General features: G+C 42.3%; 20 protein-coding genes across 53 annotated transcripts in view; 10 read left to right on the plus strand and 10 right to left on the minus strand.

The window, feature by feature from the left end:
- gtf3c3 (general transcription factor IIIC, polypeptide 3) overlaps positions 1–4870 on the plus strand; it is a 7220-nt gene extending 2350 nt beyond the window's left edge. The window contains exons 6-19 of the mRNA XM_037274441.1: positions 45–210; positions 574–721; positions 802–949; positions 1075–1175; positions 1246–1417; positions 1601–1803; positions 1872–1973; positions 2059–2191; positions 2270–2495; positions 2563–2617; positions 3199–3334; positions 3416–3540; positions 3616–3768; positions 4306–4870. Coding sequence (XP_037130336.1) covers positions 45–210; positions 574–721; positions 802–949; positions 1075–1175; positions 1246–1417; positions 1601–1803; positions 1872–1973; positions 2059–2191; positions 2270–2495; positions 2563–2617; positions 3199–3334; positions 3416–3540; positions 3616–3768; positions 4306–4428 — 1991 coding nt within the window. The 3' untranslated portion in view covers positions 4429–4870. The remainder of the gene's footprint in view (positions 1–44; positions 211–573; positions 722–801; positions 950–1074; positions 1176–1245; positions 1418–1600; positions 1804–1871; positions 1974–2058; positions 2192–2269; positions 2496–2562; positions 2618–3198; positions 3335–3415; positions 3541–3615; positions 3769–4305) is intronic.
- A 668-nt stretch (positions 4871–5538) lies between these two features.
- hecw2b (HECT, C2 and WW domain containing E3 ubiquitin protein ligase 2b) lies at positions 5539–22289 on the plus strand. Of its 3 annotated transcripts, XM_037274388.1 has the most exons (33): positions 5539–6003; positions 6232–6327; positions 9463–9600; positions 10156–10937; positions 11258–11365; positions 11585–11679; positions 11804–11879; positions 11965–12134; positions 12202–12344; positions 12424–12524; positions 13059–13825; positions 14375–14498; positions 15091–15264; positions 15878–15970; positions 16468–16618; positions 16708–16811; positions 16913–17037; positions 17409–17594; positions 17670–17822; positions 17913–18018; positions 18095–18191; positions 18265–18348; positions 18419–18528; positions 18751–18871; positions 18960–19073; positions 19398–19550; positions 19667–19765; positions 19843–19972; positions 20041–20187; positions 20276–20390; positions 20588–20673; positions 20747–20859; positions 21218–22289. In XM_037274388.1, the coding sequence occupies exons 4-33, from the start codon at positions 10562–10564 to the stop codon at positions 21327–21329; spliced, it is 4533 nt and encodes a 1510-aa protein (XP_037130283.1). In that variant the 5' UTR covers positions 5539–6003; positions 6232–6327; positions 9463–9600; positions 10156–10561; the 3' UTR covers positions 21330–22289. The 3 variants fall into 3 exon arrangements, with proteins under 3 accessions (XP_037130283.1, XP_037130273.1, XP_037130294.1); XM_037274378.1 differs by lacking the exon at positions 6232–6327; XM_037274399.1 differs by lacking the exons at positions 6232–6327; positions 15091–15264.
- A 260-nt stretch (positions 22290–22549) lies between these two features.
- Positions 22550–26544, minus strand: stradb (STE20 related adaptor beta). 2 transcript variants are annotated; one of them, XM_037274466.1, is made up of 13 exons: positions 26387–26544; positions 26071–26194; positions 25908–25974; positions 25716–25796; positions 25527–25626; positions 25213–25334; positions 25007–25115; positions 24804–24927; positions 24532–24703; positions 24357–24461; positions 23940–24202; positions 23823–23865; positions 22550–23663 (listed from the first exon to the last, which is right to left on the minus strand). In XM_037274466.1, the coding sequence occupies exons 3-13, from the start codon at positions 25917–25919 to the stop codon at positions 23499–23501; spliced, it is 1296 nt and encodes a 431-aa protein (XP_037130361.1). In that variant the 5' UTR covers positions 25920–25974; positions 26071–26194; positions 26387–26544; the 3' UTR covers positions 22550–23498. The 2 variants fall into 2 exon arrangements, with proteins under 2 accessions (XP_037130361.1, XP_037130370.1); XM_037274475.1 differs by having other exon boundaries at positions 26071–26155; positions 26387–26541.
- Positions 26545–26551: 7 nt separating this feature from the next.
- trak2 (trafficking protein, kinesin binding 2) lies at positions 26552–36724 on the plus strand. Of its 3 annotated transcripts, XM_037274411.1 has the most exons (16): positions 26552–26723; positions 28092–28223; positions 28331–28522; positions 29770–29829; positions 30575–30651; positions 30739–30855; positions 30967–31182; positions 31253–31331; positions 31863–31993; positions 32097–32171; positions 32257–32394; positions 32466–32545; positions 32753–32893; positions 32959–33692; positions 33954–34053; positions 34461–36724. In XM_037274411.1, the coding sequence occupies exons 1-16, from the start codon at positions 26567–26569 to the stop codon at positions 35170–35172; spliced, it is 3141 nt and encodes a 1046-aa protein (XP_037130306.1). In that variant the 5' UTR covers positions 26552–26566; the 3' UTR covers positions 35173–36724. The 3 variants fall into 3 exon arrangements, with proteins under 3 accessions (XP_037130306.1, XP_037130316.1, XP_037130323.1); XM_037274421.1 differs by lacking the exon at positions 29770–29829; XM_037274428.1 differs by lacking the exons at positions 26552–26723; positions 28092–28223; positions 29770–29829 and adding an exon at positions 29580–29620 and having other exon boundaries at positions 28391–28522.
- An 85-nt stretch (positions 36725–36809) lies between these two features.
- Positions 36810–42577, minus strand: trim25l (tripartite motif containing 25, like). Its single transcript, XM_037274453.1, has 16 exons — positions 41664–42577; positions 41127–41222; positions 40361–40594; positions 40114–40273; positions 39882–39914; positions 39758–39790; positions 39635–39685; positions 39495–39551; positions 39386–39427; positions 39259–39318; positions 38721–38900; positions 38528–38608; positions 38407–38442; positions 38264–38332; positions 37796–37861; positions 36810–37496 (listed from the first exon to the last, which is right to left on the minus strand). Exons 1-16 carry the CDS (start codon positions 42498–42500, stop codon positions 36922–36924), a joined length of 2610 nt encoding a protein of 869 aa, XP_037130348.1. The 5' UTR covers positions 42501–42577; the 3' UTR covers positions 36810–36921.
- Positions 42578–48303: 5726 nt separating this feature from the next.
- On the plus strand, positions 48304–49399 carry nudt15 (nudix (nucleoside diphosphate linked moiety X)-type motif 15). The gene is made up of 3 exons (XM_037245751.1): positions 48304–48538; positions 48674–48870; positions 49173–49399. Exons 1-3 carry the CDS (start codon positions 48390–48392, stop codon positions 49295–49297), a joined length of 471 nt encoding a protein of 156 aa, XP_037101646.1. The 5' UTR covers positions 48304–48389; the 3' UTR covers positions 49298–49399.
- A 1551-nt stretch (positions 49400–50950) lies between these two features.
- Positions 50951–67725, plus strand: cckbra (cholecystokinin B receptor a). Of its 2 annotated transcripts, XM_037246061.1 has the most exons (5): positions 50951–51114; positions 57412–57660; positions 62281–62542; positions 64133–64263; positions 65155–67725. In XM_037246061.1, the coding sequence occupies exons 1-5, from the start codon at positions 50979–50981 to the stop codon at positions 65742–65744; spliced, it is 1368 nt and encodes a 455-aa protein (XP_037101956.1). In that variant the 5' UTR covers positions 50951–50978; the 3' UTR covers positions 65745–67725. The 2 variants fall into 2 exon arrangements, with proteins under 2 accessions (XP_037101956.1, XP_037101957.1); XM_037246062.1 differs by lacking the exon at positions 57412–57660.
- A 7270-nt stretch (positions 67726–74995) lies between these two features.
- fam155a (family with sequence similarity 155 member A) lies at positions 74996–86816 on the minus strand. Its single transcript, XM_037246063.1, has 3 exons — positions 85615–86816; positions 79105–79276; positions 74996–78711 (listed from the first exon to the last, which is right to left on the minus strand). The coding sequence occupies exons 1-3, from the start codon at positions 86299–86301 to the stop codon at positions 78413–78415; spliced, it is 1158 nt and encodes a 385-aa protein (XP_037101958.1). The 5' UTR covers positions 86302–86816; the 3' UTR covers positions 74996–78412.
- A 2875-nt stretch (positions 86817–89691) lies between these two features.
- lig4 (ligase IV, DNA, ATP-dependent) lies at positions 89692–96390 on the minus strand. The gene is made up of 6 exons (XM_037246060.1): positions 96301–96390; positions 94421–94807; positions 93688–93952; positions 91222–93289; positions 90476–91145; positions 89692–90191 (listed from the first exon to the last, which is right to left on the minus strand). Exons 4-5 carry the CDS (start codon positions 93282–93284, stop codon positions 90476–90478), a joined length of 2733 nt encoding a protein of 910 aa, XP_037101955.1. The 5' UTR covers positions 93285–93289; positions 93688–93952; positions 94421–94807; positions 96301–96390; the 3' UTR covers positions 89692–90191.
- Positions 89692–109477, minus strand: LOC119119595 (insulin receptor substrate 2-like). Of its 2 annotated transcripts, XR_005097358.1 has the most exons (4): positions 106688–109477; positions 106068–106537; positions 101100–101273; positions 89692–90110 (listed from the first exon to the last, which is right to left on the minus strand). XR_005097358.1 is itself a non-coding variant. In XM_037246059.1 (3 exons), exons 1-3 carry the CDS (start codon positions 109294–109296, stop codon positions 101269–101271), a joined length of 3084 nt encoding a protein of 1027 aa, XP_037101954.1. In that variant the 5' UTR covers positions 109297–109477; the 3' UTR covers positions 99161–101268. The 2 variants fall into 2 exon arrangements, 1 of the variants encoding a protein (XP_037101954.1); XM_037246059.1 differs by lacking the exon at positions 89692–90110 and having other exon boundaries at positions 99161–101273.
- A 1818-nt stretch (positions 109478–111295) lies between these two features.
- Positions 111296–117889, plus strand: acp2 (acid phosphatase 2, lysosomal). Of its 2 annotated transcripts, none has more exons than XM_037269466.1 (13): positions 111296–111522; positions 112770–112865; positions 112986–113072; positions 113973–114033; positions 114122–114213; positions 114286–114384; positions 114480–114569; positions 114643–114726; positions 114801–114849; positions 115321–115409; positions 115494–115600; positions 115808–115983; positions 116606–117889. In XM_037269466.1, the coding sequence occupies exons 1-13, from the start codon at positions 111436–111438 to the stop codon at positions 116644–116646; spliced, it is 1158 nt and encodes a 385-aa protein (XP_037125361.1). In that variant the 5' UTR covers positions 111296–111435; the 3' UTR covers positions 116647–117889. The 2 variants fall into 2 exon arrangements, with proteins under 2 accessions (XP_037125361.1, XP_037125352.1); XM_037269457.1 differs by having other exon boundaries at positions 111302–111522; positions 116523–117889.
- Positions 116914–125875, minus strand: gpr137c (G protein-coupled receptor 137c). The gene is made up of 8 exons (XM_037269446.1): positions 125119–125875; positions 121660–121709; positions 121423–121530; positions 120774–120912; positions 120466–120612; positions 120233–120358; positions 119824–119942; positions 116914–119633 (listed from the first exon to the last, which is right to left on the minus strand). The coding sequence occupies exons 1-8, from the start codon at positions 125494–125496 to the stop codon at positions 119408–119410; spliced, it is 1293 nt and encodes a 430-aa protein (XP_037125341.1). The 5' UTR covers positions 125497–125875; the 3' UTR covers positions 116914–119407.
- Positions 125876–126376: 501 nt separating this feature from the next.
- On the plus strand, positions 126377–135359 carry txndc16 (thioredoxin domain containing 16). Of its 5 annotated transcripts, XM_037269403.1 has the most exons (21): positions 126377–126707; positions 126826–126833; positions 127401–127585; positions 127671–127753; positions 127876–127949; positions 128063–128137; positions 128451–128572; positions 128654–128744; positions 128865–129012; positions 129114–129283; positions 129363–129423; positions 129520–129655; positions 129740–129886; positions 130187–130246; positions 130362–130566; positions 131572–131708; positions 131798–131885; positions 132223–132364; positions 132621–132808; positions 133806–133996; positions 134613–135359. In XM_037269403.1, exons 3-21 carry the CDS (start codon positions 127426–127428, stop codon positions 134813–134815), a joined length of 2481 nt encoding a protein of 826 aa, XP_037125298.1. In that variant the 5' UTR covers positions 126377–126707; positions 126826–126833; positions 127401–127425; the 3' UTR covers positions 134816–135359. The 5 variants fall into 5 exon arrangements, with proteins under 5 accessions (XP_037125298.1, XP_037125308.1, XP_037125291.1 ...); XM_037269413.1 differs by lacking the exon at positions 126826–126833 and having other exon boundaries at positions 127398–127585; XM_037269396.1 differs by lacking the exon at positions 126826–126833.
- Positions 135360–140477: 5118 nt separating this feature from the next.
- Positions 140478–147650, minus strand: ptger2a (prostaglandin E receptor 2a (subtype EP2)). Of its 3 annotated transcripts, XM_037239716.1 has the most exons (4): positions 147255–147650; positions 144337–145259; positions 144203–144265; positions 142339–142537 (listed from the first exon to the last, which is right to left on the minus strand). In XM_037239716.1, the coding sequence occupies exons 2-4, from the start codon at positions 145195–145197 to the stop codon at positions 142478–142480; spliced, it is 984 nt and encodes a 327-aa protein (XP_037095611.1). In that variant the 5' UTR covers positions 145198–145259; positions 147255–147650; the 3' UTR covers positions 142339–142477. The 3 variants fall into 3 exon arrangements, with proteins under 3 accessions (XP_037095603.1, XP_037095594.1, XP_037095611.1); XM_037239708.1 differs by lacking the exon at positions 144203–144265 and having other exon boundaries at positions 140478–142535; positions 144337–145255; positions 147255–147646; XM_037239699.1 differs by lacking the exon at positions 144203–144265 and having other exon boundaries at positions 140478–142535; positions 147255–147644.
- A 5590-nt stretch (positions 147651–153240) lies between these two features.
- Positions 153241–183390, plus strand: nid2a (nidogen 2a (osteonidogen)). 20 transcript variants are annotated; one of them, XM_037271494.1, is made up of 54 exons: positions 153241–153536; positions 154657–154842; positions 155317–155436; positions 159745–159846; positions 159985–160124; positions 161232–161367; positions 161696–162013; positions 162086–162194; positions 162733–162772; positions 162852–162961; positions 163049–163182; positions 163302–163413; positions 163513–163713; positions 163785–164015; positions 167390–167536; positions 168158–168286; positions 168421–168543; positions 169189–169325; positions 169397–169502; positions 169597–169730; positions 169801–169906; positions 170014–170141; positions 170232–170337; positions 170517–170650; positions 170720–170825; positions 170921–171045; positions 171479–171584; positions 171715–171848; positions 171927–172032; positions 172120–172244; positions 172321–172426; positions 172515–172639; positions 172708–172813; positions 172903–173027; positions 173114–173219; positions 173308–173432; positions 173506–173611; positions 173688–173812; positions 173886–173991; positions 174079–174203; positions 175796–175901; positions 175990–176114; positions 176175–176280; positions 176367–176494; positions 176597–176702; positions 177959–178088; positions 178189–178289; positions 178373–178545; positions 178622–178751; positions 178828–178999; positions 180897–181054; positions 181426–181549; positions 181640–181752; positions 182820–183390. In XM_037271494.1, the coding sequence occupies exons 1-54, from the start codon at positions 153330–153332 to the stop codon at positions 182828–182830; spliced, it is 6936 nt and encodes a 2311-aa protein (XP_037127389.1). In that variant the 5' UTR covers positions 153241–153329; the 3' UTR covers positions 182831–183390. The 20 variants fall into 20 exon arrangements, with proteins under 20 accessions (XP_037127389.1, XP_037127430.1, XP_037127440.1 ...); XM_037271535.1 differs by lacking the exons at positions 175796–175901; positions 175990–176114 and having other exon boundaries at positions 153330–153536; XM_037271545.1 differs by lacking the exons at positions 174079–174203; positions 175796–175901 and having other exon boundaries at positions 153330–153536.
- Positions 183376–186397, minus strand: rtraf (RNA transcription, translation and transport factor). Its single transcript, XM_037271698.1, has 8 exons — positions 186227–186397; positions 185284–185408; positions 185063–185162; positions 184665–184745; positions 184478–184566; positions 184307–184375; positions 183878–183926; positions 183376–183784 (listed from the first exon to the last, which is right to left on the minus strand). The coding sequence occupies exons 1-8, from the start codon at positions 186285–186287 to the stop codon at positions 183630–183632; spliced, it is 729 nt and encodes a 242-aa protein (XP_037127593.1). The 5' UTR covers positions 186288–186397; the 3' UTR covers positions 183376–183629.
- Positions 186398–187078: 681 nt separating this feature from the next.
- On the minus strand, positions 187079–188833 carry sap18 (Sin3A-associated protein). The gene is made up of 4 exons (XM_037271710.1): positions 188630–188833; positions 188012–188121; positions 187523–187645; positions 187079–187430 (listed from the first exon to the last, which is right to left on the minus strand). Exons 1-4 carry the CDS (start codon positions 188699–188701, stop codon positions 187274–187276), a joined length of 462 nt encoding a protein of 153 aa, XP_037127605.1. The 5' UTR covers positions 188702–188833; the 3' UTR covers positions 187079–187273.
- A 1641-nt stretch (positions 188834–190474) lies between these two features.
- Positions 190475–195290, plus strand: LOC119116520 (gap junction alpha-3 protein-like). The gene is made up of 5 exons (XM_037241961.1): positions 190475–190587; positions 192529–192590; positions 193355–193445; positions 193588–194132; positions 194294–195290. Exons 3-5 carry the CDS (start codon positions 193377–193379, stop codon positions 195075–195077), a joined length of 1398 nt encoding a protein of 465 aa, XP_037097856.1. The 5' UTR covers positions 190475–190587; positions 192529–192590; positions 193355–193376; the 3' UTR covers positions 195078–195290.
- A 3556-nt stretch (positions 195291–198846) lies between these two features.
- Positions 198847–202008, minus strand: hpxb (hemopexin b). The gene is made up of 10 exons (XM_037241971.1): positions 201882–202008; positions 201424–201449; positions 200674–200772; positions 200420–200577; positions 200188–200341; positions 199903–200115; positions 199722–199814; positions 199515–199645; positions 199223–199370; positions 198847–199156 (listed from the first exon to the last, which is right to left on the minus strand). The coding sequence occupies exons 1-10, from the start codon at positions 201935–201937 to the stop codon at positions 198930–198932; spliced, it is 1305 nt and encodes a 434-aa protein (XP_037097866.1). The 5' UTR covers positions 201938–202008; the 3' UTR covers positions 198847–198929.
- Positions 202009–229594: 27586 nt separating this feature from the next.
- On the plus strand, positions 229595–232190 carry nhlh2 (nescient helix loop helix 2). Its single transcript, XM_037245741.1, has 2 exons — positions 229595–230031; positions 230674–232190. Exon 2 carries the CDS (start codon positions 230706–230708, stop codon positions 231078–231080), a length of 375 nt encoding a protein of 124 aa, XP_037101636.1. The 5' UTR covers positions 229595–230031; positions 230674–230705; the 3' UTR covers positions 231081–232190.
- The last annotated feature ends 5610 nt before the right edge of the window (positions 232191–237800 follow it).

Here is a 237800-nt window from a genome sequence, read left to right on the forward strand (position 1 = left end):
ATACTTGTGGGAACAGCTCTGAAATAATCAATGCCATCCCGCAGCCGTCAAGTACGCTCCCACCAATATTCGCTACCTGTGGGAACGCTGCAGCCTCCTCATGCGTCTGGGGGAGCACAAGCAGTGTATGGATGGCTACCGCCGAATTTTGTCCCTGCTGCCAATGGACGAGGGCGAACACTTCATGCAGCTCTCCAAGGACATGGCCAAGTAAAGAACTCACACTAGTTGACTCAACACAGATCTGGTCAGCTGGCTAATATTTTGCATTTTATGCACATTTTGTCATCACCTGTTATGTTTTTAGCTCACAATCGATCAATGACATAATTGATCGCCTCTGCGAAATAAGACATTGCGGCTGCGGTGCCACATACATTAACTGAAAATACAGTGATCGGCTCAAATAATCCTGATCATGTAAAAGTGAACGCCCACATTTGACCACACCACATTTTGGAGATGTGAGGATTTGGGCCGAAAGCAACACTATATTGTATTATTATACCGTACAAAATTGCATCTGGTTATGGTTACGCACGTCTAAATTGCTTACACATCTTTATTGCTTAGGAGTTATTATGAAAGTAGCGACCTGCCCTCGGCACTCGGTGTAATCGAGCAGGCCCTGGCACGCCACCCCGACCTGGTTAGCGATGACATCATCAACATGGCAGCCGAGCTCTACATCACCAACCGTCAATACGAAAAGGCTTTGGAGGTACTCCGGCACGCATTACAACGGCAGCAGATACTACACACTGCTTGTGAATGGAGAATCATCCTCGTCTCCTCCTTCAGGTCTTGGTCCAGTTTGTGGGTGTGGTTCTGATCCGGGATGAAAGTCAGCCAGAGACGGCAATTAAAGTTGAGAATTTAATTGAGAACGAGGTAAAGAACGATGAGGCGCAGCCATTGATTGTAGCAGAAGTAGCGCCAACGGACAAATGTAAGTCATGAAGAATTTAAAGATTTTGCTAGGTGATTCAAGAAAATTGAAGCAATCCGAAGCTTCAAGAGACTCCACGATGAGTGAAAGGCAGTAAATAAAACTGAGCCTTTGTTGTTCACCAGCTGACATCAAGGATGTTCAGGTTCCAGACGGCATCCCGGTGGACCTGAAGGCCAAGCTGATTGTCTGCCTCATCCATTTGCATGTCTGTGCACCCTTGGAGGTAGCAGAGGATTTTGCCGTGACCATTTTCTCGTCTGAACGGGGATGTAGTCAAAGCCTTTTTCTTCCAGGCCCTAGTCTCCTCACTGATGGAGCAAAGTCCAGAGGACATTGGCGACTTATACCTGGACGTGGGGGAGGCCTACCTAGAGAAGGCAGCGTACATGTCTGCTCTACCTTTGCTGTCTGCGCTTGTCATATCCGAGAAATACAACCTGGCTGTCGTCTGGCTTCGCCACGCAGGTACACTCACAAAGACAATAATCATCATTGATTAAGGAAATGAAATCCGGTGGCATCAAAGCCGAGCTTATCCTTGTTTCCATCAGTGGTGGTAAAAGTCAGCTCAGGTTAACCAAACCCAATGTAATGTTTAATGTTGCCCACTGCATCTTAAGCCACCAGCTACTTGTAACTCCATGGCAGAGTGTCTGAAAGCACTGGGTGAAATGAAAGCAGCGGCTGAAAGCTTCACAAAAGTAGTGGAGTTGGCGCCACAGCACCTCGAGGCGCGGCTGTCGCTCGCCACCCTGCAGCAGCAGCTCGGCCGGCCAGATTGCGCCCTCAAGGCGCTGGAGTCCATGTACGACAACGACACGCTTGCACGGGACTCCTCTGCAGCGCAAAAGGCAGGTGATCTATCTCGAACGCTTTGCTTTGATTAAGAGGCAGATGTTTCATCAGTGCATGTCTGCAGGAACTGAAGCTGCTCCTGCACCGGTCCGCGCTACTGAAAACGCAGGGACTCATCCAGCACTACTTGGATGCTGTGATCACCATGATATCGATCCTGCTTAAGGTTGCACATCTTATTTTCTCGAGTGTTGTCTCCTGCCTGTACGGCACGTCAAAATAGGTGGAATGTGTGTTTTTGTGCATGCCAGGTGGCCATGCAGCGTGCCCAGGTGTGTGTGCGCTCTGTCAACATGTCAGGAGAGAATCACCTGCGCTTGGTGAAGGTTGGGGACATGCCGTCGGACATCGATGACCCGGAAGCGGCCTACTTGGAAATCACGTGTATGTCCAGACCTTTTGGGTACTGGTTTATGAGCGATGCTATACAACCTGCAATGTCTTTGCTGATGCCTACAACAGGTAAAACCAAAGTCCTGTCCAAAGAGGACTGGTGGCAGCTGCTGCTGAGCTGCGTGCTGACAATGTGCGATGTGCAACGTTACGAAGAGGCGGAGCTAATGGTCGAGTCCGCTATGGAGTTCTACTCCTTCTATGACATCAAGCCCAGAAGAAAGGAGTTGGAGTACCTCGGCCTCTCAGCCAACATCCTGGACCGCAACCACCATAAGGCCTACAACTACATCAGGTATGAAAAGGGAATTGTTTCATTCGTGTATCACGTCTCTTATTTTTTCTTCACTCTTTTCCATCAGGTTGATGCTGTTAGAGGATGTGGATCAGCCTCAGCTTTGGAATATATTTAATCAAGTAAACACACACGTCTTTGCGTTTATCTTCTTTGAACATACAATGCAGTGATTCCCAACCACTGTGCCATTCAGCTGCCATGAGAAATCCTCAGGTATGCTATGGGAAATTATGCAATTCCATGTATCTTTTGTCCTTTTGAAAGAAACCACAGTGCCCGACAAACAACAACCAATAAGTGACAGAGGGCATGACTTAAGTGACATCAATCATTTGACGTGCTTTTGCAACACTACTGTTAACTTCTGTTTTTAACAAATATGATTATCGTCGCAACCTTCTCTTTTAATTGTTTTTCCAGCAAACAATTGATCTTGGTTAATCTATCCATGTCAACTGACATATAGTGACAAGTAAAACAAGTAAGCTCCTTCAGGAGATGACAGAAGGTACAATCAACCTGTTGTCCTCGCTTCACACAATCGGCTCAAGATTTTACACTCTGGTACTTTTTGGCGAGATTTTTGTTGGACTGTGTGCCATGGCAGCTTTTCTAATGTAAAATATGTGCCTTGGCACAATTAAGGTTGGGAAACACTGAATCATGTCGAGCAGAATACTCACACCTTTTCTCCCTTTAGCTGACGATATCCTCCCACCACCAACGTCATCATCGCTTTTGTCTGCGTCAGCTTTTGAAACATCCCGACAACCGCGCCCTGTGCATCCTGTGCGGACACAACGCCATGGTGTCGGGCAGCTTCAAACACGCCTTGGGTACCACCCGCCGACCGTGATTAACGCTCATCCAGTCGCAAATGGAATGATGTGCGCCTGACGTGGTCTTTTTGTGTCCAGGTCAGTACATCCAGGCCTTCCAGGCTCAGCCAGATGAGCCGCTCCACAACTTGTTTGTGGGCCTCACCTTTTTCCACATGGCATCCCAGAAATATGTGGCAAAGAGACACCTACTGGTTGTTCAGGTATCTTGCATTTGACTGCATCTGTGCTTTTGGCAATTGCGATGATGTCAAATGTTTTTTCTTTTTTTTTTTTAGGGTTTTACCTTCTTGCGCCAGTACGTGGAACTGCGTGGGGAGTGTCAAGAGAGCATGTATAACTTGGGCAGAGCATTGCACCAGATGGGCCTGACACATTTAGCAATTCATTTTTACCAGAAGACTCTTCTACTGCCTATACAGACACTAGAGGTACTTTTCCATTTCATGCTTGGCGGCAGCATAAATAGTAAAATGACAAAAGTTCTCTTTTGATACTTTTCTCTGGGCAGTGGGTGCCAAGGTTTTTTTGGTTCACGGAAATTCATGAAGTAACTCAAACTATAATCATAGCTAAAATATCCTCCGTTTTCATCTTTTACATTTGATTTCATACATTACCTTTTGAGGTGTTATTTTAAATTGATTTATTTCTGTATTAATGTATGTCCATACAGAAGAACAAAGGTAGAACATTTGTTCAGAAATTGTACTTTGCGTTACTTTATTACCTTATTTCTACTAGTGGTAAAAACCAAACTAAAACAAAGCATGTTTGAAAAAATAAAAACTACCAAGCCCACTCTTAAAACCAAATTAAAAGTTACCTAATACAAGAAATGAAACAAAACAAATAATAACTTTAATGATAAATCCAAAGCCGTTATGACACTTTTCCATGCATATTCTTGAATGACGTTCCTCTGAGATGCTTCCTCACAAGAACCGTTCCTCCACCCACACCAACAGGGTATCGCTGATGACCAAGTGGATCTGAGGAGGGAGGCCGCCTTCAATCTGTCCCTCATTTACCAGGCAAGTGGCAACATTGAGATGGCCCACAATCTCATCAGCACCCATTGCATCATCTGACAATGGGCCAGGCCTGCAACAAGGAGAAAGAGTGCCACTGTTAAATTATCATTCATGCAAAAACAATTATGATCATGTAGAAATATCATGTATGAGTATTAGTTCTTTTTTTAACATTTTAAATATAAAAGTTTAATATATTTAATAAAAAAAAATATATTTCTTCTTCATTCTTCTCTGTGCTGCTTATCGCCATGGTATATGATTTTATATTATTGTGACAAAAAGATGGATGGACGGACTTTCTGTTGTTGCGAGGATTAAGGCGCTGGGGATTACTTGCCAAATCCCTGCATCTCAGCTATCCCATTTCCAACCTTCTGCTTGCTTCTTCTTTCCTACCCGAGTCACTGCACTGCATCTGGCCACTAGTGCGTTTTTTTTTCTTTTTTAAATCCACCCACAAATAAACATACAAATTACACTGAGAAGATGACAAATACCTTGCATTTTTTGTTTTAGCGCTTGTGGCGGATCTCACCACACACACACACACACACACAACCGGTACAACTTTTTCAACCATCTCGAAGAAGAGAAAAAAGTAAGCAACATGACTCAGTAGAAATGTCATCAAGCAAATTGTTCTGACCATGCAAATGTTCCGCTGTAATGGAGCGAGTCATTCAAACTAATGCAACCCTTATCAGATAAAGAGTTAAAATTAATATTGTTTTTCTTTTTTTAGAATATTAGAATGCAACTTACACTGCTAACATTTTGGACAAAAACTCCAGCTCTGACTTGTAACCATTTTACAGTCATTAGTCATACAACAATTTTGTATTTTTGAACATGTTTGCCAGATTCCTGAGTATCTATAACAGGGTTGCTGTAAACACTACAAAATATATAACAGAATATCTTATTAAAAGTGTACCAGTGATAATTGAGCTGGACGGAATAAATTATTTCTTGCTTTATTAATTGCTTTTCTTTCTAAAATGTCGGTATTAGTGTTAGACCTCGGTTTTGAAATGACCCCCTCAATTAAAATGATGTGAACCCCTTCCCAAACAATAACAGATTTTGATGTGAGCCCCGGATGCGGCCTCTTAAAGGGGCCTGAATCAGCGTCTGGACACGTGATCCCCCAGAGGGGTGGAGGGGGGCGGTCTTATTTTGACGTTGAACTCGACTCCTGCACACTCTGAACTCGGCTCAGCAAACATTCGAAGTTGTTCATCTGCACTTTTCATCCCAAAATAGGGGATAACATGGCTGCGTCTCTGGCTTGTTTGCACTGATCAAGCCGTGAAAGAGCAGCGGAAACGGGGCGCCGGATGTTGGCAGCTCCGCTCTAATAAATAAGACATGAGCCTGGCTGGCTGCATCGCGACGAGAGGGAGACAACCAGCCATGATGTGAGACTTCCAACATGATGTGTTTTTTACTGTTTTTGTGTGTTGGCAACGAGTAGACTATCACAGCCTCGAGGGGGAGGCGGCACCTCGCGCGGGTGCTGGCCGCTTTGGACGCTGCTGCCAAGTCGCCGAGCACCGGAGCAAAGCGAGGCTCCGTCGTGCATCAGTGAGGGACTTTTGTGGGGTGTATTTTGAAATCAGCACAACTAAGGTGAGCAAATGTTTCTTTTTTTGACATTTCATTGTTTACTTAAAATGCTTGATTTATGATGTAAACCCGTTTTTAAAGCTTCTGTGGTTTTCTGGGCTGATCTTGCACTTCAAAGTAGCACAAAAGGCCTAATGAGTGACATTCATCAACAGTTTTTTTTTTCTTTGTTCTGTGTTGTTGTTTTATAAAGGCCGACCTGATCTTATTTCTGTCCATGTTCCGACATAGCTAGCAGTATTGTGCTTCTACTACCACATTGATCCCTGAATAACAACTGGGCGGCTCACATTTCCTTCCTCAACAGCCTCCTCCTCATCATCTCTTGTGATTGTTCTGAAAGACTGTAGTATGCCATATTGTGTCTCACTTATTAATGCACTTGACATTTTGTTTTCCTCTTATTGCAATGAGTATTTATATATAATTTACAGTGATTGTTGAAATATAGTACGGTATGGCTCCTGTAGTATCATGACATTATAATGTGGCTTAATTTGTAAATTACATTCCTTGTTGCTTTTAAATGCATCAAAATATTTGTTAGAATAGATAAAAATGAGAGTTACGGTAGCATAGCTTCCTTTTCTGCAAAGCATTACATCTTGCAGACCAGTGTTTTTCAACCTTTATTGAGCCAAGGCACACCACCAAGCAAAAATGTCACAGAGTGGACACGTGGGTTAATTATGTATAATGTAGTGTAGTGCAAAAGCATTTAAACATTCTACCTATCACGATACATCGCTTGCATAGACAGATGAACAGAGAAAACATTAGTTATAAATAGGTCATTTTCGGACCAATAAAGTGACATTTGATGATTTTCCCGTGACGCACCTGATAATTGCTGACACCGGTTGGGAATTAGTGACTCACTGATCACTAAATTTAGTTTCCCAATAGAGTGGACATTTCCAGTAAAATTTCATGTGACGTTCAGACAGGGTTTTTTTGGAAATATCCCAGATTGAAGACTTTCCAGAGAATTTATGGGAATCAAGATTGCAATTTTTAGCCTCTCTACATTTATAACACCACCCACACACTCGAGTCTGCCCAAAGCTTCGCTCTTCACTGATGTGTACAAGTGGGATTCTCATTCATAGTTGTAATAAATAGCTACAGAAAACGCCATCCAACTTCAACAAAATAGCAGCGCTAAGAATGTTAAAATAGAACTGGCGCCACTGTTGCTTACATTGGTTGCGTGACCTATTTGTGATGAAGTTAATACAACACTAGTTGATTTGAAGTTTTACTAAAAGAGATGACAAACGTGGCGTCTGTGTCCGTTCTAAATCCTCTCAGCTGCACTAAGTCCCTTTGCTCTGCTTCTGTTAGCTAGTCTTGCACAGTTATTAGCAAATGAGGGATGAGCATCTAACATGAAATGCACTAAATCTGGTTGTTTTAGTCAGGATTATGCTCATAATAATTTAGCCAACAATATTTAAATTATGGCTGTTCGGATCAGGGTTGTATGCTGCCGATTCCGATACTGAATATCCAGTGTGGATCGTCCGACACCAGTCGCATAGATACGGTGTCGAAATTTTCCATTTTAGAGCTGCAATTACAGATTATTTTTTGTAAATAATTGATTAAACTGTTGATTTTTTTTTTTTAAACCTAAATTGATAAAATCTTTAAATATCTATCCCTTTATTAGTCAACAAGATAACATTGCTTCAAATTGACAGTGTATAAAATGCAAAAACAAGTTCCTGGTTTGATTTGATCTGTAACATTAAGGAAATGGAGATATTTTCTGACTTTGAAAATCCCTGCAAATTTGAGACACAACCAATAATGTTCATTATATTTGTTAATGCCAAATGAATGCACACATATTGGCGAATGTAATTTCATAATGCTATAGAGTATATTACAGAAAATAGTGCCTTATGTTATTATGCTACAAATATACAATGTTTTGTGACATAGCATTGACTTTGGAGTGTAATTAGCACTATGTGACCAAAATAGGACAGACAATGTTTTGTCGACTGTGTAACGAAGAGTAGAAAAGCATGGCTCTGTGCCCAAGGTGTGTTTTTAGTGGAGTTACTCTTTAGTTGGGATGTGTTAGAGAGGCCTCGGTACCCACAGTGCTGTCATGTCTCGTTGGTTTGGATCATTGGGTCAGAAAGGCACCAAGTCACCTCTGACTGCCCTGCTTTGTCCTTCTCCAATCCTCTTCTTTCTTTAAGTCAGCAGAACTACTGAGAAGCCTTATCGTGTTGGTGAAGTATAAGAGAGTTTGTGTGCTATGTCAGACTGGAATAAGTAGGTCACATTGCTGCCATATCTTCGTGTCCCATTCCATATTTGTGATTTCATTCTTTTTCATGCTCGTAGGTTGTGGTACTTTTATGTAGCCGTTGACTATCCCTTGCCTGCAACTCGCTTAGAAGATGCATAGTGTTTTTAAGCTTGTTTTCTTCTTGTTGGAATCCAAAGGATAAAAACATCCCCAGACCACAAAAACATTTGTTTTCGTTTTTATAGGAAACACGTGTTTGTGTGTGTGTGTGCGCGTGCGTGTGTGCGTGCCCCCAGATGCCATACAAGAAGAAGCTTACTGCATAGTGAATATTGTTTTGCAAAAAATGCCTGGCTCGGTTTTGCACTTATGTCTATTTTTAGTTGCAAAGTCTCACCATTTATAAATAACCCACATACTTGATGCTGGTGCCACTCACTTGGTTAGACTGCGCCCACAATTGCGCTCACTGCATCTTTTAAAGGCACCGCAGACACACTATGTCGTTCGCCCCGCAAGCGAAGCAATTTGCTTTAATGATGCGCCGAAGACATCAAGGAAGTCATGTATACCATGAGCCTTTTTCAAATGAAATATTCAGAGGCAAGGATGGTGCTAATTATGTCAAAAAAGTTCAGGGTGACTCTTCACCCTGTCAATAAAAAATATTTATGCTTTAGCAATCCATTTTCTATTACGCTTCATTGGCTTGAGCTGGAGTTTATCTCAGCCCACTTTGTGTGGGAGGTGGACTGCATGCTGGACTACTCACCAGCCAATCAGAGGACACATATAGACCAGCAACTATTTACAGTGACATTCACACCTATGAACCATTTCCACTCTTAAACCTAACACGACTGTTTTTGGAACGTTGGAGGAAGTACCCGGAGACATCTCATCCTGGTGCAGGAAGAACACGCACACACCACGTAGAGACCAGAGTTAACATTTGAACCCCAAAACCCTTCAACTGAAAGGCAGATGTGCTACAGATGTTCCACTTAAGCTCAACACATCTCGAAATAACATCAGAAGTTATAAGAGCTGCAGGGACTAGTCATTGACATTTCAAGTCATTTTACAGAGATGTTATTAAGACTTGAAAACATGTTTTATTGTAAGAAAAGGTATACAATATGTCTCCCTTAAAGGGTACATATAGAAAACTGACTTTGTAATTTCTGGTTTTCAAGGAGTTGGGTCTCTTGGCGCAACTGCCCAGCCATCAAGTGTGAAACTAAACCGCCAAGAAAAAAGATGCACCATTTCAAGAGATGGTCTGAGTCCACCATCCTGATGACACGGAAGCAAGACCATGTCAAAGCCAAAAGGTAAGTAGAACTGTAATGTTAGCACAGATTAGCGTTACCTTATAATCCTTATCGGTCATAACCCTTGCTAATTGGCTCTTACTCGAATCTTGGCACCGTTTGTCTTTCCTAATTTGGAGGCTTGGCGATGAAGTGACATGATTGTCTTGAAATTAATGAAAGTCCTACTTGACATTGACTCCGCAGTACTGGGGTGTTTAGTGAGCAGAGATTGATTTGGGTGAGGGTCTTGAAAAGTAGATGTCTCGTGTGTTGTACCCTCTATCCTTTGCGTTGTTCGACTAATGAATTTTAGACACCTCTTATGACTTGGAACTTTGAAAATTGTACCAGGACAAGAATTCATTCATACTGAGTACTAATACGACCTGAGAAATCCAGGTCCAGGAGGTCTAAAGTAGATAATAATTAATTAATGTCTGTAATGAAAGAATTAAAGAAAGAACCTTGATGTAATGTTCATGATGGAGAAATACATTTGAACAGAACTCAAGAAAAAAAATCTGGCAACTCACTATCATTTCTTCTTTTATCCTACCTCTTGTTTCCCTACAGGTCTCCAGCCGCCCTCCTCCCTGAAGTCAATAACGGCTATAATATTGGATCATGTGCAAGGCCCTTAGTCATCTGCTTGTGTTGTATCGGAGACTTTTAGAAGTTAGGAGAACTACATGAACAACAAAGACTGGTACTGGCTTGTCTCTTTATACCTCCTAGACACAAGAAGAAATGTGTGGCAAGGATATCCAGACATTTTATCGTGCCTTGGACAGAGCACTTAATTTTCCATAGTCACCATTTGTTTTGCCCTTTTTATTTTTATTGACTTCTATTTCCCTTCACCTGTTCAACCTCAACCTTCTGGCCCAATCATCTGCTTCCTCCTCAACACCCTCAACACTGCCATAATCCTCACACTCAGCAGCAGCCTCCGCTCACAGCTTGTGACGCTGTGGTAACCATGGCAACAGCCACAGCTTCCTCCTCCCCCCCGCCATCCTCACCGGGAACCAATGGCAGCGCACGGGAACACCTGATGGCGGTGAGGCGCCGTAACCCTCATGGCCGGCCGTACACGATCGGGCCGGAAAACATCCGCAGCCTGTCCGGGTCTTCTTGCCCCTCGCCGTCGGTCTTGACATCAGGTGACCAGCCGGAAGCAGCAGGGGTGGGGCTGCAGAGGGCCAATAGCGACACTGATCTGGTGACCTCAGACAGTCGCTCCTCACTAACGGCGTCGACGTATCAGCTTGTCCTTGGCCATGGCCATCTCGTCATCTCTTGGGACATCAAGGAGGAAGTGGACGCCACGGACTGGATTGGACTGTACCACATCGGTGAGCAAACACAGAGAATGAGTAACTGCAGGAAGGCAACTCCAACTTTGAAGTGGTCATGCGGTTTGGCATTCACACATTCACCACTTGAAAAAGTTTTCACTGACAAACTCCCCTGTTTGCAGTTTTGGGCTCCACTTGGTAGCATCTTAGTGCTGAACCTAAGTGAGGCGCTTCACTTAGACAAAAGAAGTCATTTGCTGCCATCTTGTGGCATTTCTAGTGACATAGTGAAATTACATTATTTAAAGCTGAGGTAAATGTCATCTCATTGGAGACAACCAACTCCCATTGAGACAATTGCTTTTGCGTGTCTCCAGACGAGACCTGCGTTGCTAATGTGTGGGACTCCAAGAACCGTGGCGTGAATGGTACTCAGCGAGGCCAGATTGTGTGGAAACTGGAGCCGGGGCCCTACTTCATGGACTGTAAGTACAGTACATTGTAAAAGTAGGACGTGAAGTGGGTCTGGGTCACGTGCTGCAATTCCTAGTTTGGATGACTGGACGGACGGATATAGTAAAGCATGACCAAACCATCAAGTTAAACCAATGACCATGTATATATTTACAGTATGTGGCAAATAAATGACACAAATAATGAAATCCCTCCATACGTGTATATGACTATGTGTTGTGTCTCTGCAGGTGAGACTAAGATCTGCTTCAAATATTACCACGGTGTGAGTGGAGCACTAAGAGCAACAACACCTTGCATCACCGTCAAAAACCCTGGAGTGACGGTACAGCACTTTTACCTTACTAGTCAGTCTTTATATGAGCCAAACTCTTCATTTGGAATTAGGTATTTTTTCCCCTTGAAGCAGCAGTGGTGTGATGAGACATTTGTTCTTTCCCTATCCCCAGGTGGGCACTGAAGGTCTTCCTGAGAGCCAATCAGGGGCAGAGCACAGTCGTAAATTGGTCAGCTTCACTCTCTCAGGTGAGAGGCCCCGCATCAGCAGAGAAAAAGCTTTTATAAACACATACAAATGCAAAACAAGCTAAGTGTGCATTGTCCACTGCAGACATCCGAGCGGTGGGCCTGAAGAAAGGCATGTTTTTCAACCCGGACCCTTACCTGAAGATGTCCATCCAGCCTGGGAAAAGAACCGGCCTCCCAAAGTTCACCCACCACGGCCAGGAGAGGCGTACCTCCATTATCTCCAATACCACCAACCCCGTGTGGCACGGAGAGGTTAGAAACGAGACGCATTGTCGTTCCCAAAGGAGAATTTTAATAGTCTTTTCTTGTTGCCCTGTAGAAATACACTTTTGTGGCCCTGGGGAATGACGTGATGGAGATCGAGGTGAAAGATAAGTTTGCCAAGAGTCGACCAATCATCAAGCGCTTTCTGGGTCAGTTGATCATACCCGTGCAGCGACTTCTGGAGGGGCCAACGGCAGAGTGAGTTCATATGAGTTTGTGTGCAAACGCTGTCTTTGCTGGTTATTTTTTTGAACTCCTGCTCTTTTTGTGTGTGCAGCCAACACCCAGTCAGCTACAGCTTATGTCGCCGCCTTCCGACAGATCATGTTAGCGGGCGGCTGCACTTCCGGGTGAACATCACCTCCACTGGACATGAAGGTATGTGCTGATTTCACATTGTGTCTGTCGTTCTTGTTGACAAATCCAGCATACAAGATTTCTCGAATAAATGTTAAGAGGAGCCCGGTTTACATGGAGACCTCTTCTGATTAAAGTCAATCATTGTCAAGGTTTGTTCGATGTCGCAAATATTCGGCAAACGGTAACCAAAAGTTCGCCTGTGCTTTTCTTTTCGCAAAGGGACACGCTGAAATTTTATTGCCGACGAATAAAAACGACTGAAACTGTTTGTGACCTTGACCGAACCCTGACGGGAAAAAATTGTTGATTCATTTTCTTATCGATTAGTTGCCGATTAATTGATTAATTTTGACTCCTCTCGCAATGGTCCAATAAAGGTTGGGGGAGCAGTGGTCTTAGGAGGCTTGACAAGAATTAAAAATGAGTGAATAGTTTCTGATAGGCTCTGCCGAAAAAAATGTGAATAGAATAATTTGTGATATATAATATGTGGCATATACTTGTATTGTATCCTCAAATTTTGGTCTGTAATGGGTCTGTATTCCTCTCCAGATGTAACGGGAACCATCTTGGGCAGCACAGTTAACAGCGACCCTGGGAGTCCCTCTGATGATGAAGACCTTCCGCACCACTCCACGTCTTCTCGCCTGGCATGCGGCGCTTCCCTTACAGGCTCGGACGAAAGCTCCCTGTTAGCTAACGGTGCTTGTTACTATGGCAACAGCAGCGCATGGCAAGAAAACACAATTCTAGCGGCTGCGGGCGGCCACACCCACAGGCAAGTTTCCCTCAATGACTACTTGGACGCCATTGAGGCCTCCGGTAGCGCCGTGGAGAGACTTCCCGCAGGGCCGTCGCCCAGACTGCGCTCCAGCTTTCCGACAGACACGCGCCTCAACGCCATGCTCCACATAGACTCTGATGAGGACGAGGAGAGCGCGGAGCAGTGCGGTAGCCAGCAGGAGACGGGATCGCAAAGGACTACAAATGCGGATATTTCCGGAGGGAGCGAGGGCTCCAAATGTGAGCACACCGGATCACAAGCAGGCTCTCCTGTCGCTGAGTCGGCTCAGGCCGATGGTTCGAGTAATGCAGCAAACCTACAAATGAAGGAGGGAACGTCGATGATCGTCAATGCAGAAGATACTGGCGCTTCGGCACACGTTAGTGAAGAGATGGAAGCCAGTAGTTTTCCTGAAGCTTCGCAACTAGAGTCTGCCAGCGATTGCACATGCGGCGAGCAAAGTTCAAGGCTGGACACCAACTTAGAGGCACCCTGCGCTTCTTCATATAGCTGCGGCCCACTTTCACCCATTCCGGTACGATGCAGTACATTGAATCAGATTTTGATCAATTTGTTGCTTCTGGTGCACACCATAATTACTAGAGAAGTTGATTATGAAATGAATTAATATGAAATGAATTAAGAGTTTGCAGAACGCTACGGATGTGTTTTGTTGTTGGTTCTGGTGCACAGCATAATTACCAGAGAAGTTGATTATGAAATGAATTAGAGTTTCCAGACCGCTACGGACATGTTTTGTTAGCCAAACTTGGCTTGCTCTGACAAAGCAGTCAGAGGACAGAAAAATGTTGACATTATTTTGGACCAGCGAGTTCGCCCACTGAGACAAATTTGAAAGCTGATTGTTTATAAAGACAAGTGCCATCGGACGGCTCTACTGTTTCTGAATGCCATGGGTAGATTAGATTGGCATGGTTGCACTCGGCTGGAATCTAATTCGGGAAAAATATATATCATATCATTTTTGGAAGATAGCACAAGCCAGTATCCAGAGTTGGACTTCTGCAATGAATGAATCAATGAAATATCACTGCTTGATATTATCTATTTGCTTTTGTCCCAGGAGGTGGAGATGAGGACGGAAGTGGCTCCGAGGGCAGAGGAGGAAGCAGCCGAGCTATCAAGCAGCAACAGCTTGGCAACGACTGCTATGACAACCGGCAGCGACTTTGGAACCTCTGAAGCAGGTGGGTGGGAGCTCCAGCAAACCATTGATTGATCACTGAGACTCACCTTAATCATGCTGACTTTAGTTCCTCTCCGATTTGTGTTTTTCTTGAGGTGGCACAGAGTAAGTCAGGTGCTATGAGAGGGTGTGCTGTGAGAAATTCCATTCCATTTTGGTCTCAAGTTATTTTGTGCAAATATTATACTCATGAATATGCCGGTGACGTAAAGTAATCAAATTATCTTCCAGTAGATCAATGTTTCAATGCAAGTACCACCTCAAAAATTACTTAATAGCACTTCAAGTGTGACCATCATGACGAATAGCAGAAGCATCATAGGGCAAGTGTTCGTCAAACTCATATTTGATGTTATTACAAGCCATTATAACATTACCGCTATGCTGAAAAATATGAAAAATAAATGATTTAATCAAAAGTCAAAGTGACATTATGAAGCTTCAAAAACAAATAGTCCTTAAAAATGAAATACAAATGTATTGATTTAAAAGTTAGGCTTTAGGTTGGATCCAGAAGCGGCCCAACTGGACTGCGGTATAACTCCGAGAAACATAATGAAGACAATTTGTCAATCTCACTTGGTCTGCTGTAGGGGCTGCCGGCCCAGAAGTGCAGGGAGAGGAGGCGGATGAGGAAGAGGAGGCGGATGAGCGGGGGGAGGTGTGGAAGAGACGCTCTGTGCGGGCCACTGAAGTTGCGAGCCACAACCAGGTGGCATGCAGGCCCAGAGAAGGACTCGGCACCACTTTATCAGAGCGAGAATCCGGTGAGATGACTTCGAAAACAAAGACCGAAAATGATTGCGTGAAAGAAAAGGGAATCAGTGATCTAAAGCTTTTCCAGTTTTTCAACAAACCTTAAAATATACTTGGCTCTCCAAGCGCCTTCATAATGTCCAACATTAAATTCAGCAGTGACGAACGAAGGCCCAAGAGGCAACAAAAACACGAGGCAAAGTTCAGTATGATCGTAAGCCAATATGTAGTTTAACATTAACACTGTGCATAAATAGAGGAAAACAAAAAACTCTAAATAATGATTCAATAGAAATTTATTTCACATCAAGTAAAAAAAAAAAGGAATGTTTGGTGCTATGCACATATAATGGACTTAACTGTACTTGACAAAATAATTGGATAAAACTATTCTAAAAAGCCGTCGTGACATAAAATGAACTTTTAATTCAGTTTTATTCTCGTGCCACTAAACTTTTGAGAATCAGATTTTTTTTTTTTTTTTTTATAAGTGTGAAGTGGTCAAACTGTGGGTCATTATATCACTGGAGGAATGATGTAAGGTATTAAATGGTTGGAGCACCGTTACTAACTGCCCAATTATTGTGTTTGTGTGTACGTATGCATGCTTGTGTGCTTCCACAGCTCAGCTCAATGGCCATCATTCTGCTCCTACGCTGCCGTCTGTCCGCCATGACATCAGTCGCTACCAGAGAGTGGATGAGCCCCTCCCGCCGAGTGAGTGCTCTTCAGTGTTTTCCGTATTTGTTAGCTTGAAAAAATATACAGTGGAACCTCCAAGGTCAAACACAGTTGGTTCCAGGATGTTGCTTGACCTCCAACTTGTTTGGATTCGGGAACACCCCCCACTCCCATAGGAAATGATGAAAATACTGGAGATAGGAATGTATGATAGGGCTAAAAACTCAACTCAGTTCTATTTTAAAGCACGCCAAAAACAGCCACAGTTGCATGCAAAGTAAATTCAGGCATATTAAGAACAATTGAATTGCTTCCTCTCGGTGGCAAAAGAAACAATGAATCTGTGTATACATCCACCGGTTTCCATTCATTCATCATTTTTCAGTGTCTAGATTTTTTTTTTGTTCAAATGTAACTGTTTGATTTTTCATACCTACATTGTGATGTTGGGGTGCGCTGATTACGCAACATTTGAAGTTATTTTGCCATTCAGCTCCAGCTCAGTCTCCATAGGGCATGTGTTTGCATATTAGACTGGGAGGCACGGATCGACAGCCACGGGAGGATTTTTTACGTGGACCACGTGAACAGAACCACCACCTGGCAACGTCCCACTGCTCCGGCTGCCCAGCAGACACTTCAGAGATCCAGTTCCATCCAACAGATGGAGCAGCTGAACCGCAGGTTGAGACCACTGAAGCCCTGAACCTCATCAACGCAGAACATTTCTTGTGCGACTTTGTAACCACGGTGATAACCACACTCACCTTCAGGTATCAGAGCATCCGAAGGACGATAACCAATGATAGTAGAGCAGAGGAGGCTCCGGCCAATGAGCAGCCGTCAGACGAGACCGATCTGCCCCCCAGCTCGCAAGGTAAAGATCAAATTACAATACAATCAAAACATTACAATGCAATACACAATCTTATGCGAATGATTTTTATATGGACCATGTGCTGCGCTCACCCTTTGCAGAGCTGCGTCGAGACAGCAATGCAGCCCAGTCCAGCTCCAGATCCCGCCTCTACCTGCTACTCCAGTCTCCCAGTGCCAGGTTCCTCACCAGCCCCGACTTCTTCACTGTGCTGCATTCTAACCCTGTATGTGCAAAAGGACTTTCTTTCATTTTAGTTTATTGTACTCATTGTCATTGTTCAAAGGGGAAATTCAACTGAGCTGTATGTTTTGGGTTTTGATGTGGCTAAATTGCTCGCACTCTTAAGTTAGAGATATGGATATTGTTAAAAAAGAGACTCTGATAAAAGTAGAAGTACTGACTCAAGTCCTGTTTCGGTAAGTAAAAGTACAAAGGAAAATGACTAAAATTAAGTTTTGTATGCGATAGAACCTATTCACACAAAAAATCTGGTAGATTAAATACTCAAAACAAAGAAGCAATACAGTCGGAAAAAACCACCCCAACTGACAAATATGTCGAACTTATCCTGCTTCTCTGCTTCCTTTCTGCCAGAGTGCCTATCGCTTGTTTACCACCAACACGTGCTTGAAACACATGATCAGTAAGGTTCGCCGGGACACGCACCACTTTGAGCGCTACCAGCACAACAGGGACCTGGTGGCCTTTCTCAACTTGTTTGCCAACAAACAGCTGGAATTGCCTCGAGGCTGGGAGATGAAGCACGACCACACCGGCAAGGTGGGCCCTCTTCATCATCATTATCATAGCTTGCCTTGTTTGTATTAACATGAGAGTGAGTGTGTTGTTGCGCAGCCTTTCTTTGTGGATCACAATAGCCGCGCGACCACCTTCATCGACCCTCGGCTGCCCCTGCAGAGCTGTCGACCGCCGAGCCTTTTGACTCACCGCCAACACCTGACCCGCCAACGCAGCCATAGCGCCGGTGAAGTCAGCCCTCGGCGCCTGGTAAGTTCTGTAGAACAGTGGTCGGTTTTTCCAGGACCAATGTTTTCTTTCTAAGGGTGAAAATCAAGTTGAAAGGATCCAACTCTGCAGGTGGGCGAAGAGTGCCGTCATGCCGGACCGCCCATCTTGCCGAGGCCGTCGAGCACCTTTACGTCGTCGGCCTGCAGGGGCCAGGCGCCGGATGTCATGCCAGTGGGTCAGTACAAAGTGGCACATTAAAAAACTTTATCGCTTTGTATTGACTTGCCTTGTTCAACTTTGTCCTCCTGTAGCGTACAACGACAAGATTGTGGCATTTCTACGGCAACCCAACATCTTTGAGATTTTACAAGAAAGGCAGCCAGATTTGCACCGGAACCATTCGCTCAGGTAAATCCACTGTGTAGTAGGCCATCTTGTCGAAGATGCTACATAATGCATTACAACGTTGCCATGACAACAGGGAGAAGGTCCAGCTGATCCGCACAGATGGAGCGTCGGGATTGGCGCGGCTGTCAGGAGACGCCGACCTCGTCATTTTGCTGAGGTGAAGCCTTTTTTTTTTGAGGCAATCCCTGTCTGTCTACTTACTCTTGTTTTTTTCCTCTCGTCCACAGTTTGTTTGAGGATGAAGTCATGTCCTATGTTCCTCCTCATGCCTTACTGCACCCCAGCTACTGCCAGTCTCCTCGGGGCTCTCCCGTCTCCTCCCCTCAAAACTCACCCGGTAACGCACACAACACTTACAACTTAAATGAAATGTATTTATGATGCAAAATGGGTGCAAACTTGATGGTGCATGCAAACAAATATGAGAACTGATCGACAAACTCTACTAACCAGGCCCAACCAGGATTGGCTCGATTAAATATGCCAAACTGCCTCACCATCAATAACGTAAGTCCAAGACAATAGAAAGATGCCAAAATGCCTCTTTTCTGTCTTGTAGGTACTCAGAGAGCAAACGCCAGAGCTCCAGCACCCTATAAGAGAGACTTTGAGGCCAAACTGCGCAACTTCTATCGAAAGTTGGAGACCAAAGGCTACGGCCAAGGACCAGGGAAGCTCAAGTAGGTGCTGCCAGTGAGCGAGAAAGCGAACGAGAAAGCGAGCGAGTGTGCACGCGAGCGAGTGACAAGACTTGTATGCACGTGGCAGGTTGATCATCCGCCGTGACCACCTGCTGGAAGATGCCTTCAATCAGATCACATGCTACTCCCGCAAAGATCTGCAGCGCAGCAAGCTCTACGTCAGCTTTGTGGGCGAGGAGGGGTGAGTATAGCATGGCCTGACACCAACAACAAGCTTGCCATGTGTGTATCATTCATTCTTTCCATTTTAAATAGGCGGAAACTCCTTTTGCAGACTGATGCAAGATAAGAAAAAAAGCCAATATTTCATTTTTGAGTTTGTCTAGTTGTGCAAACAAAGTGTTTGAAGAACAACCTCAAAAGATATTGTTTTGTGTTTGTGTCAGATGTAAAAACAAATGAATGATTCACGGTTACATTTATGGATGAAACTGCAAAGCGCAAATGATACATGAATTGTGTTTGGGCGAAAGAAAACTGACATAACAAAGTGTGTTTTTCGCAGATTGGACTATAGTGGACCTTCCCGAGAATTCTTCTTCCTGGTCTCCAGAGAATTGTTCAACCCTTACTATGGTCTCTTTGAATATTCGGCCAACGACACATACACAGTCCAGATCAGCCCCATGTCGGCCTTTGTGGACAATCACCATGAATGGTGCATTTGCGGTTAATCTTAGTTTCTCTCAAAACTTTTATTTAGATGAATTTTCTATTGAAATTTTATGTGCAATGCGTTCAAATTGAATCTTTGCTGTGTTTGTGCACATGAAGGTTTCGCTTCAGCGGCCGCATCCTGGGTTTGGCACTGATCCACCAATACCTTCTGGATGCCTTCTTCACCCGACCCTTCTACAAAGGATTATTGCGCATGTACGCATGAGGGGGAAACACACAAACCTGCAACGAAATATTCTGGCAGCAACGTCGAATATTTTTGTTGTGTTTAGCCCGTGCGAGCTGAGCGACCTGGAGTACCTGGATGAGGAATTTCACCAGTCACTTCAGTGGATGAAAGACAACGACATTGAGGACATGCTGGACCTCACCTTCACTGTCAATGAAGAAGTGTTTGGGCAGGTCAGAGCCCGAAAAGGGCCATTTCATTTAAAAGGATGGCTCCCGTGACGTGTCTTGTGTAACTGCAGATAACTGAGCGGGAGCTGAAGGCTGGTGGAGCCAACATCCCAGTGACAGAAAAGAACAAGAAGGAGTACATCGAAAGGATGGTAAAGTGGCGAATCGAGCGTGGTGTCGTACAGCAGACGGAAAGCTTGGTCAGAGGCTTTTACGAGGTATGAGCCAAGTTCTTTTGAACGACATCGTCATGGACTCGCCAGCAATTACATATAAGTCCTGGTTTGCATTCTTACGTGTGAGCAGGTGGTGGACGCAAGGTCTGTGTCGGTGTTTGATGCCAGGGAGCTGGAGCTGGTGATGGCGGGCACGGCAGAGATTGATTTGTCCGATTGGAGGAACAACACCGAGTATAGAGGAGGTAAGAAAGAAAGAAAGAAAGAAAGAAAGAAAGAAAGAAAGAAAGAAAGAAAGAAAGAAAGAAAGAAAGAAAGAAAGAAAGAAATTCCTCAACTCACTTCAACAAGAACAGACTATAATAGTTCAAACAAGAGCGCAAATATAGTAAAAAATATTGCATCCTTGTGCTTCTAACATCTATTCTTGAATGGCATTTAGGTTACCATGACAACCATATAGTTATCCGTTGGTTCTGGGCCGCAGTGGAGAGATTCAACAATGAGCAAAGACTTCGGCTCTTGCAGGTAAGACTGAATTGCACTATGAAGGGTGACTTGGACTAAATCACACCTCTGCTTGTGTTTGTATTCTGTGAAGTTTGTGACTGGGACATCAAGTATTCCCTACGAGGGTTTTGCATCTCTGCGAGGAAGCAATGGACCTCGGCGTTTCTGCGTGGAAAAGTGGGGCAAAGCCACGTCTCTGCCCAGGTATGAATGAGTATGGATATTTGTGTCATCACAAATGGCTTAGGCAGTAGAGCTGGTCGTTCAGAAACCGGAGCGTCGGCGGATGGAATCCATTAGTTTGAACCTAACTTTAGTTTGAAACCTTACTTGCAAACCCTAACCCTAGTTTGAAACCCTATTCTAAGCAAAATTAAATTTATGATTAAAATGATGTAGCTCCATGAAAATCATATTTTGTGCATGCAGCTTAAAAAAAATCTTAAATCTCAACTAACTTGCATATCTGCAACGGGACGATTTATGATCTTGGTTGAACTCCAAATCGTACAAATTTCGAGGCGTGTATGGTCTGAGTCTCACTCGTGTCTGTTCTCTACAGAGCTCACACGTGTTTCAACCGCCTGGACCTGCCTCCCTATCCATCCTTCTCTATGCTCTACGAGAAGATGCAGACTGCCGTGGAGGAAACCAGCACTTTTGGACTGGAGTGAGATCCCTTTTGACAGAGAGAGTCCAGATTTTCCACCCCTCACGTGAGGCCATATTCCAAAGCAGCTTGCATCAACGTATGATTCGGCTTTGGAAGTAGGGCAGCCTTCACCGTTTGTTTTGGGTCACGGCTATGACGTAGAAACAAACAGAATGAAGAACCACAGCGCCTTGCGGACCACAATCAGGAAGCGTGAACGGACCTATCAGAGCGGAAGGCGTGGTGACATCTTCAATGTGAGTAGCGGACACAGTACTTTTAAAGAATCTATTATTTGTGATGGTTGTCACGGCGATCTCTCGTGCTGACAAAGACTCATGGCCTCTCACTACATGGTGTTATTTGAATGTGGTGATTTTAACCATGTAAGATATTTGTATCTGTTGTGAATCATATGGTTGCATTCAATCCCGGCGTTATTTAATTATGGGCGTTACAATCCTGCACACGTTTGAATAGTCAAATGTTTTTCAGTCCATCGAGGAGGATTGAAGAAGTACATTGTTATAATTTGTTGCTATCAGTATTCGGGCACCGCGATGGCCCACCATCACGTTGGATTTTCTTAAATCATACTTTAAGCTGTAACTCTTCTTTTTAATTTTTTTTAATCCAGCCAAGAAGTCACAGTAGTTATGTGTGCAGAGGTCAGGATGCATTTCACGATTCATAACTCGTCTTTCTACCGTAAGAGATTGCCACACGAATCTTGCCAGTGTTTCCCCACTTGTGTGTTTTCCATCAAAAGATTTAATTGAACACGGTCAGAGTTGTTTGAAGCATCGTTATTGTTTCCTCACAGAAGACACTGCCTTCCTCTGTCCTTTTGATAAGAACTAACCAAAGTTTTGGGCACAACCGGAACCAATTCTGTCTATGTAGACACCGGACCTCAATTTTGCATATGAATGTTGGCAGCACTGTCCTAAAATAAAATTCCATCTTTGTCTATGCAAAATAATTTGTGGATGCCAACTTCCTTAGGTAAAATGTTTTGGAATTGTTCATTTTGCCTACCAGAAACATTTTGTATAATACAATTAATATATAATATAGAGTCTTTAGCGAAAATAATGATACCACCAATCTCAAAGGATGGATAAATTGTGTAAATCTGAGGATGAAACAAAAGCACATCACAGACTTGTCACTTTCTGTCCAGTTTTTGAAATGAGAATATTTTCAGTGGTCCAACAGTCCTTGGAATGAAAGACATAACGCTTTGATTTTTGAGTTATTTACTGTAGATTTGTATTTACACTTGCATTGAACGCAATGCTTCTCATCTTCCACAGTTGTTGCTTCTTTCCATATTTGACATCAAACAGTAAATAGCTAAGACACAACGCACAAAAACCAAACCTACTTGCATATTGGTTTAATACGTCTAATTGGCTAACTTATCTTTGATATGTAGTTAACATCACAGTGCACTTAGTCACAGTTACACAGAGGTCTCCGTGTGAAGCCAGTCGAGCTTCGTTGCTCACTCACTGCCACACTTCTTTGGCTGCTGAACAGGGCAGAAAATGGTGCTTGTCGCTTATCTACTTGTCATAAATATTACACACAACATAGAGGTCACTTCCATTAAGCGGGATGCGGCTTTTTCTCCATTTTTGTACACGGCGCCTTTTGTTGAAATTACTCAAACGAGGTAGGACACCTCCATCTTTTAATCACTTCAACAATTCTGAATTTGAATTTCCTGTGATCGCTGAGTGATTCTAAAAGATAAAACATGGAGGATAATAGGGAGGAGCCGTCGAGTCGACTGGTATTAAATAGGATGGTTGATTCCCTTTCATTTGTTCAATTCCCTTTTGAACTTTTATCCGGCAGGGGAGAGCTTTCATTCTGGATATAAAAAGTCTACAGATCCATGTTCAAATGCTTGTTTTTTGCAATATAAAAAAAAAAATAAGACCACGATAAGGCAACGTTTTCCACCATTATGTCTGACCTGTAACCTCTACAACTCAAGTAAGGAAGAAAAAAAAAAAGGCATTTGAACAGGAGTGCAGTGTTTCAGTGACATCAACAGCATCTCACTGCTTTCACAACAAAATAACTATTTCTTAGATACAGTATGGAGGATGTAACAAACAGTATCTTTTTGGTTCTTTTAACACAGCAGATGAGCGTTTCTTTTCAAACTACACAAGTTCGTTTATGAGAAATCCCAGGTGGCCTCAGCACAGACGCCCGTGCTTGCAGTTTGAGCGTGGCAGGATGGGGTGGGAGGACAGCAGGATAAGAGCGCCACTTGGGAGCTTGTGAGTGGCACGGCTGGGTACACAAGGCTGAGGAACGAGTCTCTGGTGTGCTTCTTCACCTGTACAAACACAACATCTGAGCTTTCCCCAAGCTGAGACCAAAACATTTACGCAAAGACCGTTTACTGCAACACAGATTCATGTGTTGATTGTGTTTGTTACCAAAAAAAAAATGAATTGGCTATGACATCACCATATTGAGGAAAAAAGAAACCCACCTGTTTGAAGAAGTTGTGGGCCATGAGGGCAGAAGCTGATGGTCTGAAATGGGCACAAAATAATATATTAAGGCAAGGTGACGGACTCCCCATTGATTTTCGCTCGATGGGAAAGACCTGCACTCAGGCTGCTGCTGCAGGCACAGTTGCACCAAATTATGCAAAGTGGCAGAGTGATTTTTCGGTCCGGGACTTCGAGGTCCTTCCGTGGCGGGCGGAGGGGCACCAGTGCTGTGAGTCGCGCTTCCGGTGGCTGCGCTCTCTCCCATGCCGGAGTCCACCCCGGACCGAGACGCCTTCAACCCGCCCAGCTCGCCGAGTGGGAAGAGAGGGGTGTTGGGCAGGCAGCGGTGCAAACCGCGTAGCTTCAGGAGCAGAGTCTAAAGGCCACACATTGCCGAGCATTATACTAGACTGCTCTTTTCACGCTTTCCCTCAAACCTTTAGGATTAGGGACCCTGTTGTGTTGTTTTGTCAAATTTAGAATTTTCACTTTACAGGGACTTTTTAAATACTTTTGTCATTGCTGTTTACCTGAGTTGGTGCCATGTCCTGGAAAGGCACCCTACCGCTCACCAACTCGCAGGCGGCAATTCCCAAACTGTAGATATCAGACTTGACTCCATAACCTCGGAGATCCTACCGAGGGAAACGGCAACGGGGAATAAACGAGAGTGCGCACCCGTCATGCGATACGGCGAGAACTGACCTGTTGCAGCAGTTCGGGGCTTAGCCAAGGCAGCAGGCCGGGACTGTGGTGGGGCATGTCGAACACCACCCTCATCCTCTTGCCTTCACGCATCATGCTGTAAACGCCGTGCAGTCCCGACAGGTAGACTCGGCCTTCTTCTGACAACAGGATGTGACTGGCCTTCACACCCCTGATGTTAACAATGAAGAGCAGCATGTCAACTTTTCATTTTCCCTTCATGTGGTTTTACTGGCTAGATTACGCGAACTTAACCTTTCATCGAAAAGTACCTGTGGACGTAGCCCATGCGATGCAGATACTCCAAGGCTTGCAACACACCATACAGCAGATACGCTATTAAGGACTCGCTCATTCCGTCGGGGAAATATGTTCTCATTAGAAAGTGCGCGGAGCCTGCGAGCCACAAGTCAGGATAGACAAGTTCAACGCACAGATGCCTCAACCGGGGGCTTTTGGATCAGGACTGACTGACCGTAGGCCATGAGCGGCGTGAGAACCCACAGTTGGCAGCAAGAACTGAAGACGAGTCGGAACGTCAGTAGGTTTTGGTGACGGATCCGCCTGGACAGGAAAACCTCATTCTGCGGGGAAGGAAGGGTAAATCCAACATTAAGAACGTCAAATTTCCACTGGGATCAAAAAACGATCACCCAAAGTCTAACGTGGACTGGGTCTCACCAGGAGCAGTAGCAGCTCTTCCTCTGTGCACTCATCCAGGTTTGTTTGTTTGATGGCCACCAGTTGCCCGGTTGGAGTGTGGCGCGCCATGTGGACCTGGCTCAGGTTGTTGAAGCCCCACCCTGTCACACACACACACACACACACGACCAACGCATCACAACTTTGACGTGATTTCAACACGTTACGACATCCACTGCTATGTCAAGTGACGTTAACTTTTGCCTTGGCAGAATTAACATTGTATAGCAACAACGTCTGTCTAACTTGTCATCGTCGTGATCGCATTTTGAACTGAGCGCCGCTTCTCTCACCCAGCTCAACGAGGAACTGGTAATGGGCAGGCTCCGCCGACAATGCTGAGATGTCCTCGCTGCGTCCCACTGTCACATTTTGAGGGGTGCTCCCTGAGCCCTGCAGTAAAGCACATCATTCCACCACAGTTCAGAGGTGAACAAGTCTTAACGTACATCAAGCGTCTCTGTCTGTCCAGAGCTACTGACCAAGAGATGCTGACTGGTGTCCTCATAGCACTCCTCTATGTCCATGGGCTGGACCTGAGTGTGGGAGATGCAGGAGCAGTCCTGGTGAACGAGGAACAGGAAGGCAAACACAGGTGAGACATCCCGCACCGGTGGAGGGTGAACAAGGAGGCAGCGATTGGGCCAGATGGATGCAGCCATCTCAAGTCTTACCAAGAAAGACATTGAGTCTTTGAGGTGCCACTCAAATCACAGCTTTTGGCATTTGTCCACCCCAGAGCTGCAGAAGACAGTTACACTGTTAAGTTAAGCAGGCAGAACACATCCAGCCACTCAGCTATCACTCTACTTGAGTATCTTGAAGGGATCAGCTTACCTGAATGTATCAGCTGACCTGGAGGAACCCGCCAAGATGGTCAACTCTGTAGCTCGGTAAAACTGCTACATTCAAGTCTGTAGCCCTGAAGGATCAATTTGGGATCACATGGGATAATACAACCCTTGACACACAGAAAAAATAACAATACCACTCGCTGAACTTTGTTTGACTTCTTTGTTGCACGATTTTTTTTTTTTTATCGGACGAAACTATCCAGTTTTTGGGATGCCTTATCATGAACATATTTTCCTAACCCACCTACTGCTTTAAAACCGTGTAAGGTATCGTAGAGCAATATAAAAAAATCCCTTACCTTGTCCTCACAGCAGTCGTATTTACGTCAAACACTGCGTAGAACATGTGTTTTTACGAACACCTTTTCAAATCACATCAATCATGTCATGATCAAGTTATATACGCTCAACATTTTTACCACGAATGGGGGTATATTGCGCAATACTTGTAATTTAACACAGATGACCGTCGCGTAGTGATGACATCATGGTATGCGCCGTCGCAGTTAAATGTCGCATGCTCCGCTCCTCCCCCACTTCCTCTCTTGGTGTTTGGCATTTCTTGTCGAGAGCGACGTTCCTGGCAATCTCTTGGTACCCGTCATTCCTCATGTCGCAGAATCATATCGACAAAGGGTAAGGCCGCGTTTAAATCATATATTACAGATCGAGCATGGACTTATTATTTTTACTTGTGACTTATTTTCGTGCGTGCAAATGAATCTGTCATCATCGCCCATCCAAGCAAAAACGATTTCTAATGCATAAAAACGACGAATGCATATGTTTGAAGGGAAAGGAGATGAACAGTTTAGTATCCATCAACTCACCCAACTGTAACATTGGTACAGAATCGCAATGTGTTAGCGGTGACAGTGGCTAACGAAGGGCTAGCATCATTGTGTTGAATAGTTTAGTATCGTATTTCACATTCATGGACACCTGTTTGGTTGTTTGCGCCGCACTGGTCCAATTATTCTATTGTTATTATACTTATCTATTTATTAGAGTCAAGTAAATGAGTTTTTGTTATTTCTGAGATGACTTGATTGTGGGTTCCCCGAGTTCCGCCTCCTACGCAAATTCAAATAGATACTTCATTAAACCCCAATGAGAAATTCCAGCCCAATGAGAAATGTTGGTTTTGATTGCAGCCCAAATTGCAAATATCGTAAAAATCATATGAAAATGGCTGCAATTCAAGCAAATGTCAATTTGAATGTGACTCATGGGATGACTAAGACACTCGATGGCCCAACATCATCACTAGCTCTTTTAAACGGGACAAGAAGAAAGCTCAACATTGTTTGCTGGACTGAAGTTGCTCAAATTACCTTTAACTATATGGTATTGCTAATAATGGAATTTATTTTTGTGAAGACATGATCATGTTACTGATTTTTCAATCATATCAACAAATCAAATAATGAAACAGCCATGTTTCCAGTTTCAACATTCCTAGAAATTTGCAACCTCTCCATTTCAACATTCTTAGGAATTTACAACATCCCATCACTGATGAGGTCTTTTTAGAAAAGGCCTGTAGGTTACTCGTGTCCTTGGCAGCAACCCGGTTTCCATGGGCAACATGATGGTGACCCCTGGTCTACAGATAGTGCCAAAACTAATGTGCCCTGAGGTTTCTTATTCGTGCAGCTATTCATTAGTCAGTCAAATTGACAGATGTAATTGATGGGTCACAACAGTATAGTCCTTCAAAACATGGCTGCAGCATTTGTAGTATGCGTCACATCAATCTGCCAAACACTTTCAGGCACCCTTCTCTTATGTAAGCTTTTCCCAAGGATTTGCAATCTCTCACTTACTCTCTGTCTGTCTCTCTCGTGCACGCACAGACACGTGTTCATGTGCGTGTGTCTGGCCACAAGGTCAATGTTGCTTTTCACGTGTTCTTCAGGAAGGGTATCTTTCTTTTCAACAAAATATCACTTCAGTTGTAATGTCATGATTTCATGTTAGAAGTAACAACAACTCTTTCTGCAGATAACGATGTGAGGCCATCATCCATCACTCTTGGGTCAGGATGTGATGTGACCTCGCACCACCCTCCTCTTCCAAACATGTTTGAAGTCAAACCGCGAGCCGTGGCGAAGAAGGAGTCTAGCACCGAGACAGGTGCGCATGTGGTAGAATTTTGTATCATTCACCTCCATCTACGGGTCTGGAGCGCCAAGTTACTATCGATGACATCATATCCTGACGTCATGTCTTGTAACACACAGACGAGGGCCTGGGGAGCAGCAGCAGGAACCACGGCTCCAGCTCAGTGGGTTCCTGTTCGGTGGAATCGGGGTCGTTCTACTTGTCAGACAGCCAGGACTGGGTGCTTTCCCCAAGCTGCTCTCCAGATGAAGGCCCCGCCCAGCACACCGCAATCTCCCCCATGCTGGCGGAGGAGACGTTCCGGTACATGGGTAAGCATGTCTGTATTTTAAAATCATTTTGTGTCAGATAGAAAAGAATGCACAAAACAATCATATGTGAAATCATCTTTGCCCACTGATATGAAAAGAAATGGCATTAATCCATTGTATAATTCGAATAGGAATCCAACAAAAATGTAAAGTATTTGACTTTTTAAGAACATATAGTCACAGTTGTGCTGTGTGTGTACACGCTTAAAAAATGTTGCATGAACTGTCCTGACTGTATTTCTGCGTAACCCCGGCAGGCAGATGCAGCTAAAAATAGATGCTGCTTTAAACACTATATTAGGGATTTGTGTGCATGTGTGTGTTTGTGTCCACTCCACTGGACACGTGAGGGTTCTCATTTCACTTAATGTACATCCCCTTTAATTCCAATCACGGGAATTACACCGGATCTGACTCAGTCTGCACATGGGTGTCACATGTTGGCTTTGACATTATCCACTTTTACAGCTGCAGATTGGGTTAATGATCACTGTAGCATATAGGGCTGCAACAATTAATTAAACTACTTTGAAAAAAATCTAAGCAAACGTTTCCCAAGGATAATTTTGCTACATGGACTAATGTTACAGCAGTCACTCATACACAAACTGCCTTTGAAAACCATACACACTCAAAGTCACAGATACTACATCAGAACAGGAAGATGGCGACTCCAAGTGGACAAAAAAAATGACCCGCACCCCAACAGGCACATTGTCATATTTAAAAATGCAAAATACATTTTTATCCAATTTGTCAATTAATCAATGGGATAATCTGTAAAAAGCTTGATTTTTACAAATATTTGATAGGAGAAGGAATGTAATCCTATGTAAGTCAGATTGTTTTTACACTGAGCTTGGTTGCAGTTCAGTGTTTTTCGTCCATAGGTCAGAGTTCACCTTGGATTACAGCACCATCTGGTTTGCTTGAAAAACACCTCTCTGTACTTTGGAGATATGTCGTTCTCCAAATGAATATGAAGCACACCTGTTCAATAAGATGGTCTATTGGTCTCCTGGCCGATTGAATAGATTTGCATCTTGTTTTCAAACAGGTAAAAGGCAGCACGGCGCACAGCTGGTGACGCACACTCAGGTGCTCGATGTAGATCGACGCGTAGCACTAACACGTTGACTGGATTTACGACGTTTCCGCTTCCCCTCTGCATTTCCTCTTTGCTCTGCGTCAATGTTTTTAGCATTCTGCTCTTTTTTTATCCCCTTCTTTTTTCTCTTTCTTACTAGCATATCTCTCTTTGGACAACCCCTCTCACTCCCAACCTGCCTCCCACAACTTCTCCCAAGGTATCTTTCTGGACCGACTTGATTAGCGTTAGCGTGAGGTGTAGTAGGGGACTTTGGTGTGGCTTTCACATCTGCTTTTCACGTGCTTCCTAATTTTGTTTTCAAAAGTTGTCAAATCAGTCTGGTGCTGTCATCGTTCTGTGTAACGTGTCACAAGATGACCACCAGCAACTACTCTACATGTACATGGGCATGTTTTAGAAGCATGCCAATATGGCATGTGTGCCCATCTCTAAGATATGGCAAAGTGCGATTGAAGGATTATGATTTCTAGCTGCATTTTGCTGTCAAATGACATTTGGGCAACACAAGCCTTGGCCATTCCAACGTCCGATTGTGCTACTATTTACTATTCTTCGTATTCAAGTTTCCACTCCACAGCAGGAATTGCTGCATCACTCTGCACACAACAACACAGCAAACTAACAACTGTATGACACATTAAAATTTCAAATAGTATGGTAAAAGTAATTCTGTGAAACGTTATCACTGTTTATCATAACTTAAAACATAAACGGGACCAAATATCAGTGAAGTCGACAATGGATATCATTTTTTTGGCAACGGGCTAATTCATGTTGCTTGTGGTCAAACTTTTCTTAAGCGCTGACATGTTACACAAGTGTGTCTGTTAGTTCTTGTCAGATGTTCTGAATGCATACATAATGCATGCACCTTGCTACATGATACTATGCCAGTGCCATTTGTTGAGATGTTCCTCCAAATGATCCCAATGTATTGTCAGTCCTCAGTTCTGATCGTGCGGAGCAGATGACCAAGACGTACAATGACATCGAAGTGGTCACTCACCTACTGGCTGAGGTTGGCATCGTGCCGTCATTTTGATTCCCACTCATGTCCGCATCGGATCATTCCCTTGATCCTGTGTCTTTTGTTATCACTGTCCAGCGCGACAGAGACCTGGAGCTGGCGGCTCGGATCGGGCAGTCTCTTCTACAGAGGAACCACCTGCTACAAAAGCGTAATGAAGCTGTGGAGGAGCAGCTAGCACAGACCCTGGACCAGGTAGCTTGAAGTTAAATGCTTCAGCAGATTCAGTAAAAAGTTAATTTTGATATCCTTGTATTTCAAAACAACGCAATGTGAAGTCACTCAATAACCTTGCTCCATGACCAGGTTCACCAGCTGCAGCATGAGCTCGGTAAGAAGGACGAGTTGCTGCGCATGGTGGCCAATGCCTCGGAGGAGTGCGAGGCAGACAACGGCGTATCGACCCCGCCGAAGCAGCCTCAGTTAGCCGGTGGAAATGCCACTGCCGCGCTCAGCCAGCTGGAGTCGATGCAATGTAAGCTGCAGGAGCTCGAGGAGGAGAACTTGGCTCTGAGGTCTGAGGTTGGTGGCAAATCAGGACTTGAGTGTTCATGTGGAGTTGGGCAAGCATTAACATTGCAACTTATCCTAGGCCTGCCAGCTGAAGAGGGACACCATCACCTATGAGGAGAAGGAACAAAGACTTGTGAGCGACTGTGTCAAGGAGCTCCGTGAGTCGCCTTGATGTGATCGAATTTTTGGGGGGATATTATAGAAATTAATAGTGGCTTTGAAAAATGAATGGACATTGAAAAATCAAAACATTCTACCCACTGATTTGAACTGTAGCCAAGCAAGTGATTTTTTTTTGTTCTGTTACCATGAGTTTCTCCCACTCAGTACTATAAATATCTGCTAAAATTGCTACCATTATTTCTCTTAACAAGTAGATTGTTCCCATTTTTAGAAAAATAAACTTGAACGTCAACTAAAAATAAATTCAGCCCTCACAATGTTAACACATTTTTGAAAAGGTAATTTTAAAAAACTTATTTTACAAACAAGGTTTTATTATAGATATTTTATTTACTTACTCACTCACATCTTGTTTTTTAATCTTATAATTTGATCTTATTTTGGAAAACTGTTTTTCATTGCTCGTTGGTAATTAACCACGCATCATCAAAATAAAAGTCACAATATGACATTGTGAAGACAACAGTGGCGTTTCAGTTCCTGTGTTTTGTGCTCACTCACCTCAGGTCAGTCCAACAGCCAGATGGTGTCTATGACTGACGAACTGTCCCAGAAGAACGAGGAGCTGGTCAGACACCAGGAAGAGATTGCTCAGTTGCTCTCGCAAATTGTTGAGCTGCAACATCGGGTGAAGGAGGTAAGGAACCAGTTTCAATTTGATCATTTGTTCAGCTCTAATGCACACTGTTGCTTTGCTAGCTCAACCAGAAGTCACTAACATTGTCACTATTATCATTAAGCTGGCTTTGGAGAAAGAGGAGCTGAGGATCCACTTACAGGCTTCCAAGGAGGCCCAGAGACAACTCACGGCAGAGGTAGGCACCGTGTCACGCAAAGGCACAGACACCTTTTTGAAGATCTTTTCACTGAGCGGCAAATCGAAATTCTATGCCGACGTAGTTGAACGAGCTGGCAGAGAGGAACGCCGAGTGTGTCGAAATGCTCCACGAGTCCCAGGAGGAGATCAGGGAGCTTCGCGACAAAAACACTCCCCCTTCTGGCATGCGACGGCATCTTTCCTATGGCCTCTACCCGATGGTGAGAGGGCATCTTGTCGAAGAACACGCGGTTCTCATTAACATTATGCTCATGAGGGTGCGCATGCGCAGGATTCGCTGGCTGCAGAGATTGAAGGCACCATGAGGAGAGAATTGTGTGTTGAAGAAGAAAGTGCATGTCAGGACCAAAGGTATGATGGCCACTGTGGTCTAAAATATTCCACATTTGAGTGGGTCGTAGTAATTCCTTCAGAAATTGTGTCTGAAACGCAACTTGGTGTTGCTTAAGTTCAATAATATTCAATAGGTTGTAATAGCAAACCACAAGTGAGCTCACGATAACAGCGTAATTGTGTCAATGCTAATGTTAGTCATTACCAATGGACTTTCCGCTCCAGGATTTCCCAGAAGAGAGTCTTCCAGACCGTGCGCTCCATCAACGCTTCAACATCCCGGCCCCGTTCGGCAACCCCGCCAATTCCCGGTTCTGGACGCAACTCTTTGGTGATGACCGCACAGCCCTTCCCTTCTTCTCAGGGGTAAGACTCAAGTCGATCAAATCAAGCAGGATGGATTTTGATTGATTTTGTTTTCGTGTTTGAAGCGATGAATTGCCAACGGGCCAGCCGGGCTACCCTGGTGGGAATGACCTCACGAAAGCACTGCACCGCCTGTCTCTTCGACGGCAGAACTTCTTGTCGGAGCACCAGTTCTTCAAGGCGGAACGGGAGAAAAAGCTGCAAGGCCTGGCTGGGGCGGAGGCTCACGATGCAGGAAGCGGCTGCAGCTCACCAATGGGCAGTGTGTTCTCCTCCTTTTCCAATCTGTCGGACATCTCTATAGGCTCCGGCATCTTCAGGACCTTCCTGCCAGAGAAGCTTCAGATTGTCAAGCCCATGGAAGGCTCACTGACACTCCATCATTGGCAGCAGCTTGCCAAACCTCACTTGGCCACCATCCTGGACCCGCACCCTGGCGTCGTCACCAAGGGTTTCCGGCCGCTTGCCCAGGATGCCGTTTACCGCTTGAATGACATGGAGGAAGATGAGGCCGGTGAAGCACATCGAGACGAGGAGGCTGGCGTAATGGAGAAAGGCGCAACCGAGCGGGGTAAAGAGGAAGACGAGGAAGAAGGTGGTATTGTCTTCAAAGTGCGCTGCTCATCTACACCAGAGGAGAAGAAAGATAGAAAGCTTTCGAACCCGCCCCTTCCTGCCGCTCCTCTCTCACCATCCCGGCCGCCGTCCGCCACCGGAGTCGCCGAGACATCCTACACATCGTCTCAGTCTGCTCCGAATGTTTCCACAACGACCGTCCAATCCAGCACACCTGTCTCAGGTAAACATCATCATGCAGATCGATCATCATATATTTATTTTATTTCTACATTTTATAGAATCATTCACTATTCACTCGTTGGCCAGGTCCACATAACCGATGAATGATGGTGCTTCACTGTTTATGTAATCAGCCAATTTTAAGAAGATAAATGAATGCAAAACGTTTTACAGGACTTTTGACAATGTAAATGCATGGCCAGCTGGATTACAGAATCAACCCCAGCAGTCAAGATTTCATTTCAGTTTTGTTTGTGTACAGTCCGAAATCCAGTCAAGTGTCAGAGCTCCACTTTCTCCACCTACACTTTCACCACCTGCCGCATCCTACACCCTTGTGATGTCACACAAGTCACTGCAAGGTCAGTCTTCCTTTTCCATATACAGTATTTTATTTCATAAATCGAATGATACTTTTCAAAGGTAGACCCAAAATCTCTTCCTTGATGTTTTGAACAGATCATTTTTCCAAACAAACTGAGGTCTCTGTGTAGAAATATTTTTTGTCCGATTGCTTGATGAAACATTAGGACAGGCAGTTTTATTATGTATTACATTTAATGGATGTCATTGAACATAGAAGACTGGCTGCTTGCGTAGTAGCCACTTCTAAAGGGATAGACTGGGAACCAAACTCAGCCCAAGCGATCAAAGCACCTTAGTTAGATAATCATAATAAGACCATCATCTCCTAAAGAGGAACATTTGAATGTTTATCAAATGATGCCTCACTGAAATGGCCTATAAGGTTTTTTTTTTTACTGTGTAGTTCACAGTCCTCTGTCAATGGCAACACGCCCAGCTCCATGAGGACGGGTCCCAGTACCCCCCTGACTCCCTGCCGACTCAGCCTGGGAGACTTCTTTCCCACCCGGCGTCCCCCTGTGGCCGCCAGCGGTTTGGCCAAGTTGGTCCTGGAGAAAGGCATCTCTGCACAAGTCTCCACAGAAACCCCCCCATCATGTGCCAGATCCACGCCCCCCAAGCCACTCCTCCGCCTTCTTCCGGGCACACCCCCCAACTCGCCGTCGCATTCACCCGGATCCGAGTGCCACCAGCGCTCGGCTGACAATTTCCTGGCATCAAGGCCGGCGGAGTTGTTTCTGCGAGATGTTTATGGCTTGAACCTAGGCCGCTCCCCGCATCCTGACCTACCCAGCCCCTCTCGAGAGAACTCTGCCCGTGGCCCATCCCCGCTTAATGTCAGCCTTCTGGAGAGGCTGCGTCAGATGGGATTTAGCAAGGTACCCCAGGCGTCCGCCACCTTCGTGTCGGCAGGTGGCGGGAGCCTCTTGGATGGTCTGAGGCGCAACCAGAGCCTTCCGGCGATGATCGGCGCACGGGCGGGAAAGCCGACAGGTCAGCCCTTGCCTCCCCCTCACCCCACTTCCCTGGCGCTCCCACCACCAGCTTGGGGAAATCTCAAACAAAGATGCACAAAAGTCACCTCGAATACCCCACCACGTTCGGGTGAATCCTAAAGCGCAGCATTTCCCTTATAATCCACCTTATGTTGCCTGATTTTAACCAGTCCCCCACCCTCTTTTTTGGACTTGATTTTAAAGCACAACAGATTTGAACTGAGTTTTTAATTACCAGCTACCTTTCGGCCATGATTCTATTTATTAAGGCCTTAGTTTTTGTTTGTTTGTGGTACCTTGTCAAAAGGCTCTGTATGTTTTGTAAAGGGGCCCGATATACCACCTGGACTTAAGTATAGGGACGCCGTGTATCGATGCGGCGTAACTTTCATGAGAAAAGAAGGTTTTGCGGATGTGAAAGCGGGTGTTTCAGGGTGTGACACTTTTAGAAATGAAAGTCTCTGTATGTTCATTCATGTTTGAGTCCGGACTTATTACAAGGGCTTCTTCAATCGTGGCCTCAATATAAATTTAGGAATTCTTGTAGAGGGTGTCCCCGAAAATATCCATTTCAAATATGATTGTCTGACAATACACTAGACAAACAAAACGTTCTTTGTCTTTAAGTCGGGAGAAATAAGACACGCGTCTCATTTGCATGAGAATTGTCTGTTATTAGCCCAAACTTTTTAACCACGTAAAAATACTTAGCTCTCCATGTGTTATCTTAATGACCGTTTTTAAGTCATATTGTTACTGGAGTAGTGGGCCAAACAAGGAGGTTTTATTCCTTAAAATGTATAAAACATTATTGTAAGCCGGTATAACATTTGGTTTCAAAGTGACGTTTTTCCCTGTTGTACCACAAGAGGGAGCCTACACACCTCAATTTACAATCACCGTATTAAACTGCCAAATGATAGTGGAACTTTTTAGAGACACCCTGTATATTGACAGTAAAGCCGTTTAGAAGAGAAGAGGATCCTTTGCCAGCTTAATTTGAGTCATTCCCCATCTCTGGCGTCACAACGTGTATAACATTTCCCAATGGACGAAAGTCCCCTCTCCAGCGTTTTTGGATGGCTACATGACATTCTTGCATCCAGGTCCCAGCATGTTTATGGAACCTGGTAAAAGTCTGAACCAGACCAGGCAACTTGGGTATTGTGTGTGGTGAATCAAAATTCTTTTTAAATTATAAGCGGCCTTATATAGAAAGCAGAAGTGTTGCTCTCTTGCCTTGTCGCCACTCTCTGTGTATTATTTGCATGTTTTGTTTTTCAGTCTGTCCAGACTTCCACTGAGTCACTGCACTATGTTGTTTCTATTTAAAGTTTGTTTTTCCTACACTCACCTATCGATGAAAAAGATTCCAGTCACCTTGACTGCGAATATTAGGTGGTCTCCTTTTTTTTTTTTTTTCTTCTTTCAGATCTGGAAGATTACCAAAAGCATGCCATTCTTTTATTTATTTTATTTTTTAATGTAATGTCTTTCGTGTATTTTACCTCGCCATTTTTTAACCCACATGAAATGTTGGTGTGTTTGTAAGACTGAAGGCTTATCTCTAAGATTTATCGTGCTTGGATGTCACTTGACTACAGCTAATCCTGGCTAAAGGTTCTGTAAGCAACAGCTGTTAATTATTTGCCCCCATTTTCCAATAAAGCGACGGAAAAAAAATAATGTTCAGATGTAATTGATGGAAAGATTCACACTGATGAATGTAATGTGGAAAAAAGTATCATCAATTGACATACAGTATGTGTTGAACGATAACTATACAAAATAATCAAATACAGGGGTGTGTAATAATGACACCCCTGTCCTGCTCAACAGGATATAAAACAAATTCTTCGGTATCGACATTCACATGGGACACAGCTTGATGCTGTCAGAGGTGGAACTGAATTGTCCACGTGCAAAATCCAAACCCACCCCGACTCCGCTGCCCACCCCAAAGACTGCATAGAGGGGCTGGGTAAAGTTTGCCCGGAATGTGTGAAGGTGCGTCAGGCTCTCGGCCACGCCGTAGAACCCCAGCGTTCCCTCGGACAAATCCACAAAGATTCCCAGACGGGGGGAGTAGGTGACCGGGATGTCCCTCTTCTCGTTGTCGTGCAGCGCTGAGCAGCAAGTGTCGGAAAGCTCCAGTGTCCACGACTGGGCGTTGTAGCCGATTCCCGCCCTGGCGTCCGAGCCCTTCCTGCTCAGGGATGCGTATGCCACGCCCATGGAGGAGCCTCGGCCTCGCCACTCCACCTCCCAATAGGAACGTTGCGAGTAAACCGGGGTCCCGCACATGACCTGGGTCCAGCCATCAAAACGTTGGGGGGTGTCCGGATAGGCCGCCACTTCCCCTTGCAGGGTGGCCTTGGTGTTGCCCTCGGAGAGAATCAGGCGACGATGGGCGCTGTTTGGATCAAGGGTGAAGTTCACAGAATCTACAGGAGCGAGAGAGAGAGAGAGAAAAAAAAAGTGTCCTTGACTTTCAGTTACTGGTTCGTTGTCTGCACAGTCCATAGAGTGCTAATTGTCCATCCACATTGACATACAAAGGCCTTGACTTGGACTTATTTAACATGGAGTTCAACAAAGAAATTTTCAAGTTTGCAAAAATCCCAATTAGTGGTGAAAATGTCCACACTTTTCTCCACTTGTACAATATCATACAAAGGCATGATGATAGATTTACATAATTTCCAGTGTGGTGGCTCTATTATCAGGTACAAATGAGACTTACATTGCAGGAACTCTTCCCTTGCCCTCAGTTCTGGAGCCTGAAAACTGGCAAGGCTGATTTCTCTTACTGATGGCAGAAAAATATAAAAGATGTCAGCAAAATATGCCCAGATGATGGTGGCCACAATCTAGCTAAACAGATTTTAGGAGTTAGTGGTACAATCATTCATTTCTATGTGCAGAATATTCTTATTATTCGGGTGTGCTGCAGCCTTTTTCAGCTGACTGTACACCCCAGCCAATCGCAGGACCCCAATAGACAAACAACCATTCACACTCATAATCACACTGAATGATAAACGAGCTCAATCAAGCTTGCAAACTCCACAGAGGAAGCTTGAAGCCCGAATTCAATGCCAGAGCCCTTCCAATGTGTGACGGGCGCGTTAACCAGTCGAGCACCACCTACATAAATTCATAATGTAATTACTAACTCATTATAGACAGATTGCTGTGTCATTTCACTCACACGCAGGGAAAGCAGGAGTGTGATTATTGGCAGTGGGGGCGGGTGAGTCCAAGAACAGACCGGGGTTAACTGTAATGACAAAACAGATGGGATCTCATTCAATTGATCAAAGTGGATTCTGGCAAGATATGACTGTATTTGACCTTCTACTGGTGTTTCAGACACGGTTGGCAGCGCCCCTGTTGAAAGAGGAGCGTAACGTTGCATGATTAGGTGTCAACGTTGCATCAACAACAATGAAAGGTGAAGTCTGAGGTCACGTGCCTGCCAACGCTGCGGTCGCTACAGGTGTGTTGCCACGACGCGAGCGGAAAATACTGCTGATTGATGACATGCGACTAAAAGCTGATCAGACAAGACAGGAAAAATATGTACTTCTTGGGTCAAATTTGAAAAGTTTGACTTTTGACAGAAATACAAATGCCATAAATACGAAGAGAACAAAATGATTTTGCACCTCCGGTGGATGCTGGCGCAGGAGCAAGCGTCTGGGTCGGGTTCGGGCTCACTGGTGCGGGAGTGGGCGGAGTAGCAGGGACACCCTGACTCTGACTGGACCTGTTCCACAGAGACGGGGATTCTCTCCGGCTTGGAGTTGGGCTGGGTCTGGGGCTTGGTCTGAGGTTGGCCTCCCGTGCTGTTGACGATGATAACAAAAGTCATCAAATAAAATATTTATTCAGCAGCACTTTTTTAAAATGACTTAATTATGATTTCGTCACTTTAAACCCTAACTCAAAACTCCTAAACCTGACCGTTAACCGTTACCCACCTAACCCCTAACTCTGACACCAACCCTAACAATAACTCTAAGCCTAGTTTGAAACCTTAACCCTTGTTTGAAAGCAATCTGTTTGTTCTTGACTGCATGGTATAAGAAGCATGTAGGACCTGGGCAGATTAGATTGACATAGCAACGCATAGAGGCTGAAATGTGATTGGACTAAAAAAACAAATGAAGACAATAGGCTCTTGAATAAAACTTTCAAACCTACTTGACTCTCTGTCATCTCGGCCCCTTCTGTCCCATGGCCTGGGTGACCTCTGCGCGACCTCTGCAACAGGCACGATCCATCATATTGGCTGTTCTCCCTAACATTTTCAAATGAACAAAACGCTCACCTTGTGACGTGTCTCTGCTCCTCACATCTTGACCTCTAATGCCTGCAATAAAGATTGTTACCGGTTTGAACACCATGAAGCACACAAACACTTTGGTGAATGGCATTACCCAGTCCTCTTCTGTCAGTACTTCGCGACGACGTAACTGAGATACTTGGTGATGACCCTGTGGAGCCATTTGAGTATTTTTTATGTGAATTCGGATGATGACGATCTTTGAACTTGGACAGAAACGGATGAGGGTCATACCTGCCGAACGGTTGTTTGGATTCGCATTTCGTGATCCAAGGGCTGAAAATACTGGAGTGGAAAAAAATGGATTGTGGTCATTGTAATGATGTTGTTGTTTTTAACATGCAGAACACAACTCACATTTTAAGAGGCCACTTCTCTGATTACGATTGGCTGCATGACAACAAAAACACACGATTAGTTCTCTCACCATGTGACTTTTATAGAGGTACAATCCTTTTACATTTAATAATTACATTCTTACCAGCGCCCAGTGTGAATAACGTTGTCTCATTGACTGTAAATAGAGAAAACAAACATGGTTAAAAAAAAAAAATCTGCGGATACGCTGGCTTCTTTACACAGTCCAAAAACATGCATTTAAAAAAATGGATGGATGTCAATTAAAAAATGCATAACTGTTAATGACTATTTTCATTTCCTTTTAAAGTTTAACATTTTGAATCCTGTCCATAAGATGCGTGTTTGATCCAAACCTTTTTTGGTGATATTGCCCAGCTCCAGGTTGCACATGTCCTCCACTCGCTCCCTTAGGTCTAGGATGGCTTCCCGCACAGGCTCAAAGGAAGCGTCAAGGTTGACCTGCACGGCTGGAAGGTCTCCTGACTCGAGTGGACTGCACATGGTGTCATACGTCTGAAAGGAATTGTGCAACTCCGAATCAATTTGGCCTTTTGTAAGCAGAGAATACCATTTTGGCCCTGCAGTAAGTACGCCTCATACCTGCAGGTAGTAGATGTGATCCTGGCATTGAGCTAGGTCCTTCATCTGAGTCTCCCTCCTCTTTAGCGCCTTGATCTCTGCCTCCAGATTATCAGTCACCTCCTGGGCTTGCTCCATCTTCTCTCGGCCGACCTCATCCAGCAACTCTTCTAATAGTTCCTGGAGTCTCTCCACCGAGTGCTGAAGCTCCAACAGCACCTTCTCTGAGTCGCTGTGAACGCGGTCTGCAGAGCGCTGTACGTGAAGCATGTAAGTGCGCCCCATCAAGTATGCTGTCATGTTGGGGAAATTTCAACTTTTACACAAAGTACCGCAACATAAAAGAAATATTTTGCTCAGCATAAGGCATATTTTGAACATTGACACTGCACTTAAATAAAGAAAAAGCCAAAACTATACTTTCGTAAAGATTAAATTAAAATTATATTTAAGTAAAGTTTGGAAATGTAGTGAAAGTAATTATTAAAAAGTTATTGCGCAATCCCTCTATTTACAGTAAATAAATGTCATGCTTTTTGTATTGTTTGTTTTCCCCCAAAATAAGAAAGTTATTTTCTCACAATATATGTCAATAATCGTTTGTGTTCCATGAGTGAGGTTGGTTTTGAAATGCATCCTGTTTTCTCTCTATTTCTTTGGATTTGTGTTAAACACAACATTTAGCTGCCATCTAGAGGCTGAAAGTCAAATTACACCTCAATTAATCAACTTTTTAAAAAAAAGTCTTGCCTCCTAGCGGGAACACTATTACTCTTTCAGATCCTACCTTCATTCCGTCCATCATCTTCTTCATGTCCTTCAGCTCCTGCTGTCTATCTTTGAGCTTCTTCTGATTTTCCGCCTGCATCTCAGAAAGCCCTTTCTGCAGTCGAGGAGTATGATGAATGAACAGGAATGGTGTTAGGAATGGAACCAGGCTGCTGACTATGCAAAAGTCCAGGAGTCTCTAGTCTAATGCAATGATTCTCAAAATATGGTCCTGAAGCCTTAGCTTGAGGGCTTGCATACAATTGTTAAATGATGGTATCAGTTTGAAAAATCATTTGCCAATGGTATGTGGAAGGGCATGCCAATAAAACAAGCATACTAAACCAGTTAGTGCACCCTCCCTTAGCTCCGCCCAACTGACAGCGCTGACATGGCTGACGTGTCATCAAACAAATCTGACATTGTATGTACAATAGGCATACATAAATTCCTATTTTTGCAGAGAACAAAAGGTACATTTTAGGGGAATGAAGGTGTCTTTTCCAAAATGAAATGAATTATCTTGAGTTTGTTCTTTTAAGTTGTTCAGTCTTACCTCTTTGTCCATGCGTTCAGCTTTTGTGGACACGCTCTCGTGGCCTTTGTGCAGGTTGCTCGTGCACAGCCAACAGATGAACACCTTGCATTGGCGACAGAAGAACTCCTGCAGGTACTTGTGCTGAGTGCAGATCTTCTCAGTCAAGTTCCCTGTCGGCGCAATCAGCTCGTGCTCTCTCAGGGCCTTGGTGGTCTGGTGAGGCTTCAGGTGGCTCTCGCAGTACGAACTCATGCACACCACGCAGGTCTTGACCGCTGCCTTCTGCTCTCCTTTGCACAGGTCGCACTGCACAACCGAGGAGGGGAGAAGGTTTTGGGATTTTAATTTGATGCTTTTAGAGACCTCAGATCTTGGGATTCCTCTGCGGAGCTGCTCCACCGCTTCAGCCAGCATGGTGTTTCTGGAAAGCGAGGGCCGAGGGCAGAAAGTCTGACGGCACTGGGGGCAGCTGTAGATACCCTTGGGATCATCCTTGCTCCAGTAGTCCTTAATACAGCCCATGCAGTAGCTGTGCCCGCAGGGGATGGTGACCGGATCGTTCGGGAGATCCAGACACACGGGGCAGTTGAACTGCTCTTCTGTCCACAGTTTATTACTCATGGTCCAACAAGCGAATAGAAAGTGAAAAATGTCGCGGTGGTAGACAACCAGTGAAATCAGGAGTTCCTCGCAGTCACAGGAGGAAATATCAAGTCGGTTGAAAGGGCGAGAGCAGGGAGGGGCTTGAGCCACCAGGCAGGTCGAGCGGGTACAAACGGGTGTCGGTGGAAAAACTGTGACATAGGTGAAGGAAGCAGTAAATCCTTTCATTGTGTCTGTGAGCCAGAGAGACATATTGTGAGGTTGAATTTTAGATTGAAATTCCTGTAGAATCAATTCAGAGATTTGTTTTTAAATACACTATTCACATTTGAAGATAATAGTAGAAAATGTGCAAAGATTGAGAAAAAAACGACATGCAGGGAGAGATAGTTTAGTGAGGTGAAGGATTTTTTTTCTTTTTTTTTTGTAGGCTAACCCGACAGAAAACTTGGGCTTTAGGCTGGCGTCGTTGCATAGAACATCTCGTTATCACAGTTCGGAAAGATCCAGCTCAAACACATAAGACCCCTTTTCACACTGCGCTTGATTTTCTTTGTGTTCACTGCAGGGCAACACTCAGTTTTCTGGTGCAAGCTTGCTCATATTTAATAATGCTTGCATAGCCGCCAACCAGGAAGTAACAGGAAGGCTTTTCCTGCTTTGATGCTGTTACCATTCTGAAATCATTCGGCCAGCTTCTCTCTAGTTGAATGCTTCTGATATCACCATGACGTTGGTATCGAATGTAACAATTTTAAATTCAAGGTGACCTACTCTCACGTCACTCCTTTCTTGTGCCTTGGCAATAAATATACAATCAATGGATGTATCAAAGTCAACTTGCACCTTGCTTAGTGCAATGGGAAAAGGCCTGAGGAGAGGAGCATCTATTTTTCCAGGTGAGAGTAGGCAAGTTGAGTTTTTCAGTTCATATGACTTCAACCAGTAGGTGTCGGTAATGCGCATTGAAGCTGGTGCCACCTCGCCGTAAAACAAAACGAAGAAGAAAATGACGTAACTTCCTGTTCACGAACGAGTCGTGGATTGCATTTCCCGTTCACCGACTGAACGGATCTGTGAGTGAACTTTATTGCATGCAGGGATGCGCCGTTATGCAACAACGGGGAGATTATGCTTCTCTTTGGGTAATCTTGATTTTATAACACTTATAGTAGTTTTTAAATAACGTGTATGCATATATACGCCTAAATATTGTTATCCAATATATCTACTGCAATTTCATGTTAGATTGCTGGTTTGAAATTTCCTTGTATTATTATTATTTTAATAAACATTAAAACCTGTTAAAACTTGTCTGGTGTTTTATTCCTTGTTTTTATTTTTTAGGGGAATGAAAACAAAAATCTGACATTTGGTTAACTGCTTTATATGACAATATGTATATGTGTTTTACGTTGTGTAATATGTGTTGGTGTCCCCCAAAATAAAGAGCAAGTAGTCAAATACACATTCTTGACATGTACATAAAATGCATAAAGTTATAAGGTACACCTGAAAATGGTGGTGTACCTAATGGAGTGTCCGCGTGACGTCACAGATCAACCAGCCAATCAGGAGGTGGGGGTGAGGGCGGGTGTGGCACTTTTCACTTTCACTTAAGCTAATGAAGTGGCCTGCGATTAGGTACACCTCATGGACACTTCAATAAGTACACTACACGAGGTAAAAAAAATGAATAAATAATTAAAGGGTTAATTGCACAATAAAAGCACAGTTGGGTATATTCTCACACCTGGGATCGAACCAAGTTCTTACGGTGCAAGAGCCCGTGTCACTAACCAGTCGGCTATTTCGACCTGGCAACCCATGGTCATCTGCACTGTTTTGTACTAGTGACGTGCATTCCAGTTAAGTGAATTGAATCTTTAGAATCGGTACCTATTGTAGTGTCCATGAGGTGTACCTAACAACAGGCCACTTTATTAGGGAAATATCATGGTCAAAGGTCACAGGTGTCAAGCTCTAGTCCTCGGGGCCGCGTTCCAACATGTTTCCCAAGTGACCCTCGTTAAGTGCACCTGCGTGAAAAGTTTTAGCCACTTTCACGTTCTGCAGGAGCTAAAACTTTTCACGCAGGTGCACTTAACGAGGGAATCACATGGACACTTCATTAGGTACACCGCCATTTTCAAGTGTACCTAATAACAGGCCACTTTATTAGGGAGCTATCGTGGTCAAAGGTCACAGGTGTCAAGCTCTAGTCCTCGGGGCCGCGTTCCAACATGTTTCCCAAGTGACCCTCGTTAAGTGCACCTGCGTGAAAAGTTTTAGCCACTTTCACGTTCTGCAGGAGCTAAAACTTTTCACGCAGGTGCACTTAACGAGGGAATCACATGGACACTCCATTAGGTACACCGCCATTTTCAAGTGTACCTAATAACAGGCCACTTTATTAGGGAGCTATCGTGGTCAAAGGTCACAGGTGTCAAGCTCTAGTCCTCGGGGCCGCGTTCCAACATGTTTCCCAAGTGACCCTCGTTAAGTGCACCTGCGTGAAAAGTTTTAGCCACTTTCACGTTCTGCAGGAGCTAAAACTTTTCACGCAGGTGCACTTAACGAGGGAATCACACGGACACTCCATTAGGTACACCGCCATTTTCAAGTGTACCTAATAACAGGCCACTTTATTTGGGAGCTATCATGGTCAAAGGTCACAGGTGTCAAGCTCTAGTCCTCGGGGCCGCGTTCCAACATGTTTCCCAAGTGACCCTCGTTAAGTGCACCTGCGTGAAAAGTTTTAGCCACTTTCACGTTCTGCAGGAGCTAAAACTTTTCACGCAGGTGCACTTAACGAGGGAATCACACGGACACTCCATTAGGTACACCGCCATTTTCAAGTGTACCTAATAACAGGCCACTTTATTTGGGAGCTATCATGGTCAAAGGTCACAGGTGTCAAGCTCTAGTCCTCGGGGCCGCGTTCCAACATGTTTCCCAAGTGACCCTCGTTAAGTGCACCTGCGTGAAAAGTTTTAGCCACTTTCACGTTCTGCAGGAGCTAAAACTTTTCACGCAGGTGCACTTAACGAGGGAATCACATGGACACTCCATTAGGTACACCGCCATTTTCAAGTGTACCTAATAACAGGCCACTTTATTAGGGAGCTATCGTGGTTGTTGGAACGCGGCCCCGAGGACTAGAGCTTGACACCTGTGACCTTTGACCACGATAGCTCCCTAATAAAGTGGCCTGTTATTAGGTACACTTGAAAATGGCGGTGTACCTAATGGAGTGTCCATGTGATTCCCTCGTTAAGTGCACCTGCGTGAAAAGTTTTAGCTCCTGCAGAACGTGAAAGTGGCTAAAACTTTTCACGCAGGTGCACTTAACGAGGGTCACTTGGGAAACATGTTGGAACGCGGCCCCGAGGACTAGAGCTTGACACCTGTGACCTTTGGCCATGATAGCTCCCTAATAAAGTGGCCTGTTATTAGGTACACTTGAAAATGGCGGTGTACCTAATGGAGTGTCCATGTGATTCCCTCGTTAAGTGCACCTGCGTGAAAAGTTTTAGCTCCTGCAGAACGTGAAAGTGGCTAAAACTTTTCACGCAGGTGCACTTAACGAGGGTCACTTGGGAAACATGTTGGAACGCGGCCCCGAGGACTAGAGCTTGACACCTGTGACCTTTGACCACGATAGCTCCCTAATAAAGTGGCCTGTTATTAGGTACAGTTGAAAATGGCGGTGTACCTAATGGAGTGTCCATGTGATTCCCTCGTTAAGTGCACCTGCGTGAAAAGTTTTAGCTCCTGCAGAACGTGAAAGTGGCTAAAACTTTTCACGCAGGTGCACTTAACGAGGGTCACTTGGGAAACATGTTGGAACGCGGCCCCGAGGACTAGAGCTTGACACCTGTGACCTTTGACCATGATAGCTCCCTAATAAAGTGGCCTGTTATTAGGTACACTTGAAAATGGCGGTGTACCTAATGGAGTGTCCATGTGATTCCCTCGTTAAGTGCACCTGCGTGAAAAGTTTTAGCTCCTGCAGAACGTGAAAGTGGCTAAAACTTTTCACGCAGGTGCACTTAACGAGGGTCACTTGGGAAACATGTTGGAACGCGGCCCCGAGGACTCGAGCTTGACACCTGTGACCATGATAGCTCCCTAATAAAGTGGCCTGTTATTAGGTACACTTGAAAATGGCGGTGTACCTAATGGAGTGTCCCTGTGATTCCCTCGTTAAGTGCACCTGCGTGAAAAGTTTTAGCTCCTGCAGAACGTGAAAGTGGCTAAAACTTTTCACGCAGGTGCACTTAACGAGGGTCACTTGGGAAACATGTTGGAACGCGGCCCCGAGGACTAGAGCTTGACACCTGTGACCTTTGACCACGATATTTCCCTAATAAAGTGGCCTGTTGTTAGGTACACCTCATGGACACTACAATAGGTACCGATTCTAAAGATTCAATTCGCTTAACTGGAATGCACGTCACTAGTACAAAACAGTGCACATGACCATGGGTTGCCAGGTCGAAATAGCCGACTGGTTAGTGACACGGGCTCTTGCACCGTAAGAACTTGGTTCGATCCCAGGTGTGAGAATATACCTAACTGTGCTTTTATTGTGCAATTAACCCTTTAATTATTTATTCTTTTTTTTTACCTCGTGTAGTGTACTTATTGAAGTGTCCATGAGGTGTACCTAATCACAGGCCACTTCATTAGCTTAAGTGAAAGTGAAAAGTGCCACACCCGCCCTCACCCCCACCTCCTGATTGGCTGGTTGATCTGTGACGTCACGCGGACACTCCATTAGGTACACCACCATTTTCAGGTGTACCTTATAACTTTATGCATTTTTTGTGCGTGTCAAGAATGTGTATTTGACTACTTGCTCTTTATTTTGGGGGACACCAACACATATTACACAACGTAAAACACATTGTCATATAAAGCAGTTAACCAAATGTCAGATTTTTGTTTTCATGCCCTAAAAAATAAAAACAATAAAACACCAGACAAGTTTTAACAGGTTTTAATGTTCATTAAAATAATAATAATCCAAGTAAATTTCAAACCAGCAATCTAATGTGAAATCGCAGTAGATATATTGGATAACAATATTTAGGCGTATATATGCATACACGTTATTTAAAAACTACTATAAGTGTTATAAAATCAAGATTACCCAAAGAGAAGCATAATCTCCCCGTTGTTGCATAACGACGCATCCCTTCATGCAATAAAGTTAGCCGTTAGCTTGGAGAAAACGCGCATAAAAGAAGTGGTGTTTCAGTGAGTGGTTCTTTCTTTCCTTGGCAAGTCGTAAATCTACATTGTGGCTTACGCCAGGAGGGAGACGCAACACGTTCACTGACTGATCCGTTGGTGCACGGGAAGGAAGGCAGTTGACCCATTAACTCTTTCGCGAACGGGAAAGTCAGGATTCGTTCCCCCGCTGATCCGTTCTCGCGATGAACTGGAAATGCAAATCGCTCACTGACTGATTCGTTCACTCACAGATCCGTTCAGTCGGTGAACGGGAAATGCAATTCACGACTCGTTCGTGAACAGGAAGTTACGTCATTTTCGTCTTCGTTTTGTTTTACGGCGAGGTGGCACCAGCTTCAATGCGCATTACCGACACCTACTGGTTGAAGTCGTATGAACTGAAAAAAGAACGAGTGTAGTTGTATTGTTTGATGTACGAGTTGTTCCCACGGGATGTTGTAATATAGAGAAAAATGTGCGTTGCCGATGTCGACATTACTTGATTGTTTTTTGTCTGGTGTATTGCTTAGTTGTGTATGTTATTGAAGTTAAAAACGGATCAGTGTGTGGGACGATTGGTTGAACGATTCGTTTGAACGAATCTTTTGAGTGAACTGATTCTAAAGGTTCAGTTCACTTAAAAAACTGGACTGCACATCACTATGGTGCAAGTAGATTAATTAAACCCTAATAAAACCAAATGTGTGTTATATTAGCCATTTTAGTTATATTAGATCAAATGTCTAGTCCGTGTTCATTTTGACCGTGACGCGTTGCAAAAACGAGCAAAGCAGGAAGTACTCCACGGTGAGTCCTCTTGGGTAGCGTTCCTCGGCGTATCATCTTTTGCTTTACCACTTTTAGTTTCACAATCAAGTGTACGTTTTACTGCACAAACAGCAGATGTCACAAATCGCCGGGAAACGTCCTGGCGTTGGGGTGGGTGTGCTGGTCACAGACTCGGCTCATTCACGCTGCGTTCTCCTCGGGAAAAGGAAAAGTGTTATGGGAAACGGGAAGTATCAACTTCCTGGCGGTCACTTGGAGTTTGGGTACGTAGTAGGAAGTGAGATTATTTCGGCCTGTACTGTTCGCACCGTTGATTCTGATATTTAGAAGAAAAAAAAAGAACTTCACCAATTTTTTTTTTTGAAAGAAGCATATATTTGCACTGTGTTCTTGTTCAGAGAGACTTGGGAAGAGTGTGCTCAAAGGGAGGTGCTCGAGGAAGCTGGCCTGCATTTGGTGAACATCCGTTTTGCCTCTGTGGTGAACTCCATCAGACTGGAGGAGAAATATCACTATGTTGACATCATTATGCAAGGAGAATTGGACAGGAGGCGATCCACAGAGCCCCAGAACTTGGAACCCGAGAAGAACGAGGGTGTGTAATCGATTATTTAGCACTGACAATCATTTGGTCCCCCATTCAGCGCGATAACCATAAGTCATGATGGTATAGAAGAGTCTCACCCAAAATGCCCCCAAATTGTCAGTTGGGATGGTTGGTGGATCGAATTATTTATTATGTCCTACAATCTATAATAAAGAGACAGTGTCTACTGAAGGATTTAGTCCAATCTTTGCTTAATATAATCAAAAAACATTTGTCCACATGTGGTACGTTTGTCCATCTCCCATAGTAGTGGCTAACTGGAATGACTTTCTTTTTCCATCCCATCTCAGGCTGGATGTGGACACGGTGGGACGAGTTTCCTCCTGAAGACCAGCTCTTTTTGCCGCTGGCTCATCTGCGAGCACAAGGATACCAGCCCTTCACAAGCGCAGAAGGAGAAACTGTCAATTTATAATTTACATTTTTGTACATGCATTTCCCAATGTGACGAAATGCATCTGCCACCATCATAAAAAACATTTCCTTTGAATCGATAAAGAGGCTGGCATCACTCAAAGATCTTCCTGTTGTTGTTTCAAAACATTCATATCCAAACACTGCCAGAAATCATTCATGTTACCCACAACACTGGTCCTACTGCCACCAACATGGTCCAAAGTGTTGAGACGGTGGATGTCACTGTGCCACTAGAGACCTTGTCGTGGGCATAGGTAATTATGTGAAGGGCTCCACTGTAGGCCTCCTCACAAGTGGACTGGATGTGATCCTCAGGGAGCTTAAAGCCATAATGGCCCTCATCTCAGCTCAAAGGACAATGAGTAGGGAATTCCTTGGAGCAGAGCCCAATCGTTGGCGCAACCGGAAAGGGGATCTACTCAAAGGCCTCATGAGAAGATTTGAACCAGTTTGTCCTCCTTCCCTACAGGCATTGAAGTCTTCAATTAACAAATATTACATGCAAACACCACAGGGCGGCCCAGATCCTCACCCAAACCAGAAATTTCTTTCAGTGAGGAAGCAGTACTGTAGTTGGTAGCGGTAAAATTGGGGTGTGCATAGGGAACCAGAAGCCACTTGCGCTAAAGCGAAATTAGCATTTTCTTTACACATCTACTGCGAGAGTCCACTTCTGGTGACAGTTACAGACCAGTTGTTGCATCTTACAAGAGAATACATTTCAATGCTGCTTGCTGCTAATCTTGCGTGGGTTATACATAGGATGACATAAAGCGGCCAGCGACAAGGTACACTCGCGTATACCTGCTGCTTCAGATGTGATGAATCTGAAAAACTCTAAGTACCTAGAAAAGAAAGAAAGAAATCAGGAATAAATTATATTTGCTATCACAATAGCAAAACAGTAAATGTGTGGGGAAAAAAAAAATCAAAGACATACTACTCTATCTTAATTTTGGAATTGACCTAGAGTAAGATGACACAATCTTAACCTTAAAAAGTTCAAAAACGTCCAGTTAAGACAATACAGTGTGACTCACTTTTCTAGTGTCGCAGCTCTTGCCACTGAAAACAGAGCAAGAAGAGCAACTCCCAAATCACTGATTGCTGACATTTTTAGAAGAGTTCTTGATTGTTTTATACTGTAGATGGCGTAAAATCAGGTAAAGATGCACCTTTACCTCAGTTGGCTTATGGCACTCCTAAACCTCTGCTCCTCGTACTTTCACGTCACCTCGCTTGGATAGGAAGGGAAAGTTCCTGTATGTAAAAACAAGAACAGAAGAAGCCCCACTTGGCTAAAGCAGTTATGATGCTGATAATGACACTTGTAATGTCAGTGCAGCGTGTAACTTGGAAGCAGCATCCTGATTGGCTCTTATGATGCTGAGGGTGGCAGAGAGAGAGGAAAAGAGCGAGCTTGAAAGCTTGAGCTCCATTCCTGCACAGTTGTGTCTCAGTCTCTGCAGTGGATGTTGTGCGTCACTGCTCCATCCTGCTCACAGAGCAATCACACTTCCTTCAACCGTCTTTAAACAAACAAAAAAAAAACATTAGTACTATTTAACTCTGTTTCCAGCCCAAGTTTTTCACAACCTTGACGTCTTGAATCCATCCAAGGACGACGGCGGCTCCGTGATCGCTCGTGCGTGCAGGTGCGAACCCAGACGGAGCAAGGAATGTCCCTGCAGGAGGTAAACGTGAGCGCGTTGGAGTCGCCCGGCTGCATGGAGCTGTGGAATATCAGCGTGGAAGTGGCCGGTTTCAACATGGGCTGCACAAACAGATCCGCCGTCCCGAAATCCAGACCTAAAGGTAATAATAATACTAATAATTACAATAATGATTATATTAATAATGGGAATACTGTAATAAATAATACCATTTTCTTCCCGCAACCCCATTTACTCCTCACAAATAAAATAAAGACATAAATACATAAACACATAAACAAACAAACAAACAAATTAATTAATGCAAAATGAATAAATTAATAAACAAATGAAAAAATAAATTAATAAATAAATGGAAATTATTTTTCTGATCACCATCTGTGTAAAGAAAAACATGCCTTAATAGTCCTAATTTGTGATCTGTTTAAAGGAAAAATACCCTTCATGCTTTATTACTGTTGAATTAATGGGAATAATAATAGAATAAAATGAAAATATTTTTTCTGGCCACCTGCAGTGGAATTAAATTAAAAGTCTGTATAAAGAAAGTCATCAAAAAGAAAAAAAAAACATGCCTTAAAAGTCCTTTTCATTTGTGATCAGCTGTGTAAAGAAAAAACCCTTCATGCTTTATTAGCGTTGAATTAATGCTGCCACTAAATGTTTGTTCTGCCTATTTCATAGCAGATACAGAAATGTTTTTGGGCCAAATTATTCATGTTTCCCTTGCGTACTTGCAGTGAATAAAAGGAGCATAAACTGCAAGAGCCTTTGACCGTGACGTCTAACTCTGTGGAGGTTAGTTGATATGTAGTTTTTTTTAAATGAGAAACCCTGCAGAGATGGGAAAACTTGTTCAAAGGCAACATACTGGACTTTTAAAATGGACAGATGGGGAAGGTCATTTGTAGCCTACACGAGTAGCTCAAGAAAAGACTAAATATGCAAATATGAAGAAAACAATTTGTTACCAATGACCAACTTTAAAATACCACAAGCCACAATGCTTTTTTTTTTTTTTTTTTAGGTTATGCAGCTTGAACAAAATGGTCAAATCGAAGAGGGGTGATAAATTGCGACGTTTCAAACGAGGCAACTTCAAAGATTGTAAAAGGTTAACAAAGCACCTCCGAAAGATTAACTCCAAATGTTTTAAGAAAAGCTACAGCAATGCAACAAATACAGCGCATAATGTAAATGCTTGGTGGACCGGATTGAAGAATGAGCGGGCTGTAAATGGCCCGCAAGCTATAGTTTGACTACCCCTGGTTGAGCCTATAGAGAACGGTGCTAGATTGGTTCTTTTACGTGTCATGCTTCAAAGCATTCATGCCACAAAGCCAAATGTGAGAAATCACGCACGTTTAATTATTTTCCACAATGAAGAAGAAAATGGGTCAATTTCTACCTTTCTCAGCTTCTTATTGATCTTGTAACTGCCATCTCGTAGTAATCATGCTGTATAGAGCCTCAGACTTGGCCGTCTGACTCCACAATGCACAGAAAGGCCGCAGGGGTCTAGAAATAAGATTTACACCGTTTATTTCACAGCCACAGCTATAAATTATTCATGGATTTCACTCTCATTTGCACACATAGACACGTAGACAGACAAATGGCACCTGTGCGGATTGTCCACTTGTTGAAAATTAAAGCATTAATTATTGCGAAGCAGAGCTTTGCCACAGAACACCCAAGTGAATGTTTTAAACCGAAAGAAGCCTTTTGACATGATTTGGGAGTGATGTGTTCATCTTTTGCAGATCGATGCCACTTTTAGGGACGTATAGTCGGCAAGATTAAGAAAGCTGACAATGAAATTTGAAAGGTCTGGTTCAGCAGACTTTTTTATTGGAAGGGGAAATGGACATGTTTTCAGGCAGATTGCGGATGACACTTGGACACCTTAGCTTGTTAGATTTCAATGGAAGGCGATGGATGCAAAGGAATGTTTATAATTGGCTCTTGTAAGAAGTAGGGATTTGGTAAAGGATTTGAGCAGAGTGGCAGAATGAAGCTATCAATTTTCCCGCTTGGAACTGAATAAAAGGAATCGTCCCGCAGCCGATAATTGCTAAGAATTAATTGTCTTTAAGCACAAACTTGTCTAATGGCATAATCAGAAATCAGGTTTCGTGTATCGTGTATATAAAACCTATTAGCATGAGGTATGGTGGTGCTTTTAAATAATAAATCATTTGTTCTGCAGCTTTTTTTTATTAAAGCGAGTCAAGTCAAAACAAAAAAACATCAATCCCAACAATGGCTTGTATCTCAAACGACTGGTTGGCCACATGCCATCTCCATTATGCCATAATACTGAGACAATATTAGACATTTTCGCAATTGGTTTCCCAACCAAAATGTAATGGGTTATGTATGGGTAATGTATTTGCTTTTGCTATGTGATCGTGTGACTTTTATGGCCATAAGATGCGCAGTGGAGACGGCTTACACAGACACCGTGGCCCCTTAAAGCTTCTATTTGTTTGTAGGAAGTGTAGTGGACGCATAATTTACTCAATATGTAATCCTCCAGAGAGGATGCAGTGCTGTAATTCAGCCTCCGCTTGTCTGCAAAAGGCTCCCCTTTAAATAGATGTGCGCTCACGCCTACAGTACATGTTTCTTGCTTCCTACTGTTTCCTAGTCAACAGCTACTCAAAATTCTCACTCGCTGACAAATGACAGAAATTAATAATCAAATGATTAACAAAGTCTCCCGGCGAGGCCTGGTAACTAATTGAATAAGTGCTGCGCCCGTCGTTAACGTTACCGATGGCTCTCTGAAAGAGCAAAGAATGTTCTCGCAATAAAAGATCAATATTTCTCCCCCACGGGACGGCACTGTGGAAGAACTAATTGAGTTGAATACTGCTGTATCAGTAAGTTGCCTTACAGAAATGAGTTTGCCTTGCACACCCAGTGCTGTCAAAGGACTCATTTGCTAGTTCTTTAACAAGATCCTACAAAACTGTGCAGCGCTAAGGCGGCGGCGCTATGTATGAGTATGAACAAAGATTTCTTCATTTACAAAAAGGCCATTTGTTTCGAAAGAGTTACTAAAAATTGCAGTGCACTCAGCCAATTCGTGTGGGTTAATATGTTTGGCATTCATGGCAATGTTGATCGAGCAAAGCGGCCAAACTGGATTTTCCGTTTTTTACTTTCCCTCCCCTCAATTTTGAGACACAAGTGCTGTATGGTGGCAGTAAACTCAACTTGAACACAAACAGTGGCGCAGCACATGTCGACAGATCATTTAGCCTCATGGGCATCCTATATCATTCTCAACGAATCCTTTCACATGTCACAGCACATCAGAGCAATCCTAACAAAATATGCAACAATGTCGCCTAGCTTTGAGCTGTGTATTTGGAGTGTCAACTGTTAGGTTGCCTGGTCTTTGAATTACATGCTGCCTGTGACATCACCTTATGCTCATTATGAAAACATTAATTTGGGTGGCTAAAAGAAATATTAGCTCTAGCGTTCTGAACAAGAGCTGTATTGAAATACTGGCATGTAAATTTAGAATCTGTTGCGAAAAATTGATTGATTTGTAGTGAACCAAAAGCAGCATTTTGCCACAGTATTTTTTAAGAACGATGTGTTGAAGTTCACAAATGAAGAGTAGTGCGTCGTATTTGGAGAATATAATGACAGTTATTAGTAACTACAGAAATATTGCAGTCTGGCCTCGTCGATTACTGCTCATTACCAGACGATCTTTGCCGAAGGTTATTCGGTCAGTCGGTCAGTCAATCATGCCTGGCGGTCTGCTATGAAGCGTCTCATCATGGCCCGACGATAAAACCAAACGACATGAGGCGTTGAAACTTTAATGACCCCCGTGAGGCAGCAGAATTATGTCGCAGTCAGCCATGATCCTCAATCGGACATGAAGTGCATTTGTAAGCTTCGCTCCATTGTTTTGTGTCAACACTTTGGAATGTGTCTTGTCCACCCAACATCTATAAATGTGGCACACATTATCAAGCTTGAGGGAGTCGATGGTGGCTCGCCCAAAACTGGTGAGGCCCAAGGGAGCTTGCACAGTGCTCAATGAAGATAGTCACATTATTTTTCACCACACCATCACAAGGCCGACTGGTACTTGGGGGAGTTCCCGGCTCACATCTGTGCAGTCTTTTTATTTTTTTCTGATCACTGCCACTTATGTGGTAACACACGCACCAAGCAACAAATTTACTTTTATACAGCCATATTGAAAGGTGAGATGTGGTTAAAATGTCCCTCGTGGTAGTCTGTCATTCTATTATTGCTTTTGTAATCATTTCAGACAAACTATTGCTTTTCATGCGAAGGTGAAACAGTCCAGCGAAGCAGCAAATGCAAATAGTCCAATAAGCATCGATTTTGTATTTCATGAAAAGACACTTTGGGTTCCCATTTTCCATTTTTATCACACTTGAGAATTTTTGGAGTGATAAGAGGAATACCTTCGAGACAAAAGCAAATGTGAATTATTAAATTATTATTTTGGGAGAAGCATAGGGATAACGTTGATTGGATAATTAATGCGACATCGTGACAGGTTTTTTTTGTGTCTATGTTCTCACCTTGTCAAGTATAGTGGTTCCCTACTATTTGCAAGTGATGGGAAATTGTTTCATTTCATTTTTGTTTATTTCAACGGGACAATACACATTCATGGGCAATACCAGTGTAAAAGTTAGCAAATAGCTCATTTACCTTTCTAGTCACTTGTCTTTGCTATTAATGTCAAAAGATAAGTTGTTTGATGCTGTAAAATGACTGCTGCAGAGAGGCTAAATTTGTTAGCATACCTATGGAGTTTCCTAATCTACGTATGTTAGCATGAAGCCATCAAACGTGCGTAAGTCTGTGTTGAAAATACACAAGTATCTTGACTTACAAGTTGAATTCAAGCTTGTGACGCCATTTCCTCTTAAAATCATAATTGACCCCAAATTATCCCTATGCTTCTCCCAAATGTGTATAAGTCAGCCCAGAATGCATACAAATAGGAGAAAATGAATATTGCCCGACAAGAGACCTGTGGTTTGTTTTTTGTTTTGTTTTCCTCCAGGATGATGCAGATTTTTAGTGGTCAGGAGGCATATTTATAATGCCATCTGCAGATTAAAAGGAAAATATTTATTATCAGAATTTTGGATGATACACACTCCGAGATGTCCCAATCACATTTTTAGGCCGTTTGAAAAAAAATGGTCTCTACTGCCATCAAGAAAATGGTCTCGACTGCCATCACTGCTGTAGAAAATTGGAGGAAAGTAATTGCTGCTCATGTGGAAGGGAGTGTGCTCGAGAACAGCAGATTCGAATCACGATCCTAATGCCTCGACTGAGGGTTGTTTGACGAGCCCCTATCTCACTGATAGTGTTTTCGAAGGCGGCAAATGTTGCCTTCTCGTCAGTCGGTCGGGGTTTGTTCAAGGTCGCAAATGTCAACACCAATTTTCGTGAAGTGCAGACAAACGTCTGGGAAAAGTTCTGTCGTTGACATTTGCGAACAAGTGGGAAAAGATCGAGACAAATATAATTCACCTGGGATTGGGTAAATAGAACCTTTGATGGATCGGTTAACAGGTCGCCACATTTAGTAGGAAATTTAAATGTCGTTCTCGGCATTAATATTCGCGTGATGGTTAATAAACACAAGTACCAAATGTAAATGCTTAATCAGCATTGGTCAGGATGCAATGCAGGGTGACTTAGCGTGCCAAAACGTGTCTCGAGGCTGTGCCGGAGAAGTTGCGCTTCGTCACCGTCGTTAATCAGAGTGCCCAGTCAGCACGATGCTGGGCCGTTCTCGACCTCGTCCTGTCACATGCTCTTACTCTCAAACTGAGTGGCAGTGACAGGCTGGGGCCAGCGAGGTGCGGGCCCCTAAAATGATCAATGACAGGCCGCCGTTAGAAAAAGCTTTCAACTTAGTTGTATTTTTACTGTCTTTTGGGGAAAAGCCAGTGTACAAATATTGGTTCCAACTCGTGAGGCGGATATTTGATTTTCATCTCCCTTTTCCAGTTTGTCAAACGCTTGCTAAAGCAGTATGCAAAACCTTGTTTGTTGCGCCACCTTCAAGCGGGTAAATATTGACATGAAGACACTAACCTGGATATTTTGTGCCTCAAGTCTTCAATGTAGAGCAACAACTGTCAAAATTCAACCTTTTTGAAGTTGGCATGTATCAGAAGTGACCCTGCATATGAGAGGCATCTATATTTTTTGTCAGCTGAGATTTATATACCAATTATCTTCTGACATTTTATTCAGTCTTCTCTGCGGGCCAGAGCATAAGAAATAATTTTGATGAATGACTACTTTCTAATTGAGTGCGCAGTCCATCAGTGCGGCGCTATGTGCTTTCTTTAAATGGAATGAAAATATGCCGCTGTAGATCACATTTGTGGTTATTGTCTCTCCTCAGAGATGGACACAGTGCGCATCGTGCTCTACACGCTCATCTTCCTCCTCGGCGTTTTCGGCAACCTGCTCATCATCGTCGTCCTGATTCTCAACAAGCGCATGAGAACGGTCACTAACTCCTTCCTGCTGTCGCTCGCTATCAGCGACTTGATGATGGCCATTTTCTGCATGCCGTTCACGCTCATCCCCAACATCCTGGAGGACTTCATCTTTGGGGCGGCCATGTGCAAGACGGTCGCCTATTTCATGGGTGAGAGAGCCGCTATCTGGTCCGGTGATTGATTGCTGATTAGGACAACTTGGTGAATTTACATTTGCTGAAAACTCTAAATTGGTGGCGTTTGTCTCGTCGTGGACTGCACTTCTGACGCTGAGTCAGAACTAATGAGGATGAGCGTTATACAAATTGGATAGACTGATGCAAACGGAGACCACGACCTAATTGTGATCAGCAGCCAAGCTGTTAATTCAGTCTCGACTTTGCGGTATGAAGAAGAAGACACGGTTCATTTGGAGTAAGTTGTTGCAACAATTGGAAGAAAGTTGGCTCTCGAAATCGAGGTTTAGCCTTCATCTCTTACAGGGCACACCTGCATGGATTGCCCCAGGGACAACATGAGTTGCCTGAGCGCCTGGTCAAAAAAAGAAAAAAACAGCTAACCAGCTATTCGGGGGGGAAAAAAAAGTCTGCCTTTTGTTGCTGTTTTTACTTCTTTTGACAAATAATTTACAGGACCTTAGATGAGTATTAATTAATAATGACACCACAGGTCTTTTATTTTGAATTGCTGTCCGTTTTCTCTAGTGCTTGTTCTCATTAGATCAATAAAAAAAAATCAATAAAAAAAAATGAAGGAACTTAATTTGAAAATTGAAGTGATCAGGTAATTCTCCAAGCACACCTTTTGTAGCATTACTTTTTTTTTTCTCTATAAATAATAAATGCACCAATTTGGGTTGATGCTTTTGTCAATTGTTACATTTTTACTTCAAAATGGTGAGCATAGCTGGAGACCGTGGAGCCATTACTGCAATCGATAATTTCACCAAATGGCTCTTTAAACCATTAGTTAAAGGGAACAATAATTAGAAAGTGACTTTTGTAATTGCTTCCACACACATAGTTGGGTCTCTTGTGTGCCTGCCTGTAAAATTACACAAACGATTATTTCGTCACCTTATTTCCCATGAATCAAGCCATTCAGTTTTGCATGATTGTGATATTTTGCATTGAATGCTTTTTTTTTGCTGCATGCAGAGATTTCACTTTAAGTGGATTTGACACTTGTTGTGGTCCTAATGCTACGCAAGCTAATATGAAAGCGACCGTTGATAGCATCGGAATCGCCATCCACACTATGTGCTGATCTGAACTGTACTCATTTCGACTTAGTCATGAATGAAAAAATTGAGTGTGAATGCATTTTTTATTGCGCTTCTAATTAGCATAACGAGGCCTCTTGCTGTGGCTGACAGCCCGTCAGAAAATGTGCTGTAGCTTCAGCAGCCCTCTGACAACCACTTGACATCTAACAAGAGCCAGTCTCTCAAAAAGGCTTCACTGAGCTTGTCGGAGGGTAACCGTCGTGCTGTAAAAAAAAAAAAAAAAAAAAAAAAAAAAGCGCCGACGGTCGCACACTCGTCTTCACAAGTGTGACTTGGCAATGAGCTGTCTCCCGCTGGACCAAAGTTGAGCAGGAATCCTTGTCAGGCTTTTAGTCAGATTGAAGCGTAAGGGATGGTTGAGTGGAATACTTGACATCTTGGATGTCTTGCATGTAGCTTTTCATGTTTGATGGTGGAGTTCGACAATCTCATTTTCACAGAGTATCTGAGAGATGGCCTGCCAAAGCTATAGCCCCGGTGGAACAATATACGAAATGAAAACCTGGCTGACATTCCCAGCTGGATGCTTGCATCCTTTCATCAAACGTCAATAATTAGAGCTTCTTACACCACATCTGCAACTTAAATGTTGTCTTATTTGGCTTATCACCTAACACATGAGCCGAGAACCCTGCCATGGTGCTCGTCAAGTAAATCAATCATGTAAATCAACTGAATTTCAACATACCTTGTTCAGACACAGAAGTATTTTGTTATTCAGCTGTTACAGAACAGCAAGTTGTGCAGAAAGAGCTGAAACATTGGAAATGCAATTAACTTTTGAAGAAGCTTAAATTAAGCTTGCCTTCAAAGGCGATAGTGTGCAAGGCTTACTTTGAACCCGAAGGCTAAAAAAGCTACATTTGGTGTGTTGTGTAAATTTCGACTTTACAAATGAATCCAGAAGGAAGTTCTTTTTGTCCATGCTGCAGTTCAAATAATTCGCTTGCCTGTGATCACTTTGATTGTTTGTTAACCACTTAAACTTTATAAAGTTCCAGTGAAATGCAGAGCGATCAATTCAAAACATTTCTGACAGGGCTGTACCGAGTGACATTTTAGGGCGTCAGTTGATTTTGAGCAATTAAGAGCGCATCCAAATTGTCTCAATTTTTATTTTATCTTATTCAAATAAAATTAGGCTATTGCTACATGCTATCTTCTTACATGGCTCTACATACATGAAGTGTAACAGTAGTTCAAAGAAAATCTTTGCATATTAATGGTGCGCCACCTAATGATGCGTGCAAATTACATTTAATTTCTCCATCATAAACTAAAATGACAAGTTCCACTTAGTGCTGTGTCACTAAGTCAGTGAATCAATTTCATACGTTATCATTTCAGATGTGAAATTAGAGCGGCCTGCTGATGAAATGATTTGATGTGGCTGTTTTAATGTGATCAACTTACCCTCTCATGCCCAGTCGTCTTGCTTTTGGTTCTGTAATGAACAAATAGGGCACCTATACATTGTTGCTTGAAAATATGACAAGCATGTTCATGGAATCCCAACGTGGCTTTCTGCATTTAATTTTTTTCACGCGCCATCATCTGAAAATTATACGATTGTCCCAAATTTCCAAGGACATGATTAGACCACCCGGACAGTTCAAAACAGTGGGAAGTGGTCTCATTTCATCCATTCGGGTCAAACGAAACCAACTATCATCTTTTTATTTTTCTCAATTTTTGCTGTAAATGCGAGTCTGCAAAACCACACGGCCTTGGACAGATTACTTTTATCGGATGAACAATAAAATATAACTTTGAGCTCCCCCCTGTAGTCCTTCTGCCAGTTTTCTTGTTAAGCATCTTTCTCGGAGCTTGAAAATCACGTCAATCATAGCACCACTACTCAGTGGCAGTTATTAGGCAAATTTAACATTAGGCTGTGGATGTGTGTTGTCTTTAATCAAGTTTATGATGCCTTACGCTGTGGTCGTTGCTGCTGATGTGATGCAATTAGCAGTCAACGTCTCAGTCTCACTTTCCCCCAAAGCTACCTTTTGCATCATGTATTTTTGTCTTTTGTGCTCTCCAATGAGCCCGCGCGGAACTGGCTTTCAAGGACAGGGATTGACTTGAAGTCATTCATGTTTTAGGGCATCATTAGCAATGAGCTAAGTTCATTTGCATAGTGGAGGCAAAATTAAAGCACGCTCGAGATGTACAAGGCATCAAGAAAACCTTCACTGCAGCTGTTCAGCTGTTCGAATGCGAAAATGGGTTTGTATTTTTTTTTCCCTTGAAGATTAAATGATTAATAAAAGAAGCGAGGCAATTCTCTTTGGTTGAGGAATGATCTTGGAGCGCTTTCAATGTCCTCGAGCAATTGATTCGAGAGAAGAGCGCGCATCTCGCATAAAAATGTTATTTCCCAGCATCAACTCCAGTCTGCTAATGAACTACTGTGTCGCCAAAATGGAGGCGCGTCCAAAGAACAGTCTGAATGAATCTGGACCAGACGTTAGTGACCAATGTCCTAATCCAGATGATAGGCAAGTTAGACACTTTTGAGGTATGTGGTAGCTGTTCACTGTAAAATCAACCAATCGTACCTTTCCCGGTACTCAACTTGCACTGTTTTGATGCAGCCTATATGGTAGATGGGCTCTACTTGTATTGCGCTAGCTAGCGCTTAACGCTGCTTCATTATTCACCCACTGATGACAGATGCCGCCAGGAGTTACTGGAGATTTGATATCTTGCTCAAGAACAATTTGATATGGTCACAATAGCTGGGGATTGAACCCCGACCTTTGACTACCACTCTACCACTAGGCCACATATCGACATGACATCACAACTGCCTGGTCTCATGTCTCAACCAATCACGACCTGGCAACTGTGATGTCATTTTCAGTTGACATCAAGTGGCAAAATGGCCGCCCGGAGATGGATAAAAACCAGGGGATTTTGCCTGTTTAATTCATATTGCAGAAACCAAACAATCACAACATTGTGTTTCGACAAGCTGGGCTGCACAGACTGATTCTGTAGCCATGGGCTGATCTTGACGACGCATCTCGTATCAGCACTGAAGCACGCAATGTGGTTTTGTAAACTGATATAAATGACATGTAGTGCCACTCAAATAATTCTTGCATGATTTCAGGACAGACTGCCTGCTGAATGATTCAGGTCCTCCTGTAAGGCGTTCCCTGTGCTCTCTTGTAGAGTGCAGCCTTATTAATGTTATTTATCACATCCAGCCTGTTTGTATGGACTGGCTGTCTGCAGCTTGTGCCTTCATCTAAATGCATGGTGGCCCACAGTCATTCCTGAGGGGATTGCCTTGCTGAAGTAGAAAGAGGGGGACATCTCTTGGTTGAGGATTTTTTTTAAGAGCAAGACTATCATTGAATTCCTTTTCTTTGGACCTTTTTCTGGTGTCGAGAGTGTGAGATAAGTCAAGTGGTGATGCGCTTTGTCAGGATTGGAGTCCAAGTTGTGTGAGGTGTCACTTGTTTGCTTCCTGTAGGGCTCTCTGTCAGCATTTCCACCTTCAGCCTGGTGGCTATTGCCATCGAGCGATACAGTGCCATCTGCAACCCGCTGAAGTCCAGAGCGTGGCAGACGCGATCCCACGCATACCGTGTTATCGCCGCCACCTGGGTGATCTCTCTGCTCATCATGATTCCCTATCCGGTGTTCAGTATCATCAAGACTTTCCCCAAGGCCAACGGCACCGTAGGCCACATGTGTCGCCTCACCTGGCCCAGTCACCACGCCGAGCAAAGCTGGTATGTATGCGTGACTTTCATTTTTGGTGCATTCACTTGGGAAAAATAAAGTTAATTACCTCTCTATGCTCTGCAGTTGCAGCCAAAATGATGAATACTTTTTAATCAGTGAGCTTGTTCAAGATGAACAAAACTGACAGACTCAAATCAGAATGAATTAACTGTAACATGAAATGAGTTCTTAGAGTCAAAGATGATGAAACGTAAACATCCAAAACAAAAGCGTTCAGTTGTTGTCTATGCGGGAGAAACTTTTAATTGCTAAGTGTCTACAAAGCAATCCATCCAACCGACATATTCCCCTAAAAGGTCTTTGAAAGGCCACGCAAGTCGATGGAGACAGAAAATACTCTCCAGCATGGGCTGGCTCAAACTGAGGCGTAATAATGGAGGAGGGAAGGGAGGGTAGACTTATGGTAGACCAAATTGGGCTCGCTTATCTGAAGGTTGTGGGAGGCGAGACATCTCAGATGAGCAGTCTGTCGGCTTCCTGAACTTAATTGCGCATTCACTTTTAGTTTGAGGCCAGTGAACATGACCTGAACCTGCCTGGAAGCCTGATGAAGGCTTTCCTCACCATCGGTTCTCCAATTTGTTTCATGTGCTAAGAAATAGAAAAGCATTGATTCTGCTCTGTATCTGCTCATTTGACCTGCTTTATGGATCCGCTCAGCCACTGTGGTGATGTGACAACAGTGCGAGACATCTTCCAAGGGTTTCGGCCCTTTTCAAATTAACAAATGCTAATATCCTCTGGGCGGTTTCAAACGGCCAGCTGACCCCAGACCGAAGCCCTCTGTTCTTTCAAAAAGGGTGTGATGTGTTCAAAGGGTGGCCTAGAAAGAAATTAGAATATCAGAGGGCGAATGTCTGGGCTAAACCTTGATTTATAGAATTATTACCATCAAAAGACAGCCTTCATTCATTCATTACACAGGAAGGCTAAAATTAACCCACACGGTACTGAGATATATACGTATATATATTTTTTTTTTGAAAAGCAGGAAATGATTTTGGTGAAAGCGGATCACAAATTGTTAGTTGTAAATTTCAAGGTTATTGGTTTTTAGTGGGCGGGCACTCCAGAGAGCCAACAACTTGTAGCGTGTACAAGTAATTCGTCGGGCCACATTTTCCAGTGTCTTCTGCACTACTCCTACAAGAAAAATTAAATAAAATGTCATTCAACCGTATTTTTGGCAGCTTTTTTCCCAAGTCATTCACCTCATAATACGATGAAAATATATCCAATGAGATGCAGCAAGTAGTCATAAAAATAAAAAGTTTATTCAGCCTTAAAGGAAAATACTCCTGTCATGGAAAAAGGAGCTTGTGATGTTTCAGTTCCTCTTCTTACAAATTGGAACGAGTCTGACTGTTAACGCATTACTTTTTTACTTTGATACCTTCACAATTCTGACAGTCATCAGCCAAGTCAGTCTTTTGCAGAATTAAGAATGTTGAAGAAAGTTGGGTGTGTTGAGCTATTGAATGATTGCACTTTATGGGTTTGGGCACAATTGTCCTTTTCCGTTAGCTTCTTTGCACTTGACCCACTCAATAGTGACCGTGTGTCCACTGTTCTTCCAGGTATGTGCTCCTGCTGTTCATTCTGTTCTTCATTCCTGGCGTGGTGATGGCTGTAGCCTACGGCCTGATCTCCAGAGAGCTTTATCGAGGCATGCGCTTTGAAATGAAGCAGAACGAAGCAGAGACCACTGGTGAGAGCCCGACTGCAAACTGAAATGTTGCGTTCCTCACAACTCTTTTAAGTATACAGTGAGATGGTGTCACCTGGCACACTGAAAAAGAAACTGCTTCGCTTCATATGCTAATGAGTTTGCCTGAGGCGGAGAATTAATTATCTGCTACCCTCAGGTTCCGCACTAGATTTAGAAATTTCCTTGTACTTCACTTTCTGAACATGTTTGAATCTCTCCCTACATGGAACAGCTTGGGATACAAATGCACAGGCTACTAAATGGCCCCTTCAGGTGAAATGGAACAAGTTCCTCATTGCAGTTCATTGACGTCCAGCTGTTCGGAAATTGTTTTTAATTGATTTTACAGGATAATTGCTAGCTTGCACATGGGAAAGGAGAGCCGATATCAGCAATTTGTTGTCCGTAGGTTTGTAACATGCATACAGAAGGAATGCTTTGACACTCCCTCTACATTTAGTCCTCTTTCTCGCATCACTCTTCTATACTGCTGGATCTTCTCTCCTTCTCACTTCATTCGGAAGGCTTTCTTTGCAGAGTGGGCGTCGTCGGCGAGCCCCATGCTTGGGCGAAGCTCCTTGCGTTGGCGTCGTAGACAATCGGGAAAATTCCATTCGTGTCAAAATGCCGCAATAGTGCTAACGGCCCAGCATGACACAAATAAATAACATAGGTGGGAAAGAAACAGGATGCTGGTGAAGGCGCATGCAAAACCTTAAGCATTCCAAAACGGGTTTTAACATGATGGAGAACAAACTAAAAAATGGAAAGGTATAAGGTGGGTGAGTCTGGAGCATGACGTTTAACATGTTTACTGTATGCAGTCCCCGTGCCAACCAGCCCCAACAAAGTTGCTGGGATCCGCAATCAAACATGAACTGTCCTCCACAGAGCTGAAAAACGGAACGATCCCAGAGTCAAATGACGAGGACGACGATGACGGTTGCTACGTTCAGGTTCCCCCAAAGTCCTCCGCCATGGAGCTCCCAACCCTCCCGACCTCGGCGTCGTCCTCCACGGCCACGAGCGCCGCTTCGGCGCCGCCCAAGACCGAGCGCGCTCGCAGCAACACGTCCAACGCCAAGTTGCAGGCCAAAAAGCGAGTCATCCGCATGTTGCTGGTGATCGTGGCGCTCTTCTTCATTTGCTGGATGCCGCTGTACTCGGCCAACACCTGGAAGGCTTTTGACTTGAAGGCGGCGTCCAAAGCCCTAACGGGCATCCCCATTTCCTTCATCCACCTGCTGTCCTACACGTCGGCCTGCGTCAATCCCGTCATCTACTGCTTCATGAACACGCGCTTCCGCAAGGCCCTGCTGTCCACCTTCGCCCGCTGCTGTCGCAATCGCCTGTGTCGCAAGTGCTGCCCGTCTCTCCTGGAGGCGGGCGAGGAGGGCACCACCGGCTATTCCATGGCCACAACGATGGCGACTTCCGTGTCCAAGTACAGCTACACCACCGTCGGCTCCACGCCCACCTGACCAACCTCCGCAAGAGCCGAGACGGGTGCCGTTGTTTTGCTTTGTATTTAAAAATGTCGTCATCCGCTGAGCAATGTTTTTTTTTAATGCCTTTTTTCCCCCATTACTCATTTTGAGAGGATGTTGTAGAATGTTAGACTGATGAATGCGCCTGTTGAATCTGCAACAATTGCTTTGTTATTCTGAAGGAAAGTGCCTCACTTTTTGTTTTTTACAGATTATTTATTTCATATTATTCTCCTAGAAACACCAAAATGGATCGTCCTCCCCTCAACGCAGCTCTTGTTTTCTATCAACTTTTTTGTTGTACTGTCTATTGTCATGGGAAATGTGCAACCTACACACTTGGATTTTGGGCAAACGGAAGACTCCACACTGGACTGCTTGCCTGTCAGTGGGAATTGATCCATCACCAGCCTGTCCAAAAGTCAGGTATGTAAACAGATACCACACCACTACCTTTGGTGTATCTGAATTCTCAATTTGTGTTCTTTTACTTCCTTGTTTCAAGTGTCTGCAAAGTCTGAACACGTGGGTAAAAATACAACGTTTTCAATGACCAAAATGTTCTTGGACTCGATGCAACAAATCCGCATTGCCTTCAATTTTGGTACATTAGTCAGTTGATTTAAATAACCACTGAGTTAATTAGTTAACTCTTTCTTCCTTTGAAGAAAAATGTGTTGAATTGAATGGAAAAATGTTTGATTATCCCAAGTGTCCAAACTTTACCCACACCCTTGATGTGTGCAAATATAAAACCCAACCGAGAGCAATTTTGCCTTATTACCTCATATTTGTAAGAGGCTTGTTTTGAAACAAACCACAGCATTCATGTTATTCCCTAACGCAGCTGAATTTCGAATGTTCTGGGAATACGTATGCTTCCATGCAAATCTGCTTTCGTCAGCTTGATTAGCTTTCCCGGTTACTCTCTACCTTTGACCCTGGGAGCCAAATGTGCTTGTTTTTGCCTAAGCTGTTTTCGTTCATTGCATAATGTTTTGGCTCGGCAAAGACAATTGGCCTCTTCAAATGCAGTCAAATAATGAAAAGGTGCTTCCTCTCCAATATGGGTAGGAAAAGTGGTGTTGAATTTATTTTTCAGCAGTGCCCAAGTATTGCTGATGCAAGTCTCGAACGTGAAACTGCAGTAAACTTTTGTTGCTTGACCACAGCTGCTGCAAAGGATGATTGGTAGCCGAATATCATCTCCCTAAATGATGGTAGGCAGTAACCGATGCTAACAGTGGGATATTGAATTCGATCGACCCCCCTTGTGAAATTCAAATAGCCTTGTACCAAGGGACATTTCGAAGCAAAAACTAGAATCGATATAAAAGCAGATGTAATTAGGCAAGTGGTCTTTGTACAGGACGTTTATTGGGATTATTTGAATTAGTCATATCCAAATTGCATGTTTTTTTTTTTTTTTTTTAATTATAAGGTCATGGTGACATAGGAAGAAAAATACTGAAATGATCTCCTTTGAGATATCGTTTTGGCAACATACTGCAAATCTTTTTCAATTGATGGAAGTCATAACAGCGCAGGAGAATTTTAATCCTGATCTTGGTGTTGCCTTTTTAATTTATTACTCTTGTAATCCCTCAAGGTGAAATTCAACTGGCGCTCTGCTGTGTACAGTATTTGTTGTTCAACACACAGAAGCACACACGCAGGCATGCATCAAGGGGCCATACAAACGCTTACATGGGACCCAAGCTGTGACCCTCCATTCCAAAGACAAATCCAATTATATCTGCCTTTCAGATTGCGAACAATTCAGAACTGTCCGTAGGGACAACATCCGTTTTTACACGTAGATCCCATAATTTAGAGAAGGACACCTGTTTGGATTGTCACTAAGTAGGCATCGACCCCGCCACTGCCTGTATGGAAGCCGGGCAAATGCAGACAAATGATAGATCTACTGAGGAGTAAAGTTGGGATTGGTTATGCGGTCGCAAAAATTAAAACAATGACCCTGTGGACGCATGGATGTCATATTGATGTTGAATTGACATCAAGTGCTCACTGGGGAATTTTCCAATCCAATCCATTCAATCTCAATGGTTAAAAAAAGTAGTTTTTGTTGGTGTTGAAATGTAGAAGTAATGTAAAATAAAAGCAAGGCATCACACCAATGCTTGGAAATAGTGAACTCCAACTAGTTGTTCAGTAAAGTAAAATCTAGGACTTGCAAGCTGTTCAAGCAACCAGCAGTCAATTGGTCGTCTATTATTCATACTGGCCTGCTGAAATGAGTAAAAATTGCTTTTGGTTTTTTTTTTTTTGCTCGGTTTGTCGCCATTAAACATCTGTCATGGAATTGCTATGTGGCTCATGTCTGCGTCAATAAACATCTTGTGGAAAAACAAAACCAGGTTTGGAGACAGGGGAGGGAAGGGGAGGGGCTTGCTGACCTCATATTTATTCATATCAAATAATATATATTTGTTCATCTATGTGTATGGTAACCAAAGCTTTGATTTTTTTATAAGAATTTGCCACATCTGGTGCCTGCTTGTGCTATGTTGCAATAGTGTTCAATTAAATATATCCGTTTAACGTGAACATGTTGTAAATAACTCTGTGGTTGGTTCTTGAGATGAATCGTGTTCAATGTGATGATTGTGTCCCGTGCTTTAGGCTTCTGTCTTGTTTATATTTCATGTAATAAAATGGGAAGTTGTACTTGTGTATGTGTACATATAAAAACAACAGGTTAGTTTTCTTAAAGGAGTTCATTCCCTGCCTTTTGCCTGTTTAATGTTGAATGGTATTATGGAAACTTACTCACTGAAACATTTTTTTTAAAATAAATAACAGTTATTTACATGTGGGTTGGTCAGAAATGCACAAAAAAGTTAGTTATAAAATCTATTAAAATGTTTAAAATGTTTCTATTCCATGTCCACTTTGACGCTGAGGTTTACCTTGGATTCCTCAAGAGACATCAGTTACACGCTAAAATCCATAGTAAGCCTGAAAAGGAGTCGCTGCCATAGCAACGCCGAGTGCTCCATCATTAATCAGATGTGTTAGACCAGAAAACAGGAGCAGGGAGGGAGATTTTATTTTTTTAAATCCGAGTTGTCCCTCAATGTAGTTTCTATCCACAATTTGGCTTTTTCAATATTTTACACATTCACAGTTTTAAATTTCAGGCATCAATACCAATGCTTAAGAATTCAGAGTGGATTGAGTGGTGATTGACACTTTGGCAATGTCGTCATTGCATGGAGAGGCACCCAAGCGCTGCTTTTAACTGAAAACTGATCACAATATTATTTTTGTATGTTTACATGACAGCAGTGTTTTGTAGCCTGTGAAAATGGAGCACAAGGAAGTCAACCCCAGATTTCTTTACAATAATATGTTGTCTGTGCCGCGACTAATCTAAACACGCCGTACTGATTGATATTGCGTTTGTGGAATTTGAGTTAAGAAGAAAAAATCATCTGTTTTTATCCATCTCAGGGGCGGCCATTTTGCAACTTGCTGTTGCCTGAAAATGACATCACAGTTGCCAGGTCTCAGGTCACAAGCAATCACGGCTCAGCAGTTTACTGAAGTTGAGCCGTGATTGGGTTTGTTCTTTGGGCTGCACAGAACATATTATTACAAAGAAGATTTGGGGATTTACTTTCCTTTTACAAATGGACCACGTAGTTGTGTTTGTGCTGATAATGCTTCTCTAGCATTTTGGACACAGTTAATGTTTACTTAAGGATGCCCAACGTTGATGGTGATGCTGTTCTTGATTAATTGGTCTGCATTGACAGGCATGCAACACAATGGCTTCATCAAATTAGTGTTCTTAAAATCCATGCCAAATTTGAATGAAACTTAGAGACCTGCTATATACTGTCTATAAAATTCCCATTTGGCCCAAATCAAGACTATTCGTGCTATTAAAGATTGTGGGTTTGTTGGCTCAATGCCTGGAACCACCCTGCACTGAAAAATGGATGCTATTTTCATAAGCCCATTCATCTCTTCATTTTTCAATTCAGGACCATGTTGTTCTCAGTCTTTGCACGTTTTCAGAAATGATCCTCAAACCTGTATCTTGAAACAAGTCTGGATTTACTTTACAGGGTCTTTCATATGCGGACTTCAATTGGTTTAAATGCTACTTTTAGACCGCAGTGCTGCAGGGGTTCATGCTTAGAACTGTATTTTTTGTTTGTTTTTACATACTTAGGCTTTCTTTAGGCAAGACCAGTCAAATATTTCAAAACACACTTTTCACCTTTCAAAGTGAAGTGTTTCCGTGAAAACAATGTACTAAAAACTATCATTTGTTTTTCCCCACTTTCCCTGTAACAGGAGCATGTACCTTGTAGTGTACATCATAAACTTTCATCTCTCCGAGCTATTTGTTCAAACTGCCATCTGCGACCGAGTTGAGTAATGAAAGCTAACAGTAAATGGACACAACCTATTTTAACCCCGCCCATTTCCCCTCGGCATCACCCTAGTGCCATAGACAGGTCGTTTGTCTTCTTTCCAACCCTCTTGCAGCAGTTCCTAATAATTTATTTACCCTCTTGTGCATGTTTCTCTCCTTCCTCTGAGCTTCCTCTCTCCTTTGAGCAGTGCAGCACATACCAATATGTTTTTTTAGCTAAGGGAAAACATAGAATACATATAGATTTCATCATGGAGCAAGGGCGGGCAAATGTTGCACAGCTGAGTGAAGTGCAGTGACTTGTTTAAAATCTACTTTCTAATTAAGCCCCCAATAAAAGGGAACATTTTGACAGAACATGGTTTCAGCAGACAGCATTTGTTTAGGGGTCATTGGAAGTGCAGAGTGTCCAGCCAGGATCATACATTTATTTTCAACCGTTTATCCCGTTTGGTATTAAAAGGCAACTGGAGGCGAACTCCGATAACAACAGGTCACCCAGTCAATCGCAGGGTGGCCAGGGATCAATTCCCATTCAATAACCTGTTCAATCGCCTTATTACCAGTGACCAGGGCAGAGTAGTCCACTTTGTACTGTCTCCGGGAATAGACTCAAGCTTCGTGATAATAGCAACAGATGTACTGTATTGACCGGGGTTGGATGAATGCTCTAATGGGCAAGATATTGTCCTTGGGTTTGAGAATTTCATCCTGAATCCACTTTCTATCAAATTTGGCCCACTTTGACATTCAACAGCAATAAAGATATATTTTATGAGGTGAGCTCCAGGGGTGAGCCCCAGGGGTGCTTGAGATGTGGATGGCGTTCCAAAAGGCTGTGGATGTTTTAGGGCAGTCCTGGTTAACACGCCTCCGTTGCCTTCATCAAGTCATCAACTCACGCTGGAGTGGTTTGCAGCTTCGTGTGAAGTTGTTGGGGTGAGAATCACCACCTTCAAATATGATACCATGGTACTCAGTCAGGAAAAGGTGGAGTGTCTGTTCCAGGTTGGGGAGGAGATCTTTCCCCAAGTGCAGCAAATCAAGTATCTTGGGGTCTTCTTCACGGGTGAGGGTAGATCACAGGGAGATGAGTGCAGCGTCTTTCTCCATTTATCAATGTCAGACAGGCTATCAAAATATTTTGGGAAGATTTGCCCTTCCGCTTCGGATTGAAATGACAAGTCTGAGAATATGCTCTGTATGTGTCCTAATTTGTAAGGAAAATGAATAGTATGTGAGAGTTAAGAAATTTAGATGCCCTAGAATGTAGTAAAACTTGCTGGCAGGTTTCTCTCTTTTTTTTTTTTATTGTACTGCAATGTATTATGTATTACAGGAGTCTCATTTTCCACAACACTGCCTCAACACCTTTACGATACTTGTCGACCAGCTTGCTGATGACATTGGTGAGAACCTCTGGCGCGACAATTCTCACAGCCTGCTGGGTTACTAATAGGAATGGTAAAGGATGGAATGTGATGGCAATGTATCATCTGTGTTGGTTATCAACAGGTTACCTTGCTGAGCTAGTTTGCTTCATTAATGTCCGACGGTGCCAGGAAGAAGATTTGAAATGAAGACTCTTGAAAGGTTTGTTACGACAGAAATGTGCCCATAGAGGGCATTCGGTATCCGTATAAAGATGGTAGACTAAGAACTCCTGTGGAGAGAGTTAAGAGGAGCTGGAGTGTGTTCATGAGGCGAGCAATAAAACACCGAACGATAAGTAACTGCTATATTTCGCTGTTATTTTTTCACCGTAGCATTCCCAAAGTAATTTATCTGGACACATCAATGTGGGCCTTTTTTAAAAGCAGATAAATGAAAGCACAACAAATTTACCAACAGCCCTTACAAGCAAATATCCTCAGAAAATATTTGAAATGATCTGACTGTTCCAATACTTTTGGAGGAGTGTCTATATTCTGTGAGCATTTCGTGGCAATGCTTGTAATAATCTATATTTTTATCTAACCTGATTAGATTCCACCTCCATCTGTGCATGAGACTGACTTTCTAATTAAGAGCACCAAACCGGATGAATAATCACTGCGAGAAAGGGCACGGCAAAAAAAAAAAAAAAAGCCTCATAAAAAGACCGAGCAATGCTTTCCGCAAACCAGCCGTGAGAATGGCCCAGGCTAAGTTTATGATTTGTGATTCATTTGATTAAGTTATGCAGCCTTTGTGTTACACTTAATGAACTTTGCTCAGTGCATCTAGATTCATTCTATGAATATAAATACAGTACACCCTTGCTGCCATTATGACTTCACCGCCCGACCATGCAGAGTTAATGTGTCAATTTAATTACAATCTCTGCAACAATATGCATTGGCAAGAAAAGGCTGCGATGATTAGGAATTATTAGCAACAAATTAGATTAAAAAGATTAAAGTCCCAATGATCGTCACACACACACCTGGGTGCGGTGAAATTTGTCCTCTGCATTTAACCCATCCCCGTGTGATTTTAATCCATCCCCTGGGGGAGAGGGGAGCAGTGAGCAGCAGCGGTGCCGCGCTCGGGAATCAGTTGGTGATTTAACCCCCCAACTCCAACCCTTAATGCTGAGTGCCAAGCAGGGAGGCAATGGGTCCCATTTTTATAGTCTTTGGTATGACCCGGCCGGGGTTTGAACCCACAACCTTCCAGTCTCAGGGCGGACACTCTACCACTAGGCCACTGAACAAGCATACGTACGTACATACATACATATGTATGTACATACATACATACATACATACATAAGTGACAACTGAAATTGTTCTGTAAAGCACGTTGTTATGGCAACAGCTGTTGTGAAAGCGTAATAAAAATAAATATGTATTGCATTATGTTGTGAAGAAGCCAGGGAAAGTATTCTTTTGTGCAGTCTTTTTTTCCATTGTGAAAATGATTAAAAACAGTCAAATGCAGAGAATTGACAGAATATTATGGCATTTTGCCATCACTGTAAGTATTGAATTACTGAAAATGTCACAATAGCATTTTACAGAATGTCTGAGTAGTTATGACAACAAGACCCTGGCAGAAGAAATATCTTAGATTACTGTTATTCCATTATGTCTCTTCCCATATTTGCTTTCTCCAAATAAAGTCATGTGACGTCCAGATTGATATGACAGCTCCGTTTTCTGGCAATAGTCGATCAATATTTAGTTGCCTCGTTGGAGTCACACGACACAGTAACTCGTTTGCTGTGTAAATGTTCACATTGCCTTTTACCTTTCAGCAGTGTATGACCAAAGGGAAAGAATAAATTCAACATCATTTGACTTTATCCATAAATGTTTGAAGTCAACAAGCCTGGTTGGCTTCAAATATTTGTTCTACAGTCGGCTTGCGTGCAAGCCCTACAGCACAAAGTGTTTTTCTTCGTTTTTTTTGGGTGGACACTTTTTTAGTGACACACGAGCAAATTTGATAAAATAAGCAAATTCTCTAACACCAAGGCATTTGTAATTGCTTATCGATGTCAAAAGATGGCAGTAAAGCATTTCAAACGAAGAGGATCATCTTTGCAAAGAAGGCAAATGATCATAAAGCATCACCTTCTGGCATCTAGCGTGTACACACTCATGAACTAATGTTACACAAACATTATGTAGGTAAATTATTGTATGCAAACAAAACACCTGTATTTGAGGCCCAATGCTAGCTTAAATGACATGCTAGAATGACTGGGGACGCACTGACGTCACCAAATCGGTCAAATTTGTCCGACACCTAACCGTGTCACAAAAAAGGTTGGGGAACGCTGCTCTAGAGTAGCTTATTCATTATTTAATTTGAACTATTTGAATTAAAATCCCATGTCAGCAGTCTTCACACATAAAAACACTCAATAAAGCACACTGCTACGAAGTCCCGTTGTCGGAATCAAACCTTTTAACTCCGGAGTTGGTCTTCCTTTACTGATGACCTCCTGCTTCGACCGAAAATCCAGAGTTGAAAATCGTTTGGATATGTAATCTTCCATTGTAAAACGAAATGTAAAAACGAAAAAAAAAAAAAAAGAAGAAGAATGTAAAACGAAATAAATGGACAACTGCTCCTCAGTTGTTCTATGTAAATTTGAACCGGAGATCACTTATTCTACAGGTGGGTGCATGAAGCATCCCGAGATCACTAGCGCCCCCTGCCATAAGGCTGGAGAACGTTTTTTCGTTGCTTCCGTTGGGTCTCTTTTCTCTTTATAATAAAAACAATTGAATATGTTTTTTTCCCTTTCCGTGATGGCAGGGGAGGCACGGCCTCCTTTGCCTCCTCTGACCGCACGTCCCTGCTTTGCCCTGACAACAAAAAATACAGCAAACATACACAACCTGCAGTCATTAATAGATATAAAAAGCCTCATGCTGAACTATGTAATGTTTTATGGCCTATTTTTCCTTAAAAACAAAATAATTGAATAAATAGGCTATATTTAAAATGTTGGTGCCTGAATTGTCCTTCAATTGTGGAATGACTGGTTTATATTTTTATAAATGTAATAATGTAACGGGAGCAACATTGTCTGAGAGCTATGGTACTCATTTAACAATTTGTTTAACATCAAATGTAAAATGAGTGCTTTACCGTAGTTCAAAAAAATTATTGAAACAGTTTAATGAAGGCCTTTCCTAGGGCGCCATCTGCTGCTTGAAATGGGTAATGTTAACAATGACCAAAGATGCTATTTGATGTCTGGGTGAGGGTGTTTCTCTCTCCCCCTCTCTCCCTCTCTCTCTCGCTCTCTCTCTGGATCTATATCTGAATCTCCGATCCTAGAATATCACCTTTTCTTCTTTCATCACAGCAACTACTCACATAAAATAAAAGATAAAAATAATGTGTAACATAATTTTTATTTTATTTCGAACAAAATGTTAATAAATACATTTTTTTCTCACATCCCCAAAAGATCATGACTCGAGGGACGAATTTTTATAAATAATTTCATTTCATCAAGTCTTTCGTAGAAAAGAAAGGAAAATAGCAAACTAAAGCATCTCTAGTATGACAATATGATAACATTATCATTTTTTTGTATTGGAACCCTTTTCATAATTCAAGTGTTGTTTTTTGAACGGTTTTTTTTCACGACCTCTTCATCACTTCTTTTTAAACATCCAACTTAGTCCTACTCATCAAGTCACACCACTGCAGTAGACAACAGAAAAATGCGGCAATAACAATCTCCAAAAGCAGACAAAAACTGAGGAGGCGAACAGAAATCACAGTGAGATTCAAACAGAGGGTTCGAGATGTAAGTCTGCAGAGGGCAATGGGAAGCCATTTTGCAGCGACATATTTACAACAGAAAGCATCTTCTGCATAGATGCACGCAACATGAACTGTTTAGAAATCAGAGGAACGAATACATCCGCTGCTGTCTTCCGGGGAATGTTCTTAGAGATGGGCAAGGAGGGTCAGACAAGGGTGGTAGTCCGAAGGTCGGGAAGTAAAAGTCTATGAATGGCTTTGAAAATCAACAGGCACAAATGGACATTTAATGAGGACCGAAGCCGGGCTGGGGTCAGACGGTTCGTGGTTGCATCTAAAAAAACAACAGGAAGGAAACAAAATGGCAACAAGAGAAATAGCAAGACAATTTGAAATGGAATTTCTTTGCGAGAGAGAGAGAGAGAGAGAGAGAGAGAGAGAGAGAGAGAGAGAGAGAGAGAGAGAGAGAGAGAGAGAGAGAGAGAGAGAGAGAAACATCTATCCAAAGTAAGGTGCAAATGTAATAAACAACAGTTAAAGGCCCATTTGGATTGCGGGCCAAGTGTGGTGATGACCAACCAGATCCAGCAGATGGCGCTGTAGTTACAGGACTGGGATTGGGCAGTTACGCCGTGTGCCTTTTTCTTTTCAGACAGACCAGATTAGGTTGTTCTTTCTCAGAAATTTCAAATTACCCGGCTCTAACTTTACTTTATAAATTTGCTCTATTCGTTTCAGTGTCACCATTCGAAGATTCGTTTACCACCACAACCATTGTTGGGATTGGCACATTGTGGTTGGATCAGTCCTTTGCCAGCCTAACCAGGCTGCACTTCTCACTTTATAGGATGCTAACTGATGATCTCATAACTTTAAACTCAGTCACCATTGTGAACTTTACACAGCAGATGGCCACAAGTCAAAATAATTCACACGGGTGGGATGGATCAGCCCTTGAATTCTCCTCACTTTCCTCACATGCCAATGCGAATGGAGCCCTTTGCTTGTCTGGGTCATCAGGGTGGCATGAATGTTGCAATACACACAACTTTCTTTGATTCATTTTTAAATGAATATAATATTGCCCCATTGCCTGACTTGGGGTGTAACAGCATAGAGGCACTCAAGATGCGGGGTTTCAATTATCAACCTGCGTGTCGAAGAACAAAAAGTGTCTGGAGGTAACGTAGTATGTCTTCTACATATCAGGTTAAATAAAAACATCAATAGCGTTAGCAAGAAGATGCTATCGTTTGATTTTCTGAATCTTACATATTTTTGTCAACTAAATTTAGTAGTGCTGCCTTAAAATATGAGCTCAATCCATTAAGCGACCATACCTTTAATGCCGTAATCTGTTTCATTCCCCCCCTCCCAAAAAATAACACCAAAATTGTGTCATGTTTTTTAATAAGGAAACTTGAGCTCTACGAATTTTTACTTTATAAAACATATACTGTTGTGATAACCTAATAAAATAGAATGTAAAGAATAAACAATTTGAGCATCACTCTTAGTTCTTTGCAGTTCCTTCTGGTGTGTGGCCACCAGCTGGCAGTATAATAATCATGCAGACAGAATTTCACTCCACTTACTGTGACTCTACTATGTTACTATTCGTGTTTCACAGATGATAACAAATGTATGCCAGTGAATATTGTAATATTGTCTGGCTACATGTGTTGTGACACCGTTTGTGTTCAAATAGCCATTCCTTAAATCGTTAACCAATTACCATAAAGATGGTATTGGGCAGCCATTCTACGGCATTTCTTATGATGCATTAGTATTAAGATAGACTTGAAGGTGAAATGAAATGATTGTTTTAAATGTAGAAAATGTATAATTCTATATTTCTTTTACGTTTATCATCTATGGTTTACATAATATCGAAAACATTTTTGTTGGCAAGTCAAAGAAAAAAAAGCGAGAGAACGATAGCTTATATCTGGAAAAAAATTGTCACTTGCATTGTGAGGCACAACTGTATTTTTGGATTTGTTGAAATATAACATTGTAATTTGTGTTTTAGTGTTTTTAAGAAATGTTACAAAAAATGTTGAATATACTAAACACATTGAGATGACTAGAAATTGTTGCGGTTTTGTGGCTAAACATGCATTCAGATTGCATTTAGGTTGAAGGAAATAATCTGGGCTGTGACATAGTATTTTTTGTGATTACTCTTAAGGTGAAACTACAAAGGTGGAAAAAGAACGCCGTGCAGAGTAGTGTTTTGAAGTAGAATGAGATGAGTATATTTAATTGATTCCAAAATTCTAAACCTACACAAGAATATGAGTTGGTTTTGTGTGTGTTATAGAAATAGGTCAACTTTGTGCACGCAGAAGTTGATAAATGAGGCCCCCTGGGGTTTTGGTTTCAATAACTTTGCTGTTTTCATCTTCCCACTCGCCCCCCACTTGTTTTATTCCTACAGCGTCAGAGACAACAACGTCCATGAGCCAACTGTCAATTTAGTGCCACCACTGCCGCCATCATGAGGTCAATTTAACACCACCTGGCGCGCACTGCTTGGCGCCGTTACTTTTAGTCTCAGTGCACTTGAGGCCTAAACTGTTGAGGCATGTAGCATCAGAGGGAGGGAGGGGAAGCGTTAACGAAATCTCTCGGAGCTGAATTTTGAAAGACCAAAAGGAGTGATGGGTGACTTACTACAAGGTTGTAAGGAAGAGGAAGGAAGGGAAATAGTGCGGAGGAGTCAAAAGAAGGATCAAAAATTCAAACGACCACCTCGTCGCTAACCATTCGGACGTGCAATCCAGACACAGAAACCGGGGAAAACATAACGAAACATAAAGAAAGGAGAGGTGGAGGCACGAGATGTTCCTGAACATATGGCTGGAATAGAAACAATGAGCAGGTTTTAAGTGGCAAGAGGTCACTTCTTTAAAAGGGCGGTGCAGTCCACTCCAAGCCCTCCTCGCATCCTCTGCTGGGTGTTTTTTCTTTTTTCCAGAGGCAATCCCAGACGCATTTGCAAAAGCGACAAACCTTAAGCCTGGACCAACCCCGATGTTCAATCCTCGTTGGATGTGCTCTTCTCCGGTGAGAAGGTGACAACGGGGCTCGCCAACGTGGAGTTATGGGAGGCCGATATGATGATGACAGTGTGCAGGAGGACGAGCGCCAGCAGGCAGATCTTCAGCCGCCCGCTGTACAGTCTCGGGGTGGCGGCGGAGGTGACCGAGGCTCCCTTGCGCCGGCAGGCGGAGCCAGTCCTTTTTAGCGTCTCGCCCGAGGGGCCGTCCGTGTTGGAGTCCCATCGGACGTCGCAGCAATCCTCCTTGCTCTCTGATGGATGCTCTGTGAAGAGTCCTGAAATGGCAGACAAAATCAAAACACATCTTTTCAATAATCGTTTAAACAGGACAGAGGATTATTGAGCTCGATTGGAGAGAAGGGGTCAGACGGATTTTCTGACATTGATGTTTAAAGCTTTCAATTGAATTTTAGCATCTTCCAATCGACCAATTTACAGAAGAATTTTCCACTCGCCTGTCTGCTCTTGTTGCCGGACGGGAACGCTGTGTGGAGCAGCAAAATGTCTGCCCAAAATGTCACAGCGGTCATACTAGGGCTACTTGTGAGTAAATTGAGATGAGCTCAACATGATTTCAGTAGAAATACCATTTGTGAAATGTTGCTAATGTAAATCGGGTGCTTTGGCTCAGTGAAAGATGGCAATAGACAGACAAAGTGGACAATAACCCGTGCAGATGAAGCTGGGGCTGCCGCCATGGATCAAGTCGTCGTTGTCCGGCAGGATGTACGGACAGCTCTGTTGGACCTCCAGGCAGTACTGGTGGCACGATATCTTTCTTTGACACGGCAGTTGCGCGGTGGGGAAGTACTGAGCACACAGCCAGGGCTTGTACGCCGACTGTAAGGGACAAAGAAGAATTTATGATTAGAGGGGGGGGGGGGGGGAGTAACACGTTGGTCTATGATACAATCTTTGGCTGACAAAAAAAAAAAAATCCCCTTTTTGCAGTCCAACCGTTTGCAATCTTCTTGGGAGACTTTCTGCTAGAATTTGGGAGTATGCTGTGCCCATTAATGATGTTGGAAACTGAGAGACCTGGCTCACCATCTCTGTGCTCCCTAAATGTGTTTGATGGGACTTCAGTCTTGTCCCACAGCGAAACTCATTCCAATCACTTTACAGAATTAGAGCTGAGCGATTATGGGGAGAAAATAATCATCACAATTGTTTGGATTGATATTGAGAAATCACAATTATTAAATTAATAATATCAACATTTAGCACTTATTCACTTGTCAAAACTCAACTTTAAAATAACAAAGGTATTTCCTGAAAAGGAACAAAGTAAAATATATATATAAAATAAAAGAATAGAAAAAAAATTAATGCATAAAAATGAATAAGAAAAAAAACAAAAATTAAATACTGGTTGCTCCTAAAAGCTCAGCTGAGTGGGTCGGGAAACCTTCAAAATAAATTTATGACTAGGCCCTCTAAGCAAGGTAAGAGAAAAGAGTTTAATTTTTCCAGAAAAAAAAAAAAATTCTGTGGAAAGGAAAAAAAAAAAAGTCAAGCTGTGTGTATTTAGAGGGCAAAAAATATTTTAAGCTTTATTATGTTTCTTTACTTTGCTTAATTGGTAATCAGTATTTTATTTTTGCCAAAAATCGGCATTGACATTAACCTGAAAAATAAAAATAATATTGATCAGAGCCTACTTTGTGTAAAAGGTTTGAGGACAACTTCTATAGGGATTTACTCGCTCTGCAGAACGTAGAAGACAAATGGAAGCAAACCTTAAAATCATTTGCGCCTAACACCCATGCTGCTTGGCTTTAATAGCGGTATTGAGTTGCAAAAGAGAGAAAATGGATCATGACAGAGTTTGGACTACGCCTAAACATGCCTCTGAAGATACAGTAGCGGCATAATTCCTGATGGTGAGATGTAAGATAAGCCTAGGGATGCCATGGCTACCGAAATAGAACCAAAACAATGCTAGTCAGACAGAAAATGTGGGTCCTCCTGAAAATGTATGCCAGCAGTTTCCAAGGTAACGTCAGTCTCTGCTTTCCAAGGGACCTCGATAGGTGCTGCCCCACTCACTGCTGGTTTTCTGCTTATGTGCACAAGTGCAACGGTGCAAGCGTGCGTGTGCATCTGTGCACGCAGCGTGAAAAGGGAAGCAAATTGAGTTAGTCAGGAAGCAGGCCTGCAGTCTGATTTGATCAGCCTAATGTGTGATCATTGTGAATGGGGACCCGGCACTCAGAAATCCTCTGTCACCTTGTAGCTTGGTGGCTATATATCAAGACATTTCGGACAGTATTCAAGCACAGATGCTCTTTTGTGAACATTTCGGACATGGGTGGTTCACAGAAAGCGGGGTCCCACTTGATCTGTGCTGTATTTTGTGTGTGAATGTATTTTGAGTGGTGAAATTAGCCGTCGCGGCCATTCCTGGACCACACTTTCTGAGAACCACCCACATACGTACCAACACTTCCATGTTAGTTAGAAATGTATTTGCAATACTTCTGCACATCCAAACTTTGAGGCCTGCACTGACACATCAAACTGTCAGTGTAACGAAGAGAATGAAATGTGCATAAAACCCCAAATGTGCAAATACCCCCAAATTAAAGACTTTTTCCCGCTAATGCTCTATTTTCCAAATCTAGAGGATTACTGTACTGCACTTTGTCCCAATGTATGTTGTTGAAAATATGTGGCCCAACAACCAAATTTCGCATCCACAACATAATGTATGTTTTTCCCTTTTCAAACCGTTTAACTAAACCAATCAACAACAAACTTAACAATCAACAAAAGCCAATCTAAATCATAATTTTAACCTCTCACCGTCTCCATTTTGGAATAAAAAAAAGAATAAAGTACTTCTTGTGAAAATTTATGCGTTCGCATGCCCATGTTGTTGGATAGTCTATAATCATCCCAAAACACACATACAGTGCTATTCCACAGGAAGTGGCCTAATTAGTGGTGCCTCAATTTTATTGACAAGCTTCCAAGAATTTCCAGAAACCCGAAGCTGTTTACTAGAAGTGACCCACTGAGCGCTGATGAAACCTCAGCTGTGACTCACATTTAATGGGGATTGGTAGAGATGCAGTTCTGGATAGCATTTGGTTATTTTTTGACACTTGGTGCCTTGCTTGTAATTTTTGGTTAGTGTTGCACTTTTTGTTTTTTTCCTATGTCACTGTATTGCTCATGTCTCTTTTTCTTCCGGAGTTGTCTCGTGGTCACCACGGTGTGAGTCATAAGTCAAGCTTTGTGGGTGTCTCTACAAACTTAGGCGGCGCAGTGACGTGCAAGCACTGGACCATCAAGGCACACATAAGAGATGATTGTTAAAAAAAATATGACGGGGGGAGAAAAGGGGTCATTTAATTTAAACAGTAAATATGTTCATCTTACTGCAGATAGAGTGACATCAGGCTTCAGTTGCAGTGCAGGAGCTCATAATGTTCAAGTCTGATGTCCCTTTAAAAAAAACAAAAAACAAACAAAAACTGACTCACTCATTACTGAGTGTATAAATGACCACTACATACCATGAAAGCTATTTTTCCCTCTTATGAATTTTGACCGTGAATAAAAGACGCTCACAGATGGATGGTGGTATTTTTGAGCTTGCCTCCGATTAGTTCCCACAAAACTTAAACCCTTATCCTCCTGCATCTGCATCAGTTATCAACATGCAAAAAACTGTTTAAAGGTGAATTCGACATGTTATATGGATATTTGGTTGGCACTTAATTCTATTTATAGATTGTATTTTTGTTTCAGACCCTACACCAAAAATAAATTGAAGGATCGAGTCATCTCGTGAACTAATTCGGTTTTGCTTGATTTAAGTTCAGATGAAGCAAATACATAACTTTGGAGAAAGTTGCTTTTGAAAAATCAAATTTATTAACTACTGTGGATGTCCCTTGTGAATTTGCTGGTTAATTTTTATTTAATAGCTTTCAGTTTGAATAGTTCTTATGAAGCTAGCAGACCTGAAATGAAAATGACCCCTAATATTTACTTAACATCAATTTTATGTGGGAAAAAAAAAAGTTTAAAACAATTATAAATACATTGACGAAATAAAATTTAGTTTCCAAAATACGGTTAAAATGAATTGTACAAATATTCTTTGCCCCTGAAAGTGGAGGGTAAGTGTTTCATTTCGATTGGCTATAATCTCTGAATTGTTTATAAAACCACTCAAATTTAATGTTAACGCTTACAATCACTTTTTGTTTTCTTAGACCATTATGGTGGTGCAAAAAATCCAAGTCATAAAATTGTAAAAAAAGAAGAAATGTATATTGAATATGTCTATAGTGACTGACCAGACGAAAGCCTCTTCCGCAATAATCTGAATGGTCTGCATGAATCTTATCTGTAATTTGGTGGTTTGCCTATTAATGCTGCACTCTTAGTCTGTTCCAGGTTAAGATCACACACAGCAGCCACCAGCACCACACACCAGAAGCATCAACATTTACTTAAAACGATTTAGTTCCTGTCATGCTAGTTTCAAGCAAACCTCAAATTAAGTTACTGTAGCAAAAACAAGTCAAGCAAGTCAAGTCACGTCCCCAAAAAAGCAAGTTAGGGCATTCCTTTGTTCAAAACAAGCGAAAAGTCAAGTCATTAAATCTTACACAGCACAACAGCAAACGGTAGATTGGATTGATGGTCAAATGTTTTGTTTTTTCCACTGAGCAACCCCAGAAATGAATTATTGCTAACAATTAAATGAACACAGAAGAAGTGTTCAAAATTAAACAACAACTTAAGAGTATGAAATGCACGCATTTAGAAGAATGCATGTCATTTTTGCATCTACCAACACATCAAACACTGCTACTGTTATGATAAACACTGATATTCAGTACTTTCCTAAATATGCACTCAAGTTAAATAAGTCTTGTATGACGCATATCGATGAACTCATTTCTATTGTCTTCGCAATTTCCATTCATTCATTCATCATCCTCCTCCTCACAAGGGTCACAATAATAATAATACAATATAATTTTATGGATGGATGCATTTGAAAACAAAATAATAATGATAAAAATAATAATAATAATAATGTTTCGAGACAGACAGTCTAACACTCCATTTTATGGATTAAAAAAGTGAAATGGTACGTAGCACAAAACGTGGTACGGACTCACACGACGGTGCCGTTAGAGTCGGATTCGGAAGCATTGCGCGGTGTTCACCTGCCCTTAGACATCTGCACCCTTTTTGCGAACTTGAAGAAAGACGCCTTGAAGGAGCTCAGGGATAGTCAAAAGCTTCGGTACTCGCATTCATTGATTTGTGAGATTGAGAATTGTATTGAATGAAAACCCGCATTGTGCCTTTTTGTACTGCAAAAGGGACTGCACGGATAATAAACGCGAATGTGTGATGAGATGATGACATGGCACATACTTCCAGGTTCTGGCAACCGTTGACTCAAAAAAGTGTCTGCGCAGACACATTATTCAAAATGAAGGCCGCGTTGGCATCCAAATGTGTTTGGGTTTGGTGTTTAGAGGCGAGCAGATGGCTTGGTGGGGTTTGTGACATGTATGTGCAGCTTCCCTGTCGGTGCTTGGGTGAATAGAGCCCATCTGGGATTGGCTGGGGCTTCTGTGAATGGAGACTGGCATCGCCATTCACGAAAACCGACAGCTCCTCTGTTATTCAGCTCTTCACTCCTGCTGACAAAATATATTTAGAATGGGAACACACCTACAATAATCAGTCTGGGTTACATGGCAAGTGAATCACGTTAACCTCAGAGGTACAATTTGGTCCAGACATTAACTTTTGCTGCACCCCTATTTTAGGCGGTAGATATGTGTTAAGTTGGACACCCTCAAACCTTTTTTAAACTGTGGCTCGCGATTACATCAAGCTAGTTGAGAGGCTTTTTAGTGTGTCTGGCTAGAATGAGCAAACAAGAGCCTCACGCCACATTAGGCCGCCAAACCGCCTCTTGACTTCAACGACTCATTCTCCACGTGGAGTGGCGCAGAACACCTGGCGACTGGTTGATCATTCAAAAAGGGGAACAAGGTTGTCTGACTGTCTTGACTGATTGTGGCGGCTAACGTTGGCAAACATCAGTTACCTCCAGGTCACATAATCGCATTCACAACCAATTGAATATCAGAGTCATGTGATACGTGTAGCGCCACTCTTTGTGTTCGAATATCCATTGCTTACACGGTTATCAGTGTGGTAATGGTTAGCGTGTTTAGTTTGTCATCAACTTTCACAGTTTGAAATCAATTAAAAAGATTAAAGATTAAAGTCCCAATGATCGTCACACACACACCTGGGTGTGGTGAAATTTGTCCTCTGCATTTAACCCATCCCCGTGTGATTTTAATCCATCCCCTGGGGGAGAGGGGAGCAGTGAGCAGCAGCGGTGCCGCGCTCGGGAATCAGTTGGTGATCTAACCCCCCAAGTCCAACCCTTAATGCTGAGTGCCAAGCAGGGAGGCAATGGGTCCCATTTTTATAGTCTTTGGTATGACCCGGCCGGGGTTTGAACCCACAACCTTCCAGTCTCAGGGCGGACACTCTACCACTAGGCCACTGAGCTGAAGAATTTGAAGAATCGCTCGCTATCTGCCAAAGTACTACTTTATTGCGAAGTGAGTCGCAGTTGCTACCACCATGCGCCTCTTGATAAGTTTGCACTTACAAGTCAAAGCAAAAAACGTCCTGAAGAACAATTCATAGTTCATGTCACTTGTATCTCAAAGCACTGTACAGGCCCATCAATTTGCTGGCGACCAGTCCAAGGTGGACCTCGCCTCTTGGCCAAAGTCAGCTCCAGCTTGCCCGTGACCCTGGTGAGGGTAAACAGCATAGCAAATGTGTGTGTTTGATGATTTGTCAACTGGCAATGTAAAAAAGAAAAAGTGAAAAGGACAAATGATACACGGATTGGAGGTGTCCTGTACTAGGGCCTCCGTGTGCACATTAGCATGGGACTGCCAGGCAGCTACATGAATGAACATGAGGCCAGTCCATCTCCTTGAATCTGTCATCCGTCGCCATGGGGACGGGAGGAGGGGGAGGACCACAAAGCTGGCGTCTATCCGGGTCCAAATCAACAGATGGCCACCGCATCACCCTCGCCATCAGCCAAAAACCAGAAAGCCACCCCCTTTCCCCTCCGCACCCCCCACCCCCCCGCACCGGCCTACCTTGCACTGCTCCATGCACGTCCGTACTGAATACTCAGACGGGTCGTATTTCCAACTGAGGAGCTCAAAGTCTTCGTACTTCTCCTGGGCGTGCTGGTCGTAGCGCTGGTACGCCTGCACACATAAGCTGCATCGGGTCGTGTCGCCGTCGTCAAACACGTCCAGGCTGCAGTTCAAATTGTCCGGACTCATCGAGCCGCTGAGCAAATCCAGCAGCGAGTAGGAGTTACAAAAGGAGAGGTACAAATCGCTCATATTTACACCCGACGTGCCCTCTTGACTGAAGAGGCCCCTGCACAATTGGTCGGCGTCGGCGAAAGTCAAGCAGGTGTTGGACAAAGTGTCCGCGTGGCAAGTTTCCAGCCGCCACAAATCTTTGCTCGAGTTTCCTACAAAAATAGCGAGAGGGTTTTCTCGGAGGCTGCTGTGTGCTGAATGGGTCTGGGGAGAGAGGAGGCGGGACGATCGGAACTTGTCCCGGGTCCTGGCCAGTTTGGCCTCGGCGCAGAACCACAGGTGATCAGAGAGGAGGATGGTGAGAAACAAGAGGGATGCCAAGGACAGTCGCCATCTCTGTGCCCTCTCGGAGTCGGTGAATGGCTTTTGGTTCTCGCGCGGGGGTTCTAGCCAGATTCGGAAGCCGTCGTCGTCATCTTGCTGCCAACACGTCCCAGCACCCCTGGTCATATTTTGGGAACCTGCCGACTCCACCGTGGCGGCTCCTCTGCCGCAACAGTCATTGACGTGGGGTCCGCTTCGCGTTCCTCCCCCTTCAGGTGTCGACCGCTGGCTTGTCCCGGCTTGCCTTGGCCTCCACGGCTAATTCCCATCCAAGTGAGCGTGGGCCGGCTGGCAAATTAGACGCTGGCAAGCCCGGGCCGCATCCTCCATGGCTGACCGACCGGGGGGAAGCCGCTGCTGTCCTAGCCCCGCGCCGAGACGAGCCGAACGCCGCTCCGCTCCCCCTCTCCTCCTGCGTGGCCTCGCGAGCGCGTCTTCTCTTATCTGCACGCTCACCGACACCTCGGTCGCGCGACGCTGCGGCGGCTGTCCTCTCCCAACATGGTCTTGGCTAGGTGTCGGCGGATGGGCCCGCAACCTGTCACGGACCTCTTTGCTTTTTCAAGCCCTCACCCTCTTCATCCCGCTGCCTTCGTCAAGTCGCCGCCATGTTGGCCAAGGAACTGTGCGTGTTCGCTAAAAGCTGACGGTAATAAGGCTCGCTATTTCCGATTTATTTCTACAAAATAAAAGCTACCTCTGTTCGAGGTCATTTAACGGTGACTATCAATTGCGTTATCAATTGCAGTGATGCAGGAGGGCCCCATATGTCAAAGCTATTTTTGACACCTTCATTTATTCATTTTTATCTCATAAATATTACCTGCATCTTTCTTTTTTTTTTTTTTTTTTTTTTTTTAAATAAAACAATTTGGCCAGTGTAATTAGTCATAGTCCATTTCACTGTATTGGCAAAACGCCATTACTGCAAGACATTCACTTTGATGTTAATGTCATTTCCAATACAATTGTGCCTTGAGATACGAGTGACCTGGCACCTGAATATTTCTTATATATGCAAGCAATTATCTCGGGCCATTAGGTGCCATGTTTACATTCTTGCCACTGTTCGTCATTGTATTTACATACGGACCGGAAGTTGACATTCCACTTACATAAAATGCGGAAGTGCTCCGTGAAACGAATATATATATCAGTTTATTTTGAAAAGCCACTCTCCCCCTTATCCGGTCACGACGCTCCTCACACTTGCATATTTGATAATCCATCTCCAGCCCTGACGTTATGCCGCGCACCGCAGTCGCAGCATCCTCTCCTCCGCTTGAGGTGAGTCAAGTCCAAGAGCGTCAGACAGAATTTCCACTGAAATGTGAAGATTGCGATTTCAAAGTTGCAATTACACAGTCAATTTTAAAGTCATAAAATGAGTGTGCCCGCCAAGAAAATAATAGTATTTGACGAAAGCTTTGATTGATTGATTTTGTTCGAGGGTTTTTACCCTCAATGGACAACCACCAAACATTGATGATGATGATAAATCATTGAAATTACAAGGCTGCATTTTTTGATAGAAAAATGTTGGTAAACGTTTTTTCAGGTGTTTGAAATATTTTTGTTTATTTTTGGGCAATTCATTTATTGGTGACTTGTGTACTATATTTCCTTTTGGCTGTTTTGGTACCCCGCTGTCCATGTGCCGACTTCCTTAGTGGCGTTACTCGCAATGGATTTGCCATCTTTCAGCTGCTTCTTCTCAGTTAGTTTCAGAGAGCAGAAATTGGGCTTTAGGCTCAACAATATGCCGCACGCACTCACGCGCACACACGCACGATGCCCTGCAGGAGTAAATACTAGTTCAGTATCTCTAATTAAAGCCTGACAGTCATACTAAATTCTGCAATATCTGGAAATAGTCCAGTGTGGGAGAAACATTTCTGTGTTGTGCGTACTCAAGCACAAACTACTGTAGCTGTAAGAAGTATTGAATTGAAAACTCCATTCTTATCACAATTGTTACTTTTCTCTTAGAATGCTAAAATGTTTAGGATGGAAGTGGACATTAACATGGCTTTTAATGTGACATCCTTGAAAATGAAACTGTGACATTTTGCAAACTTTCCTTTGTGTTCATGTATCAGGTCAGTTTCTACTCTATCTCGATTTGATAAAATGTGATGTGCAACTGTCTGAGAATCACTAAACATGGAACGGTTCACACCATCATGACAATTTTTAGAACATAAATGTCATCTTATTCCAATTAAATAAGCCCCTTCTTATGCTTGCATACATTGAATATTATCTGTTGTACTCGAAAGCAGAGGTCCCCAACCACCGGGCCGCGGACCGGTACTGGGCCGCACAGAAGAAAAAATGTTTTTTTTATCGACGATCAATTAATTCAGGTCAAGACGTTCGTCCCCGGTCACGTAACATTTTTCCCCCGTCGAGCCCACAAAGTGTCTATGAGCATTTAGAAAAATGCTGTTTCAAAGGAAATGCGAGTTGATTTATTTTAATGCAATCCCGTAATATTCACTGCAGTGTTTTAATTTGTACTTTTTAGGGAGTGTGACTGACTCGCGTAATGGGAAACAAGCTTTGGCATTCTTTTGAGCTCCACATAATGTGATAAAACTCATTTTCACAGGACAGTGGACCGCATCAGCCTTCTCCATCAAGATTAACCTAATAAAATAGTTTTTGACAAGGCTGGAGTGACATTACAGTCTGGGTTGGCTGATGTGACATTCAAGTTAAACGGCAACTTCACGGAGGATTGGGACTAGAAAATCAGAAAAAAAACAACAATCATCCATGGTACTTGTGTGCAGCACAAACTAGCAGATGATGAAGGTGTGTTGTCCCTATATGACTCAAGCAAAGCCACAGGCAAGAGTGTTGCAGCTGTTAGGAGCAACAATGTCTCAGGAGAACGGGCAACCTCTTTACTATCTTGTGGAGCAAACAAAAGCTGAAGACTCCTTTTCTGGAGTGGTCATATGTGTTGATAAAATGAAGGGATGCTTTTTTATATGATGCTAATTGAGTCATCCAGGGCTGCCAGGTAACAGAACCTTTCAGATGACAGCATGTTCACTTCAGATGTCTCCTGCTTATTTGGAAACAGTGTTTGATGGCAATGTCTTTAGATTTGAGGCAAATTTCAATGTAAAAATCAGTTTACCCTCTCCTACTGGTGAGCGTCCTTCAATGTTGCGGAACTTGCTGCGTATTACCTGGATTCTTTTTTTATCCGTGTCTCCTTAGAGACTCGGTAGAAACCATCACTCACTCACTCCCAAAATATTATTTTACATCCAACAATGCCCAGGACACCACAGGTAGCACCCCAGAGGCTGGAGAAATGAAGGTTACAACAAAAATTAGTCCCATGACACGTTGATGACATTTTGGAAGACAGCAAACACAAGGTTGTCTGTGTTGTGGAGTGCTTTACCAGTTTCAACGCGCCATACGTGAGATCTACGAGAGTTGATGCTGAAGAGAAGAAAAATGTGGGGGAAATCGTGAATAATAATAATAAGAACAATATTAATGCATCTATGTAATTTATTTTGTTCAAAACCTTCAATCATAAACCCAGCTATTATGTGCATTGCAAAACAATCAATTTTACAGAACAAATTTAGTTTGTTCATGTAGTAATGCAAATGCACGAGAGCTACATGAATCTAGAGGGAGATAACAAGAATCACAGTGGAAAGAAGATAATGTCGCAGACAGGCACGGTCCGAAATGAGCAATGCGAGATGAGCTATGACGAGTTGCATTGTGGGAAATATCGGACAGTACAGAACATTGGCAGAGATGTATATGCAATATTTTTGGGGGGGAATTTAGAATAATTTATTCAAACCTGGTAAAATGCAGCTGTGGCCAAACACACACACACACACACACACACACACACACACACACACACACACACACACACACACACACACACGCAACTCTAAAATCTAAGTAAGCACTTAACCCCACAAAAAGCAATCAAACTTGTCATATTAAGTTCATCTTAACTTAAATTTTTTAAATGTATAAAACAATATTTTTTTCACTTACACTTCTTTCACTCTCCATATAATGTATTGGTTTCTATAAGACAAGAGCTATAATGCACGGCCAGAAAAGTTGTGATGTAAAAATTATGTCATGGCTATCTCCAGAAATTGGCTAAGCTAATGAGTCCAATCAGGAAAATCCGCAGCATGGTCCTTAATTCACTTGACTACAGTACGCATCTATCAGCATTGCAACTTCTAGAAGTGAGGAAGGACTTCAAATGCAGTGCATGGCGGTGGCTAGGGGGCTTTTTTCAAACCAAATAGTTGTCATCGTTCATCAGATGCCCTGCTTCGATTGAGTCAGTCACCCAGGTGTCTTTGACAATTTTGAACTTCTTTCGAAAGCTGCGCCTCAATCTCTTCAAATCCTCAAGTCTGGTTTCTGCCGCAATAACAACGTGGGACACGCCTTCCTCCAACTTGTCCACCACTGTGCCTCCGTGGTAGCGAAACTCCATGGCCCTGATATCCAAACAACTTGCGGAAATGGCGGTTGCAGGGTCGTTGATGTCGGCGTAGTCATCCATGTAAACTGTGAAAGGTCGGAACATACTGGTGGTAAGGTCACCCCAGCCGTATCGCTCCTCGACTTGGCAGACGTCGACGGCTGTTGAGCTTTCCATCCTTCCCGTGCGCTCAAACACCTCCCGCAGCTGCTGTTCGTCAGTGTCCTGGAAGTAGCTGTCGCCGTAGCGGTCGTAGCTCCTGGCAAAGTGTTCCTTGGTGGAGGGCGACATGTGGATCATGTGGCGTGGTTGCCAGGGAACAAATCCCTTCTGCTCCAGACATTCCAGCAGCCACGAGGCCCGCACCACATCGTGCTGGTTGGACAGAATCAGGTTCTTCACGCGCATGTTCTCCAATCCGGCGATCACGCAGTAAGTATCTGGCCCCGGGTTCTGAACGACAATACCGCCACACCTGAAATAGATGCAACACACGATGTAAGTTGTTTTGCCCGTAATCCATGGCGGATGTACATGACTAGGCAATTTACCTGGCCACGCCTTTCTCCAACTCAGCCTTGGGGTGATCCTCCATGCCGTTCAGAATGCAGAACTCTACATCCTCGAACATGTCCGTCTCCTTGGTAACCCCAGAGAGATCCTGCTGCTTATACAGGTCACTGACCGCCTTCTTGGGTTTGGCAGGCAGCTTTGGTCTTTTTCTCTGTGGCTGACCGGCGGCGTCGATATGAAGGTGCCGCGAAGAAAGTTTCCCCGACGCCTTGCCGCGGAACTGCTCCAGCTCGGCGAGGGTGATGCACTGGTGCCACTCCTTGTCGTCGCGGATCTTCTCGATCCTCGGGAAGCGCAGCGTGCAGTTGGTTTTATACATGTCGCTGCCGACTATCTCGGAGGCTTTCACCTGGAGGATGACCGAGTTGCGAGGCTCGATGTAGACCTCGGGCTTCTCGGTGGCGCACAGGATGTTGGCCGGCGGGTCGTTTTTGCGATAAACCTTCCAGTGCTTGGCGAGCTTCAAGCCAAGGTCGTACAGCTCCTTCATAGTGTAGCCGGAGCCGATGCGGCAGAGCGTATGGAAAACCGAGGGTTTCTCGCCAGGCTTTGGCGCTTCTGCAACGGCACATAGAAAATGGGACATCATACCACCCCTTCTCCCTTTCCCCCAATAGCCGCCAACGATCAGAACATCCAGCTCATCCATCAAGCCGCCCACATATTCCGGCTTGATCTTCAGCCAGCCTTCTCCCCGCTTGTCCGGTTTGTAGAAGGATGACGGATCTTTCACCATGATGCCCTCTTCGCGTTGGTCAATGGCGTCATTGAGAGAATTCACCACGTCCTGCGTGCTTCGGGCCTCCATTTTCTGCACCAAGTGAATCCTGCCGATAACTGGAGTAAAAATTGTCTGCAGGATCTCATCGCGCTTCTTCAGCGTTTCCTTGCCAAGCTTCTGGGAATTGACAAACAGCACGTCAAAGACGCAGAAGCAGGTCTGTAACTCTGAATCGTCCATCAGTCTCTTGATATCAAATTTGCTGCCTTTCTGCATTAAAGTCTTGGCGGTCGGGTTGTAAGCCATCATCTCCCCATCGAGAATGCAATTGACAATGTGCTTTTGAAATACGTTGTGGATGTGAGGTGTCAGGGAACCCTCCAAAGGAGATGCGCCAAACTGCTGTGTATATTCAAAGGCGTTCCGACTGAAGTACTTGTAAACGTCGCCGTCCTTGTGGAGTTGTATTCGCTCACCGTCTAGTTTGGTTTCAATGTAAAAAGGGCTGTTTCCCATCTGCTTCTCAATGTTGCCGATTTTAGCGACGGCGGCCAACATGGGTTTGAAGGCAGAGAAAAGTCCGATGGAAACGTCACTCAAAGACACAGCGGGGTCGTGGAGCTGCTGACACACTTTGCTCAGGTCCGTGTTGACATTGTAGAGCTCGGCGGCATCCGGGTGGAAGACTTGGAGGACCGTTTCCTTGCTGATGCCAAGCTTCATATCCTTCAGAATCATCCTGATGAGCCATTTCTGCTCAAGAGCCGAGCTTTGCGTGATGAGGTGCAGCAGACTTTTTCTCACAAGGTCTTTCTTCTTGCTCGCATTGTTGATGGCGACGGAATCCAGAAAGTCATTGACTTCTTTGATGCTGAGCTGTCCTTGGCTGGTGCAGCGTTTCTTGAGCACAAAGTACGCCATGCTGGCAAAGTCTCCAGACTCTCCTTGAGAAGAGCTCGGAGTGCGGTAGTTTAATAACTTGTTGGCTTCAGGACCGTTTTTCGGGAGGCACAATACGTCAATGTAAAGTTTAGCCAGCATGTTTTCTTTAATGCCGTAGGCCATTCGCTCTCGCTCAAATGAGGGAACTATGAGACGCATTGCCGGGTAGAAAGAGTCAGTTGTTTTGGGCTCATCCTTATGCAGTGCACGATGAAACGTTCTCCATGACTCGATGAAATCCCCTAGGGTCTTAGACTTTTCTGGACGGAGTTTCAATGCCTGAATTTTTTCTAAAGTATTACACAGGTGAAGGAAGGGGACTTGAGCAGCAACAACGGAAGATTGGTCAGCTGCAGCGCTTTTGGACGTCTCCTCCATTTTATCTGAAAACAAAAGACAACCTTTTTAAAATCAGACGACATTCTGGGAAATAATGAAAACTGGGTCTCATCGAGTCAAATGTAACCAGAGAGAATTTTGTCTGACAAATGTGTGTTGCACTCAATTTGTTTTTCAAAGTGTATTTTCTTCTCCCCATGTACAATATCTGTATATATATAGTATAGTAGCTCTCTCAAGCTCTTGTTCAAGCGTTTGCTGATGACGTCATTCAGTTTCACTATCCTCATCGGTTTCAACGAGACGCACTCTAAATTCATTCATCTTCCAAAATTTTAAACAGGAAGTGCTAAGGATATATTTATATTAATAACAATCAATAGCAAAGTTTTGAAGTTTTGGTTAAAACTATTGTTAGTGTGAGAGAATGTATTTTGTTTACCTTGTGAGTGGACTTGTCCGGTTACCTTCCCCGAGTAAACACGTAGGTTTTTATTTTGCTAGATCTTTTGAACTTGCATGAGCTCAAGCATAGCTACTCAATCATTTTCTGATGTTTTAACATGTATTTAGTTATTGTTATCATTTTTTGCATCCTCAGAGAGAGGGACAGGCCCTTTAGGATACTTCCTGGTTCATCTTTCTGGAGCTCGGCAGAAATGTTCCCCTCGAAACAAAAGCGGAACCAATGTGGAGCTATATAGCTCCTGGAAAGTAAAAGATAAAGGTGCATCTCAAATAATAACAATCTTGTGGAACTTCAGTTGTTCAATTTAAAAGCAATAGCAAATTATTTTAATACTTTTTTGATGATTGTCATGGCTTAAGAGCTACAATAACTGGCAATAGAAAATACTACATAGGATACCAACTAAATGAAGTTCATTATAGAAATTAGACAGGAATTGGCCTTCCGCAAAGTACTTTCTGTGTTTAATGAATCTCTACAATATGAGTTTAATTGTTTGAACTACTGAAATAAATGGACTATAATTTTCGATTATCCCAAACAAAAAAAGGTAAAATCATAGAATGTGTTGAATCTATGTATAAATATAATTTTCAATTTTGAACGGACCTGAAACGAATTAGGTTTTCGACGATTACTCATTTTTAGTCACACTGCAACTTCAACAGAGCATACCGCAGGAGCGTGTGTATACAGTACTACAAACCGGCCAACAGGAGGCGACTACTGCTCGTCCAATGGAACGTGGGAAGCGCTGAGTTGCGAGAGTTGTTTACTTCGCTGATGCTGCCCCGGAGGATGCTGGGAAGTGTGTGTGCGCGCGAGTGTGCGTGGGACTGTCACATGGATCTATGATGTGCGCTCGCTGTGCTTTCCACTGTGCTTTCCACATGCACGTACCTCGGGGCGGGGGGCGAGGGGGGCACTTGCGTCCATTGAGCTGTGTGTATGCGCGCTTGTTGTATGCGTGCGTGTTGCTACGGGATTGGGTGACTCGGTGCCGGGGTACTTCTGCAGCAAAGTGCCTCCTTCTCTCATGTTGGGCTGCAGCATGCATGGGATTTTAGTTACGTAAATCCTGTCCGACTGCAACCTGCTACAAGATTGTAAACAGATGACGTCACTGTCAAGTTGCAGCCCGAGGGGGTTGCACGCTTGTTGACAGAGCTTTTTACAATCATGATCCTCCAATCGTGGGCAAAAGTGTTGACAAAGAGAAAATACTTGGTCGATGTACTTGGTCGATGTACTTTCATTCATTTCACACTATTTGACATGGACATCATAAAAATAATGGACCGAATATTGGACAACTTTGCCTTCGAAATGACCTCACTAACTTAAAAGAAAACGCCAGACATGCATACTATTAGCATCAACACAATAGGAATGATACAGTAATACCAGAGTGCAGTACAGTGTATGTATACAATTGTTATTTAAGGTATACCTTTAATTTCCCCAATATCCCAAAGCTCCTTGCAACTTTAGATGTAATTTATTTGTAGATTCCAGCAAAGCTTAGAGTCAATAATGATTTCTGAGAATTTATTAACCTTTAATAATTTATTAAATTATTTATTAACTAACCCTATTCTATAGTTGCCGGGTTTGCCCTATTTCCAAAAATCATAAAAAAAATTTTTTTTAAGATTCAAAGGTATTTTATTTTGATCAAATCACAATTTCAATTTGGTTAACACAATTGAAATGACTTTTATTAGCTGTTGGCGATCCTCTCTGAGCAAAAAAACATTTGTGTCATCTGCGAAAATAACACACTTTAATGTGCTAGATGCTTTACATGTGTCGTTTATAGACAATATAAATAGTTTTAGGATGAACGTGACACAGAGCAAATTAAACCTTATGCACTGTATAATGAGACTCCTGCACCAGCTGCCATTGGAACACTTCAGGCAAAAGCTGTAGTCACAAATAAACACAACAACAGCTCGAGGTGGGTTTCAGAGTACAGTACAGTGTGTTCCCACTCCAGGTATGCCTTGTGTGTTTAGCAGTTCTGTTTTACCAACAGGAGAACAGTGGAAGAGAAAGAAAGCGCACCTCACTGCTAATGCCGTAATTTTGATTTACAGCAGTCTCAAAGCACAAATAAACTGCTCAAAACAAATATATCAAGAGGTGAGAGTAGCACTGGCATTGTGACTCAATTACGGCCAAGCTATAAATAAACGAATAAAGTGGTGATTAGTTAGTCGTGGCTGATAACGTTTGGTCATTGTTTAACATACGTTCATAGCAACCACCATCATTAAAAAACAAAATGGAAAAACATGTTACATAATTACTGGTAATTGTAGTACTACGTGTCAATTAGAAACGCACATTAGAATATTAGCTGAGAAGAGTGCTCATAGATGGATACAAACTATTCTACTTGTTTGGTGATTTCTGGGAAAAAACGATTAAACTGAATAAATGTCAGCCAGTGACGTGGTGTTCCTCAGGGTATGGATTGCGTCTTTTCTGCTTCATCTATCCATCGCCACAACAGGAGCCATGTTTTTGGGTCGGGGTTTACACTTTAGTAATGTAAAAAGTATTTTGTGAAAATGTTCTTACACTCAGTGACCCGGTATTTTTATTTCTTTTCCCCAGGAGCAGCAAGTGACCTTCAGCCAAGTTATGTGGCTATCAGTGTCCCATCCATAAGCTCAACTCATATCAACATCCACCTGGAAAACAGCAACTCTGCATCTTATGCAACCTTATTACCTGCCCATATGATGCGCTGCTCCTCTATGAGCAAAACTCAAGTCATTATATTATATAACATTCAGTTTGTTGATGCCAGTTGCAATTTAGACAAAGCAGCACTGCTGTGCTTAATGGGACTTTGAACTATGCTCCAGCAATACAGTTTAACTCCCTTTATCTATCATCACAAATTATCCACCCATTATACAAACAGGTTATTCTCACGAGGGTCATTTGAATCAAATACACACCACTGCTTATATTGCAACAATCAGTAATCAATACTCATCATTAATGTTTCATTGTTAGCAACTTCTATTTACTTACTTTAGGGTGTGTGGCAAGATGCATCAATCTAGCAATAATGACTGTAGTCTTACTTTTTTGTCCACTCTGCCCACCTCTAGTCATGCAACTGTACTCTGAGTTTTTAGGCACATTGTCTTTTCATGAAATGCAAATAGGATGAAAATCAAGTAAACACAGAACTTTGGACCAAGACTGCAAAACAAGATGCAGGCATGTGGGCTGGTTGCGTAAGCACGACACATATGAAAGGTCAGGCTGTCGTCGGCAGCATGTTATCTCGGGTTTACACCACTTTTTTTCTTAGTCATTTTGCTTACAAACGGCCCAGTTTCCTGATGTTTTTAGGCCAACATCTTAGTGCGCATGCGCTCTCCATTAAGCCCCCCGAAGCGTGTGTGTGTATGTGTATGCGTCTGTATTAGCTTTAGCCTTGGAACTGGCATGTTTGACAGACACACACACGCAAGCATGGCCCCCCGCGTGACCTTGGTTCTGTTGGTGTGCACGTACTGCTGAGTAAGATTCCTATAGACACTTTTGCTTTTTGGATTAAGTCCAGTTTCAATCTTTTTCTGACACCTTATGAAGAAACAATATTGTTTGGCAATATAACAATAATTGTTATTACGTCAAGTCAAAATCACCTTATTAAGAAAGATCAATTATATGCAATTTGACTTATTAGGATATTGTTCAAGTTGCTGCAAAATCGGGATCATTGATGGGAACACTGACACCTCGGAGTTTCTGATTTGCATATGAACATTCTGATTTGCATATGAACAGTTTTTCTACGCGTGCACTTGCATGCTTTGCCTGAAGCCAGTTGAGCTAGCTTGTGCACCATTTCCTGACATGATTTAAACCCGGTGAGGAATGTTTGGAACTTTTAAGATGGGAAATATGCACAAAGGAGGTACAAGTTGATCAGTTCGCATGCATGTGTGTGCGTGTGTCACAGTATGATTTTACATCTGCATTGTCATTCTTTCAAAACATGTTTACAAGCTGCGGGAGCTTTCTGATAAGCAGCCTGTATTTGTCCACTCTGCTGTGTGTGCGCTAAAAACACCAACAAGCGAGCCAGTAGGCGAGAGCGTGCTCCTCATGTTGGCTGAGCACGTGGACTTTGTGCAAAGCCACATAAATGGAGGAGATGAGAAACACATTGTATTCCATACCCTCCCATGATTTTTCCAGGAGCAGATTTTCAGGGCTCCCCAAATCTCTGATAAAAACAGATTCATAAAACCGTATGCAGTCATGAGGAACATTCTTATCTAATTAATTCTAATATAGGCTAATCAGTTGTATAAACCCTGTAAGTGTTTTTGCTTATTGTGGAGAAGGATTTGCAGGACTGCCCCGGTGGGAGCCTGGCATAGCAATGGAATGCTATGCATTCATTGCCGAGATATAAAAGTCAGCCTGTGATGGAAAGGCCGAGCAGCCTTTGAGAAAGTGGGTCACGAAGTTCATTGAGGCGGGCTGAAACCTTCCTTAGGCTGATTCGGGGAGAAATAATGAGGCCATCCACTTTCAATCCCCTCTAGCACGGCAGCGAGCTGGCAGGGAGGCGAAGGCCAGCAGTTTGGATGCGGTTGCCAAAGGAGCAGCTCGAGTCGTCAACCTCTAGAGAGCCTCTCAAATGCTTGTAATCTGTGGTATTTGGCACAACAATCTTTGCCATGAATGATCTAAAAAGAAATAAAACATAGGAGGAACTGCCATTGTCATTACCAAGGAGGCCTTTGCAGTCCACCATCACAATCGCCTCTAAATATTCACCCGACAGAGATTCAGGATTGGAAACTACTATTGTTATTCAAAATAATTGAATGCCCACCTGCCTCATTTGGGTGCCGCCCCAAAATTCAATGCTTGGGGTCATCTATTCCGCATGTCGTTTACCCCAAACACAACACTGCTCATTGAAACATAGTGGTGACAGCTTCATTCTTTGGGTTTGTTTTGCTTCAGCAAGAACTGGGGACTTTGTCAAGGTAGAAGAAACAACAGTTAGAACTTCCAAATAGCAGTCAGTGTTGTCACAAAACCTTTAGGCTGCAGGAAAGCAAAACTTTATTTAGGGGTAATCTGAGGCACTTTAAATAGTGCCAATGTGTATACTGAGTCCAAGTTTGAATGTGACCGGTTAATTCACATTTTTTGCAACCACCTTGGAAAGATTAAAAAAAAAAATGAGTACATTGTTCAGGTTAAAGGTCACATTATTAATGCAAAGTTTTAGAAAAAAAATAATTTCAGCCTTGTCGCTTTTGAATCACAAAAACCTGGCATGGGAACAAGGGTGTTTTTTTTTAAATCCACTGTATGATGAAGTGAAAAATTTCCTTTTTTTAAAAATTATAATTAAAGGGTTACATCATAAAGCTCAAAACAAGGAAAGCAGTTGTACTGGTGTAAATAAATGATTTATTTAGGTCACTATGCACAATCGATACAGATCAAAGCAACAAATGACCCGCAGAATCCATAAATTGTTAAAATAACTTCTCGTGAGTGTCACAATAGAAAGAGCATAGCGTTGTATGTACAATGGAAGACGTCGACACAATAGACAAAAAAAAAACACTTGGAGAGGAGGGGGGGGGAAAAAATTAACAAGGGACAGCAGCAAACCATGGAGACGTTTGTTACATTTGGTTCCACCATTACAAACTAGATCGTATTCATGTCACTATTGCATACCATTAGGTTAAGTCTGTCAACAAGGCAACTGATTTTTATATTAAAATATTTCGCTTTTACACAGTGAAGGAGAAAGCATACGATACACGGTAAAACCTGAAAGCAATAATAAGGGTAGCCAAAATCTTTTGACATAAATACTGTATATAGTGTATACAACACAGGTAAAATCTATATTTATTAATTCTCAGTAGAATAGTTTTCTCTTAAACTCTGTCTATTTACACCCTATTCACATCCAGGTAGTTAATAAATACAAACACCAGTACCGTCATGGTATACAGTTTGAATGTCATATACCTCTCTCTTTAACCTGTCGTCGGCTCACTGATATTTTGGGACCTGAAGTTTTACACGTTCTACAGTACCCTGAAAGTCTGGAGGTGGAATCGGCATGTGTGCATGATACCATGGAGGATTGACATCTAATATTTATCGCTTGAATAAACTGTGAATGGATCAAATGAATGGAGGTCTTAGAAGTGACATTCACTTTTAAGCTAATGTGAGACGCTGTGTCAGAAGCTACAGTCGCTAATGAACGCTAACAGAACACAGATGAATTACAATTACAAGTGACATGTGGCGCGATTTGTAATGTTAGCGTTGATGCTAAATGCAAAGATGAATGATGTGCATAGACCGTACAGTACGTTGGTAATCAGATGCAGTTCTAACCCAGTGAAGCAACTCTCCTAAAGCTCTCAAATACACCTATTCCATTTTGTCATTCTCATTTCATTTCTTTAAAGACTTTTAAGCTGTTTTATGCCACTCCCAATTGTAATTTACTGTCAAAGTAAGCATAAAGCAGGAGAATTACACATTGTGTATTTGAAGCTAGCGCATAGTTTTGCCTTAGGAAAGTCCGTTTAGTCATAATAGCACAATGCAAAACATCAAAAGTCGAGCTAACAGATAGCATCTGTGTGGCGGCGTAAAGATATTTGAACATAAAGAGATGCCTTTGTATCATTACAATTATATAAGAGTATTCCCAAAGCTAAGGTCAGGAGGAGTATGTTTGTTGTACTGGCCTATCCTCATAGAAAGATAGGTATGTACTTCACTCTAACTTTCCACACAGCAGACTCCCCTGAGAGTTTCCATGCTGATGCCAGATGTTCCAGCCTCCTCTCTACAAATCACATTTTAGCCTTCGGTGGCAACATAGCAAGACGCTCCGGGGCCCGTATGCGTGGAGCAAGCATCAGGCTGCAGGCTCACGTGACTGAGGGGGGGAAAAAGGTCAGAAGGGCAGTGCATTCCAATGCCTCGGATAGAACTTTGTGTATTTAGAAATATATTTTCTCAAGTTTGGTTAAAAAAATAAACTTGTGAGAATAAATAGCAAACTAAGAAAATACTTTGACTGTACCTTTCTTAAGTAATACTACTTTGCCAAGCGAAGAACAATATAGAAGAACACATACGCCAATAGAATATTTTCTCTTATTTTGTTGAAAACATAGAGAAAAATAAAGACATTTAAGGCATTGGGCGGGACCCATTAAACATTCGTCCTGATGGAATAAATAAACTCATCAAATATAGTTCTGTACTCGGTGTACTTCTCACACTTCTGGTAGTCAGGTTTCATGGGAACAGTGTCACTGACTGAGTTGATGCTCCATTACGCGCACACACACACACGCTCTTCTTACCCTTAGCTAGTTCCCAACATGCATAAATGGTGGCCTACTTTACACATGCGTGCATGTGATTTCATGTAGCGACGAGGTTTGCATGCCATCTCTTGAGGTCGCCGAGGTAAAAGGGGTCACGTTGATCACGGGAACAGTTGAGACTGCTTCAATCTGGAAGAATCAAGAGACAACACGATACGTTACATACAATTCACATAAAGCACCAATTCAACCGCGGGTAGTCTATTTAAACTCAAGTTGAAAATGGTTCAGACAAAAAATGGACACCACATTTTACACCATCATAGCTTCTAATTTAGTCACGTCCACTTAGAATGTCCATTCCATTCTTGTTACGCCGGTTGAGTCTCCAAGAGAAGCACGCAAACGCTAGCGAGCATGGAGGTGAAGCTCGGAAGCATTTCACCAACGGTCATAATTACATAATCCGGGATGGAGCGCAATGGGGGAAGGGCAGGCGCATATTGTCGAGATGCTACGGCCACTAAGTGAGCAGAGGATGACTAATTAAAACTCTTTGAATTATGGTATGAGGCACTGTTTTCGGGAGAGTGGGAAAGCAGATGCAAATAATCTTGCATCCAGACATGCATTGATTCCACAGTAGGCAGCATCTGATCAAGGATGTAATCTCATCTGGAGCCCAGGCTGGCATCACGCCGGCCACGCACTAATCGAGCAGCTAACGCGTCTATCTGGAACATCCCAGCCTACTTTATCCCGCCACGCTGGAAAATGTGACACACTTTGCCTGCTGTGTTACATTACATGCATGGTTGTTTCCTACAGTGTACAGTATCAGGTGACGTGGCTCTAATGTGTTTGGATACGCATGTGTGCAGCACATGTCCATTTTTCTTCTTCTTTTTTTCCTGTCAGAGGTTTGGTGGGTTGAAGAAAAAGCAATTGGGAGCTTTCACACTAATATGACTACCCAGTGGTTGGTTTGAACCAAACTCAATCTGTAGCCTGCCGAGCTTCTTCGTTCAGCTTTTTGCTAGTGACTTGTATGTAGACAACTAGATCGGTGGTTCTTAGCTCCCCGAGTATCACCATAACACCTTAAAATTCATTAGCGCAATAGGTGTTGATCAAAAACAAGGCAGAAGTTTTATTTCTAACTAGAGTATGCCACTGTAGCATTATGAACATTTAATTCTTCGAATTTTCTCACATAAGAATTACTGCCACTTTGGGATCATTTTGAGTGGATTCTTTTGCTTCTTAAGTCGCTTATCCCTCGCTAGTCTGTACAGCAAATGTTCCTGTTTACATTCTTCTGACCAATTAGAGAAGCAACTTTTCTTAACCGTGTTTACACATTCTGCTACATTTGAATTTCTCACTGTGTGGACACTAAAAGAAGCAAGGGAGACATTGAACTTGCTCACAACCCATCATCTGGGATGGCCGTTAAGAGTGCCAACTATAAATGTGGAGGCACCTTTGGGGTGACTTGTGCTGTTTGAAACAAACCAATGCGATCGTTCTGCTAGTGCATTCATTTGGTCAGGTCTGAAAGGTGCGCCCCAAAAAAAGTGTCCTACAAAAAAGGTCGGGTTAAATGTGGACGGTAAAAAGACCAAATCCATGGACCAGCGTTAAAGTTCATCTTAAATTTAGCATTCTGAGGTCTGTTGTTTCTGTGCTAGTGGATCAAGTACGGAACGTAGTGAAACACGCCAACCATTGGATCATTTTTCCCGAGATGACGCCACCAACCATTCTGGCTGCGTGAAAAGCGTTGACAGAGAAGGGGGGGGGATTTAGTAGGAGATGGGCACGAATGTTGCTAATCTTCCAGATGATTTCCAGAGTGCGGAATGGTCATGTTCTCTGTGGCCTGGAGGCGTGCCAGATGGCGTGACCAAAGCATTGACATGAGCAGACCAACGGTTGAGTATTTGACGGTAAAAGAAGGTACAAGCTTTGTTGCGTGGGACAAATGGAGCTTTGGAAAGCCCCTGTGCAAGCTACTATTCTTTAAATAACGAGTGAAAGCAGATGGCAGTCAAATCAACACGTGATAACGCCATTAAGGTCATCTCAGTGCTAATTGGGCGGGCAACTGGAAAAGTGCAGCACGAAGCTTTGGAAAGGAGCTAGTTTACTGGAAGTGGCAACAAATGACTGCATTAATGAACGGGTCATTAGGTAGAATACTTGAAGCCATCACGTGTCCGCATCATTTCCATTCACTAATCGTCAGCAGAGATGCTTGATGGTCACAAGAATAGTCCAATGGGACGTCTACAAGTGAGCCAGAGCAGTCTTTAACCTGGCTCCATTTTACGCAGCAGTCGGATGGAATCTTCGGTAAACAAGTCATTAGGTTTGCCGTCGCATGCGAGTGCTGGGTAGCTAAAGAGCAACCATCCATCCATTCGCCTTGCCTCTCCGAAAAGCATACAATACTCTGCGGTGGCCCCTCCCACCTCTGCTTGTCTTACTTGTGCTAAGTGAAGGGCCTAATGAGGCAGAAGGGCAGGGTTTTTGCACGCGGTTTCTCGTCTCATTATGCATGCATTCATTCGCCCTTGCATCACGTCAGCCGGACAGCAAAACAAGTGACTCTCTGAACATCCCGGACATAAATAGAAAAGAAGCCTCACATGCTCAAAATTGAGTCTTCACTTTGTAGGTGCAACAAGTACATTTATTTAACAAGGGATTTTTCAATCACGGAAAGAGTGAACATGTTACATTTGTGTCAATTCAGATTATGCCGCATCAAGTCTTGAAGCAACGTACTTAGGTCATATAAGTGGCTTTTTATCACCACCAAAAGGCACAAGTGTTTCCAAACCACCGCCTGTTTGTGGTTAGCCAATCACAAAACTATCCTCAGGCGAGTTACTGGTGAAAAATAAAAAAACTCAAGCTATTTGCTTTTTACAGTAATGCCCAGAAATACCATAAAATGGAGCCTAAAATTTGTCTAAATAGGAAAGTAAAAATTGGTGTCAGGAAATATGTTGAAGTAACACAGAGATTAAGTCGAGCCCAGGCTGGATCTATTTGATAAAAAAAAAAAATTATATATATATATATATATATATATATACACATTCTTATGGTGTTTTCCAATTTGCGTTGATATGCTGGGAATAAAATGAAGACTTTCAAGATTTTGTTGATCCCATTCTGGTTTGATCAATGACTGTTCAATAACTAAATCAATCATCAACTTGTACGGACAAATTAAAGCACCTCGTGACGGCAGAGTAATATAACAGCTATGCTATAATAAAAAGGTATTTTCTGCTCAAGTCGCCTCCTGCCACAAGTGTTCCTTTCTTGTAATATAAAAAGGAATATGGTGACATCCAATTACCTGCCAGCCACACAGCAATACAACCACTTTGTTATTTCCCCTTCTCGCCTTCAAGGACAGACACTCACTCGTGCCAGATCTCACATGTCAGCTCTCAAAGCTCCACGCGCTGTCTCCGACCTTTGAGTGCTCGCAGAAACATGTGAGCTCACAGTGCGCTGTGCACGGAGCTCAAATTTCACGACCACATTTGGCCCCTCTCTGTTTCCGACGGACGCGTGGCCTGTTTTGTTCGTTGGGATATTCTGGAACACGCTATTGATCGTATGGCGGGGAGTCCATAGAGGTCATGTCGATGTGCAACACATCCTTACTGCCTAGCCAACTAAAAAAACAACAGCTGGAATTAACTTTGATAGAAAAGTCTGCTATCAATGAGATATTCTTCATTGTAAATCTGATCCTAAGTATTTGTTTCAAATGCTTGAATAACTGATGTACTGGAAAAATAACCATTAGCTTTGGAGGGAAAAAAAAAAATTCTGAGGAATTATGTACAAAAAGGCAACACATGCAAGTAGCGTTCCACTCTCTCGCAGTGTTGTTTACTTGACTGTTCTCGGCCCGGTCACGTTTCACCGCAGCCTCGTGTTGCCTTTGCTTACTTGGAGTAAATGCTAGGATTGAACCACATAGTTTACATGGTATGTAATTGACAAAATAACCAAGGTGCAGAAATTGTATCAACATGCCACTCGTTTGAAAACAGCACATCAGCATGTCCAAATGTAAACGAGTTTTACAAAAAAAAAGATTATGCTCACAAGCTATCCGGGATGTGCATCCCTCCAAGAAAAGAGGATTCGATACGCGCGTTACGATTCAAGGAGGGTTCCATTTTAAAGTGGGGTGTATCGATTTAGTGGGATTACGATTTGCTTTGACGTGGGACGGCTCAGTTCGAAAGGGAGCCTCGGAATCTCGGTTCATCGCTTTGCCGAAGATTGAGTCTGGTGAGTAGTCGGATCAAGACAGTAATGAACCAATCAGTGAAGAGCGGACGTGATGCCGGAGAAAAACATGTCTTTTTTTTGGAATAAGAATAATTGAGTTTAATGCTGAAGAAACCCGTCATTTTGAATGATGGACGGAATGAATAGACGATGTCACTGCAGATAAACAAATTTGATTGGACGGTTTGTTTTGAACGGAGGCCCAGCCGTGGTGAATGGCGTGCCCTCCGGATCCGCTTTCTTCGTGGGTGTGCCTTGCCAGGCAATTCAAAAGGAAGGGTCTCACGCAATGAGTTTCTTGTTGTCATTTGCCATGCACGAATGAACTTGTCTTTAATGTAATTGCGTCATTTCCTTCAAAGACCTTGATTCAAGAGAATTTGTACGGCCTACCGACGATAAGCAAGTTCAAATGGTTAAGTTCTTCACATTCCTTTTTGTAAACCAAATTCTTCCATAATCTGTTTTTGTATATCTCTATGGCATTCCCTTGTCAATTCAAAACAAGCTAGAGACAATAATCATGTTCCGTCTGTGAAATTAACAGACTATTCAAAGTGCATGTTTACCACCTTCATTATATATATATATATATACAACGGTTTTGAATCACGTAATAGTGATTGCCAATGACTGCCAAAAAAACAAAGGTCTCACCTTTGGCAGTAGTCGCAGACTCCTTGAAGCCCAAGCAGACATATGGCGAGCTGTGTAATCCATTGATACCCTGTTTGCAGCTGCTAACTGGTTTGAAGCCATCCAGATCATCACATTTGTTGTCCAGCAGGTTCAAGGCAATGTAGTTGAGTCTGTTTGGGTACCGGTTCACGGGGCTGCCGTACTCCTCGTCTGAGCCCTCGCTGCTCCGCGAGGAGATGTTCTCCACAGAGCTGTGTCTCTTGCCGGTATCGCCGCAGGCGAACGAAGGGAAGACGGGCGTCACGGTGGCCGTGGAGGAGAAGGTCTCCGAGCTGTGGCGTCTACGTCCTTGCGGATTGGCCCGGATCACTTTGGCCGAGCAGTCGGGGTCCAGTGTGGATGAAGAGGCGGCCCCAAGGAGGAAGACACCGATTCCTTCTGGGACAGCCGGCTGTTCCAGGGAATGCCTCCGTCCTCTGCTGCTCTGACTGAGAGATGCCAGAACAAAAACAACAGACCTTCAATATTAAAAGATACCTCTGCAAAGCACAAGAGACAAGTTTCAGTGTTGTCTGTATTCTTATATCATATGTTGAACTTCTTTGAGCTGAATCAAGGAAAAAGAAACACACACATACCTTGTTGTAACTTGAGGAACAAGCTGCGGGGGTGAGTTGGTCATCTCAAACGTCATCTGCGTATAGTCATTATGCCCCTCTTGGCCTTCTCTCGTCTGTTTCTGGCCACCCAAATGGTACAGCTCGTCCTGCTCCGACCGGGGACACAAGGAGAGATCTGAGAGTGCGTCTGGGTGCTCCGCAGCAAGAGCGTCAGCCTCCTTGGGCTGGTGCAGGGCCATCTCGAGTTTGATGTAGGAAGTCAGACAGGGCCTCCTGGAACCGTCGTCACAAGAACTCAGAGATGACGACTGGCTCTCCGTGGACTCGGTCGAAGGCGGAGAGATTCTGGTGCCGCTGAAGTCAATGTTAATGTACTCTCCGGGGCTGCGGGGCTCACCGGGTACTGGGTACTCCTGCATGCTAGGCAGCGTCCGGAGAGTTTCCAGGGACAGCCTGTTGGGCCTGCCGAGCCTCCCTCTGTGGGTCAGGTTGTGTCTGGCCGGGGAAGCGGTCGAAGGGCTCAGCGGCGAGTCCTGGGCCGAGGCAGGTTGCATCACGGAATAGTAGTCTGCATCTGCCGCCCTCTGCCTGGAACTTTGAGGGCTCATCAACACGTACTGGTTGCTGTCGTCATTCTTGGAGCCTTGGACTTTAGCGGGGAGGGAGAGGGAGCCGGGCTGGTACACTGGCCTCACGGATGTCGGTTCTCCAGCCATCAAACCCATGTAGTAGTCAGGGGGGGTCTGGAGTGCAGCTGGATTTCCGGGTGACATGTTCATGTATTCACCATGCCTGTCAGGGCTCTCCGTGGAGGACTTGGAGCCACACCACATTCGCATGTAGCCACTGTCCTCCAGTGAGATGCTCGAGGGGGAGCTGGTTTTGTAACCCCTGCTGGTAGCCCCGTGAGGGTGCACTCTGGGGTTCACAATCTGCTTTGGTGCAGAGACGCACATGGGGCTCATGGGCACGTAGTTGTCGACCTTGCCGGAATGCGGCGCCACGCCTGGAGTCATGGGCATGTAGCCATCGTCACCGAGGTTACTACTAGAGCTTCTGGTTGAGCCAATCTCTATGTCTCCATAATCTTCTGGGTAGCAGACTTTAGGTGAGGCGGAATGAGAGTTGTGTCCATCGCGGGCCTGGATGAGCGTGTACTCATCCAGGGATGCGGAGGATAGCGGCGTCACAGCTTTTTGAGGACGTGGCGTGGTGAGGGAGTGAGTTCGCTTCCTGTAAGCTTTATCCATGAACATGTAGCCACAAGTGTCGCTCATGTCACGGGATGAAGGGGTGCTCGACAGGGAGTCTGGGGTTTCGCTGCGGGTTAGGGGGAGGAACTTTGCTTCAAGCGGACTGCAACTGTAATCGTCGCACAGCATGAAGCTGGTGTCGCCGAGCGACCCGCTGCAACTGTAAGCTTGTCCAGCCTTGTTGGGAGTGGAGAGATTCTGTCCGGGTGACATGCTGATGGGGCTGGAGGCGGCGGGAGGGGAGTTGGAACCTGGCATGGACAGGCTGTGATGCAGGTTGAAGGACGACTCGAGCATCCTGCAAGTGCGCCCGTTGCTCAGAGTGTTGGATCTGCTGAGTTGAGCGGCGACATTCGGACTGGCGGCTCTTCCGTTCACGGGCATTGACATGGACACGGGCCGCGGCACGCTTCCGTCGCCCTCGCTGGAGGTTCTCACGCGGCAGGATGTAAACTTCCTTCCTGGAGATGTGGCGGCGGCGGCGCTGGCTGTTCTAGATCTCCTCACCAGGCCCGTCTGACTTGGGGGCAAGTTAGTGAGGTTGCGTCGCGTGGGCACAGAGATGGGGGTGGTGCTGGCTGACTGGCTTTTGCTTCTGGGCCTGAACTCTGAGAGCTCCTTCATGGCCTTCATAGCTTCCAGGATGGTCTCGTGGATGTTCTGGGCAACTACAGAGTCCTCCGCCTGCATCCAGAACTCCCCGGCCCCGGTTACTGCTGATCGCCCTACCTCGATGAAGAAGAAGCTGTCAGAGTGGCCGCATCTCCTGATGTTCATGAGCTGTAAACACACCGCGGCTGTCTCGGAGTTCAGCTTCACAAAACTGATGGTTCGGCTGGACAAACAGAGCCTATAGACTCCCGTGAGATTCTTCACTTGACCCAGACCTTTGGATTTTAAATTGACCTGCCATACCTCCTTGTATGCCTCTGTCACTGGGGTGACGAGTCCATAGTTGGCCTCCTCAAAGCCGACAAGGGAGGAGGTGGAAGCGGGGCTGTCGTACACCCTTCCCTCGGCGAGGAGGTCGGTCAGAACCTCGTACCAGCTCTCTTGATCCTGCTCGCTGTCCGCAGCCACGGCGAAGTACTCGTCCTTGGTGTAGAGGGCGATAAGGTGTTTGTGTTTGGCGTCCGCCCGCTTGTTGACGCAGAGGCAGGAGTCCAAACTTATCACCCGTTTGGCGGCGCCCTTGTTCCGCCATTTCTTCTCACTCTCGTAGTACTCCAGCCGAGCTGGCGAGCGATCGGCGGGCTCCCTCAACACGAAAAAGCGCCTGTGTCCGTGTTTCTGCTTCCTCAAGTAGCCGCACTTCTTTACGCCATTGACGCTATTAGATAACAGGTGTCCCGCCACCCCCGGAGGACTTGCCATCTCTCGTGACCGAGGACCAGAATGCGCTCAATTCCAAAAAGCAAAATTAAAGATATTACGACGCAACTTTCATTTAATCCATAGCGGACGTGTCCGCTGCGTTCATGTTAAAAAACGGTGCGCGCAAGAGGACTGTATGACTGATCCCGTTGTGGAGAAAAACAACATGTGACGCGCAGCAGCTAAAACCACAGGAGAACACTGAGTCATAGGGGGGCGTGCCTGTCCATCAACCAGCTGCGAGGCCTCTCATTGGCTATGCCGGTAATTCAAACGCTGCAAACCCCGCCCCTTGTACTTACCCCCATTTCCAAAGAAAAACAAGATCCGTTGACAGCCATTGAAACGTGTCTTCAAAACACAGTGAAAGTTCTGCCATATGATCGCTAAATAGATTGATTACATATGTGACGATCGGTTGATGTTTGGATTATTGACGATTTGCAACATTAACCCTGGCTTGTTAATGAGCATTTAGTAGGCACTGCCACTTGTAAACAACCCTGACGGCCTAATTGTTACATAAGCGATGTCAAGGCGTATTTTTAAACCAGGGATTCTTCCTCTCATCTCGCTTCTGTACAACACAACACATTTTTTCCCAGGCAGCAAACCGGGTTATCATTGACTGCTTTTAACTGTAATCCAATCTAAAAAGAACAACAAACGTCGAATAGTTCCAAACGTAAATAGCAACAGTTAAGCTTGCGTATCATGCGTCATAAACGTTACTGCTGGACACAACATCCTCACATCTGAGGGAGGATGAATGTGTCAAAGGGTTCAGTTCGCTGTACTGGAGCCATCAATGTGCAGAAATGCTGCCATCTTCTGGACTTTTAGCTACACTGCAGACGATCTTGAGCAAAGAGAATATTGGATGGTGTAAAATGACGCCAGAAAAACCACTGCCAAGTGCATAGGACATCAGGGATTTAAAATGTCTGAGCCATATGTTTCTGCGAATTAAGCAGAGATTTACTACAACCAAATTCAACAATAGTGGTTCTTTCATCTCTCTGGTCCATTTTTTGTCTGATTGAATGTGTTTAGCAGTATTGTGTCACTAAATCAGAGTGGTGTTTATGTGTTTGCTTATCGATTAAAGAATGTTGAACATATGCTGCAATCAGGCTTAACCCTGTTGAATCAACACTTTTGCAAAACAGACCACGCAGAGGTCAAATGTCACACACAAACAAAAGCTGGCATCACATGACCAGTCATGAGACATCTTGAGAGAGTCCCTCTTAGAAGGTTATACTCTCAAATATACACATACAACATCCGTTTTGAGAAGTTGGGACAACGTCAAAAGTTTTTCTAATTTTGTCAAATTGTATATTTTTGCATTACGTAATAAAAAAGTGCATTATTGAAATATGTGTGAAGTAAATAAAAATACATTCGCGTTTTTAGCAGTTAGATTATTTTGTTTTATTTTGTTTCATCACATGCTGGAACTACATTAAAGTTGAATTTGGTCCTGTATTTTATTTTATTCTTATTTCTTAGGGAGAGACTGATTTAAAATTGAATTTTGACAACTTTAATTTCCTTTAATACAGATTTGTTGTGAATAATAGTCAGTCATTAGAATTATGTTTGTTTAATAGATCTATTACAGAAGCTTAACGTCGTATAAGGTCGACCTTATATGACGTTAAGCTTCTGTAATGGGGTTTGAAGTTGGTATCATAGTAAACATCAAGCAAACGTAAATAAATTGACGTTTATTAGTTATTTGATCGCCGAAGATTAGACTCGGCGTAGATATTTGACGTCTGCCATACTTTTCTGTGTGGTTAGGTTGAACACTTGCTTGAAGCTGGTCCCCCACGACCCCACGCAAAATTTAAGGGAAATAGTCTGTTTCATTTGTGCTGTAAAAAAATTCGTCTGTGCTGCTACGTTTTTTTTTTTTTTAAATTAAGAAAGATTATTTTGTGAACGAGACACAATCTGACACTTCTAATATGGCGGACGCGTTGTCGCATCTTGGCAACGGTGCAAAGTACAACCTTCTATACGTGTATAACTCGTTTGTAACGCTCGCGTCGTCACGTGACGTAACGGAGTAGTGTTTGGCTAAAGCTGCCTCAGTTTGCCGAAGAAAAGCTCGGCTTCACCGACTTTGTCATGCTCCTCAGATTTCTACTGCTTTTGACGGTGGGCGCTCTCTGCGGGGAAGTCACAGCGGAGAAAAAACTGGAATACGTAACCGTGGTGAGTATATTTAGTCCTCTGTGAGGGATCCGCGCCAGGCAAAACTCCCGAGAGGAGGGTGAATATATTGCCACGATATAAATAGAGCGTAAACGTAAGATGTTCATATGTGTCAAGTGTCGGGTATTCAACCAGGGAATATGGATATTTTGCGCACTAATTTGTGCCCACGAAATAACTGGCGCAAAAAAAGCGAATTTGTGACTGGTTATTCCCTTGAAGAATTTAGACGTAGGGATAAAAAAAATGATGCGCACCTTCGCGAGAGAAGACAATGCGCGATGTCCTCCAGCAACATGGCTCGCTGTCAAGTGTATTTAAATTCTTGTGGCTAAAAATTCTTTCCAATACCAGGGTTTACAAAACGTTTATTAACTCGCCCCTAGCTCCAACTACGGAAGAAGATTAGGGCCAGTGAAGAAAAAAAAACGAGGGGTGACAGGATTCTGACTTTTTTCTCAGAATTCTGACTTTAAAGTCAGAAGAATTCTGACTTTAAAGTCAGAAAGTGGGAATTCTGACTTTAAAGTCAGAGACACAGAATCTGTCAGGGAAGTGACAATTAGAATTTTTTTGGACCCAGTCATAATTTGCCATTTTAACACCATGGCATCAAACATCTCACATACTCCATTGTTACAACATGAAAAAATCCACTCAGCACAATGTACAGCAAAAGTTTATGCCCCCCCACCCCCTTCAAACAGTTGTTTTGTTAGCTCCGGCTAATGATTGTGAGCTAATTTTAGAGGTCACGTTTTTACTGACTTTATTCTGAAAGACAGAGAAGGTCAAAGACCAGATAAGAACACCAGTAGTATACACACTATTTGGGCAGTTTTCGATGTCGGGTTATTTGCAAGGGATGCACTTTTACCTCGATTATCCCCAATGATAATTGATCTTTGCAGAAATGCACCGAGACTACGCAAAATAATGCTCCGCCTGTGGTGGCGATGACCCCACAAGCCCCATCGGCAACCATCGACTTTTGAACATTGTCGCCTTTTTTAATCAATTCAATTTGTAGTTAACACACAAAGGTAACATGATCTACTCATTCCCACTCGTTTGTGTGCACTGAACGAAAATGCAAACTGACACCTTGACTGTTCTCAAAGACTAAACTTCATGTGTGGGTGAATGGTGATAGAATGACTGTACGAAACAGGACCGACCAAGATAAGGGTTTTGTAATCCACTCATGGGGCCATTTGAGTCTGACACGCGGTTTCCCTGTCTTGCAGTTGTTCCGACATGGCGACAGATCACCGGTCAAAGCCTATCCTACAGATCCATACCAAGAGAGTGCCTGGCCTCAAGGCTTTGGACAGCTATCACAGGTCTGGAGATAAAATATCTATTTTTTTCAGAATGATTCCCTTTGTTACATCACTTTGGTAATCCGATGAGCTCTGTGCACACCTTCCAACGGCACACTGCGTGGTTTTGTTTGTCCTCAGGAAGGGATGCGGCAGCACTTGGAGCTGGGCCAGTTTCTGAGGAAGCGTTATGACGGCTTTCTTAACGAAAGCTATGTCCGACATGAGGTAAATGTTTAGATAGGCGACCGGGTGTTTTGGAGATCAGAGAAGATCATGTCATTTCCATCTTAATCGGGTGAAAAAGATAAAACTTTAAAATAAAGATATTACTGAATAGAACAGTTTACAGGTTTGTGTGATGGTGCAAATATGACACAAGGCAGAAAACTGCATCTACAAAAATGCTGGAATGCTAGCCTGCCATCAGATAGTCATAGTCCGCTCACTCTTTCAGTGTCGGAGGACTCGTAAAACCCAAAAGGCAACCAGTTTAACAGTTACCTCTGTCACATAACACTTGGATTCAAAGCAATTTACCTCAGGCAAAACGTATAAGTCACACATTAGAACTACAGCAGTAAAGAAGAAGGCTCGATTCCAGTGGTTTATATTGGCTGCTTGAGCTGAATTGTTGCTGATGGTTATATTATACTGTGGTGTTTGCATATAGAATTCCCTATAGAACTAAGGCTTGAAGGGTGTGACATGAATGTGGTGTTTATCTGCAAACGCACTCGCACATGATTGTTTCAGTTCCTCATTTTACGAGGATGTTCAGTCAAGTCTTTTGTGACAGACTTCCACCACAATACCATTGTTTTATGCCAGTCGTATCATTTTATGTTTTTTGTTGTATTCATTCATCATCATCATCGGTTTAAAGTCCGCTTTCCAGGCGCCGCTGGGTTGGACTGGGTTCTCGATATGGCCGGGAACGGTCCATGGCGATCTCGTGGTTAATGCCAATTTTTATTTTTTTTTTCCAAGCATACTACTCAGACTTGTACAACAAGTCATTCGCCATACCGTGAAACTATTGTCTGACGCTAATCCTGTCCGTGGTGCCTATAAGGTCGGGGACGACCGGTTTATATGATGAAAGGCTTTGCTTACTTGTGTCCTCAGATCTCAGTGCGCAGCACAGACTACGATCGTACCCTGATGAGCGCCGAGGCCAACCTTGCCGGTAATGTTCCCCGTAAACGCTTCAACCTAAATGTTGACTTGTAGGTTTTAGGACTTAAAATTGTAAGCAAGCCTCCTTCCCTTTGCAGGTCTTTACCCCCCCAATGGTGAGCAGGTCTTCTCACCAAACATCAAGTGGCAACCCATCCCCGTCCACACGGTTCCGCAAAGCGAAGAGAAGGTAGATATAAAAACATAGTGGCCTTTAATGTGATTTCTTGTCTTATTGATTGAATGTGTTTATATTTTCCAGCTGCTGTCCTTTCCTCAGAGAGATTGCCCTCGCTTCGAAGAGCTCATGCGTGAAACCGAGCAAACGGAAGAATATCGTAACGTCACAACGGCTAACCGGGTCTCCCCTCCCTCCTTTTTTTTACACACAATAAGATTGACCGTAATTGAAATCGATTAAACGAATTCTTCTGTTTGTTTTTTTCCTTCATCCAGGACATCATAGAACTGGTTGGGAATAAAACGGGACTCAAGTCGATGAGTGTGGATTCTGTCTGGAGTGTGTATGACACCCTCTTCTGTGAGGTGAATACTTGCATTTTCCACTCCGTTGTGTCAACTTGCCTCTACAAAAAGTGTGCTCGGGTGTGTTTCTTAGTCACGTCATAACAAGTCAGCTCCAGATTGGGTGACTCCTTCTGTTTGGGAAAGGCTCCACTTTCTGAAAGACTTTGGATTCCAGGTATACTCTTTTCTGGAGTTCAAGCCATTGAGACACAAACTACTTGTAACTCGAGTATGCTCCGATCTTTCTAGGTTATATTTGGTGTCTACAAACAGCAGGAGAAGAGTCGGCTGCAGGGAGGTGTGTGTTAAGGCTGCGCTCCCGTCATTTCACAAGCAAATGATTAACAATTTAAACAGTTTCAAGCTGTTTATTGACACTCGCTGTTGACGCTTACTGCCTAACTAAACAAAACGACTCAAAAACGTGGGTTTTAAAGCAAGCACAAACATTTGCCTCAGGAAATTTGGCTAGCTTAAACAATGCAAAACGCTGCAGATGGCAAACATAGCATTGCTGTTGAAGCAGCTCATATTTGAAGATGTAAAGTTCGACAGGAAGACTCACAGGCATATATTTGCCACAGTACAAAGAAGCGAGAGAACAAAAAGCTTAAGGTTGCTTCTTAACCGTCCTTCCTTCCATCTCATGTCACAATCAGAAAGAGGTTTGTGGCTCCACTGACCTCTGTTCTGACATGCATTGCCTTCATTTGTGAAAACGGACTTTGACTTAGTCTGGCACCTCGCGTTTCTGTTTTCTCTCTTTCAGGGATCCTGTTGGGCGAAATAGTCAAGAATCTTTCCCGAGTGGCTTCATCAAAGCAAAGTCAGCCTCTGAAAATGATGATGCTTTCTGCGGTGAGATGCATATCATGCAAGTAGTGCATTTTGAGAGCGATTCACTTTGTTTGCGTTGGCTGAAGTTTGAAATGTGTTGGACAGCATGACACCACTGTGGCAGCTCTGCAGGGCAGCTTGAACGTCTTCAATGGCAGACAACCGCCATATGCCTCCTGTCACATGATTGAGCTATATTCAGATGACAATGGGTACTTTTTTCTTCTGTGTTCCCATGTGTCAGAATGTTGACTGTCTCGTCTTTGGTCGTGGTGGTGAGCCAAGTATTTTTTGTCGGTGTGAAAAGTTTCTAAACTGTGGTTTCCCTAAAATACTGTGGTTTCAAGTCTGGGCATGATTAGCCAAACACAAAACCGGACATACAACTAACCTTCCGCTTTGTGTGCCCCCACCCCCAGGTCTCTGTCAGTGTCTATGTTTTACCGGAATGACAGCGGGGTTGAGCCGTATGCGCTTCAGTTGCCAGGCTGCGCCCTAGAGTGCCCCCTGGAGGAGTTTGTGATTCTTACTAAGCTGTCTATTTCTGAGGACAGACAGAAGGAGTGTCAGTTGCCTTCAAATGGGAGCAATAAAGGTGAGCTGCTAACTCTCCTACACAAGAACAACATTGGTGTCAAATAGTTAACCCTTATATTGAAACGATGTGATCGAACTAGAACGTCGTGAGCAAATTTCATTCTTTCACTTACACGCCCACAATCTGCAATGTAAAAACTGCGATTTAGAAGTTTCATCGGGAGACACGTTTCGACTCCACACTTACTGTCCTGTATTTTTTTTTTTTTTATTGAACCGCAAACAAAATAACACGACTCAAACAAGATCCTGGTTGCGCTGGCTTCTTTGTAAAACAAAGAGGAAATGTGTGAGAAATAACGAAGCGAGTGGACTTTTGGGAAGTGCCATTCATTGACTGCAATCGTCTTTTCAAGTGCAAAAAGAAGTCTTCTGGCCATGTGTGTCTGCTGTACATAAGCAACATAACGGGCCGTCTTTTCGTTAACTAGCGCAGTCTAACTGCACGAGTGGAATTTTCCTTCCTTTGTTATCGTACTCGCCAGATGATAGCCATCTTGGTTAGGTTACTGATTGTCGTCCGTCTCCGTCCCTCAGAGGTGATCATCACTCTGGTGGTGGTTGGCTGCCTGTTGTTGGTCCTCATCATCGTCCTCTTCCTGTCCATTGTTCGCCACAAGGAGCCGTTGGGCAACCAGGGCTATCGCCACATTGGTCCTGAGGGGGGTGAGGAGTCCTGACAGAAATGCAAGGTGGTCCTCTGCAGGCTCAGCAGCTCCTCACCTCAGGGCAGCAGCGACGATGACGATGCCCATGATGAACTTTGACCCCTCTTTTGGAGCTTCTAGTCTGGTTTTTAACTCACATTGGCTGTTTTGTTTTTATTAGTTAACAGCTTTTATGAATGTTTCAAAGCTGGCTTGATGACAAATACATGGACTGGAGAGATTTTTTACCCTTTAATACCTTTCCCCCCCCCCCCCCCCCCCCCCCCCCCAGAATCCATGTTGATGGGATCAATGGTATTTCTATTGGGTGCAATTGTGTGAATGAAAGTCAAGAATGTTTACTTTGAAGGCTTCTTTTATCTGGAGAGGCTACATTTATTGCAAATGTGTTTATTGTTTGAATTTTGCTCAGTGTTTTATCATCAAAAGTCAAATGACCAAAACATAACCATTCTGCCTTAAAACAATTGCAGTTGTTTTCTGATGTTTGTGAATTATTAGTGTTTTATTTCAATTGTCAAAATCTGAGCAGCTTTTTGCTTTAAAAATGAGCAAATGGTTTGATATCATGAGTTGCTCATATTTGCTCTCTCAGTATGTTTCAAACTGCTAGTAACAATGCTATTTTTCTCTTTGCTGCAGTTGGTTTTAATTGTAATGTTTTAATTCATAATTTTACATCATTTCATGGTCAAACTATTTTAATGACAGTGACGACTACTTGTCAGTTAGGCGTAGTTTGTTTTCAAGTAGATTTATTAAATGATTGTCTGCCATTTTTGCCACCCATGTTTTCTTGGCTGCTCTTTTTAAATGTAGCTAAATTTAACCTCTCTAACCTTAAGTCCACAGTGACATAAATCTGTGTGGAAGGGAGTACAATGGTTAGACCTTTTTTTTTTTAACATTGCTTATTTTAATGTCTGTCACAAAACAGGTTACATTCAGTATGGTCCTAGTTAAAAGAACTTGTGAGGGACTGGATCATAATGTTGACTTGTTGCATGATGATGCAGAGCCATGGACTGCACAAGCAACTTTCACATGTCAATAAATGCTAAAAGCGTCCTTAATTCGCAACAACAAATGTTTTGCAGACTGACCACATTTTAAGAACACGCTGGCAGCAACTTAGGAGTTTGAATTTAAACTTGTGGGTCCATATTTGTGACAAGCATTTCTTCTTTGGAATTTCCCTTGGGATCACCTTTCACAATAAACAATGAGTGCGATTGAGAATGCGAGCAATGTTTTTTTTTTTTCTAGTTTATATCTTTATGAAAGAAAGAAAAAAAAAGCCTAGAACGAGATCATTCCACTTGCAGGTGCTGTTTGTCAAGTCCGGGGGTGCATAGAGGCCTACAATTGTCTAATTCAGAGATTTAGCACAAAATGTTAACGTGGTTTTGGACACCAAACAAATGAAATTCCCAACAACGGAAAACAATGAAAAAGTACAAATTTGTTAAATCAGTAAAGCTATATGGTGAATTAAAAAAAAATCATATAAAAGCATCCACATTGTTCAGATCACAAACATACTGACTTTAACCAATAAACATGCAAATGATTCCATACATACATCATTGATTCTATCTTGTGCAAACATTTTCCAAAAGGAATGTTAAGTATGAGACTGACGTGACGGCAGAAGAGACATCTCCTTCCTCTTTCAGAGGATCAACACATCTAAGTGCAAAAGGCTGCAGGGAAGCTTATAACGGTTATTTTTGGCCAAACTGTCCAACCTGTGGACCATTACAATCTCATACTCGATTTCGGTGACATCCACAATAGATGGTGCAAATATACTTTTGTGGCGTTGATATTTCCATTTATAAGTCGATTGTTCAGTCGGAATGTTTTGGTGGAAACTTGATCTGGTTATTCCATCCATTCATTTCCTACCGCTTATCGTGTTTAGCTTTAGCCTATTCTAGTTGCCAAACAATCATTCACACATATGAGTCATTTTGAGCAGTAATTCTGAAAGTGTTTACTACTTCCACTATTGGCACGCGAAGTTCAGGTGTATTGACCTTTTTAGTCCAATTCTCCTGGCATATTTAGCCACAGTTAGCATCTTGCAGTGACAAGACATGCTAACCACATGTTCCGCAGTGATGCTGTCAAACATCTGCACATTTCACAAAGGGCATCCAAAATGGCCCGTGATTGACTGGCGACTGGTCCAAAGCGTGCCTTACTTTTCTCTCAAATTCTCCAAGGATAGGCACCAATTCATCCGCGACCTCAGTGAGGATAAGTGGAAGCGAAAACGAATGTGTGGATCATATCCAAAGTGTTACAGTAATACACCAAACTATCAAAACAATAATACTCATCCTTACAAACCTCAACATTGCTATTCACTCAGAAATTAGGTGTGAATGCTGAGGGATGAGAAAAAAAAATCTGGACACATAGCTACAAAGACATAGAACCAAGCTTTTACACTTTGGTTAAAGTTGAACCTTGGATGAGATCGGTCTTCTATTGACATTTCAGCTTAGCAGTTCGTCCGAGTGTCCTTTTTGTTCCTTTCACATGAATTTATTTTGCGTCCCAAAATCAACACTGACGATTGTTTTTAAACCCTCATTAAAGCATGACCTCAAGGATTATGGTCAGAGATTTTAGTGCTACATTCCTGCTCCGCAATCTGCAAACAGGATCGTGCATTTCGCATCAAACGATCCTTGGTCCTCAAACTTCGGGGGGCAAATGGTTCCAAAATGAAAGAGCTTTATCTGCTCAGTTCTGAGGGGTGGAGTGATAATAACCGTGATGGTGCTGGTGACTTTGTGGGGTGGAGTAGTAGTTGTGGTGATGGTGCTGGGTACTCTGGATGTTTCCGTAAGCGAACAGGAGGGGGGCTGTGGTGGAGGGCGCTGGCTGGCTTGACGCCGGGGCCTTGTTACACTGGATAGAGCCGTACCAACTAGACACGCAACTGGGTTGAGCGGTGGAGGAGGGCACGCTGGAAGACAGAGTGAATGGTAGCGACGGTGTGACTGGGTATGTGCCAGAACAAATAATCAACTCATGATTTTAATCTGTTCTGAATATGTTGTAATGTGTATTTTAATAACTCATAACAAATACATAGTGATGACATAATTACTGCATCAATGTTGTGTGTGTGTGTGTGTGTGTGTGTGTGTTCGCACCTGGCCCGATCGCCCCTGTTGCTTCTGGACAGGTCGTCGTCACTGTCATACCTCCTTGGGTTGTCAAAAAAAGAATCCCTGGAGCCAAATGTGTGGCTGTTGAGGATTCCTGCGGGAACCTGGCACACGTTCAAGATTTGTTCAAGCTGTTGTTTCATATCATTTTTTTAACCTTTGTAAAGAGATGCACACCTCCCAAATATTAGGTATTCATTCATTTTAAGTCTTAGTCACTGTGGTCAGTTTTAGTGTTCCAATACATTAGCTCATCTTGTAAAGTTTTGTTGATGTGAATACACGGAAATAAAAAGCTGAACAGTTGATTTCTCCGTCATTTTTTCATGTCTCACTCAAATGTATTCAGTGTGCTACAAAAGAAACAACTGCTTGTAATGAGTTTTTACTTTACCAGGTTCTGTTTGGGCTTCTGGACTCGGAAGAAAAGCACCATTAAGCTGGTAGGTAGTAGCTCCCAGAAGAACAAAATAATCCCATACACCATGTAGGCCTCGTCGCTGAACTTCAGCACATCGGCCTGGAACACACAAAAATATGCTATCAGTGAGCTGTGATAAGCCCTGTTTATTCTGATGTTACAACTTTTACTGCTACGCCTCCCCAAATTGAGGAGTGACTATTCACCTGATCGGAAACTGTGTACCAGCTGTAATTGCACAAATCAGGCCTGCCCAGCGGAGACAGCGCCACCACCAGGTTGTAACAAGCTCTGGACGTGTAGAGGAGAATCACCATCGCTCCCACAGCTGTCGCCTGGCACACCGATGTGCCCTACAGAAAAACAATACGTATATTTGACACATCTTCATCGCATGCCATCCATTCATTTTCTACATTGATTCTACATGATGTACCCTGTCGGTCAAACTTTTAAAACATGCATAATTGTGAGCTACCAGCTGCGTGTGAAGCTTGTTTTCATCTTCCCCTACCTTGGATTGGAGGAAAACATTGGCAGAGGACATCTTGGCAATGCGGAAGATGCAAATGGCCAAAGACACGGCACACAGGACAAACAGACTGTCGTTGATCAAGACGCGGGCTAGCACGGCATGTCTCACACTCCTGTCGCTAAACACAAGTCACTTGTTAGACATTCAGTCATTTTCAGTATCCAGATCAGACTTATGGGTGAGATGAGGTGGCTTACTACATTCTTGGTGTCTGCAACTTTCTGACAACTTTTTCCTTTGACACAAATATCTGTACTTTTGTATTCGCGTATGCAAAAAATCAAAATCCTGAGGCATTATGGGACAAATGCTATACGCTTGTAGCGTTAAATGTTTTCAAGTACGTTCAAAGAGATTTGCGAATAATTTGTTTTACTCCAAATTGGCAACTCCATGTAAATTTTGCATTTTTTTTTGGTTACGTTGATAAATTAGCTAATGTACGGGAATGTGTTGTTTTGATTGAAACGAACTAGCTAGCATTTGGTTTCGTAAAAACAGCTTCTGTTTTTTAGGTAAAAAGCGTGAATAGTTTTGTCAAGTCTGCAACGATACAGACGTTGAACCTCTGGAAAGCAATACATATTCTTGATTCTAATTATTCACTTGTTATAAGATTATCACTTACCTTGGCAATTCCGAACGCTCCAAGGCACCTTGCACCAATAATGCACACGTTAAATTCACCACAAGGAAACATATACAGAGGGACAGGAATAGCAATGATAGTGCAATCCTGGAGAAAAACACAAGTAAAAAAACTGTATAGCAGAGTATTTTCAAGTTTGAGTCTACGTATACATTTACTGGACACTTCTTTAGGTACAGCTGCACTCAAAATATTTGTATTTCAACAAACTTTTACCGGTATTTGGTGAACTCTGGGGAATACTTGGCTTTAGCCTTGAACACCACCTAAGAAATACACGGGAAAAAGTATTATTATACAAACACTTCATGAGCTGAAATGTAGTGTATGAGAAGATGGTAGGAAGAGGAGTAAAACGTTCCCTTCTTTGAGTAGAGCTATGTGAACTTGACAGTGTCTCAGGACATTCCTGGGTAATTAAATGAACACGCACACGCACCGCTGTACAAAACTAAAGTCTGTGAGGTGGAAATAAATTGGATTTACAATGTGCTCACACAGCTCCTAATTTGACAACTGTAAGTTAACATACATGTGTTGCACGTCCAAAAGCAAAAATCACCATCTCAGTGTTTAAGTCATGTACAGGTGTCATAGCAACCTTATACTTAGTACATGTTCTTAAGATGAATATTGCGTGTTGGAGTATTTTTCTGTATCGGTCTCCAGAGGCTAAGCGGGAATTTTAAACCGACTAAGAATGTATTTCAATTCTACTTAAACTGCTTACTTCTCTTCTGCTCATTCCTTTGAGGGTTCCATGACTATTGCAATCAGTTTGTGCGGTGAGCTCACTCAACGTTGTCTTTGCTGACTTTTCATGTTGGATAACGGCATATGTGTAAACAATCTGTCTTTTGTGTCAGAATGTAGGTCAGAAGTCGACCTCGAAAGTAGGCGACTGGGCCAAGCACAAAAAACTGTAGGTTCATCTATCCTAGATGTGTGTCTTTGTGCTGCAAATACAGTGAACAATTCATTACTAGTATACGGAAGGGAAGGTGAAGAAGTAAATCATAAGTAGCTACAGTATATAGTTTGCAGCTTGAGGTTTTTATTGCATAAAGTGGCTTCGTTCGCCTGTGGTGTGGGAATGCAAGATGTGTACGTACACCAAAGTCCATGTAGCAGAGCAATGGGGCTTTGCGCGGTTTCACTTTTGCACACAGGGGAGGGACAGAATATGATACAAGATTATGTAAGGTATCAATATAAGTGTCCTCCTGTGTCCATGTACTCTATAATCATTTTAAAATTCTAATATAATGTGAATCTCAGTGTTTTCAACTGTCTTTTCTCTGCATATCTATCGGAACAGTGACGACAAAAAGTTTACACTCCCCAGTTCAAATGCCAGATTTTAGCATACAAAAAAAAAAAGAAAAAGATAGAGATGTGTGATTTTTGTTTAAAATGAATTGATATTTTTTATTATCGATTATTTAATTCGGGACCGTGTTTAGCCTAAAATTGTCCAAATCCTCAAAAGTCCAGCCTCACAACAGTAAATAGTCTCAGATTTTTGTAGTCCTATATTTAAGAATACTTATTTTTGTGTTGAATAGAAAAGTAAACATTTGCACATTTTTCTGCTTTTAATTTGGAAAACAAGGCTCAACTATTGCCTATTTATGGACCAAGTGTGTTTTAGCAACAGTTGTTACTTGCTTCTGGAAAACCTAAATTGCCATTCCTGTGTAAAGTTTCCAATAACATGAATTGTGCATTGACTACTAACTATTCCATCAAATAATCGAATATACAGATGGGCTTTTGGAAAGTCTGTGTGGCTGGTGCACTAGCAAAGCCTTTGTGCTGACATTTGTGGTTTACTTTTTTTCCCCAATAATTTCTTTTAAATTATGATATCACGACATTAAAATAATTAATTCCAGACCATTGTAAATTAGAGAGAATTAGCTTAGTGGCTAACGTCGAATGAGTAATGACCTGTATGAGAGCAGGGATTTAAGCAATTCGGCTCAGCAAAAATATATGCCGGTGATGTACGTAGAGAAAGCATATTAAATCCGTGCAGCGGTTTTTTATGCGGTCCCGACATAACATTTATGTCGACAGAAGGCCAATATCTGTTCCTGGCGTAACCAAGTAACAAAAAAAGCAATAAAGTTCCAGTCAAAGTCTTCAGTTTACCGCTTGTGAAAACGGATTATCTCGTGGGCCACAGTGTTTGATCAGATGTCATGTGACCAGTCAGAACAGCCTCATTACTTCTTCCCCGCTTCACTGAGATTTGAGGGAATATTCCTTCAGCAGCAGATTTAGCAGCACTAGTGTGGAGGTGTTGTGCAGACACACACAAACAGCTCTTTGCTAAAAACTGTGACTCACCCAATGCTTGGTTGGGTTCATTATACCCATGTCTTTTCGAAAAGCCACCAACAAAACAAACGTTACATTTTGTCTTTTACATGTTAATACCAAATGCTGAAGCAGCTTTATGAATTTTAATGAGACAGCAGGAAAGAAAATAATCAAATTGATTACAATAATCCATGAATATTATTTGCTATTGTTTTGGTCTATCTGACTTAAAAAAAGACGTTCTCCTTGTAATTTCTTTCTACAATGGTACGATACAGTTTCCCTCCTTTCTACTTGCACTTCCGGTGATTATTTAAAAAAATACTAAAAATATTTTAAGGCTAAACTTCTATTCAAGTGATTATGTTGTGTGTTCCTGGTCTATACATGACTGCATGATTTAGGTCCTCAATCGTGTACATTAAAGTAATGCTAAGAGAATATAAATCCAGTAGGTCTGCAAACTTGGGACAATTGGTGGAGCCCAGAGTTCAAAGCAGACATGGTGGAGGAGTATTCAGCTGTTATGCTGCATGGAAATGGCCAACAGAGGTGACGTCAGGCCCGAGTGTGAATATCTTTAAATCCAGATTGAAAAATGCCATTGATCGAGCTCTTTACATTTTCTAAATCTTTCGCTTGAGTCATTATAGTAAAGTATCTTATATTTCTGTATTTCGTTTTTTATTCTTTAGTTGTTCTGATTTTAAATGCTTTGAAATGATGTAGAAGTAAAGCACAATGACTTGCCTTTTAATGAACTGTATTATGTAAACAAAGTTGCCTTGATGTCCCTAAATAAATGTTCTATGTTCATAAACCTTTCAAATAGTTTGAGAAGGCAGGATTGGAGGCGTGGTGTGATTGTTGGATAGAGGATTTCGTTGCTTGATTCATGAGTCTGTTGTATTGCTCCGCCACAAATGTTTGGATGCCCATTTAATAAAGATGGGGGGGGGGGGGAAACAAGGGAGGCTGTATGTCCCTTGTCAACCCCCCCTCTGCGCAGCCCTGGTGCGTCATCAGGTGTGCTTTTTGAATTTATTTCTAGACAGATACAGGATTACTGGCGGGTTTTCACAACATTGCATTAAAATAAGGTGCTTTTCTACTGTACTAAGATTTTCTCAGGCGTGGTGGTTTCTTGTGCAAGAAAAAAATGATGACGGCTAAAATGTTCACAGATCATACTTATCATGTATTACTGTCAAGTCATAATGACTGTTCTGTTTAACCAGTTCTGTTTTTTACAGATTGCAAACTCTGTACGTGAGCAATAAAGTTGATGGAGCTGCAAAAAGGAACGAATGTACAAACGGAATATCCCAGACGGCTGCACGGAGTGCTTACCTGCCAAAAGTAGAGGTTGAGGAGGCAGAGGGTGAAGAACTGGAGGCACACCGGGCAGCAGTAGAGCAGCCAGTAGGCCAGCGGCTTCAGCTGCACGGCCTGCGCCGCATTTTCAAAGTAGAAAGAGAAGAGAGTCGTCCGAAGCGCTGCCCACAGCAAGCACAGGAACAAGAACGCACTCTGATAGCTGAAGCGCTTGTATCCGTAGTGCAGAATGAGCCACAGCTGCAGGTACACGAAGCCGAAGAGGAGTGAGTAGAGAACAGTGTACGCGGCGGTGAGGCTCAGCTCCAAGGCTGGCGAGATGGAATCTCCCGCGGGGTTCTCCTGCACGGAGCTCAACAAGCTGGAAGTGCTCGCTTCTGCGGCCAAATACATCTCCGCTGGTGACTAACACAAGCAAAGTCGAGAACCCCAAAACTGGGTCAAAGCTGACTTGAATTCACAAAAGATTCCTTTGAAATAAGCGGTCAAAGCATGTTTTCTGAAAATAAGGGGCATCGTGGAACTGCGCGAGACTGTGTGAAGTAAAATTCTAGCCTGAGGAAGAAAGCTAGTCCCAATTTTTGACAATACAAAGAAGGTAAGACGGGCACTAAGAAGATTCTCCAGTGACTCTGATGCAAAAAAATAACGGGGGGAGGAGAAGGGGCTCCAGATCAGCTGTGATGCAATTTCAGACCCGCCCCCAAGCTTTAGTTTTAAACAAGAAAATAGCGCTCCGTCACCGCCATCTTGGCTCAATAATCGAGCCGCTTCAATGTGATACAGATGACTCAGGAGCCACCGTGTCGAGATAGTTTCCTAGCAAAATTGACCACGTGGGAGACACGCCCACTCAACAGTGGGACGTTTTATTGGCTGGCCGTGGCACCGGCCTCCACAATTAGCTTATTCCATTGGTTTGTGATGATGTCAACGAACAAGCTCCCCGCCTTCTATTTGCGGCGATTGCGCGCCCCTCTGAAACCCCTCGAAGACCCAATTGGTTTAGAAAAAACACGTGGTTATCCTAACCAAACATAAAGCTGAAATGGAAACGGCGCTACAAGAAAATGCCTGAAAAATAAAAGTTTATTTAAATAACGCAGCACGTTTTTGTCTATGTTTGAAACACGGGATCGTGTCAATATTAAAAAAAAGTTATTTATATGATTCAATTGATTTCTTTTACGTATTTTACCAGTTTACACGTGCATATCGGCACTCAAATAGTTTTATTTTGACAACCTTATTCGGACGTTATTTATAACACGTACGCTGAATTGATTCGAGACAAAACAATAACAGAATCTGACATTTGGATCCCAATGCGTTTCTCAACGATACAATGTTACAGTGTAGCTTCTCCAAATTATTTTTCTAATGGTCGCTTTTTCCACAGTCTTGGTTTGGTCGCTTATTAAAAAAAAAAAAAAAAAAGACAACCTCAAGGAAGCAACTGGTAGCTAGCACGCGATGCTGTCACCAGATCGTTCTTATTTTAATCCAAAGCATATTTTTTTGCATGTTTTACACCGTGAGAAATGAGGTAGCTGCTGTCGTAATGGTGAGGGTTCTTGCCCTGTGTGCACTTTAACATTTCTCAGGTAGGTTATCCATCACTTCCTTTCTCTTCTAACTTTAATTTACCATCCTGTTGAATCATTTTACGTGCACTTTTTCCTTATGTGGACTTACATCACTTTATATTAATTGTGTAAAAAGTGTTCAAGGTACCTATTTGATGATTTATTTTTCCTCTTTATTCTTTTTATTCATACATCCTGACATCTTGTCTTCCTTTGCTGATACATACTTCCTTTGTTTCCACTTCGACTCCTGCATTGTTTCCTTTCAGACATGAAATTTCCTCCCGGCATCTTTCCCCTCCTGACCTCCTTTCTTCCCTCTTTCTTTCCTTCTCTCATTCCTGCCTTTGCTGACTTTTTTTTCTGCATTTCCTTTTTACCTCAACCCTTCCATTTAATATCTGCTTCTTTTGTCTTTTCTTACTGACCTATTTTCTTCCTTCCTTCATACTTCCCATCTTCCCATGGACCTACCTTTTATTTTGCATCCTTCCTTTTTTACTTTAATTCACTTTTCTGCCTTCCATCCTTTGGTATCTGCACCAAACCTCCTTTCTTTGTTATAGCCTCAAAAGATTTGCCATTAACATTGGTACTTAAAAAAATAGGCCCACTAACTATACAGTATTTGTACAATTAATGTAACATTTCAAAGGTTGCTGTACGCCTTTACTTGCAGTTAATTTCTCTTCTTGACTTTTTCCCCAGTAGGAGGGACAAGCAAGGCCAAGTTGGCATGATGTGGCTGCGTGTGACTTTCCTGCTGCTGTGCACAAGTGCCGTTGGATGCACAGACATATTCAACACGTCAGGCCTGCTCCTAGAATTCACAGCTGTGGACCTTTATGAAAAAATGAATTCTGGAAAGATGATCTTCATCTATTTTGAAAATCAAGGTACTGCAGTGTTCTTACTAAACCAAGCCGCTTATTCCTGCCAATTATGATTTGTGTCTTTCTTCCTGTTCTTTTCTGTTGTTAGTCTCCCAAAGCATCTCTCTCTTCTTGGGGGAATTGAAAAAGTCTGCAGATGTTCTGAAAGATTATGGAATACTAGTGGGCAAGGTAACGCATAATGTCATGCGCCTTAAATACCAAGGATGGGTGGAAATATACAGACTAGCATTATTTGTGTGTTGGTATTGGGAATGGCTATGCCTGTGACATGAGTATCCATTTTTGTGTAGATCAACTGCAACAAGGAGATGGTTCCCACATACTGCATGAAAGAAACGGCGCAGCATTCTGCTTTTCTTTTTAGGTATGTCGAGTGGAGGTATAGTGCCCAGTGCATAGTGGGTTAAAACTAGTCAAAATGATTTATTTCATTGGTGATGTTCAATTTTATTGAAGTCCAAATTTCTCTCTTTGAAGGGATGGTAAGGAGTTTGTGAATTTTGATTTGGACACTGTGTTTGACGTCAACTCCATTGTCTCTGAAGTCTTGTTGTAAGTAAGCAAACAGTCCCTCAGGCTAAGTATAGTTTTTTTTATTCAAAATGTTTTATTTTCATTGTTGTTGTTTTAGTAATAGTGTGATTACCTTTTTCTTTTTTCCCTACAATCAACATCCCTAATCGTGTTTAATTTTTTCCCCTAAATAATTTTTCTTTCAAATATATAATCACCTCTTCCTTTGGATCCCCATGCACACACAGTCACACTTGCAAATCTTTGTGTTTACCTGTCACACTTCTTGTTTCAGAATCAAGTTAAAGTCACGATTTAGATTTGAACGAACAGTCTCTAATTTGCCTTTCAGTGCCATTTTACGCGACGAGGTCAAGTACGTGCATTCAGACGCCGACCTCTCGGTCATGGAGAAGTCAGTCAAGGGGAAGAAAGATATCGTGCTGTCTTATGTCAGTAGTCTTGGCACACAAGGTATAGACATCTTGGATCAAATATGGTGGACTGCTGGTTTAATGCTATCAACCTTAACCTGCTGTGTCCGCATTACTTTAGAGCACAGATCAGTAATGGAGACTGCTTATGTGTATGGATCAAAGTATCAGTTCATCCTCATAACCGGGGGCCCTGTCTTGAAGCATTTAGGGTATGTTTGTCTTCTCTTGTCACATTGGGAATGAAGAAAATGAATTGGAATTCTCTTTTTTGATTTACAATAATCAAGTTGATTTCAATGACCGTCAGCGCCTCTCTGGTTCCCTTTCAGTGTCCACAGAGCCTCGCCGTTGTCTCGAGTGTGGTTCCTCCACTGTATGGCTCCCTACTCTGAGCGATGCCCTTTGACACCAATGAGGACACCACTGTCCACACTCAGCCTGCACACATTCCTGCAACTCATGGAGGCTCCGCTGTTGGTAACCAGGCTACTTTGCGTACTCACAAATGCTAAAAGAAAGCAACAAATCTTTAACAGACTTGTGATTCATTTGACTTTTTGTGTCTTTTCAATCACCAGGCGGAAGTGTACGAAGACCCTTCAGCTGTTGCAAGACCTCAATTCCCTTACCAGCAAACACCTCAGGTCTTTCTGTTCTCAAATTCTGAAACAGAGCAACTTGACAGGGACACAGCCAACGCACTGGCCTGGAGGCTGAGAGGCATCGCCCTGCTGACGCTTGTGCACAGGTAAGATGCAAAGTTAGTGATCTTGTATCATATTTTTGTGGTTAATTGGACCATTGGAAACGATTTCATGTGTTCTCAGGAAGAGCCCTGCCGTGAAAACTCCTGTTGAATATAACGTGGCTTACAGGTTGCCGGATAAGGTTTGATGATTATTTACAAGGTTACAGAATTAATTAAACTTGTATACTATAGTTCAGCCCTCTTTATTTACCGTGTTGCCTGTTTCACACTTCTAGGGGTCTGAGGTCAAATATTTGACCTTGGACAACCTGGATGCGCTCTTGGAGCTCTTCCACCGTCATGAGGCAGATGAAATGCAAGATGAGGAGCTGGAAGGGGAAGAGTGTGATACTGAGGATAATGTTTCTAATGGTATTGTTGAAAAATTGAGATGAATGAAGAGAAGCAACAGAAGGATAACGAGGGAGATCTTTTTTTCCCACTTTTGTCCTCAAGGGGATTTGGACGATGAGATCGTGGCATCTGTCTATGAGAACCGAGGCCACTTGGTGCATATGGACTCCATTACCCAACTGACGTCTGACGACTTCCCCAATGCAGTTGCTCAAAGCGGCCTCACAGTGGTGCTTTTCTACCTTAAATGTATGTTTCGGTCCCATGGTTACGCAGATACAAAATATATTTTGACAAGAACTTTGTTAATGGGAAGTACTTGAGACAAGGAAAAAAAATGTCACTCTGGTATGGATAAAGATGTTTTTTACTGTTTGCATACAACTCCCCCAATTTTATTTCGTGCTTATTTGGACAGGGACAAATGCCACAACATATACAAATGGAAAAACAATCTCTAATACACAGCATTTATAGTTGATGCTAATGCCTTTCTGTGGGGTAAAACCTTTATGGTTTGCTAATTGTAGTTTCTAATACTACCACCAGGGGACGCTGTATCAACGGCCTTCTTCAGCTCATTTACAGAAGTGGCAGAGACGCTTGCAGGTAATTACTACGAGCTGACAGACTGGCATGTGTTTTTGACTCCCAAACACGTAAATATGCGTGGGCTCATTTACATTCCCATGTTGAAGCCGCTTTTTACTGCCACATGTTCTAGATGCTGGCGTCGTCGATGTTCACATGAGCGCAGTGGATTGTGGAGAATGGACCGACCTCTGCGCTGCTCAGCCTGTCGGCTCCCGCCCAGTCCCATTCAAGCCAATCACTGCTTTCCCAAGTGTCCTGCTGCTCAGCCCTCAGGAGCTGATTCAGGAGTACAGAGGCATGCTGGGATGTGAGCCGCTACTTCGCTTCATTTTGCTGTGAGATGCTACACTATGACTTCTCTTATTTTGTGTATTGAATGAAAGGCAAAGGTGAAAAGATAGTTTGGAATCTCTTAGAAAGATAGAATGTAAAAGTTTCTCAAATTGTTTTAATTTCAATTCACTTATATTCTTTATCCTCTAGCTAAAATGACAACATCTGATGGAGTCACTTACAGTAGTAATAGTAGAAGTACTCGTACTCTATGCTTTTTTTCTGCATAAGTGCCTTCTGGTTGCCATAACAGAAGGAGGAGCAGCACAATGAATCGGACTGCAGTATTAAATCTTGATGCACACATTCTTTAATACTTTCCATTTTATTTGTTATGAAAAAGCAATTTTTGGTACCATCTCTGCCAAATTGAAATGAACAAAACCATTTAGCAAGAATCATGATGTAGACAATGTGTTTAGTGGACCATCAAATATGATGTCCTTGGCTTTAGGTTTGACAAAAGTGCTCTAAGGCTCACTAAAATATCAACATCTCAGCGGATGCCTTTCATAGATGAAGCAAATGTAACGCTATCAGAAGACTTTCGAAGAAAGCTGAGGGAAAACTGCATCTCAAAGGAATGTTTGTCTTGGACATCATTGCAGATGTGATAAAGCACCATGACTCCACAGAATGTGTGTGTGTGTGTGTGTGTGTTGAGGGCCATTAAAGATATCTTCGCCACCCCAAATAAACACACACAGGAAGCATATTATGTGCTGAGCTGTGCATAAATGTACAGAAATAGTTGATGGAGGGGTTTTTAGTTTGAGAGAAAACACTGGTGCCGACTCACTTCCTGCATTGCGCAATTCATACGGGTGTTTCTTGATCTTGAAATTATGTCCAAGGATGTAAGGGGAGGAAAGTGATGACATTTTTGAGGGCCCGTGACAGAAAGGTGCCCTAGAAACTAGCATTTTTGTTATTGAAGGAGTGAGGCCCAAAGTAATCAACTTTTCATGGGCTGACTTGTGTCCGTATGTCCATTGTCCTTCAACCAGGAGCCGGCCGGCCTCTCCCCAGATATTGTCTACTCAGCAGGAAGTGACATCATTCCTTCACGTGACGCCTCATCATGAGCTAGCAGGCTTTATCCCTGACAGAATAGTCGGACTGTTTAGTTTGCATGCACATACAGGTAATAGATCGATTGTGTGATTAGTCTGTATAGATAACCATGAACTCAGAAATGAAGCTCAAACCATGTCATGTCTCTGATTATGTTAGCAGGTCTGTCAGCTTTTAATGAAGCGGCAAAGTCATTGCGAGGGAGGGTGCTGAGTGCCCTGCTGACAGATGTGCTGGCACAAGAATGGTAGGCGCTGTGAATTGTTCCTCTTTTTCAAGGTTGTCTGCAACTATTAAATTCCACTGCTTCTTAAAAAAATCCACTAGAAATCTTTATGGGAAAAACACAAAACCAAAACACCAAAAACTCAAAAGGCCTGTCTAAAATGCTGGCAACAAAAGTGAATACACCAGCAGCATTCCTAGATCTGTTTTTCAAAAACAACCCCTTGACTTGTGAGACCTATTAAGGTGTACTCACTTTTGTTTTGTTGAGGTATTAGGAAATGGAAAATCATACAGTCGTAGAGTCATTTATCAGACACTTTTTTATGTGTGTGTTTGTATTCATATGTACTTTGTAGGGCTGCCCACCTGTCGGTCAACCTTCCTGCCGTTTTAGTGTTTCCATCCTGGAAGAGAGACTTCCAGCCCTCTGTGTTGCCGCTGTTCGCTTCTGTCGATAACTTGGTCTCCCAGATTGACGCAGCACTGCTGCATCCTTTGGTAATTTAGATTTTAAACTTTGTGACCATGTCTGTCTTTGTGAAGAAAGGTTGATGCTCTGTGGGAGTGACGTGCTACTAAAATAGTGCCACAATGAGCTTTAGAAGTAAATCTGGTATCGAGCTGCCTTTTTTTATTGTCTGGTATTTTTTTTTGCACAGAACACCACAAAGTTTGAGCATTGCTGCTAAGGTTATAAAAAGATGAATAATTTTTTTGCATTTTCTTTCTCCCACCTTCACATGACTGACTTCAGCCTGAACTGACAGTGGAAAACCTGCCATCCTTCCTCAGCTTGGGAAAAGCTCTTCTTCTGCTTTTTGTCGGAGAAGAGGAAGACGAGATCGGTCTGAGGCAGAACAAGGCGCTGCTGGAGGAGATGAAAGGCGTGCTGGAATTGGGAGGCGAGAGAATGGAGCCATACTTGACCTGCTGGATCCATCTGTATGTTTTATTTACATTCTACAGTATTATATGTTTACATTTTGTTAATTGTGTTTATTAGTGAACATTGGACCTTAATCATACATTCTTAAAATCTGTGTGTCGGAACATTGGCTTTTAAGACGCCCAATGGCTTTCACCGGAAGCAATGTGATATGAATGGACCGTAAATCAGCGAGATAATGTTTGTATATCTTATAATATATCTTTAGCCCTGCGAAGGGCTCGGGCTCTCTTGGTAATGACTAGCCGCTTGTTATTACCAGGGTGACAAATACAGAATATGCCCGCGACCGTAATTAAATCTTACAGGGGGCATAGAAGTTTTCCTTGGTGTAGGTAGGGCCAGTGCAGTGCTCTAAGTGGTGATATGTTCTAGTGTTTTGGTAAATTCAAATTAGGGAAATATTTTGTTTCCTCTCAAACCACAAAGCATAAAGGCTTTAAATTCCGTCTCTATTACAAAAATGCTCAATTTAAAGTGAAAATGCATATTTATGGTTGGAATTCTCTTATTGGGAATCCTTCTAGACCAAAAATAAGTGTGCGCCAGTAAAAAAGTTGTTTCGAGCCCAAAAAATATTAATCCGCATAACAAAATAGGTCATTTACCCACCCAATTTCGATCTGCATGCATCAGTTAGACATGCTTCAGAGAAAATAGACCTATGGTGCCAGTCGTCTGCCTAAAACAACATTCATTGTGCAAGGTCGTCATGTTTGAAGGACAGTTGACAGCGAATACTCACCGTGAGCTTTGATAGGTTGTTTAGCTACAACATTTTGAACAGTGCACGGAGGAAAAAACAGAGATGCGTCATTGTATCAAGAGGTCAAAATTGTAGCAAAGATTATCTATCACCCGAAAGGGATGGCATCGTTCTGTCCAAATTATTAAAATATTGTAGAACAGTTCATTCATTTCTGTTGTTCATTTCAATCTCTTTTGTTATTCATATTTCACAAACAGAAAAATAGTAAACACATTTTATTGCAGTGGTCGCACTCCAGCTGGTATGTCAGTCCTGGGTTCATACCTGGGTTCCATGCCTCCTCTTCCTGCCCTGGTTCTCACCCATTTGCCCTCCGGACATGAAGTTTACGAGTATCCACCCAACACACCCATCACGGCCCAGTCTGTCCTGCAGTGGCTGCAAAGAGTGGAGGAAGCTAGAGAGTCCCCTGCAGGTACGGTTCCCAAAGTCTCACTCAGTTCCAGAGTCGATTCTCATAGCAGATGTGCACTTTAAAAGCTAAGAGAGCTGCTAATATGGACGGCCAAGCATTATCCAAAGAGCATTTTACTTCTAATGTGTACTGTCCCACAACTAGGCCATTAAACTAATAATAGATGGTATTTTGCAATAAGTCAGCAACTCTGTCATTAAGCTTGCAGCGGAACAGAATTCCGAATAGCTGGCCCCATTTAGCTTCTCTGCCTCTTGTAATGGCTCGGAAATGCTTTTCCAGACCCATTAAAGTAAAACTTTAATTGTGCCTACTGTGAGTGTGGACTCAGCGCCTAAGTGCAATGTGTTGTTGTTTGTACCATAATCAACTTAATGTGTGGCAACACGTTCCTTGTACTGTGCTCACCACCGAACTTATTACTTGGAAAGCAATGTGAATATTTTTCTCAGGCACTTTTCACTTACATTACATTACCATGGCTACCATTATAGTCACTAAATGCAACCTCACAATGGTATATTTTCAATATTATTGTATTTTCTTTTTAGGTGGAACCAATATTTGAATTATCACATACTTCAGATTTAATTGATTCATTGGTCTCCGTCTGCAGGGATGTTAGGGAAAGATGACTGGCCTCCCTCCGTTGAGTTCTATGACTTTCTGAAAATCATGGACGAGGAGGAGCCCGGCTTTGCAAAACAACGTGGTCCTAAAAAGCAGGAAAAAGAAGTGGAGATGGATGAAGCAGGGTTGAACGTGGAGGAAGCAACAACAGATTCCTCCTACCGCACGCCCCATCACTCTGAGTTATGACAAATCATTTACAGGTGATTCCATAATAGTAACATTCAATGCCCAGTGCTTGAGAGGTTAGTACTCGGTCAACTGTGATTGTATATTAATTGTATTTAAAAGTGAAATACATCTAAACGGTACTTAACAAATGCATTTTACTAGATTTAAATTTTTTTTAAAAAAAAAGCAGTAACATTATGTACTGTTTGATCGTTTAATTTAGTGATTTTTGCCATACCACTAGAGGGAGCCTGTGTATTACACAGGATATTTTAATCGCCAGGATTATTTTTCAGAATTATACTTTGGTATTTTTGTATTGCTGTATAAAAAAAAACTACATGGGCGGTTTGGTTGAGGAGCATGCTTTCACTAAATCACCCAAATTCCAGTGCCCTTATATTAAGGTATGTCTTGTAAATTATAGTTCTTACTGTAAACTCTTCTGTAATTGCAAACAAACCTATCGCATAGGCTCAATTTGTTAAAGGACACCCTTAAAGTGTCCAGTTTCAACATGGTAATAAAATCATGTCAATATTTGTTTAAATATCACACAGGATTCTATTTGTGTGTGTGTCTGTGTGTGTGTGTGTGGTAGCTGTTTTTTGTTGTTGTTGTTTTGCATTTGAAGTTTCAATGTGCAATCGCTTGGGTAAACAACTATGTGGTTCATTCAGATACTTGCAGCATTTTGCAGGTTTCTATTAGTTATGCACTGTACTTATTTTTGACAGATTTGAAGTTAAACAGTCCAAAATTAAATTCTTCCTTACTGATGTCAGAGTTCAGCTTTCTGGCTGATGCTAAAGTTTAGTGCATGATGAGAGTTGGATTAGAACGCTCCTTCACTCTCTGGCCACTTTTAGGAACAATTGAAGAGTCCAAATATATGCACTGTATCCAAGATTCCAACTTTATGCTTGATTTTCCTTGACGCTGTCAGAGAGGTATTCACGTTACAGTATGTTTATTATTGCGGAGTGGGCCACCGCTGCTCTTAATTCTTCAATGTCAATCTCAAGAAGGCTTTTTCCAATGTGCAGGTGGGCTAATTCTTGGACAACGCACTCTTTACGTTTACGTTTCGTGACAAGAGAGGGATGAAAACTTGACCTCTGATTCTCAGAAAGTGTGCCTTATTTACATACCAGTTCTTCCTGTGCTTGCCTAGGTTTTTCCCAGTTAGTTGTCCATATGTGCCCTTTGACTAATCTGGTTGTTGTTATTGCTCATGGAAATAATTACTGAAAACACATATAGGGAAATAAACATGGATTTGATAATTTTGTTAAAACTGTCATCCTTGACAGTCAGCCCCAGAACGACTAAGCGCTTGAGCCTTAAATTAGAACGAAATGCACGTTGCCTCAGTATGGGTTGACTCTGACTGAGGTTTTCGTGCTAGACAAACCCATACAATTACCCAAATCACCTTGTGTGCAGCGGCAGGCCCTCTGATTAATGGCCAATAATAAAAAGTCACTAAATATAGCCACAATGTCATTTAGTCGGAGCAGAGAAACCTGCGTAGGCATTTGTTATGCAAATTAGCGGCACTGCCACAATGGGGTGTAACTTTCCAACGGTTCTTCTCACAGACACGTTTTTAAAATTAGCCAGATAATAGATCGACTTGGTGTATTGCACCATTAATGGCAGTGCGGGCCAATTTACCATATACCTTACATAATGAGGGACAATGTCGCAGTCATTTCACCATTTACCTGAGCCAATTTGGAATCAGGGCTAATAAACACAATTTCTTAAAGCTAATTCCTTTCAGTAAACACACATATCTCTTTTCAGGTCAATCTTCCCCCTTGGAGGGAACCACGGTGATTGAGCAGCAAATTTTAATCAGGAACATATTCTTACTCAACCTTCTCTTTTGATGACTTATTCCCATGGTACACCTTGAAAGCTAGCAACATGCCATGTGTTGCTATTAACTAACTTTGAATGAAGCTTTCGCAACATGAGCATCCTAGTGAAACGAACCGTAGGCCCAACGACAAAACAATGTGACAATATGGCGACATACGTTAGCTCCGGCTTCGCAAACATGGACCCAAATGAAATTTACCTTAAAACACTTAATGTGTTGTCAAGTTGACAATGTGATGTTTTCTTTCGGTCAATATTTACCCATGCACTTCATTTATAGCTGCTAAACATACCAGTGGCAGCAAAACTATTAATACTTTTGTTTTTTAATCATCTTTATCACTGCATCCCAAGTTTCTCTATTTTCCTATTGTAGCACATCTAGCTCGAATGTTAAATTGACAAGATACTTGATATTAACTGATCACAAAAGGCATCTTCTCAGAAGAGTGCAACCAGAGCGTATCCATTCACTGATCACATTTGCTGATTGAATTTAAAAAGCATTATTTTTTCCCTGTTTGACTGAGGCTAAGTAAGTTTCAGCAAGTGTAAGTGTACAGCACGGGTTGAAGAGGTTTAAATGATTGCTGCCTAAAAGAATAAATAAATAAAACAAAAACAAGCAGAAAGGAGGAGGGGGGGCAGAAAGAGGAAGAGCAGAGGTCAACATTCCTGCTGCTCTTTGGAGACTCAAGAGCAAAAGATGAGACATCATTCGTTAGCAATTAGCAATGAATACAAAAAGTCAGCAAGACAAACATAACAGTTAGGGCACAAAGTAAAAGTTATTTGTATTTATAACTACAGCAGAGTGGGCCCAAGTTTTCATATATGTTAAGCATAAATTGTATCCCCCCCATTACACCAACCCCCCCCCCCGAAAAACGGCATCGATCTGTTCATCAGTAGGACTTATCTAACAGGCAAAGTGTGTTCTTCACTTTTACTGAGTGCAACCAGCACAAGCGGTGGTTTAAATTTAGACGTGTACTAAATAATACATCATAATAATCAGGATAATAATTACTGTCATTAGTCACGGAGACACAACTCTCATCAAGTAATTTGATCTCCATTGAGAGCAGCACTAATGCTAATTACACAAAGGCATTTGTGTGCATTTGGGAGTCAAATCGTAGCATATGCGTAATAGTCAAGTCCCATGGCGACGATACCGCAAGGGTTTCCTGGAATAAAATGACATATTTGCTTTGCCAGACCTAAACTTCCTTATTAAGGAAAAGAGGGGACATCTCAGGGGGATGAGTACTGTCCATGATTCAACTAATCTGGTTGTTGTTATTGCTCATGGAAATAATTACTGAAAACACATATAGGGAAATAAACATGGATTTGATAATTTTGTTCAAATTTATCGCATACACATAAAGATTGCGTTGTATAAATCTTGGAAAAAAAAATCGATTCTTAAAGGTATTGCACTAAAACATTAATCCAACTGAACTGTAGCTAAAACAAAAAGTACTGTCCTGGATTTAAAGAATCTAATCAGATTGTGTGCATAAAAGGTTCATTCTAATCGCAGTTCAATTGCATTTCATGTTTCTGAATGTTCACTATGCAGTCACTCTTGGGGTGTTTCCTCAAATCACAGCTTGGACTCTTCTAGGAGAAGTTTACAGATTGGCGGCATGTGCTTATGTTGGTTCAATCAGATTATGATGGCCTGGTCTGTCCAGTATGTGTACATCAAAGTGTATATATTTCCTTTTATGAGGCTGCAGGATGGAAAAGTTCCTCCTATAGTGGCCTCCTTTTGTTTTTTCATGTACAATCTGCTTAACATCTTCCTGTTTCAGGAATGTTCACGACTCCAGAGAGCCATGCTGGTGGATGCATGTGTATAACGGGCCATCAGGGATGTAATTCAGGATTACCGCGAACCAAGAATGAAAACTAACAAAATAACTACAACCAAAAGTGACAAAACCATTTGGTTAACAAAATAAAACCCCAAAATGTGAGTAGTTTTTAAAAAGAAAAAACTATAACTGAAGTTTTACGGTACAAATTAAGAAAGTACCAAACACTAACTGTAATTATGACAAACATATTTTTGATTTTCATTCATTAATTTCCCTCATGAGACTTTGCATTATGCACTCTTGAGATGCTTCTCAGTAACTGACTTATTTACATACCAGTTCTTCCTGTGCTTGCCTGGGTTTTTCCCAGTTAGTTGTCGATATGTGCCCTTTGATTGGCTGGCGACCAAGCCAGCCAGGGTGTTCTCGGTCAACTGGGATAGACTTCATTCAGCTCACTTGCGACCCTAAGGAAGTCATAAAAAAAAAATCAAGATGTAGATTCTGAGCCACACCTTTTGAAAGTTGGCGAGTCTGGCCATGATTCATGATTAATGCTTGATTGCTCCAGGCTATGCTGGGGTTGCTGGGAACCAGTTCTGACAGGCCTTCCACGAGCACACTCCCATATGCACTCAAGAATGTGCAAGCAGTTAGCAGCGGGACACCTATTCCGACATCTTGGAGAACATTTTGGAGCAGGTTATTATGTTGATTATGGTTCAGGTGGTCTAAGATCAAAGGTCAAAGATAAGAAATAATCCAAATCTTTGGACAGCCCGCACAGGAAAACGGCAATGCAAACAGGACAATTGTTCTTGCTTGTCCTCTTCCCCCACAGCTATGTTTTTCTTGACCCCGTGACCCATGACTGGCGGCCTCTTTTGTTTGACCTCTGACCTCCTAAAGAAGCAGTACAAAACACATTTTTGCTAAAGAACCAAGAGAAACCAGGACACCAAACACATGATCTCCTTCCTTCCGCAGATCTCGGAGATGATCCAATTAAACAGACAATGCAAATTAATCATCAAATCAATTGTGTTGCATAAACTCAATTAAGTTTGTTGGGTTCCTGGTTCCTGGCTGCTTTGCTAATCATTTGTTAGTGCGGCAGTACATTTGTAGGATACGTTATGGGTCATTGTGGTTCGGTCGACATTACTGATCTAACAACAAGCGTTTAATCAAGTTAAATTTATTTTAATTGGCAAATTTTGCTCCCGTGGCTACCAGCGTCGAGCAGAAACTAATAGCGGCATTTCTATAGTGCAGGTTTAATGGCACAGTGTTGTTTGTTGCCTCAGGGTGCATTTTGCTTATTACAAGATGAAAAGACCAAATTGAACTTGCGGCAAAGCGTGGAGGAGGGCAAGGAGAAATGTGCATGACAATTGGTACTGGCGTTTAGTATCTCCACTGCGGGATCATAAATCTTGATAAATGGTATTATCTCACACTGACTGGCTGATGGCTGTGGAAGATGAAGTAGGGGAGGATCGGGTGAGGAGAGGAGTGAGACCTTGCATTGGGAAATAGAATCCATCCTCTGATAAATGTCAGAAAAACAAACTATTATTGCAACACACCAGTGACACTTGCTCTGAAATAGGACCTGAATAACAGGGTCACGAGCTTCTCTTGAAATGTCTCTTTTTTTTTTGCTCGTGTGACACACTTTGAATGAGTCATTGACATGCGTAAGTTATGAGTAGGTTTGAGAAAGATGTCAGCATGTTTTTGTTTTTCCAGGTAGTAGAAATGGTCTGACAGTTGAGCAGGCCGTGGTTTCAGTGTGTTCAGAGGGTGTTTTTTCAATTTGTGAAAGCCTCATTTTATACACTTTATACATTTTTAATCATTCAAGTTTGGCAGAGTTATTAGGGGTGCTTTAGCTATAATCTTCACAATATGGAATCAATTTGATTGAGCATGTCGGTGCGTGTGAGAAAAGGGTAACGAAGCAGGTTGGACCAAATATTTACTGGATGACAGACACACTCAGTGAGCTCAGTTTCATCTAGTGAGTAATTGTATCGTTACATGCCATATGACTTCAGTGTTACATCACCATATACAGAGCATTGTTTTCAAGCATTATTAATTTCTGAGATTAAGATTTCAAAGAAAGCATGTCCACGTCACAATCTAATATTATAATACAGTGTATCATTTATGTTATCTTTTGGGAATTATTTATATTATAATAAGCAACTGAAATTTTAAAGAATGTGTTCTGAGACAAAGAGAGAGAATAAACAGAGAGAGAGAAAATAAACCATCATGACTGATTATGCTATTCAGTAACACACAAATACACACTACTCACACATCCATCGCATGTACACTAAAGCAGTGAGCAACAAAAATATCTGTTTTAAGCAGCCTTGAACATACACCTAAATAGAATAAGCGTCAAACTCCTGGCCTGTGGGCCGCATCCGGCACGGTAAGGATGATTTAAGTGTTGTTGTGAGGATGTGTGCCGATGACAGAGAACAATAAGGATCAAACCCTATTGTGAATAGGGAAAATCTGCCAATGATTGACAGCCCTCACTTAAAGGCAATTTGTAATTGTGTATAGATGCTCCAAGATAGCAGCAAAGCACTTGACACAGAAATGCAGCTAGCATGTACACAATCATCATGGTACGGTTCAACTGGAGTTAAAGGTTCAAATATTCAAACCAACCAAACATTAGTATGAGCTGGCGTACTAGCCTAAATCACACACTAGCACAAATTGATGTGACTCATGGACAAACAAATACGTGCACTAGCAGTTTCCACAAACCCTAACTCAGCTTTTGGCCTCTAGACACAAATAAAAGTTGGACAAAATATAAACGGCAAAGTAGAAGATGCATTCAAGGATGTTTAAACTGCAGTCAATACAAAACCTAATGGCTCAAACCTAAAAATACCAAGATGCCGCCAAAGTAATACTTTATTTTCTTTGGCCTGAGCTGAGGCAAATGGATGAGTTCTCCAGTAAAATAGAAATAAAATCCACAAGTAGGAATTGAATGCATGAAGTGCTTTTCTTTTTAATATCCTTGAGACACTTGTTTTAATTGTATTAGACTACACACTACTGGCCAGACCAATTAATCGGCCAGCCGGTTTAATCAGCCAATATTAGATCTTTTAAAATCCGTGAAAAAAAAAAACCCTCATAAAACAAGGATAATGGCATTCAAACATTTCCCACGTTCCTAAAAAAAACTCAGCGAAATATTTTACCACTATTCCTCTATGTTGTAAACACTCAAGGACAAAGTATTGCAAAGCAGTCAAATGTTTTGCCTGTAATTCATACTGTCTCTTTATTGTTCTGTGTTATGAGACCAAAATATTTTCATTTTATAAATACGTATTTTTTTAAATAATCTGCCAATTAATTAGTTATGAAAATGTTATTCAGACAAAAAAATCCATGCTGGCCCTGCTACACACAAGCCTTACTTAGCCTTTAAACAAAAAAATACTCAAGTTTGTAGCTTGACAAGTCACACACACGAAGATATCGGAGCACAAAGCACTTTGGAAACAACCCGGACATGATAAGGAAGTGGCAGCGACTGATAAAACTCAAACTACCCCAAGAATAGATAAAATAACGCTCAAAACGTATGTGCCTTGTGTGATTAGCAGGAAGATCCAACTCTGACCTTTAAGACCTCAAATAAATACAACTATCAAATTACCGACACACATACACAAAAATCCGCGTCATACATTTTCAAGAGGTGGAAAAGACTCTGTGTATTCCAGTTCTGGGCACGAAAGCTCTACATTTGCCTGACTTTCTTTGGCCTCTGTGGATTTGAGCCGAGAAGCCTTTAAAGTTCTTCGACGGGATCTGCAGATGGAGGCCCAGCAAAAGTGCAGCACGCCAGGAGAGAGGAGGATGAAGACCCAGGGGTCAATGATGGAATTGACCGAGATGAAACGGAGGGCGATCAGGTCCAGAGGGTGAGACTCGTCGCGAACCTTAACCGAGTTGATGTACACACGAATCTGAAATGGGACCAAATTATGGCGTTGCATCAACTTGGCTGCACACACATTAACTTTTGACATTACGTATGAGATGCATCAGATGTAAAAGAGGCACTTGTAGCAATTCATACAAGAGAATAAGAGCTTTGTGTTCGACTCAACCTGCCTATATTTTATACTGAGTAAAGACATTTGAGAATATGAATCAAGATAATAATAATAATAATAATTCATTAAATTTGTATAGCGCTTTTCAAACACCCAAAGACGCTTACAGGGAACAAGGCAAAGACATACATGAGGGGAGGGGGACGGGGAGGAAACAATCGGGTAAACTTAAGAAGAGGAAACCAGTTATGGGTAGGGGATAAGATCATTTCAGTATACAGTAACTTCATTTTATCATCATTTTTGTGCTTTTTAGTTCCGTTTTTGGTAGATTTGATAGACCTGGACAAAATTTGGTTGCAAAAAGCAGATTAGATTTTAGTTTCCAAAAGAGCAGGTGTAACTCCAAGCACAGGTGGTGTAACACCATTTTGGTTGGAGGTATTTAACGGCGACGCAGATGAACAAATCTGGTGCTCTGCAGACATGTATTGGGCTCTTAGTCTTGCACAGTTGCATATTTTTGGTGGGAGCGGAAAACTTTTAATTGCACTCTGATGTTGTTGCGAAGACTAAAAACATTGGAACTATTTTCAGTATTATTCAGCTTTTAATTTCCATTTGACATGCAGCTGAAAAACATTTCACATACGGAACAAAAAACAAAGGAAAACAAAAACTGTTCCAAATGAAGTGGTATCTTGTTTGATTTCAATTTTAACATTGTTTTCTTGTAGTTCCAGTGCAGTTCAGCCATCTGCTTTGTGTCTCCACTACAGGGTGCTGACAATTAGCCCAAAAAGAATTTCCTGCAGCATTCTTTTGTAGCAGCATTGAATCTCTTAAACCTGTTTACAGAAAAGATTTTGTGTGTATTTCCCCCCCCCCATTCTCTAACATATGACCTTACACCCGACGTACATACCGAACTGTGACTTTCAACATAGCATTATCCCCCAGCGATTATTTCTAGGTAGTCACTCCAGGAATCCGCAATTCAGCGATAGCGGAATGTACTGCTGATTTCAAAGCCCTGGGAATTCAAAGCAGTTGGTAGAATATAGAGCAAGGTTGCACATTGCACGGTTTTCATCCCAGCAGCTCAATGTCACGGTTAGATAGATGGGCTCTCACCGCAGGGGCGTGATGCCTAGTTCAGATTTGGTGTTGGATCCAATTTTTTTAACGTACAATCATAAATAACTGGTGGCACATAACATCGACAGCCCTGTTATAACTAACGGCTGAAAACGGCAACTTGATCCTGAGGGATCAGATCAAGGTGAAGTATCATATTGCTCAATTCATCAAAGTAGATAAGAAGCTGTTGATAAATTATACATTTCTAGTCATTTGGAGTATTGCCATTTAATGTCACTGTGTTGCAATGTCTGTCTGTGTTTCTGTTATGTTCTATGTTAGCCTATTGTGATTAATATCAAGTAGGCAGAAAAATCCACCTGTTTCTATCTATTTCAGTGGGCAACTGTTTTGCCTTGTACTGTTACTTGCTGTTGACTGAAAATGACCATCTTGCAAACATCAGCTGACCAAACCCAGCACATTATCTTAGCAGTTTGGCACCGTGATGTCATTAGCAGTCGACACCAATTGACAGTACAAGACAAAATGGGCTCCGGCTGAAATAGACAAAATACGGTGGGCTGACCTGAAATCTGTTCTTATTGTGCTGTTGTGTCTGTGCTCTTACCACAAGGGGAAGCGTGCAGATGATGAAGATGGTTGTCATGAAGACCAAGAGGATGAGATGCTCCACTTCCTCCGCTATGGACAGGGGCCTGCGTTCACTGTTTGAGCGTGTGCTCGCCATGACTGAGCCGCCGTGCCTTCTCCGCCGCTGGTACATGCGCAGCAACTGGTAACCCACAAAGGCGTTGCACACCACTATTGCCAGCACCAGTACTAACATGACTGTGGCATAGAGGTTTGCGTAAACCCGGTCTTTCTTCTTCTCTGGATTCATGTCAATGAAGCACCAAGTGCCAGGGCAATATTGTACATATTTTCCAAATCCCGCAAAAGGGAGGAGACAGAATAAAATACACACTAAAAACACCACGGGAATTGTGATGTAGGCTAGCTTTTTGGTGACGTAGCGAGTGTACAGGTAGGGGTAGCCGATAGCCGAGCATCTTTCCAGCGCCATCGTTAGGAGAAGAGACATGGTTGCCAAGCTGAAGAAGGTCATGCTGAATCCGAAGTAGGAGCACACTCCGTGAGTGTTGGGTGACATTCCCTCCAAGGTAATGTTGCGAGAGTACGACACCTGCACAAGTGGACTGACTAGACATGTTCCGCCCAAGTCCGTGACGACCAGCGACGTGATGAGGACGTGGAATAGCACCCGCCGTCGACCGTCTGTGGCCTTCGCGTCTCGCCGGCGCCGGATCTCCAGAATCACCAGGGCGGCCACGTTGCCCAGGAGGCCCGCGGCGAACATGACGGCACTGATCGCGGGACTCTTCCTGGAATCGACGTAGTGCTTGCTGTGGCAGGGGTCGGGTAGCTCCATTACGCTTGAAAACTGTGCCACCGTCATCCCAAAGTACATCTCTCGCCTTCCAAAACGGTGTCAAGAACATTTCATTAAGTTGTTGTCGGCAGCCATCCTGTCTGAACACAAATACGTACGACCTTGTGACGTCACTTATCGATGACCGTGTCAAGGTATGTTACAAGTAGAGTTGTAGAGAAACATTTGCCAAGCTTTTAGAACATTTCTCAATTAAGTGTCACCGAAAGTTAATGCACAATATGTAGCTCCCGCCGTATAATGGAATTAATTGAAATGTTCCACTTGTCTCTTTTCATTGCTGGCATTGTTGAAAAGAGCGAAAGCTATAAATTGAATTTATTCTGTTCTCAACTAAAATCTCATAGCTTAAATAATCTTTCTCAATCTTAAGGATAGTCATAAGATGTCTTATTAACATAAATAACACTACAAAATAGTGTCAGTAAAACAATGACAAAATAAAATAAAATATAAATAAACGTTTTTTTATGTTGCTCCTTCCGTTATATGTAAATATCTGATTTCACTTTACATGTTTTGTGATGGCCACAGTTGAATATAGTATTTTAAACCAGTTTTCAATTTGCAAAATTCTCATTTTAAGAAAAGTAAAAGGTCAACTGGCTTCATTAAATTGAGTGTTTGACGGTCATACATGTTTTGCACACTAGGGTTTTTGGCAAAGGTCATGAAATGGCGTGCGTATCAAATGACTGACTAAAGCCCCAGATGTATAAATGCATTCTAAATGCAAAAAGCACATGACCCTTATTACATTGCTAATTTATTGCCTTCCTTTTACAGTAAATGACTTTCAGGACTGCACTTTTAGCCCAAACTATTTGATGCTTGTAAAAAGAAAGAAATCATTTGAAGGTTTATGAGACTCTTGAGATGAACATTTTAAATCACAATAGTGACCAGGATATCACTTTTAAAACAAATATAAATGGCAGCAACTTAAATCATTTTACATACAAAAAGTATTACATACTTAATCTACATTTCCACAAAATCAATGCAACTCCCCACAAAACAAAGTCAAAATGACTCAGCATACCATTAACAGAAAATCACGAGCTTGCAGCTAAATGTCAAAACAGTTAACGTATTTTCCGCTAATCCGACTAAGCGCCTTACTTGGACTCTTTCAATTTGTGCCCAAGTGGGGCACTAAATGGGCATTCTGTACTAACTAAATATGCTCTTCTGCCCTTTTGACAGCTTACAGATGGCAGACAGCCTGGAGATCCATAAAAGCTGTCTCGTTAGAAAAATTACATTCAAAGGAAATAATGTTGCTCTGGAAGTTCGAGTGCACCCATTGATCTATATATACACTATAGAACCCTTTAGTCAATATAGTACCATTCACCACTGGACTTCTTTAGATGTTTATTCCGTGTTCTTTAGACAGGCATAGTTCTGTAAGACACCTGTGATTCTGTCTAAATTGAACTCTTCAGATGTTCATAGCCTTTAATTGCCAAGAGCCATTCAGCTCTAATTTGGTGCTCTGCGTAGACGTGGGAGTTAATTTCACTAAGAAAAGGGAGTGAAATACTACGCGGAAACTTTTAGTCTTTAGATTTTAGTCATTGTTTCCCATTAAGTGAGGCATCTAAAATGAAACACATTGTTATTCAGCTCCACTTTGCAGTCCAAATTGTGTCTTTCCATTGGTAGATATGTCAATACAGGGTCACGCAAACCTGGGTTACTGGAATGCTATTTATTTTTTGCATGCGAGAATACCCTTTTAACAAGACCTTGGTCATAGAAAAAAATAAAAACACATGTTAAATGTCTGTCCAGTCACCACTTAAGCATTGCGCTAAAGAGCGCAACTTTCTGCTGTATTGAATATATTTACAAAGTTGTCGCGAGTGAATGCTAAAATGTGTTCATTTGTTTTGTTTTTAATTCCCTACTTCCATGTCGCGTCAAATGAGAGCGTGAGCGAGAGAGAGCTGTTTTTTTTTTTTTTGTATAATTCCGTCCCTCCAATGCGCGTCAAATGAAAAGGAGAGCGTGCACAGTCACCGAAAGGCACCACCAAATTAACACCCAAATATTAACCACAAAGTTATCACCTATCGCACCGGATTGCTCCTCTTGGTCATGTTTCCAGTCCTCGGCGTGGAGAAACGTAGCGCCAAGGTCCGTGCGTGCATAGAGATGAGGACAAATGGAGAAGCAACTGACATGAGGGGACCCGCCGGGCTAGTGGGAGAGGTGCGGTGACGTCTGTGGTTTGTCCACGCCCACCACCGCAAACTCTATACAGTTTGAAAAGTGAAGTATTCGACAGTAGAACCACATCATACAGTACTGTAGTCATTGTACTTCCCGAAAGTGACAGCGGCCACAGACGCTTCTGGTAAACAACACAATACTCACAGTTATAGGCGTAAGTACAGATATTTGTGTTAAAAAACAAAAATGAAAGTACTGATTTTTTACTTGCAGGTAAACGCAAAACAGATCTACTTATTGTTCAAAGATCAAATAGTAATTCACTGCGCAGTACCAGTTTTTAATCTTAATTGTGAATAAATATAAAACGTTTTTAATCTAAAAAAGTAATGAGTCTATGTTGACAAATTAAGGAATGGAAGGTATTACATATGCTTGTTTTCAAACGTAGAGACTAAAAATAATAAAGTCAAAAAAACTGAACACTCAAAGTCTAAGTACGATAAAATCTATACAAGTAGCATTGAAAAGAAAAGTCAAACACAAACAAGGACATGTTAGATGTTGAGTCAGGAATATAGAATATTTGTACAGCTGGTAGAAAGTGGAAAAGTACACGATGTCGCAAACATCACCATATACTTCCTTTTTTTCTACTTCAGCTTTCATTCAGGCTTGAGGCAATCAACATTTGACAGCTTTGACTTTGCAGGTTTTGCAAGTATATCGTTCCCTAGCACATTGCTTGCCAATTGGCATTGGAACATTGACGCAAAATTGTCACCTGGCAGGAAGTCGTGGAACTCCCCATTCAACACCTATTTGAAACGCTCCATGGCTGTCACATGATCCAACACGTTAAAAAAATTGGAATTAATCATTACAAAAGATGTTCAAGCTTGATAAAGCTTTATCCTTACCAACTTCTGTCACGGATCGGAGCAGGGCGACCAAATGCAGCTTAGACCAGGGTTTATTGAGGGAAAAGGTAGTTGGAAGAGAGGATAAGGGGAACAAACTAACAGAACCGGCAAACTGACATCACTTAACTGACCGACCGACAGACTGGCTAACCGAAACAGACTTGACAACGACAAGAATAAAAAAGAATCAATGATCCGAAACGGGTGTGACACGCAGACAGGACTTAAATACGCGACAGGTAACGAGAGGCAGGTGACTGTGATTCATTAGTACATGGATTGTGAGTTGACACAGGAAGGGAGGGGCGAGTACACAGACGCGGACAGAAACCATGACAACCCACATATAATAACACAACTGGGGACGAGTCGTGACAACTTCAGAACATTCAAATATTTTATTAAGCTTTGTGAGAATGTCTGGGACACTCCTACTCTATGCAATTATCATATACAGTATTCATTATTATATATATCTCTATATATATAGAGATATATATAATTAGGGAAGGGCGCGTACCGATACCAAATATCGGTACCAGGATTGGCCGCCCTCTTGCTTCCGTTTGACTATCAGGAAAAGGCATGTATGGCTCACAAAATGTTTTCCCCATTTGTTTACATCCATGTCAAACCTTATATAGGCTCAGTGACTTATTTTCAATGCATTACTTTTGATAATCTTTGTATTCTTTAAAATGATCTGTCACTGGTTTAATAACAACTGTTTCAAAAAGTACTCATGGTTCTTGCTATCAGTATTGGTGACTACTTGTGCTGGTATCGGGCTGACAAAAAGAGTGGTATTGAACATCTCTATTATTTCTGTCATGCACATGGGCTGCCATTTCCCTCTGATCCATGCTTGGGTCTGCACTGATCCAAGTAAATGTAAGACAAGAATCCGGTGCCCTTTGCTCTTTGTGTGTGCAATCCACTTATTGATTAAGGCTTAAATCTGTGAATCCCCTGCGTGTAAACAGCTTTTTGTTGTGGTGAAAGCTTGGCAGCAGGTGCTTAAAGAGCTGACAAGTGCCACAATCATAGATGCGACACACACACACACGCACACACACACACAAGCTTGTGTGATTGTGTGAAATTTTAGTAAAGGCTTATGGTGGCAGTGATTTTCCCAGAAATGACTGCAAGCAGTGTCCCAAAGGTGACAGGAAAATATCATTTCTGTGCATTCTGTGCTGTGTGCACTAATGGCCTCCGTCTGAATTATTGATGAGATTATTGGATTTTTTTGTGGGTATCCAATTCCGCAAGTGTAAGCTGACGTCGGTAGCATCATATATTTATTGCAGTCTTGATCATTGATTACAGGGTAGAACATTTGCATTTCACTAAAGCAGTTTTCTCAGATATTTTTTGTTATCCTCCCTACCAGGAAGAAGGAAATATTTCACGTCGCCCAACTCTCCTCAGTGACTATAAATAGTATCAATTGTCTATAAAATGAAGATAAGTACACCATGACATAATATCGTATCCTAATTAACATGTTCCTAATTAACATGAACACTGATTTAAAATATTAGGTTTGTTACCCGGCTTCTTTAAATCTTATGGGCTGATCATTCGTATTGGGTGTGATGGAGGAGGAGGACTTGGAAAACAGGGAGGGCAGTCGCCCTTGAGGATCGAAGCTGGACATGCTTGCACTAGTGCTATGTGGGCTTCCTCTAGTGGTATGTGGAAGAATCACTACCAAATTACATTTTAATTGAAGATTTAACGTTTAAATTGAAAACATTTGCATTTATTTTATAAGAACAGATTATTTTAAAAGCCTTTATTTACATAGATATAAAATGTATGTGCCATATATTTGAATTGAATTGAAACATTATTTAGTAAATTAAAAGAAAATTGATATTTCAGCGCAGTGTCTTATAATAATAGCTAATATTGTATACTTTTTGAAAACTGCGCAGCACACACGATACATAACAAGATGTAATGTACATCTACAGACGCAAGATGGCACCCAACGCCAAGACTGTCAGAATTGCAGTCGTCACATGAACAATGTTCTCATTAAAGATTACTCACGGTTTTGGGATCATGCAAGATTCTTGGGTTCATGCATGGATTTGTTTTTGTGGAAGAAGCGAAAGAAAGCATTATTAGATGTTATCTTAAATCATCGAGGTGTTATGAGAATGATTTGTGGCAGATGAGTTGTGTTTTGGACCAGCCTAAAATCCCCGAGCTTCAGTCTGATTCTGATTCTGATTGAAACAGAATTTAAAACTACAACATACTGTAATGTGTCTTTTCAGAAGCTATTTTTAAACAATAAATGTTGGTTATTGTTTGTAACATTTATAAGAGTCATAACTTAAGACTGCAATATGGAAAGAATGCAGGTTTGCAACATTTGAGCACCTCTCACTTAATTACAGTCTTAAGTTTTCAGGTTTTCTGCCAAAAATAAACTTGGTTTTAGGGTTCACTAGTTTAATGCCAACAGTGCCACAAATGGTCATCTAAGTGTTGAGTTTTACAACAACCTTTAAGACATAGTGGTGACTATTTGAACACAAATGGTGCGGCAGCACACATAGACAGACAATATACCAAGACCCACAGGAATATATTGCCGACATCTGGTGGAAACCTCATGTCTAAATATGGTCAAATTCATTTTTTATCACAAATCGCTACTAATGGCCAGTCTCTGCCTCGTCTGTATTTTTCATGCAATTCTAGCCAATCGAAAGTGGTGAAAATGGCTTGAAAACAAATGATCACTGCCAAACACTGCCGCTCGTGAATTCAATTTAGTTGAGCTCCGGCCAGGTCACCCTCTGAGGGCACACCTTTGCCAGACCCCCGTGTGCGAGGGAGCGCATGGAACGGGGAACGGTGGAGAGTGCAGCTCCCGCCGGACCTGAGTTGCCTCTACTATCTGAAGTCTTTTTACACACAGGGTTGGTCATGTCATTGTTTTATGTATTACATCACTCATGACTTTAAGACCTTAAAGAAGGCGTTTATGGGGAACAGTCGTTTACTTTTGTGATGTTTTCAAAGGAGCTTTGCACGGTGGGTGCTTGAAAGGCATTTCGCCGTGGGCGTTAGCGGACTTTGAAGTTCTGGCTGCCGCCGGGTTCTGTTTTGTAATCAATGTCAATTTTTTAGCATATTAAAGGATTTAGGTAGTATCCAAGTGCGTAATGGTAATATAAAAGGTATGATAAAAATTGAACAAAGCTTGGGAACCCACGAACCATTGCACAACCTGCTGCTATCTATTCATCCATCCATTTTCTGCACCGCTTGCCCCCACGGGGGTCGTGGGCGTGCTGGAGCCTATCCCAGCAGTCATCGGGCAGTAGGCGGGGGACACCCTTAACTTGTTGCCAGCTAATCGCAGGGCACACAGCCATCCACACTCACACTTACGGGCAATATGGAGTGCTCAATCGGCCTACCAAGCATATTTGTGGGAGGAAACCGTAGTGCTCGGAGAAAACCCACTCAGAGAAGGGGAGAACATGCAAACTCCACACCCGCACCTTCTGAACTGTGAGGCCACTTTGCCGCTGCTATTCATTTATTCATTTATATGAACTGTTGATAGTCCATGTTTTTATGTCTTTACATATATCAATGCATATAATTTCTTTTACTTTTTAAAAACTGCACTTTACCTTTTTTTATGAACATGTTGTGGCAGAAGGCAGGAACACGTCTTTGTACCATGACTGTCTGCCAACGTGGCTGGAGAAATTCATCAAAGATAGAAAGAGAGCATGACATCACAAAGGACAAACCCATCATCCCACCCCTAACTGTAGGCCTGCTGAGTGCGAGGCCTGGTACTGAGGTCCACCCTAATGTATCTGTTTTAACAGGAGTTGTTGCCAAATGAAACTTAGTTGTCAAGTTGTCGTTATGAAGTTTTCTGCCCGACAGCGATGATATTCTTTATCCTCTGAGATAAACAACAAACGCTATCACATATCACTGAGCTAGTGAAACTCTTCCTCATTTGCCTGCATCACTGGAACGGATTAATGGCATTTCCATCCACTTCAATGGGGTTAGATGATTTGAGTATTTTTTGCTACGAGTCTGATCATAGAACAAATTAAACCTGTATCTTAAAGCACCACTATACTGAAAATGTAATACTATGTTAAAAATAAAATGTTGTGTGTCAAAGTCATTTTTTTCGCAGGCAGAATCGTCGTCAGTTTTCTTTCGGAGGGCCATCATGACTGTCAACCCAAATAAATGTATGAACGCCTCATATTATATACAGTATAGGTTACACAACAAACTGATGCATAACTAGTTTTCAAATCAGCAACTAGTAAAACATTTTCAAATATTTTAAAAAGATGAATGGTAATAAAAATTACTAGCAATATCTCTATTTTTTAAACGTGAAGACAATTTATAATTTCAGTATTGACCAATGAATTTGTCTTTGCGGGCCACATAAAATGATGTGGCAGGTCGTATCTGGCCCCATGGCCTTGAGTTTGACACCTATGCTGGAAATGTTATAAAACATGCTTGGATGCAGGTCATTTAAATGGGGTAGTTCTATATTGTGGATTTCATTTATTATGGGGGTGGTCTGGAATGTAACCCTCACAGTGGAGAGGGGAGTCTTCTTGTATACACTCTGAGTAAATATATATTAAATTTATAACGGGGGGGTATATTCGTGTGAAGAGTGTACAAGCACTCCCTGAGGAATATAAATATGGCGAAATGTGTGATTTGTATCGCGGTGGTGATGGCGTCCAAGTGTGTGAAAGTCATTCATGGTTTTAGTTGTTGTGAAACAGATAAAGTTACATGGATTAAAAATGCTCTATTTGTTTTGTCTTAATTCGAGACAGATGTTGCCTCCGCCGCTGTCGCCACCCCCCATGGCCCCCCCGAGCATCCCTTTAACTCCTCCCTCTCTCTCCCAGAGTATTAGCGCCTCTGCTGAGTGGAGTTGAGGAGTTCTTCCTCTTTCTTTTCCTCCCCGTGAGTGCAGCTGTCTCCTTGTTGCAGCTTCTTCTTTGGCCCTCTACAATGGAGAGAGGGCAAATGGTGCCAGTCTACCTTCTGGGCCTGTGCTGCAGCATGTGTGTGGTTGCAGGGATCCAGAGGTCCCAAATGTTTCCCTATGGCATGTCAAGTGGAGATTCACTTTTGGAAGAAGGAGACGATGAAACCTCCAAAGTCTTATCTCTGCCTAAACCCTTCTACTTCTACGATACCCCCTTCTATCAGCTTTATGTAAGTACATGTGCATGCCTTTACTTTTTTTTTTTTTTGCACACCACTTTTGCCACATGGATCCAAAGCTCTCACTTGGAAAAGTGAACATGTCTGTTTTCTCGAATAGCATGTAATTATTTTCTTTATTTAACATGTACATGTAGCGGTTGAACGAGGCCTGGACTTGAGCGTTTCCATTTAGTGACAAGGAAAAGGAGCAAAATCATTGTAAACACATCACAAATTATTCTTGTTTAGGTTTATGTTCTTTTCTGTTTTCTTTAATGACAGGAGTAGGGTTTGTGAGCGATATAATCCCATGGTGGTCTCAGTAAAACATATGTAACACCAGATAGGCGAAAAGGAATCACCATTGGACCACATGAGACCGTAAAACTTGTTTAGTGGATTAAATATTGGGTTCCTCCTAATAATTAAAGTAAACCAAGAATACAAATGCAGCGGACAATTTGGAAATTCAACCAAAACCGGTTAGTAAACTATAAATTAAGATATAGTACTTGGGTAAATATACCACACTCCTTCCATCACTTACTGGCTATAAAAAGTCTACACACCCCTCTTCAAATGACAATGAAAATAAATTGGACCGAGATATTTTTTTCCACCATTAGTGACCTACGTATAACCTGCATAACTCAATAGATTTTTTGCAATTATTGTAAAAGGAAATAATAAACTTGGTTACACAAGTAAGTGTGCACGCCCTCTTCTAACCGGGGATGTGACTGTGTTCACAATTAACCAATTACGCTTAAAGTCATGTTAAATGAAAGTCAGAAATCACTTGTCACCATTTAAAGTGCCTCTGATAAGCCTCAAATAAAGTTCAAATATTTTGGATTTGTCTTTCTTCAATTAAGTTGTACAAATTATAAATTGCATTAGTGATTGAAAAGGTTTTCAAATGCTGGTATCCTTTTTTTATATCACAGCAACCTGGCATTTGAACAGGGGTGTGTAGACTTTATATACCCACTGTACATGTAAGCAGCACAGAAAACTGGCGGGAGTTTTCTCAAGAATGTTTGTGGTGCAAAAAAAAAAAAAAAAAGACTCATGTTTCCACTGTTCAAAAATAACATTGGAACAATTATTTCCTTGTGACATTGTCCAGGTGGCCACCAACGGGATCATATCAGCTCAGGACTTGCCAATGGAGAAGCAGTACGTGGACGACGGGTTTCCCACGGATTTCCCGGTGGTGGCGCCGTTTCTGGCTGACATGGACACCAGTGGTGGAAGAGGACAGATTTACTACAGGGTGACTGAGACGCCCAGTGTGCTCAACAGAGTGGCCCAGGTGTGTTGACTCAAGGAAAAAAGCTAAAGGTTGTTATCACCTCAAAGGCAAATTGCTCTTCAACATCCAGTTGTAGTAAGCGGCCAAGACATTTTTCGACTGACTGATTAAACTTTTTATTTCGAACAAGCATGACACCAAAAAAAAGGCCATCCATGACCATACACTGAGTGCGGCACATATTTTCATTCTTTTCAACTGCTTTCCCATTTTAACATTGCTTTAAATCCTCACGCTTACTTTTCCACCGTTTCACACCACAAACTGTCAAACAAAAAAGTTTTTTCCGGTTGTGCATATGTTTAATATTGTAAAGTAGTGTTCAGCCCGCAATTCCTTTCCCTGTCCAAAAAGGATTTGGAACGTGTCCTGGTCTTGTTTTGGACTTGTTCATGCTGAGTAAGTAAAATACTTGCCAACTGTATTCTTCTTTTCTCTTCCTCCATGCGCTCATTTGTTCACCCGCCAACCCAGGAAGTTCACCAAGGCTTCCCAGATGCCAAATTCACCCCCACCCATGCTGTGGTGGCAACATGGGAGAATGTGGGCGCCTACGAGGAGCCCACTCGGACCAGTGGGGGGGCCTCGAACAAGGTAAGATGGATATCGAGGACTTGACCACAGGAGTAAAACAGAACTGGCCCGAATTCCTGGAGGTTTCATGTATTCGTCCTCAGGGGTAGGAGTGTGAGGTCCATTTGTCCTCTATCTTCTCATCTACCTCTTAACCTTTTCGAGAGGTCAGAGGTCATCTTTGAAGGGTCATCAAATTGTCCTCGCCTCTCCTCCCTTCTCTTACAATTTCTATGCAGGTAGACAAACTATCCCACTCCCAAGCTCTGCTAGTGGCTGCTTCCTTTTTTTGTTTGTCTTCCCGATATCAGTTAATAACTAAACCAATTGTAAAATCTGGGAATAACTACCCCAGGGCTTATTTTACTAATTCATCGAGGAAGAAATGTTTGAATTCCTATGTAGGAGGAATGTATGTAAGATGATCTAAATTAAGATTGGTCACCTCTGCCAGCGATGCATCTGCACTTTACTATTTCATGGAGTCATATTCCACATTTTTGCATGTTAAGACAACCTGCAGTACATTAAACTAATATTTTGGAAGGCCACAAGGCAGACACGCCATCCACTTGAAGAAACAACAAGATCTAGTGAAATTCAAAATGTACCCCCCACCCACCACTCCCAGCACCACCAAATTGAATAAACACAACCTTTGAGCGATGTTACTGCTACCACTTACTGTACATGTAGAATATATCTCAACCATGAAGAGTGCTTGAGGTCAGAGTCAGGAGTTTTATTAAAGGAGCTCTATCATGGTGAATAACTTTGGGGAATTTTTAGCCATTGAAACTGCTAGTTCATCACCACACTTTGTGACATCACAAAGTGAGGAGCAATATACCGCGCCTACAGACTAAACACACTTTCTCAAAGTAGCTGTCCCAGCAACTTGAGTTGACATGCATCTGTTCTGATTTTGGTGCATCAGTTAAATGATCATGTTTTCACGTTAATTAAGTACAGAAGATGAATGGCTAGTTCTATTCTATCTGTTTATTTAACACATATGTTTGTTCTACTTCAGTACAAAAGGTGTGAGTGGTTTTGAAATGTTCTGGTTCTGCAGAAGCTCACTAAAAGCACATCTACTAAAGTTGCTGTGCTATCTTTACGTTTTGGGCATATAGGATGGATAGATGGATGATGAAGGGAGTGGTGGAGGCAAACCACAGGAGACCTCCCCGTGTCTGGCCTTCTCATCTGTGTTTGTCTTTGCTTGTGTTTCTCAGGCTGTTTTATCTCAATCCTCAGCATTCCTCCTCCCCCAACCCGGCGGAACAAAAGCCAAAGGTGCAAATATTAAATGCAATGCACAACACTGGCTGTTGCCTTCAGTTGATTAGGACTTTGTGACATTCCAAATGTGAACCAGTGAATGTATTTGAATTGTTGAACGAATGAAAAGGAAGTTAGGGGCTTAAACAGCCTGGCCCATCACGGCGATCTGGGGGTCTGTGGACTGATAGCATCTTGCTTTGAAGAGATTAGCCGGAGGTGCTGGGTGGAGTTCAGTGGGGGGGGGGGGGGGGGGGGGGGGGTTGATTATGTGGAGTCCTGTGTGCCACACAGAGTCAGGATGTGTGTTGGAGGTGATGGTTCTTCGGGGGAAGGGGATCTATTGTTTGCCGTAGAGATGACACTGTGAAAATTTCATAACATGGTTATATTGACCAGAATTATCATTGTTATCAGTATTATCACTAACACAACAAACACACACAGCTCAGAATTTTGGTAAATTCTTAGTTTCTCTGATTTTGCCATTTTCGGTGGTGCCCTAAAATACAAGTGATCCGACTTACAAAAAATGTTTGCTTTCGATTTGTGAACGCAAACTTGAGACACGAGTGCGATATGGCGGCAGTAAGCTCAACTCAACTTACTTCACAACATGTAGAATCTTGTCAGATCTTTTCAGATTTTTAGCATTTCCATTCATTTCAATGGGTAAAGATGGCTGTTTTGAGTTATGAATGTGGTCATGAAACAAGCTGAAGTTCTCAGGGCAGATCTGTACAGTATAAGTATCTATGTTGGAGTCTAATGACATTTTTATTTTCTAATTCTACAAACTACTGACAAGCCCCCAAATTCTAAATACAAATATTGTCATTTATTTGCAGAAAATTACATTTTGGGTCAAATGCCAAAAGAGGTCCTTTGAGTTTTGGTCTTATTTCCAGAGCTGTAATTCAATTTGATTATTTTCCCATTGTTTTTTAAGCTCTGTCCACTTTATTATTTATCAGATGTCGACTAAGATGTACTTTTGCCTCTTCTTGATGTTTATTAATCCTTTCATTTTCCCCCCCTGTGTAAAACAATAGGAACTACTAACCCTCCTAGTTCTATTTGTTATTTCTCAGGGCCCCCTTGATCGACACGGGTGTTCTTCCTGGCTCAAAGCAAACTGAACATACGCAACTCCTTTCTCACACAACGATTGCCGGGTGATGAGGGAATATAATCATAATGACTGACGATAATTTGCCCAGTTTTCATGGAGAACACTAAATTGTCTGGGTGACCCCGAACTTTTGAACGGTAGTGTCCATCAACTTCCTGCATTTAATTTCTTAAAAAAATGCGTGGGCGCTTGACCTACAACTTTTTTTTGAATGATTTTGATGACAGTGAGATCTAAAACTAAAGACAATGTTACTTCAAATTTAGGTGTCCTAACAAGGTACAGTGCATGTACATGTAGTAGAAGCAATGGTTGAGTTGTTGGTCCCAAGTGAGCGTCCATAGGTCAATGTTCGGTCATCGGAAAGCAGTTGGGTAACTTGCTTACTACTAAAGGGTTTGTTTATGCAGTACTCTTTTAAACGAAGACAGATGACAAATGTTATTTTGGCGCATATGTTTGATGTTGAGGTCTAAAAAAAATAACCATTTAAAAAACAAGAATGTATAAGTTTTCAATATTGATGATCCATCTTGTCAAAACGTCTGCCTCATGGGCCTACTGTACTTTTTTTAGTCCCCTGTCGCCTATAAAAAAAAATGTTTGATACAGTCCACAACACGGCGACTGCTACAAATACTTGGTTTTAATATTATCAACTAAAACACAAGTGACTGAAGTGATCCACTTACAGGAGAAGTAACGACACTTTCCACCACTGCTGCTCTCATTTGCATTATACGCGTTTGTGTTGTTTTTTCAGGTCAGCGTGACTTTGCTGTCTCTATGTGAAGCCGTAAAAAGAAATACTAAGTCGCTGTCATCAATAAATAGCCAACCAAACATTTGCAGGCGGTCACATAGACATAAGTGTGTGTGTGTGTGTGTGTGTGTGATGTGTGTATACACCCACACATCCACTGTCATGCTTGTAATTGAAAGGTGAGAAAAGAAAGCCTTTGTTTTTTTTTAGTGGGGGTGCAATTACAAGTTGTCTTTACCTTGAGCGCCAAACACTCACACAAAAAGACACACTAAGCCCAGCGCAAATTGGCTTGGACTGGGTTTGGATGTTTGTGGTGTGGTCAGTAAAAATTAAACGACACCACCATTCATAAAAACCACATAAAAAAAGTCTGAACACAAAAATTTCTCTGGCAAAGAAAACAATATCAGGAAAGTCTACTTGAACATTTGAAATTCATTTGGGGTGACTTTGAATGGTGGCAGGTGTGTACTGACGGACATTTAATATACATTTGATGAAACAGGGATGTTTAGATATTTTTAACATCTAGTGTGGTTCCGCCGTCAACATTACAACATGAATGTCACTGTATTTACACAAAGCAAAAGCAGATTTCATATAGACACTACGCAACCGCCCGGACCAGACTCACTAATTAAAGCAAGCCCAGAGGCGGCAAGCAAGATGGTTTAAAGATGTTGTGCTAAGCAATTAGGAGCAAGAAACATGTACTATACTTTTCATGGCTATAGGTGGAGACGTCTGAGTCCTGCTCACACATCTTTAACATGATCATGAAAGATGTGTGCACACACAGGAAGACAGCTGTGCTCTTCATTCGCTTGGGAATGTGTGTGTGTGTGTGTGTGTCTGCTTGTGTGTTCATGTGTGTGTGTGTGCAGATGTGCACATGGAGTCACTGATAATCCTCCTTCAAAATATAGACGCCTCTTGTCTGCGCTGACAAGAGTTCATTTTATTTCAAACAGTGCTTTTCAGGTAATATATAAGATATACTAAACGCAGGTGCACAATGTAATTTTTTCATTGGCCATTCTGTGAGAAGTGTTATATTAATAATATTTACGTTCTTATGTACGTGCTTGAAAGTAATTGAATTCAAACTGTAGTTTTTATTGAAGAACAAACTTCCTCCCTCCTACAGGTCAACACCTTCCAGGCAGTGATTGGTTACGACGAAACCGACTCGTACGTTCTCTTCCTCTACCCCGAGGGTGGCCTGAACTTCTTTGGGACGAGACCCAAGGTAAACTGTGCAGAAACAAGGAGGTGCTTGTTTTTGGTGAACACTCCCTCCTGCAGATGCTTAGCATCCCCCACACACCAGTAAAAATATGACCTTGACTGTCCAGACAACTTTTGCATTGTTTGCTTCTTTTCTCAGGAGTCATATAATGTGGAGATAGAGCTGGCCGCTCGAGTCGGATTCAGCCGAGGAGAAATCACCTATCTCATTTTTTCCCGAACTGAGGGCCCTTACTACAGTGTGACCAGCAATGTGCAAAGTATCAAACATCTCGACCAGTTAGTATAAACTGTCTTATTTCATTTTATTTATGCTTTTCTTGCTATACACGTGTCTGGAGTAGAGCTAGGACAGAACAAACCTACAACAAACTGGAAGGACCACTTTGAAATTCTTCAGTATCAATCCATCAAACAATTTTAAATACATTTCCTATCTTTATGTTGCTCCACCGTTTGTGTTCAAACATCGACTCTTTAAAGCGTTTAGTTTGAAAGCAAATTTCAGATAGAAATTGCACAAAACAGCTTGAAGCCTCTTTTTTCAAGTTCTGCTCACTACGACAGACTTCTGCTTTCTGTGGCGCGAGTTGTGTCCCGTTTATTGCCACTGCAAAGCACTTTTTTGCTAGTAGGTCAAAGCAAAGCAAAAGCTCACCTGTGCGACGGCTCTTATTTTGAAAAACTCACCACCACTACTGCCACTGCCAATAAAACGAATTCTTTATTAGTAGTAGTTATGGTTATGGTTAGTTATAGTTATTAGTCCTAATGGACAAAGGCTTTGACACGCCCACTTTTTAGGCTGCCAAGTCTTTCTTTCAAAAGTGATATGAGCCATTAAGGTATGCTTTGATGAGTTTAGTGTGGAGGACCCTGACCTGAGCCTTGACCTCAATTCCATGAACCATCTTTGCGATGAACTTAAATCGAGATTGTGAGATTGTGAGCCAACATCAGTACACCTCTGACCTCCCAAATGTTCTTCTTGATGAATGGACCCAAAAAAATCCCCCAGAATGGCGGTCATTCTTTTTTGTTCACTTCCAGATGTCCCGATCTTTCAGTCCATATTGCGGCACTAGAATGTTAAGTGTGTAAGGCTATTGTTTTTATTTAACCATAAAACCATGTTGGATTGGGACTTGTAAAATTGCGTGGACTGCACTTGCTGACAACCACGCTTTGAGTCATCTCTCCACTTGATTTGTTTTCTAATGGAACATACAATTGACTATTATTGTCGAGAACTAAGTGTGCTCTTAAGGGTCTAATGAAACTGTAGTCGACACTGTGTACCCATCCCAATGGTGTACTTAAATGGTACTTCAAGGAAAATATTCAATGTATTGCTCTAATTACTGTTTTTTTCCCACTCCATTCAAGGGTTGGCAACACTGGAATTCCAGGTGTTTGGCTTTTCCACACTGGGAACCGCTATTCTTTTGACAACATTGTCCCTGCTGCATCTATTGGTGATATTCTTGCTACGCCTCTCCCAAGAGAACACAATCAACCTCAGGTAATTTCTCTCTCTCGTCTGTCAAATTTCAATGACTGAGGAAAATCGCCAAGTCAATGTATACACTGTATAACAAGGCTTCGAAAATCATGACAACTCGGTTGTTTCTCCTCTGAACGCTGTCAAACAAATGCCACAGATTTTCTTAAGCGTAATGTTTTATTTATTTATCCAGATTAGGCAATTGAGAACAGATTTTCATTTGCAGTCCAATACGAAATCAAATCGCAATCACAGCGAATGGTTTCGCTTCAAAAATAAATCGTATCGCAGACCGTGACATTGATGACTCTGCAAGGCATGATTGGTTTGTGGTTGTTCCTCCCAGAGCGCCACTACACCCGAGTACAACAACTTTGAAGAGTACCCAGACAACAGCAACTTCGACCCCGGTCATCAAGAGGAAGACAGAGATTTCCCTCTGACAGTTGAAGATGTGGAATTCCAACCAGTGGCCGCTGGTGAATCTGTCCTGCCGGAAAGCTCTGACCTTCCTTTGTCAGCGTCCGAGGTGTCGCATGGCGGTGGAGATGTACCTTTGACATCTGAACCCAGGCACGGTTCAGAGGTGGCTGGGCGGCAGTATGCACCGCCTCCTTCTCGAGAGGTCATCCCAGATGGAGGTGCTCAGCGGTCCCAAGAGCAGGTAAACTTGGAATAACCAATATTGGGAAAGTTTTGTTGCAATTTTGGCTCCACCGTGTTTTTCCTCCTATAGATTCCTGTGGATGTCGGAGATTTGTATCCCTCTCACAGAAATGAGCCACCCCTGTCCCCTGGGGGTCATGTGGTCAGTGTGGAGGAAGATGTGGACTTTGACACAGGAGGTAAGACACCTTCACAGAAATGCGTATTTATGGCGTGTGTACGTAGTCGTAAATGTATGAAAGGAGGATGGCTGACAGGAAATGGAGGGAAACGATACCTCATCCTCAGCAGCTGCACTACAATATGGCTGTTGTGCAGCTCCTAGTGCGTGTGTATGCTTACTCGAGTTCATTAATGAAGTATTTTTCTTCTGTTACATTACAACATGGTAAGTTTTCTTTTTAGCAGTATTTACAGATCAGTATGAGAGGCTGTATCCTTGTATTGAAGCATTTTACATGCCTGTGAGATGATGGTCATGGTATGGAGCACCGCAACAGCTGTTATCTCTCCGAGTGTTCTGTACTGTATATACAGTACGTGTGTGTGCATGCATGCATGTGTATGTGTGTGTGTGTGTGTGAGAGTGAGAGAGATTTTTCTGCAGTATTTTCCCATCCTCCTACCGTGCTGTATACTTACCATAATGTCAAGCACTTTTAATTGCTTGACATATAGTGCTGATACTAAGCCTTCAGTTTTTTGTCTGTTTCTCAGTGATTCACTACACCACAGAGAATAAGGAAACATGTGCAAGGTATGTTATCAATCATATATTATGATGGGATATTCCCTGTGTGTTCATATTGAGAGTCATTGATTTGTGTTTGTCGCAGGTTCCAGCAACAGTGCTCTCAGAACGCGTTTTGCTCTGACTATGCTACGGGTTTCTGCTGTCACTGCCGACCCGGCTTTTACGGAAATGGCCGCCATTGCCTGCCGGACGGTTAGTCGTCAGCACCCGCTGCGTTCTTTTCATCATTTTTAAATTCAGCGAAATACACTCATCCGGTTGCTGTTTGTTTGTGTTCAGCGGCCCCTCAGCGCGTCAGTGGCAAGCTGAGTGGAACGGTAACCGTGGGTTTGACTCCCGTGGAGCTGAACAACATTGATCTGCATGCTTACATTGTGGTGGGAGATGGGCGTGCTTACACAGCCGTCAGTGAGGTAGCGGAACTTTCCAAATAATTGGGAACCACTTGAAAACAAATGAAAGATCACTCATTCCATGAACTGCATTTTCCACATTTCATCTTCTGGGTTCTCTACTGGCCTTGCTTGGTTAGATCCCCGAGCCAGTGGGTTGGGCCTTGATGCCGGCTGCGCCGATCGGTGAGCTGTTTGGTTGGCTGTTTGCTCTGGAGTTGCCCAATAGCCAAGCAGGATTCAAAACTACAGGTACAGAACTTTTCACTATGCACTTTCTCCGCAACTAACGTTTTGATCTAGACAGAAAGGTGGTTGTCCACAAACTAAAATAGTTATTGTTGTTACCAGGGGCTGAGTTTACTCGTCAAGCCGAACTCGTCTTTTACCCTGGCAACCAGCGGCTGTCAATCACTCAGACAGGACGAGGCCTCGACGAGAACAACCACTTCACTGTCGACACCGCGCTTAGCGGTAGTGTGCCTTTCCTACCTCCTGCTGCTGAAGTGACTATGGAGCCTTTTAAGGAGACGTACCATTACTACCCATCAGGTAACCACGATGGCCACTGAAGACGCCTAACTCCACTGTGCGTTAATAGCACCCTTTGTGTTTGGTTCCAGTTGCTACATCCAGCTCCGTGAGGGAGTTTACCGTGGTCTCACCAGACCGAGGATCCGAATCCTTTTCGTTCCAGCTGAAACAAAACATCACCTACCGTGATTGTCGACATGACAACCGGGCTTCGCCTGTAGAGACCCTGCAGATCACCATGGAGAGAGTGTTTGTCATGTACGTCAAGGAGGAGCGGATTCTGAGATACGCCATCACCAACAAGATCAGCCCAGTTGGAGGTTGGTGGTGGACACAAAAATCACTAATTGTCCCATAGAGGTCTCACTGTATTCAAATGTTTGACTTTTTTTTTAACCTCAACCAGGCATGAAATGGTGAGAGGCGTTGTTTGGATCACTGTTGGTTGGTTAGTTAGGGTAGATGGTTTGGGTTAGATTACAGAGTTGCTTCCATTTACATGGGAATTGTGAGACAGCAAATAATGTGAAAACGCCTCAGAGAGGTCATTGTATTCAAGTTAGGCCGGCTTGAGCTCAAGTGGCAATAGAAGATGTCCGTCGATGGCTTCCTGTACTTGAAAAAACACGATTTTTGAAAGGCTTATTGACTGCATGTAAACATAGCGTTTGGCCAACACAAATGTGATTTGTGCTTGTTTGTATTTGTCTTGCCTGTTGAATCAGCAATTCTGTCACCAAGTCACGTCCCTTAGATCCTTATTCAACTGCAGCAGAAAATCATTCAAATGCTGATCAAATGTTGCACCAATACCCCATGTTCTTTTTCCTACAACACAATTTTCTATAAATCAATCTGATTTAAAAACAAAACAAAACGAAGAGACTGAACAGAGAGACCAAAAGATGGAGCGTACCAAGTCTCTATCATTTTGATGTCACATTGATTATAAAGGTCATGACACATGCACAGGCTTGCAAGTGCATACACACACAGTACACACCCACTCTCACGCGCGCATGCACACACTCACCCAAACACACTTGTACACCCAGAGCACAGCTGGAAGAGCTTTGGGGGATCAGGGGTTTTGTAAACACGGGCTAAGTGCTGTGTGTGCGTGTGTGCGTGCATATGCATGTGTGTGTGCATGTGCGTATGCATGTGTGTGTATGTGAGTGTGTACATACACGCACACATGCATGGAAGGGTCTCACACTCTGGGAAATAATACCCTATCCAATGACAGATTTTAAGGAAGGGGGTGGGTTGCCGGGCAGAATAGCTTCCTTGTGATGTCATGAGAATCCCCGGACTGACTTGAATGGCACTCAATAGACCATAGGCCTCCTCCAAGGCCAAACAATTGTAATCTGTATCAGTACCAAATTCCCTCACTGGAGATTATGAAAGCGCAAATGAGAAATTCCTCACATGCATACACAGTGGAATCACTGATAATATCGGTTAATGAGAATAAATTGCAAAACAATGTTCATGATGGAAATACAGTGTTTGAAGGGATTTATCAAGCAAGTGCAGCTGATGCACATTGAAAGGGGGAAAGTGAAACTTTGGCTTGGGCCAGCAGTGTGCAGTTTAAGATTTACCCACCTGGTTCCCTTAGTCAGACAGGACCAGCTGCAGCACATCCATTTGCTTTTTTTTTTTTTTTCATGGATTTGGAAAATCAGAGCTGTTTGTCAGTCTGTTAACGGGTCACTACAAAACTATGAGAGGGTAGTGCAATTCAAATACAAACTTTAGTCTGGACTCTCGGTAATGTTTCTCACTTTTGCTTTATCAGGTGCATGAATCCAATGACAAAAAAACAGTTGCTGACTTTGTTAAAGTTCAGAATCTTGTTCTCCTCAAGTAAAGTTGTTGTTCCAAGGCGGTGCACCACAGCCATGTTATTGTTGCTTTGGTAATTCTCAACCATGACCCCTGCTGTGACTGAGTTTTGAGCAGAACAGGGAAGCTCATCTTAAAAAGTCATACTAGTTGGTGGCGCTCCGCAATTCTGTACGCATTCTCTGAGTGACTTTAAAGTCGGTGTAAAATGAAAATAAATGTCTTGTGAATTTGACACACCGCAGAGAAGAAAGTTGCTAACAATCATGGCAAATGTGACTGATTAAAACAATCCCAAGTGTATCAAATGAGGCTTCTAAATCATGAAAAATCAAGCCCTTGTCTCCGCTCTCCAACGTTGTGGGTGTGTCCGCTGAATGTTTGAAAAAAAAACAAAAAACAGCATGTTTCTTATGCCTACACATAACTACAGGTTTCAGCTGTGAAAATACGTACATCATCATAAAATCTCCAGTGGCTAGAATATATCGTGGTGGAAGAGGGGGGCCTCACGCTGCAACTTCCTTTGGCGCCATTTTCGCCACACCCTAAATAAATCAAGAGAACACAAATGGTGAAAAACAGTCTCCATCTTTGTCAGCAATCATCTTCAGACGTGTATAATGTAATTTGAAACAAATCTCTAAATTCTCTTTACAGCATCTTTAATGATCCAGCCCTCTTTTTCCATCTGCTCATATTCACGTAACACTCTCATGTCCACATTTGGGACGTGTCCTGATTAGAAGCACGTATCAAGCTCTGGCCTCAGGAGATGGAAGCAATCTGGAGTCAACGTCATTGTCTGTGTGCAGGGGATTTTCTCTCTGTGTAGTTTGTACCATCCATTTCTGACTCACTCCACTGTGACTTGGGTTTACTATACTACAATATTTTAAGACTGGTCATGAGGGAGGCCTGAGATGTTGTTTTAGGTGGTAAGACATGAGAAACACTAGGGTAGTGTATGAGAAAAAATATTGTACCTCTTTTTGAGCTTGTTTGTGAAATTTAAGATATTATTTTTTTCTTTGCGGTTCCAAAATATTAAGAATATGAAAAACACTGGCAATGCATCAGGAGCTCTATGTAAGCATCCAATCAGATTTTACTTTGATTTGATCCTCCATATACTAGCAGCACATGACACCAATTAATCAGCCTAAAATCGGATCCAGAAACTCAGAAAATAATTTATTCAGCATTCAAATTGTTAAACAGTGAGCCTACACTTGTGACTTGTAATGTTGTGTGCCAATCGGCAGTTGAGAGGTAGAAAACATTTCATGTTGTAACACATGGTCAATGTGAGGTCACGCTGGAGGAAACCTTTCACACACATCTGCTCACTCATCATACTGTGTGTGGGTGGGGGGTGGGGGTGTGTCTTGGTGTGTCTAACTTCAACCATGTGTTGAATATTGAGAACATGGAGGAAGTCACTTCCGAAAAGAAAGACATCCTGTGGGAATTGCTCTGATGTGTGTACTTAGCCTTGCTGCCGTAATCATACTAAGTACTTAACACTAAATAGTCCAAAGGTCAACTCACTGTAAATTTGGCATTTCTTTTCAGTTTTTTTTCATATATGGTACTCTTGTTGTATGCTGCGGTTTTTGATGTTTCAACTATTTTTAGTAACACATTAATGGCATTTCCATTTCATTGGGGATAGATGTTTGGTATTAATTTGAATGTATCATCTCATTCAAATTTCATCAGATTAACCAAAGGGTCTGTTTTTGGTTTGTTATAAGCGGTATCATCAATGCAAATTTACTCTCATTTTTTTTCAGCAACTCAACTAATAAGGGGCCACAATTTTCTTGTTTTGCTTCAGCTGAGTTGACAGGACCAGGGTTGGTTAACCCCTGCTATGATGGAAGCCACGACTGTGACACGACTGCCCAGTGCATCCCACTGGAGGACAAGGCTTTCCAGTGCCGGTGTGGAACTGGTTACAGAGGAGATGGACACAACTGTTACGGTACCTACCTTAGTGTCCTGTGGGACTCCCGTGTATTTTTCTTCAATGGTGTCACATTAACATCGGTGGCCCAAGTAGTCAAACTGTGTTCCAGGATGGGGAATATCTTACCTCCCTGAATTGGTTGGATTAACAAAAAAGATTCCAAATCGGCCCTTGTCTTTTTTTCTACACCACATCAGGGTTTCATCATCATAACCTTACTTCTCACCTCCAGCACTTCAAACATGCACACAGACTTTGACAGTTGAAGGTGCTGCGGCAGTTTTCAACATCTGTCCAGCAAGTGTGTATGGAAGGAATCATCACTCCCTCTTCTCTTTCTTGTCGGTCCCCCCTCCTTGTTTAATGATCTAATTAAGAAGGACCTCCATTGCTTTAAGCTTGTCCGTGGCCTGTCATTAGCCCAGCATTATCTTTGTGTCCCCTGCTGACAGCACTAGGAAAGCCCCAGGCTCTGCCACGGTTCCCATGGATGGGCCCCAGTGTCTCTCCATGACCGCATAATCACAATGTCTTGTACAGTGCTAAGAATGCAGCCTTGGCTCCAGGTGTTTGCGCTCAAATATGGATGGAGAACTTGTTTCGGTTGACGTGTTTTCTCTCGCTCTCTCTGGTTAGATGTTGATGAGTGTGCAGAGGGCTTGTCTTCGTGTGGGGCTCATTCGCAATGCATCAACTTACCCGGTAGCCATCGCTGCCACTGCCAGAGCGGCTATGAATTTGGTTTTGACGGACGTACATGTGTGGGTGAGTTGTTAGACACAACATGTTATGTTAATAAATAGAAGACGGATTCTTCGTGACTGCGGGGATTACCTATTAGCATCTTGTCATTTGCACATCTAGCAGTGTTCCTCTACTTTTTGACTGTATGTCCACAGACATGGATGAATGCAGGTCCTCCCCATGCCACATCAATGCAAGATGCAGCAACAGCCTAGGCTCCTTCCACTGTCAGTGTGAGAATGGGTTTTACGGAGATGGTCTCTTCTGCTCGCAACAAGGTCAGTTGACTTGCCATGATTACGTTTTTCTGTGCATTTGCATTTTCTGTGCATCTGTGTTAATATGTAGACAAATCCAAATTCCAATTTAGTTGGGATTTTGTGCAAAACGTGAACCACTTCTGGTGCAGATCGGGTAGCAACAGTAACATAAGTGACTTGTATACGCATTGAATATGATCAGTAACTGAAAAATGTGTAGTGAAAACATGCATATCGGCTGAGGTAATGAAATACCAGCAAATTGTAGCCAGATACATTTTCGAAGGTTCCATTAACTGGAGATGTTTAGGGAAAATCTGACATTTTGACACCTTTGCTCTTCACATCATCGACTTTAATGAATGTGATTGCAGAGTGCAATCGTGCTCATAAAGTTGAACACATGTTTGAATTGTTTACAAAACATCAAAATCACGGTGGTGTCAAACTACCGACTGTGGAAACCCAGTCTGTGGACTGACTAATCCTGTTTCAATCAATTCTCTTCCCGTCAAATTCCCCAAAAAGAATTCCGAAATCCTGAAGAAGGTTTTCTGAGAACAGTGAAGAGCCTCCAACAGTGTGGAATTACAAGACATCGTTTTGTTCATACAGTGTACATTAATTGCAAAAGTGTTAATAATTATTATAATTCATCCATAGGACCGACAGGTGGTACTAAAAGTCAATGTGAGCAGCACAGAGACAGTCTACAGAGCGGGCCAGAACAAGCTGGTCAGCCGCCGGTTGGGATTTTTATCCCTCAATGCGACTCTGATGGACGATACAGACCACTGCAGGTGGGTAATGAAAGCCAGAGCAAAATGATGACCACTGACTGGAGCTCAAGAGGCTGATTACTCATTTGCAGTGCCATGGCTCCACTGGACATTGTTGGTGTGTGGATAATAGGGGACAAGAAAGAGCAGGAACCAGGACTCCCCCTGGTATGGCACCAACAGACTGTGACCGACACGGTGAGGACCACATGTACAACATGCCTTGAGCATTGTCTTGCTGTGCTGTACGTACAAATAAATAGTTTGAATACTTTGCCTCTAAACCAACCAGAGCAACCACAGAAACCTAAAACCCAATGCGAGCACCACAGAGACAGTATTCAGACCACCAGTCCAGATGGTTATCCTCTAGTGGGAGCTTTCGTACCTCAGTGTGATGCTAACGGACAATACACTCCTCAACAGGTAAGCACTTTTTAAATCGTAGACGCAATGTGTTTACCATATGAGACATTCATAAGTCTTGTTATTTTAGTGTCACGGATCTACTGGACATTGCTGGTGTGTGGACAGCCAAGGACAGGAAAGACACGGAACCAGGACTCCACCTGGCACAACTCCCATCGACTGTGAGAAACCAGGTACAAAGCAGGCTTTTATCAGCAAGACATTTCATTTGCTGTCACGGTCATTGATAGGCTGGAAGTTGACAATTTCCATTTTCTAAAGTGTATCTTAATGTCCTCAGATGGCCATCCTAAAACTCACTGTGAGCACCACAGAGACAGAATGCAAACTGCCAGTCCAGAGGGTTATCCACCTGTGGGAGCTTTTGTCCCTCAGTGTGATGCTAACGGACAATACACACCACTGCAGGTCGGAAGAAGATACTTCGACCACTAACTACAGAGATGCTTTTTGATAACATTAATCTCCATGAATTTAATCTCCACCCATCTGACACAGTGTCATGGTTCTACTGGGCATTGTTGGTGTGTGGACAGCCAGGGACAAGAAAGACCCGGAACCAGAACCAGTCCTGGTGCACCACCCACAGACTGCGACAAACCAGGTGAGAGAAGGAAGAGTGCCCACAGAAGGATGGACTTCTTTCAGAAGGCTGTCATGCTGCATGTATTGTTTTATTGGCATGATGCTACAAAAGGCTTTCCTTGCTTCCAGGAATTTTAACAGTACTTTCAAAAATAATCCTAAACTCACTTGTTTTCACACAAAATCTCCGTCAACCAGAAGAACCAGATCATTCAAAAACCCACTGTGAGCGTCACAGAGACAGTGTGCAGACCACCAGTCCTGAGGGTTATCCTCTCCTGGGAGCCTTTGTGCCTGAGTGTGATGCAAATGGGGAGTATATTCTACAACAGGTAATTATGTCCTGAGGCATTATGTCTTTTGTATATTTTGGTTGCACTAAGACCGAATGCACATTTTAGTGTCACGGCTCCACTGGGCATTGTTGGTGTGTGGACAGTCAAGGACAAGAAAGACCTGGTACTAGAACTCCTCCTGGTGCAACACCCATCGGCTGTGACAAACCAGGTGCCAAAGCAAAAAAATTTTCAGTGCGGCAGGAACAACTTTATATTCCCTAACATTGCCAAAAAATATATCTAACTTTACGTTGCAATTTCCAGAGCAACCTAAAAGCCAATGTGAGCAGCACAGAGACAGTGTACAGACCATCAGTCCAGAGGGGTACCCAGTAGTGGGAGCCTTTGTTCCTCATTGTGATTCCAATGGTCATTACACACCTCTACAGGTAAATTCTTTAATATTGGAGATATTGTGTTCAGTGTATGATATGCGCAGTCGCTATTGTTTTTATACTTTAAAGCTGTCGTAAATGACAACAAGAGGAAACATTGAACACACATCAGGCTTGTCAAAAACCTAAATATTTTATGACTATATTGTGCATTTTTAACAAAATGACTCAGTAGCGCTTTGAGCATTATTGTGCGATTTGAAAAAAAAATTGTTTAATTGCACACTGTTCCAATTTTTTATGAAACAGCATTGCAAGCTCATTGAAAACATAGTGATTTTATTTTGAAAATAAGGACATTTCTAAGTGACCCCAAACTTTTGAATGGAATTGAATTTTTTTTAATTCCAGTTCCAATCTGCCAGTCTGGTATCCCAAGGTTGATAGGGCCCTCAGAGCTCTAGTTAAATGTTAATGTTCATTTCAGTGTCACGGCTCGACTGGACATTGTTGGTGTGTGGACAGCCAAGGACAGGAAAGACAAGGAACCAGAACTCCACCTGGTACAGCACCCACTGACTGTGACAAACCAGGTGCATAAGCCAAATCATTCCCAATATGTTAAGTAAAGTATACTGCACGGTACTATGGCAGAGTACTGCTGTCTTGTATTTTAAAATCATATGGTTGGCTAGAACTTGTATTGTTAAATCAATGTAACAGAAGAACCGGAACGTCTTAAAAGTCATTGTGAGCAGCACAGAGACAGTGTACAGACCACCAGTCCAGAGGGTTATCCACTAGTGGGAGCATTTGTACCCCAGTGTGACGCTAATGGAGAGTACACTGCTCAACAGGTACATTTTAGATGGTTTGCATTTTTCTATATAATTTGTATATCACTGATAGAATTGACAGTGTATTGTGTATTCTAGTGTCATGGTTCTAGTGGACATTGTTGGTGTGTTGACAAAAAAGGACAGGAAAGACCTGGTACTAGAACTCCTCCTCGTGCAACACCCTTTGATTGTGACAAACCAGGTGCAAAAGTTAACTTTTCTGGTATTTACAGTCTGATGACTTGTCTTTCTTTTCAGTTCAAATATGACCTCACAATGTTCTTTCCAGAACGGCCTAAAAGCCACTGTGAGCAGCACAGAGACAGTATCCAGACCACCAGTCCAGAAGGTTACCCGCGAGTTGGAGCCTTTGTACCTCAGTGTGATGCAAATGGACAGTACACTCCTCAGCAGGTACAATTCCAGATGGTTTGAGACATTGTATCTTTTGTATATCATCAATCAGACTAAAACAAACAGGGTATTCTAGTGTCACAGTTCTAGTGGACATTGTTGGTGTGTGGACAGCCGAGGACAAGAAAGGTCTGGTACAAGAACGCCTCCTGATTCAACACCCTTTGACTGTGACAAACCAGGTGCCAAAGCTAACTTATCTTCGTCTACACATTCTTAAGTCTATCTTATAGTTTCAATTAGAGTATAACTTTACAATATGATTTCAAGAACGTCCTAAAAGCCACTGTGAGCAGCACAGAGACAATATTCAGACCACCAGTCCAGAGGGTTATCCACCCGTGGGAACCTTTGTACCTCAGTGTGATGCTAACGGACAGTACACTGCTCAGCAGGTACAGTAAACAGATGTATTACATGTATGTCCATGGAATATGCGACTAAAACCCAATCTGTGTTTTAGTGTCACAGTTCTAGTGGACACTGTTGGTGTGTGGACAGCCAAGGACAAGAAAGACCTGGTACCAGAACTCCTCCTGGTACAACTCCCTTTGACTGTGACAAACCAGGTGCTGAAGTTTAACTTTGCCTTGTATTTATAGTCTATTGACTTGACTTTTTTTTCAGTTCAAATATGACTTCACAATGTACTTTCTAGAACGTCCTAAAAGCCACTGTGAGCAGCACAGAGACAGTATTCAGACCACCAGTCCAGAGGGTTACCCGCGAGTTGGAGCCTTTGTACCTCAGTGTGATGCTAACGGACAGTACACTCCTCAACAGGTACGATTCAAGATGAGGCATTGAGGCATTTGAGGCATTGTCTCTTGTATATCATCAATTTGACAAAAACAAACTGGGTATTCTAGTGTCACAGTTCTAGTGGACATTGTTGGTGTGTGGACAGCCGAGGACAAGAAAGGTCTGGTACAAGAACGCCTCCTGGCACAACACCCTTTGACTGTGACAAACCAGGTGCCAAAGCTACACTATCATCATCTTTACATTCTTAAAACTCTTTTAAAGTTTCAATTAGAGTATAACATTATAATGTAATTTCAAGAACGTCCTAAAAGCCACTGTGAGCACCACAGAGACAGTATTCAGACCACCAGTCCAGAGGGTTATCCACTAGTGGGAGCCTATGTACCTCAGTGTGATGCTAACGGACAGTACATTCCTCAGCAGGTACAGTAAACGGTTAGATGCATTATGTCCTATGAATATCATCCATGCAACTAAAACAAACTGGGTATTTTAGTGTCACAGTTCTAGTGGACACTGTTGGTGTGTGGACAGCCAAGGACAAGAAAGGTCTGGTACTAGAACTCCTCCTGGTACAACACCTTTTGACTGTGACAAACCAGGTGCCAAAGTTAACCTACATTCTTAAGCCTCTCTTATAGTTTCAATTAGAGTATAACTTTATAATGTAACTTTCAGAACGTCCTAAAAGCCACTGTGAGCAGCACAGAGACAGTATTCAGACCACCAGTCCAGAGGGTGAGCCACTTGTTGGAGCTTTTGTACCTCAGTGTGATGCTAATGGACAGTACACTTCTCAGCAGGTACTTTCTCGACTGTTTAATGCATTATGTATTTTTATATCATCTATGTGACTAAAAAAAAGTTGTATTGTAGTGTCACGGGTCTAGTGGACATTGTTGGTGTGTGAACAGCCAAGGGCAAGAAAGACCAGGTACTAGAAGTCCTCCTGGTACAACACCCTTTGACTGTGACAAACCAGGTACTAAAGCTAAACCTTTTTGTTTTTACACTCTGATGACTCTCTTATAGTTTCAATTGGAGTACAACTTTACAATGTAATTTTCAGAACGTCCTAAAAGCCACTGTGAACAGCACAGGGACAGTATACAGACCACCAGTCCAGAGGGTTATCCACTTGTTGGAGCTTTTGTACCTCAGTGTGATCCTAACGGACAGTACACACCTCAACAGGTAAGCAGTATTAGGAATGTGTATGTGACAGCCCCACCCACCATGCAAAGTTGATGTTTAAGTCCCACTTCCTTAACTAGGAAGATAGAGGACATTGAGTGATCATTAGCCATATTTACATCTGCTATGCAAACTCCAAGTTAAGTTCTTTCAATTTTAGAAGATGCCTTTCTTTGTAAGCGACCACCAAATTTCAGAGGCATTGGATCTACCAATAGACTGAAAGCAGACATAAATGACACGTAATATTTGTTGGCAGAGTAGCCACACAGCAGCAGGTACTTGTGAGAAACCCAATTGCACCGAACTCAGTGGAATAAAAAAAAAAAAAGACGAGGAGGACGATCAACTCTGTTTGCACACCATTCACTGCAACTACTGCGACAACAGCTAGTAGGAACACTGTGCAGCATGCAGGAAGGCTTTTTATTAAACACGCCCACTTAATCAACACAGGTGTCTTCACTGAGACCACAGGTGTCAAACTCAAGGCCCGGGGGCCAGATACGGCCCACCACATCATTTTATGTGGCCCGCGAAGACAAATTGACAAATTGTGCATCAAATTTGTGCCATTACTAGAATTGCAAATTGTCTTCACTTTTAATAATATCTTTTTTAAAAAATATTTGACCTGTTTTTACTCGTCTGATTTGAAAACGAGTTATTTGTCAGTTTGTTTTGTAGCTTTTACTGTATATAATATGAGGTGCTCATACATTTATTTGGGTTGACAGTCATAATGGCCCTCCGAAAGAAGCTATGACTACAATGCGGCCCGCCAAAAAAATGAGTTTGACACCCTTGACTTGACAGTCAACATTTTCTGTCATTATAACAAGAAAATAATAAATTCAATAAATCAACATTTGGACAAACCATATAATTGAGAGCATATCTCAACAATATTGAATTACAAATAGTTTCTTGCAAAAACTCTATCAAGCCTGTGACCTATTGACTTCACTCAACTTTGGCACCCTTCTCGATTTTTCCAAGTTAGACTACATCCTTTAGTTGTTGTTGTTTTCTTTGGTCTTTATTTGGTAAAATCTCTCTTTATTCTGGAGATTGACTTGGCCAGCAAAAGCTCCCCCACTTCTCCTTTTGGCCCAGATGAACTCCTTTGTTGTTTTGGGAGTGTGTTCTGGGTCATTATCTTACAACAGGATGAAGCGGCTTCTTATCAGTTGGGTTGCATATTTCTTTAAATTGGGAGACAAATAGTTTCAGTAGACTTCTGAGCTAATTTATCTGCTCGTCTGTTCCTTTGTAAATGAAGATTAATGAGCCCAAGCAGGACCAAGTTCCAGTGAGATTCACAGATGGCCTCTTTTTTTTTAAGATTACGAGCAGAACCTTTCTTTCTCAAAGCTTTACTCTTTCTATCACTCAGGTAAAGATTTGCTTCTTCTCAGTATTCTTTACTTCATGAAATGTTGACAGTGATTGTCATCAATTGACAGAGTCCATCGAAAAATAATTAATTAGCCTGTCCGCTCCAACACTTTTAGATGACAGTGAACATGGATTTGATATTTCATAAGTAAGGATAGAGGAATGGTTGGACTGAAACATGTTGTTTGTTCTAGTGTCATGGTTCTAGTGGACATTGTTGGTGTGTGGACAGCCATGGACAAGAACGACCTGGAACCAGAACTCCTCCTGGTGCAACACCCATTGAATGTGACAACCAAGGTCATAATTTAAATGTTTGCGGATGTTTATTGCAAAGAATTAAGCAAGAATTAAATAAGGTTGCCAACCAATAAATTCTACTTGCCAGAACGTCCTAAAAGCCACTGTGAGCACCACAGAGATCGTGTACAGACGACCAGTCCAGAAGGTTATCCCATTTTGGGAGCCTTCGTGCCTGAGTGTGATACGAATGGACGATACACACCTCAACAGGTAAGTACTTTTTAAATTACAGTCATAATATAATGTTTTAAAATTGTATTGCTGTTCCAGTGTCATGGCTCCACTGGGCATTGTTGGTGTGTGGACAGCCAAGGACAGGAAAGACCTGGAACCAGAACTCTACCTGGAACAACACCCGTTGATTGCGATAGACCGAGTAAGAATTTAGAAATAGACTCTCAGCAAAAAGCGATTTCAGTTGTCACTTGCTTGTTCTTTCCATTCTCTCGTCCGATTTTTCAGTTGAACGTCCTAAAACTCACTGTGAGCACCACAGAGCAAGTGTACAGACCACCAGTCCAGAAGGCTATCCTCTCGTGGGAGCTTTTGTCCCTCAGTGTGACGCTAACGGACAATACACTCCTCAACAGGTAAAGGCAAAAAGGTTTCAGCTATTTTTTATTACAGACACAAACCCACTGACATGTTTCCACTTTTGCTTCATATCAAATGATTATCATTCTATGGAGTAGTGCCATGGGTCCATTGGGCAATGTTGGTGTGTGAACAGCAATGGTCAAGAAAGAGCAGGAACAAGAACTCGACCTGGTGTTTCTCCTGTGGACTGTGACCGTCCTGGTAAGATGAGACCATTTTTTTAATCTCTGGATTTCATGTCTTTGTGAACATTTGCCCTAATGTCCTCACTCACCCTCTCTATCTGTCTGCGGCACACACACGTGAAGGCTAAAAGCAGCTCTGGCTGTAAACGTATCTACTTTTTATGGCTCTCCAAACATCTACAGAGTTTGTCTTGTGGGAAGACGGATGGGCTGTTTCCTCAGCAACCAAACCATAAGCAAACCTGCCTTTTTCAGGGTGACGCCTCGCACCCGAAAACTTGTTGTCACCTGACATTCAATTTTGTTTTTCTCCATGTCACATTACAAACGACCATCATCATCCTCCTTGTCTGCGTTTCGAAACATATGCAGTCTTTCATGAGAACCAGCTGTAGCTTTTAATGTTCTCTAATAAAGTGAGTTATTAGAGGGATTTTACGAGGCAAGAAAAAGTGTGTGTGTGTCAACAAAGGGACACCCCACACGATTAATCACGCTTCACATAAACTGGAGATACTATGATAAACTGTACCCTCAAGCCAGAAACATCATGAGAGTAGGTATTTGAATCAAGACAGCTGGAATCTTCTTGTTCGTTGAAGACATTTCCCCTTAAATCCAAAGACTCAGTTCTAAATTTTAGAACTGGAGTTTAGGGCGTCTCTGGTGGTTGGGTTCCCAAGGAGTGGTCACAAACAGTATGGTTGTTGCCGATCTGGTTTTGCTTCTGTTATATTCCCATAATTTTTTTGACGAGGGATTTCTGGACATGGTTTTCCTCAAAGGAATTACCTTTCTTTGTTTCCTTTTCGTTCGAGTGCTAGGACCGCTGCCCGAAAAGGCGAGTTGAAAGAATCCATCAATGTCAAACTATATGGGCTCTCCCCAAACAGAGAAGCAGCTTTTAGCTATCATTTGATGTCAACGTCTTAGATGGTCTCATCTAAGACACGGCAAGAGTGGCCACGAATGAGCCATTTTGCCTGCTCGCAGCTGGTGTGCAAGAGTCAGCCTGACAACGACAACTCCATCTATGGTGACCACTCACCAAAGACATAAGAAGGATCATGCCACATCTAAACTGAAAAAGTCTTTGGGATGTAAGGTGAAGCATGTTCCATAAACAAGGAGAGCAAGTCAAGTTGGTTCCATTCAACATTTGCGGATCATCGTGACCTGGATGACTGCGACTCTACACTGACGCCCTTAAAATAGAACCAAGGGCTTACTCTAAATAACGTAGATGTTTATCTTTGTTGATGTGTCTCGCAGTCCACGTGGTTCCGACAGAGCGTCCCGAGAGTGTGTGCGAACGCTGGAGGAGCAGTTTAATGGAGCATTACCGTGGGAAGCCTGAGCCGCAACAGTACTTGCCCCAGTGTGAACCAGACGGACAGTTCAGGTAGTTCATTCTCCTCTTAAAGACATACACATATTTTGTAATATCACTTCCTCATGCAGCACACATTCTTGATCTTGAATTGTCTTCTGATCTCTCTCAGTCCTGTCCAATGCTATGGGGAGACCACCTATTGCTGGTGTGTGGACCAGGATGGGCGAGAAGTTCCTGGCACCAGGTCAAATGATGTCGTCAAGCCTGCATGTGAGCGTTGGATCATCCCTGCCGCATCTTCTGTCAAAAGCACTCAATATATATGACACATTTTACCCCCTATTTTGTCGCAGGCCTTCCCTCGGTGGCCCCGCCAATCGTGCGGCCGTTACCCCGCCCGGATGTGACCCCTCCCCCTAATGCTGATACCACACTGCTATATGCACAGGGACAGAAAATAGGAGCGCTTCCTCTCAACGGGACCAGACTAGATGCAAGCCGGTCCAGAACACTATTGACTCTACATGTAAATGCACAGATGGGAACTTTAGCCCGATTTAATTTCTCTTTAATTGATCATGTCCATGCGTGTGTGTGTGCAGGGCTCCATAGTTGTTGGTCTGTCTTATGACTGCAAGCAGAATCAAGTGTATTGGACCGATTTGTCTGCACGGACCATTAATAGAGCATCAATGGTGCCAGGAGCTGAGCCAGAGATTCTTATTAACTCAAGTGAGCGATCACATACGTATTTATACATTTTGGATGATTTTTTTTTCTTCATGTTTTAATGCTCTGCTTTGTGTAGATCTGGTCAGTCCAGAAGGTTTGGCTGTGGATGTTAATCGAAGGCTGATGTTCTGGGTGGACTCCAATCCCGACCTGATCGAAAGGTCCAACTTGGACGGCAGCGACAGAAGGACGCTGTTTGACAGAGACTTGGTCAACCCCCGGGCCATCATTGTGGTCTCATCCACAGGGTAAGGTCTACGTGCATGTGTCCTCCTACTAAACACTCACCACCCTCTGTCCCTCCCTGTGGGCCTAAACAATTTAAAGAAATATGTAATTGTGATTTTTTTTTTTTTTTTTAATGCAGTTTAATATGCAATTTCTTTTCAAGGACAAACAAGCAATAATTTAATCTTTATTACGAGAAACAGTATCAGACTTATTGGTTATCTGGTTTTGGTCTTTCTAGGTGAGGCTTGCGCTAAATTAGTGGCAAATGAACCACGAATTAATATGAACGACAATTTATTTCAATTAGAGGTGTCGACTTACGAAACACTTTGACTTGAAGTGTTCGTGACAACAACTTCACGTGTGGTATAAACATAAATCAGCAAAGCCAAAGTAAAATTACAACAATGCCAAAAGATCTTTCATCCTTTTATATCTCACAAAATAATGAAATATATGTGGATTGCACATCTTGAGCATTACACTATAAAACTATATGAAATATTAAGAATGAAATAAAAAAACAAATAACAGCTTGCAGCCTTTGAGATTTAAAAAAAAAATGCATTCCATTAGATCGCAATGTTGATTTAAATTAGATTAATTGTTTAGCCCCACCCTCCAGCCAGAACGCTTCAGTGATGCTACCCAGAGGTGATCCACTGTGGCGCTATGCACCAACAAGGCCTGTATCTCATTAATTAGCGCTGACATTTTGTTGAGTCTGGTTTGTTCCACACCAGAGAGACGGACGGGGGCCTCCATACGGGGCTATCACCAGCTGATAAAATTTCAATCACAGTTTAGTTTTTTTTTTAGCAACATGTGTTTACTCTGTGTGAGACATGAGCAAATTTTAGTGCTCTCTCTTCGTGACGAACGCCAAGACTCATGAACACAGCGAGAACGCACAAGACCATCATCAGTCAGCTTTTCAGGAATAACATCTGCTTTTCATCACTGCAACTAATCACAGATCATCAACATTTATGGATGTGTGTCTTATAAAGAGGAGGAACGTGTGTTTGTGTGTTTAATCCATCATTAAACACAACAGCAATAAGTCAAATCCGGAAACTTGCAATGTCTGTAACTGTTTAGTTTTTGACCTCAGACCAACTGTACGCATACGTACGTGCGTGCTCGTGTTTTCGTCGTCTGACCAAAAGCCAAGCACGGACGGCAATTATTGCTTCACATGGGTGCACTTATGTTCCAGCTTGTTCTTGTTGATTTCCGAGTGTGCGTCTGTCACGCCTACACGCACTTGAACGCATATGCACAAAAGCACATACATGCACACTCTCACACAAAGCAATGAAATGATGGCAAACGATGCATATGCGTGAACACTCTTATACAAACATCTGCTCATATAGTATTCGTAGCTTGTTTTTCAAACTGATTAATTGCCACACACTGTGTGTGTGTGTGTTTGTAATCTGATAGCACATGTGGTGTGTACTTACTTATCCCTGATAGACTTGCCACATGTACACCATCACTTATGATGAAAAGCAGCATCCCCCTCCCACACACACGCACTGCCCGAAGGGATGATCATACCGCTGAGCATCTTTGATTAGCCGACTGAACTTGTTCTATGGATGTGTTAAGTATGTTGCGGAAAAGTCCTAAGATTCCATGAGCTTTGCTGTTTCAAGAACTTAATACTAATAGTAGTACAGTAGTGGCTTCAGAGACAAGTGAGACAACATTTTTCAAAATAAGAGACATCACTCGACTGATTTTTATTTTTGATTTGCGTGGTGAGGTAAAAGAGGACACAACAGAAGGTGCAGCACAACGAGTTCAAGCATTAAATCATGATGCAAACTCATTGTTTGTTTGTTGTTATCGTTTAAAAAAAATTGGGAATTGGTCCAGTCAAAACTATCTTGTGTCTCTTTGCAGTTCTCTGTACTGGACTGACTGGAATCGAGAGGCTCCCAAGATCGAAAGCGCGTCAGTGGATGGCCAGAACCGCCGGGTGGTGGTTTCTGAGGGGATCGGTTTGCCCAACGCTTTGACGTATGATTATTCTTCTGGGCACGTCTGCTGGGCCGATGCAGGTAAACAAAACAATTGGGAGACTGTATTTAATCTTTGGCTGGACACATTGTCTTAACTACATCGGAAATATTTTGAAAAATATTTCTTATTTGTTACAAATGATTATTTTAAGTGTAACCCTCGACAACTGCACAACAAATGCGTGGCTTTATCGCGTCAGCTTTCCACGTTTAATGACACAATGATATGTAAACATGTGGAATGCACTTGGGCGCTGACCTTATCTAGACACTATAAATAAACAAATTACACACACACACGCGCACACACACAGACAATAGAAATACACTAAATGTCATTCTTTTGAATTATGGGTAGGATTGAAGGGTCGATTGCTTACCATGTGGATTTTTGTCTCTTTCTGTGTTAGGCACTAAGCGGTTGGAGTGTATATTCCCAGATGGTTCAGGGCGAAGAGTAATAAACCCCAGCCTCAACTACCCGTTTAGCATGGTTTACCACCAAACCCACTTCTACTACACTGACTGGAGGAGGTGAACGATTGAATTTGTTTTTATGACAACTGAATTTGACCCATTAATCAACTGCTGCTGATACTGAGCTACCTGACCACCTCCTTGCAGGGACGGTGTCATCACGGTCAGCAAAGACAGTGGTAAACTCACCAATGAATATTTACCGGACCAGAGATCTCACCTGTATGGCATCGCCATAGCAACATCCCAATGTCTATCAGGTGAGCTGATAGAATCATTTGCCTACACTTTAGTTGCTGGGGCACCTTGGTGCCTTGAGATATGAGTGAGCCGATTTGAGAGATTTTTCAAATAAAAGCTGTTGCTTGGCCAAGTAAAAACTCAAAACTAATGAGCAATTCTTCAAAAATGTGGCTTCAAGATTTTTGTGTCCAGAAGGAGCAGCAACACAATGTCCATTCAATTGAAGCATTTTTTAAATTGTGTTTTATACTGTACAAAATTATAGAGTACTATTTTTCTCTTTGAAAAACACATTACTTTTTTTTTTTTTAATTTTTTTAAAGTAATTATTGGCTTTCCATTCATTTTAAAGAGGAAAGAATGAATTAAACTTGTATTTCAAGGCACCACAAAATTGTAATATTTTTTGGGCACGTCAACAAACTGTGCTAAAAATATGCATTAGTTGTATGTCTATTTTCAGTATTTTTTATATTGGAGCATATGCACAGTGATGCATGACAGCATCGTTCAGTGTAAAACAATGTCACCGCTGTGTGACTTGACATCCAGTGATAAAACGTGCCATGGTTAATGCGACTTGTGGGGCACGAAACCAAAGAATACGTCCATCTGTGTCATTTGATGCACTGATGTCATATTGAAGACTTTTGTAAAACACCTGTAAAGAACAAAGTATGACTCTAAACACAGGATGATGCCCAAAGTAGTAACTTGCTCGCACTCCCACCCCAGCCCTGACACACAATGTGATGCGTCATGTGTGCTTGACACTGGCTAAAGCTGTAATAACAGCAAGCTGCTTCAAAGAGGTTGTTTCGAGTGTGATGACAGCTTCAAAAGCTTAAAAGCTGTTATTGTTCAACACACGCAGACACACTTGAGTAAAGTTGTTGGTGTCACTTGTTCAGGATGTCAGTTCTTAGACTGCTCTGCAGCTTCATACCAATGAAGCAAGCTTCTGTCAAAGGAATTCAAGTCTGACTATTATATACGTATATATATATAATATATATATATATATATGTATAAATATGTGTGTATATATATACTTCTTCTAAATTGTGTTGTATGCGTGTTTCAGGGAATCACTAACAGCTGAATGGCAGCCAGACGGTCCTTTGGTGCTAAAGTTCTTGGGCCATTTTTGAGCCGAGGGTGTAACAAGCCCTCTTGGTGTCCCTCAGAGTAAAAGGATGCTCTCAAAGGGACACGGCTTCCTGTGGATCAGCTCTCCCCCCTCCCCACCCCCAAGATATAACCGCACATTCAAAGTTCTGTACATTTTTTTTCCTACTGATTTTTTATATGCAAGTTTGTTTTTTGTAGCCACAAAAGTCTAAGAGTAGTATCACTTTTTTTTTTTTTAAGAGTGTTTAAGCATTTTTAAGAGTGTTTAAGAGTAATAAAGCACCATGTTAATATGCAGGCTCAATTTAGATTAGCATAAAGACAGGAAACATGGAAACAGCCATCCAAAATGAGGAATGTGAATCAGATTACAATCATTAAGGCTTCCCTCCTCTGTGTGTCAGAATGCAGCAGCTCCATGTATGCCATCATTTCCCAGCACCACTAATAGTCCCCCAACTCCTGTTTTTTCTCTCTTTATAAGATGTGATATTTATACCATTAAAAAGTGTTTTGGTACTGGACTCATTTTATTTTTTTTAAGTTGGCCACTCTGTGGAAGCACATAAAAGGGTGAACAAGAAGCAAATTAGTCAAAAGTGCCCCCTTTTAAATCAGAACAAATGGTTGTCAATTTTAAACAGTCTTTGTAAAATACGTAAAGTTAGCCATCTGCACAAAAAAAGGTGTCACAGAAGAAAAATGGCATCAACCACAGGCTTTCAAATCATTCCACCAGTCCTCCAGAAGTTCCTCATGACTCTCATCTGCCGACCTTGCCCAGCCTGTGGTCTGTTTTGGGGTCGGCAATGACGGCTTGGACCGCTACGATGGCTTCGTTGATCCTGGTCTGAAGCTCCCTCAACTCCTCGATGTGCAGCAGACGCAGAATCTGAGCTGCTTCGTTGAGTATGGCATCTAGTGAGGAGACCACAAAGCAGATCCATGTTTCAACATCTAAAACATACATGCATGCAATGTCCTTCATTCAGGGAGAATAAAACAACTCACCACCAGTATCAAATCCCAGGTTGTGCTTGTCTAAGGATACTGGGACACCCTGAGTGCATGCAGAGAAGACATACATCCATAAACTGCCTCAGCAATTAAAGCACAGAATAAACCACAGAATGTGGTTTTGTAGAAATTGTGTCTTGAAAAGTGGAATGATGTTAAAAGATATTGAAATATAGAATTTGAGACGTAAAAGTTGGAATGTTTTGAATCAGTCAAGAAATGAGGAATGAATAAATAAACGTAAAATATTTCTTAAATTTGGGATTTTTACTGTGAGGATTGTGGAATTTGGGGAATGTGTGAAATGAATGAGTTGAATTCTCTAACATTTGGAAAAGAAACTCAACTATTTTATTTTTACAAATTAAAGCAAACGTCAGCATTAAGTACATGGCTTCTTAAGTGCTCTGCCAATGCATTTACCTCTTTGCTGTGGCTCGCTTTAGCGATAGCCTCTGGTGAAAGCCTGTCTTGGATGAGGATTCGAACAGCCTTTCAGGTGGAGACAAAAAAAAAAAGTCTATTAACTGAAATAGAGTGGTGTACACATTCAGTCTGGCTGGAGCGGGTGGGGGGGAATCTTTAAGCACTCACCTTGAGCATCACCAGGTAATCGTCATGCCGCTGTATCTTGAGGATGTTGGCCAGGGCGAGCACGCCCGCCTTGAAATCCGGTGAGTCACCTGAGTCGCGTAAAGACACCACAAGAGCCTCGGTTCATCCACAAGAACATTTGGAGAAAAGGCAACAAGGCGTCTGTCCTGTTGTGATTGATGCCTACTGTCCAGGTTGATGAGAGGGTCTGACGTAGCTCTGCTATCGCTGGAGGCTTCCAATGATGGACAGTTTCTGTACTTGTCCACTAGGTGGAGACACATAACACACAATCATATTCAGAAACCGTTAAATTGGTACCCCTTTGGGGAATAGGGGTGGGGCACAAGTGAGAAATCTGCGACTAGTCTCTCTTTCTGTCTCACAAAATTATTTAGCTAGTTAAAAGGTAAGTAACACATTTGTATTTGAGGTTTTGCCATAAAGAAAATCAGCAAGTACAGCACAGTAATGTGTTTTTGCTGTCAAGAGAATGGATGGATGGATGCTTGCTGATAAGGTATTGATTTTTCATCTATTGACGGATTTCTATACTGCAAGAGAAATACAAGTCTGCCCTCCTACCATTGTCTCCATATTCATATCGCACCGCCAAGCCCAGCAGCCAATCTACAGCCTCGGCTCTTTCAGGCGCTCCAAATGGACAGTTGACGTCCTGCAAGTACTACACGCAAAACAAAACAAATAATTGAAAAAAAAAAAAAAAGAATTAATTATTAATCTTATTAATCACAAGATTCAGTTAGATACTGTATCTTGAGTGAGCATCAGTTGGATGAACTCACCTTCTGGTATGCTTTGGGCCAATCAGAACTGGGGATGTTTCGCAGGTTGCCACGATCTTCAATTTTGTAGTGCCGAATCTTCTGGTCCTCCAGCCACACTACAAAGTTCCTGAACTGAGTTTCATCTAGGAAAAATATATTTGTGGTAAGGATGATTTTGACTTCAGCACTGTACTTTTTGTGTTTATTTACACATTAGAACAACTGGCAGAATGTCACAAAGGGTGCACGTCACAAGGGCTGGCACCTGTCGAGCAAGTAAGCCAGACTTGCATATATTATATACAGCAGCGAGTTGAACTTACACCTTTTTTTTTATACAGCCCTATATTACAAATTAGTAAGTCTAATATTTTTTTTTTGTGAATTTGGAATGGTATACAGGAAAAACACAGTGCCGGAATGTTTTGAGTAAAATTTCAAGGGACTTGATTTTTATAACTCAAAATGCAGAAAATCATTTCTTACGTTTAATGTTGGTTTCTTGTTCAGCAGTTTTGTGCCATCCATTCATGTTTTTGTTTTTTTTAATGCTAGTGAGCCCTTTAAAATTGGGAAAAAAATAAAAATCACACTAGTGGTTATTTTGTTTGTTGCTTCAAACCCTGTTGTTGGGTTAGGATAGTGGATATTTTTTTAGCAAATGTAAATTGAGAAATGCATTAAATTTCCCCAAACCCTTTTTGGGGAAAATTTGCATTTAAGGGTGCTGGTAAAGGTCAGGAAAAAAAATCGTACAATGCATGCCTTTGCAATACGCATACTGCACGTGTGAAACGCTCAATGTCACTAGGAGCGCTTGCGCATCACGTAGTTATCAAATAAGGCTTCGGTTTGACTCACTAACATACAGTACAGTTGTTCTGCTCGTGTCAGGAGTAAACGTCACAGGAAAGACAGTCGTTCTACTAGTGCGGCGCATTGTTCTTTCAATTTTTCTTACCTGCACAGTCAAATCCGCTCGGACTGTGATAGTCTAAGGCAGTCAGTTTTCTCTTAAACATTACTACGTTAGAATTCAGACTTCGATAGTAAAATCGGTCGTCACGTTATGAAGAAGCAAATGCCACTTGCTGTCAGATGACACAGGCACGCATGCGCAGAATTAGATGTCCTGTTTGAGCTTCCGTCGTTTTCTTCTTCTGTGGTGTCTATTGGGGGTTGGACAAACAGCTTAACGGTACACTACCGCCACGAATTGAACTGGAGTGTGTGCTGACAATTTACAGAAACTGCACAGAAAGAAAACGTGTACTGGATGTTGATCAATCAATTTGAATAAGAACCGTTTATTTTCAGGTTAATGTTAAATTATGCTATTTTGAGGGTCTAGACATGGACAAAAAAAACCTTTGCACACATATCAGGCCTAGCATTGAAATCTATATTTTAGGTGGTTATTGTCCTATGCGCAAGTACTGCATTGTGCAAGTACCCCAACATGGCCAGGGTTGCGAGGGCCCACCACAGCCAATCACAACTCTAGCTTAATTTGTAAAACAAAAAGGTTATCAACGTCAATATACTCCCAAGCACACACTGGTTTACTGCGACTATTTGGAAACTCAATGTGTTGCTCAAACTTGACATTTGTTCAGAGCGTCAAAAACAGAATGTCATAATTCATAAAATGGAATGGCAGTGTGCGCATGAGGCGCTCCGATTGAGGTCATGGTGCGGCAGTAGCTGTGTTCGGAAATGAATGGGAGAGGAGCTAACCCTGCCGCTCCAAACACATCCACTGGCAGCGTTGTGCACAGGCGTTTGTCAGAGAGAATTTGTGCCACGCACTTAATGAGGATGCCAATGGCAGCTACAATAACTTCACTAACATACACTGACAACAAAATAAAACAATCAAAAGATGTTTACTGAACATCTTATTGTACAAGATGAGAAAAAAACAATTTATGATTTAAAAAAAAAAAAAAATTACAAAATTAGGGTAACAATGGGGGTTGGTTTTTGTATTTGTCAAGAATGTATTAGCTCAAAAAGGCCTCATGCGTGGTCCAAGGGGTTGGGCCCTATTGGGAGGCGTAATGGCTATGTCAAGATAGTCTCCAATCTGGAAGCGCTGAGACTGCAGCGTCATGGAGTCGTCAGCACACTTCTTGCCAGACACCGTATTGCCAATCTCTTTAAAGCTAAAGAAGGTGGGGGAAAGGGACATTTTTTTATCAATACTGCAAGCAATGCAAATACAAATTAGCATACCAAGTGATGCTGTGGCACTAACCGATACACTTTCCCTCGGAGGTCAGGGAAGACGATGGCAAAGCTGAAATGGGTTCCTTTTTTCCTGGCTTCTGGATACACTTCCTTCACGAGGCTGGTCAGCTCCCGCAGTGTAGCGTCCATCCTGGAAGAAGCACAGACATCAGAAAAAGCTGTGTATCGGTTTTACCTACCTTGGGGCAGGGGGGGAAACCAAGTTTCTTTATGGACTGCTGTACGTTGGATAAAGTTGCATTCCTTGGCAAAAGAGGCTACAGAGGGTCCTTGGTTCACAACCGTCCTGACTATTTTAATACTACAACTGACACGTGGCAGAAGAATTAGGGCTCGTGGCCCAAGACAGTCACTATGGGTATATTCACTGTTTGGCCAACTTTAAATGGACCAGGGTTTGTCTCCCATGCTGGTCCGGACCTTTTAGGCAAGTGTGAATACCCACAAAAGAACCCTGGTGCGGACCAAATAACCGGCCCGAGAACCACAGTCTCACCATGTGTATATCTGCAGTTCACTGGAGGGAACATTGCCACGGGCAAATTCATCTTGGCGGTGGTGTCGGCCATTGTTGGTGGTGAAAACCCGCAGGAGAAGGGGACAAGTCTGTGACAGAGACATGTGCATTTGTAAATTAAACTGTAAATGAAAAGTGTTGTTTTGTTGATATTTTCAGAAAGGTTGTATTCAAAATTTGCAAAACTCATTTAGAATAAAAATAATTACGGATAACATTTACTGTAAACTAAACTATTATAATTTGCCCTTATTTGAGTGCAGTGATAATCAAACTTTGGATTGCGACTAGTGTGGCTAACATTAAACGAGTAAGCATACTTTTCATATAAATCCGTTGGCTAGTTCAAGATGAACCTCGCGAGCTACTGTATTGAAATGGTCACCTATGGTAGCACCAAGTAGCCTATTTGATGCATTTATCTTAAAAGAAAATATAGAATAAACGCGGCTTTAAAAGAAGACATGTTTTTCCTTTTTTTTTTTGCCTACTGCATTTGACCAGAAAACAAATTATAACACGAATAACACTTTCGGCGTCGTGTCCTGAGCTGCGTGCTAACAGTTAAATGCGGCGCCCATGCGTAACACGCCATACCTTTTCTCTATCGATTGGCTTCTCGGATTCCTTCTTAATTTCTTCCTGTGTAACACGCGATTCAAGGGCCATCTCTCGATTTGTTTTAACGGCTTGATTTACGCAGTTTATTGAAACTTTCCACCGCCTTGTTTGGATAAATTCGCGACAACGCTTTGCACGGAACAAAACCGGGGAAACTGTTTCCGTTTGCTGTTCGGCGACTTTGCGCCCTCTGCTGTCCGGGAGTCGTCATTTATATACACACATAGGGCGCGTTTGGAAACGCACTCTGCGATTGCGTGTTTGAAGAGGCATAGTTGCGCTCCGTTTCCATCAATTTTCGAACACAGCCAGCACTGCCTTTTTGCACTTTTTGCAAATTTGAGCAACTTACTGAATTTCCCAACGATTGTAGTGAACTTGCCCATAGGCACCACGCGGGTGGTGTCCGTCCCCTCCTTAAATGCGTCAGAGCGACCGCCATATTGTGACAGTCATGAGTTAAACAGTCAAGCAGTATAAAGCCTGCATGAAAGTAATGTTTTCTCAGGAAATTGTGTTCACATTTATCTGGATATTAATAATGATTGGATTCAGTTCGTTAGAATCATGCTTCACACTTTAATTGCACACAGCAATAATAATTTTAAAAAATCCATACATTTGAGAGATAATCCCACCGTATAGATTCACGACTGTTGGGCGATTAATAAAACCCCAAACAAGTGATGCAGCACCAATTTCTAATTTCATGACTTCATTATTATTTATTATTGCAACAGTGGACCCAGGCCTCTCACCCAGCAGGCCTGCAGTTATGGGGGGATTATTTGTACATTCCTTGGTACATCACATTATTTTAATTGCTGTGATCACTTGTGTCTTGTCTCACTTGTTGGCTGTCAGTCTTGGAAGTCGTTATTGCTTTGATCACTTGTGTCTTGTCTTTCTTGTTGGCAGTCAGTCTTGGAATAAAGACGTGTTCCTTACTTCTGCCAAAATGTTACCACCAATTTCCTTTTCAATTTGACACTCTGCCTCACTTATGGATTTGGACAGGAAAAAGTAAGTAACTGCAAAATAGTGGAGTGTAATGAAATCTATATTGTGTTGTAATTCAAAAAAACGGCATTGCATGCCTGCTGGGCTTTGTCGACTGCATGCAGTCATTGCCATAGTGTCTCAAGCGACAGAAAGAATGTAAACATGAATTTGTGTGTTAATTGTCACTGGCCACTTTTGTGCCATCCTCCTCCTTGCTACTTGAGTAGAAAGTGGGATTTCTTGGTGGGAAGCAGCACTTAAATTTCCCCCACAAGTTGGTCAATTACCGTGTAAACAAAACGGCAGTTCCAGTGACATCCCACAAAATTATAAATCGACATGCCGTGCCCAATCGAACAGGTGAACGAATTTCGACTCATTTGTGCACAGCACTAGTATGATGTAGACACAAGACTCCTGCAATTATTACTATTAATGGCGATTTTTATTTATTTTTGGGAAATACCTAAGAAATGACAAATCCGATAAATTTGGACTACAAATTGCCACTCCCTCCTCCCTCCCATAAAACATGCCACCCATCCTTATCCGCACACCACACTAAACCCCCCACCATCCATCCCCCAGCCCCCACCACCCCATGCACCCCCTGCACGGGGGCACACTATGTGACAGAGGCGGACGGCCCTGGCCACGCGGGACGCAGCCGCTGCGCTTGGCCTTGGTGGGACCACACGCGCCGTCTTCACACTGGACTTGCCTCATTCCTTCTTTTGCTTCACTTAAACTCTCCCTTGCTCTCTCAGCTAGTCTTTTGCTCTCTCTTTACCCCCCACCCCACTCCTTGCCCCCCCCCATCCCTACTGCTCATCACCCCTACTCCACGAGTGGTCGCCTCCTACACACCTGTGGGAGAAGAAGGATTGGAGGACTCGCTTGGGCAGATGTGCTCATAGGAGAGTGGGAAGAAGGTGGGTGTTGAAAGTGTGTGTGTGTATGGCGGGGGGTCATCTCCCATGTTGATTTACTTCTTTGATCATGGTGATGGAAAACAGACATTTGGGCATCTCTTGGAAGAAGAGTTGAAAAAATGTGAACAGAATAACTAAAAACCATTCAAATGTGTCTAATCCCCACTCAAATTTTGAATGATCATCTTAATGATGAGCAAAGAAATCTTGCAACTTTTTCAGCCTAGTTTTTTTCTTTAGACTATAGCGATTGTTTTTGAAACATGGATGCTACTTAGATGAAAATTAGGAATCGTCAGTAGTGAAAAAAGATTGGATTGAATATTCCTATTACTTCCAATGATTGTTAGTAATGTCAAAGGTGAAGCTTAATGATATTTTTTCCAAAATATATTTTAGCAAGGTTAAAACTTGAAAACATTTGTGTCTATTTTCTGTCTCCATTTTTTCTTGCCTAACGCGCAGTGCATGTTTGTTTGCAGTTTTGTCATGTAAATCGGTTCTCATATTAGGAGTGTTCTGTTTTGATTTAAAAGATGTGAAGGAAATGCCACATTTACAATAGCCTATTGACAACTTCCAAGTTCATTCCTGTGTGCGTGTGTATATACCATATACGTTTTTTTTTTTTTTGTCAAGTTGTTAACCTGAAAATGAGATATCAGACTGCTAAATTGACAAAGATATCCAAAGATATTTTTGAGCCATTGAGAACATCTTTTTATGCACAGGGCAGGAGAACTTCTGCAGCTAAATTCTTGTTGTGTTTACGTCCACCCATTAACATGGGTCCAGCGCCTCCATATGAGTCGAAGTGGAACCGAGAGAGAGTTTATTGCTTATCTTTAAACTTTTGTTGTGTGCTTGTTTTTTGAGGGGGTGCAAACAGTTGGCCAAGAGTTAACCGTTTGACTGAGGACAAAGACCTCTGCGCCATCAATAGTGCACGGCGCCGCTGGGACAATATCCATCTGGCAGCTTCTCTATTATTCGTAGGGCGGGTGGCATTTCATCACGTGAACACATCATGTACATGTCTGTATGCAAATTAGTCACAGTGGTGTAGCTGGCAAATATTTGGGAATATATTTTGATGTGGGTTCATTTGCAAACTTGAAATGCTTTAAAAGGGGGCGGCATGGTAGAGTGGTCGACTTTGGTTTGATCCCAAGACCCTGAACCTGCTCCTGATGGCATGCCATTTGTAGGTGAATGAGGAATCAGTGTAGTTTTTAAGTTCCTCTTCATTTCGCAAATCTGAAAAAAAAAATATGATCTTGTAATTTAACCGCTATTATTGGCATCATGCGATGGAATTCTTTGCATCACATCTCAGAAGTAAACTAGAGTGTACAATCACTAAGGTCACTCAGGTTCATTATTCCTCATATTATTATCGAGTCGTTTTTGTGTCGTATTGTTGACTAACAAACAACCAAAACGTAGCGTATCAACCAAATACATTGTGGGCAACCTTGCTCAACCTCTTAGAATTTGATGCGTTAGGCATACTGTAGTAGAGTAGGCTACTGTAAGTGTGTGTGTGTGTTTGTGAATATCAGTTGATCCCAGGCAAACATTTGCCCTCCTCAGCATTCCTGGGATGTGATGAGTCCAGCATTCAACAGGGACAACCTGTTATCCACTCATTCACTTCCCACAGATGGCCGGCCATTGTCCAGCGGCCAGCCAGCCAGCCCTGCGGCGCGCACACACACGCACAAATTCTTGCAAGCGTTCACATGAACAAGTCTGGTGTATAAAGTTGATTTCAAGGTGGCATGCATTGCTGTTAATGTAACATTGGTGTGTTGCTCTTCAAAAAAAGCAGTTGGGGTTCAATGTAAAGACCTGACTGTCTCACATGAGTTCATCGATACATACTGTATTTTGGGATTTAATCGTACACAAACAAACTTTGTGTTTTTTTCTCTTTTGCAGATATCCTTTTTCTTCTGCTTTCTAGTCGATGGATTTGTCACTGGCAACGCAAGGATATATTTGTAAGTTTTGCTTCTTTTGTGGTCCCATAATACGCCGTGTTCCACTGCTTCCAAACAAATCAATGGTAGATTTCAGGCAAAATTACACGACCAATTAAAAGTTATTAATTCGGTCATCCTATTGTTCTCAAACGTCTCACACCAAGTACCATCTAAAAAGTTCTTGGCTTGCCAAGTACCACTACTATAAGGACTAACATTAGAATTTGAGCTCAGTAGGCTTCATCCAAAATTCTAAACTAAACTGTATACATCTAAAATGGGGAAAATAAAGCTGCTCTCAAATAATGATTCAATTATAATATAAATAATAATATTTTATTTATGCATAATGATCTCAAAAGTTAAATACAATTGATCTGTGTTTGGGCAGTAATTCTTTTGCATGCCTAAATACCATTCATTAGTAGAACCGGTGGAAAAAAATCTGAAATCATCACAGAGGATATGTTCATTCACTTGTTTCAATTTGTTGGGAAACAAAGCAGATCACAGATATGACACAAAACAAAAGTAAAGTCAATGTAATGTTTTTCAAACAATGCTATTTGATTTTTGTCAATTGCAAATGAAGGAGGCACCATCAAAAATCGCTTTGAGGGTTGGCTCTACCTATCGCCTTTGTGTTTTCTTGGTGATCTCCGTATTATTTGAACAGCGGAATTCCTTGTCTCTTTTCATATACTTGACAAATAATGATGATTCTGAGTATCAACTACTTTTAAGTGGTTAAGTGTCTTAACTACAGACCAATTTCTCTCCAGGTTAAAAAAAAGCGTGTGAAGCATGGGTGACTGGAGCTTTCTGGGGCGACTGTTGGAGAACGCTCAGGAACACTCCACTGTGATAGGAAAGGTAACGGTCTACGCCAGTTCCGTGTTCTCCCATAACTTCTGCCTCTGTCGAGCTCCATTCCAAACTATACATGACACACTTTGAGGTGTTCTTCGTTGTTTGTTGTGTGTTCCTCAAACCTTTATGGTACTTGCTTCCCAAGGTTTGGCTGACCGTCCTCTTCATCTTCCGTATCTTGGTGTTGGGCGCGGCGGCCGAAGACGTGTGGGGCGACGAGCAGTCCGACTTCACTTGCAACACGCAGCAGCCCGGTTGCGAGAATGTTTGCTACGACGAAGCCTTTCCCATCTCCCACATGCGCTTCTGGGTGCTGCAGATTATCTTTGTGTCCACGCCGACCCTAATCTACCTGGGACACGTGCTGCACATTGTACGCATGGAGGAGAAGAGGAGGGAGCGGGAAGACGAGAACAGGAAGTTAGGTCGGCACCCGGGGGACCACGACCCCCTCTACCACAACGGAGACGGCGGTTGGAAGAAGGAGAAGCCGCCGATCCGCGACGAGCACGGCAAAATCCGTATCCGCGGGGCCTTACTGAGGACCTACATCTTCAACATCATTTTCAAGACCCTGTTTGAGGTGGGCTTCATCCTGGGACAGTACTTCCTCTACGGCTTCCACTTGAGGCCACTCTATAAATGCCGCCGCTGGCCCTGTCCCAACACAGTGGACTGCTTTATATCCAGGTCAGTTCTTTGATAACTACCCACTGTAAGTACCTTTGTTTGTGTACAACCTCCTGTTACTATGTTACGTCTATCAATCAAATCTTAGCAAATTGCAATGCAGAGTTAGAAACCGGAATGAATGTCCCCTGATGACTGTTCGTTACTATGTATTTTTGCAGGCCAACTGAAAAAACGATATTTATCATCTTCATGCTGGCGGTGGCTTGCCTTTCATTGGTCCTCAACCTGCTGGAGATCTACCACCTGGGCTGGAAGAAAGTCAAGCAAAGCGTCACGAATGAGTTTGTGGTCGACAACGAGTCCCTGCTGCTGGGCGCAGTACGAGCCGGAGACGCCAAGACTCTTCCCGAGGAGGTCAGTCCACCGGCGCTCGACTGTTTGCCGAGGTACGCCAGCGTGAGTGTGGTCGGGGGCAGCGTAGCCGAGGGGGGTGCCGACAGTCCCGCCGAGGTAATCTCCTTAAGTCCCGATACGGCAACCGGTTCTGTCAAGATGGACCGCACCTTGTTCCACCCAGATGACCTCCTGTTACAGTCGCTGCCTGGTTCCATTTATGGAGGAGTCCACAGACAGCTGACAGAGGAGAAGCAGAACTGGAGGAACATGGCGTTGGAAATGCAGGACGCCAATGGAAAAAACTCCTCCGGCTCTTACCCTCCTCCCTCACCTCGAATCTCCTCCTCCTCCTCCCAGCCGGAGGAGTCGAGTATCCCCCCTCCGCCGGAGTCGCAACACTCCACTTTTCCCACACTCCCTTGCCACGCTCGTCTCTACCTCCTCTCGCTGGAGGAGGCTTTGGCAAGTGAGGAGAAGGCAACGGTGAGCGACGACTCCACCGTAATTACCAAAGCGGAGATGCATCAGCCTCCTGATATGCAGAAGTCGAGACGGGTGGGCGAGAGCAGCGGCGCCAGGGCTCGGCCTGATGATTTGGCTGTGTAACCACGGCAACGTCAACAAAATCCTGCATCAATCTGGATACAAGTACACAAGGTGCCCATCAGTCATCAGCAACAACATAAACTGGACAAAGTCAAGCCAATGTCTGAACATGACCATTTACTTCTAAAATGGCCCTCTGAGAGCAGACCTCTGCCAAGGCCAAACGATCCGCGCTTATTCACAAATTCATCAATTCACTGATTCTTTGGTGTAACCTGTTATTCGCATAACATTGGCGCCATCTTGGTGCCAAGAAACTATAGAGATGTGAATTGAGGAGTTTTCTTTAGACAACAGTAATGCTTCGATGCCGTTTTGTGGCACGTCAGTGCCGAGGAACAATGTGGAAGTGAGTTAAGGCGTTTTGTTTTGGACAAAAAGAGTGCTTCGTATAGGTAATTACAAAGGTTTTGGTGGCAGTCAATTACTCAGACAAGGTCACCTCAAAAGTCACCCTCAAAAAGCATGGGTTCACTCAATCTCCATAGATAACCACTTCTGAGAATGCCTGAAAATAATCAGCACCTTTATCCAGATCTGCACTGATATTTAATGCCCCACCCCTACATAAGGTCCTGTGGAAATCATTTGAATATTTTTTTTTGTGCACTACTACCAAAAAAGAATCCAGCAATGAGAACACAACCTTCTTGGCGGAGGTAACTGATGCCGCTTGCTTAGATGAACAAAAGAGGAGACAGAATTGTAGTCTATATTTTTCTACTGGAAGGAATATTTGAAAACATTGAGGAAAAAAAAGTGTGTAAAATAAACAATCAGGGGTTCCTTTAGATAATCTATTCCCAATTATAAAATAGGTACGTGTAGCAGCAGCTAGTCAAATACAGTACAGACAACGAGGAGAGACGTGAGGTCCACGTTCAAAAGGTCATGCTAAATGTTGACAAGGCGCATCTGTAGCTTGTACCAGAATCTTCGCTTTTCACACAAACGCTGCAACATTTGATACGTTGAATGTGTACGATTATGTTATGGAAAAAAAAAACAAGAAAAAAAAAACAAGTCGTGTAGAGGATGTAGCTGCGGCATCGGAAGGCTACAGCTAGTTGTGCTGCGAGGTACTATTCACCTCACAAATGTTTTTTTTTGCAATCCAAACTTGTTGGCGTAGGGTGCTACTTCTCCTACTGCTTCACAACCACGACATTTGGCTCATCGGTTAAATCTCATTGGATTTCACGTTTTTCGCAATATTAAAAGCAGTTCCTTTGTGAACCCATCACAAACATTTTGACCATTCATATTCACAAGATTATTGCCTCGTTTTAACTGGGACATCTCAGTTTTGAACCTAGTGTCTCGAGGCCCAGCATATTTCACAAGCCCTGTTGTTTTATCCCGCTTTTACGCAGGTCCTGTTTTTCTAGTCAGCAAGCCAGTTGTCTCGCTTTCACGCAGGTCCCGTCCCGGCGTCACGTTTTTTTCCCCCCCCCGGATCTAGTCAGCAAACCAATTGTTTGAGCCATTTATGTTGCCGTTGCGATTCATACGGGAAATCAATTATAAAAAGGAATTTAACTATTAAATTCCTTCCTAGTTACTTTCACATTTGCGTGAGCGTTGCACTGGAACTTGGACTACTTCCTGCTTCCATTTTTAAGAATCATGGAAAATGAAGTTAGAGCAAACGGGAGTTGAGCGGTTTTTGGTGGACAATGTGGGCGGTCCCACAGTGAGGTTGCTACAACATGGCAATGTTCTGCTTGGCTAGGAACTGTCAGATGCTCGGGGTATTGTGAGCAGGTGGGATTTGTCCTGCCGCAACTCTGACCTTGTTTCAAGCTTTGAACTAAGAAAACGCCACGGGATCTTTTTGTAGACGAGCTGCTTGATCGTCTGGTCCACATTGAATGGGAAAACTCATACCTTGTGGTTTGAAACACATCATTTATGATAAGCAATCCTGGAAATTTCCCGATACACACCAGTAAGCACACGCAAGCTGATTTTGACAATGATGATAACTGGATTCATTTAAAGTTTGAGAGCTTAGGGGCAGCAGTATGACGTCTTCATATTTGTCTTTAGTGTCTTTGCTTGGAGAGATAAAGACAGGTTTGCACTTTTGTTTCTTATTAATGATCATGACGGGGCTGGACGGGCCACATGGGTGTGTTGGAATTGTGTGTTTGTGTTCATTAATATTGTTTCAGTGTTGATGCAAACACATCTCTACTGTTACATCAGGGTCAATTATAAATATGTATACAGTATAAATACGGGGTAGAGGCTATCATAGGTCAATCAACGTGTGATGCAGAATTACTTTTTTTTCTCTTCTTTTTCAAAGGTTCCTGGTTCTATTTGGAGATTTCTCACTATTTTACTGTAAGATGACATTGGCAAGAAACAAACCTCTCCAGCGGTCATACTGTAGGTCATTGAGCGATTGGAGCTGAGCATCTCCGAGGGTCCAAACCCATATAGGCTGTTTTGGTTGGAGGACTTGTACAATTTCTTTCTGATGCTTGTGTTTGCAGTGTGTTACAGAACTGTTGACTTCCTTCTAGCTGTTCTGTATAGGACAAGTTTCATTTTCTAGACTAGCTGTAGATTATCATTGTGACTTTTAGGTTTCGGGGTGGGGGTCGGGGGATATGATCCTTTTTTTTTTTTTACAGATATCCCATGTGGGTTGTTATTATTTTCCAGTCCCTCTCACAAATTCCTGCCTGTCTCACGGAATTTCACTTGCAACACTGTACAATGAGATAAGATAGCTATTTAGTTAAATAGCTAGCTAACTCTCTCTTAAACAGATCACCATGGTTGAGGGTGAAGTGAGGCAATCTCCCACAAGAGTGAATGAAACCACCAGATTCTGTTCTTCCAGCACTTTGAAAATTACAATTCAACCAAAAAAAAAACAAAGACCGTTTGTCTCTAAACTGGGCTTATTTTACAAAATGTTAGCGAGCTGTTTTCTAACCTTTAATAAAGGATTGCACATTGACATTGTAGCCCGCTATAATTAGGGGATGATAATAGAAACACAGAATTGTCTTTAAAGAATTTAAAAATTTCATTTGCAATGATGAAGATCTTCATCTAAAGTCGTTATGTTGTTGCTGTATATTTGTATGGATCAAGAGAATTCCATCTTAAACAAACATGTTTGAGGGACTTCCATGGCAAAAACCTAGTAGTGCAAACCCTGCTTTTAATCCACACTGTGTGTGTGTGTGTAACAAAGTCTTTCTATATAAACTTTTGTTGAAGAGCATGTTGATGTAAATGTTCATTTACCTCAGATGTTTAAAACAGTGTTACTCAATAAACTTATTTTGTACCGTTGCCCATCTGCTTCGTTTGTCGTCAGTTGACAATCGGCGTCTATCAAACAGTTTGGTGTGCGTTTGTGAGCATTTGTGTCAGTGTGTGAGTGTGAAGCCATGCTGAGGCCAGCACTCCCTTTATTGTTCGTGAAAATCACAGGGATTTTAATTGAACAAAAAGTGTGGAGGGAGTGAAAGGGCCTTGAATGCTTGCTAACGCCAGCATGACCTCTGGACTCTTGTAGGCTGCAGTTATACTGAGTGTTACGCTCATTCTTTAACTTTTCCTAATGTGGAATTGGGAAAGCAAATTTCTGTAATGTTTAAACCAGTGTTACATTTCTCAATGTCTTCAAACAAAATCCCTCGCCACATCTGAAAGAGAGTATATTTTGCAACGTCTAGATTACTTTAGAAATTTTAGCCGACTTTAATTTTCAATCACTGGCGATAACACAAACATGATCGGAAAATGATGGAACCTTTTATAAATGTTTATTCACCAAAATTGAATTATTCACATGACCTGCTTTTGATGGTGAGCTGAAGTTTGTGTCTACTCAAGGCATCCCATCATATCGGGGGTTATACTTTCCGCCACAGGGGCTATTCTAGCCATACCCAAGGTGAAGGCAGTCTCATAATGGTAATACGACGGTCCTTTGAACACATAAACTCCCTTTGAATCGCATAAAGCAGCGTCAATGTCAGAAATGGGCAGGGGGTAGTCTTTGGTCACAATTCTTGGCGTGGCCGACAAATCAATGTCGTAAAGCTTCTTTCCTGAAAACAGTGAAGTGAACTGTTAACACTCTGTTTGATAAATGTGTCAAATCCAAAACGTTTTACCTTGGATTATGGAAACGGTATTTTCATCCCCGCACAGAAAAGCAGCATCGACATGTCCCTCGATGCCCAACTCTTCCTTAAGGGATTTAGGGTAACCTTCGATGAGGGTCTTGTGCGGGTCCATTTTATAGATGTACACTTGATCGCCCTGCAGGTGAAGTATTGCACCTCTGTCAGTGTGTAAAACTATCATGCATTGTTGAACAGCATCACTTTAAGAAGGGCTAAGGTTATATCGTGTCATTGGATCACGGTTTTCAGTGGCCGCAAGTGCCGTTTTGATGAGGCCTACCTTAATCATGTAGTGTTTATCTGCGTGCGAGAAGACAGCATCCACACCATTGGTCAATTCCTTCCACGTCCTCACTATGGGGAATGCGTGAAGACCATCACGCTGACTGTCCAGACGCATGTAGATGGGTCCTTGGAAGTAGATCAAATTCAAATTCTGTCTGTCCTTGAGGTTTCAGAGAATATTTATCGGTATAAGCGACCTTACCTGCAAAGAAATATTTTTTGCCTTGGTTGTCCGAGGTGATGGCGTCTATTTTGACTTCGCTGCATTTAGGGATTTTATAATTTCCTCCGTGGCCTGTAAACCCACACATGGAATAATAATCATAACAATAATAACAACTGAAAGCTAAAAAGACATTCGCGGGAACGTTTGATGAGCTCACCAAAGTTGGGGCAGTCCGTGAAGTAATCGCGGGCATCCTTTGGGTAGGTGCCGTTCACCTCACCTGAGACCGGGTGGAATCTAGTGAAGTTGTGACCGTGGAAGCAGTAGTAGTGCTCCAGCCAGCGCAAAGCAGACGTGCACACGGGCAAGTTGGACCACGTCTTTGTTTTAACAGCTTTGGTGGCGATGTCATAAACATGCACGTCGTGACCTGTGAGAGCAGCATGAGCCATTTACACTTTTTGGAAAAACACAATGATCACAGGTTGCCATAACAACATACCCTTGAAGAAGAGAACCGAGTCGGTCACACACTCTCCTTTTGGACACTCCACAGCTGCATCCAGATGAGAGGGGACTCCGGGGAAGTCGTCCTGTATTGATTTCGGATAGCCACTCTCCAGAGTTTGATTATAGTAGCTAAACACCTTGTCATCCTTGGAAGAAAAATCGGACACATTTGTCACACCTCAGCTCGAGCAGCTCACGTCACCAATCAAAGCGTCAACTCTTACCAGGAAGAAATAGATGTGATCGTGGTCATCGTGGTTCTCCGGATCGTGCATGCGAAAGGCGGCGTCAACGTGGCCAATGTTATGGTCATCATCAAGTTCCTTGAATAACTCATTGGAGAGCTGAGCCGGCCCGTGGAAGCCTTTCCACAAGTGGGCGCCTACAGGAAATGAATCTCAAGTGTCATCACATGACAATGCGCCCATGAATGCACAATGTAAATGATGTACGTAATGTTATATAAAATTTAGCACACCTTTGAAGAAGATTACTTTTCCTTTCTCATCTGGAGTGATCGCATCAAATTCTATCCCATCACATCTGTTCGGCAGGGCAGCATCTTGGACAGCTCCATCTTTATTATGGCATGGAAAATACAGAGGCACACCAAATGAAGTCACACACACCAAGTTGGAGGTCAGGCTACACCTTAATGCTCCAAGTAGAGAATGTCTAAACTAAAATGTTTTTGCTGAAATGTGAGGAGAATGTGAAGTTGGAATAGTTTGAATTGGTTGAGTAATGTGCAGGGAAGAGATAAATGGGTCAAATCTTACGACGGGAATTTGATAAATACATTTCTGAGATGAATATTTTTAAGTTTGCTTTGAATCTGTAAAAAAATGAAAAGAGGAATATACATATGTACTATGTATTGAATTTGATCATTTATTGCACGGTGGACTGTCTCATGTTAATTGCACAAACAAGAAAATCAAATGAACGTAATGTTGGAAAAAGAAAATGCACGTCATCAGTTACATTATACTGTCCAACAGCATGTATTCATTTTAATTATGAAAACCTGATGTGCTCAAGGGAAGAAAAAAAGAGGGCAAATTTAATAATCGGTGAAAATCATCCATAAAATCTATTTGCTTTTCTGATTTGCAAAGTTGTAAAATTTTGTTAACCAGTATCATCTTTTGCATTTGAATATTGGAATCTTATTTAATATTCTGCAGGCTTACAAATAAATAAATAAAACAAATAAAACTCTGCCCACCTTCTTTGGTTACATCTGCAACGGGCCTGTCAGGGATGAAAAAAAACAACATTATTTTTAAAGTTTCACATTCATGTTCGTAAAGTTTCTAATTCAACTCATAACAGGATGAGTCAGCACCTATCACAAGTCAACGGTCAACACACCCATATTTGTTCAATTGAACCGCTTTGCAAACAAAGTTTTGAAATCAGTGCAGGGTCAGTGACAGACCAATCGATCTGTACTGTACCAATTTAGGAAAAACAAAGTCCAAATCATGCGATTCATTTTAAAATAGATCTTTTTTTACAGAATGTTTATATTGGGTTGCATTATACGTACACACTACTAAAAAGAACTAAATAAGAATAAATAATAAAAGTATCACTAAAATCAAGTTGAAGTTCTAAATTATAAGGACATTGCAAATATAGGCAGTGTTGCATTTCAATGAATTAAACAAAAAAATGACTTACAGTGATGCACTGAGGCGGAGTACGAGGCCCAAGCAGAGAGTTGCGAACAGCTTCATGGTGAGCGATCTTGATCAGATGGCCACCAGTTGGGCTTTTATACACTTGGAACTGTGTGTCTTTGAATGTTTACAAATGGGAGTCATTAGCATGTCAGCGGTTGCGCCATGCAGTGCCGGTCAGGGGCGGTCGGTTATTCGCACTGAATGTCTCGTGGTGGTTTCGCCCACGTTTTAATAATTAGAGCAACTCGTGTAAATGTGGTCAAAGTTTGACTTTCTGTGGGTGTGTGCAAGTGATTAATCGTTTGCACTGGGTTACCTGATAAGATTAGAAGGACAGGGGAAAACAACTAATGTGTGCCAAGGCTATTCTAAATTGAAAGCATTATAATTATTACTCACATTTTAAATAACACTATTACCAACTCAACCTGTCTTTCTAGAAATGCTCTATTTTTTTATTTCAAACAATTTTCTCTTCAGGATATATATATATATATATATATATAAGCTTCAATAACAATCCATTTAGAATGTGGCTTTAATCCCCCTTCAGCAAATAAACAGGTTTCCTCATTTGAACCGTTTGAAGCAATCACAGTATATACGTATATATATATATATATATATATATATATATATATATATATATATATATATATGTGTGTGTGTGTGTGTGTGTGTGTGTGTGTGTGTGTGAGAAAGTGAAACTTGTCTATTACAATATAGTCATTCATGATGCACAGACAGTTAAAATATTTATTTTAATACTTATGTTAATAACTGACAACAAAAGAAAATCCCAAATTCAGCATCTAAAAAAAAAATTTGATTAGATCAACTCAAAAAATGTATTGTTGGCCAAGTGAAAAGTATGAACATCAATAATATGAGCATGTACGGCACTCAGTACTTAGTTGGAGCTCGTTTTGCTTGAATGACCACAGCAACGCAGTGTGACAATAAGCACTGCTCAAACGTGCAAGGAGGAGCGATTCGTGTCAGGTGAGACGCAGAGCTCTGTGAAAAGCCAGCCTCTTGACCTGTTGTCACTTGCCCTTCTCGGTCAAGGGGTCAATGGTTGTGTATCTTTTGGAAAACTCTCACATCAGCAGTCTGTCCCACGATTGCGCAGCCGACCGTACTAGACATTGCAGGTGTTTCGAAAAAAATTTGCTGATTAGAGTGTGCCACCAGGTTTCTTCAATGTCGAACCTTTCCACAATACTAAAATCTTCTGAAATGGTGAATGAGATTTTCATTAGTTGTCAATTATAATCATCAAACTAAAAAGAAAAACATTTGAAAAAGATGGGGTTTTGTGTCATGAAAGAATATAATTATGGCTGCACAATAGCAAAACATCTCATTATTACGATTACAATGACTATCGGGAAGACCAATGATAAGTTTTATATTGAATTGTATAGGAGAATTACTAACACTAAACTTCAATGACTCATTAAAAAAACTGAATGGAATGGAATTACTGAAATGAGTCAACTTTTTCATGATATTCTAATATACAAGCAGCACGAGTATATGCTCTGCAAACCGATTGGCGACCAGTCCCTCTGCAGACGAGGTTCATTGGGGTCAAAAGAGTTTTTTACAATCAACTCAATGACTGAAGTGTTCAAATCTTTACATTGCGCTGGCCATACCAACAATGCACAAGCACATCTTAGATTTGTTGTTAGTGCCACTGACCATGGCATAAAAACAAGTGGTAACATTTTATGACTCTGACTCACCTTATATTGACACTTCAACGTGACTTCCTGGTCGTAAGACGCGGATTTCAAGTGAAGCATGCAGTAAAGCGTCTTGCTATTGGTGGCGTTGCCCTAAAATAGTGGGGTGACGAGTACCCCTAGGGGTACTTGAAGGCACTTCAGGGTCTACTTGCAATCTTAAATAATGAAGTATGTGTGTAGCAGCATTGATGTAAATAAATAAATAAATAAATAAATAAATAAATAATTAAATGAATGAATGAATGAATGAATGAATGAATGAATGAATGACGCTCAGTGTGTCAGAAGCCCACCTAAAATGTCTCACTAAATGCAGAATTATCTGTAGGTATCGTCTTCTTTTTTTAATTATTAAATAGATATATTTTTGCACTGGTTACAAAAAAAAAAAACTATAAATAAACATGCCCTCCAGCTTCATTTGCAAAATAGTGTTATTATGGAATCTTGCACTCTGAATATTGTAGTCGATAAAAATTTAATCAGAACATAATAATACGTATATATAATGCAAATTTAATTTAATTTATTGTGCTGCTCCCGCTGGTGTGTGCGTCTTTGCCACACGGGGGCAGTATAATAAAGCAGTTCACTATCTGTCAAACTGCTGTCATGGATTGCGTTGACTGCCGCCATTCAAAATTGCGCTCGCAAGTCAAAGCATAAAGAATCAGCCGAATGGTAGTCGTACAATTATCTTGAAAAACCTGTAAGTTGGATCACACTTATCTCAATAACAATTGAGGGATTGTACTACTATCAAATTAACAAACAAAAAAAATCAGAAACGCTCTAAAGTTTATTGCTATTTAAGTGTCTCACTTTTGACAAGATACAACAATCAGATTTGATAATATATATATACATTTATCTATCAGGAGTAAATCACATTTGTTCACTCATTTTGTGAAAAGAGGTGTGTAACAAGTAAGCAGTACAAGCTAATTAGACTGGAATTTGCATGCTGTGCTACTTCAAATGTAATCCTCGAATTAAGCAAAAGGTTCTCTCCCAAACTTCTGGAGTCATCGTAATCAGCCGCATGTCATTTGTAGCGATAGATCTTGACGGAATGATTCATGCTGTCCGATACCGCCATGTGGCCATCAGGGAGCAGCGCGAGACCTCTTGGGCTGTTCAAATGATCTGTCACTAGCGGCCAGCCGACACCCTGGGACGGGTAGAGAAGAACCCGGTGGTGCTGCTTGCCCCAGTCTGCCACCAGCACATCCCCATTGCTGTCAATACAAAGGCCCCAAGGGCAGGATAGGACAGGCCCAAGGCCGCAGCAGACCCCCAAGACTCGTATTGTATTCCACCCGGGCTCCAGAACACGTATACATGGCACACGGTCAGTCTCGTTGCCTCTTTCTGAGAGCGCCATGAGGCCGGTTGTGAGACAAGCTGCCACCAGGTATGGCCTGTGGTAACCAGTGACAACTGTACGTTGGAGCCTGGCCCCGGTTTTGGGGTCCAGTTTCAGGGCGGTCAGGGTGCCACGCTTGATGTCAGCAACCAAGAAATCATCTTGACGGTTTACAGTAACCCCCCGGGGAGCGTCCAGTTCTTGGTTTGCGGAACCACTCGTCGCGCCTCCGAACGTCCGCAGGAGACGTCCGTGACGGTTGAAGACCAACACGGCCCGTTCGGCAGCGCAGGTCAGAGCGATGAGTCCTTTTGAGTTGACAGCCACGTCAAAGTAATTGCAGATACGGGAAGATCTCTCTGATCCGGAAGTGGACACTTGCTGCACAATGTTCTTTTTGGGGTCGGTCACCTGAATGCGGGCGTTTCCACAATCCACCACAAAGAGCTGCCCTTTAACAGTTGCATGCATACCGCTTGGCAGGTTGAAATCTGTGCGGCCTGATCCTTGTCTGCCGAACTGTTTGACCAGATAAGCTGAGTCAAGCGCGGGCGAACCGCCGCCCTCTTCCCCCACCTCCCTTAAAGCTGCCACGTCGTTGTCTTTGTTTTTGTATTTCTGCGATCCCTCCCGTTCCATGTCTGGCACGGATGGATTCACAGAATGTAAACCACACACCTTTCTAACGTAAGTCTGGCTACTGAAATGTGGTTCCCTGACATTTAAAGTATTGCTGTCTGGTTGGGAGTCTGGGTCATGTCCTTGGGTTTGTTTGAGAGTTGGCTCTGCTGCCAGACGTATTCGATTGACCTTCCTGATAGCTCTACACTCGCCTTTGTCACCAGGACTGACGGGGCTTAGTTTACCAGAGAACTTGTCAGAAGAAAGTGAAAGACGGTGCTCCTGCCTGAAGGATCTGTTGAGCGATATATTCTCAGGGCACATGTAACACGAATCCTCACAGGCCACTGGCGAAGGAGCGCCTCCACTGTCCTTCGATGATTCATCTGACCCGGATAGGGCTTTTTGAGAAAACGAATTAGCTCTTGTGGGAAGGTATCCAAGAGTGTGCCTGGAAAAGGATTCACTTTCTTGAGGGGAGGAAGTTTCTTCACGCGAGACAAGGACGCTGGAGGTCTTATCGGTTGGTTGGTATTTGCCATCCGATTCATCACTTTCAGATTCTCCTTGATGAGAGAGTACTGGAAAAGCAGTTAAGACGTCTCTCTCGCATATGTCTGAACAGTTATTTCCGTCCTCTTGGGAGGACTCTGATACACCACGATTTCTTGGTATGGGAGACACTGATGATCTAAACTCTTCATTCGCAGAAGAACCTAATGGATTTTGTTTTGGTCCAATTTGCAGGTTCCCACTCTTTGTCTTTGTGTTCTCCTCCGAACTTTGTCTTTGCCCCGCTTTGACTGTTGACGGTTCTTTACGGATCTCAAGAGGGGCGGTGTTTGAAAATGTTGAATCCCCTGAGTGCAATGCACACTTCTGTCCTTGGACGCCACAGACACCAATGGGATAGGTTCTACCTTGCTCATAGATACTGACCTCCCCCAAGCATACATTCTTGGACTTGGTTGGTAGGAAGCTGACCCTTTTAATTGTAAGTGAGATTTCCCATGGCTGGGTGACTTCGGCCACCCCTCTCTGCAGCTGATTTTTGTTAGCGCCCCCGGCTACACCGCCCCATCTTTGGATCTGCTCCTTCAGCTGGCAAATCTTTCGAAGTTGCTGATCGATGAGTGTTTGCACAACTCTCATTGCTGCTGAATTCTCCTTCTTCACCTGACTCAGGAGACGCTGGGCTTCTCTGTGATGCCGCTCAACCTTCTCAAGAAGACAACGCTCTTCCCTCTGTGCGTCAATCGCTGCATTGTCCAACTCTCGGTTCAATTCATCCATCTCATCTTGCTGGCGCTCCCTGAGGCTTTGCAGTTCTCTCTCCCCTTGCTCCAAGTTGGAGAGTGCCTGCGTAGCCCAGGGAAGTGGTGAGGTGAGAGAACGCAACGTAAAGATGGACTCTTTTGGGCTCCTTGGAGATGCAAGTTGCCTTTGTCGGGGAATGCTTTGCGTTAATAGGGCTGAAAACCCGAGGAGAGGTCTTCTATCTTGAGAGTGCAGTAACATTGTGGCTGGCAGTAAAAAAAAAAAACCCACAGATCAGTTCGTGCTTTCTGCCTATAAAGACACAAAGAGAAAATATTGCTTGAAAATGCCAAATTAGAAGGTCAGTCAAGAAAAAGTTTTGTCAAAGGGTGTCACAGTGTGGTTTCCAATATGAACTAGCTCTTCTAAGGTTTCTCTTTGACCTACCCGCATACTCAGTTGTGACAAATAAACTTATGAGGGCTCATGTTACTTCCATTTTTTTTTCCCTCCTAAAACTGGGGCACGGCATTGGCGGCGTGCAACCGTATCCATCATCAACGACACAATATTCAGTTTCTCTGGAAACTATAAATTGTTCTCATGTAACCATTGTTCTCATTCCCTGAGGATGTAATTTTATATATTACTAGACCTCAATGTTGGGAGTCATTGGTCACTTAAATGTCCCAAATTGATCCATCATAAAAAAATATATAATGTGTATGTATATATTGACTTTGCTTCCTAGAGCAAGTCATGTTCTACTTTTATTTGACTTTAGTCTGATACAATGTCCACTTGTGGTTTGAAAGTCCAACCTCTCATGAATCTTCAAAACACTTCAACTGTGCCAAATAATTTCATCCTGGAGTCACACAGACGCTCATTGTTCCGCTCAAGGCATTGAAAGTGAGCTGTGTCTTTCAGATAAGACTTTCCGAGAAACGAGAGGTGTCACTAGCGAGTGGGTCACGACGGTCCCTTTGAGAATGAATTTTTTATTACAGCTAGCGTACGTGTTAAATGGATGGCAGAATGACGTGACAAAACAATTCTTGGCAGCACTGTGTTCACGTTAGCAATTTCACAGCCCTGCCACCCACATGGAGGAAAAAAGAAGACGGCTTTTGCAAAGGATGAATGGCTGAGGTGTCAAATTGCTTCTGGAAACATGAGAGCGTCAAAATCTTACAAGATGGAAAGTAGAAAAAAGTCTGAGGTTGGAATATTTGTTTTTGGAGGGGAGAAATAGGAGAGGAAAATATCACGGATCATTGAGAGGGAATGGGGAGGATGCATATCAGCGCCAACCTCGTGACCTGCATGAGACGATGCTCACATTACACAGCATTAAAGTTAAATTAACTGTGCAGGTGGCCAAGTTATTGAGAGGCCTTTTTCTGAGGTCCGGAGGCAAAATAAGAAACAAATGCCATCAGCTAGCATAAAAGGAGTGGGCAAACTCTTGGGGGCACATTTGAATTTTGAATTTGTATGTTTAATAAACAAATTTAGAGGGAAACTGCTGCGGTGAAAAATGTGTGTGTAAAATGGCTCATTTTAAGAATGAAAGAATATAATAAAGGATGAAATGGATGTGGATTTTAAGTTTATTAAGATATATTATTATTATTATTATTATTATTATTATTATTATTATTATTATTTAGAGTAAATCAACCTTGTTATTTAATGAGAAAAAAAGAATGTCAATTTGAATTAAAGAAAAATAGGGGAAATTTGATAAGGTGGAAAAAAAAATCAAGTATTGTAATCAGTTTAAATAAAAACATTTTTATTCCATTGTTTGAATTTCTAATGAATTGTTTAGTTAGTTATCAAACAAAATACATCCCAATATGTTCAATTTATTTTACTTGTGTTTTTTTACTCTTTACATTGAACTCAGGTACCAATTGCTTGATGACATGAATTAATGTTTTTTTCTTTTTTTCTTAATGGACAACTACTAACAAATAATAATTACCCATTTTTTTGGGACAAGCTAATTAATTAATGTAGCAAATATTAGAGAAGCATATTGGAGATTTGCCCACCCCTTAATCTTTAAAGATCCACAATGTTTCAAACTAAACAAGGAGACGAAAGAGGAGAAATTTACAAACAGCACAGTAGAGAGTTCAGAATGGATCAATAATGGATAAAATAGATGATACATTTTGAAAGAGAACCTACCTGCGCGCAAGGAGTTCTCCACTCTGCTCTCCAACCTGCACTTCTTCCTCTCACCAGCCTCTTCCTCGGACACTCCCTCCCAACGCGCATGCGCGCGCACACACAATTGTCACAATTAGTATACAATAACATTACATTTTAGTCAAAACAAAATGAATTTGGGGTAATGGTCTTACAAATTAAGCACCTGAACAACATAGTGTTGGTGAATGAATTATTTACAATTAAATACAGTTACATTTGATCTGAATACCGATTTAACGATATAATTTCTCTAATTGCAGTAAAAGGGTTGTAAATCAATGCTAATGCTAGTTGTTCTGCTTAAGAGCACACTTTTCTATGCTAATCAGTCTACAATTAAAGAAAATAATCTGTCCTCATGTGATAAAATGAGTGACATGGTTGTCTTTGTTTGAGTAAAATCAAGCTGAAATGATTGACAATGTAAAAAAAATAATTAACTAAAGAGCGCGCTTTATTGTCAGCGCAATTAAATTGATTATTTGTCAGGGGGGGCGTTAAACCACTGCTGCAGATACTCCAGTTTACCACTAGATGTCAGCAAACACACAATATTAAAGAGCCTAAGTTCAGTAGACGTGCGTGTAAGCGCTTAATTGGCAGTACTATATTGATTCGAACTGAAATATTGTATAATGAAGCAACAAGCCCTTCTCACAGCTGGGATTTGTCAAGCAGAAAGATGCAGAAAGATCAACAGTACATCCATTTTATATTCCTGGCCAAGAAAGACCATACCACTTTGTTGAATTTTATGAAAACATTTTTAAGAAATTGTGCAGATGGCTGACTTTTTCTGAAGCGTCAGCAATGTATCACAAATCCGTACAGGACAGCCACTGAAGACTAAACATCCAATTAGGCGCTCACGCATGCTTTCTTTAGCAGTAGAGCGCGTGGACGTCGTGTTAGTGCAATTTTCCCTCCGGTTTTCAGCCAATATTTCTCTCTTATTGGTGGAAGCAAGCTGCGTGTTCACAGCTGCCGTCAACAAATAGACCCAGAAATGCATCTATCTGCACTCCAGTGGACGTCATTTGCTGTTTCATTTGTCATGTGTTAAAGTGAGCCCAAGAAGCCACTCTGTAGCTTAGGGTTGATGGAGAAGCTTTACACTTCTGTTCTGTTTCGGTTAAATTAGACCAGGTTGGACATTTGACAGCATCTTGGCCCATTCACTTAAAACAAAAAAAAACAAAAAAATGAAAGCACTCAATCACAAGCAAGTATGCTATAAAACAATAACTTATAATGTTAATATTAGACAACATCATATAGTTATTTCTTAGCCCATGCTGATTCACAGCAAAATAAAATAAAGCGGCAATTTCACATTTAAAAAGATTACTGTCATCTTTCCATTGCAACCCATGTTTTCCTTGTTGTTACTGTATTTGTTAATTGTGATAAACTACAGATACTGTATGTTCAGCCTCAAAATCAATTCTTATTTAAATCAGGGAAATCCATCTGCTCAAAAAGTTTGCTTCAATATAATGAAATCCTATGAAATCCTTTTGAAAGTCAAACAGAGCTAGTTAGCACGTGCCGCTCACATATAGAAGCCAAAAGCCATCCGCCTGCCCACCCCCACCACCCAGACGCCCACCACCACTACCACACAGGGGTCCTACAGGCAGTCCGGCTGCCTCTGTGACTGATTGTTTCTATCTCCGGCCCTGTCAGCAGAGATGGAGAATTATCTCTGCCTAAGGTGACGCCCGGCACACCCGTTATTATTTTTATTATTGACATAAGTGATAAACCTTTGATGCTCGCTTCACGTCCAACATCGATGCAATTAAATCAGCGCCACATTGGGGCTGGCGCGTGGCAGAGTAATGGGTCCAATAGCTGCTTCAACAAAATAATAATGTGATTCCACGAGGTAGAATTACAGCCTGCTACTGTATACGTGCTTCCATATAGATCAGTTTGATACATGACAGGAAGGCTAATGCGTTATTATTACCATGCGGCAAGCGGGTAGACCTGTTGCTAACAAACAATTAAAAAAAAGACATCACAGATGGCATTAAAAAGGTGGTCAAGAAAGTCTGGCCTACTTTACATAAAGAAGGTAATATGAGGTGATGAATATGCTAATGGTGCTCATTCTAGGGGGACTGTCTCTTTTCAGAGGGGAAGATCTGCTTCTGCTATAGATTCGATTAATTCCTCTTCATGCCACTCCTCATTTTGGTGTCCTACTGCCACCTCGCCCCCCGCTTCCCCGCTCATGCTGTCGGGCCGATGATATTAGACGAACAATCGCAGAAACAAAATGAGCTGGAACAACCAAGATGGGAACAGATGGCACGTAATTGCCTGGCGGAGGAAGCCAGGGAGTCAATTTTTACCCGTCCCAGAGGAGTTGCACTTGTGGTGGGGAAGGGGGGAGGGATGGAGGGGGTTAGTGCAGGTGCATTTGTTTTGATCAGATATGGCCTGGAGGAAGCATGTGAGAAAGATTCATCACAGGCACATTAAGCTGAGAGATTTAACAAGGCGACTGGCTGAGACTTCAATCAGAAGTTTTGACCGGGCCAAGGCATTAATATCACACTCAAGTGTTGCGCAAACTGTCAGATGGTCCCGAAGATCACTCGACTCGATTTCACACTCATTCGACAAAGTAACTCTATAGAAAAGACGTGACAACTTTGCATCAGGACGAGGATAGAAAATGCAAAAAATTTTTTCATAGATACCAAGCCAGGATGTGTTATCACCATTTTAGTGTCACAATCTAAAGTTGCTGCAAAGCGGAAATAAATGACTTCTAAATTTGCCACATCACAAGGACGTGTTGTTCACACCTACCTTGTGTAAAAACTCTCTTATGTCGACGCATCACTACATGTTTGAAGCGGGAAAATATAGCTGCTTATTCACTGATGTGAATGAAAGCACTCAAGTTACATAGTGAGCTCTGTGCAATTAATGTGACTTAATCGTCTTTCCTTTTGAAAGGTTAAGAGTGAGGGTGAATTTAAGTGTCAAGATCTGTGTGACTTTATGTTGATTGGATTATGTTTCGTTTCATATTCTGTCATGTTTTCCTGTTTCTTCTTTCATGCGTACTTGTTAGCTTTGTTTTATTTTCAGCCCCGTGCTTTGTGTCCATCAATCAGCTAGCTGCTCCCGCTCGTGTCTTGTCCAGGTCTTGTCACTTTGCTTGTATTTAGATCCCTGCTTTATTTTAGTCGTAGTTTGTCATTTTGAGGTTTCTCTAGTTTTGAATCCATCCCTGAAGCTTTTTAGTTACTTTGAGCGTTGCTGTTTGTTAATTTAGTCTGTTTTGTGAATTGCATTACACAAATTTGGACATTAAGTTTAAGGGTTAGACTTCTGCTCTTGTACACTCATCTGTTAATCATTTTTCTCATTGTCACAGCATATTTTTACAATTTTGGTGTAATTTTATGTGAACATTTTTCAAATTGGATGTTTTTGACACATAGTCATCTTTTAAAAATGAAAGGACATCAAAGACCTCATTAAAAAGAACTTTTCAATATTTTTTTCTGCCTATCTCATAGTCATTTAATTTACATTAATTTACAATGCCATGAATAAAAATTGCCAGATGTGACCTGGAAACGGACAGAGATTAAAAAAAAGAAATTACGTATTTGTTTTCAATTCAGCAACAATGTAAATGTCCGATTTTGAAGTCTTCGATTCTCCTGAATTGTTTTGAAAAGGAGTGTACATGCATCAGCACTGGTCATGTTGTTCATGACCGGTTTTGGATGGCCCAAGTAAACTGGAAGCAGCCACTCCATTCTAGGACATGAATCAGTCACACACTGTTCGAGGAAATGTTTTTTTTCTGGGCACTTCAAGCCTTCAGACCACATCTGTTCAATTACCAGCATGGAAAGTGCATTACCATTGGCTTTGTTGTGGGAGATGCTTGATTTTCATGTGGGTTTTTTTTTTCTTAAAGAAAAAAGTGGATGAATTTGTAATGCGGTGATCCCCGTCACTTCTTTTTACAATCTCAAAGTTGCGCCGGCCGCCCAATATCAAACTAATAAATTACAACCCCCATCTCCCGCATAACTGGCTGATAAATAAAAAAAAAGGATTTGTCGTAGTCTGCAGCTGTGACCCAGGGTTACCTAGCAACAGGTCATGCCCAGACACGATGCACAAGGTGGAGATACACCTCTCTAAGGAGTGAGAGTAAGAGGAGGGGGGAATCTGGGAGGGTGACGACGGGTCTCATTTTTGCTCTCTATGACCCTTGGCAGATAGAAAACGCACTCAGAGGAAACGGCGTTTGATTGACAGCCATAGTTAGGGAACCTGCGATTCCTTGCTTGAAGGAGACACGATAAGCTTTCCATTGTACACATAAAGCTGATGCTAGAAGGGTTGCATGGTTTATTTGGGTCTTTTACCTCAGTACATTTATCTACATGTGATGATGATGTCATACGATGTCAAGGCGACAAATCGTATACATTTATTCCCGACCTTCTGTTTGTTTTCTCGTACATGTGGAGTTTATGATCCAATCAGATTTCAGCTTCTGCGTGTTGCCATGTCATTCTAATCTGGCCGGGGCCTTCAGAATCAGTAGAGTAAGCTGAACTATAATTGCAACGGGACTGTTGTGATGTGAAATGCGTCCTTCCGGGGCACCAATGCTGACCCTCGATGATGTCAGCATTTTCCCATCCTCTGATTGGTTGGTGAGGGCAAAAAGCGTCACAGCCAACTTGTATTGTATTTTTTGAAATGTTTTATACACTGTAATGTAAAAATAAAGACAACCAAGAGTATCGCTTCAACTGTACCTGTTACCAATTATTAGTTTCCCACTAGCCAGCGCTATAGCACCCTCTTGTGGCGTTACAAAAAATAGAATATACACAAGGATAGATTCCACTAGGGGGAAAGAGTGAAATTCGTGAAAAGCAAACAGGTAGAGGTTCACTGTACATTTGATGGCCCACTCTGAGGCGCGTGTGTGTATATTTCCACTTTCAACATGCGCACATGCACATTTGCCACAGTGACCAATCAGTTTTGAGAGCAATAAATGATGTAAAGCATAAGTGACAAGCCGAAAAAGATTGCACAACCACAACGGTGTGCAAAATTTTGCCAAAACGGCACCGCATGAAAATGAGAGATGCTGCTTTTGGCTGCATCCTCCCCCTTGCAACCTCCTCTTCTTCTTTCTCCTCCTCTGTTGCCCATGTGACAAACCCTCAAGGGGACTCTGCAGCTGTGTGGGGTTAGCACATGGTCGAATGAGGGGACACACACACACACACACGGACTGACAGATTGGAATACATTCTGCTTTAATGACAATATTTTACTGGGTTGATTTCAGGCATCACCCATGTCATTGTTAAACTATAAACAGACGTCTACTTCCATCAACTCGAGACTATGTGGTGGCCAGTTCAAGTGGGGAGGTGGCATTTTTCTTCTTTACGCACTATAGATAGACAGACGGACCGACAGGCGGACGGACAGATGGATCGATGATCGATGGATCGATGGATCGATCAATAGCTAGTCGAAGATTAAATGGTCTGAAATGGCAAACTGTTACTCTGAAAATCGTTCTATCCTACTCATGAACTTATGCCATGTTCAAGAAAAGTTTGTGTATTGCTTTAAAATACTATTTGATTGAAATAAAATAAATTTTCAACACAGTTGTCGGTATCACTGAGTTCCCCCTCCCCAGCCACTTTGTCCCGCTCATCCGGAGCATCTCATTTATTGTACTTTATAAAAACATACTGCAAACATTTTATTTCTTTAGCGTGCTAGTTGTCCTTATTAAAACATTAAGAAAGTTTTGCCATGGGTCACATGTGACGTGACTGGACACGAATCTAATTGCAGAGTACGCACCATCGGAGGCGGGTGAGAGTAAAAACGGCATCCATGACAGATGCTAACAGCTTTGATTAAAAAGACATAGTGTGCAAGCTGCCCCCACATCCCGGGATCTAATTGCAATTGGTCTCCGATATGATCACACCTGCTCACATTTAGCCGTCGTTTCGCCGATTTTGCTTTCAAAGTTGATTTTGATCCTTCCGTTCTGCCGGGCCTTCACCACAGATAACGTCAAGTGAGAAAAAGCACGCGACGTGAAGCCATGAAGGCCAATTCACATATCACCTATGAGGAAGACCAATTTACACCTTTCTCATTTCTGCAAAGCCCATCCAACTTCATGGCGTGCTGTAAACCTCCTGGTTGCTATGATAAGTATGTGTGAGTGTGTCTGTGCCACAGAGTGGGAGGCTGATGGAAAGCTCTTTTGTCCTAATAATTAATTTTTGGAACAGGTCATTTTATTTGCTTGAACTTAAAAGAAAAAAAATAACTGCTCCCACTATATTTACAAAGAGTAATAACATAGCGTATTGTGTTTACAGTGTGCAGTACAGCTAGCTGAGGCGCCAATTTGATGAACAGGCAAAACATTTTCAGATGGATACTTCACTTTATTTGCAGATTGGTAGCCTCAAACACTGTGCGCACTCATCAAACTCTGTGGAAGTGAAGTGCAAATAAACGCAAGATCGGGATAAAAAGTCGGTGAAGCGGCCAAAACAACAAAATTGCTTCATGCTTGCCAAGGAAGATTCAAGATTTGAGCTCTCTTTCTTCTTTGTTTTGGGTTTGATTTGCCTTGAGATTCAGTACTTATGTGTGGCTGTTGAGTTTATGTATTCAGTGTGTTCTCAAATTCTCCTTTGCCAAAGAACCTTCGTACTTAGACAAAACGGTGACAAAGATGATTCTATTTTAATGTCATGATTGTTTTATATTGTGTATTTGACATATCCATGCTGATCACATAAAGGTCGCATTGCAAAAAATCCGATCTATGACCACATGAATGTGGCCTAGGTTGGACTTGTGAAAATTGGAATAGAGCTGTTCAGACTGTTTTTAAAATATTAGATTATGGGTCGCATATGAGCAAAAATAAATCTGAATTGATCTGAATTAAGCTCAAGCTTAGTTCTTCATTCTGATCATTCATAACAGTGAGTGTTTTGAGTGCCCAGCGTAGTCATGGAGCAAATGAAAGTTGTATTTTGAGGCTCTGCTGTATTTTAGAGTCAGGAAAACTTTTGCCATTATGTCATTGGTCATACTTGTGCATAAATCCACAAATTTTCCCTTTTAGTTGCTTTAAGCCCCCCAAAAAATAGCACTCCCCTCTGAGCGGCACTGAATTGGTAAATGCCGATAAACGTGGCTTAAAGAACCGTAAAATGTGACTGGCAGGCTTTGAAATGATACACTTAGTGTACATGAGTCTCGTTTAAACATCTTGACAGGATTAGAGCCGAGTTAAACTGCTTTGCGGGCGCAGTTAATTGAAGCGGATGAGCTTTTTAATAAAACGTGCGGCGTTAGCAGCTGACAAATGGCTTGCCTGCCTCACGGGGGAAATTGCATTTAATGGCATCAGGTATGCGCTTTGCTAGCGCTTATCACATTACACTGCCGGCTGCACATACACACATGCACATGTGCACGCATAGCTTGCTTTTATTTGGGCGTGGACACGTGGGCGTGTTGGCCCACTTAGCGCACACACACAGAGTTGCACTCATCTTAACAACTCAGGTGAGTTCCCTTATGCTCACTGTTTGGGAGAATGCCGTGTGCAGAATTGGAGGCCTAATTTTCTCACCCCAAAAGGAAGCCGCTCTTCCATTAGTAGCCCCAAACAGCACCCCAGCATTCCACTCCACTTGGCGTTTGTTGCGTTTCAATTACAACAGGTGTGCTATGAGTTGGAGGCGGGATCAAGTGTACGACTCACACTTGCTGCTTGTCATATTTAGCCCATGAAATTCACGTGCTTTCACATATGAACAAAAAAAAAATCAATTTCGGAGTACAAAAGTGTTTTTTTGAGTTGACAGGACACCATTAAATCCAAGGTCTGTTAAATTGGGCACCGCTGTATTTATTTTTCTCAGCTTCTGAGAATACTTAAGAGACGTCATTCTGTTATTCCTTTATTTTCTAAAAGGTCAGTATCTTGAAAACAACACTGTGTCTTGGTGCCACAAAGGCAAGAAACTGTCACAAAGGAGCATGTGAATTATTTGAAGTGATATGTCGGGAGTCTACAGCCTTAGGAGTTGTCACTTTGATATCTCACCAAGTGCACATGCATCCACAACACACACACACACATGCACAGGCACACGCCAGCTTTAGGATGAGCCTCTAAGTTATTCCTCAGTTAAGGGGAGCAATCAGAGTCTTTCATTTTGCTCCCAATATCAATCACTCGCTTCATGAATAAAGAAAATTAGACCCTGGTGATTCCATACGAGCTGCATCTGCCCTTTGAGCTCTTGCGCAATGCCTCATGGGTATGCAGCGTGCTCATCACCTCCACTCAGCATGAGCCAGCTCAGTCAATAACAAAACAGAGGAGGCACAGGCCCCGTTTTCAGACCCCATCAGATTCTGTGGATGCGTGTCACTCTTCATTAGAGAGGCGGGGTAGCAGGGGACGCCCTAAAGGTGAGGATGGCCACCGAGGGGGAGGGTGGTGTGGCGTGGCGTGGCAGCTGCGGAACAATGACAGAATGCGTGTCCGTGTCCCCCCTCAGGCAAAACACCAGCTACCCTCCACCCAGCACTGATCTCTCGCCTCTAGAGCCAATGACGGAGAGAAGCAGAAATAGACCAGCGGTCCAAGTCAGTGGACTTCCTGTCTTGGCCCGGCGCTGATGTAACATCACATCAGTCTCATGTCATATTCATAGAACGGCGATTGGTTTAGCTCAGGCGTGCAGGGCGTCTCCCTAACAGCACAGCAGCTTTGATAATGTCACATATGAATCTTTCATCGCTTCCATTAAATCAAGCGCTTTGATTCGCTTATTATTAATTTAAAGAAATGGCAGCAATGTTGCTGTACATATGAGCCAAGGACACGCTATTAAAGATAATTCTTCGCTCGGGCGGACATTGGGATGAGGCTCTCATGAGTTTGAATAATATTTTGTTTTGTGATTATCAGTAAACTGTTCTCAAGATGGCTTATTGGCCTACTGTGGTTGGGAAATTGTTGTTTGCATTTATTGTAGTTTAAAGCATGACTTTGGAAAGTGAAGACAGAGGATATTTGCAGAGGATAGGGGCCAGCCCACAACTACTGTGCATTAGATGTTTGAAGATAATTGCTGAACACTACATGGTGCTAAACTTTCAATTGATTTATAAACCCAATCTTTTTATTTCGTGATTCACAATTTGGTGACTTCTAACATGAGCAGAATGTGTCCGTGATTGTTTTGTGCTCCCTTATCCACAATAGCTTTTTGGGTCTGTCTCTTTTGTTGACATGACAAAATAGGAATTGACCTGAACATTTTGCCCCTTTGTGTATAGGTGCAAAAAAAAGAGGGGGAATGAGGAAGAAAGAAAGAAAAATCTTGAATGATGAGGATGAAAATTGGAAAGATGATAGGAGGGAAAAAAGGGAGTTGGCTCAAGACAACTTTTTTGGACAGGCTGTATCACCAAAACTGCTAATATTCCATCAAATCTGCTTGTTTGTGGTGAGGCGTAACATCCCGGAAAATAGAGTACATTCATATATCCTTTTGCCCCAAAACTACCTTCCTGTGGTGATCACTTAAAAAGAGTGGCTCACCTTTTCCCCATATTTGATTGATAATTGACAGTTGGACTGGGCAGCAAATTCAGCAGACACGCCCATAGCATTTGAGGGGACAGAGAATGGCTGGATCCATGAAACTAGTTCAACAGTGGACACAAAATGTATTAATTCTACTGATTTGGGCAAGTTTACGTTGAATACTTTGCATGAAGACAGCCGGGGTTATTTGGAAGTGGCCTTATTAGACAGGTCAAACATCATCAGTGATAGGCACAGTGGGGCGGCTTGATTATGGCTGGCAGCTGGCAGTGGGGGCCCTTCCTTCAGGGGCCCAGGTTATGCCCATGCATGAACCAGACCAACCCTCCTCCACCCACCCACATAGACCCAAATGAGGAATAAATCTAACCTCCCTTTTGTCCGGAGGGGAGCGCATTAAAAGTGAATGTGAATAGAATTTGGGATTAATAGACGGGAATGAGGCATTAAATCAATGTAATTGTGAGAAACAGGCGTGGACATGTACAGTAGTGTGTGTGTGTGTGTGTGTGTGTGCTTTGTTAGTTATTGAGAGAATAAAAAGCTTCCGACCCATTGATAAAACCTCATTGTCTCCCAACACCTCATAATACAAAACAAAAAAGTCTTGTCGTCTGCCTTTCTCATATTGTTTTACAATCGTGTATGTTGCTATCATGTGTCAAGTAACCCTAGTCATATTGCCTTTTGTTGTAAATTTAGTTTAATCTCAGATTTTATTTTATTTTAGTTTCATTTTAATACTTTACTATGTTAATTTAATATTTTGTTAGTTTACTCGCTAGTTGCTGCTCTGGAAGTGTCCCAAAAATACTATTCATGTAGAAATAACCCAGCCAGAAATAGTGTTGACCAACTTATCACAATGGCCTTGAAAATGAGTTTTCAATTTTCGTCCACCTTAGACACTTGTAATTATGAATCTCAAGAGTGGTGAGCTGACACCTGATTGGTTAAAAAATGCCATCGTTTGTAGTGCTTATTTGTCATAAACCAGCATTTGGGATTTTGAAGGCCCAGGACAGATTTACAATGTACAATGGCAACACACAAAATCTGATTGGACTAACTAACTAACTAACTAACTAACTAATGAACTAACGAACAAACGAACTAACTAACTAACTAACTAACTAACTAACTAACTAACTAACTAAATAAATAAATAAATAAATAAATAAATAAATAAATAAATCATCTAACATACACATGACTGGAAGCTGGCCAGCTAAGACAGGCTGCTATTTTGCAAGGCACACATGCCACCCCCCTCTGTATATTGATCCCCTCAATTGTGCCTGAATGAGATGCAAACAGGATAGGCACATAATGGTGAAATAGCACTCGGCTGTATTGAGGTGCGCCACAAGAAGGAATAAATCAGATAATGCAACAGCCCCAGATAATGAACAATATCAGAAGATACATGGGTGTTGTCATGCACGGCGGTAATGTCGCATGCGTGTGTGGCCTCCTCTCACATTTGAGGTGTGCGCGAGCAAGCAAACATCTTTGTACTCAACACCTCCGCGCTGTGTGAGCGGACAGCTCAAGGCCGGTGTGTGAGTGTGTGTGCGCACATGTCAACCCAAAACCACCTTCCTCTGCTCGGTTTGCCTTCAGTCAGTCTCTCCATGTCACATCATTGTGTAGTCATGGCAACTATTCTGATCGATCCAGGGCCATCTGAGACAGATGTTACTCCGAAGCAGACATACTGTCCCATAATAATAGCTCTTTGACAATCATAATAATTCATTTTTTAAATAAAAGGTGGTGCGGCATAGTGGACCACTGGTTAGCACATCCGCCTCACAGTTTGGAGGTTGCGGGTTTGATCCAGGCTCCAGCCTTCCTGTGTAAAGTGAGCATGTTCTCCCCCGTGCTTATGTGGGTTTCCTCCGGGTGCTCCTCCCCAAAACATGCATGGTAGGCCGATTGACCATTCCAAATTTTCAGTGACTGGTTGTTTGTCTCGGTGTGCCCTGCGATTGGCGGGCGACCAGTTCAGGGTGTCCCCCGCCTACCGCCCTAAGACAGCTGGGATAGGCTCCAGCATGCCCGTGACCCTCGTGAGAAAATGGATGGATGGATTCATGAGGTGACCACTCATTGAGTGAACTCCCACTCTCAAAGCAAATGATGAAACAGTCACATTTTATCATCAAAGAACTCTTTTAAAATTGTATTTAGATAGTTAAACTTGTCCGGTATGGACAATAACACGGTGATGAGATTTTTTTTCTTCAAGCTGATTAAGTGTCAAAAACACGCAAAAACTATTTTACCAATCATCACATAAAAGACCAGATAAAACAGTCTGTTTGTCAAGTGTGTCCTTTACATGCCCAGAGAGCTGAAGTCTTAATTGAACTCAAATAAGAAAAGAAAAGAAAAAAGAAAAGATGGAGTCCAACATCACTCAAGGCTTAGAAAAATCCTCACCACTGTGGTGTCTGTGTGCTTATGTTTTTTGTATCTTTGCACAGAATTTACTGTGTGGACATTATCTTTGTTGGTTCGTATCTCATTTGAAATGGCCTCACAAGAATCATTCATGAAACTGGAGCAGAATAATGAAACAATGAGGTCTTATTAAAAGTGCCTATATACATTTGCACACACGTCTGATACAAAAAAGGGACTAAATTATACAAAATACAAGAAAACACACATATTTTCAGTAATATTACTACCAGCATTTCATTTATTGAATGCAGGCTGGAATGATGGATATAATCATGTTTTGTAATTTTCATCATATGTGTGTAGTTGGATGTTATCTAACTTAATATGTCAAAATGAAATATCAATTTGAGTAAAAAACACTCACAACACACAATAAAATGTATCCAAAATTGTTTTTTTTCATGCCTGTGTGAAAAGCGGTCACATGCTACCGCATTCACGTCCCATCGCAATTGGACTTCTGCAACCCATAATAAGATGTCATGCGAGTGTATACCAGCGCTGCCGGGAGCAGCTGTACGGGTGGGGTGCACTGGACAGTATTTGGGTTCAAAAGAGGAGGGGCGTGTCACATTTACTTTCTGTCAACAGCCATGGATAGCCGGTCAGGAGTCAAGGTTCAACACTGATATTTCAGTGCCTCTCCATTCCACTAAACACACATTGCCTGTTTTTGTACCAACACGCAAATGTCCTCCTTTATTTTGTCATGTGTGGTGTTTGTGTGGACTCTGTACTGAGAAGTGGACAAACCAAAGGAAAAGAACACAGACTTGAGCAAGACGAGGTGAAAGGGCGAGTGGAGAGAAGGCTTATTAGCAGAAAACAGATGGCCCCCACCATTTACAGTGGCCCCACCGGGAGGGACAACTCTGAACCTCCGGGTTACCAGCGCCACCGAGTGGGGCGGGCTGTTTAAACACCGCACGCTATGATTGTGTTAACAAAAAGAAAATTTGTGACTCCTCTGGCTGGATGCCATTCTTTCATCAGAAGCAAGACTGGGCAACTGGCGCCTCAAAGAATTGTATTTTGTTTTGAATTTGGTTTTATTAATTAAAACATTTGAGTAGAGGGTGAAAATATAAGAATATTTCTTCTTCTGTGGTTTGCACAAGCTTGTCTTGGCATAAACGAAACTGACAGGCAGCACACAATTCAGTCAGGGTTTCAAGCAAACAAAATGTGACACAAATATAGGCTGACAGTAAATTAGGAAACACGTTCAGGGATGTACAGGTAGCAAACACACTTTTATAAAAAAAAACATAAATACACGCTGTACATTGGTTTAAAAAAAAAACAATGCGGCCCTTGAATCATTACGTTGCCCATCCCTGATCTGGAATATTATTATTTTTTATTTTTTTACATTGGAGAAGTAAAATTGCTACCGTTGCGCAGACGGTCGCGATGAGGAAGCGTTACCATGCGCAAATGTGTTAATAATTGCATCAGAGCCATCAGTCAGACGTGTCACGGTGATGTGCATAGGTGCAAGTGGACACACGCATGACAAACAGTGAGTGGAAATGAAGGATTTGGACTTCCATCCAGCTACATTATGCAGCAGATGGCGTCCAGGCCAGGCCCCGGCCAGGCCTCTCCCAGGAGACGGAGAGCAAGGGAGAGATGATGGGGGAGGTGTGGAAAAACAAAGTGGAAGGGACAAAGCTGTTTTTTTTTTTTTAGTTGTACTTGCACATGTTTGTTTTCTCGTTTTTATTTTTTAAAGCACTGCCTCTTGGTTGGCTCATAGGACGGAGTCATGGATGCTCCCCTCCCCCTCCCGCTCCAGCTGAGGCTCCACCTGAGCCCATCCACCCTGGGCCTGACCCGGGTTGACCTGTGAAGAAGGGAACGCAGGACAGAGGGAGAGGAAGAAAAGAGAAATGGTGCAGGTGAAGTATGTACTATACTGTATTTGGCAGCACAAGACCCAATTAGAATGAATTTCAATACAATGTGTCCAGTCTGAAGAGCTGATCAAGATGGAAGAAAATTCACGCAGCAGTTGACTTGATCAGATGCCTCAATCAATGCTCTAACAGACACACCTACAAAGCAGCCTTTAAATCTCACAGATCTGTGCCCCTGGCGCTTTTTGTTTTGTCTTTTCTGCATTAATTGTGCCAACGCTGGGAGTGCGGGCCAGATGTCCCTACGACCTGTGGGGATTATTACAAATCTGTTAGCCTCATTGTTTATGTGGACCCTTCAGAGCCCCGGCCCCTGCGCTTCTCCTGCTCAAGTTCCAGGGACGAACAAGACCCAAAGCAGATTGCTAATGTGAAAAATAACAAGCTTGGCCTCTATGAATGGACCAAGGACATGTGCGACTTTCTGAGACTTTCCTGTCACCCTTCCAGTGACCATGGCTTGGGCCCAATGGCCACCGGGGACCCTTTGATGCCTCCCAGTTTGGCCGCAACGGTGCCATGATCTTTGGCAAAGCTATGGATCTAATGAACTCATCAGCCAGATGGGGACTTTGGATCTTGGGGTTGCGGGTTGTAGGGCCCATTACAAAAAAAGGGTGCACAAAATTGGAGCGTGACAAATACAATAAGAGATGTTTCAACAGAAACGGTGGTGCAAAACACGTAGACAGTAATATATCAATACTCAGGCATATGTAGTATGTTCTTTATCATCTACAAAGAATGACTAATATTACTGGCTTAATGAGGAGGTGAAATCTTCTCCATGTACAGGAATGTATATGTCTGTGTTATACTGCCACAAGGTGGCTAAGGCATGTACACCAGAAGGAGCTGCACAATGTCCATTAACTTGGGGAAAAAAATGCATACGTTCTTTTTAATGATGTCATTACTGTATGTTTTTATAAAGCACGTGATTGTGTTTTCTAGCAGACCTCTTACTAACTTGGGAAAGTCTGTTAGCTTATTGTAAAAAAAAAAAAAAAAAACTAAACTAGTATTGATGTTGCTGGAGTTTTAACCCTTTAGACTATTCATTTTAGATGATTGATTTTTGTGCACCTCACTTTATTCACTTAAATTGCTTGTGCACACTTAACAATTTGGTATCAAATGCAGATGTAAATGAATTAGAAGCTCCAATATTCTCGTGTGTCTTTTTCTATGTCAAGCACATGAAATTTATTTTTGCTGACAGCAAGAATGATAGAATTGGTTTCACTTATTCCAATGGTTATATCTGCCGTTTTACATTTTGAGAAATGATATTTTGACCCTCTCATCTTATTGGATTTGGACAGAAGTGGGCTTCTATATATATCTATGAAAGAGAAGCAGTTCAAAAGAAACGATAGGGCTCCAATGTTGATAAAAAGAAATCCACTTCATTTATGAGATGCTTCTCCGAGAACCTTGGTGGGGGCTAAGAGGACATGTGACAACTACACTTGGCCCTAGAGAGGCCCCTAACCTGCCTCCTCTTAAATAGTGGTGATTCTAAAGTGGGGTACATACCATTAGTACATTACTTCTTGGGTCAATCCAGAATTGGAAGAAAATGTATCCACCAACATTTTCTAAAATGAAAAGAAACGTGTGTGATTATCAAATCTGACACTGTCAATCAAATACAAGCTCTTGGCCTGGATCACATTTGATTCTACCCTTTTGTTTGTGGTTGTCAGAACTAATGATGATGAAAAAAAATAATTGTGTTTGGAGCGCCAGTTCCTGAGTGATGTCTCAGCACTCTCGCCATCACCCTGAACACATGACATGTCCCAAAATAAGTATGATTTGTGTGTGAGTGTGCATGTTTGTGTAGGGGTTGAGGGGTTGGGGGGGTCCACAGTAGGGGAAGAGAAAGTGAGCACCTTTGTGTGTCCATATGACTCAGAGCGCTCCCTGCTGGGTGCACAGATGGTGCCAACGATGGCCACATTTTCACATGGGACCAAGAGATTTCGAGATCCCGCACCTCCTGTTCTTGCCCTTACACACACACACACACACACGCACGCACGCACGCACGCACGCACGCACGCACACACACACACACTTACAAAGGTCAATGTGTGTTTAAGAGCACAATTCATTTGATATTTTGAATGCATTGATTTGCTTTGTTAATTGTTTTTCTTTTTATCATGTCGCATTGACTGAATTTGTTCAGTGACCTCGTTCGTAACTCCAATCACTTGCATTTCAAATCAACAATGCTTATTTAAAAGGATGAAAAGCCTTTAATCCATTCCAAGACTACTAAGAAACACCAATAAGAGTTTGTGTTTTCAATAAGAAAATACCACTTGACAGAATTGTACCTTTAAGAAAGTACTGCACACAGTAAAATCAACCATCATTAAATAGAATGTATAGAATTAAACAGTTGGTGCACAATTTTATGCTTCATTGCCCGTTGACATTGTGCTCATCCTGGTGTGCGTGTCACCAGAGAGCAGTATCATAGTCATAAACAAAGAAGAGTTTCACATCTAAGTGCCTCAGTAAGAAGCAGTCATATTTTTTCAGAGGATAAAGTAAATGCCTGGGGGTATTGTAGAACAACCAGGCATCACCAAACATTTAGCAACTGAGAGCTACTTCTAGGGTACTAATTTATGTAAAGAAATGCCACAACTAATTTGTTCAAATTACATTTAATAATGTTATTATCGCGTGCATTGTCAATCTGCCTGTCTCCAGCCTTCCCCTTACCTGACTGTGATGCAACAAGTGTGACTCATCTCAGTCGTATTGTGCCTTTTTTAATGGCAAAAGCTGTGAAATGATGATGGACTGACTGACGGAAGCGCTTTTAAAATAATGAGCATGGACGGACGGACAATTATAAGTGATATACAGACTGACGATGACAGAAGTGTGCTCAGATCTCAGACCAAGGACAAATGACGAACAAGCAAAATGTAGTTAATTGCTCACATCTTTATGTGGTTTGCTTAAATTCACTTGCACTTGGTTACTTTTTTTTTTTGGAAGTGTTGAACCCTCTTTCCTGCTTGTAAAGTTTGTTGCCACCAATTATAGCTCGTGACCAAAGTTTGTATTCACTAACAGTGTCACTCAAATGTTCGCATGTGTCCAAAAAGCATAACACTAATTTGACAGGTGTAATTTGGAAGCTTGGTGTGATTTGATGACTCCTTAAGGGGAAAGTAAAAGAAGGCTTTGACTTCGTCTTCTTAGGGACTTGTGTTTTCTTCAGACGCTATGCTTTTTTGTCCATCCTAGCTCCGCCCCTGGTTGTCATAGTAACAACGCCATACTCTGCAATGACTTCATCGTACACCAGGCCTTCTCAGCCGTGTTCCTCGAAGGCCTCGAAGCAGCTTTTATACGTTTCCTTGAATGTCAGACACCTTTAATTGACATAATTGTACTAGACTTCGTTTTTATTTTTATTAAATTGATGTTTTCAGTTAATAATATTGGTCTTTAATCTCAGTCAATTTTTAGTTTGGCCAATTTTTCTAGGTCAATTATTGTAAATCATCTTATTGGAGTAAAGAAAATAGGCCTTAAGATCATTTCTAAAAAGTTGCAATAGTCCAGTACTTTGTGGGGTGATTGGAAATGGGAGAACACACTGAATTTTGATGTCATATCTTACTTACTTTGTTGTTCGTAGCCTTTTTGGCCCCTCTATCTGGCCTGTGATGTCATCGTTCTTCCTTTTATCTCCCTCCTCTGCCCCCAGCGGCTCGCCATCCACCCGAGAGTAGCCTGACAAAGTGACTAATCCTCCTCATTTCGCAGCTTCGTCCGACTGCTCCCAGCTCCCTGGCTATGTTCACATTTGGGAGTGATGGCTGACCATGTGACGTATGTCTAGGTGTTTTGGCTTTCTGTCGGCAGAGGAACAGCTGGAGTGGTCAAGTAATTCCTGTTGGCAACTTCTCTAAAATGGATGGATGGATGGATGGATGGATGGATGGATGGATGGATGGATGGATGGATGGATGGATGGATGGATGGATGGATGGATGGATGGATGGATGGATGGATGGATGGATGGATGGATGGATGGATGATTAATATTTATATATCTGCAAATATATAGAAGGCCTTGATTTTTGAGATGTTAGTAGTCCACAGCCATGAATGCAATTTTGAGATGCCACGTATGAAACAAACTAAAAAGTGTATGATGTGTTGAAACTTGACTATGTATCGTGCATTGAAAACATTGTAGTTTCTGCAAGTATTTTTCGGTTATACAGTAAAAATGCGGTAAATTATCAACATTTACTGTGGTGTCGTCTTCTAAATTTTAAATTAGGACCTACTCTGCTCCTAGTAATAATAAATGGTAGTCTGGAGCCCTAGTGGGGGTACAAGTTCCTTCAGTGCAATTCTAACACATTTTGTCAGGATCTTGACCAGGGGCCTCGCGCATTGAGGAGGGGTTTGGGCCACCATGGATCAAGCATCAGTGTGTGTGTGTGTGTGTGTGTGTGTGTGTGTGTGTGCATGCGTGTGTGTGTGTGGGTGTGTGTGGGGGTGACATGGACTCTCACAGCAGGGAGTATCGGAGACATGTCAGGACCAGGAGACAGAGGCCTCTTGACAGCTGGAGCCCATGGACACATATACACACACACTCACGCACACACACACACATTTACACACTCTGAGAGCCGAGGGCAACCTGTCCGTCATCTCTAACACAGTCAATTCTCTCTCATGCATGTTAGATTTGCGCAGATTTTGTCCTTCTGGCACTGCATGCAGTGTGACTTTTGTGTCCATCACAGTGAGGGTGTGCACGGTGGCTGCAGGCCACGACCAGTCATTGAGCCTGCTCTTATAATTGTAATCACCACTTTAGGCACAGCAATAGTCTGCACACATACTGGCATGCAGCATCTTCTCCGCTTGGCTTGACAGGAAGAGCAATAGATGGCAGGTGTGGTGGTCAGCAGGACTAATAGGGCGACTGAGATCTCACAAATGAGCAATATGTGGGAGTTTGTATCGGCAATAAAGTCAAGTCTATTTTTCTTCTCTTTTTTTGGGGCCAAATACAGTGGTGCCAAGGAACGAGCGTGACCGGACATTTTGCTTTGACTTGAGCTACATAGCACTCTCATGACTCAACTCAATTCCCAACAAGCAACAGTTTGACAGAGAGGGAAATTATTGGAAAAAAGCTTCAAGTTGTCTTTTGCCACTGTCAGCTGAAGTTTCCAGTCAAACTTAACTTAAATCAACAAGAAGGGCATGTTGTGTGTTTATACCACAAAACGTTGCCTCAAAGGCTAGATTAATGTTAACACATCGTGGGAAATGCCATAGGCACAGGATAATTAACAGCATCTATGTTGCAGTGTTATAATATCTCTAGGCAGCGGATATTTGAACTCAAATGCTGTAGAAACACATGCAGAGATACGTATATAGAGATTGCTCACACTTTACTAAACTTCATCCTCTGAGAAGAGTGACAAATATTACAGTTATATTGAAAAGCTGAGACTGACTGTCATATTAGTGGGGCATCCTTATAATTGGCATGATTTATTTTCTTTTTTAGTGCAACTCAGATGGGATCAGGCCAGAAAATTGCAAACAAGCATTTCTTTGAGCAAAAAAATAAATAAAATAAATAAATATATTTCCAATCATCATAAATACATTTTAATGTGGTCACAGAACAAATTCAATTTATATTTCAAGGCAAAGGCATTATGTAGCTACTTCTTAACAACTGTTTTTCATGCCAATGCCTCAAAGAAAAGGTCGGGGAAAGCAAAGAGAAATAAATGTATTCCTCGTTTATATTCAAGCAAAAAAAATCATTTGTTTCCTTTTGTTGCCTTGGAGCCAGATGAAACTTAATATTTCTAATTTACAAAAAGAATCCCAATCCATCATCCCAAAAACCCACCCAAATATTAAACATTGTACACTTGCGCATAAATAAATAAGTAAATAAATAAATAAATAAATAAGCAGACCCCTGTAATAGGAACAATACATTCGAATAAATTAAGAGCATCCATCATGACTTTATTGTATTACTTGTCATCTCATTCACAAAAAAAGCAAATGTGCACCAACATGTCATGTTTTCCCCTTTTTTTTTTTTTTTTTTATCAAACACACGCATCTTTACCTCCCCAAGACCCAGGGGATGCTGGGAGCGCCTGGGGGGGGCACAACAGCATGCGCGTGCACGAGGGGAGAGAGAGAGAGAGAGAGAGAGAGAGAGAGAGAGAGAGAGAGAGAGAGAGAGAGAGAGAGAGAGCGAGAGAGAGAGAGAGAGAGAGAGAGAGAGAGAGCGAGAGAGAGAGAGAGAGAGAGAGAGAGAGAGAGAGAGAGAGAGAGAGAGAGAGACGTTAGACAAGACCTCTCCTCCAATATATTCCAGCCCCTCCGTTGGTGAAGTGCGCCTTTATTAGACGGGGGTCGCTTGGATCTTATCTCATACCGGGAGAGCGATAGGAAGTGTTAATATGCACATCAAGTGACTTCCCATCCCGAAGGCTCTTTATCTCAATCATCATCATCACCTTCCTGCACGGCGATGGAGAAGTAGCCCGCGATCCGCTTCTTTTGTCTCTTCGTCATCACATGTGGAGGAGCGAACATTCTGACGAACCCAAAAAGGTGGCGGGCACTATTACTTGTATAGCTAGAATTCTTCTCCAAACATTTCACCAGCGCGCGTTCCCAAGCGTGCAAGTTGGAAAAGAAAAAGTTGGCATTGAAGTTGCATGTGCAACACCGAGCTGGAATATGACTTCAAGTTGAGCATCCTTTGAGGATATTTGCGAGAGAGGGAAAACAAATCTGACAACTGTATCAAGGTGAGGCTCGAATTTTGGTACAGCATAAATATGAATCATGTGCTTTAAATATTTCCATCAGGATAATCAGTTATAGTTAATATTTCAATATGCTTAATTTCTGAATGATTTCTTTTTGCATTAATTATCTCTAAAAATATATATTTTGGCAAGATTCAGCCAAACAGTTGCGTCATCACTCTGACAGATGGCCGAGTCTTATTATGTTAATTCGCCAATAAACAGACATGCATAATGGAGTTTAGAATTTCAAAAATAATAGCTTTTCTATTTTTCATTTTTCCAAAACAAACCAAAATAAACATCTGAACAGTGGGGGACACAGTTCGAGACTCCCTTGCTAGAGGACATTCACTATTTATAATTTAAATGTCATCATGCGTTAAAAAATAGACTGCTTTTTGTTTGATTTCAAATAGATAAATGTCACTTTTAAAAAATAGTTGACCAAGTTTGAACATATTTGTTGCACTTGATTAAAATGTGATTAAAATTTCCACCGTTCTCGAAATGTACTTATGTGCAACCGATTTAATTTAAGTCAATTCATATTTTTTCACTGCATGGTTACATATGAAAAAAGAAATAGAAGAAAATAAGTGCTAAATATTTCTACACCCCCCACCCCTCACCCCATTTTAGTGTAGGAACTTCCGTTCAAAAGGATATTAAAGATGATGCTCAGTCCGGACCAAACCGAGGCGGATCTGTCGTGGACTCAATCTGACCCGGAGACACTGCTGAGCGGCCTCAAGTCGGCTGGATGCTCGTCCGAGGAGCTCGCGGAGGGCGACGAACGGGCCAACAAGTGTCGGGCGGATCAGCCTCTAAGCCGCGAGGAGAAGCGGCGACGGCGGCGGGCCACCGCCAAGTACCGCTCGGCCCACGCCACCAGGGAGAGGATCCGGGTGGAGGCGTTCAACGTGGCCTTCGCCGAGCTCCGCAAACTGCTGCCTACGTTGCCACCGGACAAGAAACTGTCCAAAATTGAGATCCTCAGACTTGCTATCTGCTACATCTCCTATCTCAACCACGTCCTGGACGTTTAAAAAAAAAAAAAAAAAAAACATGACACGTTTGGCCTTTGAGATTTTATTGAACAGTGTTTTCTTTTTTTTTTTTCTCCCTTCAATTTTCAAATGTTCCCCTTTGCTCCTCGTAGTGTTAAGCGAGTCAACAATGATTTGCAAACATCTGCATGAATAGGACACTCTGTGACGTCATGGAGCGAGGATCCTGAAGCGTATGCATAGAAGTCCCATTTTAATTGAATTGTTCTGTCCACAATAACAGTCTCAAATGCATAATGTGGGTAAATCGGAAACTAGAAAGATGTCTTATGAATTCTAGGTTTCCACGGGGGAAGAAGGAGAAAATGCGTAAGTGCCACTTAAGACGTATAAAACGGTGACCTTAAATTGTTATTTTATGAAGTGTACGGAATTATTTGTTTGATTGTGTTGCTATTTAAGACTACACTTATTTATGTTTACCTCGGGCGTGTGTGTATATTGATTTTGCTTCGATATCTTAGATTGTGGAGTTCAACTTGGAAAGTGGTGGTCCTCTTTAAAATTGCACTTTCTGTTTATTTATTTAATGTGAGTCTGATGTTTTTATTATTATTATTATGGTCATCATTTGATGTCTATTGTCTATCAATAGCAACGATAAGCACTTCAAGATGGAGCACCTTGGCTCTATAAATTATTTATTTCCTTATAGTTAAGAAGGTTAGAAATGGACCGCTCATAACTTTCATTTTAAAAACAATTATGGCAAACGGCTTCCATCACCGAGGGATTGATATAATTCAACCTCTTTTTTTTGCTGTGACCAAAAAAAAAACCAACGACAAATAATTTACACTGAATTTATTATGTTCAATACTTTGATGTTATTGGGGTTTGCGGGGTATTTGTTTTATTGTCTCTGCTTTGTATTTGTAAATTAATGATGTGGTTTTTCTAGTGAAGAGAAAAAAAACATATCCTCTATCCAAAGATTTTTTTGTCTCTTCAGGGTTGTGTAGACTACTTGTTGCTTATATGCACATCTTTTGTAGTAGAGCTATTGTGTGACTGCTGGTTTCTAAAAGACAAACTTTTCATATTTTCCGGTGTTATTTTCAATTAAAAACGGAGATATTTGAAAGCATATGTTGTTTGTATTTTTATCTTCCTCTGATTGTAATACATTTCAAAATGGGGGCTTAAGAATGACTGAGTATATCGTCATAAAAAGTATATTTATTACGAATTATGGTAAGCAACTGTAACATTATACTTAGTTTGAACACCAACACTGACTGCACTTTAAAGTTGGATTTTTTTCTTTCATATGATTAAAGATTCAATTATAATGTAGTCTGCAGAACACAAAAAATGCACTTAAATGTTTGATAACAAACATTTCTAAAGTATTTGCCAATATGCAGCACTTAAAATTTCAATACCACTAAATTCTACTCAAGTGTTCTGTTCAAAAAATGTTTAGGCTACCGTAACATTCTGCAGAGTTTAAACATTCAATTGAGTGATTCTTTCATGAACCACTAGAGGGAGTCCACATACAACTCATTGTACTCGTACCACATTGTGAGAAGCATTGGATGACTTCACGTTTCTGCATGTGGACGCGTGGAAAGCGTCAAACGTGCACGTGGCAAGCGCGCTGCACGCTCGCACGCACGCACACATGCACACACACGCACAGTGTCAGTGGTCAGCAGCTAAGACAGTAGTAGTAGGCTCCTTCGTGTGTGCTCCTGGCTGAAAGGCTCGCTCCCTCCCCAGAGAGGGGGCAGGTGTTACTCCAGACGAGCCAAGACAACCAAATTACTGGCCGTCTGGCACCTCCCGTGGGAAAGCCGGGAGGGCGGGATGCGATGGGAGACATGGAAATTTATGAGCCAGCTCACCACAGAGATGTACAATGTGACCAAATGGTTTGAGCAAAAATACAAAAATATTTATATTCATTTGTGATAGACGTCTGTCTGTCTGTCCGTCCGTCCGTCTGCCTGTTCGCCCGTATGTACGTCCCCGTTCCAATCTTAAAATGTTTGCTGTTCGGTTCATGGAGCCTTGACTTACGTATTGAGTTGGCTTTGTGACCATGCTCATAAATCAAAGCACTCACATCTTAAATCGACTTTCCCCAGCAAAATGAATAGAAAAGACATTAATCTGTTCCGATACCATTTTCTTATGTACGCAATTGTTCATCAGTGCCAAGGGAGCGCCATATGAAACCATGCCCTTCCCATTTTTTTATTTTTTTATCAGAGGTGGGAAATCCAAGTCCAGAAAGTAAAATCCCAGCCACAGTTTGGCTTTAGCCACAGGTGCCTCTTCTCAACCGGCAAGTAAATGAGCATTTTCCTGCCCGCTGAGCATCTGTGGTGAAAGCCAAATTGTAGCACTTCTGCCAGTCATATATGGACAAAATATGTGCATATGTGCAAAATACTCGAGATACTCAGGGGAGTGCAAAAGTAGGTGCAGTCATAAAAACACTCGTTAAACATAAAATAAAATAGATAATATGCATAAAAAGTAATAAAATACATGTATGTATATGATGAAGGGTAAAATTAGCTATACAGTCATTAAAAAGAGAAAATGTGCAATACTTATTAAACATAAAATAAAATAGATAATTCATAAAAAGATTATATATACAATTGTCATATTGCTTACCTGCATATGTTGTCGCACTATTTTTGGTCAGAATTCATTGCTTATGCAGTTACAAGATGCTTTTTGGCATCTATGGCATTTTGTATTGTATGCCAGGTTAGACAATGTGTTATTCTCTTTTTTAATGTTTAGTTTGACAGTAAAGATTTTTCAAGAAGTATGTGCTACCTGCCAACCTGCGGCATCAGAGGTAGGCCAGTGTTGTGGAATGAATTAAGTTCCACCACTAAAGTTACACTGTAACATAATTCAAACTTTACTCATTGAAATAACTTAAGCGAAATAAAAAACAAATGAAATAAAACATTGACAGATTGTGGTTTTCTATACAGAACTAAAACAAGCTGCGAACTTGTGGCATTGCTTGGACTTGTGCTTGATTCCACTGAAAGGCTGTGTCCATCTGTACACTTCCATTAAGGCACTGCAAGGCCATTTGTCCCCCGCCCCCTCATCTCAAAAGCTGTGCTAGCATCAGCTTCCTTCAATTTATTCCTTACCCCATAACCCCCTCCACTCACGCCCCATGCCCCACCCCTCCTTTCCTTCTCTCCATCCCCCAAACTGCTGAGGGCGCTGAACAGCCTGGCTGGCAGTGTGGCTGCTGTTGCTGTCTCTCTCTATGTGTGTGTGTGTGTGTGTGTATGTGTGTGTGTGAGTCAAGAGAGAGACAAGAGAAAACGCGAGAGTCACATTTCACACACACTCACACACAGCACAGTGGGCTTATGTAATGGTTGAGGATGAGGAGCGACCATATGTCAGGAAGTGTGCAGTCCGCAATGCTGCATCTTCTTCATCACTTGGGCGTGCTCAAGGTTCGCTCCATGCCAGCATGCACGTGGCGTTCCACTCACACCCGTTTAATTCAGAGAAGTGGCACGCTTTGTGCAAATTGGGCAGGGACAGTGTGACAACAAACAGCCATATGTTCACAACATTGGAGAGCTGTCATTTTTCCTCGCTGGCTTTTATACTCCGCTCCGCATGGATGTGTATTCATGTTCAAAGTGCACACGCAAACACCTGATGGAGGTGTGTGTTCAGTAGGACCCCCCTTGCCCCCCTGTATAAAGAGGGCTTGAGCAGCATAGGTACAGAAAGTACAAAGCCTTGTCCATGTGTTGAAATGCAGCCCCCGGGATGGGCCGTATTATCCGGGCCTACTTCACCAGCCGGGTCCCGAGGCCCGAGCTGGCTCGTGGCCCTTTGTCTCCAAACAGATGGGAATGGGCGAAGAGAAGAAATGGAAAATCAGACAGCGAGAGTGTGTGTGTTGGGTGGGGGGGGGGGTTGTCGGGGCGAGGGACGAGAAGGGGGTTGAGAAAGGGCCAGTCTGTTCTCATTAAGTGCTGTATTGAAGACCCCTCCCAACACATACACACACACAATGCGTCAGCAGCCGCGGATGGTTCCCTTCTCATTCAAACTCACGCTCGGACCATCTGTACTGAGGCTTGTCATAAGGTGTGCGTGCATACATTAGGGGCCTCGGAACCGCATAGCCCAATCTGGACACTTACAATCATGACATTTCCATTTGCGTAAGATCTTTCAAATCCAATTGTTGTCATTGCTTGGAACAAGGTGATGTCTTTCAGCATCCGTTTTAGACCGTCAAAGTCCAAAAATAATCAATAAATTATGATGTCACTTACCTACATATGGGGACCAGCGCACCAAGAAAACAAAGATATTAAATCAATTACTCCTCCCAACCATAGCCAATTGAAAGCTCTGATATGATTTGACACATCATCATGTAAATCTGACAACACTGCATGTGCGCGTTATTTTTAGCTCTTTTAAAAAGTTGTGCAGGTAAGCCAAAACAACCTCAGCTAAATATTTGTGATGTCTCAAATCAACTTTACACATTGACATGAATGGAAATGCCATTAATGCGTTCCCACCCGTCCCCTTAAAAATAATGTTAGGAAAAATAGCACTATAATGTTGTATTGTACTAAAACATAAATAAAGTTCATGCATCATGATTTACAGGTTTTTTTCAGTGGCTTTGGAATATTTCTCGAATCATCCGTGAAATTTGCAAAACAGTACAAATGGCAAAATATCACGGTTTGCCTGTGTCACTGAACATGGCAATGCCTTAAGAATGACAAATTATTATTATTATTATATTGTTCAATCTAATGCAAAAAAAACTGTACATGAAGTGATGTAGCAACTACAGCAGCGCTCACTCCAATACCACATAAATTCTCAAACATGTTACAAAAAACATCTTTTGATGAGCTATGTCAGAAAAATGGTTAATTGGTTGATCACACGTTTGCCGTTTGTTATAAAAATAAAGGAGAATCTTGAATAAAAATATAGAAAAATGTGCTTGATATATGACAACATGTTCATCCATGTTTTGCATCATTATAAATAGTAACGATATGAATGTTTGTTGTGTTTTGTTGACAAAGGGTGCTGCTTATTTATTCTCAGGAGCATCCCAAACATATGTACTGTCATTCATCAATGCAAAATTTATAATAAATATCTATTGCAACTTTTGGCAATGTACAAGCACCTTCTATACATGGTGTTATAAAGCCATCTCTTCCCACTTTATCTTCATTTTTACACACTTTCATTTTCTCTTCCTATTTACCAAAAAGCCCAAACTCATAAACTGTGTGTCTTTGGGGAGGGATCCATCCATCTTCCGGACACCAAATTCAATTCATCGGGGAGTGTGGCGGGGGTTGAGGGGCACGGTACCTCGCCTCCTCAATCGGGGCCATCTGCACGCGTTTCCCACTTTGAATAAACATAAGAAGTGGCAGCACGCGCGCACACGCAAACACACATCGGAATTAACGCATATATTTAGAAAAGGTTCCGTTTTTTTACACTTATTCAATGAGCTCTTATAGGCAAAGAAGTGTCGCAAATATTGAAACACTAATTGCAAATATTTTAATGAAGAAAAAACAAAACGGATTCTAAAGCAGTGGCTTTCGGACAGGTACCGAACCAAGAAAGGCAGAAATGTAGTTTTAAGCCTCAAAAAAACTGGAATGATACAAAATGTGTAGGACACAAGGATGAAATATTATTTCTGAGGAATTAAGGAGATAAGGAAGAAAAGATTTTAGTGACAAAAGGGAGGAGGTGAGAATGCATGAAAGGAAGGAAGGAAGGAAGGAAGGAAGGAAGGAAGGAAGGAAGGAAGGAAGGAAGGAAGGAAGGAAGGAAGGAAGGAAGGAAGGAAGGAAGGAAGGAAGGAAGGAAGGAGACACTGGCGAAGGAAAAGATGTAAGTAAGGGTGCAAAAAGAAAACCCACCAGTGAACAAAGTAAGGAAAGAGGTCAGTAAGGTTGTGGATGATACCAGGAGGAGGGGAAAATGTGATTGTAATATAAAGTTTTAATCATATATCGGAATAAATTTTCTGTCAAAAGGGAAGGTCACTTTGAAAACGTCATACACGTCAGAACTACAGAACTGATTTGCAAGAAGTAAAATTATTACCGTTGTAACAGCCAATGTATACCACATGGTGGCGCCCTAATCTTACACAAAAAAGACACCATCGTTGTGTCGTTCTTGCCAAGCCAAGTACGTATCCCAGATGTTTCTAATCCAATCCACACACTCAGTAGGGAATGATTTGAATGTGGCCTATGTATCAATGTGAGTACAAAACCACATTTGTAATCTTGTAAAAGTGAATGTAAAATGAGCAATAGAAGTTGTTACAATTATAGTTACATCACCCCCACCCCTGTCAGAGTATTGGCTTTATTTGGATCTTCGGGTGCATGGAGAGGGGTCATACTAAAGTCGTGACCTTTATTGTGTTCTGGGGGGCATCGGTTCTAAGGCTGTGTGCGGGGGGGTGAAAGGAGGCCAAAATATTGATTTATTCGCAGCCACCTCGTTGCTGGGGGCATTTGTTGATTCGCGCGCGTGCGTTTGAGCGTGCGTGTCTCGGAATTTATTTTTCTTTTTTTTAAATAAATGATTGGGATTCGTCACTGATAGTGTAGGCCCTACACTAAGTTCATAGGATTGCCTGAATTCCAGTCACTATCATGTTGTTGGATGTTT

Source organism: Syngnathus acus, chromosome 2 (genome assembly GCF_901709675.1).
Source record: "Syngnathus acus chromosome 2, fSynAcu1.2, whole genome shotgun sequence".
Taxonomy (NCBI): domain Eukaryota; kingdom Metazoa; phylum Chordata; class Actinopteri; order Syngnathiformes; family Syngnathidae; genus Syngnathus; species Syngnathus acus.

Coding starts and splice junctions, on each gene's coding strand:
- hecw2b (XM_037274388.1), top strand. CDS start 10,562: ATGGCAACAGCCACAGCTTCCTCCTCCCCCCCGCCATCCTCACCGGGA. Junction 11,880..11,964: donor GGTCAGCTTCACTCTCTCAG/GTGAGAGGCCCC, acceptor TGTCCACTGCAG/ACATCCGAGCGGTGGGCCTG. Junction 20,860..21,217: donor AAAGCCACGTCTCTGCCCAG/GTATGAATGAGT, acceptor TGTTCTCTACAG/AGCTCACACGTGTTTCAACC.
- stradb (XM_037274466.1), bottom strand. Junction 24,462..24,531: donor GCCCCGAACTGCTGCAACAG/GTCAGTTCTCGC, acceptor TTCCCTCGGTAG/GATCTCCGAGGTTATGGAGT. Junction 23,664..23,822: donor CCCACAACTTCTTCAAACAG/GTGGGTTTCTTT, acceptor GTGTTTGTACAG/GTGAAGAAGCACACCAGAGA.
- trak2 (XM_037274411.1), top strand. CDS start 26,567: ATGACATCATGGTATGCGCCGTCGCAGTTAAATGTCGCATGCTCCGCT. Junction 32,395..32,465: donor CCTATGGCCTCTACCCGATG/GTGAGAGGGCAT, acceptor GCGCATGCGCAG/GATTCGCTGGCTGCAGAGAT. Junction 33,693..33,953: donor ATCCAGCACACCTGTCTCAG/GTAAACATCATC, acceptor GTTTGTGTACAG/TCCGAAATCCAGTCAAGTGT.
- trim25l (XM_037274453.1), bottom strand. CDS start 42,500: ATGTCTCTCTGGCTCACAGACACAATGAAAGGATTTACTGCTTCCTTC. Junction 39,915..40,113: donor GGGCAATATCACCAAAAAAG/GTTTGGATCAAA, acceptor CTCTATTTACAG/TCAATGAGACAACGTTATTC. Junction 37,497..37,795: donor AAGGGAAGAGTTCCTGCAAT/GTAAGTCTCATT, acceptor TCGCTCCTGTAG/ATTCTGTGAACTTCACCCTT.
- nudt15 (XM_037245751.1), top strand. CDS start 48,390: ATGTCACAAATCGCCGGGAAACGTCCTGGCGTTGGGGTGGGTGTGCTG. Junction 48,539..48,673: donor GGCGGTCACTTGGAGTTTGG/GTACGTAGTAGG, acceptor GTTCTTGTTCAG/AGAGACTTGGGAAGAGTGTG. Junction 48,871..49,172: donor GGAACCCGAGAAGAACGAGG/GTGTGTAATCGA, acceptor ATCCCATCTCAG/GCTGGATGTGGACACGGTGG.
- cckbra (XM_037246061.1), top strand. CDS start 50,979: ATGTCCCTGCAGGAGGTAAACGTGAGCGCGTTGGAGTCGCCCGGCTGC. Junction 51,115..57,411: donor CCCGAAATCCAGACCTAAAG/GTAATAATAATA, acceptor GTCTCTCCTCAG/AGATGGACACAGTGCGCATC. Junction 57,661..62,280: donor GACGGTCGCCTATTTCATGG/GTGAGAGAGCCG, acceptor TGCTTCCTGTAG/GGCTCTCTGTCAGCATTTCC.
- fam155a (XM_037246063.1), bottom strand. CDS start 86,301: ATGACCAGGGGTGCTGGGACGTGTTGGCAGCAAGATGACGACGACGGC. Junction 79,277..85,614: donor CGTGCATGGAGCAGTGCAAG/GTAGGCCGGTGC, acceptor TGTCCCTTACAG/TCGGCGTACAAGCCCTGGCT. Junction 78,712..79,104: donor CCCCAGCTTCATCTGCACGG/GTTATTGTCCAC, acceptor CTGCCATTTCAG/GACTCTTCACAGAGCATCCA.
- lig4 (XM_037246060.1), bottom strand. CDS start 93,284: ATGGAGGAGACGTCCAAAAGCGCTGCAGCTGACCAATCTTCCGTTGTT. Junction 91,146..91,221: donor TTGGAGAAAGGCGTGGCCAG/GTAAATTGCCTA, acceptor CATCTATTTCAG/GTGTGGCGGTATTGTCGTTC.
- LOC119119595 (XM_037246059.1), bottom strand. CDS start 109,296: ATGGCAAGTCCTCCGGGGGTGGCGGGACACCTGTTATCTAATAGCGTC. Junction 106,538..106,687: donor GTTCCTCAAGTTACAACAAG/GTATGTGTGTGT, acceptor GGCATCTCTCAG/TCAGAGCAGCAGAGGACGGA.
- acp2 (XM_037269457.1), top strand. CDS start 111,436: ATGCTCCTCAGATTTCTACTGCTTTTGACGGTGGGCGCTCTCTGCGGG. Junction 111,523..112,769: donor AACTGGAATACGTAACCGTG/GTGAGTATATTT, acceptor CCTGTCTTGCAG/TTGTTCCGACATGGCGACAG. Junction 114,570..114,642: donor ATGACACCCTCTTCTGTGAG/GTGAATACTTGC, acceptor TGTGTTTCTTAG/TCACGTCATAACAAGTCAGC.
- gpr137c (XM_037269446.1), bottom strand. CDS start 125,496: ATGTATTTGGCCGCAGAAGCGAGCACTTCCAGCTTGTTGAGCTCCGTG. Junction 120,913..121,422: donor GAGCGTTCGGAATTGCCAAG/GTAAGTGATAAT, acceptor ACTTGTGTTTAG/CGACAGGAGTGTGAGACATG. Junction 120,359..120,465: donor GGTACACAGTTTCCGATCAG/GTGAATAGTCAC, acceptor TGTGTGTTCCAG/GCCGATGTGCTGAAGTTCAG.
- txndc16 (XM_037269403.1), top strand. CDS start 127,426: ATGATGTGGCTGCGTGTGACTTTCCTGCTGCTGTGCACAAGTGCCGTT. Junction 127,754..127,875: donor ATGGAATACTAGTGGGCAAG/GTAACGCATAAT, acceptor ATTTTTGTGTAG/ATCAACTGCAACAAGGAGAT. Junction 128,138..128,450: donor ATTGTCTCTGAAGTCTTGTT/GTAAGTAAGCAA, acceptor TTTGCCTTTCAG/TGCCATTTTACGCGACGAGG.
- ptger2a (XM_037239708.1), bottom strand. CDS start 145,197: ATGTACTTTGGGATGACGGTGGCACAGTTTTCAAGCGTAATGGAGCTA. Junction 142,536..144,336: donor TCTGCACGCTTCCCCTTGTG/GTAAGAGCACAG, acceptor GTCCCATTTCAG/ATTCGTGTGTACATCAACTC.
- nid2a (XM_037271494.1), top strand. CDS start 153,330: ATGGAGAGAGGGCAAATGGTGCCAGTCTACCTTCTGGGCCTGTGCTGC. Junction 163,414..163,512: donor AGCAGGATTCAAAACTACAG/GTACAGAACTTT, acceptor TGTTGTTACCAG/GGGCTGAGTTTACTCGTCAA. Junction 178,752..178,827: donor AGAGATTCTTATTAACTCAA/GTGAGCGATCAC, acceptor TGCTTTGTGTAG/ATCTGGTCAGTCCAGAAGGT.
- rtraf (XM_037271698.1), bottom strand. CDS start 186,287: ATGTTTAAGAGAAAACTGACTGCCTTAGACTATCACAGTCCGAGCGGA. Junction 185,409..186,226: donor GAGCGGATTTGACTGTGCAG/GTAAGAAAAATT, acceptor TATTTTTCCTAG/ATGAAACTCAGTTCAGGAAC. Junction 183,927..184,306: donor AAGCGAGCCACAGCAAAGAG/GTAAATGCATTG, acceptor GCATGCACTCAG/GGTGTCCCAGTATCCTTAGA.
- sap18 (XM_037271710.1), bottom strand. CDS start 188,701: ATGGCCCTTGAATCGCGTGTTACACAGGAAGAAATTAAGAAGGAATCC. Junction 188,122..188,629: donor AGCCAATCGATAGAGAAAAG/GTATGGCGTGTT, acceptor TCTCTGTCACAG/ACTTGTCCCCTTCTCCTGCG. Junction 187,431..187,522: donor CTCCGAGGGAAAGTGTATCG/GTTAGTGCCACA, acceptor CACCTTCTTTAG/CTTTAAAGAGATTGGCAATA.
- LOC119116520 (XM_037241961.1), top strand. CDS start 193,377: ATGGGTGACTGGAGCTTTCTGGGGCGACTGTTGGAGAACGCTCAGGAA. Junction 193,446..193,587: donor ACTCCACTGTGATAGGAAAG/GTAACGGTCTAC, acceptor TTGCTTCCCAAG/GTTTGGCTGACCGTCCTCTT. Junction 194,133..194,293: donor GTGGACTGCTTTATATCCAG/GTCAGTTCTTTG, acceptor GTATTTTTGCAG/GCCAACTGAAAAAACGATAT.
- hpxb (XM_037241971.1), bottom strand. CDS start 201,937: ATGAAGCTGTTCGCAACTCTCTGCTTGGGCCTCGTACTCCGCCTCAGT. Junction 200,773..201,423: donor TGCAGATGTAACCAAAGAAG/GTGGGCAGAGTT, acceptor GCCATAATAAAG/ATGGAGCTGTCCAAGATGCT. Junction 200,578..200,673: donor AAAAGTAATCTTCTTCAAAG/GTGTGCTAAATT, acceptor CATTTCCTGTAG/GCGCCCACTTGTGGAAAGGC.
- nhlh2 (XM_037245741.1), top strand. CDS start 230,706: ATGATGCTCAGTCCGGACCAAACCGAGGCGGATCTGTCGTGGACTCAA.